Genomic DNA, 288,358 nt, shown 5'->3' with positions numbered 1-288,358 from the left:
GAGCTACCTAGCTCATGAAGCACTCACTCAGCTCTGGCTGCCCTAACAGAACACCACAAGCTGGGAAGCCTGTTTCCTCGTAGGTCTTGAGGCTGCAAGTCAGAACAAAGTGTTGGCAGCCTTCGTGGCCACCATCTTGGTGTGTCCTCAGATGGCCTCCTCACTGTGTACTCACGCAAAGTCAGTTCTGCTCTCTACCTCTTCTTATAAAGGTGCCCAGTCCCATCAGATTAGGGCCCTATCCTGATGACCTCAATTCACTGTGATCACCTCCTCAAAGGCCCTATCAACAAACACGATCCTGTTAGGGGCGGGAGCTTCACCAATGTGAAGAGGAAACAATTCGGATAATGAAGTAGCGAGCGCCATGTGACTTGATATTTGCTTTTAGTGTTTTATTTTAGTATGTCTTTTACTGAGGTGTGTTTTAACTTATGGCTAAGTTTGAGAGCATTTTTGGTTGGTTTGTTTGGGTTTTTGTTTGTACATGTGTGCACCCACGTGGAGGTCAGAATTTGGCATTAGACCTCTTCCTCAATCACTCTCTACCTTAATTCACTGAAGCAGGATGTCTTGCTGAACCCACAGTTCAGTGATTCAGCCAGTCTAGCTAGGCACCTTTCCTTGGGGTTTCCTCAGCTCCCCATAGTGCTAGCATTGCAAGTGGGTCACCACTTTTATGTGGGTTCTGGGGATCCGAACTTGGGTCATTATGCTTATACTGCAAGAGCTTTATCCCCTGGTCCATCTCCCCAGTCCTCCGTGAGTTTTTAATGCATGTATTATCCATCTGACCTAGTCTGCACAGAATGTGGCACTGTATAGTGATGGGTGATATCGTTCTGTATACTGTGAATGTGTGTTGCTCTGATTGGTTGATAAATAAAATGCTAATTGGCCAGTAGCCAGGCCGGAAGTATAGGCGGGATAAGCAGACAAGGAGAATTCTGGGAGGAGGAAGGGCTGAGTCAGGAGACACCAGTCCACCGTCCAGGGAGCATCGTGTAATGGCATACAGGTAAAGCCACGGAACACATGGCGACATATAGATTAACAGAAATGGGCTGAGTTTAAGTGTAAGAACTAGTCAGTAGTGAGCCTGAGCTAATGGCCCAGCAGTTTTAATTAATATAAACCTCTGTGTGTTTACTTGGATCTGAGCGACTGCGGACACGGTGGGACACTGGAAAACTTCCAGCTACAGTATAGACTCTTATCATCTCTCTCCACCAGACCACCTGACAGCAGCAGGTATTGCCACTAGCAGGTTTTACAGCAGCCAGAAGGACAGACACAAGACCCACACCCGACAAGACTTCATCTCAAGCTCCCTCCACCCTAGAGAGTGTGGGGCTTCCACCTGAACCAGTCCATGTTCCACTACCCGGTTCTGGAGCCTGGGAGACTGACCCTTGAAGCTGTGTTTCCCATGATATTTCTCTACTCCCTCTCTGTCTTAACTAGGGTTTCTATTGCTGTGATAAAACACCATGACCAAAAGCAACTTCGGGGTGCAAGGGTCTATTTCAGGTTACACCTCTCAGGTCACACTTCATCACTGAGGGAACTCAAGGCAGGAACCTGGAGGCAGAAACTGAAGCAGAATCCATGCAGGACATTGCATACTGGCTTACTCCTCATGGCTTATTCAGACTGTTCTCTTATACAACTCAGGGTCATCTGCCCAGGGAGGGTTGGCACCACCCACAATGGGCTGAGCCTTCCCACATCCACCATTAATTAAGTAGATGCCCTACAGACTTGCCTACAGGAAATTGGACATTTTCTCAGCTGAGAGTCCTCTTCCCAGACAACTCTTGTTTGTGTCAGGATGACAAAGACAAGCGCAAAATCTAAAAAAACAAAAACAAAAAAACAGAAAAACAACCAGGCCACTCTCTAAGGCAGTATCTTAGGAGTGCTGCTGTGACCCCAGCTCCCTGCAGACTCATGGTGGCTTTCTGCCAGCCGACTCTAGGGCCTCCTCCTCTACAGTAAAAATATCCTCCCTGGAGACCTCTCGTTGAGAAGTAGTCCAGCCCCTTCCTGCTCTTGCTGTCCTTGGAGTAGGCCATACCTACTCCAACAAAGCCACATAATGCTACTCCCCATGAGTTTATGGGGGCCACTTGGCTTCTGGGCTCTCCCATCTCCTGAATAACCATTTCCCTGCCTTCAATGCCCTCTGCTTCAAATACTTTCATTTCTTTTTTCCTGGTCATTCTTTTCTGCTGTGCTGACCTACACCCTGCTTGTTATGACTGGCTCGGGAGCTGGGGAAATTGGAAACCTACTGCAGAGCCCGAGGCAGAAGCCAAAAGCTGGAGAACTTTGAGGCACAGCTTCCCCCAAGGGACTATCAGGTGCTGCATTGACCCTTACATTCCACAGGGTGGCATCTTGATTTTCCACATCCTTAGCAAATCCAGCTGGTCCTGATGTGAATGGCTCACTTGCATCTCAAGTGGAGCTCTGAAAGCTGGAAGCCTAGAGATGCTTTACCATGTTTTCCCAGCTATTATTACAATGGTCAGGCACTGAGTGGATTTTTCAAACTACTGTGTCTTGTCTTCTCTCTGTTTTGTTTTGTTTTTTTTCCTCTTTTTTTTTCTTTCTTTCTTTTTTTTTTCCATTTGTTTGAAACAGGGTCTTTTATAACACAGGCTGGCCTCAGATTCACTGTATAGCAGAGAATGACCTTCTTCTGTCTCCATCTCCTGAGTGGGATCATAGGTTTATGACAGTCTGGGAACAGAACCCAGGGCCCAGGCATCCTATGCAAGCACTCTATCAATTGAGCTACATGGCAGTTGTCTTAGCTAAGGTTCCTATTGTGACGACGCACCAGGGCCAGGGCAAGTCTTATAAGGAAAACACTTGAGGGGGCTTGCTTACAGTTTCAGAGGTTCAGTCCATTATCATCACGGCGGGGAGCATGGCAGACATGATGCCGCCTACATCTTGATCAGAGCGCCAAAGGAAGTGGACTGTGACACTGAGCAAAGCTCAAGCAAAGAAAACCACAAAGCCCGCCCCACACACACAGTGACACACTTCCTCCAATAAGGCCACACCCACTCCAACGAAGCCACGCCTCCTAATAGTGCCACTCCCTGAATTTATGGGGGCCAATTACATTCAAATTATCACAGCAGTGATCCATGTCTTTTCACAATCTCACTTGCTTGTGTAAAATAGCTGAAGCAAGAAGCGTGTACCCTGGAGGAGTTTTCAGCAGCTTGTAGGGGTTGAAGTAACCTGTTGGAGAGGAGAGGGGAAGAAACAAAAACTGGGACTTAACGAGGGTCAAAATGCCTGTTCACTTCCGGTTGCTGCACATTCTGCCTAAATGTGAAGTCCACCCTGAGTGGGTTCCCAAGCCTGTTGCGGAAGCACTTCCATCTCTGGTTTGGCTACGTCACTAAGCCTTGCCTTCACAGCAGAAGGCAGGCTGCATGGGCTGGCTCGCAGCCCTGTGTGCCCAGGACTTCTCCAGAACCGCAACAGTTATGAGTCAAGTAATTTTTTTCCCCCTCGGCCCAACAAGGAGCTGTTTGCCTGCCCAGGTCGCAGAAATAGAGGTGCGTCTTTCAGGTGATGAAAGGGAACCCAACAGTTCCCATCTCTCCAGCCCTGTGTGATAAATCAGCCAGCGAACCATCGCGAGATGACCTGGCAGCTAAGTAGGGGGGAAGTAACCCCTAAAAGGAAAAAGAAAGAATCCTGTTAGTCACGGGGCTTTTCATGGGAGCCACGGAGCCGGCTCTTGCTGTCTGGGGGAATAATAAACCAACAGCCTTGTACTGTATCAGCTTCCCAAACAAAAGCGACTTCTCAGAATGTAACAGCCTGGGATCTCTGAACTGGATTTAGTTTTCACTGGGGAAAGGCATAAATTTAAAAAGGGAGCTAGAGCCTCTGAAGAAAGTCAAAGCCCCAAAAAAGCTCACTATTCAAATCTGAGAAGCCAGGCTGCCAGGCAACTCCGCTCTGCCGTCTATTCCATGCCCAGTGAGCACACAGCAGTCTCTGCGACCTGGAATTTTCCCACGGTGCGCCAGCAGCCGCAGAGGTCCTGGTGAATGCCAGTGCAGTCTTTCAGATACTGGAAAGTAGGGTACAAAGGAAAAAGTGGAAGCGAGAGGCTGGAGAGATGGCTCAGGAGTTGAGAGTACTCGTTGCTCTTGTGGAGGACCTGGGTTCAATTCCAGGACCCATGTGGCTCTCAACTCTCCGTAACCCCAGTTCGAGGGAATCCAACAGGCACATGTGTGGTGCACATACATATATGCAAAGCAGTCATATACCTAAAGTAAAATAAATAAATCTCTACAAGAAGAAATGGAAGAGAGATTTCACTCCAAACTTAAAAGCAACACCATAACATTTTCAAGGCATGAGTGATGGGCTTCAAAGCACACTGATAAGAGAGATGTTAAGGGGAAAAAAAAACACTTTTGTTGGGAAATTGTTTAAAGGAAGAAAAAAAGCCTCAAGAAGAAAACAGTACTACCATGCAGGGGGGGGGGAGTGGTTTATCCAAAATAAAAAGTGGGTGTGGAATTGAACGTCATACTATCAAATAAAGATGGCTCTGGTGCTGCCTGCCGGTAATGCCAACACTTGGGCAGCCAGGGCAAGAGGGATCAGAGTTCCAGTCAGTCTGGGCTACACAGCAAGATTCTATCTCAAAGGGCCTAAAACAAAACCAAAAGCATCACCTAAGCCTGATTCCTGTCTCCTAAGCAGCAGGCTGTATGATATGGGGTAGGGCACTACCTTAGTCCCCCTTTGTCTTACCTAGTCAGTGTTCTATTGCTGTGAAGAGACACCATGACCATGGCAAGAGAAATGCTTTCTCTTTTCCCTAATAAGAGAAAGCATTTCATTGGGAGTTGCTTACAGTTTCAGAGGTTTGGACCATTATCATCCTGGCCAGGAGCAGGCTGGAAAAGTAGCTGAGAGTTCTACATCCAGATCCACGGGCATCGGGAAGAAAGAGCCCCTGGGCCTGGCTTGGGCTTTTGAAACCTAAAGCCCACCTCTTGTGACACACTTCCTCCAACAAGGCCACACCTCCTAATCCCTCTCAAGGAGTGCCACTCCCTGAAGACTAAGCATTCAAATATTTGAACCTATGGGTCCATTCTAATTCAAACCACCACACCTTTCCTCAACCAACATATGCCCTTTGGCATTCTCTTTCTCCAAAGGCATCATGGGCACTCAGACACTGCCCAAGAAAGAGCGTTCCTCTAAATTATTCATACCACTGCACAGAATTACTTGCTGTAATAGTCCCAGTAATGCCCCCAACAAATGACTCCTGATAAAACTTCAGTCATGTGGAAATTTCTCTGCATCCAACCTGATACCACATCCAATGAATCTGAGCACCTTTACAATGGCAGTTTACATTATGCTATGGGTGGGTAACATTGTATTTGAAATGCTGACTTTCAAAATTGAGGGTCTTCTTGACTTTCAACTAAAATATCCATGTATCTAAGCCAGACCCCACAGAAAAATAGTTTTGATCTTACTTCCAAATTTTGTTCTTGTCTTTATGTTTTATTTTGTATATCAATAAAAGACATAGGAAACGTATATCTTAATACCCAACCAATCTTTCTAAGTCCCTGATTGATCTGGCCTCGCTTCTGTCCATACTCCAGGTAATGGGGGAAATGTTTTACCCAGCCCCCACTCTGGTCATTATAGCGGTCCAGCTCACTGAGGAGTGATGCTGTGTCCAGAACCCTTTAGAATTATAAAGGATTCTGACTGCGTTTTTTTCAGGTCCCACCCCTAACTGGTGGACTGCCGGGGAGACTGCTGCAGTCATCCTCACAATTGCATGCAAGGCACAAGGCATGTGACCTTGTTACTCCCCTACCATAGGTCAAGTGGGCCCCTCTCTGTTTTCATCTGGGATGGGCTTTGTGATTTGCTTTGGACAGTAGAATCTGACAGACGGGACTCCGAATGACTGTTAGACCTCGGCCTCAGGAAGCTTGGGGAATCCCAGTCTCTATTCTTGGAGACCCTAAGCTCTGTGTAAGGAAGGTCATGTATTCTACCAGTCTTCCAGACAGTGTCAGCTCATTTGGCTGACACAAAGCCCAGGAGAATGTGGGGTGGTCATGTTAGACCGTGCTTCCCAGCCAAGGCCGGTCATCACCTGTAGAAGAGAGGCTGTTCTTCTCCACTCTGCTCTGTTCTCCGGTCAATAAGGAAATGACTGCTTGCAGTGGCATTTCTTAGTTATCGATTTGACTACATCTGGAATTAACTAACTACATCTGGAATTAACTAAAACCCAAATAGCTGGGCACGCCTGTCAGGGATTTTTTTTCCTTAATTAAATCATTTGAAGTGGGAAAACCCACTCCTAATCCAGATCTATGAGATGGGAAGATCCACCTTTAATCCAGATCATTGAGAGGGGAAGATCCACCTTTAATCTGGGCCACAGCTTCTGCTCACAGCCTATGTAAAGGACATGGGAGAAGGAAACTTGCTCTCTTAGCCTGCTTACCCTCACCTTGCTAGTAAGCCCAGTCCTTCACAGGCATGAGAGCCCAATTCTTTGGGGTTCCGGTGTCTACTGAAGACCAGCTGAGACAGTCAGCCTAATGGACTGAACAATGACTGGATCCTTGAACTTCCATGAGAAGACAACCATTGCTGGAGTAGCTGGACCACAGTCTGCATAGCCTGCAAACCATTGTAACAAATCCGTGTGTGTGTGTGTGTGTGTGTGTGTGTGTGTGTGTGTGACATATACATGCTCTGTTCTTCTGGAGAACCACGACTAATACAGATTTTGATACCAGAAGTGGTTCTGAAGCAATAATAATATAAGGATGGATTTTTTTTTTAAGTATTTGGAATAGGCTTTCCAATTTGCCAATACCTACAGTTACTGAATGAAGCCTCTCCAGTTACTGAAGTCTCTCCTGAAAGCTTGGAGTGCACTTAAAGTCCATGGTATGAACTATTTTGCAAATATTTACAAATAGATTTGATTATCCTGATTCACCAATTGTAAGAGGCAAAGGATTTGCTGACTCAGCGTATAAAACTTTTGACAGTTTGTAGAAAAATAAGAAAAACGATGATGCTGGTCGATTGCTCTTAGCATCTCTGGATAAACTGACAAAAGAAAAATGAGCTCCGTGATAAAATTAACCAACTTCTAGCATTTCAGAATACAATGAAGGATAAAATTGACCGGCTCCAGATGCACAAAAACAAACTGAAGTTTTCTCAGTGTGCCCTAGAAAAGAATGTCCTCTCTAGCAGCCACGGAGCTCAAGTTGTGGAAAATCAACCGAAGCCCTCATTATAAGGTTGGCTGAATTACAGAGAAAATTCCAGTCCCCGTCGCAGAGGGTGTCAGCAGCTAAAGTGGGGTTTGAGGGTATGGGATAATGGCAGAAGGAACTTGAAGCTGGACCAGACTGAGTCTATTGATATGGACATACTGAGTGGAGATTCTAGATTTAATATGAAAGCTCACACAGGAAAAAGAAAGTGTCAAATGTCTGTTTGAGTGGCTGGCTGAAACATTTGTCGAAAGATGACTTACTGGAAAGGAGCCGGAGATGCCTGATAGCCCTTAGCTTAACATTGATGAAGGGGTTTTAAGGCTCAGGGCAATTGCAGTGCTAGAGTGGATACACTTTGTAAAACCTAATCCTCCACAATGGGAAGGCCCAGAAGACATGCTCTCCCTTAATCCTATAAGACACAAAATGGTGAGAAGGTTGTGGAGGCTTGAATTACTCAGGGTCCGTGAATCTGAGCCTGCTTTACCCGGCAGGGCTGTATAAGGGGATGATTTGACCACAGGAGTGGTTACCAGGTGTTTGGAAGGGTCTACACTTAGCTGTGTGGCATGCTTTGATCTAGCAAGGGGGAGGTCTTTTGCCCCATCCCTTGGCATTGTTATAAAAAGCCCTTTTTTGGGTTTTTGTTTTTGTTTTTTTTGTTTTGTTTTCTTTTTTTGTTTGTTTGTTTTTTGTTTTCGAGACAGGGTTTCTCTGTGTAGCTTTGCGCCTTTCCTGGAACTCACTTGGTAGCCCAGGCTGGCCTCGAACTCACAGAGATCCACCTGGCTCTGCCTCCCAAGTGCTGGGATTAAAGGCGTGTACCACCACCGCCCGGCAAAAGCCCTTTTAAATAAACGAAAAGGGACATTTTGGGTACTGACTCAGGTCCTCCCGAAGCTATCCTGTGTTTCTTTCTCCTCTTCACTATCTTTCTATCTAATATTTTCTTATCCCTCTCTCCTCCTCATAGGAACCCTTGAAAATGTGGGAGCTGGCCCCCCACAGATGGCGCCAGCACATTTGAAGAGTTTTGTTTTAGCCCTTTCCTTGTGCCAGATCTTAGGGTTGAGACGCTGCTGCTCCGTTGTATGAATTAAATGCAATGGGTTTAATTGGGCCCCAGAGTAATCAGGGGCCAGATGGCGGCACTGAATTGCCTACGGTGATCATAGTTATCATAATGGGCAGCATAGGCAAAGCAGTGTCCATAATGGCACGACCCATAATGGTCAGCATAGGCAAAGTGAATTTTATGACAGCAGGACTCATATGGACCTTTGGTACTGGCTCATCAGTCATGGTGTTTCCAGGCATGAAATAGATTACAAGCTTACTGCATTTTTGCTTGATCTATATACGTGGAAAATTCTCAAACAAATGAAAGAAAAGCCACATTGGATCATGGCAAAAGGGAATCTCAGCTCATGAACCGATTTCCAGACTTCAGCCGGTTTGCAGACCCAGTACCCTTGGAATGAAGGGGTGGCTAGGTTTCTCTGACAAAATACCTAATAGTTTTATTATTAGCCTTTCCCCAGAAGGACATACTGCCTTTTACAAGGGTAACTGTACACCAGGGGAAAGAAAATAGGGGGAATTTTCAGGGTCTATTGGATTCTGGTTTTGAATTGATACTGATTCCAGGAGACCCCAAGAAACATGGCCCTCCAGTTAAAGTGGGAATTTATGGAGATCAGGTGATTGATGGAGTTTTGACTGAAATCTGACTCAGAGTAGATCCAGTAGGTTCCCAAACTCATCCCGTGGTTACTCCCCTGGTATAATTGGGATAGATATATTTAGTGTTGGCATTCCGGCCAGTCCCTGTGGGGCCCACCCTGTATCCTGACATAAGGCCTTCTTTAAGGAAAAGCACCTCCCTTCTTCTTCCTTTTCCTCCCTTTCTCGCCATGAGGTGTACACACCTCCACTCTCCCTCTTTCTCTCCTTTTCTCTCTGCATGGTCTGAGTGACTTTCCATCGCGCGCTGATGCCCAGGAGTCTGCATGGCACATCTCCCTCACCCACGGGGCGGGGGGGGGGGGGGGGGGGGGGGGGGGCACGCACAGGGGAACCTTGGCGGCCTCCTGCATGCCATATCATAACATTGGTGCTGTGTGACTCGGCAGGTTTCCTCTGGCTTTTCTCCTACCGGCCAGCAGTGCAAGACTTTGCTGACTGGAGGACCATGGGAGGACCACGAGAGGATAGCTGGGACTCGTCACCGTATCGGTAAGATTCCTCCCTTCCCTTCTGGCCATTATCCATGAGTGAGGGTTTGTATCTTCTTGACCGTGGTTTCTTGCCTTTCAGCCTTGCCCAGAAGACCCAGTACTGGGCACCACGTGTCTCAGGCTTTCAGCCATCTGGCCCCCCTGTCCCTATATGGTGGCATATGGCTCAGCTTGCGCCCACTCACTCCACGGCCCCATAGCCTTTGGATGACGATCCACTGGCTACCTTGAGCTGTCCGCGGTCCTCGATGACCCTCTGGGAGACTGGAGGTCAGTCTGCCTCACTCGTGGAAAATGATCCTCCCGCCAAACCTCTATCTTTATCACTTCTGCCAGCGACCCCTGTCCTGTTCGCACTCCTGTCCCTTAGACTCCTTCCTTACCACCCGCTTGCTCCTGCTTTCACTCAAAGCGTCTCCTGCTGTTCTGTCTCTGTCTGCTCCCTGTTTCCCACCCTTCTCCCTCCTCCTGCTGCCGCCACTGCCACTGGTAGGACGAGAGCCACGAGTAGCCGAGCCCCCACGCCTCACCCGCCCCCCGAAGCCCACCCTCGCTCTGCCTCTGCTACCCAGGCTCTGGAGACCCAGGATGCCTCCCTTATCTTCCGCTCCTTCCTGGCTTTCTCCCACCGTGCTGTCTCTCGGTCGACACCTGAGGTCGGGTGAATTCTTATCTCTGGCTTTTTTAAGTTGGTCAGCTGAGAGTTTCCTGGGAAGTTTGGCCCGTCGTTCTGTTAAAAAGCTTATTTCATATGTGCGGATGGAAATGTGTTTCTGACTGACCTTTGAATGTTTGAGTTTATGTGTCCCGTATGTGTTCTGTGTGTCTTGAAAAAAAAAAAAGAAAGAAAAACCCATGTGAACATGTGGTCAGGCACCAGAGGCCCATCATGTGATCAGGCAGGCACCATCTTGATTAAGATCAAAGATAGACAGGTCCTATGGCTATGTGGCCATATTTGATAAGGAAGGGCAAGCATGTGGCCAGGGGCCATCTTTACTAAGGGCAGCAAAAAAAAGTCACTTTCTGTCAGTGGCTCAAGCATGGGGCAGGGGATGCCTGGTGCTGGGGCCTTCTGTTGGGGCAGGAGTCAGGAACGCTCTGCCTCCTGCTGTGCATGCAGGGCTGAGGACTCAAGCCTCCAGTGGAGGCCTGGCATTCCTCCCCTGCTGCTTGCAAGCCCATGTGGGTAGGGCCGGGAGACCTATCCTCTTCCCTCCTCGGCGCTGGGCGTCAGAGGTGCCACATGCTGGTGATATGGTCAACTTGCCAGCTCTTTCATAGATTAAAAAAAAAATCAAGCCTCATTTTTCCTAAAGCTACTTGGTCTCTCGACATAAATAAATGATTTATATGCTTCAGATTACTTCCCCCTTCTATGATAGTTATATTAAGATTTTAAAATTTCAGATTTTAACATTAATAGAATTCTGATACTATTTGGGTTACAAGCTCAGGATTTTAAATTCTCCTTGGTTGTCTTCTAAATATAAAATTAAACTTCTCATCAGACCAAAGACATATCTGTCCAATCTGTACCTGGCTCTCTAAACAAAAACAAACGTACATACCTTTTAACCCAAATCTGTAATTTTGCTAGGACTCCAAGGTGTAAGTCTAGATACCCATTACCTGCTTTTCTACAATTTCGATTTCAATATTGATTGATAATACTAATGTATCTAAAACTTTTATGTCCTTTTATAAAAATAAGTATTCATAAAAGCTTCAGAGGATCAAAAGAAGCCATTGGATCCACTTCACAGAGGTCGAAAGGACTCCAGATAAGTACAACAGCACAGCCTGAGTTTTCAAACCCCTCCCCATCCCAGTTACTAAGGCTGTGGGCCTAAAGGTTCCAAATAAGTCATGAATTTTAACTCTTGTCTCTAGTCTATCCGTTTCAGTGGGCTTCCATTTGGCTGACTGGCACATCCAGGCATCAGGTACTGACTTCAACCTGGGAGACACGGACTTGCTTATCAGCCGATATGAATGCTCCTTGTTTACAGATGGATCAAATCAGATGCTTCTGATTAATACCCTATGGCCCAAATTCCTTCCTTGCCTTTGACTGGCCTTCCGACCTTCCTGAGCTCTGACCACCTGAGCCCCATTTCAGCTCGAAGCAGCTATAGAAGAGAGAACATCGTCCCTGCCCCTCCAAAATAGGTTAAAGGGCTAAGTCAAAGAGAAACTCCCTAGCACTGGGGATGAAATGTCTATCTATAATGCCCATTGATATACCAGAAAACTGGGCCCAAAATTATCAATTAATAGATTTATAAACTAAAATGGTTCTGCACTATGATAAGATATTTGACCTTCTTTATGCAAAACCAAAAAAGTATTATATAACCGTAAGAAATTATTATGTCTATATAAATCATTCAGTATTGTAATCTGGCTGTTCTCAAAGATCAGAACTATAGGTCCTTAAAAACTAATAGTATAAGAATGTATGTCTAGCCTCCTTGTGTTGACCAGCTGTAACTAATTGGAAAAACTGTATACCCAGATTTAACTTATATATGGTCTCAAAGTTAATTTAGATATACCTAATAGATTTTGTTCCCCCAGTCCTCAAACACCTTTAGGGATCTGAGTATATGGCATTTAATGTAAAAGCTTTTTATGATAGACAGACATGCCAGCTCCTGGCAGCATGTATCTTCTCCAAGAAGATGGATGACTGCAGAAGAACTTCCACCCAGAAGCTCATAGCAAGGCTGGCCATGCAGTGAAAAGCTGAGATCCTGTCCAGACTGTGAATAAGTGGAACAACAGAGGACTGATTGCCCCATACTGCAAAGTCAAAGTGGGTCAATCTCCCCAAATTCGTACTCCACAGAAAAATCTATCAGATCTTCTGGGCTTAGCAGCTGAGCAAGAGCTGTCTCTGGGGCTTCCATCCCCCAATAACCATGGAGAAACCTGGGATGGTTGCCCTAGCTAGCTGGAAAGCTGTCTCACTTCTTAAATTTATCCTTCTCAGATCTGACGGTGTTTGATGACTAGGGTACCAGTTTAACAGCCCCAATCTCAAGACTACAAGCACCTTGATAGATCATTAATAAGTTTCCTGTTAAAAATACAGACAGGTATGTCTCATTCACAGACTTCATAGTACAAGATAGACTGGTTTCAGATATAACTCCAGAGGTGCAAAGTTTTAATAATGATAAATGCAGTTTTGATAAACTGATACAGCACTGACTACAAACAGTTCTTACGAGTCCTTAAATTTCTATGGATTTTTTTACCCTTTTGCTATGACACCAAGATGTGAATCCATTCCAGCTGTCTGACAGAAGCCTCCAGGCTCCTGGGAAAAGTTCTGCTACTGTACCAAGAAATCTGGTCTGATGAAAACAGTCTCCAGAGCCCGTTTTGACCCCACCCATTTTTAGCACATTTTGCAGTTTCCCTCCTCCTGCCCGGGCCAAGGCCAACCCACAGGGGGTCCTCCATATACGCCAGCCTCTGCACCCGCTCCAAGGATGCCCACCACCAACCGAGGATGCTAACTGGAATGGATGTACTCCCACCTCTACAGAAACAGCAGATGTGATGGCTCATGTACTCCTAAAGAACACATCATCCCTCAATTCACTACTGGTATCACCCTACCAAGATCAAGTAGGCACCTACCCAGCAACCAGAACCTGGTTCTCCAAGATGTCCCAATAAAGCGCATATCCGCTCTCATGTCTCACTCATTCACCCTGCCTCTTTTGTACAGTCAGGGTACTTCTCTCTCCCATTCTTTCTGGTAGTTATCACTTTTCCCATGGCTAGCCCCACTCATGAGGCCAATGATAACAATCTATTTTTTTTCTCCTAGCAGCTTACCTTCTCAGCTCCCTCAAGGAACAGATGCCTAAAATCTCCATGCCTGAGGTCTCCATGATTCACAGCCAACTGAATGCTTCTTCACTCACACCTCCCACTGTGAATGACCCTGACTTCCAACTCCCACCCCCCCTCTTCAACCCCAAATCAGCAGGAAGCAGTTTCAAGAATTCAGCGCCCTTAGTCCCCCACTTGTTTCCATAACTTACCTTTTTATAGTAATCAAAATGGAGGAATGTTGGCATTCTGGCCCACCCCTAGGGGACCCAACCTGCATCCTGCATTTTCTTTAAGGAAAAACCCCTCCCTTCTTCTTCTTCTTCTTCTTCTTCTTCTTCTTCTTCTTCTTCTTCTTCTTCTTCTTCTTCTTCTTCTTCTTCCCCTTCCTCACCATAAGGCATGCACACCTCCACTTTCCCTCTTTTCCTCTCTTTCTCTCTTCCTCCCTCTCTCTCTCTCTCTCTCTCTCTCTCTCTATATATATATATATATATATATATATATATATATATATATATATAAAATGTGTGTGTATTATAATAAACTCTCCACGTGGATGCTGTGTCTGGATGGTATGAGTGACTTTCCACTGTGCCACCCCACTGTCCACCAAGTCTGCATGGCATGTCTCCCTCACCTACCAGGGCACCTTGGCCCAACTCACCAAGGCCTCCCATGTACCATATCATTACACTTGGAAATTGGCAGAATTTTTACATTGGTTCCCTGAGCTGTGGAGAAATGGCTATTATGGTTGGAAAAGCTAAATGGGAGCTTTTAGAGTTGCCTCTGCCAGGGAAAATAGTGAATCAAAAGCAGTATCACATCCCTGAAAGAAATGAAGAAGTTAGTGCCATTATCTGGGACTTGAAAAACAAAGTTTTAGTTCAAAAGGATCTTGATTGTTTGTCTTTTAACACAAAAATATCACCTCAGTTTTCTATATTGATGACATTATGCTGATTGGACCAAGTAAGCAGGAGACAGCAGCCACTTTGGACTTGTTGATAACACATTCCTGTATCAAAGGTTGGGAAATAAATCCAACCAAAATTCAAGGACCTTCTACTCAGTGAAATTCTTAGGAGTCCACTGGTGTGGATCATGCAGAGTTACTCTTTCTAAGATGAAGGATAAGTTAGTATGCCTGGACCTTCCCATCACCAAGAAAGAAACACAATGTTTATGGGGCCTATTTGGATTCTGGAGTGAGATGGTTTGAATAGGAATGGCTCCCATAGATGCATGTGTTTAAATGCTTGGCCTATTAGAAGATGTGGCCTTGGTGAAGTGGGCGTGGCTTTGTTGGAGAAAGTATGTCACTGTGGAGGCGGGCTTTGAGGTCTTATAAGCTTAAGTCTGGCCAGTGTGACACAGTTGCTTCTGCGGCCTGCAGATCAAGATGTAGGACTCTCAGCTCCTTCCCCAGCACCATGTCTGCCTGCACGCCACCATGAAGATCATGGACTAAACCTCTGAACTGTGAGCCAGCCCCAGCTAAATGTTTTCCTTTTGTAAGAGTTGCCGTGGTCTTGGTGTCTCTTCACAGCAATAGAAACCCTAAGACACGGAGACAGCACATTCCTTGCTTGGGTGTGTTACTCCAGCCCATATACCAAGTGACTTGGAAAGCTGATAGCTTTGAGTGGGGCCTGGAACAGGAGAAGTCTCTTCAACAGCAGGCTACTGTGTGAGCTACTCTGCCACTTGGACCATATGATCCAGCAGACTCCATGGCACTTGAAGTGTAGTGGCATGTTTGGTATGCTGTTTGGAGTCGTTGGCAGGCCCCATAGGTGAAGCACAGAAGAGGCTTTTGGGATATCGGAGCAAGGCTCTACCATCATCTGCAGACAGCTATTCTCCCTTTGATGGACAGCACTTGGCCTGCTACTGGACTTCAGTGGAAACTGAACGTTTAACAGGGGATCTGAGGTTCCCATCATGTGCTGGGTGTTATCATGTGCTGACCCACAAAATCACAAGCTAGGGAGTGCACAGCAGCAATCCACTATCAAATGGAAGGGGTGTGTGTGTGTGTGTGTGTGTGTGTGTGTGTGTGTGTGAGAGAGAGAGAGAGAGAGAGAGAGAGAGAGAGAGAGAGAGAGAGAGAGAGACTGAGCTCGGGCAGGTCCTGAAGGCACAAGCAAGTTACATGAAGACATTGCCCAAATGCCTATGGTTTCTACTCCAGTTATAATGACGTTTTTCTGCCAAGTATGCCTCGATAGCTTTGTGGAGGTGCCCTGTGATTGGTTGATTGAGGAAGAGAAGACTAGGGCCTGGTTTACAGCTGGTTCTGTCTGTTAGGCAGGAGCCACCCGGAAGTGGACAATTGCAGCATTACAGCCCCGTTCTGGGACAACCCTGAAAGACACCAGTGAGGGAAAATTTTCACAGTGGGCAGAACTTTGGACAGAATACATAGTCAAACATTTTGTTTGGAAAGAGAAATAGCCAGATGTGCAATTGTTAACTGATTTATGCACTGTAGCCAATGGATTGGCTGGATGGTCAGGAACTTGGAAAGAACATAATTGGAAAATTGTTGAGAAAGACATCTGGAGAAGAAGTGTGTGGCTGGATATCTCCAAATGGGTGAAGGATGTGAAGATATAAATGTTCACCGAAAAGGTGACTTCAGCTGAGGAAGAGTTTAGTAACCGAGTAGATAAGATGACTCATTCTATATGTAAGCCCCTCAAGCCATATGAGTGGCCAGGCCCCTCCCCCGAGGACCTCTAACTGCCAGGTTCCACCCACAGAATACTCTAACTGCCCTAACTGCTGTACCCTGCCCTCACCCTACAGAGTTAAAACTCCAGTCTCTGGGACTGAAATCTGACCAGACTCCACCCTTGAAAGCTCCAGCCTGAAAAGGTCCATCCTCTTCCCAAGAAGCGCTATAATAAGCTCTGTATCCTGGTCAGTTTGCTGCTGCTTATTACTTGAGCAGAGGCAGCCACCCTCCCAGTTTTTTTCCTTCCCAATAAATCTCTTGTGTGAGGTTTGTTGTGTGGTGTGACTTTGTGGTATTCCTCAGCTTCTGGCTGCCAGGATACCTTTCCATCTGAGCTGCAACATTTACATTTGGTGCTGAGACTCAGACACCCTCTCCTAGTGCCTGCTTTTCCTCTCCTGGTCTAAGATGCACTGGGACCCTATACCTCATCTCCAGTTCACCTACAATGGACTCATCATCTGGCTCACTGATCACCACCATCCCATCCACCAATAGCAATTAGGTAAGTTTCCCTTTTGGTCAGTATAAATGTTTCCCTGAGTCTTAGGAAGTGACCATTGAGTGTCTGGCACCCCTCTGGTACTCTTGGAGGTGGTGGTACCTGTTAGGGTCCTGGAGAAGTCTCACAAAAAAACACCATCCACATATGCAATCAGCAAGAGTATTTTTATTCCAGAATGCTGAGGCCTGCCATCCCACATAAAAGCAAAATGGTGACCCCGAGAGGGATGTATGGGCTCATATTAGCACATTTTATTTTATTTATTTATTTATTTATTTTTATTTTTATTTTTATTTTTATTTGGTTTTTCGAGACAGGGTTTCTCTGTGTAGCTTTGCGCCTTTCCTGGAACTCGCTTGGTAGCCCAGGCTGGCCTCGAACTCACAGAGATCCACCTGGCTCTGCCTCCCGAGTGCTGGGATTAAAGGCGTACGCCACCACCGCCCGGCTAGCACATTTTAATTGGCCAGGGCTGGTCAGGGGCTGGTCAGGGCTAGTTTTTTTGTTTGTTTGTTTGTTTTGTTTTGTTTTTTAAGATTTATTTATTTATTATGTATACAGCATGTATGACTACAGGCCAGAAGAGGGCACCAGATCTCATTACAGATGGTTGTGAGCCACCATGTGGTTGCTGGGAATTGAACTCAGGACCTCTGAAAGAGCAGTCAGTGCTCTTAACCTCTGAGCCATCTCTCCAGCCCCCAGGGCTAGTTTTTCCATTTGGGAGCAGGCCTGGACAAGTCCCAGACTTCGTCCTTATTTGGTTATCATCTTGAGCTGTTTATGACTCAGGCCTCCAGGCCTCCTCATCCTTGTAATCAGGAGGTGTTGGTGACTGATTGTCCTTTGTTCATGGCTCTTCCTCAAAAACTGTTTGGCTCCAAAAAGCAAGTTCTTAACTGCTTAGTTTAAAACTAGTTAAAAACTAGTTGTTAACTGAGTTATTAGGGCAGGCTGTGAAGGTATTTGCCTGGCCTTTTCAGTACTCCCAGCCACAATCTTTAAGGCTAAGGCTGCCCTCTTCACCTGACCCCAGCCCCAATCCCTGGAGCTGCAATCCTGCAGTTTCCTTAGGTTAAACCAAGCTGTTGTGCCGCTTCCTACCCTCTTCTCTCACCTTCCCCCTGGAGCTGCCTGTAATCCCACAGCTCCTTTAGGCCTTCCTGGCTTTTGTGACTCCATTCCCTGAACTTTTCCTATGGATGAGACCCCCTCCTAGAACTCAGTTTTTGTTCTCACCTTTTTACCTCCACAAAAGCCCTGGTTACCGGGCACTGAGTCTCTCTGCTGGTTTAGCCAGGCTAAGTACTGACCCCTGTTGAGTGTGGTGATGAGCCACTAAATGGCTTGGTCCTTGTTCAGTCCTCCCTGAGCCCTGGGGACGCCCATGACTACAGGCTTCAGTGACATTTTCCTTTTCTCTCATCCATGGTAAAGTGTCTTCCATATCCTCTCATTCCCCCTTGGGATGCCTCTTAGAAAACCTCCAGCCTCTCCACCTGACACCTGACCTAAAGGGCCCTAAATGTATCTGCTTTTGCAATAAAATTTGGCTTCAATACCCTTAGCTAATCAATCTAAAGGGTGACCTAATGGCATCTTAGATCCTAAAATTTTGAGACTTTTACAAATACTGTGAGCAATCCAGGAAATGGAAAGCAATTTGCCCATTCCCTGTTTCTCTGTTCCCAGCCCTGTTTGTTTTCGTCTAGTCTCCCGACTCCACACACACACACACACACACACACACACACACACACACACACACACGTAAATGTCCTATCTTTTGAGTTACCATTGATGATAAGTTTGTTGCAAAGTGGGAGCTAGGAGCCAGACTTAGCAGGAGGGGTAGAAAACAAAAGAATAGGCCAGTTGCACTGTGCACACACTGTGCACACACACACTGCACACACTGTGCACACACACATGCACCCTGTATACACTGTGCACACACACACACACACACCCTGCACACACTGTGCACACACTCACCCTGCACACACTGTACACACACACACCCTGCACACACACACACACACACACACACACACACACACTGCACACACTGTGCACACACACAACCTGCACACACTCTTCACTGGCTGGTGCATCTCTCAGCTTCCTCCTGCAGCATCCTTTGTCTGTAGCCAGGACTCAAAACTTTCCTATCTCTCAGCCTTCTTTGTTCTCAGCTTACTGGAGTCAGTTTTACAGGGACTCGGGTGTCTTTTAGAAATGAGTGGCACCAGACTGTTGTTTTGTGCTGTCCCACTTGAGTTAAAACCTAGCTCTGGAGTTAGGGTATGGCTCCCCCTTCTCTAGACCCAAGCATGCTCGTTTAAATGTTTCTTCCAAAATCTCTGTCCCATATCAGGCCAGCCACCTGCTGTGTGCCACAGAAAGGAGAACAAAACAAAATAAAGGAACAGACCATTTCCAATAAGGACTACTGTACTCATCTCATACTCCTTTGGTTTTGGTTTAACTCTCTAAAACTTTTGCTAACATATAAACCTTATCTCAAGAATTGCAAAACTATTGTACAAACTTCTTGTACCTCAAAATTTATAAGCATATTGGGTATGATTAAAACCCTCTAAAATCTGTAACAAAAGGATTAATTTGAAACTCATAACACCAGAATTAGTAGCTAAAAGTCTATCAAAGGTAATCTTAAAGGAAACATGTGGCTTACTGCCATCTCAGCTGCTGTCCCCTGCTTGAGTGGAGGTAGCCATGTGGCTGACAACCATCTTTGGTAGGGTTGGAAAGGATGAACTTTGCCATGTTGACCTCACGCCTGCTGTGGGATAATGCTTTTGTACACTGGTTTAATAAAACACTGATTGGCCAGTAGCCAGGCAGGAAGTATAAGTAGAGCAAGCAGATGAGTAGAATTCTGGGAAGAGGGACAGTTGAGTCAGGAGTCACCAGCCAGACACAGAAGAAGCAAGATGTTAAGGCAGAACTGAGAAAAGGTACCAAACCACATGGCTAAACATAGATACGAATTATGGGTTAATTTAAGTGTAAGAGCTAGTCAGTATTAAGCCTGAGCTAATGGCTAAGCAGTTATAATTAATATATGCTTCTGAGTGATTATTTTATAAGCAGGCCACAGGACTTCGGGGGGCCTGACAGAACCAGAGAAACCTTCCTACTATAAATGGCACTCATGTGGTGGCAAAAGTTTCCACCTAAAACCTGAGTGAGCTTGAAATTATAAATGTAGCTAAGAACACCTTCCTAGTTCATGTCATGGTGGGCCAAGGTACAGTGATGTGACCCTAACTGTGGTGGGCTCATGACATGCATGCTGGAGCTACAGCATGGCAGATTCCCGCCAAGTTACACAGAGGTTTCTCCAAGCTGTGCAGCACACTGAATGGTGGTTTAGCTTTTGCTAGTACAGACAAAAAAAAAAAAATTGATTTCTGGGCTACATGCTGCTTTGATGGAGGCATAGACCCACTGCTTCCAAGATTTGGTGGTGCACATGGCTCCCAGAGCTAGTGGTAAATGTACCACCACCATATTGGGAAGCTGAAGTGGGTGGAGTCAGCAGCCAAGGCTTCTGCTTTAGTACTAGCTACTGCAGTTAAAGCAATAGATTCACAATAAGGCAGATTCAGATGGAATTAGACTTTAAATGGTTTACAGTGTGTGTAAAAATGCACATAGGCTTGGAAGAGAGAAGAAAATGAATATAGACAGTTATGTAAAGAAATAGTTTTAAAAAATAAAGTCTTTAAAGAGACAGTAAAGGTAATATAAAAAAATAAGCCATGTAAATAAAGATGGATATTACACAGAGAATCTGGATTGTGTTGTCTTTGGGATTTTTAACTGCAGAAAGACATTTGATTGTAAAGGCTGTTGAGTTAAATCAATATATATATATATATATATATATATATATATATATATATATATATATATTTTTTTTTTTTAAAGTTATCTTAACTTCAAAATTTGTGTTGAAGGATATGTTGCTTTGGAAAAGAAGTTCTACTTTTGTTTCCTCAGAAGATGAGAACCTATGGATTGCTTCCAAGCTAAGATGATTTGATCAAGGAAGACCCCCTGAGAGATCTCCAGATGTTCCAACATCCAGATGAGCTTCAAGACAACTGGCTCAGACAATGCAGCCTCACAGACTACTCCAGTCAGGACTTGATCATAATTCTTAATTTTCTCAGGATCCCCATTAGATTGCCAGTACCCCCATCCAGCAGGAAGTAGTATGAGAAGCTATGCCCAAATTCCCAAAGTATTGTTTATAAATGTTTATTTATAAGGGGGTTGATTATGAATGCAATCTCTTTCCAAAGAAGAAAAGTGGATAGTATAGATATGATAGGATGAAAGGATAGATTATTCAACCTACTTTTAAAGAGCTACAGCTTACTTAAAAATGTTTTACATTGCTATGGATTTTAGTTTATTGATACAAATTTAAAGTTAATTTTGTTATAAGGTATATATACTTCTACTCTCATTTAAGGTATTATGTTTATGTAACTCATTTAAATTGTAATGGATAATTAAGAAATACAGATTAATAATTAGTCTTCTATGATAGTCAAACTTATAGCTTTGTTAGTTAAGTTTTCTAGATATACATAAATATATTTCAATTAGGTAGATAATCTTCAAACACTTCAAAGGCCTACAGAATATGGCATTTAAAATGTTTTAAAAACTTAAAGTTTCTGGACAGTGAGACATGTCTGCTCCTGGCAACACCAATTTACTTCAAAGAGAAAGATGGGCATCGAAGACACTCTATATGGAATTTATCTTCTTCTTGGCAAAAATAGCCATTTGGGTAAGAAACTGTTCTTGCCTGGACTGCTGATAATATGTTATATAAACTGGACAAGCAGGGCCCATAGAAAAGTGACCACTAAACTTTGCAAGGCGAAATGATTCTTCAGGTTCCTGCTTCACAGAGAAAACTGCCAAATATTCTACAGGATACAGGGAGAAGCCACTAAAAAACTCTAGGCCTATTGGCTAAAGATGGATGCCCCAATGTTACAGAGGAGCTTTGGATGACTGTCCAGGCAGGCAGCTGTCTCTGTCATTTCCAGAATTTTGAAAGTTGCTTACAATGCATTTCCTATTCACTTAGGTGATATTATATCCTTCTGAGGTCGTTGATGTGTTTGAAGATTACCTACCTAATTGAAATGTATCTATATCACTCCCATCTTGATAAAAGTGACCACATGATATAAGCCATCCAAGGAAAAATAACTCCTCCTAGCTGTGAGGCCCAAACCAGATGATTCTTCCACTATTTTTGATCACGCTAACAAGTCTCAACCCACAGTCCCTTCTCTTCCTGTCCAGCCTCTCTAGTTTCCCTTTCTCCCTTCTCAGCAACAGGTTGCCCACCCAGTCAAGGCTGGGACACTCCCTGACCAGGACTCTGAATGGAATTTCGATACCCCAGGGGGCATCCATACTAGGGATCAGTTTGTAACTTGCCTCCTGGCTAACCACCCTTAAAGAGGTAAATTATGGGGGCTGGAGAGATGGCTCAGAGGTTAAGAGCACTGACTGCTCTTCCAGAGTTCAATTCCCAGCAACCACATGGTGGCTCACAACCATCTGTAACAAGATCTGATGCCCTCTTCTGGCCTGCAGTCATATATGCTGTATATATAATAAATAAATAAATCTTTAAAAAAAAAAAGAGGTAAATTATGAAAAAATCCAAGAGGTCATCCAGGACAAACATGATAACCCATAGCAATTCCTAGATCTTACAAAGGCCCTTTTATAATCTACCAATCTGGGTCCCAAGACCCCAGATGGAAAGCAACTCCTTATGACCTACTTCTTCTCCCAGAGTTTCCCTGCTATTAGGGCCAAAATTAAATGTCTAGAGAAAGGACCCCTGACTTCACAGGCAGAAGTCTTAGTGGTGTCTTGAGTGTACCATGGGAGAGATGAAAAAACCTGAAAACAAAAATACCTGTTGCTAGCAAAGGCCTTTTAGCAACTGCCCAGGCTCCCTGGTCTCCCAAAGCCTGAGAACCTCTGGGTCCCTGTTTCAAATACAGTCAGGAGGGTCACTGGGCCCAGGCCTGTCTGATCCCTCATAAACAACCCAAACCTGTAGCTGGTGAGCTTCTCTCTGGGTTCTGGCAAGCCCCGCAGTCCCACAACCCACGTATAAAATAATCATTTAGACACTTATATTACTTATAAACTGTATGGCCGTGGCAGGCTTCTTGTTATCTACTTTCTTTATCTTAAATTAACCCATTTCTATTAATCTGTAAGTTGCCACGTGGCTCGTGGCTTACAGATACCTTATATCTTGGTTGTCCTGGCGGCGGCTGGCAGCTCTCTCTCCTCAGCCTTCCACTTCCCAGCCTTCTTTTCTCTGTTTGTCCCGCCTATACTTCCTGCCTGGCCAATCAGTACTTTATTTATTAACCAACCAGAACAACACATTCACAGCATAGAGAACATCCCACAACACAAACCATATCCAAAGTGCCATCAAGAAGGACATTGGGGGCCGGGCGGTGGTGGCGCACGCCTTTAATCCCAGCACTCGGGAGGCAGAGGCAGGTGGATCTCTGTGAGTTCGAGGCCAGCCTGGACTACCAAGTGAGTTCCAGGAAAAAGGCGCAAAGCTACACAGAGAAACCCTGTCTTGAAAAATCAAAAAAAAAAAGAAGGACATTGGGGTGTTGACTGACCTCCATGTCCCTTGTGGCATGGGGACATCAAGCCCAGATGGCCCTTCAGCTGACCTAGATCTGGCCATGGATGACAGAGGGGACCTGGGCTCCCTTGGCCTGACCACTGCCATCACACACTGGGAGCCTCAGGTAGACATCACAGTATCAGGGAGATTTATCTCTCTCCTTCTGGACACTGGGTCCATGTATTTAGTCCTGGTGGAGTTTTAGGGACCCACATCTTCTTGTTCCCTCTATTGTCAGGGTAGAGTGACAGCTTGACCAGCCTCATCAAACCCCACCAACTGTATCACCCAGGATCAATATCCATTTTCTCTCTCCATAGCCTTGGGGGTCTTAAACCTCTTATCTCTGATCTTTTAAGAAAGAACCTTCTACGCCCTTTGGACACCCACATGGGCATACTCCCTGCAATGCCCTTCAGGCCCCACCCTGTGTGCAATTCTACTAAGAAATTTGCACTTCTCCAGCTATTTTCGCCTCTACCTGCTCTAACCACTGGTTTTTCCCTTCTCCTGGGTAGGTGTCTCTATGGAGTCCCTGCTTTGTTTACTCTTACTGCAAAAGCCACATGGGTGTGCAAGGATACCTTTCCCTTCAGAGCTGTAAGTATAGCCTGACTTTCCGAGAGCCAGGATACCTTTCCCTCAGGAGCTGTACCACCTACAGGTATAACCTGTCTACCAGCATATGGAATTGGATACTACCCTTCTTCACCCTCTTTCTCCTGCCTTCCTTAATCCTACTAGTCGCACCCTGCCTTATAAACTTCTTGTCTAGATTTCTTCAACAACAGATCCAAAAGATTTCTAATCAGACTTTTAGCCAGTTACTATTACAAGATTACCAGCCCCTAGCTATGGAGCCAGAGACCTGCAGCACCTGGTTATATCCTAATGATGAAGATCAAGATTGTCCCCCAAGAACCTCCACGCCCTGATTCAGCAGGAAGTAATCTAATGATGACATCACCCCCTTTCCCGTGACCTGTTTATCAATAATAAAAAAAGGGGGGCATGTAGACCCCTTGAGTCACATGGGCGGCCAGGCCCATGGACCTCTAACTGCTGGGTTCCACCCACAGAGCACTAACTTCCCTAACTGCTGGACCCTGCCCATCCTACAGAACAGAAAAAAATCAAAATCTCTGGACATGAAATCCCACTAATCTCCACCCTGGAACACTCCACCCACTTCCCAAGAAACTCTATATAAGCCCTGTGTCCTGTTCAGTTTGCTGCTGTTTCTCGCTCAAGCAGAGGCAGCCCCGCTCCTGTTTTGTTTTGTTTTGTTTTGTTTTTCCCTCCCAATAAATCTCTTGTGTGAGGTTTGTTGTGCGGTGACTTTATGGTATTTCTTGCTCCTGGCTGCCAGGATACCTTTCCATCCAGGCTGTAATGCTTACACTGTGGACAATCAACCTCTTTCACTGGCCATCCCTGCCATTGCCCAATGGGTCCATGAACAAAGGGTCCATGGTAGCAGAGATGAAGGTTATATGTGGGCTCCACAACATGGACACCACTCATCACAGCTGGACAGGCTAGAGCTGTTGTTGAATGCCATATCTGCCAGCATCAACACTGAGCTCCAGCTATGGCACCATTTCCTGGGGTGACCAACCAGTGAGTGACCTGGTAGCAGGTTGGCTAAACTGGATCACTTCTCCATGGAAAGGAAAATACTTCGTCCTTATTGGAGTAGATATTCATTCTGATTATGGATTTGCCTTTCCTGCATATGATGCTTCTGCCAAAACCACCATCTGTGGACTTACAGAATGCCTTGTACATCAACATGGTATTCCACACAGTATGACTGCTGACCAAGGAGCTCATTTCACAGCCAGGGAAGTGCCACAAGGGTGCGCACAATCCTGGAATCCACTGGTCTTACCATGTTCCTCACTGTCCTGAAGCAGCTGACCTGATAGAAAGGTGGAATGGTCTTTTGAAGACACAGTATAGTGCTAATTAGGTGGCATCAGCCTGGAGAGCTGGGACATGGTTCTCCAGAAGGTGGTATATGCTTTGCACCAGCATCCAGTATATGGTATAGTTTCTCCCATAGCCAAGATCTATAGGTCCAGGAATCAAGCTGGAAAATGGAATGGTTCCTAGTGACCATAATGCCCCACTAGGAAAAAAAAATGTTTCCTGATCCTCCAATCTTTTATTGCTTTTGGTTTTGTTTTGTTTTGTTTTGTTTTGTTTTGTTTTGTTTTCTGAGACAGAGTTTCTCAGTGTAGCTCTGGTTGCCCTGGAACTCACTCTGTAAACCAGGCTGGTCGTGAACTCACAGAGATCCACCCACCTCTACCTCCTCTGAATACTGGGATTAAAGGCATGCACCACCACCCGGTAGTTGCTCCTGCCATCTTAAATTCTGTTGACCTAGGAGTTTGGGTTTCAGGGTAGGGAATGTTCTTACCAGGAGCCACAACAAACATTCCATTGAACTGGAAGACCAGACTTCCTCCTGGTCACTCTGGGCTCCTAAGGTCCATAAACCAACAAGTGAAGGAAGAAATAACAGTGTTAGGAGGGGTCATTGATCCAGGTCGATTATCAAGGGGAAATTGCATTGCTTTCTCCACAGTGGCGGTAAGAAAGATTACATCTTTAGGGTGTTTCTTGGTGCCACCATACCCTGTGTTTAAAGTCAATGGGAAACTCCAACAACTTAATCCGGGCAGAATGTCAAAAGGCACAGACCCATCAGGAATGAAGTCATGGGCCACTTCTCCAGGAAAAGAGCCAAGACCTGCTGACGTGCTTGCTGAGAGTGGAGGAAACACAGAATGGGTAGGTAGTACAGGAAAGAGACATATTGTCCTGGCTGTTTGTTACCAATGTGTTTCTATGGTGGCATTTCAGAATCTGGGTTTGGGAAGACTGTAATTCTAGGTGCTGATTGATATCTGGTGTTGTCTTTGTTGGGTGGGTGTTTTGTTCCTTGGTTTCTGTCCCCTTCTCTGGTTCTTAGGAGGGTGTGTTTGCTCTGTGTTGCCTGGTAGGAAATTCTTCTGGGATCCCGATAGGTGTGGCCACTGGGGATTACAGGTAAAAGGTGTTTCTAGGTATTGGGAGCTGACACTTAGGCATGGGGATGGCTTAGGAGGAGGGTCTGAGGTGGCTCACAGGAGGGGGGGGAAGCAGGGTATTCTACCAGAGTCTGTTTAGTCCCTAGGGAATGGAGACACAGAGTGAGGAAAGGCCACAGCAGGTCTGCTACAGAGCTGGCAATGAAAATGGTAAACTGGCTAAGGCCACGTCACCACTTGCAGAAACAAGGGTTATGATTGATACGAGTGTTTCTGTCATATCTTGTTAAGAATGTACTTGTAATGTAACATCTACTATGAGAATATCAGCGCCCTTCTCCAGTAGATCACACAGACCTTTTCCTCCAAACCTCCTTCCCCAACTCATTGTTTTACCCCAACCAGCTGGTGTTGACAGTAACCATTCCCTAGGAGCCAGCAGGCCACTGCAGCCAGGGACACAGACAGGTTACCTGCACACATTCACCTTTCTCTTCCCTCACCCAAATCCAATCCTCCTGGCTCATCCCCAGCTCTACCACAAGCAGGCCTCTCTTGCCTCCCTGAGCCCATCTCCAATGAATCACACAGATCCTCCCCTCCTCACCTCCCTTCCCTCGACTCCTAGCTGTATCCCAACCCCAGCTTGGGCTAGCCAAGCCTGACAGAGAGACAAGTAGGCCAGCAAAGGAGGTAGGTGAGCTTCAGATCCTTGTTCTCCCTCCTGTCCTCCAAGTTCAACCCACCATTTTCATCCCCAGATCTCTAGCAGACCACCAGCTGTGGCCTCTCCTCACTCTCTGGACCCATTTCCAGGAGACTTAAAAAGATCCTAGTGGACACCCTGCTTCCCTCCTCCTATGGAACACCTCAACACCTCCTCCTAAGCCATCCCCATGCCTAAATGTTAGCTCCGAGAAACACGTTTTACATGGAACTCCCAGTGGCCACACTTATCAGGATCCCAGAAGAATTCCCTACCAGGCAACACACGGCTACTACAGTCTCCTAAGAACCAGAGAAAGAAACAGAAACCAAGCAACAAAACACCCACCCAACAAAGACAACACCGGATATCAGCACCTAGAATGACAATCTTCCCAAACCCAGATGCCTAAATGCCACCATAGAAACACATCAGTAACAGCCAGGATAATATGGCTCTACTAGAGCCCAGCCACCTAACCGCAGCATGCCGTGAGTATTGCAACATAACCTAAACACAAGAAAAAGACCTTAAAATAGCCTTTATAGTCATGACAGAGCTGCTTCTACTTCTTCTTCTTTTTGTTTTTTTTTTTTTGGGGGGGGGCGGGGTTTGTTTTTGTTTTTGTTTTTTTGAAACAGGGTTTCTCTGTGTAGTTTTGGTGCCTGTCCTGGATCTTACTCTGTAAACCAGGCTGGCCTTGAACTCACAGAGATCTGCCTGGCTCTGCCTCACAAGTGCTGGAATTAAAGGTGTGCACCACCACTGCCTGGCTATGACAGAGGTTCTTAACAAGGAAAGCCCTTAATCCTAGCACTCGGGAGGCAGAGGCAGGCGGATCTCTGTGAGTTCGAGGCCAGCCTGGGCTACAGAGTGAGTTCCAGGAAAGGCGCAAAGCTACACAGAGAAACCCTTTCTCAAAAAACAAACAAAAAAAAAATAAATAAATCCCTTAAAGAAATCTATGAAACCACAAACAAACAGTGGAAGAAAAAATAAAACAAAGATCTGAAAGTGGAAATAGAATCAATAAAGAAAACCCAGACTGAAGGAAATCTGGAAGTGAAAAATGTTGGAAGTGAAAAATGTAGGAACTGGAACAGGCATCTCAGATCAAGCCTCACCAACAGAACACAAGAGGTGGAAGAGAGAATCTCAGGCTTTGAGAACACATTAGAAGAAATGGATACCTCAGTCAAAAAAAAATGTTGAATTTAAAAACTCCTGGCACAAGATATCCAGGAAATTTGGGACACTATGAAAAGACCAAATCTAAGAGTAACAGGAATAAAAGAAGGAGAAGAAACACAGGTCAAAGGCACAGAAAGCATTTTCAACAAAATCATAGGAGAAAATTCTCCTAATCTGAAGAAGATGATGCCTATCAAGGTACAAGAAACATGCAGAACACCAAATGGACTGAATCAGAAAAGAAAGTCCCCTCAGAACTTGATAATCAAAACACTAACTGTGCAGAACAAATAATATTAAAAGCTGGAAGGGAAAAAGACCATGTAACATATAAAGGCAGACCTATTAGGAAAATACCTGACTTCTTAATGAAGACTCTAAAAGCCAAAAGAACCTAAACAGGCTAGATGGTGGTGGTGCACGCCTTTAATCCCAGCACTCAGGAGGCAGAGGAAGGCAGATCTCTATGAGTTTGATGTGATGATATTTTATTTGTGCTGAAATGTGGTGGTATTTTATTTGTGCTTTAATAAATAAAGCTTGCCTTGAGATCAGAGGAAAAAGCCAGCCATTACAAGTAAACACAGAAGTCATGCAATGTTAGCACACGCCTTTAATCCTATCACTTGGGAGGCAGGGATCTGTCTGGATCTATGTGAGTTCAAGGCCACACTGGGAACAGAGCCAGGCATGGTGGCATACGCCTTAAAATTCAATACTAGTTAACCATGGAGGTCTGGAGATCTGTACAGACAGACAGGAAGTGACAGAGCTGGGCAGGAAGAGGAAGTGATATAGCTGGACACAGTGAGCAAATCAGATGGCAGAACAGCAAGGCATATAGGCGTGGGTAGACAGGAAGTATCTCACTTTTGGAAGCTGCGGAGTTGGTGAGGGGAGGTAAGCATGTGGCATTCCTATTCCTCTGATCTCTCTCAGGTTTTCACCCCTATATCTGGCTCTGTGTTTTCTATTACTAAGACCATTTATAAATTCATCTACAGTTCAAGGCCAGACTGGTCTACAAAGTGAGTTCCTGAACAACCAGGACTGTTACACAGAGAAACCCTGTCTCAAAAAAACAAAACCAGAAGAGCCTGAAGAGTTGTTCTGGAGACTCTAAGAGACCACAGACTGCTATACCCAGAAAATTTTTCTATCACACAGATGGAGAAAATAGACATTCTATGTTAAAAGCCAAATTTTAACAATATCTGTTTACAAATCCAGCCCAATAGAAGACGCAAGAAAGAAAACTCCAACCTAAAGAAGTTATCCACACTCAAGAAAACATAGGGAATAAATAATAATCCCAGACCAGCAAATCAAAAGAAGGGAAAGACCGACAGATAGAGAGAGAGACAGACAGACACACACACACACACACACACACACACCAACAACAACAACCAAATAATAGGGATCGACAAACACTGTTCATTGACATTCCTCAATATCATTGGGCTCAGTTCTTCAATAAAAAGACCCAGGCTTTCTTTTTTGATGGCAGTGATCCAAAATATGGTCCTAGACTAGCATTATCAGCCATGTGTCCAAACCTTTTGGGAAAACAAGTTTTTAATCTCCTACAAATGAGAAACTAGAGATATAGTCCAGTATTCCATATGTCAGCACATCTTATGGGTCATTCTGGAGCATGTTATAGTTTGTGAGTCTGTTCTATAGCAAGAAAAGCTACTGATATTTAGTAGGCATACACAACCAACTAAATTCTGCCAGTAAGAACTAAATAGAAGTGGAAAAATAGGAGTTCTTTGTCCATTTTAACTTCATCAGTAAGAATCCAAGTGTGATGGCTAGATCCCTGGAAACTGTCTTAGGCATGAGATGACATTGGGAAATAAATTCATGCATGTCTGAGCAACAAAATGGAACGTGTCTGGGACACTGGCACTGTGGGAAGCTATCACATCAGCTCTGAACTGAATGACTCTAATGTTCTGAACAAAGAATAATTCAAGTGATGTCTCATACAGTTACGATAAGAGTATAACCAATATATCATTTTAATCAGGTAAGTCTCTGCTCCCCTTACTTCCTGAGATATTCTTTAATATAAGGATGCTTTATTTTCTGTACTTGTCACAAGTTATCTGTTTCTCTGGTTGATTATTAACTGCCCCTCTTCTTGGCCTGTAGTTTCAGGGGGGCAGTTTGTTTCCCTTATCATTGAACAACCCCAACATCCAGCACACTTCTGTCCTTCCAACAGAGGCTCAGTGAGCACCTGCCAAGCTGACTGGACAGATGGAAGGGTGAGTACAGGCAAGCCAAATTTCCTCCAGGTTTTCAACCCTAATAAACTGAAGAAGCTTCAAAAATAAGTCTTTCGTCCCAATACTCTGCGCTATCCACATCACACTTCCATTCCACATTTTAATTTGAACATGGGACAACAGTAACAGTAACCAACAAGTTTGGATGCCTTGGACATTAGTAATGAAGGAGAGGCCTTCCACGATACCAGCTTTCTTTAAACTCTTGGGTTCATTGAAGGAGAAAAATCTGAGAAACTGTCAGAGCCGGTAGAGCCTAAAGAGCAAAGACCATGAAAATAACAGGATGGGATCCTGACCTAGTAAATAATAAGAGGCGAACCCCAGGAACTTCTGCAGAAACTATAGACTTTAGGCAATAATTCTCATGTAATCCTAACTGGTTCATTCTGACAAGTATTTATTTATTTTTAAAAATGGGGGTGGGGAGCCTTTTTTTTTTTTTTTTTTTTTTGAGACAGGGTTTCTCTGTGTAAAAGCTCTGGCTGTCCTAGAACTCACTTTGTGGACCAGGCTGGCCTCAAACTCACAAAGATCCACCTGCCTCTGCCTCCCAAGTGCTGGAATTAAAAGGCGTGTGCCGCCCCTGCCGCCGCCGCCGCCGCCGCCGCCACCCAGAGACAAGTATTTATCATTAATGAAGTCTATTGTTAATAGGAAAACTGTGAACATGGTGGGGCAGAGAGGGGACCTATGAATCTCGATAGCACCTGCTCACTTGCTCAGCAAGTTTAAAACTGTTCTTAGAAAATAGTTTACTGGGGCAGGCGAGATGGCCTGGCAAGTAAAGACACTTGCCGCGAAGCCTGACCACCCGAGTCTGATTCCCCAGAACCCACACTGTAGAAAGAGAAAGCCAACTTCCACAATTTGTCCCTCAACCTCCACACTCAAGCGCTGGCATGAATGTGTGCTTGCACACACCAGTGAACAAATAGCTGTAAAAAAAATTGGTGTGCTGACAACAGAAGTGTGCCAGAGACTATTATATAATTAACTTGTGTAAATGTATAGTCTCATAAAGACCAATATATGACAAACCCTACTTCACAGGTACCTTAATCTGTGTCCTGGAGGCACATGCCTAAACATTTTGTCTGAATCAAATTTATTTGATCCAGTCATTTAAATTATGCAAATCAATTATTATGTGCCAGCAAGGGACTGAATTTCAGTGACTCTGAGCAAAATTCCCCGAGTCAAAATGCACTTGTCTACTGAAGCTTGAGAGTCACAGGAAAACCTTTTCAAGCATGTGCAATTCTAAAACGTCATATTTGCATGTTGACAGTTCATGCAATCCTTCAACAACTAAAAACGACTGGGCTTGGATAATTATTCACAATAAAACTAACCTATTGTTAAGAACAGAGAACTCATACATTATAAACTAAAAGGCTGATTCAAGAAAGGGTTTGTCTTATCCCATGTGTCAATATAACAAAAGCCAAATACATCCTTTTTTCTATGTTTAGAGAATACTTTCAGTTAGCAAAATGTGCCATAGAACTCCCCTCTAACGATACCCAATGTAAATTTTCTTTTTTTTTTAAGATTTATTTAATATATATATACAGTGTAATGTCTGCATGTGTCCTTGCAGGCCAGAAGAGGGCACCAGATCTCATTACAAATGGTTGTGAGCCACCATGCGGTTGCTGGGAATTGAACTCCGGACCTCTGGAAGAACAGCCAGTGTTCTTAACCGCTGAGCCATCTCTCCAGCCCAATGTAAATTTTTATAATCTGTATTTTAACTGTTGAGCCAATTCTCCAGGCTCCTGTAACTTATATTTTGGCAGGACATAGCATTTTCATTACCAGCCACCACCCTAAACACACATGCGGCACCGTAACTGGTCAAGCTGAAATTCCCGCTATTTTTCTACATATTGTATTTCGAAGACACATTCTGCAAAAGGCATTTTCATTGAGTTTGACTTCCAAAGTCTGAATTAATATCAATGAGCAGTATTCAAGCTAAATAACCACCTGGAAAAAAACCCCAAGTGTAATAGACTGAATGTATCCTGCTACCAAAATCATATGCTGAAGTCCTACTGTGCCCCTCCCCCCTGTAGCTAGAGGTTTCCTGCCTTGCCCACAGTCAGGACAAATCTCTGTCACCCGCCAGTCCCACAGCCGCTCAGACCCAACCAAGTAAACACAGAGACTTATATTGCTTATAAACTGTATGGCCGTGGCAGGCTTCTTACTAATCATTCTTATAGCTTAAATCAATCCATTTCCATAAATCTATACCTTGCCACGTGGCTTGTGGCTTACCGGTGTCTTCACATGTGGCTTGTCATGGTGGCGGCTAGCAGTTTCTCTGCCTCAGCCTTCTGTTTCCCAGAACTCTCCTCTCTCCTTGTCCCACCTACTTCCTGCCTGGCCACTGGCCAATCAGTGTTTTATTTATTGACCAATCAGAGCAATTTGACATACATCCCACAGCACCCCCCATATGTTAGCATGAGACGGTAGTGAGGTAATTAGGTCATAATGATGGGGTCCTTGTGAATGGGTAAGCAGTCTTATAAGAGACCCCAGAGATCTCTCTTTGCTTGTCAGGAAACACAATGAAAAGGGCGTTCACTCTCAGGTGCCAGATCTGGATCTCATGGCCTTGAGCTGCCTGAAGCCTCTACAACTGTGAGAATTGAAGTCTTAAGTCAACCAGTTCATGATATTTTGTAGTAATAGCCCAAACTAACCAAGGCACAGGGAAGTATTTACATCTATGATTTCATTGCATTGCATGGGTCTTTCACCTGCTTCACTTTATTCTTGAAAGTTCAACTGAGACCCAAGCACACTTAATCCTTCTCACCTGCTGTGTGTGGACCATTTTCATACTTTCCCATGAGCGGCAGATATCTGCCTATTTCCACCATTCTGCAGCTACGTGTGTGTGCTATGGCACCTGGCCTTTGCATGGGTCCTGAGGATCTGAACTTAGGTCCTTGTGGTTGCACAGGCAAGCGCTTTACCCACTGGGCGATCCCCCTAATGCCCAGGCTGCAGTCTTTAATAAGATGGCTAAGGTGTGTTTCAGGAAAGACGTGAGATAGAAGCAAATTTTAGAAGAAAGTGGGGGAGTTGTCATAGTTACCTTCAGCTGTCAGTTTGCACAAATTAGTGTAACCCAGAAAGAGGGGACCTCAACTGAGGAACTGCCTAGATCAGATTGGCCTGTGGTCATGTGGTCTGGGAGGCATTTTCTTAATTGCTAATTGATGGAGAAGGGTCCACGCCACTGTGGGCAGTGCCATCTCTAGGCAGCTGGTCATGGGCTGTACGAGAAAGGTGGTTGAATAAGCTTGGTGGCAAGCCAGTAAGCAGCATCCCTTGTGGTCTCTTTGTTCAAGTCCTGGCCTTGATTCTCTGCCTCAGCTTCCCTTGATGATGGGCTTCCTGATGATAAGCTGAAACACACCCCTCTGCCCAAAATGTATGTCACTTATTTTGGATTTTACAGGAACCCAGTTAAAAGACTTTGATTTTTTTTTTGTGTGTGTGTGTGTGTGTGTGTGTGTGTGTGTGTGTGTGTGGTTTTTTGAGACAGAGTTTCTCTGCTTTGCACCTTTCCTGGAACTCACTTGATAGCCCAGGCTGGCCTCAAACTCACAGAGATCCCCCTGGCTCTGCCTCCCAAGTGCTGGGATTAAAGGCATGCACCACCACCGCCCGGCAGAGACTCTGAATTTTTAAAGAGACCTTGAAGTTTTGAAGGGGCTTTTAAAGCTGAATTATGTTTTATATTGTGTTATTAGTATGACAAACAAGAAAGAAAAAGTGCTGTGTTCGTATGTCAAAACTGACAAAGGGTAGACTATCATAGCTTCAGCTGTCAGCCTGACACAGAGTCCCCTAGGACTCTCAGCTAGAGAATTGCCTAGATCAGATGGCCGGTACCCGTAAGGCATTTACTTAATTGCTAATTAATGTTGGCGGGCCCAGCACACTGTGGACAGTGCCATCCCTAGGCAGGTGAGCCTGGGCAATGTAAGAGGCAGCCGAACAAGAAGCTCCAAAGCCCTTCAGTCAGTGTGTCCTCTGCGCTTTCTGCTTCAAGCTCCTGCGTTGAGCCCCTGCCCTGGCTTCCCTTTGTAAACCACTGTAACCTAGAAACGGAAACAAACGCTTTCCTCCCCGAGTTGGTTGTGCCCATGGTGTCCATGGCACATGTTCACAGCGACAGAGAACACGCTAGGACAGGAGTTAATTCTGCAGGTGCTGGAAGGAAACTAGTCCCGGAAGACGGAAGAACTAGAGCAAAGACCCTCCGGCGGAAGTGTGCGCTGCAGGACTGAGAAATGGCCAAGGGGCCAGCAGGTGCGGGGAAGAAAGGGGAAGCAGGGAGAATGGAATTTATAAGGCCTGTGGGCCATGGCCTGATTGCCTTTTCCTCTGAGCGAAACAGGAAGTGGGGGTTTAAGTAGAGGAAAGCCATGATCTGACTGTCCCGAGATTTGTTCTAGCCAATTCTGAGAACAGGACTGCTGTATGGCTGAGACTAAGGCAGAAAAACCTGTTAAGGGGGGTTATAGGTGAGGGACGAGGCGGCTGCCGGCCAGAACAGTGTGAGCAGTGGAAGGTGGATCCTGGATTCTGACCCTGGATGGGTGGGATATGGGGTGTAAGTGACAGAGAGGAGCCAAGAGCGATGCCAGAGATTTCATTCTGAGAGGCTACGACACGGGAGTTACCATGAGCTGAGGAGAGAGGAGAAGGATGGCATAAGAATGTAGAGAGTAGTCAGCCCTGAAGACATACATGCGAGGAACATTATTCGGATTTAGCATGTTGTATTTATATATTTAGGAACACACACACACACACACACACACACCATCACTGAAGGGAAAAGAGGCCACAAATTTGAAAGTGAGCAAGATGGGCTACACGGATGGAGGATTTGAAGGAAGGAAAGAGAAGGTGGAAATGATGTAATTTTATTATGATTTAAAAAAAATCTTAAGAATGCAAATAGCAGGACTTGAGGAAAGAATACCAATGTGGTTGCTTGGCAACCTTCCATTGGCACTTTCTGGTAAGACAGAGCGAGCACAAGGAGAGTAGGTGTCTGTGAACTGAAAGTCTGAGTTCAGCGGAGGGGCTCACTTCAGACATGCTCGGTGCTCCTTTCCAACACTCCTGATGGAGAAGCAACATTGCAAGAAGAAAAAAGTGCACCCAAACCAACGTCTCTGAGGCTAAAAGTGATTTTTAAAAACTAAAACTCAAAAAAAAAATAAAAAATAAATAAATAAATAAAAAAAGACATGGGGGCACACCTTTAATCCCAGCACTCGGGAGGCAGAGCCAGGCAGATCTCTGTGAGTTCAAGGCCAGCCTGGTCTACAGAGTGAGTTCCAGGATACCTGGGGTTGTTACACAGAGAAACTCTGTCTCAAACAAACAAATAAACAAAGACAAACTCTGAAGATGAAAAACTCCCAAAACTGCTTAAAATAATTTGCCTGTACTTGTCTTTTTATATATTGCACAAGAATAAAGTTTATAATTTTTCAAATTCTACACAAAAAAATTCCAGAAGTTTATCAATAAATATAATTTCACTGACAAAAATTCAGGTAATAGTTGAAGAGACAATTCACTTTTTCTTGATACAAAAATATCCATTTAACTGGCAACAGCAGTAATGGCGGTACCCACTCTCTCTTGTCCCTTCAAGGGGGTTGGTGTTGTGTGATGTACATGGGTCTTCCCACTTCACCCTCAAAACAATCCTGTGATGCAGTTGTCATCAATTCCCCCCTTGGGAACATTTAGACGTGGAGAAAATCTTCTGCATGTCCTATATGATCTTTGTACTTTAAAAAATAAGTCAGTTGTTATCTAATAGAAGAACACATCAGATATTGCAGGTTGGTTTCAAACCACCTCATTAAAGCTTTTAAAGTTAATATTGCATAAAGCAAGTTCCACACTCTTTTCTGTTTCTAAGTGCAAGGAGAAGTCATGTTTACACAAGTGTGTCGGTTCGTTATGTCTAACAATAAGAAATGGACATGCCTGTAGTGGTTAATCTTGATTGATGAGATTTAAAATGAGCACTAGACATGGCCATGAGGTGTTCTCCAGATTAGGGGAGCTGAGTTGAAAAGACTACCCTTAACGTGAGCTGTTCCATTCCCTGGGTAAGGGTCCTGGAGTGAATTCAAAAAAGGAGAATGTGAGCTGGGCACCAGCTTTCATCTCTCTCTGCTTGCTGGCTATGACTGCACTGTGACCCACCGCCCTCTGCTCCTGCTTCTATCCATGCCATCTTCTCTGACATTGTGGACTGTACGTGCCCTCTAGCTTGAACCGAAACCAACCTCTCCCACTTAAGTTGCATTGGCCAGGTATTTTTTTCACAGAGTATCAAGTGGTTAGTATGACACCTTAATTTTAAAGTAGTTCATTGCTCAAAATCGCTGATCACCATCGGAGTCTTTAGTGGGTAGTAATCTTTTTGCTTGTAGAAGATTTTACCTGGGTGGTTGAAGGTTGCTAACTGGTTGTGTTGGTTGCTGAAAGTTGGGATACAGCAACTTCTTCACATAAGAAGGACATAAGGAAAGTCTGCACAATATTATATCTTCCCTTCACAAAGTATTTCTCTGTGAATACCCTGTGAAGTTGTTTGATAGCATGTGTTTGCTTGTTGACACAGTTTTCAAATAACCAAGGCTGGCCTTGAACTGAGTAATAACTAAGGACAATGTTGAACCCTTTTGTCCTGTCCATCTTTCAAGGCTGGAATTATGGGAGAGTGCCACCACACCCAGATATTTATAGATATAGATAGATAGATAGATGGATGGATAGATAGATAGATAGATAGATAGATAGATAGATAGATAGATAGATAGATAGATAGATATAGATAGATAGATAGATAGAGATAGATAGATAGATAGATAGATAGATAGATAGATAGATAGAGATAGATAGATAGAGATACAGATATTTAGATTTATATAATTTTTTCAAAATAAAAGTCAATATTGCCAAGCCCTATCCATCACTGCTTTACCAACTGAGATTATGTAATATTCAAATCTGTTGTCATCTCAACATCTTCACCAGGAATAAACTTGAGATAAAGCTCAGACTGTTTTCTTTGCTCATCCATAAGAAACAATCCATCACTAAGGTTTTCTCATGGGATTGCAGCAACCCAGTTCCATTTTCAGGCCTTCACTTCTGCTGCTAATTCCCACTGCAACTGTATTGGTTCCTCCCCTGAAACTTCAACCACTCCACAGACATCTGTGGTGATTTTCCTCATGTTAGTGGACTAAAATTCACCTTAATACTGGTTGTTTTTCTTTCTGTTGGCTTTTTATTTTAGACCTCACAACTTACTGATTCATCCTGTTGACAATGAAGTCATCAAAACTGCTAAGAAACTGGGCAGCAGCGGTGGCAGCACACGCCTTTAATTCCAGCACTCAGGAGGCAGAGCCAGGTGGATCTCTGTGAGTTCGAGGCCAGCCTGGTCTACAGAGTGAGATCCAGGACAGGCACCAAAACTACACAGAGAAACCCTGTCTTGAAAAAAACAAAAAACAAACAACAACAACAAAAAAAAAAAAAACCTGATAAGAAGTGCAGTTTGTGTCTATTAAACTACTGGTTGGTTTTGACTACAAAATATTAGAAGACACAGTATACAACATGGACATACATACTCCCTTCATGAATAAATTCAAATGAAATACCCATGGTATTTCTATTCATAAGAGTAGTTAATATGTGCTCAATGGCAGACACATGGCCTTTTATTTTCATATTTGTGTACCACCAAGAGTAGCAAAATACAGCAACCCTGCTTTACTCTTATTGTTGTATAAATTTTACAATTGTTATTAATAAGCATACAAATTTTTGTTGTTATTGTCCAATACCATCAGAGGAATTACTGTCTATATATTTCGTGTGAAATATGTCTCTTAAATAGTAAGAATTAAAAAGAAAGTATCTTCAACAAATGGTGCTGGCATAACTGGATCTCAATATGTAAAAGATTACAAATAGATTCATATCTGTCACCATGCACAAAACTCAAGTCCAAGTGGATCAAAGACCTGAACATAAATCCAGTTACACTAAACTTAATAGAAAAGAAAGTAGGAAGCACTCTTGAACACATTGGCACCGGAGACCATTTCCTAAATAAAACACCAACAGCACAGACCCTGAGCACAACAATTAATAAATGGGACCTCTCAAAATTGAGAAGCTTTTGCAGGGCAAAAGACACAGTCAATAAGACAAAAAGACAGCCAACAGATTGGGAAAAGATCTTCACCAACCCCACATCTGACAGAGGATTGATCTCCACAGTATATAAAGAACTCAAGAAACTAGACATCAAAATACTGAACAGTTCAATTAAAAAATTGGCTAAAGAGCTAAACAGAGAATTCACAAAACAAGAATCACAAATGGCTGAAAGACATTTAAAGAAATGCTCAACATCCTTAATCATCAGAGAAATGCAAATCAAAACGACTCTGAGATACCACCTTACACCTGTCAGATTGGCTACGATCAAAAACAACAATGACAGTCAATGTTGGAGAGGATGTGGAGCAAAGGGAACACTCCTCCACCGTTGGTGGGAATGTAAGCTTGTACAACCTCTGTGGAAATCAGTATGGCGGTTTCTCAGAAAATTAGGAATCGAACTACCTCAAGACCCAGCCATCCCACTCTTGGGCATATACCCAAGGAATGCTGATTCATACCATAAAGATACATGCTCAACTATGTTCATAGCAGCACTATTTGTAATAGCCAGAACCTGGAAACAACCTAGATGCTGTCAACGGAAGAATGGATGAAAAAAATGTGGTACATATACACAATGGAGTACTACTCAGCAGAGAAAAACAATGAAAGCATGAAATTTGCAGGCAAATGGATGGAACTAGAAAAAATCATCCTGAGTGAGGTAATCCAAACCCAGAAAGACAGTGATGGTATGTACTCACTCATAAGTGGATTCTAGATATAAAATAAAGAACAATCAGACCACAACCCATAGGACCATGGAGGCTATATATATATATAGCATGGAGGTCCCTAGGACGACTGTGGCTTATAATAAATTTTGGTTTTACTCAATTATTGAAAAAAATAGCCAAATGAATGGAAACACATGAACTATGAACCAAAGGCTGAGGGGCCCCCAGCTGGATCAGGTCCTCTGAATAGGTGAGACAGTTGATTGGCTTGATCAATTTGGGAGGCAACTAGGCAGTGGGACCAAGTCCTGTGCTCATTGCATGAGTTGGCTGTTTGAAACCTGGAGCTTATGCAGAGACACTTGGCTCAGTCTGGGAGGAAGGGACTGGACCTGCCTGGACTGAGTCTACCAGGTTGATCGCAGTCCTCGGGGGAGGATTTGCCCTGGAGGAGGTGGGAATGCGGGGTGGGCTGAGGGTAAGGGGATGGGGTGGGAGGGGGGAGAATAGGGGAACCCGTGGCTGATATGTAGAACTGAATGGTATTGTAAAATAAAATAAAATAAAATAAAATAAAATAAAATAAAATAAAATAAAATAAAATAAAATAGTAAGAGTTGAGATCAAAATTACTCCTTGATTTATGGCTACAGAGTAGCTGTTGTGTTAGCAGACATGAAAACAAGATGAGCCTCTGTGTACATCTCCATCTGGAGCTGGAGTTACAGGTAGCTGTGAGGCATCCAATGTGGGTGCTGAGAATCCAACTTGAGCATCCATTCTTGCTGCGAAACCATCTGTCTGGCCCGAAATAAACCAAGCCCTAGGAACTTCCAACTTTTCTTCTGCAGCTTCATCTTTTCTCTCTGACTTTGTAAAATCAAAGAGAGGCGGGGTCTTACTGAGGACAGGCATTGGCTAGGGGAATATTGGACTGGCTTGGTCTACCTAGACCATTCAGTCTTTGTATCCTCAATAAGACATTTCACTTTTGTGGCCTTTGGGTGACCTTTTCCATTATATCCACTGCTTAGCTGTTTGATTCAAGAAGCCTAGCTTTCAGCCTTGCCTGGCTTTTCTACATGCCATCCTCCCTTGGCTTAACAATTTCTAGGTTTTGATTTGAAGTGAGAGGTATGCGACTCTTCCTTTCCCTAGAACACATAAAGGGCACTGGAGGGCTACTAACTGGTGTAATTTCAGTGTGGTGATATTTTGTTGTACTCTAATAAAGCTTGCCTGAAGATCAGAGGACAGAGGCAGCAGCCACTGATTTATCCACAGAGGTCAGGCAGTGATAGCCCCCACATTTAATCCTAGGACTCGGCAGGCAGAGATCTGTCTGAATCTCTATGAGTTCAAAGCCACGCTGGACTACACGAGATTAATCCAGTTTAAAAGAGAAACAGTCAGGCAATGGTGGCACACACCTTTAACCCCAGTATTTGGGAAGCACACACACCATTAATCACAACACTAGGAAGGTTGAGATAGGAAGTGGAATGGCTGGGAAGAGAAAGACATTTAAGGCAGGAGGAGACAGGAACTAGAGGCCCTTTCGACTGAGGTCTCAAGGGCTTTCTGTCAGCGGATTCGTGGAGTTGGTGAGGTAAGAAGTGGCTATGGCTTGTTCCTTTGTCTCTCTGATCTTTCAGCATTTACCCCAATATCTGGCTCCGGGTTTTTATTATAAGTCCATTTAAGATTCATCCAACATTTCAGTGTTGTTGTGTCTCAGGAACTAGAAAGGCTGGAGTAGAGAAGGATATAGGGGAAAGCTGATCTTTGGAACAGTCTGAACACGATGGATTCAGCTGACCAGTATGAGTAAGGTCATGACACCCCGAAACAACTGTGATGTTGACCTCAAGGATCACTGACTGTAGTTCATTACAACAGATTAAAAATGATAATGAAAAAGTTTGAAATGCTGTGAGAATTACCAGAATGTGACACAGAGTCAAGAAGTAAGCTGATATGTTTACTCGACACAGAATTGCCACGGACCTTCAACTTGAGGGGTTGAGGGATCTGCGAAACACAACAAAGTAGGTACAACACTCTAAACTTAGACATCCCTGTAATTCCTCGCTGTTAAGAACCCCGAGAACAAAATCCTTAGTGAGGACCTTCCCCACCAATTCCATCTGTCACCCCACATCTGGATGCTCTCTCCGCTCCAAATCAGCCTCTTCTGTGTCCTGCAGTTTTCCTCCCCTCTACCCAGGCCAATAAGCAAGAAAGGCTATGTCAGAGGCTAGAAGAATGAATAAAACTTTGCTCCTGGTTTTGAGGTACTTAAAGGTTATAGGCTAGACAATTGCATGAATGGGTAAGAGAGTGCATAACCCACGACAGGTGCCTTGCCTCTGATACAGTATGCTCTGGCATTAAAGGGACAACTCAAGGTAAGCCCTGGGGGAAAGAGAAGAATGTGTTTCAAACTCTTTTGGCTTCACCTTGTATTACGGATCTTTCAAGCAAGAATCGCTGACTGTAGCGACCCACTTACAGAGTGTTTCACTTATAGCTTTTCACATCTCATATGATGTAGGCCACGAGAGCATATGGTATTTGTTTAATCTTGAACTAAAGATGGCAGACCAGGTTATATAAAAGTTCTGAAGATGATTCAGTTCCAGCTTCCTGTGAAAAGCACAAGGAATCCTGACAAACAATTACAAAAGCATTCTACTGGTCTAGCTCAAAACCTCAGTTTAAAAAAAAAAAAAAAACAAAACAGCTAGGCGGTGGTGGTGCACACCTTTAATCCCAGCACTTGGGAGGCAGAGCCAGGTGGATCTCCATGAGTTTGAGGCCAGCCTGGGCTACAGAGTGAGTTCCAGGAAAGGCACAAAGCTACACAGAGAAACCCTGTCTTGAAAAACCAAAAAAAAAAAAAAAAAAAAAAAAAAAAAAAAAAAAAAAAAAAACCACTTAGCACAGTGCCATAGACTAGATAGGAGAAAGTAAGTTTTACAGCACATTAGACAGCAACATATTTGCAGGTTTGGTCCATGAATAGTCCACATGGAAAGATCACAGTTCTGTCAAGACAGCTTATCACCTTCATTCATATTTGAGAATATGTATGCCAACGTGCTGTAGATATCGCTCTGTATAAATAAAATGCTAATTGGCCAGTAGCCAGGCAGGAAGTATAGGCGGGACAAGCAGAGAAGAGAATTTTGGAAACAGGAAGGCTGAGTCAGGAAATGCTGCCAGCCGCCACCATGACAAGCGAGATGTAAGGTACTGGTAAGCCATGAGCCATGTGGCAACTTACAGACTAATAGAAATGGGTTAATTTAAGATATAAGAACTAGATAACAAGAAACCTGCTGCGGCCATACAGTTTATAAGCAATATAAGTCTCTGTGTGTTTACTTGGTTGGGTCTAAGTGGCTGCAGGACTGGCAGGTGAGAAAAATTTGTCCTGACCGTGGGCCAGGCAGAAAAACTCTAGCTACACCAATGGGTCTCTTATCTTAAAAGGACCTCAGAACTGAGGTTATATCTGCTCCAACCAATGGCTTGTGATGGAACATACTTCTTAAAACATATATCTATCTATCATCTATTTATCTATCTGTATCTATCTTCTATCTATCTATCTATCTATCTACCTATCTATCTAGGGATGAGGTCATGTGCCACAGTGAACACGTGGCAGTCAGTCAGAGGATAAGTTTGTAGAGTCCATTGTCTCCTTCCACCATGTGGACCCTGGGACTTTAGATTCAGGCTTGATAGTAGGTGCCATTACCAGCTGGCCATCTCATCAGAATTGTTTTTGTCTGATTCACAGATAGAAAAGTCCCTTGTACTGAAAAGGCATAGACATGCATGCTCTCCTCTATGTCTGGTTGTTAAGACATATCCTGGAAGATGACATTGTAGTTTACACAACATATACAAACTCATACACCAAATTACTGTTATTTTGGGCAGGCATCCTTAAAAAAACATAGCAGAAACTGGAAATCCATTCAGCAGATGGCTGGCTAAGAAAAATCTGCACAGAAAGGGGACATTCATACTCAAGACTCTGTTGGTAAAGGTTCTTACTTGTTATAGAATAATCTTTTTATACACTGTGAAGATGTGTCACTCCGATTGGTTTAATAAAAAGCTGAATGGCCAATCGCTAGGCAGGATTTTCAAGGCAGAGAGGATGCTGGGAAGAAGAGGGAGACACCAGGGACACAAAGCAAGCAGGATGGGCAATATGGAGAAGAATTAATAAAGCCACGAGGCAGAAAGTAATTTAAAAGAAATGTGTTCATTTAAGTTATAAGAGCTAGTTAGAAACAAAACTAATCTATCAGCAGAGCTTTCAAAATTAATAATAAGTCTTCATGTCATTATTGGGGAGCCAAGGGTTCTGATGAAAAGTCTGCCTACGAATGGTGTCCAACATGGGGACACGTATTTCCACATGATACCTGAGAAAGCTTGGGGGAAAAAAAAGGATTCCAAACACACAAAAATGGAGCTGAACGTGGCTTCCTGGTTCCGCAGTCTCTCACACAGGCTGCGGTACAGAGATTCATCTCCCGGACACTATCTGTGGGCTTGAGCCGCCACCGGGCCATAAGCCCAGCTCTGCAGTGGTTTAAGAGTTCGCTCATGTAGACAGAAAAGGTGACATATGCAGTAAAGCAGGTTCAGACTGGAAAAAAAAAAAAAACACCTCTAAACAGGTTACAGTGTAACCAGAGCCTTTTCTCTGTCCCTCTCAGGCCTGCAGTCCCACAGCCACTTATAAAATAATCACTCAGAGGCTTAATATTAATTACAAACTGTTGGGTCCATGGCTCAGGCTTATTGCTGGCTAGCTCTTACACCTTAAATTAACCCATGTCTATTAATCTATATTTTGCCACGTGTCTGTGGTATTACCGGTCTTGCTGGTATCTTGTTCCTTGGGCAGCTGGATGGCATCAACCTCGACTCTGCCCTTCTTTCTCTCTCTATTCAGTTTGGCTTTCCTGCCTGGCACTCTCCTGCCTTGACCTAGGCCAAAGTACCCTCTTTATTAACCAATGGTAACAACACATATTCACAGCATACAGAAAAACCATCCCACAGCAACACTGTGTTGAACAATATGCATAGGCTTAAGGAAAATAAAGGAAAAAGGATATAGACAGTCATAAAAAAAAGTTTAAATGTAATAAAGTCTTTAAAAAGAGAAGTAAAATAATAAAAAAGCTACATAAAAATGGTAAATATATTATAACACAGGAAGTTTGTACCTTATATGGTGCTTTGTTAATTTTGAATTTTTTGAATATTAATGAACAGACAATAGCTGCTGAGAGACATGGAATTGTAAAAACTACTAAATTAAACCATCCTATATATTTTTAAAATGCCTTAATATTAAAATGCAAGTCAGAAAATGTATTACATTGGGGAAGGAAGAGGTTATGCTTTTGTTTCCACAGGAAAAAAAAATGCTATGGATTCCTTCCAGGTAATAGAGATCAAATTTGACAGGGGGAGACCTCCTGAGTATCTTGGCTACAGATATGCAGGAGGAAGCCAAGAAAAACTACAGAACAGGTGACATGTAAGCTGATTCCTCTACACGGAAACAGCTCAGAGATGAGATAAAACATGATAAATCTTGTTGGCTATAGAGTCCTCATGACTTATGATTACAAGCTATTCTTTCATATGGCATGGATAGAGGCTTGGTTATACAGTCCAAATAAACTTACAAAGTTGGCAGATGCCTTTTACCTGCTCAAAAATAAAACAAAAAAAAAATCATCTTTAGCTGACTTGTACACAACACACATTCCATACTTGTGTTAAAGCAGATAATATATATGTTACCTTTAAAAGTTTATGTGTTTTCAGAACAAAGGAACCAGACACCAATGAAAACAAGTAGCCCCGGTGATTCAGCCTCAGAATGCCTCTGTTGCATTTTCCTCAAACTTCTGCATCCAAAACAACTTCAAAGCTGCTAGCTGAGATGATCCAGGCTCACAGACCATTCTAACTAGGACTTGTCCATTATCCTAATTTTCTCAGGGTCCCCCAAAGATGAGAAGAGGAAGCAGTTTAGAGAACAAAGTGCCCACATTTCCAAGAGTTAGAGTGGGTGGTTTGGTCATTTAATGGATTATGGATGTTTGCCATTGTTTAGGGGGATTGGTTACAAGTTGTTATTGGTCATGGTCAGGAAAAAGGCTAAACAAAGGAGGTTAGATTCAGGGATCTGAAAAAGAAAAAAGGGGGATATAGAAATGATAGAATAAAAGGGTAGTTTTTTTTGGTGGTGGGGGGAGTTTCGAGACAGGGTTTCTCTGTAGCTTTCAAGCCTGTCCTGGACTAGCTCTGTAGACCAGGCTGGCCTCAAACTCACAGAAATCCACCTGCCTCTGCCTCCCGAGTGCTGGGATTACAGGCATGTGCCACCTTTTTTTTTTTTTTTTTTTTTTTTTTTTTTTTTTTTTTTTTTGGTTTTTCAAGACAGGTTTCTCTGTGTAGGGTTTCTTTGGTGCCTGTCTTGGATCTCACTCTGTAGACCAGGCTGGCCTCGAACTCACAGAGATCTGCCTGGCTCTGCCTCCCAAGTGCTGAGATTAAAGGTGTGTGCCACCACAGCCAGCAAGGGTAGATTATTGAATGTACGCTTAAACTAAAAAAAGAAACTACTAGTCTTAAGTATTTTACATTGTATAGATTTCTGTGTATTGATACAAATTTACAGTTATTTCCTTATACTGTATATATGTTTCTATTCTTGTTTAAGGTATTTTTGTATGTTGATACAATTTTAAAGTTACTTTTGTTATACTATATGTGTGCTTCTACTCTTGTGTAAGGGATTTTTGTATATTGATACAAATTTAAGGTTATTTTTGTTATACTGTATTATATGTTTCTATTTCTTGTTTGAGGTATTGTATCTATGTAGCTCATTTATAAATGTAAAGTTCTAGTCCTTGAAAGCTATCTAGGATAATAAAGAAATACAGGTTAATAGTTAATCATCTGTAACAATCAAACTTATAGTCATGTTAGGTATGTTTTCAACATCAATCTGAGACATATTTTAAATTTCAAACACTTCAGAGACCTACAGACTATGGCATTTTCATGTTTTAATAACAAGGCTTTTCATGACAGTGAGGCATGTCTACTCTTGGCAGCACCAATCTGCTTCATAAAAGGATGACAGGCATGGAAGAACCTCCATACAGAGTTTGCTTTCTTTGTGGCAAAGCTAGCTATTTGGGCAATAAACTGCTCTTTCCTTGAATGCTGACAGTATGCTGTCCAAATTGGATAAGCAGGACACGAAAGAAGGCAACTGTTGAACTTTGCCAAGACAAGGTAGGACAGTCCTTCAAAATTCCTGCTTTACAGAAAAGTCTGTCAGATATTTTAGGCCCATTGGCCAAAGATGGATGCCCCAGCATTGCAGTGGAACCCTGGAGTGACTTTCCAGGCAGCCAGATGTCTCTTGTTTCATAGTTTTGGAAGTTGTCTGCTCTGCACTTGCTATTTACTCAGGTAATATTGTATCCTTCTCATGTCTCTGATGGAGTTGAAGATGAGATAGTTATAGTTACAGTTTTCCTTAGTTATGATAAAAATAAATTAGATACAAAACTTTGGACTCATCAAGAGAGGATAGGTAATGGAGTATTTTCTCTAAATTTGCCAAATACAAATGGATTAGACATTGTGAATATAATTATTTGATAATTGTTCTTATTGTATGTGATTTTACTATGTTATGTTAGAGTTAAACCTTTTCCTTTTTATTTAGTCAAAAAGGGGGAAATGTAGAATAATATTTTTGTACCCTGTGAAGATGTGTCACTCAGATTGGTTTAATAAAAAGCTGAATGGCCATTAGCTAGGCAGGATTTTGGGGGCAGAGAGGATGCTGGGAAGAAGAAGGGACATAGAGCAAGCAGGATGGGCACTATGGGGAGATGAGGTAATAAAGCTATGAAACAGAAAGTAAATTAATAGAAATGGGTTAATTAAATTGATTAATTAAAGTTATAATAGCTAGTTAGAAACAAGCCTAAGCTATTAGCCAAGCTTTCATAATTAATAATGTCTCCATGTCATTGTTGGAGAGCCAACAGTTCTAATAAAAAAATCCACCAACACTTACTCTCACTTGTAGGGAAGTGCACAGATTAAAAACACTTTTATTTCTGGGGCTGGAGAGATGGCTCAGCAATTAAGAGCCCAGGCTGCTCTTCCAGAGTAACCAGGTTCAATTCCCAGCACCCACATGGCAACTCATAACTGTCTCTAACTCCAGTTTCAGGAGATCTGACACCTTTACACAGACATACATGCAGGCAAAAAAATGAATGCACATAAAATAAAAATGAATAAATTATTTTAAAAGCAGTCCAGTTCTAGAGAATGTTTTGCACAGCACAGTAATTAGAATTAATAACAATGTCATACATGGCAGAGTGAATCCTAACTGTTCTCACCACAAAATTTTTTAAAGAATGTTTGGGGATTAAAATGCTAACAACTTATTGAATCAATTCACACACATCCAAACATCACTCTGTGCATTGTAAATATACATAATTTTTATTTGTCAATTATATCTTCACAAAGATGGGAAGGGGATAGATCTCAAATAGAGGTGTAATGCTTTAGTCTTATTATCAAGGGAAATTCAGTTTCAAAACAGTAACAAATAATAATGTATTTCTCCTTTCCTATGATCATTACATACAAATAAGAAACATCTCTTAAATCCCCACCAAGGTGAATATGTGGAGAGACCGAGTCTTGGTGGAAGGAGTTTTAAATACAACAACCCTTTCCTTTGCTCTATCTGTAGATGCTATTGGTGGAAATGTATCTGAAAAAGAAAACCTGAGAAGGTCTTCTTAAATGTCTGAAGATGTAAGTTAGATACCTCAATATAATTAGTTGTGGGGACATATAGGAACTCTACATTACAAGCTAGGCATTCTGTTACCCTTTTCAAATGCAGAGACTGGCTGCAGCTTCTTACATGGTATCCCATACCTGGGTTTGGGTCATCAGGATTCCTATTAGGGCATGAATCCACTATGATATGTTTTCCAGTGTTACCAAGACATCTCCCATGACAACGAAACCCAGCACAGAACAGTTTTTTCTGGATGCACATGAACTGCTATGTTAAGACTGAGTTACTGACCATTTGATCTGTTTTATTTATATACTGAAAGAAATCTCAAGTATTCTTAAATATTCTCTGGTGCTTTTGAGATTCATCCTATGATAAATTGGTCTAAGCGGTCATCAGTGTGGACTTACCTTTCTTTCAGTAAACATTGTGTGGCATAGATAAAGCCTGAGAGAAAGGAACAAAACTCTGGAGAGCCATTCTGGAAGGCAAGACCCTCTCTTGCTTTGTGTGATTACCAGCAGGCTCAGGTGATTTGACTGCCAGCATCAGAATGAGAATAGTGTGGTCAGAGGCAGAATTTGAATAGGATTATAAAACAGAAAACTTGTTACCATTACACAATTCAACATCTCAGAGTCACCAACACTGTTTGCTCCTGGCTTCTTAGGAAATAGTATCGCTTTCTTTGGTTTCTTTCCAGATACCTTAGCAAAGGGTGGAGGAAGAGAAGCATGTTATGAGTAACTGTATTATGTAGCTAGAGTTTTTCTCTCCAGGTCCCACCAAACCCTGGCAGTCCCGTAGCCCACTTATAAAATAAACATACAGACGCTTATATTATTTAAACTGCTCGGCCATTAGCTCAGGCCTACCATTGTCTGGCTCTTACTCTAATACTCAGCCCATGTCTGTTAATCTATATGTTGTCACATGTTTTGTGGCTTTACTTGGTGCCTCTATGTGATGCTCCCTGGATGGCAGGCTGGCGTCTCCTCTTTTCCACCTTTCTGTTCTCCCAATTCTCCTCTCTGCTAGTCCCCCTATACTTTCTGCCTGGCTACTGGCCAATCAGTGTTTTATTTATCAATCAATCATCCACAGCAGTATTATGCGGCTGATGAGATGGAAATTCATTTAGTGAAAAGGAAAGCTGATTGGAAATTGGCTGTCTCCTACCTCACCCTTCCCCTGTCTTTCCAGCGCCCACCAGAAAGGAAGCCACGTGGAAGCCATGCATGTTGGCAGAACTGTAGACAAGAGTTCTGTGCTCTCTTTCCCACTCCATGCAAAGCCCTTTCTGAACCTGTTACACAGATAAAACACTCAGGCACATAAAGTAAAAACTAATAGAATTTAAAAGTTAATTTAAAAAAAAAAAAAAAAAAGAACAAGGCACTAAAATGACCAAGTGAAGGTCTGTGTACATGACCAGGACTTGGCAACTGGAAATCACTGAGAGTAACTGGGAAGTGAGCAGAAGCCATTATTGGAAGACGGTTCTTTGTCTCTTTCAGGACAGGAGGAGAGAGTGTGTCCACTCATCAGTACTTTGCTAGCTGGATTCATAACTTTCAAATATCTAGCTAAATGCTCTGTATACTCCTTATATACTCTTTTCCTGAATCTGGGAATAGTTTGCAGAAGGTGTGGCCTCCAGTTCCTTCCACAAGCTCAGGTCCTGGCTTCCTACTCTGCCAGGTCAGGTGTGTGACCTCCATCCACTTCCTGTTTTCCAAAGGTGATAAATTATCTCAGCTTCTATTATTTCCTTTCCTGCCCCCATGTTGGTGAAGGTGGATGCTGCATTATTTTCTAGTGGACACTGTTACTAAGTAACACAAATTTGATGACTTAAAACAAAACATGTTCAATACCTATAGTCCTAGAGGTTTGGAGTTCAATCCATCTCATTATGCAAAAGTCAAGATACTAAGTAGCAGACACTGGAAATTCTAACAGACACCGTTTCTTTTGGCTTTTCTAGCCCTTGCAAGCTATCGGAATTTCTTCTTTCATGGCCTCATCCTCCATCTTCAATACCAGCAGGAGAGCAAATTCTGACTTGACTAATGCCCCTCTTCTCTTTTTCTCTATAAGGATCAGTGTAATCACCAAGCCACACATCCCAGGAGAATCTCCCCATCTCAAATCCCTTACGTAATCATATATACAAAAATCCTTTCTACCGGATGATATGAATATTTAGAAGTTTTGACAATTAGGACATGGTCATCTGTGGGGAACATTCCAGTGTCAGCATCTGAGACAGCCACAGTGACCTTGTTCCCTGGACAGAGTTCTGCCGATTGGGCGAGTAAGCTGGTGCAGAGAGAGGGTGACTTGCTATTTCTCTCCTTTGAAGAAGGTGGAGCAAGTAGAGAGATAAGGCCCGGCAGACGGCGCATATCCATTAATGGTCAGCTACACCCTGACACTGGGACCCTGTTCTCTCGGGTCTGCATTTGTGTTATGTTGCTGCCGCTTGTAGGGTCACAAGGGTCTTTGTCTCCCAGCTGCCTTGAAGATTGCATAAGTGATTAAAGATTCTCAAACTCCCCTCAGAGCTCTCCAACTTCTTTCTTTGGTGTCTTCATGGACACTCTGGGGCTTTGGAAGCCTTGTGTTTGTATAAGAGTATCTTTGGGGAGACCATCGCTCTGCCTCACACAAGGTCTTTTATTCCTTTACTGTGGAGGGTCAGGAAAAAGCAGAGCAAAAGCATAGGCTCAATCACTTTGTTTGACCAGGAGCTTGAATAGTTTATGTCCTAATTCCAGTCACTGAGACTCTTCGCACATCTATTTCTGATATAAACATACCAAGAGCATAAACATCATAATAGAAATCACCCAACCTCAAGAAAGCCTGCCAGCCGTTCACGAGGTTATGACTGGTCTTAGAAAGGTTTTTGTAAATCCCACTAGTACTTGGGAAAGAAGCTGACAGTAAAAATGAGAAGAACATGAGTAAAAATGGAAAAAGAAATAAGGGGAGACGAAATGTGTTTTTAAAAGATGTGCATGCAAATATTATGAAAAATATGTCACTTAATAATTTGAGTGCTAGCTGTGAAGCAGTAGACAGGGATGGGGAAAGCTGGGAAGAGTGAGGCAATACATTTTTTAAAAAAAGACAATCTGGAAGGCTAGTGAGATGGCTCAATGGTTAAGAGCACTTTCTGGTCTTGCAGAGGACCCAGGTTCAGTTCCCAGCACCCACACGGTGGTTCATAACCATCTGTAACTCCAGTTCTAAGAAATCCTGTGCCCTCTCTTGGCCTCCACCAGTACCGGGCATTACATACAATGCATACACATACATGCAGGAAAAATACCCATATTCATAAATTATTATGATGTTGTTTGTTTGTTTGTTTGTTTGTTTGTTTTTTCAAGACAGGGTTGCTCTGTGTAGCCCTGACTGTCCTGCAACTAGCTCTGTAGACCCGGCTGGCCTTGAATGCAAGAGATCCTCCTGCCTTTGCCTCTCAAGTGCTGAGATTAAAGGCTTGTGCCACCACTGCCTGGCCATAAAAATTATTTTAAAAATCTTTTTAAAAAAAGATAATTTATAGCTGCGAGTTCTAAACTCAGATCTTAATTCTCAAACTCACAGTTTGATCTCGCACAAGCCCGTTAAGTATTTTCATTATATAGCAGAGGAAATTGAAGCCCAAAGACATTGGCGGTGAGATCACCACACGAAAATCCAATAGCTAGAAGGCAGCCTAAAGAAAAAAACATCTGCCGGGGTGGGGAGGGGGGGGTGGGGGGTGGCGGCAGCGGCGCAAGCCTTTAATCCCAGCACTCGGGAGGCAGAGCCAGGTGGATCTCTGTGAGTTCGAGAACAGCCTGGGCTACAGAGCGAGATCCAGGAAAGGCGCAAAGCTGCGCAGAGAAACCCTGTCTCAAAAAACCAAAAGAAAAGAAAAAACAACTTCACTATTTCTGAAAGGATGGACTAGTCTAGCCACGGAAAATGTGTAACAGACGGGTTATGATTGCAGACACTCTACAGAAGTACCCCTTCAAATCATTCAAAAGAATTTGCTGAACTCTTTTTACATGCTAACACCATGCTAGGCATGAAGAATGTGATGAAGAAGGCATGAGTAAGATATGACGTCTGCCCACACGGAGGTTAGAGTTACTAGACATTAAACAACCAGTAAAAAGCACCTGTGGCAGGGGCTTTGATGGGAATAGAGTTCCGGCACCTAAGCCCAAGTAAACGGCGTGTTGGCACGGGGCCAGGGAAAGGATTTTTGGTAGGGGCCTCACTGTCACCAACACCTCTCAGGACTCAACTGAAGAGCAGGGGCTCCTGCAGGCAAGATGGAGGAAGAACTTGGGACAAGAGCTTCGTGCATTCTGTTTCTTTGCTCGGAAGAGGGAAAGGGTCTCTTGGAGGTCTTTCGTCTGATTCTGGTGTCAAGGAGGGAAATAGCAACAGGGCTCACTCGAGAAGACAGTGTTTCTGTTGCTATGGTTCCTCCGAGTCTTGGGATTCCTTTGCTTGCTTTTCAAAGCAAGCTCCCCTTCCCCCAGGCCTGCTGCAGCTAACAGGCATGCCTCCGAGCACAGAATGAAGTGCACAGACCTTGGACAAACTGCCGCTCGCCAGCTCTAAGGACCCAGACATATTTTCCCTATGACTTCTGGTCCCTCATCTGTAAAGTATTCCCAACATCAATATTTTCTCTCACTGCGTTGTTATGACAAATAAATTAGATAATGCATTTAAAAGTGTCTGGAGCAGTGGCTGCCACAAAGGAAACATTCAGTAAATCTTTGTTACTATTATTGTTTTTAATTGCCAATGACTGGCCTTGCAAACATTTTTTCAAGAAGGATAACGGACCCTTTGAGTTTCCTTAAGGCATTGTTTTCAGTTGCAGAAACAGTGGAGAAGAGCAACAGCACATTACCATCTGGTACCTGAAATAATAATGCAAAGCAACCTTGTCAGAATCTTGCTGATCGCTTCTGCAATTCTGACTCTGAGTCCCGGGAAATCCAAGAGGCTTCACTGAGGTCCCATCTTTCACACTTTATGGGATAGAAACAAAGCTGTTAAATACAACCAGCTGTGTCTAAAGCAGGTCCTCCAGAAAGTGACACCTTAGTGGAGCCCACAGGATTCTGGCTGCAATGTAAAACACACAGATGCATCCAGGCATGGTCCATCTGAGGGACACTTGCTGTGTGCACCAAATGGCCAGAAGGTTAAAACTGGAATCTCAGTTGCATTCATACAACAAATATTTGATTAATCAGCTGTGTCCCCGCCACTCTTTTAGATAGGAAAGATAAAGTAGGGACCGTGGGGTAGTGCCTGTCCTGGAGAATGCAAACAATAATTGAATCAACACATAGAATACCAGAAAGCAATGGTACTATGAAAGAAAAGAAAGCAAGTGTTGCGTAACTATTGAAACATAACCTCCCAGAGCAGGAGAGAGGCTCATGAGACTCAAGAGGCTAAGGAAACAGACAAGGCTTGAGAACCTCAAAAAATCCTGAGAGTCACAAGGCTGCTCCCCAAGGTTGTATAAGCCGCAGATAGGTATGGGGGAGGTGCCTGAAGTTGTTCCAGGGACTCAGCTTTCCTGAGCTGTCAGCCACACTGGAGAGGGCTTTGTGGTGATGCAGTGGCCTTCAAGTCACGGATACTCCCAAAAGTCACCAAGCTAGACTTGAGTGGAAATCTGTAGCATGAATCCTTGCTATTATTAATTGGTCTTAATAATAAAAAAAAACCCAGAGCCAGATATTGGGGTAAACTCTGAAAGAGCAGTAAACGAGCCAGCCATGAGAGAGACTTCTTACCTCTACCAAATCCTCAACCTGAAAGGGCTGAGATCCTGTCTCCACTCACCTAGTGCTGGAATTAAAATTGTGAGCCACCACCCTGGCCTGGCTCTGTTTCTCTTTTAGACAGATGCAATCTCATGTAGCCCAGGATGGCTTTGAACTCCTATCTTCCTGCTTCCTCCTCCCAAGTGCTAGAATTAAAGGTGTGTGCCACCACTGCCTGGCCTCCAGCAGCTAGCTCTGCCCTCTGATCTTCAGGCAAGCTTTGTTTGTTAGAGTACAAAAAAAAAAAGTATATCGCCACAGAAATTTCTCTCTCTCTCTCTCTCTCTCTCTCCTGCCCTCAGTGTTCTATCAGGGATGATTAGATGTCTGTACACATTTTCCCAGGAAAAGTCCCGTAACAGTGAGAAAAAAAAGATAAGGACAGAAAACGAACAGAAAGGGGAAGTGGAGGTGAGGCGGGAGTAAGCAGTGGGGCAAGGATTACCTCCCTAGAGACTGGAAGAGCAAGAGTCTCAGGTAGAGTACAAGTTGGTCCCAAAACCTGAGAATAAAGAGAACATTTTAATGAACAGCTAACAGATCTAGCCACGGTCAAAAATATGAACAGAAATGCCCACCAAACACGATGATGCCTTTACTGGGTGGACAGCCAAGGGACATGCACAGTGTGTGTGTGTGTGTGTGTGTGTGTGTGTGTGTGTGTGTGCACCCATTGGTTTAGCCAGTAATATGCTCAGAGAATTAACCAGTCTTAAAAAAAAAAAAAAAAGCCTCAGTCTCTGTCCATTCTGCCACAGTACTCAGAAATAATAAACCTAATTTCACTTTGTTATGTCTCACATCATTGTGAGACAACAAACTCAGGAGCCACTGGCTCAGGGTGAATCTGTTGACACGTGGCCATCTGGTGCCTTAGTTCTTGGGGTTATGCCCACCAGCATTGGCCCCGTCATTCTCAAAGAGCTGCCTGCCTAAGGATGAATGGTGTGGTGGTTTAAATAAGAATGGCACCGGGTGGTAGTGATGCACGACTTTAATCCCAGGACTCCGGAAGCTGAGAGCCAGGCGGATCTCTGAGTTCGAGGTCAGCCTAGTCTACAGAGCAAGTTTCAGGACAGGCTCCAAAGCTACACAGAAACCCTGCCTCAAAAAAAAAAAAAAAACAAACAAACAAACAAAAAAATGACTTGTGTAGACTCATAGGTTTCAATGCTTGGTCACCAGGAAGTGGCACTATTAGGAGGTGTGGCCTCGTAGAAGTGGGTGTGGCTTTGTTGGAGGAAGTGTGTCATTTGGGGGTGGACTTTGAGGTTTCAGAAGCCTAAGCCAGGCCCAGTGTTTCTCTCTCTCCCTTCTTCCTGCTTCTTCTCCAGCACCTTGTCTGCCTGTCCCACCATGACAATAATGGCCCAAACCTCTGAACCTGTAAGCCAGCCCCAACTGAGTGTTTTCCATTATAAGAGTGCCACGGTCATGTTGTGTTCACAGCAATAGAAACCCTGACTAAGACAAACGGTGAATCTGAGTAGTTGGCATAGGTGTCATGTGGATGGGGGCATTTAAGAAGCAAGGAACTGACCGTGCAAAGCCGTCAGAGCAGAAACAAGGGCATGTGCAAAGTCTAGAGGAGAGACCTACGAGAGTCACCGGGCCTTTACCGCCAAATGGAGGTGGGCTGGGCCGTAAGAGCAGGAAGTAAAATGAGGAGATAATAAGGTCTTAAAGGATCAAATGTAAGACTGTTGGCTCTTACTCTGGGTGTAGAGGGGAGCTGCTAGAAACTTTTAAAAAGTCACACGGTATAATATGTAAATGCTTCACATTTATTTATTAATAACAGGGCAATGTCAGGTACCAAGGCAGAAGTCAGAGCACAACTTTGGAGAGTTGTTTTGCTCCACCCACATTTACACGGTTTCTGAGGATCAAACCCAGGCAGGCAGGCTTCTAAAGCAATTTACCTTTAGGAGTTATCTTGCCAGCGCATGCTTTTGTTTTAACATAACCATCCTGGCTGCTATGTTGAGGACAGAATGTAGGTTCAGGCTGGCTAGTAAATCTGTGTCACATGCAACAGTGGCCTGGAACCACAGGCTTTCAGAAGAGATGGTCATCTATTCTGAAGAGAGGATTTGATTATGAACTGTTTGAGGACATGGAAGAGTGGTTGAGGCGGTAGAGATGAGACTCGGTGGTAGAGCATTTGCCTAGCATGTGTGAAGCCCTGGAAAACAAAACAACTGAATCAACCCCAGCCATCAACTGTTGGACTCGCTGTTAACTGAGATAGTGAAGGTTACAAGTAGAAAGGATCTTGAGGGAAAGTGTCAGCCAGGAATTTAGCTTAGGATATAACAAAACCGATAGGACTGTTAAACATCCTGGTAGAGGTATTAAAGAAGTGGAATTGAGTCTGGACTTCAGATGAGGGGGCTCATGAATTGAAGTCATGAGATCGAGAGCACTCAGGGAGCGTAGAAAGAGATGCGGAGTGGTTCAAGGGCAGAGTCTTGGGACATACTCCAATATGGATTGGTCAAGATGCGAGGAAGATTAAGAACAGTAGCAGAGGAATGAACCCGGAGAGTGAAGTGTCTTTGTGAGCTATGTAAAGAAAATATTCAAGGAGGGGCAAGTAAGAAACTGTGACAGTTATGACTGATAGGTCAAGACAGACATGGGAACTGGCCGTGGGGTTCCGTACCATGGAGAGCAGTTTCAGCAGAACACTGGGCGTTAAGCTGGTTGAGGATTTAACTCCAGAAAAAGGAACTGGAACAACAAATTCACTATAAAGAATAGGAAAATGGCACTGGAGCTGTAAGGGGAGGTAGACGTCAAGGGCTTTTGATTCTCTTAGGGTTTTTACCTCTAATTCTCATTCATCATCTCCCATCCTCGCTCTGTCTCTCTCTGTCTCTGTCTCCATCTGTCTGTCTGTCTCTCCCTCTTTCTCCCTTCCCCACCCTCTCATAAACTGATTTTAAGACACAACATATGAATTAACATGGGAAAGTGTAACTGGTAAATAGATCAGGAATAGTCATGAGTACATCAGTGATTTCTGTTTTTAGAAAGTCAAAATCACAGATGACTTAGTCAGCATTTATAACATTTCCTTCTTGTGCTGATTTCCACTATGAATAGTCTCAAGCATCCATCTATACTGCTGGGAAAGAAGTAATGAATGGACCAGATGTTTGAAATGGCTGGGTAGGGCACACCTCCCAGAGAAACTCTAACCATCCATTCATTCTTTCATTCACAAAACAGGGTGTGATGTGGGGATGTTAAGTTCAATCCCCAGCGCAGGGGGAAAAAATATCGAACATCTATTATGTACCAGTGACTAGTGAGGCAAGTTCAATGAAGCAAACTTTGCTGTGGTGATATTTTGTATGTGCTCTAACAAATAAAGCTTGTCTGAAGATCAGAGGGCAGAGTCAGCCACAGAGTTAGCCACAGAGGCCAGGCAGTGGTGGCACAGGCCTTTAATCCCAGTTCTTGAGAGTTACCTATCTTTAATCCCAGCACTAGGAAGGTTGAGACAGGAAGTGATATGGTTGGGCGGAGAAAGGAATATAAGGTGTGTGTGTGGGGGGAGAGACAGGAGTTCGTCGCCCTTTTGGTGAGGACTAGGGCATTCAGTCTGAGGATTTGTGGAGACGGGATCTTCCCCTTTTGGCTGAGGAGCTGGTGAGGTGAGAAGTGGCTGTGGCTTCTTTCCTTTGATCTTTTAGCATTTACCCCAATATCTGACTCTAGGTTTTTATTAAGACCAATTAGGATTCATGCAACACTTTGCCTTCAAAGAGCTCATGGGGCAATAGGAACAAGTGAGTGAACGTGTAATTAGAATGCTTTAATGGATAAAGATGAACATGTATGTGGTAGTTTGAACGAGAATGACTCCCAGAGCTAGCTTGTTCTCTCTCTCTCTCTCTCTCTCTCTCTCTCTCTCTCTCTCTCTCTCTCTCTCTCTTTCTCTCTCTCTCTCTCCCTGCCTTATGGTTGTTGTCTCAACATGTATGTTCTCTGTGGTGGTTTGAATAAGAATAGACCTCGTAGGCTCATATATTTAAATGCTTAGTTATAAGGGAGTGGCACTATTTGAAAAAGAACTAGGGGGTGTGGCCTTGTTGGAGGAAGTGTGTCACTGGGGGTGGACTTTGAGGTTTAAAAGCCCAAGCCAGGCCCAGTGTCTTTCTTCCTTCTGCCTGCACATCTAAATGAAGAACTTGCAGCTTATTCTCTAGTACCATGCCTGCCTGCATGTCACCGTGCTCCCCATCATGATAATAATAGACCAAACCTCTGAAACTGTAAGCAAGCCCCAATTAAACCCTTTGTTTGGTAAGAGTTGCTGTGGTCACAGTGTCTCTTCACAGCAATAGAACAGTGACTGAGACTCTCAGCTACTGCTCCAACACCATGCCTGCCTGCCTGCTGCCATGTTCTTCACCATGATGGTCATGGACTCTACTGGTATCTGAGCCCCAAATTAAATGCTTTCTCTTATAAGTTGCCTTAGTCATGATGTCTCCTAATAGCAATAAAAAGGTAACTAAGGTATTGTACATATAAGAGGCAACAGTGAATTATGTGATTTACTATTCAGTAGTGAAGACATTTGGGCCATTCATGGTGTTGAGGCTCTTAAAGAAAAATATTTAGGATTTCAATTGTCACATTAAGACTAAAGGAAATCTTACTAAATAAATATCCCTTCCATATTTCGCTTCATTTTGATTGTGGAGTAACCAAGAAAATAAACCTAGACTTAAAACAGGCAAGTTGCAAATTCATTTGACAACATATAGAGTATTTGCTATTATCAGGGAACGGTTCCAGATATTGGCCTTTAGAATTTTAGCAGGGGACTACTCACCATTAAACATAAAATGTAGTAAATTAAAAGTGTGTTTGATGTCACATCCCATTAGAAAGAGAGAGAGAGAGAGAGAGAGAGAGAGAGAGAGAGAGAGAGAGAGAGAGAGAGAACAAGGCAAAGGGATTCCAGAAAACTGATGTGAGGGTACATAAGGATGATAAAGTAAGAACCTCAGACCTGCTCAGTGGAAAGATTTGAAGGATAGAAGAGTGTTGGCTCTTTGAAAAACAGACCTTTTGAGTAAACGAACAGCCCAAGACTCCAAAAGCAGGAAGTGAGGGGTGGCATGACAGGTTTCTTAAGATGCTTTGTAACAATCCAGCGAAGAGTGAAGGTCAGTATGGACCAGACTCACTTGTACTAGTGACAGTCAGTCTGGAGATAGATTTTTCAGGTACCAATGAGGTGCCCTGCTGGAACAGATATGGGATAAAGAAGGGCTCTATGAATCAGGCCAACATTTTAACTTCACTAATTAAGATGGGAAAGGTTAAAGTTGTCTGACGGAAGCAAACCATCTATTTTGGGTGGACTGAATTTGAAGTCTGGTAGTCGGTTGGTCCACCTTACGATGTCACAGCCTTGCTTGTGGCTCTCTAGGGCCTTTGACCACTTACTGTCCTACTGCTCCTGGACAACTGACCCCAGGCTGCAGACCCAACAGCACTCTGCCCTGTGCCCAGGCGACACATCTTTAGAGAGCTGAACACCCACACAACATGGAAGTGTGTGTGCGTTACTGAGATGCAGGGAAAATGGTATAAGCATGCCTTTGACTGAATCTTGGCCTCTCCTTCCCTCCTGTTTCCTGAGATTCTGCTCTCTAAGAAAATAGTACAGATACTTTTGCCTCAGGTCTGCCTTCTGGGAGAGCATGAGCCAAGACAACATCTAAGTGGATACGTGGGGAGGAAGCTGTTTAAATGAGTCTCAGTTTGGGAGAGTGATTTAGGACCATGAAAATTGGTGTATTGTGAATTAGATACTAGTAGACATTACGGTCAATGGAGCCCATCACGATACTGGTTGAAAACACAAAGGAATGAACAAAAACAGACAGTTTGAAGATTTTGGTCCCCGGGAGAGCAGAGACAATCGGATCTATTCACGGCTGTCACTCCGATTTCTAAAAAAGTGCATGGCACAAAGCTGGTGCTCACCAGAAAAATCTTAGGTTGAATGAAGTACCTCATCGGAGCCTTGGGGTTAGATAGGAAAGGAAATCAAGTCGTAAGAAGTAATGAACCTCCATAAGCAGGTTCAAGGAACTTGAACCCTGTGAAGGTGAAAAGTAGGTCTAACAGTAGAAGCCAGAGAGGAAATAACAGAAAAAGGAAGCTGTGGTTAGAGAACAGCTCTCCAGCACACTTTCTGCTCGAAGCCTTTTACAGTTGTCTCATGGGACGACCCCCCACCTGGGCCTCTTTGAAGATAACGGCATCTTTGACTGTGTCAAGTGATAGCCACGTGGCCTACTTCCATCTCCTTCTGCACCCCCAGTATGGACCCTACCTTCCAATAGAGACTGGATTTGAAAAAAATGGAGGTGACTTCAAGTCCCAGAAACACCAACTATGTGTTTGAAAGTTTGGCACTCCTGGCTTATATCTCTGGTGCACAGACTTAAGCTAAAGCGGAGTGAACATTAGAAGGCTGGGTTCCAAACTGAGATTACGCCCAAGTACGGGCAAATAACTTGCGTTGAATGAATGGATACGAATGAGCAAAGTTATGTGGGTGAAGAGGCCACCGGATAGAAAGCATGACTTAAGTCCCAATGGTCTGGTTGTCTGATGTGGGTGCAAACGACAAAACAGGCCTGCTGTTTGAACGCACTTTAGAATTAGTAAATGTGGGGAAAAAAGAAGGTCTAAATGAAGGTCGGTGTGAATGAAAGGGGAAAGAGAACACAAACACAAGTTGAAACGTTTGGCAGGTGTCTTAGTACACTTTCCATTGCTGCCCCAAACCAACTTGGAGCGGAGGGGTTTATTCAGCTTACAACTCCCAGGTCATAGTTCAACTAAGAGAAGGCAGCAGGGTAGGACTTCAAGGCAGGAACTGAAGCAGAGGCCACAGAAGAATGTTGCTTAATGGCTTGCTCAGGTTCCTTTTTTTTTTTTTTTTCTTTTTCGAGACAGGATTTCTCTGTGTAGCTTTGCGCCTTTTCTGGATCTCGCTCTGTAGCCCAGGCTGGCCTCGAACTCACAGAGATCTGCCTGCCTCTGCCTCCCGAGTGCTGGGATTAAAGGCGTGCACCACCACCGCCCGGCTTTCAGGTTCCTTTCTTATGCACTCCAGGGCCACTTGACCAGGGCTGGAACTGTCTAAGTGCCCCCTCCCCCATTCAGGCATTAATCAAGAAAATGCCCCCATAGACTTGCCTGTATGCCAGTCTGACAGAGCCATTTTCCTTTATTTATTTATGTTTTGTTGTTGTTTGTTTTTGAGACAGGGTTTCTCCATGTACCTTTGTGCCTTTCCTGGATCTCGCTCTGTAGACCAGGCTGGCCTCGAACTCATAGAGATCCGCCTGGCTCTGCCTCCCGAAGCCATTTTCTAAGTTGAAGTTCCCTCTTTTCAGATGATCCTAGCTGTGTCAAGTTGACAATGATGATGATGATGATGACGATGAGCACAGAGAGTAATATATGACATGGATAGACAATTCTAAGATGTTAGAATCACATATAAGGCCGGAGTAAGAAAAATAGCAGGATGATAACAAACCCAGTTTTAAAAACGTATTTGACATAAGGACAGTGATCCAAATAAAACTAGTAGGAGCCAACATTTTTTATGAATTCAAGATGTGTGAAACACTGCTCTTAGTACACTTCACATTTATTTCCTCGTTTTATCAAAACAGCATTATGAGGCAGTTGCTATTCTCCTTGTTTTACAGAGGGGGATACTGAGTCACAAGAGTAAGCCATTTGCCCAGAGTCCTTAGCTAAGTGGTTGAGCTAGTACAATGAATGAAATGTTTGTGCTCCTTGTTTGTGCTCCTATGGAAATCCCATTCACCAACATGTCGGTGGAGCTTTTGGAGGTAAATGGGTCACGGTAGCGGAGCCTCTAGGAATGTGGTTCCTACTTGGCTTCTCTGTGGTTGTGCGAGAGCGCTGAGCCAAAGCAATTTGGGCAGGGAAGGGTTTATTCCATCTTACAGCTCCCAGCCCATCACCAGCAAGGGGAGCTGAGGCAGGAAGCTGGAGGGCGAGGCGGAAGCAGAGACAATGCAGGAATGCTGCATACTGGCTTGCTCTGCATGACTTGCTCAGCTTGTCTTTTCTACAACCTAGGACCATCTGCCCAGGGGTGGCACCAAGCACAGTGGGCTGGCCCTCCCACACCAATCATTAAATAAAAACATGCCCCAAGAACATGCCCACAGACCAGTTTGATGGAGGCAGTTCCTCAAATGAGATTCTCTCTTCCTGGGTATGTCTAGGTTTGTGTTGTTGGTAAAAACTAACCAGGAGATATCCTTAAAGATTTATTTAGTGTATCTTTGGCTGCATATATGTATGTATGTGCACCACGTGGTGCCCATGGAGGCTAGAAGAGAGTGAGGAGTAGATGAAGTCCTGAGTGAATGTATGTTGTTGACATGAGCACCACCATGTCAAGGACACCAAAGCCTCAGACCCATGGGAACAGCAAGGCCTTCCCTTCGTTCCAAGTATGCATATTCAATGATGAAAGACTGTCTTTTAGCTTAGGCCAGAACATGCATAAAGTACCTACTGCAGCGCCCTCATCCCCATGCCTGCAGCCTCAGACTGCTCCCCTGCTGGCCTCCTCTTTTGTGTTACATATAATAGACATGCTGTTTCCCTGCTGGTGGTGGTGCCTCTCCATCCAAGTGCAAGGCGTAGCCCATCCCAGCTTTACATCACTTGTGTCTGCCATTTCTTCATTCCCTGTTGCTCCACACAGGTCAACTCTAAAGCCATGCAGGTTAAGGTAGAAGATGGCAACAGATGCCCTGGAACTGGAGTTACAGGCTGCTGCAGGCTGCCATGTGGGTGCTGGCAATAAACCTGGTTCCTCCGCAAGCGCACTTAATCGCTGGCCCGTCTTTCCACCCAGTCAGTACCCTTAAAAAAGGAACCCGAGAGTTCTCGACCGCTTTTTCACATTGTGAGGCTGCAAGGAGAAAATGGCCATTTGCACCCCAGAAAAGAGCTAGGTTCAGAGCCTGGCCATCCTGGTAGTCTGCTCTCAGACTTCCAGATGCTAGAATTGGAAGAAACTTGTTTGTAAACCACTAAATCTAAATGCTTTTACAACAACCCAAATTCACTAAGAGTAGGATTTGAACCCAAAGATGTTATAAAAAAAATTAGCCTGGAACCACACAGAAATCCAGTTTGTTCAATAAATATTTAATGAGCACTGCTATATTCTAGATATCACGTTGCTAGGGATGGGACGCAGGCAGTGAAAAGACAGAGGGAATCCTGCCCTGTACACACATTACAAGGAAAATGGACAAATAAATGACAGCTATGACAAATCAGAAAAGAAAGTGACAGATCACAACTTGATAAGAGTATGCTGGGGGAAGGGGATGGCAAGCACAACCCCCCTGAGGTCAGAGCCTGTCCTAGAAGGGAAAGGGGAAGAAGAGTCTGAGAAACAGAGACTAGTTAACATGGCTGGAGAACAGAAAATAAAGGAGGCAGCTGGAGAAGGTGGGAGAAACAAGTCTGCATAATGGAGCTTTAGCTGGTGTACACCAAGCAAAATGAAAGCATGGAAGGGCTTTGGGAAGGACAGTGGCCCGACCGGATCTGTGTCCTTACAGTTCATTTGGCAGCAGTGTGGTAAACAGACTGGAGTGAGGCAAGGGCAGTTTTGGAGAAGGCGGACGGACAGTGGCCACTGCAGGACCGCAGGCAAGACAGAACGGCAGCTTAGCGGAGAGTGGCGGCAAAGGAATGGATGGCGTGGTGACAGAGGTCATACACGCACATCTTCAGGAAGCAGACAATCCAGGCGACCCTAACTCGAATCGGGAGTGTGCTAGGTTCCTAGAGTATCTGAATGGTTGTCCCAACCCTTTACTGAGCTAAGAACTGTGGGAGGGAGGTTAGGAAGGACTGCTGAGTAGAGCTGACATATTCTGGCCATCCATCCATGTGGACCTGAAGCAGAGGCTGCTGCAAAAATGAATTTAGAGTTCCGGGGCAAGGCTTAAATGAGGACTGGAGCTCCAAGAGAGGACGTAGCAGAAGAGGATGAATCCACCGAGGAAAGAGACTATCGGGGCTCTCTGAGCTCAGGGCTCAGATGATTCCAGCCTAGGAGAAGCTAGTTGTTGAAGAATTGGGGTAAGGGGAAAACTGGCAGGAAAAGAGCCAAGAGCGTATCTGGAAGACGCCCAACAAGGTCAAATGCTGGGATGGTCTTCTAAAAGGAAGACTGAAAACTAGAGAGACAGGAAGAATGTGACTATGCAGAGCCACTGCAAATGGAGAGGGATAGTGAAGGACAGGCGGAGCGCTGAGAGACTGAGGGAGGAAGCTTTTTTACATTATTTATTGGCCACATATACTACTACTGTGTACTATGATGTAAGTGCTGAGGTCAAAGGGCAATTTAGGGGCGTGGGTTCTCTCCTCCTGCCATGTGGGTTCAGGCAAGTAATCCCAGATTAACAGGCTGGGTTAGATGGCAAGGGTCTTTATCCATCTCACCGGTCCCAGGAGAGTATTTTCAAAGAAAGGAAGAGGCATTAGCATGTTTACAGTTCTGGTTAGAACCAAAAGGAAAAACCAAGATACTCTTCAGCGGCAATGTCCCTGGAAAAGCAGGAAGGGGTAGGACACAGAACGGAGACAAGCTCAGTGTTACAAAATGTCAATAAGGGCCAGAGTCCAGTAGGAAAAAATTATAGGGAGAAGACTGAGAGGTTCAACAAAGAGGGGTGGAGAGCTGGTGCTGAGGGGTAACCTCAGAGAGCAGCTGCCCTGGCTGGCTACGGAAGTCACACTCTGTCAAGTTCTAGGGGTGCAAAGGATGGAAGCCGCGCCACCGCGCCGCAGCTGCAAGCCACCGCTGCAGAAATGGCTGAGAAAAGGCAACACAGGATGTTGCCTGAAAAAAAAAAAAAGGCAGGCAGGTAGGGTGAGAGTCTATCTCGAGTGTTAGCAGCAGCATCGGCCAGAGCAGATCACTTCTCCGGCCTCAGAGGGAGGACAACGTCCCCCAGGGCTTTGGCTGTACCCGCAGCGAAGCTGAATCTCACGCACCACGTGTTCCGTAGCTTTCATCCCTGCAAAGAACCAGCTCGGCCCGCTGCAGACCGTTCTCTGCAGATTCCCCTGGCCGGTGGCCGGTTATCTGCTTGCCCTTCCAGCGCCGCCGGGGCGGCTCCGGGCCCTCGCGGCATGTCAAAGTTCCCGGGCGGTCTGCATCCGCCGCAGGATCAGACCGCGCGGGGGGTTTCCATCAAGTGCCCGCCACCCCGGGAATCCCCCCATCTGGCCACACACAAACCCCGCTTCCTCCAAATTTCCTCGGCCGGCGTTTGAAGCCTCCGCACGCCGCATTGAGGTTTGGACCCCGCTCCTCCAGAGCCGGTCTCAGCCCGCCTACACCACCTTGCCTGCCACCAGCCGTCCCTTCTGCGCGGCTCCCGGAAGAGGCCGAAGGCCTTCGGCAGGTTCCGCCGCCGGCGCGCGGGGGCGGGGCCTGTCGAGCGACTCCGGGCCCGAGCTCGGCTGTTTCCGTGAGTGGCCGCTGCGCACTCGGCACTGGGCGGCGCTGGCTGGCTCCCTGGCTGCGGCTCCTCAGTCGGCGGCGGCTGCTGCTGCCTGTGGCCCGGGCGGCTGGGAGAAGCGGAGTGTTGGTGAGTGACGCGGCGGAGGTGTAGTTTGACGCGGTGTGTTACGTGGGGGAGAGAATAAAACTCCAGCGAGATCCGGGCCGCGAACGAAAGCAGTGACGGAGGAGCTTGTACCACCGGTAAGAGGAGCAGGAGGAGGAGGCAGGAGCCGGAGAGAGCCGGGGGGACGGAGGGGGGCCGGGGAGGCGCCGGACACCCGCGCTCGGGGCCTTCCCCCTGGCAGGAGGGGCCGCGGTAAAGATGGAGCCTCCGCCCGAGCCCCACAACACCGCCGCCGCTCGCAGCGAACAAAGAATAATGGCGGCGGACTGGAGCCAGCGGCGGCCGGGCGGCAGCGACTCTGCCTTGCAGCCAGCGGCGGCGCTCATGGCGGGGGGCGGCCGGGGCGGGGTGCGAGCGGGCGGGCGGGCGGGCGGGCGAGCAGCCGGGCGGCCGGCCGCGGCAAGCTGGCGCCCGCGTTCCCGCCGCCGCCGCCGGGCCGGGCCGGGCCAGGCGCGGAGCCGGAGCCGGAGCGGAGTGCAGCCGCCCCGGGGGAGGCCGCCCGCCCGCCTGCTTGCTTGCTCGCTCGCCTCCCGCCCGCTCGCTCCCTCGTTCGCCCCGGCTGTGCCGGGCTGGCCGCCCGGGCCGCCGCCTGGGTGCCCGTGGGGGGTGGAGGAGGAGGAGGAGGAGGAAGAAGAAGGCGACAGTTGAGGGCAGAGGAGGTGAAGGTGCTGCTCTCTCTCCCTGCCGCCTTCGCGGCGGTGCCGGCTGGGCGCGAGCGGACGAGCCGCAGCCGCGTCCGACCTGCTTTTCCTCTCCGCTCTTTGTGCAATAAAAGTTCGAAACCCAAGGTTTTCTCTGGTGCCGTATTTCATTCTTGCCCCTCTCCCCCTGCTCTCCCACGCGGTTGGAGAAAATGCTGTTTTCTGCCCTTGGCTGCTCCAAGGGGGGATTTTTGACTATATCCCTCACATAGGGTTTGAAGATGAAGAATAAAAAAAAAGACGACAACTACTCCGTAGTCATGGAAATGCATTCTTTTGGGAAGGAAAGGGGTGCTAAGAAAACATATTTGTAATAACTTTTTACAGAAACTGTTGGGATCTTGTAAAAGGGAAGCTGGGGTTTGAAAACGGTTTCTTTCGGTTTTAACTCTTTTCAATAAGATAATAATCACTTGAAGTCAATCATTCTGAAACCTTTCTTAGAAACGAATATTAGCTGAGGTACTTTTTGTTTTATATCATTGGGGGAGGCAGTCTTGCCAAGGTTTTTTGAGTCATCAGATCTCCCCTTAATCTTGCTCACTCACTCACCATGTTTCTCACACACTTCTGTCTAAACTTTAATAGAAGATTGATAGAATTCTCACTCTAAAAATAGTCATTGAAACGGTCCATTATTTATGTATTATGCAGCAGGTAATCCCAGTCTAGGTGGGTGACAATTTAAGCCAGCGCTGGTTGTGGCGTTCCTTTCCTTCACCTACAATGTTGGCAAACGGGACTGTCAAAAAGTCATCGACACATTAAATATTGAGAGATTTTCAAAGAGCATTGCAGTATGACCTATTTAAACCTGCCGTATTTTCTCAAAAGTTACAGTTTGATTCTAGTCTCAGCTTGCATCCCCTCAGCCTTCTAAAGGTTTAGCAGAAGATACTTTGGGGCCATCTATTAAAATCTTGTGCACCTAGTGATCATTTCCCAACTTAAAAAGCAAAGCCCCAAATCATTATTTTCGCTGTTTTGAAAGATGCACAGTTTGTTTTTTTAAAACAACCAGTTACTTTACAATTGAATTGTGACTGATACATACAAGGGTTTTGGTTAGGAATAAACATTGATTGACAATAGAATCATTGTGTTTGATTTTCCTGTGTGTCAGTAAGAACTCTGAAACTTTGTTGCATTGCTAGTCTTTAGCACTCAGCAATTTGCCATTGTGAAGAAAATTAAGATGCAATGGAGATAATGTTTCCATAGGATTGAGAAGACAGTTTTATTTCCACCCAGTGAAATTTTATACATGGTGAGAATAGTAAAATAGTTTTTCCCAGAGATTTTCTACCAGCCAGTAGAGATGATACATGAAGATGAATTTTTCCCTTCTGAGAATAAAATTTTTTTCTGATGCGGCCTTTCTTCAGTCGTGATCAAAAGATATTTTAAATTTTATTTATGGAGAATCAAACTGATTCTCAGCAATTGCAAGTAAAACTTGGAACACTTTCTGTCTGCATTAATTTTCAAGCACTCACCTGGAACCTGGCACTAAATTGTAATTCTTTCGGGGGCCAGTAAGAATTACAGCAGTGTCTGTTTCCCTCCTCTTCCTTCTTTCTGGCTTTTATTTAGTTATGTATTTATTTATTTATGGATGGACCTGTGCATTTAGAAAGCTAATGAATTATTTGAAAGAATTTATCTAGTGGATACTAAATGAACATTTCTTTTGGAATTTGAAACTAGTGTTAATCACTTTTGAACAAAATTGCAAATACTCAAGAGCCCTAAGAAACAGAAACCCGATACATAAATTTCCTTTTCCCACTTTCTGAAACTCATTTATCAGCTCTAAACTAAGAGTTTTTTCTAAGAAAAGTAGCAGTGTCTCTCCTAAGGCATTTGTTTTTGTTGGTTGTGAGTAGTTGTATTTTTTTTTTTTTAGTCTCACCTTCTATAATCTTTTTAAACAGCAGAGAACATTGTTTACTTGTGACAATACTTTCGCTCTGTCACTGAAAAGTAAAATGTTAATAATTCCATAAACAGGTAGATAGGCAGATACAGCCATATAAAGTTTCCAGTTACACCTTCATGTCACTATCTTTCTTGCTGCGTTACTTCAGCACTGGCTTCTGTATTTTGAATAGTTAGAGCTCAAGTCTGAGCTTAAGAATATAGCAGATAATATCAGAAAGTAGATAATTACAGCAGTTAGTTCTTGGTGCATGTATGAACTTGACCATACTGTTGTAACACTTGACTGCAGTCCATGGTGATTTGAATGTTCAACACTTCCCGTGACAGACAGTGTCGTGAAAGAGCATCTATCTGGTTTGGAAACATGACAAGTCTGCTTTGAATCCTAGCATTGCCAGTCTTCACATGCCTGCAACTGGGCATTTTGTGACCAAGGGAAAGTGTCTATTTTCTCTGCCTCAGCTCCCTCATTTGTACAATTAGAAGAATAGCATGTACTTCTGGTGTTTTTAGAGAAATAGAAAGTACTTTTTTTTCCTCTAATGTGGGCCTGCAGCAAATTATAACTGTTCATCTTAGCTTTAATTTCCTACCTCTGAGGCCTTCTTACAGGTGTCTTTATCTCTCTAGATTTACCATGTTTAATACACTAGGCCAGGCCGGGCGGTGGTGGCACACGCCTTTAATCCCAGCACTCGGGAGGCAGAGGCAGGTGGATCTTTGTGAGTTCGAGGCCAGCCTGGTCTACAGAGCGAGATCCAGGAAAGGTGCAAAGCTACACAGAGAAACCCTGTCTCAAAAAACCAAAAACAAAGCAAAAAAAAAAAAAAAAAAAAAGCACTAGGCCAGAAAAGTCCCTCAAATCCAGTGAGGAATTTCACTCTCTTGACTCTCAAGGAACTGTTGGGGGCAGTTATTTATCATTAGAAAACAATCAAAGGAAAGAGAACACTCCTGGTGAAGTAAAAAGAAGTCCCTCCCCTCCATTTTTTCATTTTCAGTTTTGTTTTTTAATTATTCAAATAGTTATAGTAAAAAACATAAAGTATGACAAAATATTTGCCTCTATTTTCTTATCCACTGTTGCCCACATGTCTTCAGAAACACTATTCATATACAAGTAAATATGTATTTGTATCTCCCACTTCATACAAATAATAGCACACAATACAGATTGTCTTAAATTCTGTTATCCCTTACCTGTCTGTCCCTCTGACACTTGTTTCCCAGGCTGATTATTATAGCTTAGCAATTGGTTTGTATAAGCACACAAAGGCCTTTTAAAAAGATCTTTAAATTTTACGTATATATGTGTATGGTTGATTGCATTGTATGAATGGGTACTGTGCGTGTGCAGAAGCCTGAGATGGTCTGAAGAGAACATTGGGTCAATCCCCTGGAACTGGAGTTACAGGCAGTTGTGAACCATCATGTGGATGTTGGAACCCAACCTGGGTCCTCTTAACCACTCGGGCCATCTCTCCAGCCTGGACCTTTTTTAAACAGCTTTTTTTTTTTTTTTTTTTTTTTTTAATTTTTCTTTTTAAGATTTATTTATTTATTATGTATACAGCATGTATGACTGCAGGCCAGAAGAGGGCGCCAGATCTCACTACAGATGGTTGTGAGCCACCATGTGGTTGCTGGGAATTGAACTCAGGACCTCTGGAAGAGCAGTCAGTGAGTGCTCTTAACCTCTGAGCTACCTCTCCAGCCCATTAAACAGCATTTTTTATATGGATGTGCTTAAATCTATTAACCTTCTAGTGAACTGATTCTAGGACATACATGACCTTTTAAATTATGCCACCAAGCTTGGTAGTAGTGCATGTCCTTAGTCTAGCACCCAGGGGGCAAAGGCAGCTGGATCTCTGAATTCAAGGCCAGCCTGGTCTGCAAGTCAAGTAAGTTCTAGCCAGGGCTACCTAGTGAAACTTGGTCTCAAACAAATAAACAGAAACTTATTTAAGCAAGAATCATTTGAGTGAAAAATAATGGGGTAGTTTGTGAAAGGAAGTTGACATTTAAACTGCCTTAGTTTTAGCTGCTTTAGTTAAAAGACTAAGATGACTAGGGACAAGCAAGATGTGTAGGAAGTTAACTCAAAAGGTGAGGTTAGTCTGACTTTAACTTTGTGTCATTACCATCCTGAACTTTCAATTATTATTTTGACCAAAAAAGTATCAGCAGTTTTCTCTCTCTCTCTTTTTTTTTTTCCCAAAGCTGAGGACTGAACCCAGCTAGGCAAGCGCTCTACCACTGAGCTAAATCCCCAACCCCAGCAATTTTTTTCTATTGATAAAATAAGAGTGTCTCATTTAGTCTAGTGTTTTGTTTTGTTTGGAAGGGAGGATGGTTCTTTTCTTTCTATCCATTTTGGTTGTTTGAGAGAGGGTCTTAATTGTGTAGTCTAAGACTTTTCTAGAACTCATTATGTACCCCAGGTTGGCTTCAGACTTGAAATCATTCAGACTTAGCTTCTTGTAGCCTTTTGGGATCATAGTACTCTGATGGGTTTTTGGTGTTTTTATTATTATTATTTAGTGTAATTAATCAGTAAGTTTTGTATTTCTTGCTTAAATAGAAATGAATAGCTTGACTCACGTCTGTCTCCTGAGATTCACGCTACTATTTTTTTTGAAAGCCCCTAGTCAGTCAGCTGGACTAAGTAAAATGCATTTCAACCCAAGCACAGAACAAATCTCAATAGCTCTTTGTTTCCTTCTTTGCTCTTCAAAGCAGCATTAAGCTGTAGTGCATTTTATGTATACATGTGACTGATTTTCTAAACAGTGCATCCCACTTTTTTCTTCACTTACTAAGTAAAGCTGTCATGGTAGACTTAATTGTAGGTACAAGGGCTTAAATTGAGAATGAAAGTATTGTGGCCATGCAGGCTATAGTTTTATAAGACTTAACTGTTGCTTGGAGGTTTTCTTAGTATTATAAAATATTAACATGCTATTTTTACCTGCTGCATAATTAAGGTGTGCACAAAGCATTTGTACAGATTTGGTAAGAGTGAAAGCAGATGACTTGTGAGTATTTGCAAGCTATCAGTAAGGTAAATGTTTTCTCAGTGTGTTTGAGTTGCTTCCTGGTGTGGAATCAGAGCTCACTGATGTACAACAAGCTGATAGTGTGAAAATAGCTATTTTGTTACATTCTTCCTTCAGTGTAATCGTGTCTTTTCTTTTCTTTTTTTTTTTTTTTATGAGACAGGGTTCCTCTGGGTAGCCCTGGCTGTCCTGGAACTTGTACTGTAGACCAGGCTGGCCTTGAATTCTGCTTCCCAAATGTTGGGATTAAAGGCATGGCTGGCTTAGAATCATTGTTTTAAACTAAGTATAAACTCATTACATCTATAAATGTGGGTTTTTAAAATAAAACTTTGAATAAGGCCAGCCATTTAGTTTTTTTCCAACATTCAAAATTCAATTTTTCCCTTAATTTGTGCATACTCTTATCTCAAGTTATGGTTTTGTGTGTCTTATGTTCTCTTTTCTTAATTCTTCCAGACAAACCCATTGAAAAATATATTTTATTATATTGCCCAGATTTTTGATTATTGGATTACTAAAAAACAAACAAACAAACAAACAAAAAACTAACGTCTTTCATATTCTCATTTCTTTTTAACAGATAAATATAAAGTGGTAACTCCCCTAAAACATACTATATTATTTATTCTCATGTTAGACATTCTAGCCATGAAACATTTTCCAGAACTACTAAGTACTTAATTCCTGAGGCTGTTTACATAAACCAAACAGTAGTTAGAACTGGACATATAACTCCTTGAGAGCACTTGCCTATCATGAACAAGGTTTTGATCTAAATAACTTAAAAGCAAGGTTTGGTAAGGAGGTAATCTAGGAGATTGACAGAATTTTTTTCTGACAGGAGAAAAGATTGATCCTTAGTTGAAGAATAGTAAGTTGAGTGGGAAGATAAAATGGCTAAGTAATGACCTTGATGCAGAAATGAAGGGTGGATCCGAAAGTTAACGATGTCAGCAGTGATGGAAGGTTTCCTTCCCAAACGCTAAGGGTCTTCTTTGAAACTAGGACTTGTTCAATCAGTTTGAGTTGTATCCTAATAAGCTGATTATTTGCACGTGAGATTCTGGTTGCAGTTACGATATAGATGTAACAAACACTGTTTAATTTAGCCAGGATATAATAAAAACATTTTTGAAAAATTTATCCCCTGCTTGTTTTAGCAATTGACAGGAAGAAACTTGGAGGCATCTTATTTTCATCACTAAGGTGATAATTATTGCTTATTTGAAAGCATTTATATTCTTCTTAGTTTTTTTTTTTCTTTTTTTTTGTGATTTGTTTGTTTGTTTTGAGACAAAAGTCTCCCTTGTGGCTTGGCTGGCCAGGAACTCACTTTGTGGACCAGGTTGGCCTCGGATCTAGGGATCTACCTACCTCCTATCTACCCGCCTCCTGTGCCGAGTGCTGGGATTAAAGGCATGCCCCACCACCGCCAGCTGTTGTTACTCTTAAAGGGGTACCATTGTCTTGAATCAGTAGAAGCCTTATAGCTTGCTGCAAATAATAATAGTAATATTCTACTGTTATGTGCTGCTGTTTATCAGCCTAATTTGTTCATGGGACATTGGGTGGGATAATCACAAGAAAATGTATTCAAGTAGTTAAGAAAATAATTCCCAGGTAGGAAGTGAAGGTTGTTTAGGTGCTGTAAGTACAGTGTCCATATGTGTCTCCTAACCACAAAGAACTTGCAGTACATCCTGGAGGGGTGCTGATGCAAGGACACATGCGTGCTCACTGCTGTCCTGAAGAGCTGTGCAGTTTAGAAGAGAAGAAAATTCATGCAGCAAGTCTTGGTGGGCAGGCAGCATTCAAATGGAATATTGAAGAATCTGTAGAAGTAGGCAGCAAAATACACTATGAAATGAGGACAGTGAATTTGATATATGTACACATTGGTGAAGAGAGTGTTAGATTAACCGTAGATTGACATTATAAGGAATCCTGAATATGAAACACAAATTTAAGTTTTTGTAAGAAGCAAGATACACACACACACACACACACACACACACACACAACATACATACATACATACATACATACATACATACAGCTGGAAAACAGTGAATTATTTTAATATGTAGATTTCTTGACCTCTAGTGTATTATAAAGGACATCATAGCTTCTCTATCAGCTTTTTGAAGTGTTATTGCTATGTATAATTCACCTGTTTGGCAGATACAGTTCAGTGGTTTGTAATGTGACCAAAGTATGCGTCTGTTACCACAGTCAGCCCTGGAACATACTCATTACTTCAGATAGAAACCATCATCCCCTAAGCTCCCTTCATAGCAGCCCTAGACAACTGCTAATCTGCTTTGTGCTTTATAAATTACCTGTTTTGGACATTTCATATGGATAAACTCATACAATGTATTCTTTTTTTTTTCATACAATGTATTCTTAATCATGATGAGCTTCTTACCATATTATTTTCAAAGTTTACTCATATAATATGTATCAGTATTAATTTTTGTTACCAAATAATAGTCTGTATTATACTCATTATTGACTCATTAGTTCATGGACACTTTTTGACTAAATGATACTAATGTAGACATTTCACTTACCTTGCATAGATGTCCAGGAAAGTGTTGAACTGAGTGTTAACCCTGTTGCAGCTGTTTGAGGAACTGTAGGGTGGTTTTCTAAAGTCACTGCCTGTATTTTACATTCCAGCCAGCAGTGTATGCGGTCCTGGTGTCTCCATGTCCTCATTAACACTTGTTACTCTAGTTTCCCATTGTGTCTGTTCTTGTGGGTGCCAAGAAAGCTATGCCATATGGTTTTAATTTTTATTTCCCTAATGATAACAGACATTTTTTCAAACATGTTTATTGGTCCTTTATATATCTTTGAGACGTATCTATTTAGATCCTTTGCCTGTTTTTAAATTGAATTATCATTCTGGGTATAAGTGCCTTACCAGTTACATAATTTACATTTTTCTCTCTCCTATCGATTGTCATTTCACTTTCCTTTTTCTTTTTCTTTTCTTTTTTTTTTTTTTTTTTGGAGACAGAGTCTCACTGTATAGCTCTGGCTGTCCTGGAACTCACTATGCAGACCATGCTGGCCTCAGACTTACAGATGCCCATCTGCCTCTGCCTCCCAAGTGCTGGGATCAGAGGTGTGTGCCACTACGCCCTGCTCCATCACTTTTTTTAAAAATTATTTTTATGTATTTATATTTTATGCATGAGTGTTCTGCATACATGTAGACCTACACGCCAGAAGAGGGCATCATATTCTAGTATAGATGTGAGCCACCATGTGGTTGCTGGGAATTGAACTCAGGACCTCTGTATGAGCAGCCAGTGCTCTTAACCACTGAGCCATCTCTCCAGCCCCATCCATCACTTTCTTTCTTTCTTTCTTTCTTTCTTTTTTTTTTTTTTTTTTGACAAGGTTTCTCTGAGTAGTTTTGGTGCCTGTCCTGGATCTCTCTCTGTAGACCAGGCTGGACTTGAACTCACAGAGATCCACCTGGCTCTGCCTCCCGAGTGCTGGGCTTAAAGGTATGTGCCACCGCTGCCCTCCCTTTCTTGATATTATTATTTAAGGCGTGAATAGTTTCATTTTTATTTCTAGTTCATCAGTTCTTTTCTTTTTTGCTTGTACCTTTGTAATCTTTTTTGTGGGGGAAGGGGTTGTTTTTTCGAGACAGGATTTCTCTGTGTAACAGCTCTAGCTATCCTGGAACTCACTTTGTAGACCAGGCTGGCCTCAAACTTACAGAGATTTGCCTGTCTTTGCCTCCAAAGTGCTGGGATTAAAGATTTCTACCACCACTGCCTAGCTGAATCTTTTTCTTTTCCTTTTTTTTAATGTCACAATTTCCAAATAAGTCTGAAAGCCTAGCAAACAACACCACTGTAGTGAAAAACAATTGAAGTCTAATGTATGTGGAGCTCTACCTCCTGCTCTTCTCCATTAATCTGTGTCCATAACCTTTTCTGAAGTGACTGATGAAAGAAAATGAAAATGAAGAGCCAAGAAGTGACAGTTTTTTTTTTTTTTTTTTTGGTTTTTCAAGACAGGGTTTCTCTGTGTAGCTTTGCGCCTTTCCTGGAACTCGCTTTGGAGACCAGGCTGGCCTCGAACTCACAGAGATCCGCCTGGCTCTGCCTCCCGAGTGCTGGGATTAAAGGCGTGCGCCACTACCGCCCGGCAAGAAGTGACAGTTTTGAGCATAACATAGTCATTGGCTATGTTTTGAGTGAATTTATGGTGTTAGTGTGGGTGCCATGTATTTACTTATAAATTATTCTATTTGGGAAATTCAGTTTTAAACTTAAACATGAGGTGAGTGATAGTGTGTTCACACACACACACACACACGCACACGCACACGCTCACACTCACACTCACACACTCAAGTGCTGAGATTAAAGGTGTGTACCACCAGGCCTGGTTTAATTGCAGATTTTTTTTAACCTAAAGAGGAAATTTATTTTTGGCATAAAAAAGTGTTTTGTACTTCGAGTTTTCATTAATTCTGATGGTTTACATAGTGTTATCTTCCTCTGAAACCTAAGAATGATATTGAAATTGTGTTAATCAAAATGACTTTTTGAGAAATCAGTATCATGATAATAAAAAAATATATGTCTACCTGGAAGGTTAGACTTGAAGTTGATTACTTCAAGACTAGAGATAAAAATACTGAACCATGTCTTCTATCAAAATCATACATACATAAAGAGAAATATTCTGTATAATACTTTAATGGTGAATGCATGTCATTATATATTTGTCCAGATTCTCAGTGTGTTACACCAGTAATAAACCCTAATGTAAAAAAATAAGTAAATAAAATAAAAACGTGTACCCTTGTCTGCATGCCGTTTGTCAGCTTTTTAGAATATCCTTGTCTGTTTTAAATATAGTCTGCTAGATCCTTGGGTTTTGTTTTGTTTTGTTTTCACTTGCTGACTGACTGGTGGGCAACACATAATTAAAATGATTCGCATATTTTGTTAGACTGTGGAGTTTCAATGTTTACTATACATACAGTTTTCCACTTGTATAATATTGATGGCTGTGAGGATAGCCCTGCAACCTATAAATTCCTTACAGACCTCTCAGCATCTGTAGTTGTCTGTGAGGTCAAAGCCAGAATGTGTGTCTTCTGACCCCTGCCCTAGCATGCAGTCTCACCTCGGGGAGCTGAGCTTTCACTGTTCCGTATCTGACATGTAAACATTTCACCAAGAGTAGCATTTCAAGACTTAGTTCAAAATAACTAACATGCTGTTTAAACTATGTTAAAATATGTGGGCATTCAGTGTCCATTGAGTGTGGTGATCTCACATAGTCACTTAGGTTTTGCTAACCACGTCAAATAGAATTCTAAATATTTAACTTCAGGTCATGACTTTGGGATCCTTACAGTTTGGGAATTGGACTAGTTTATAAAGCAGAACTTAAAATTTAAAGACAGTTTCACTCTCCTTCAATGTGAAAACTACTTTTGTAAAAGTAACTGCTTTTTGAAGGTGTATAGTCTTTTTTTTTTTAAAGAAACAAGCTTCCAGGTCCATTTTGTAGCACTTTACATGTAGACCTTGCCTAGAGTGTCAGCTTTTTGAAAAGGCTCAGTGTAAAAAGCTGTAATTTACAAAGAAAGTTCACTGGGAAGAGGCGGGCTAAACACGTGGCCATGTGAGGCCCGTGGGTAAAGGTGCTTGCTGCCAGGCCTGGTGACCTGAGCTCGGTCTCAGGAACCTACTAGCGGGAGGTGAGAACCCCCCAGAGCTGCCCCCTGACTGCCCTACTTGTGCATGCGCATGGTAAATAAATGTTCGGTTTTTAAAGGCACTAATACCATCGTTAAAGACGGTACCGTTTCAAATGCTGCGCAGTTGGAGTTGCTTGCCAGGCAACACTATCTCCTGGTGACCAGATAGCAGAAAGCTTGTTCTCAGAGCCCTGTGGAGTCCCACCTGAAAGAAAACAAGGCAAGTGAATGTTGCCTGTAGTTGAAAAAGAAGATAAGAAACTTGGATTTCTCAGCTTTCTTGTTGAAAAGAACTGCATACTTGATACTCACAAATGACTGCCATAAGTCGCACAATGTTCACACAAATCACATAACACTTTCCCAATTCACTTGCTGAATGCTTGCTTTGAGAACTGCCTTTTCTTAAGCTATACTACATGTTCAACCTTTTAAAACTGGCTTTCCAATAGCATGGTAATTACAAAACTGCAGTAAACCATAAAATACTGAAATTAAAATTTCTCTGAGTTAAGCAAATAAATCGTACTTTATTAAGTAATATTGCAGTGTGTTGCTATTTGCTGTCTCCATTTGGAGTGGTGGTTAGGTTATACTGGTATTTACTGTTGGTATAGATTGTCTATGAAAGTATGAAAACTAAAGCCTTTCTAGAATTTATTCAAGTATTTATTTATTTATAAGGTGTGTGTGTGTGTGTGTCAGAGAGAGAGAGAGAGAGAGAGAGAGAGAGAGAGAGAGAGAGAGAGAGAGAGAGCGCACAGGAGCGCATACACCACACATTTTTGGGTACCTGCAGCATCAATCAGAGTGTCTCATTTCCTAGAACAAGAGTGACAAGCTATTGTAAACCACCTGGTGTCCTGGGACCTAACTGATCGGGGAAGAGGAAGCAAACACTTTTAACTGTTGAACTCTCTCTCCAGCCCCTAGAATTAATTTAAGTCATTACAGTACAATCACCTTCATGTTACATGCAACTTTTCTTGTCTTCTTTTATCTAGAGAAGAGACTTAAGTATAGATTTATTCTCTGTTTGAACTGAGTTTAGAACAGAATTTAATCAACTTGGTGTAGATAGCTATTTATTTTAGTTGATCTCATTGCCTGTCTTGATTCTTTTAAAATCAATACACTTTGATTTTTTTTTTTAAAGAATATAAACAGTCTGACCAAATCTTGGGTTTAGACAGTTGGAGTTAATAAGTATTGAGTTGGGTATGTGTCTAAAATGGTATGCATATAATGACTGAATATGACTTTCTTACCTGGTTTCAATGAAGGGATGCTGTATTTACCACCAAGAGACTATTATTAGTCTCAGAAAATTGTAACATTGCTCTGTTTGGAGTGTTGATTACATACATCTCAATTCTGATAGACTAGACATACCAAAACAGCCAAATGGCAAATGTGAATTCAAGGCAACAACCAGAAAGAAGCAGAAAGCAGGGGTGAAGGTGGAGGAGTGCAAGCAGTGCCACGTGGTTATCGGCTGGGAAATAACTTGTGCCACACAGAAGCTGAGCTTTTCCACTCTCCAGTAACATTTCAGAAGGAAGCACGTAACAGAGGTGGAAGGATGCATTGACAAGGCTTTCAGACTCTTCAGGAAACTGAAACCAAGTACAAAAGAACCAGAAATGATTGTGTCCTGTGTAAGAGTGGGTGTACCTCTGCAGGACATTTGTAATGAATTTATGACAACGGAGTTGTAAGGTTTATTTTAAAGATTTATCTTTAAGGTTGTGTGTGTGTGTGTGTGTGTGTGTGTGTGTGTGTGTGTGTGTGTAGATATGTACATATAAGTGTAGGTCCGTACTGAGGCCAGAGGTGTCAGATCCTAGAGTGGAATTAGAGCTGCTGGTCATGTGACTGCCAGGAAACAAGCACAGCCCCTCTGAATGAGCAGCACACACTCTTAACTGCTGAGTCATCTCTTAACACTAGTCAGCTTTTAAATTATGTGCCCAAATATGCCTATTGCCAGAGTTGCCCTGGAGTTTGAATAGTTGAAGATGAGTTGTGAGCTTGTTCTTGTGCTGGGGAACCTTTTTCTCATTTCTAGTTGAGGTCATTTCCATTTTAACAAACAGCATGCATTCCTTTAGTTAGAAATGCATTTCTTTGAACTCTTATCTTGCATCTTTAAAATAATTAAATTTGTGAGTTTAGGGGCTTAAATAGCCAGGTTATGAGAAGGATGAATCTGTTCTTTTTTAAAAAGATTTATTTTATTTTAAATATGTGTCTGCGTGTGTGAGACTAGGCATGTTTGTGCAGGTACTAGCAGAAGCCAGGAGACAGCCTCAGATCCCCTGGAGTTGGAGTTAGAGGTTTTTGTGAGCTGCCTGATGTGGGTGCTGGGAACCAAACTTGGGGCCCTCCAAGAGCAGTCAGTGTGTACTCTGCACTGCTCAACCATCTGCGGCCCCTGAAGATGGATTTACTTTTCAACAACTTGTGGACTGTTGAGGATCTTACGGACTGAGGTTCTTAGGAAAGGAATAAAAATCAGGAAGAAGAAGAAGTGAAGGTTCACAACCTCCTCTTCATTTAGTGATTGTCAAAGTGACAGCTTGGCTAGCTTTGATGAGCTTTAATTTGCAGTTTGATGACAATTTGTGTTAACTTGATGTAGACAGATAGGGAGGTAGTGCTGCCAGATTTATTTCTGATTCAGCACACTTCTGTGTGGGTGCTACTTAGGGAATTTAAGGCTACCTTGTTAGGACAGATCTGGTGGTCAGCCTTCATGACACTGACCAATGTGCCACACAGTATCGCCTCTATTTTTACTAGTCTGATTTTCCTGCACACTCCTACCCTCTGACGTGGTAGACATCTTGTTTGCCTGCTCTTTTGCCCTGCTCCTGCCCAGCAGAATGTAAGCACGATAAGGAAAAGTTGTCTAAAGTTTCATTCTGTTCTTTGTTTTCTCTTAGTAGCTTCAACAATGGTCAGCATGTTTAGATATAGTGTTTTCATATATGCATAATGTGTATCATGTAAATTGATAAAATAAGACTATTATTAGCAAAGTATATTAGTAAAGGGAATGATTTTGTTGTGAATTAGCCCATTGCACTCAAAAAATTCCAAATCCAGTAACTTGGAGAGTTATGATTTTAAAATCATTACTGTGTTTATGATGGAGTGGTAGGGATGGCATTTGGAGGATGGCTTTGTGGAGTCCGTTTTGTTTGTTTGTTTGTTGTCGTTTCTCCCTTGAGGCTTCCAGGGATCAAATGCAGGTTGTCAGGCTTGCATGGCAAGCGCCTTTACCTGCTTTGCCTCCGCCCCAGAGGCTAATTTTTATGTTCTTACTTGTTCAAGATCCCACAAATTGTTTCTGATAGGTTGATCTATGCCTGGATACGACAGTTGGATTAATGATAAAACTGAAGACTCTACACATGTTGCTATACAGTCTGTTCTTCCCATACTAGAGGACATAAACAGGCACAAGTTTTGAAGTGTGGCATAAATGATCCCACTTCGAATGTCAGCTCAGTCCAACTGGCAGATCGCTGTTGTAGTGCCTTCAAGGTGAAAACCAAAAGAAGAGTGTCTGTTGTGGTTGAGCCCAGGAACCTTCTCACCTGCCATAGTAATTCTTACCAGCACTGTTTGCTTATGAAAGACACTATTGGTGCTGTTGCCCACTTGGTTGGTGTCTGTTTAAGCTAAAAGTTAACAGTTTAAGGCTGATCCCTACCCTGAATAAGGGTTGGTAGCCATCTGAATGAAGTGGTAATAAAATACTGGTAGTTTAGTTGGGGGCGTGTAACCATTGGAAAAACTATAACTTCCAATGAGAAAGAGTATTATCTAGTTGGGGGGGGGGAGGGTAAAGAAAATCATGGCCCTGTCTTGAGTGTCTGTGGCTATAATTAAATTTTCTCATCTTTTATTGTGATTTAGTAATGAATCTTATTTTCTGAACCAAAATCTCATAAGGAAGCCTTATACCTTAAATTTTTTTTAAAGTAGTCTGAGTGTGTTGTAATAGAAACAAAAAAGGTGGCCCGTCTGTAGACTGCCTTTGATCAAATGGTAGAGGGAAACTGTGGATGGCAGCACAGCTGTGAGAATGTGTGTGGGCTGAGTAGTCCTTATAAATGATTGTGTCTCCTTTATCTGCAAAGGAGGTAGTCCGGTACTCATTTATTGCTCCCAAAAGGACTGCTTTATACCACATGCCATTTCCTCCAGGTCAAGAGTATAGATCAATTGTTTTTCTATATTTACATAGCATGTTTTTCTTAAAAATCTTAGAGCATAACTTATGATAATTTAAATTTTCATGAATGATAATCACCAGGTTATTTCAGATTTTCCCCCCATTCGTAAATACAGAGCAAGCAGTCAGCCAAAAACAAGTGAGATTTGAGAAAATGTCAGTGGGTATCTTCAAATCACTATTGAAATATAGTTTGGGTTCATAGCTTACAAATGTTATTCATGACTTGTGATATTGATGAGTTTTTTTTTTTCTTTAAGCTGTACAAACACTCTTGAATCCCTAGAAGGAAAAAAAATCAACCAGTACTGATAGTAAAGTATGTAAAAAGAATACCAGATGATGAGACTTGCCATCCTGTAGAAGTTCTGTAGATAGCACCCCACACTCTTTCCATGAATGCATCCTTCACAGCTGTTGTTTTCCTTTTTTTTAAAACATGAATGGGATTCCCTTCCATTTAACGTCATTACTTTGTAGACAGGTTTCTTTTTACTGAAGTAATTCTTTTCATAGCCCTCCTAAAGATGGTTTTATGGTGTTAAAAACCAAATTCGACATCAGATACTTTTGAACTGCATTTTTGTAAACTAAACATTGAGTTTCATACTGACTCATACTTCTACTTCGGATGATTTTGTGGCGTTCATGGCAGTTATTTTTCCCAGTGTCTTGGGAGCTTTATGACTGTTTTAAATAACTATGTTATCAAGTCTAGTGACCTTTTTACTTTGTCGTCTGTGTTTTGTGGATGCTGGTACTTCTAACTTTTTATATTCATTTCTGAAGAAACATTTTATCTTCAATTTAACCTATTACTTATAGATAATGATATGTTAAATATTGGATACATTTTGATAGTATATAATGATCATGAGGATGGATGCCAATTTTGATTCTTAGTTTTAGAGTTGTTTGGTAAAGCATTGAGATTTCTGTTACATGAGGGGTGAGTATAGATATTGCTCATAATATCTATTTTTGTCTGGTAATATGTAGGCATTGAGTTAGAAGAGGGATACACCGGAAGTATTCCCTTCCGCCACCAAAAAAATTATTTAGAAAGGGTTGCTTCCCCAGTTATCTGAAACTGTACTAATCTGCATGTAACTCCTGCTTCTAGGAGCTTTCTCCACTGACTTTGCTGCTGTGAGGTGCCAGAGCACTACACAGATGCAAAACACTTAACAAAACAGGGTCTAAAATGTACAAGAGTCCAGTATTGACTTATCCAGAGCTTATAATCAAATATATGAAAAGGTGTTTTGCTTCTGTGTTGAGCTCTGCCATGGGTGGGGAGTGGAGCACCATGACTTTCTCAGTATTTGGAGTCTCTGATTAGGCTCTGGCCTTAATCTTACTACCTTTTTACCTCCATGTCCCACCACGTGGACTTCTGCCACTTGGGCTGATTTGCCTTGTTACCATTATCTGCTAGGGAGTGTCTTACAGTTGCTCTGCTTCTTACTCTGACAGGAGGAAATGCCTAGAGGAGGGATCTGAAGCCAGTATCTCAGACCTGACACTCGCTCCTGCTTTCTACCCTCTTTCTGAACCTGACTGGTGCAGCTTGAGAAAGTCAGCTTTGCTGCCACCTGCCCTCCTCGTTAGTAAAGGAAGAGTCACGAGAGGGACCATTCCTATTTCCTGTTAGCAAGAAACACCCAAAAGAAGACTTGCATTTCTTCATTGTTTGTTCTTTGAAGGTACTAGGGTTTATAGCTCAGCAGATTTGAACAAGTTGAGTAAAAGGTCAGCTCTCTTCTGTTTTAACTAGATTTCTAAGTGCATTTACTAACCTAACCATCACATAGACCTATTTATAACTTGAAGTTTGCCTTTAAAGTCACGCAAGTACAAGGCACTGTAGTGCTCGTAACACTCTTCCATGTTATTGTAGGTAACTAAATGACCATGGAATCTGGAGCAGACAACCAGCAGAGTGGAGATGCTGCTGTAACAGAAGCTGAAAACCAACAAATGACAGCTCAAGCCCAACCACAGATTGCCACATTAGCCCAGGTATAAAGTCCACGGAGACTCCAGGCTGTGTCTCTTCCAAGAGAATTTCATTTTTAATAAAAATAGACATAAAATGATGGAAATTTTCTTAAGACTATCAGAATTCCGATTCATTGGTAGTATTAGCTTATGTTTAGAAATGATAGTAATGATTAATGAACAGTAAACTGCACCATTAAACATTATTATAGTATGTAGTGACATGATCCAGAAATAACTACTTTTTTACTAACATAAATTAATGGGCCCTCTCAAGGTGATAAAACCTTGATGACAGCTGCCTTGTGTTTTTGTTTTTGTTTTAATACCGCACACACTTATTTTGGGACCTGGAGGTGCTGATATATTTGAAAGCCTAAGTTTTTACAGTCTAATACTAAAAAGCAGATTAAGCAAGTAAATTAATGTGTGAATCAGTCCTAAGAACGATAGCAGTTTTTCTCCCCTCTGCATTTGAAAGTACAGAAGTTTAGTCTGGTTTTGTTTGAAGCATCCTGTCCTTAAGGCCGTCATCTCTGCACTTACTGTTTTGTTCTCATCTGTTTTTCCTGTATTAACAAATCTTTACCTCGATATTAGTGAAAATGTGCTTAATATAAAGACCAAATGCATAGAAACCTGTAGGATAAGACTGATATTTTCTTTCCTTGTTTTTAGAGACAGAATGTCTCTGTGTAGCCCTGTCTGGTCTCACACTCCCAGAGATCCACCTTCCTCGCCTCCACAGTGCTAAGATTAAAGGCGTGCACCACCACGCCTGGCTGGTTCCTCTTTAACTGGAAGGCTCCCCAGCAGAGTGGTCCTGAGAGGCTTGGCTTGGCCTAGCTCAGTTTCTCTAAGAGTTAAGGCTCTGCTATGGAGATGGCTGCTCAGCACAAGTTCTGGGAAAATGCAGGGCTCACCACAGCTGGGATGAGGGTGGGAGTGAGTCAGAGGCTGGAGCTCCAGCAGGAATACAACAAGAACGAGTAGGCAGGCTGCCTTGTCTTCTCCTAAGAAAACGGGCTTTCCCTGTAGATTCCTGAGTAAGACAAGCCAGATATACTCGGGGATAAGTTAATATATCAGATGAGGCAGCACTTAGTCAGTACAGGCTTAGTACAACCCGCACAGAGAAATGGGGGCTCCTCTGAGCTTAGCTGAGCGGGTCCCTTGATGATGACAGCCTTCAGCACGTGTTGTATCCTGGTCACTGTTATTCTGGTTTGGTTGTTCCCCCAGTTGGCTGTATAGAGTCATCTTGGAAATTCTTTCTGCTCTCATGACTTTTTCTTGGGGAATTTGTATTCTTCATAGGTAGAGCATATAGCTAACAGAATCTTTGCAAAGAAAAGATTCACTAGGATAAGAATTCCTGGTAAAAAGACTTTTCCTTTGGAAATTTTCTGTTGTTTTCTATGGTTCACTTAGTGTTGTTTACACTATTTAAGGAGATTACATTCATTTCTCATAACTGGTGTATTATAAAACACCTTGGGTCTCTACTTACAATGAATACGAATGAATTGGTTCATTTCTAGTCTCTGCATTCAGTGGTCCTTTTATAGTGAAAACTCACATCCTCAGTTTGGGAACATTTCTTTCAATTAGTTGGTGGTTTTGTTTTTCATGTAGGATCCTTGTGATCCAGATGTTCTGCTTCTGGGACTGTTTTTGTTTGTTTCTTCATTTTCCTCATATTTTCTTTACTGTTTTTCATCCTTTTTGCTCTGTTGTTACATACTCCATTCTGCCTGCTGAATTTTTATTTTGCTATCATGTTTCCGAGAGTTCTGTTTGTTCCCTGGGTAGTCCTTTGGTGTTTTCATAGTATCCCATTTCATAGGATAGTGTCCTCAGGGGAGGGGGTTTGCTTGTTTGAGGGTTTGTTTTCATTTTTTGCCTTGTTTTGGTGCTTATTTTGACTTCCTATTCTTCACCAGGCCATATAGCTCTTCATCTCCATTTCCATTTGTTTTAATCTCTCCTTCCTAGTAGAGGCTTTCACCAAATTCTTAACACTCTGGATGGGGGAGGAGACTAGGAGGTAGGATTGTAGCTTAATGGTCGGGCGCACACTTAGCACATGTAAAGCCCTGGGCTTATGCCCAAACATGAAATGATAAATGATAGGTGTAAATGACTAAGAAGCTACTTTGGAAGCTTCATGGATATGTTTGGAGTCCAACAGCTCCAAACCGTGAACTTAACTGTGAGTGTCTTGGGCCTTCTCCTTGAGTTTGTCAGGTCCCCAGAGGTTTCACTCATCCAATTTATATGGAAAGGGCCTGGGTGCCAGGGGAGAGAAGAGGGCTGGGGTTTAATGGTGACTTTCGGTCAGCCTGGTGTTATGTGGTTACGACCCGTTATGTGTAGTGGTTCTCCACTGTTCTCCCACAGTGGGTCAGACTTTTCTTCCACAGGGATTGAGAAAGGATTCGTCTCTCCTAAAGAGCTTCGAACCCACCCTTTTATTTACTTTCAGCCCTTTTCTTCATGTCACCTATACAGTGTTGGAGATCCTAAGCATCTGGATTTTTGTGGTACAAATCAGGCTTTCCCTTCCTCCATGAATTGGCCATCTGCGGTCTTCTTAGTTTGTTACTACTGATCCATCTGCTCTCCAGCCTACAAAACTCTGTTGCCTCCTTTCCTAGTTTCCACATTTATATGATTATACATGTAAAAGTGAAATTAATTTGATGAAATGTAATTCAGAATTCAAAAGGGAACATGTTCAGTTTATCATTAGGCAGCCCTCCAGCATTGAATACTTAAAGTAGAATGTGTAGTCAAACTTGAACTTTAAGAAAGCGTATCTTTTCTCCTTTTTTATTATCTAGTTACAATTGTATTTTTTATTTGATCATCCAAGTTCCTTAACAAATATGCCACACTTTAAAAAATATTCTTTTTTTTTTTTTGACAGTTTGATACATTCATATAATGTATTTGGGTCACGTTCATGACCTCTTTACCCTTTCACTCCCACCAGACCTTCCTTTCCAAGATGTCTTCTATTCTGATGTCTTTTGTTGTTATTGCTGTGACCCACTGAGTTTCATTATGGCTGCTTACATGAACTTGAGTGGGGAATTACTTACTGAAGTATGGACAATTTGCAAATGGCTATACTGCTAAAGAAAATATCTATACTTCTCCCAGCAACAATTCATTGCTGATAGTTCCTCAGGGAGCTTAGGGAGCCCTACCCCAATTCTCTCCATGCTAGAATGTTCCAGGCTCCATCTTGCACATACCCTATGCAGGTAATCAGAGCTGTTCTGAGTTTGTTAGTATGACAGCAGTGCCATGTCCAGAGCAGGGTGTCACAGCATTCCTTCCCATCCTCTGACTCGTCCATTCTCTCTACTTCCTCTTTCTCTGTGTTCCCTGAGCCTTCGAGGGAAGTGTATATCATAGATTTGAACATAACTTCCTCTTAATTCTGACTCCAGACAACTTTTGAATACTAGGAAAACATTGTAAAGCTAAGGCAAGATGATTACAATTTTGTCAATGAATAGGAGGGATAAGAAAACAAAATCAGTCCAAGCAGTAGAAGAAGAAAGATAATCAACATAAAATATACTTATTTTACTTTCAGAATATAAAGTGGAAAGAAACCTGTGGTCTTGATGATGAGAATGTCCAATTTTAGTTTACTAGACAGTGCGCCTCTGTGTCCCTAGGCTGGCCTCACCTTCTTCAGTCCTAGGATTACAGACATTCACCACCACACCCAGATGAAAATGTAAAACTTTAAAGAGTAATGATAGGACTTTATTAAACAAATCCTATAATACATTCTATTGTATAGCCATATTTTTAGTAAGACTATGCAGAGATATTTGTAATAGTTTTAAAACTGAAAAATATGTTCCATGGTATGTGTTATAAAAATTGAATGCATCTGTGTGTCTTGAGAAACATCTGTTAAAACATGTCTCACTTGGGACCGGGCCACATGCTTCCCAAGATAGTTGTGAATGTGGCCCAACACTTTTGTTCATGGCAACATCACTGTGTCAGAGAGTAGGATACCTGTGATAGGAATGCGCCTCAGGATAGAGTGCTTGCCTAGCAGGCACAGGTCCTGAGTTTAATCCTTGGCGTTGAATAAAAATAGCTAGAAAAATAAAATGAAAAACAGCAAAAATGCTGTGGTAGATGGTGTGATAAGAATATATGGGATTTTGGGCCAGGCCTTTAGGACAGGTCCATAGTAACTGCTGCTTGGGAGTCTGAGGCAGGAAGACCACAAGTTCAAGGTCAGCCTGGGTAATCAAGTGAGACCCTGTCTTAAAAGTGAAAAAAGGAGAGCTGGAGATACATCTCGTGCTAGATTACTTGTCTGTTTGCTGCCCACAGACACAAGAAAGGGGTCAGGCAGTATAGTACTTTATGTTAGGTTTACATGTCTATGGAAACTTACGAATAACTAGAGTAGAAATCACTAAGTCAGCTTATTATGTTTGCCTTTAAAGGATGCATGGAATAAGACCTGATTCTGTAATTGCTTCAGATATTCAAACAGCTTTCCATGGAATTAAGATGAGACATTCAGCTCATAGTAACTTTATGGCTGAACCTTTCAAACTAAAGAGGACAATATCCTTCCTTAGTTTCCTCTTAGATTCTGATGTTATAAACAGGACAACCTTTGTGACTCTGCAGATAGTCTAGCACCTCATTTAGAAAACCAGGTAAACATGACATGAAGTGACCAGAGAGAATAGGACTAATAAGGAAAGGTGGTGTAGCCGTCTCAGAAAAGAAAACTTCTAGTTTTAATCTATGTGCTGAAGATAACTTGTCTTCCAAAGATCTGTCCCCAGCTTCCCCGGAACATCCTCTTCCTGCTGTGCGTCTCTCCAAGTTGACATTCAGCACTACACCTCTCGCTCCGACCCCAGCTGTGCCAGACCTTGTCTTGCTTTCATTCTCTTCCAGTTGGCATATTTGCCACTTCTGTCACCTTGAATTCCTCTCTTCAGCTAGTCATTCAAAAAACCCTTCCTTACCACCTACTACCCTATCTCGGGCCTTTATCACCTTACCCTGACCACTAGATGGGCTTTCTCATGGTCCCCCACCTCCCGTTTTTTTCCTCTGAGATGTATGTCTCTTATTCAGCCACTAAAGCGATTCATCTAAAATGGAAACTTCAACATGCTATTTGATTAAAAACAAAAACAAAACAAAACAAAAAAAACCGCAGCATCCTCCTATATTCTCAGAATGGATGAAAGTTGTTCTGTTTTTCAGACAGGGCTCAAATGGTAGCTTAGGCTGGCATTGCTTAAACTTGCAGCAATCCTCCTGCCTCAGCCTCTTTAGTATTGATATTATGAGCAGGTGTCGCTCTGACTGATTAAAATGTAAGATTTTTGTTTGTTTATTTTGAGACAGCATCTCACTGCACCCTTGACTGATGTGGAACTTACAGAGATGTGCCTACATCTGCCTACTGAATACTGGCTTTAAAGGCGTGTGCCACTGTGCCTGGCTTGAAAGCTTTTTAAGGTGACATATAAAGAGGTTTTTATGACTAGACCATTGAAGCCTTTTTGAACCTCTGTATCTCCGCTTCTGACATTGAGCAGTGGTGTGTGTCTTTCCCTCTCTTACAGGCACACACGCATGCACACTGGCACGCGTCTTAAAATACCACCTCTTAACCAGTTTAGTGGTTTTTTTTCTGAATAGGAGGGATTGAAATTATTAATTACTTTCTTATTAATGAAAAGACATGCTTGTAATTAGTCTAAACTAGACTATTAAAATATATATATTTTAGAATGTGTCGTTCTAGACTTAGTAAGTCCTGTTTGCCCAAATTTGAAAAGTTATGGTTTTAAAACATGGTTTTTCTGAAAACTTTTATGCTTAAGGCCAGCATATCTGTTGTTGACCTTGGGTGAATTAATCTCTTAGAATGTTTTTGTTTTTAAGTAAAGATAATTCTTATTACTCAGCCTTTAATTTAAAAAAAAGAAAAAGAAAAAAAAAGAAAGAAAGAAAATTGGATAGAAAAGCAGGCAGGAAAATGTGGAGCACCATATGAACGAAGTAGCCTTCAGAGGATGCCTGGGCTGCGTGTGTTGATGCTACATGAGATGACAGGCTTTTTTCTTTTTATTGTCACCTGGGACAAGCTTAAAAGTAGAGGGGAGACGAATTTGTATAGGATTTTCATTTTTTTTTTCACCGATTTCTTTCACATTGTTGAAATACTTATCAAGCAGGAAAGTCATATTTTTGCTAATTAGAAGTTACTTATTATTGAACCTGAGTAGTCTCACGCAGGTTCTGTGATGGTAATTGCTTTCCCTGTTTCTATAGGTATCCATGCCAGCAGCTCATGCGACATCATCTGCTCCCACTGTAACCTTAGTGCAGCTGCCCAATGGGCAGACAGTCCAAGTTCATGGAGTTATTCAGGCGGCCCAGCCATCAGTTATTCAGTCTCCACAAGTCCAGACAGTTCAGGTATGTGTATAAAAAGTTCTGCATATGCTTTAATAACTTGTTTATAGCCATTTCTGTCTCCTTTTATTAGTTGTGAAAATAAGGACACATCCAGTTTAGATTTATTTTACTTCATAGTAAAGGAGTATATTGATTCTGTATAGATCTGTTTTATATGTAAGGACAGACCTAAAGGAAATTACCTTATTTTTTTAATCTACAGAAGAAAAAGCATTTATTTAGAGAGATAGCAAATACATGTGATAAATGGAAATATTTGGGAAAGACTTACTGTACTGGTGTACCTCAATTAAGGAACATGAACCAAAGTTTGTATGGGGGAAGACTTGATAAAAAATTGATGACCTTACCTGAGATAGAATTTGTACTTAAAGATCACATCAGACATAGTATTGGCCGTTTAGAGCTTTTAGGTAGAGTGTATAACTTTTAAATAATAATGTATTCAGGAGGTACATCGGAAGGATGTTAACTGTATCACATGTACTGGCTGATTCTTTGGAGAGAGTGTTCCTTTGGGGTAGAAGGGAGTTCAGGCACTCTAGACTTCTGAAGGTGACTGCATAGGCCTAGGGCCCAAGAGCGGTAGCAGTGTAATCTTTGCAGTTCAGCTGATTGAAGAAAAAAAAAACAAAGACTGAACATTCATGCAAGTAGGCCATAACCCCAGCCTCCCGTTTCATATTTTTTACTTCACAGTCTTCCTGTAAGGACTTAAAAAGACTTTTCTCCGGAACTCAGGTGAGTCCTAGGTCCTAGATTTGAAGAAAACTATTTTTAGAAAGGAAGGTGAGAAATTATTTATGTCTTTGTCCTTCTCTATGAACATGGAATTTCAAGATTGAGTCAAACTCTCGGCCTGAGTATTGTACCTACTCATTGCTTGGTTATTGCTTAATTTCTCTATGCTATTTCTCCTCCAACTGGTAGTCCAGAATTGCATGGACACTGAAAAAAAGGAAGGAAGCCGTACCTCCTGGGGGCTGCACAGTTAGAAGTGAAGCCTGATTGCTGACATTCTGTGTGGCTAGCCAGAGTATGCCTTTCTGGTACCGTGACCTGGTGATCCTGAGAACTAAGCAGTCCAATTCTTTCCTGTGGAACGCCTTCGTCTCCCTTCCTTCCCCACACCCTTCCCACTTGAAAGGAAGTTTCCAGAGTCAACAAGCCTCCCCTTTGCTTCTGCGTTTATTATCTGGTGTACCTTTGATTTCTCTTGCTCAGCCGTAATGTTTGTGATGAGAACTGTTGCTTTTCCTTGTACGGTAGCCAGAACTGATTGACATTGGCGGGGGAGGGTGCGTCCTCCTTCGTCCTGGAACCATTCTGTCACTGTCATCAAAACCCATGTCAAGTTTTGTCAGCTTTATGCTGTGGTGTTGAGCTGCTATCACCTTTTGTCCTTTTCTCTTTCCTTTGTGCTTGTGGTTGGCTTTAACACTTGGTGGGGAGAGAACTGTTATCGTGTGAAGTCCTGAAGTTAGCAATTTCCTGAAGATATTGGGAAAGGACTTTATTAACAAGTTATGACAGTAGTATTCAAATAAAGGCCTATTTCTAGAAACCACAGTGATAAGAAGTAGTCTTGACTTAGTTTTTGTTTCATTGAATGCTACCTTGTCATCCTCCATATTATCTCATTACTAATTCCATACTGAATTTTTCTCAGAACATAATGGAGAGAACTTGGTCTGCTAGTCAAGAGTTTTAGAGATCAGACCTACTTTGGATTGTAATAAGTCAAGTGACATTGAACACATTGGCCCTTTCTTTTTCACTTATAGAAGGTTTTAATTAAAAATAAAACTAGGCCACAAAATGTATATTACAATTTTTAATTAAGAAAATGTGGTTTTGATTGTTGCTTGTATTCTTAATCTAATTTTGAGGCAACATAACTTAAACCCGGGTAGTAAATGTCCTTAACTTTGTTAGAAATATGTATTTATCTTTTCAAGAGTATTTTCATCACAATGAGGTATATAATTTTTAAAATATATATATTTAAAAGAGGAAAGTTGGACTCCTTGAACTATATGGAGGGGTGTGTGTGTGTGTGTGTGTGTGTGTGTTTCTTTTTTAATGTTAAATACTCTAAACCAGGAGACTGTTAAACTTGGATGGTTATTTGAGCCAGCTAACAATGGTTAGTGTTAACTAGGAAGTAGTGGTTTACAAGAAGTTATTAAGCAGAGAGTGAAAGTGTCCCTCAAACTTCTAGACGGTGGAATGTTAGTGTTATATAACAAAGTTCCCAAAATATGCAAGGTATACGTCTTTTAACGGAAGAATAAGAACAGGGGGACTTGGGTTGATATATTTTAATATAGTAATATCAGAAACTGAGCTGTGCTAATATGTCGTGTACAGCTCCACTTTGCTGCCCTAATTTATTCTTGCATGTATAAATCACATCTCATAGATAATGTGAGAATCCTTGCAAAAATAATGGCACTTTCACAGTGTATACAGGGTTGGTAGTGGCACTTACCAGGTTGGGCCACATTTCAGTGTAGTGCTGTCTAAATGTACCAGAAAGGATTTATGTATTTTATTACTTTAAATTATTACATCCATTTCTTCAACAAATGTTTATTGATGACATACTGTGTGCCAGTCATTGTTCTAGGTGCTATCAAAGGCAGCAGTGAACAAACAGTACATCTCTGTTCTCATGAAGATCACATTTGAGTGAAGAGAGACAGACTATGAGAAAATAAAATATGTCAGGTGAGGATCAGTGCTCAGAGGTCAACAACACAGGGGAAAGGGTAGGGAAAGAGGCGAAGGGAAGGTGCTGCATTCATCTAAGGTGGCTGGGGAACACAGTGAGTAGACACCAGAAGGCAGCAAAGGCAGCTGAGCCAAGCCATTGATAAAAACAGTCCAAAGATGTGGAGATGGGTATGTTTGGAATTTGATAGAATAGCATGAATAGAACTGCTGGTTCCCTAAGTAGAGTAAGGAGGAGGAGGAAAACGGCTGGAGACTCCATGTTGATAGACTCTTCTTTAATGCTTTGTGATGTGATGGGGACAGCAGTAAACACCTTATACAACATAGTATAGTAAACACCTTATACAACATAGTGTGGTTCTGTGGCCAGTATACAGCATCGCTGTCGTCTGATTTAAGAATGGGCTGTGGGGGGCTTTTGTTTTGTTAACCCAACACAAGTATTCCAGAGTTTCTGATCTTGGTGATGGCAAGCAAGGTCTTTGAAGGGATTTTTTACCTGGTAGATTTTTTTTTTTAAAGAAATCCATTTGTACTATCATTTCTTGGGGGTGGGGGAGAAGGTTAGCCGCACATGAAAGAATAATTACTTTTTAGAAGAAATTTAAGCTGTGGAGAGGAATTTGAAGATGGTTTTTTAACTTTTTTCATCGTTAACAATTCAAAACTGTATACACTTTAAAACCTTAGACTTTTCTCAGTTTTCCAGAAGTCTCAGTCTCAGTAGCTGCTGAACTTCCCTGATAATATGAAACTAGCTGGGCATGGAGACCACACCTTAAACACTGGCTTCGGGAGGCAGAAAGGGGGATGGATGTCTGTGAGTTGAAGGCAGGCCTGGTCTACAAGGCAAGGTCCAGGCCAGCCAGAGCGATATATAATGAGATCCTGTTACAAAAAAGAAAAAAGCCATACCTCCTTGCTAGAGCAAAATAACCAGTTTAGATCCAGAGATCAAATACACTGGATAAATCTCATCGACAGCTTACCTCATTGATAGAAATGAAAAAAAAAAAATTAAGCACAGCTAAAAGGCGCTTAGTTTTCTTAATCCCTACATTTAGAGTTCTCTTTTAAACTAATAGATATCCAATCACATTTCCAGAAATTTAAGCCTAGGTAGACAGGGTATAGGTAAGTACTGCTGTATAGGCAGCTCTCACAGGCTCTGCCTCAATGCTGGAAATTAAAGGCATGCACATCCATACCTGACCAGAATCACTGTTGAAAGACGTTAATGAGGGTGGTGGTGGCGCATGCCTTTAATCCCAGCACTTGGGAGGCAGAGCCAGGCAGATCTCGGTGAGTTCGAGGCCAGCCTGGTCTACAGAGAGAGATCCAGGACAGGCACCAAAACTACACAGAGAAACCTTCTGTCTCAAAAAACCAAAAAAAAAAAAAAAAAAAAAAAAACCACGTTAATGACTTTCTTCCTTCCTTCCTTCCTTCCTTCCTTCCTTCCTTCCTTCCTTCCTTCCTTCCTTTCTTTCTTCCTTTCTCAAATGATATTTCAATGAAGCACATTTAAGGACATTGTTCTTTTAGTGAATAAATTATTTAGTATTTATGCCTATCCTAAGAACTTCTTTATAAATAACATTTAAAATTTACAAATATATATATCCTTATGTGAGATTTCCTTATTTGCCTGCATGTATGCCTGTACAAGATGTGCATGCCTGGTACCTGTGGATGCCATAAGAGGGTGTCCTTGGGACTGGAGTTGCAGGTGGTTGTGAGTTGCCATGTGGGTGCTGAGAATTGATCCAGATCCTTTAGAAGAGCAGCTGGTGCTCTTTCCTGAGCCATTTCTCCAAACCCCAGTTTCCTTGTTTGTAAGGGAGATAAGCAGAGCAAGTTTTAAGATCAGTATTCTAGGCTTTACTAAGCTTTTTTGAGTGAAAAATTATCTAAACCAGGAGTCTTAACTGTAGCCAATTACAACACTTTTAAGTTTGCAAAAGGATTTTATAGTTTTAATATTTCTTTATTTCTATAACCACTATGTAGTTGTTTTGAAATGTCAAATTATAAAAATAAATAATAGTTTGGATTTTTAAAATGTCTAGACTGTTACCGACGGCCAAAGCTAAAGACCTGTTTAAGGAACTTGGGGAGACAGACGTTAGTGGTCATGTCAGCAGGTGAGGACATGTCAGGGGGAGTTCTGCTGCTGGAGTGTGATAATCATGGAGTCTGTATTTGGGTTTTAATTTTTATATGTTTATGAATACTTATTAAATTGGATCTTGATATTTTTATTAGTGTGAAATCATGGATCCTGTGTGGGGTTTTTTTCCTTTGATTTCATTTTTCAAGAGCAGCTTGTTTCCTAGTGAATTGGAGAGTTAGAGTTTTCCCATGTAGTCCTGGCCCCGTGCACAGCTCTTTCATGTTAACACCCCACAGTGCTCCATGTGTTCCAGCTGCACCATCCTCATCTAACTCTAATTGTAAAGATGGCACACAGGCTTCTCTCAGTGTTGTACATTTTATAGCCATGTGGTTGGGTTTTCTCATTGAGTTCATTCTTTTCTGTCAAAATTTGGAGAAGGGCAACACAATCCACTGAGTTGGTGTAAGGGACAAAACTACAACTGGAAAAGCAGTATTTCACTTCAAAACCAGTGTGTGCTTCGTTTACGTATTTATACATTTTGACTTTGTTATTGAATCATACATCCCAGGTTGGCTTTGTACCTACTATATGGCATGGATAACCTTGAACTACTTATTGATCCTCCTGCCTCCACCTCCCCAGTGCTAGGTTTACAGTCATAAGCCACCATACCTACTTTCATATGGTGCTGGGGATCAAACCCAGGGTTTTTGTTCATAGTAAGCAAACCCTACCAACTGAGCTACATCCCCAAGCCCAGTATGTAAGTATCTAGCTCATCGAGCTTGTTTTAGTGAGTTTCAACGTGAGTGAGGTCTTCTGTGTCCATGTGTGTCCTTAAGATCTTGATAGCTGTTAAGAGCAAGGCATGGTGGTACATACCTATAACCCCAGCACATGGAAGCAGGGCTGGGAGAATTGTCTGTTTGGGGCCAGCCTGCATGTGGAGTTCCTTTGGAATTTCTCTTTTGTCTGAATATAGTTTTCCTTATTGCTGCTATTGACTATTTTGAGGTGGTACTAACCCACACAGGCCCTCTTGTCTTGTTTAAGTCTGCTTCTCAGTATGACAGCATCATGTGTAACTCATGGAAGTAAACACATGAGGCCCTTACAGTGTAGGCTAGAAACACTTGATAATATAAATTTTATAAACAAGCATCCTCAGATGAGTGGACTTTGAATCTAGAGTGGTCTAAAGTGCTCCAAGATTGTTGCTTCTAGCAACACTGACTCGGGGACCACCAGGATTTTATGTTGGTAAAGTCTAAAGTGGAAGTGTTGACTGAACCGAGGCCACACTCCTTAGCTTGGTGGCCACAGTGAGTTAGTTGCCTGCTCTGCTTGTGTCTCAGTTCTTCTGTCTTCTATGAGCATGAGACCAGGACTCTTCTGGTACCTGGTGTTTACTGTATGAGATAATGAACTGTATAGATGTGTTAGCATGATATCTGGCATAATAAGTTATTAGTAAATTCTAGTTTCTGCTACCCCACATAGTCTTTAATCCTCATTTTCCAGTCTAAGGGCCCTTAACAGAAATGCATAGCTCATTACCTTGAAGTTTTACTCAAAAATAATTGTAGAATGCCAACTTTGAAGCATGTTTATGTATAGTAAAGGATGTTTACTGACTTGCAGGAAAACTGTGTCTTTGTTTGGATTGCTATTGCTGTGATGAAACACCATGACCAAAGCAACTTGGGGAGGAAAGGATTTATTTGGCTTACACTTTCATATCACTGATCATCATTAAAGGAAGTCAGGACAGGAACTCAAACAGGGCAGGAACCTGGAGGCCATGGAGAGGTGCTGCTTACTGACTTGTTCCCTGTGGCTTGCTCAGCCTGCCTTCTTACAGAACCCAGGACCACTAGCCTAGGGGTGACCCCACCCGCAGTGGGCTGAGCCCCCCTATGTCAATCATTAATTAAGAAAATGTCCCACAGGCTTGCCTACAGCCCAATCTTTTGAGGCATTTTCTCAGTTGAGGCTCCTTCCTCTCTGATGACTCTAGCTTGTGTCAAGTTGATATAAAACTAGCCAGGACAAATAATCTACAGTGTGATAAAGAATCACTGACTTAATTGTACATCTGTAAATATGTGTTTGCATAACAATTATAGGAAAACATATTGTTAGAGACAGGGCTAACTATTTGTTCTTGTTCTCATGTCAGAAAACTTATTTTGGTTGGCAATTCTGTTCTAACAACTGCAAGAAATAATTGCTGTTAGTGATATATTCAGGATTGGTTGCTTGGGAGAAATTCAAAGTCATTTTTAGGACAAATGTTTCCTTGTCATTTTAGTCTGTAGGAAATGAGTTTTACTGGTATAGTTGTCTCCATTAAAAACTAAAAGTGTATGTAAGAGTTATATATACATTCTTTGTATTGGACTTAAATATTTTATGGGAACTAAATTTGATAATCAAGATAAAGTTATTCTTTATGTTTTCAGATTTCAACTATTGCAGAAAGTGAAGATTCACAGGAGTCTGTGGATAGTGTAACGGATTCCCAAAAGCGAAGGGAAATCCTTTCCAGGAGGCCTTCCTACAGGTATGTACTTTAACAGTTAGTCTGCAGAAAGGCTTAGGACTTGGCAGATATTGGGTGTCAGAACACCCCTAAAACTGCTCAGGCCAGTACCGTGTAGATTATTTCTCTGGAGTTACTTCTCATATAAGTTGATGTCTACTGTACAAAATAAGACTACTTCTTACTCTAAACCAGTGGTTCTCAACCTGGGGGTCGTAGCCCCCAAATGACTGTTGGAATACACGGATATTTACATTACAGTTCATACACTTGCAAAATGGCAGTGCTGAAAGAGCACTGAAACAGATGTTATGGTTGTGGTCATCACAGCCTAAGGGGCACAGCATCGGGAAGGCTAAGAACAGCTGCTCTCAATAGTTGTGGGAAGACAGTTTCCCCCTCATTCTGTTTTTGTAGCTGTGCTGACTGCTGCTCTCCCTTTCAATTTGGGATACACTTGAATTATAGCATTGTTCTGGGTATATACTAGTGATCTACTTAGCTATACATTTACAGGTGTTTTCTATGTCATGGTACTTAGCGAACACCTGTATTTAACAGTTTTCAGGGTAGTGCTTTGCTCACATCCTCTAGTTTGGGTTCAACCTTGTCTATGCCTTGCCTCCTTGAAGGAAGGTCAAGAACAGTATGTATATCAGTTGGCTCCATGCTAAGTATATCTAGAAACAACATGCCTACTAATCTCTGAAGCTTACTCTAGAATTCAGTAAACTTCACAATTTTACAGTTACCTTCCTTATTTATCTTCCCTATAAATGCCTATTTATCTAAGTTCCTATTTGTCATTTATTTTAAATTTATTTTGTTTTATGTGTATGAGTGTTTTGTCTGCCTCTGTCTATATACCAGTCGTATGCATGGTGCCAACAGAGGTCAGAAGAGGATACTGGATACCCTAGAACTGGAGTTAGACATGGTTATGAGCTGCTCTGTGGATGCTGAGAATCAAACCTGGGTCCTATAGAAGAGCAGCCAGTGCTCTTAATGACTGAGCCTTCTCTCGAGCCTTGTTCCTTTTTTTAAAGCATAGTTGATACTTTACCTTCCTCCATGTACTTAACTTCTAGTTGCTACTAAGCTTTTTTTCTATCCTCACAAATTATTACTTCTCAATATTATTAGTCAATTGATTTTGAGATCTTAAGAAATTTTATGTTGTGGGACATATATTATAGGCAATATGTATAATCTAATTTTTTTTATTTTGTTTATATGAGTGTTTGAATGTATTTCTGTGCACCATGGGCATAAAGTACCTGGAGGGACTAAAAAAAGATGCCAGATCCTCTGTGACTGGAGTTATAAACAGTGTGAGCTGCCATTGCTGCTGGGAGTTGAAGCTAGTAACTGCTGAGCCATTTCTCTAGCCCTTTTCTTTTGTTTTAAATATAGCAGGTGTTAGATTTTGAGGACATTGAAGTATGTCTCATGTTAGTATATAATACCATTGATCCTGAAGCAAATCCAACAAAGTATTAAGAAACAAGTCACACAAGTTCTGTAAACCCTATGCAAATCATAGCTGCAAGTCAGCCAGATGGCCCCAGCAGATAAATATGCTTGCTTATTCCTGGTGACTTGAGTTCCATCCATGTAAGGGTGGAAGAAAAAAACCAACTCCAGATTTGTCCTGTGGCCTCTGCACACATACCTCCTACCATATTCACACTAAAAAAAAAAAAAAAACAACCAAACAACAACAACAAAAAAAACCCCACAAAGATACCAGCTTTATATTGAAGACAAAATTTGCCTTAATTTTTTCTGGCCCAAATCCTAATAAATGTTATTTAAATAAATTTTGCTTTTAATAATCAAACAAAAACTCTAGAGACCAAACATGTAAAGAAAGGAAAATAATGGTTATTACTTTGCCTTATAATGAGACTTTCACACTGGGGTAATATTTATATGAAGTTTGAGTTCCTGAAAAGTAGCCTTTATATCTAGATTACAGCAAACTGTTTAACAGAAGCTTATAACATGTTTGCATGGTTGGAAAAATGAAATTGATTGATAATATAAAATGGGTTTTTAGTAGAACAACCGATCCTTAAAAAGCAGTTGATTTGTAGGCAGCAGGAAGGTGCTCCATTTGGTCTTATTTGACTTGGTATTTTTACCAGTAATTTGTAGGCGAAAGTTTCTTTCCCACTTCCTGTTCCCAAATACCTGGCAGCTACTTCTTAAGTAATTGACTCCAAGGCTTAATATTACTTATAAATGCTCAGCCAGTAGCTCAGGCTTATTACTAACCAGCTCTTACACTTAAATTAACCCATAATTCTTATCTATGTTTAGCCACTTGGCTTGGTACCTTTTCTCAAAAAGGCATTCTCATCTTGTTTCCTCTGCATCTGGCTGGCAACTCCTTGACTCCACCCTCCTTCTCCCCAACATTCTGAGTTTGGCTTTCCCGTCTAACTTCCTGCCCAGCTACAGGCCAATCAGTGTTTTATTAAACCAATTTGAGTGACAAATCTTTACAGTGTACAAGAGGATTATTCCTCAGCATTTCCCCCTTTTTGTCTAATTAAAATGGAAGGTTTTAACTTTAACAAAGTAAGATTATATATTTTTAAAAAAGACAGCAAATAAGTAAGAATTACAGTAACACTAATCCATTTGCATTTGGCAAAATTAGAGGAAATACTTAATTATCTTGGTTAGTCTAAAGTTTTATGTCTAATTTCTCTTTTATTATAACTAAAGAAAACTATAACTGTAACTATCTAGTCTTCAACTCCATCAAAGACTCCAGAAGGATGTAATGTTACTTAATGACAGGGACATCAGGCTGCCTGGACAGTCACCCAAAGTTCCTCTGTAATATTGGGGCATCCATCTTTGGCCTACAGGCCTATCATACCCGACAGACTTATTTTGAAGCAGAATTTTTGAAGGGCTGTCCACCTTGTCTTGGCAAAGTTTTGCAGTCGCTTTCTTTGTGTCCTGCTTGTCCAGTTTGGACAGCATACTGTCAGCAGTCGGGGCAAGGGCACTTTGTTTGCCCATATGGCTAGCTTTTGCCATAAAGAAAACAAATGCCATATGGAGTTTCTTCAATGCCCATTATCCTCTTTGAAGTAATTGGTGCTGCCAGAAGCTGTCTCACTGTCCAGAAAAGTCTAAGTTCTTAAAACATTTTAAATGCCATATTCTTAGGTCTTTGAAGTGTTTGAAGATTGCCTGTCTATCTGAAATATATCTCTATATGACCTTGAAAACATAACTAACATGCCTGTAAGTTTGCTATTATAGATGACTACTAGTCTGTATTTCCTAATTGTATATTTCATTTTTAAATGACATGCATAAACATAATACTCTAAACAAGAGTTTGAAATATACATACAGTGTAACAAAATTAACTTTAAATTTGTATCAATAAACTAAAATCCATACTGATGTAAAATATGTAAGATTAACATCTGTTCCTATTAGAGATTTTTCAGGGGGTCTTCCTCGATCAAATCTGATTTTTCTTAACACAGAATGAATCCACAGCTTCTCATTTCCTGTGGAAATAAAAGCAGAACCTCTTTCCCAAAGTAACATATCTTTTGACTTAAATTTTGAAGTCAAGACATTTTCAAAATACATAGGTTGGATGAATCCAGCAACATTTATAATCAAATGTCTCTTAGCAGCTGTTGCTCCTTCCTCAGCTGCCAGACGATTCAAAGACAACACAATAGCTTACAGCATCCAGACTGTGTATTTTCCATCTTTACATGACTCTTTTTTATATTACTTTACTCCCTTTTAAGGACTTTAACTTTATTGTTTTAAAACTATATTTTTTATGACTGTCTATACTTTCTCTTTACTCTCCCAAGCCTACGTATATTTTTAAACACACTGTAACCCACTCAGAGGTTTGGTTTTGTTTGTTTGGTTGGTTGGTTGGTTGGTTGGTTGGTTGAATCTGTCTTTACTGCATATTTCTATCTTTTTCTGATCACATGAGCATTTAAACTGCTAAGCAGTCATGACTAGGAATAAAGCTGTGGCTTTGGTTGCTGGCTCCACCCCAATCCTTGGTTCCTTGAGAAACTAATTTCATGGCAGAGGCACTTTGACCTCCAGCTCTGAAAGCCATGTTTACTGCTCCAGCTCTGAGAAGGTTTTTGGTCCATGCTGCCACCGAGTAGCATGCCACATGCTGCTTATAAACTTTGTTAAGTGTTTGGTAGCAGGGCCTCTTGAAAAGAGCTGCACGGCTAACACATACCGTCCAACTCTAGTCATAGGGTGCGGTACTCTCTTCTGGTCTCTATAGGCACTAGGCACATGGAAACAAATCACCCAAAGGCATAACATTTGAAACAAAAACCCGGGCAGTTTATTTATTTTAGCCCCCCCCCCACACACACACACACCTACTTCTTGTACTTGAAATCCCTGTTTTGTTTGGAGTTTACCATATAATTCATGTGTTTTAAACTTTTATCATATACATTAGCAGTTTTCTAATGTTTATTATTTATATTTAGTGAATTTTTTCTTAATTAAAATAGCTCCTTATTTTTCTAGGAAAATTTTGAATGACTTATCTTCTGATGCACCAGGAGTGCCAAGGATTGAAGAAGAAAAGTCGGAAGAGGAGACGTCAGCCCCTGCCATCACCACTGTAACAGTGCCGACTCCGATTTACCAGACCAGCAGTGGGCAGTACAGTGAGTGATAACTCTCTCTGTTGGGAAAAGTGAGATGGAAAGCTGCTGCAGTCTCTAAAGAAATGGCAAATGCCAAGGCTTTTGCTGCCGTTGTTGTTTGCTGTATTATCAGAAATCGTGATGAAAAGGCTTTCCTTTCTAGTGCTAGGAGTACGTAAGTGTGTAAGTCAGTAAGTCAGTTACATTTTCTTCAGTTTAGTATAGATTCCTGACACGGTCTGAAAGTTTTTGAAGGACCAAATATCTAGATTTAATTCTCATAATATTAAGATATGTTTTCTTCAGATAAGGAAAACAAATATCTAGATTTAATTCTCATAATATTAAGATATGTTTTCTTCAGATAAGGAAAACACTATGATGAAGACCAAAAGTAGTTCTGTTATTTTAACTATTTTTATTTAATCCTACCTCCTAAAAATAGCATTTAAAAATCTTTGTGTGTGGTGTTTTGGGTAGGTATGGCTTGGTTATAGTCTGCTGTTGTGGTCAGTGTAGTGAATGACGACACTAGGAACATAAGAACTGCTAAAACTGACAATCCTGACACTGCTTCGTTTACAAAAGGCCTGTGTGTGCCAGGCATTGTGGTGCACGACTTTAATCCCAGCACTCAGGAGGCAGGGCCAGGTAGATCTCTGTGAGTTCAAGGTCAGCCTGGTCTACATAGTTACAGGACAGCTAAGACTGCATAGAGAGACCCTGTCTCAAAAAGAAAAAAAAAAACAATACTGTGTTTTAATGTTTTGTCTGCATGTCTGTCTGTGCACCATGGCTGTGCCTGGTGCCTGCTGAGGTCAGAAGATGAGTCAGAATCCTGGAACTGGAGTTACAGATGGTTGTGAGTCACCGTGCGGTGCTGGGAACTGGTCAGGGCCCTTTGAAAAGGCAAGAAGTGCTGCACCCGGTGAGCCGCCTCGCCAGCCCTGCTGTGTTGTTCTGAAAGGAAAGACTTTGACAACCATTAGTTTCCATTTCATATCTGTCTTGCATTTAATTCTGTCTTACCTCTCCTCTTCCGTTTTTTCGTCTTTTACTTGAGTTGTTAGAAAGTACTTTTGATAAAAGGCATTTATGTAAATGTCACTTTCTCCCCCCCCCACTTGCCTTCCAGTGTATCTCTTACATGATTCACACACAAACTACTAGCTTGTTAATTTCAGCATAATGTTGGTTTGCCTGCCTGCAATTTGCATTCCTGCTATATTAAAATCGATACCTAAAGCAATAACTTTAGCTTTTCCAACACTGAAACTTTTGATGTTATTTATAAGGAAGGGGTTTTTTTTGTTTTGTTTTGTTTTTTTGTTTTTTTTGTTTGTTTGTTTTTTCGAGACAGGGTTTCTCTGTGTAGCTTTGTGCCTTTCCTGGAGCTCACTTGGTAGCCCAGGCTGGCCTCGAACTCACAGAGATCCGCCTGGCTCTGCCTCCCGAGTGCTGGGATTAAAGGCGTGCGCCACCACCGCCCGGCCGGGCTTTTTTTTCTAAAATTTATTTATTTATTTATTTATTTATTTATTTTTAAAAAAGATTTATTTATTATGTATACAGAAGAGGGCTCCAGATCCCATTACAGATGGTTGTGAGCCACCATGTGGTTGCTAGGAATTGAACTCAGGACCTCTGGAAGAACAGTCGGTGCTCTTAACCTCTGAGCCATCTCTCCAGCCCAAGATTTATTATTTTTATTTATGTGTGTGTGCCTGAATAAATTTATGTGCATACCATGAGTTTTTTCTTTCTAAAATTTTTTATTGGCAGCTGTAAAAGAGTATCCCTCTCCCTGTGTTTAGTTTAAGATAATTTTGTATCCAGATAATTTTCAGTATTCTAGATGGTTCTTCTCTGACATTGTACAAGACTTCATTCTCCCCCAGCATGTGAAGGATATAACACATTCCTTTAAGCAGTAGATTCACTACTGCAGATTCTCACTTGAACTAGAAAGGATGATTTTCAGAAGAACCATACAGAAACTGAAAGGAAGAAGTAAAGTATAGGATTACCTGCTATCCCTTAGATACTTTAGTTTTCAAACCCTTGCAACAACTGAATATTTATAGTTTATATATACTAGTTCTTCGAGTTTTTCTTACGATTTATTCATTGTATCCACCATCATCTTTGCACACACGTGTGCCTTTGATGAAACTGATGTAGCATTATGTTCTTGGTGTTTGCCCTTAAGAAACATCATAATGAATACTCACATATATAGCGAACTCTATATTTTGTAACTTGTTTATTTTTCAATTTTTTTTTTATTTTATATGTATGAGTGATTTGTCTGCATGTATGTCAACACCACATGTATGCAGTGCCTATGGAGGCCAGAAGAGGGCGTTGGATCCTCTGGAATTGTAGTTACAGATGGTTGTTAGCTACCATGTAGGTGCTGGCTTGAACTAGGGTCTTTTGGAAGAATAGTCAGTGCTCTTAACCTCTCAGTCATCTCTACAGCCCTGTATTTTTAACCTAATTAACATGGTTACCAAAATCTAAGGTTTAGAGCTTTACGGATAGTTTGCCTGTGCACTATATGTGTGTATGCCTACAGAGGCCAAAAGAGACTGTTCAGTCCTTTAGAACTGCTTGCAAATGGCCGAGAGCCTCCCCGTGGGTGTTGGGAATAGAACCTAGGTCCTCTGAAAGAGCAGCCAGTACTCTTAACTGCTGGGCCATCTCTCCAGCCACTTTCAGGAATCTTAAAGAATTAGTTGTAGAATAATTCTTAAGACTTCTTTTTCACATCCAAGATAGTAAAGCCTTGGCTTAGCTAACATAGAAGGATTGAATATGCTAGTGTGTTAATTTCCACAAGTTTTTCACCTTGCTAAAGTAACGAAATAATCACCATTAACTCATATCTCTTGATTGCGCAGTGAATTTTCTAGGTGCACATCACTCAGGATGATATAGTTCCCCAGAGCTTAGTGATCCCAAACTAACTCCCCTCTGATAAATGGTAACATACTTAAGTCAGATACATTGGTACCACATGTTTTTTTCTTTTTACTTTGCTTTTGGAGAGCTGGCAACATAACTCATTTGATAGAGTGCATTTCTGCCATGTGTGAGATTCTGGGTTTGATTTCCTGCACGTGCATGCGCATACATACACACAATGGAGTTGTTCAAGTAGTCTTTTTTTTGGGGGGGGGGGGGGGCGGGACTTGATCCTTAGTAAGATTTGTCTGAGAAAGATTCAATCTTTTTTTTTTTTTCCCCAAACTCTGGTATCTAAAGGATTATGTCTTCCAAATAAGATAATAACTTAGGTTTCAATTAGCCTTTTTTTTTTTTTTTTTTTTTGAGAGGGTTTCTCTGTGTTGTTTTGGTGTCAATTAGCTTTTCAATTAGCCTTTTTTTTTTTTTTTTTGAGAGGGTTTCTCTGTGTTGTTTTGGTGTCAATTAGCTTTTCCTGTGTACTTTTGTATAAAGGTGGTTTAGGTTAAGAATGAAATATCTATTAGGTATGTATTCATTAATTTCCATATGCCAGGTAGTGGCAAATGTGTTTATTCAGCAATCAATGGAAGACCTTGTATGAGGACTTAGAGATGGAGCTTATAATGTAGTGAGATACTTTATCCAAGTGGTGATCTTAATGATTATAAACTTTATAAGACACTCATAATGACGAAGGTCCAGGCCAGTTCATTTCTTTCATTGATGAAATTTTTGCTGAAGATGATTGGTAGCAGCCGGGCGGTGATGGCACACTTCTTTAATCCCAGCACTTGGGAGGCAGAGGAAGGTGGATCTCTGAGTTCGAGGCCAGCCTGGTCCACAGAGTGAGTTCTAGGACAGGCTCCAAAGCTACACAGAGAAACCCTGTCTTGAAAAAACAAAACCAAAAAAAAAAAGATGATTGGTAGCATGTGCTAGAGACTGAGCCCAAGACCTTAAACATTCATGGCAAGCAGTGTATTACTGCATTCTGATTTTTCTTTTTTTTTAAAATTACTTATTTAGTTTATTTATTTGAGATGAGATATTACTATTTTTTCCCAGGCCGGTCTCAAAACTCCTAACTCAAGTGAATTCTCTGCCTTAGCCCCTTAAGAAGTTTCATGCCATTCACATGGATGTTTAATGTACTACTGACAGATTTATAAATCGCTCTAAGAGTTAGAAAATATACTTCACTGATAGATGGCTCTATTAATTATATTTTAATGAGCATTTATTGGGTGCCTCCTATATTAATTAATTAATTTCCTACCTACAAGAAATGTATTTATGACTAAGGTAACATATTAAGTAATAGATGAGGCAATTAATGGTGCTGTAAAGTATCATTGTGAAGGAAGACTTCCTCAAGAGTTTAAATACGTTAAAAAAGAATTTGAATTTTTCACTTAATTTTTATATTATTATCACACATTATTTATTATAGTACAGTTCATAGAGTATATTTCTCTTATAAAAACTGGATATACTTTCCTGAGAACACATTTACTTAAATATAACAAGTCTTTCTTAGTGATATTACTGTCTATAATAATTTCTCCTACATTATGCTTTGCTAATTGCATGAGTTTAGTGTGTTTTGAAAGTCTTACATGATATTAATTAAACTTGTAACAATCAAATTCATTGGGTTTTAGTTGCCATTACCCAGGGAGGAGCAATCCAGCTGGCTAACAATGGCACCGATGGGGTACAGGGCCTTCAGACGTTAACCATGACCAATGCAGCTGCCACTCAGCCGGGTACCACTATTCTACAGTACGCACAGACCACTGATGGACAGCAGATCCTAGTGCCCAGCAACCAAGTTGTTGTTCAAGGTAATGGAGTACACAGTATGATCCATTTTTTAAAAACTTATTGTGTACACTCAGGAAAAGTAAGTATACTGCAAAGCACTATTAAAGTAGTTTCTTCAGTATAGATTTAGATATTAAAGATTAGCTATGTATGCATTTAATACATAAATATTTCTCTTGAAATTTTCTATTTTTTCACTTGGACGAAAATGTCATGGCATAAAAACAACTACCTTGGAGCTTTAGAGGGAAAATACCTGTCTTTAATACCTTCAGTATTCAGGGCTAGGAGAAATAGTGTAAATGAGAAGAAAACTGAGGCAATCCCAGCTAGGCTATATGACTCAAGTAACACCCAACTACTGTGGGCCCTACCTCATGTGTGCTAAGTCACTACTGAAGAGTTTTTAGTGGACTGTTCTCTGTTGGGTTTTTTTTTTTTAATTATTATTTTTTATTTAAAAGAAGCTTAGTTTTTTTCCCCTAAAGTTGTGAATTTTGATTTCAGATAAAAACTTTCCAAAGAACATATATCATTATGTAAATCTTCTGCTCTTTGGAAATTGTTCTTACGTCCTCAGTGGACTAAAGAATTTGTGAGTTTTTCCCTTCATTTCAGGAGTCTGGAGAGTTAACTATTCTCCATTAATTATTTGATCAGTTCATAGTTTATACCAGATTAAAGATGTATAGGCTGAGAAATAATAACATTTGCTTCTAAAAATATTTTTGTTAATAACAAATGTTGCCTGTGTTGATGAGAGTTACATCCTTTCACCATGGATAATTACTTTTGAATGGTACCAAAACACCAAGTAGAAATCCCTAATATATTTATACAATATATCCTGTTATTAGACCAATGATATTTGAAAAAATATTTTGCTTATTAATGGGAGTAAAACACCTTTTCACTTTACATGCAGGTACTCAAAAAATTGTAAAGCAGGATGTCAGTGAATTTGAATTCTCAACGTCAGTTTGAAGATGGTAACATGTTTAGTATATAAATCTTTGTCACTCAAACGATACAATTGATATTTTTAACTGATATGATGATTTTATCAAGACCTTCAAAATCTCTCACATATTGTTAGGTTACTTATTAGGACAGTATGTCATTAAGCTGTTTTTAGAAGCAAATAATTGACAAACTGTGATTATGTTTCTTTTCACATATGGTAGATTGTATGGTTAGAAAAACCCAAAGCCAGGCAAAGTGGTGGACATCTTAATCCCAGCCCTTGGGAGGCAAAGGCAGGTGAATCTCTTGAGTTCTAGACCAGCTTGGTCTACAGAGTGAGTGCCAGGACAACATAGTGAGACCCTGTCCCAGAAAACCAAAAAGGAAAAGAAAAAAAAAATCCAGCTTGACTCTATTTATTATCACTTACATTAAAATAATGTTTACATTAACCATGATTGGCACCCAATAGCCCACTTTTTCATGCTTTGAGTTTTATTTGAATTAGAAATTTATAATAGTTGACCATATGCTTATTTTCTCTTTCATTTTGTTATTTATGAAAAGTCATGGTCGTTTTTATGTCGTGGCAAGAGTCTGCTTGAAATTTTTTAATATGAATTTATCCAAATCAAAGGAAGACACTGAGGACTATATCTAGGAAGATCATCTATGCTGGGCCTCACTTTCCTTTTAGACTTAAGGTTGGTAAGCATGTTAACCACAGACTAGATCTCCATTCCAATAAAACATAAATGTAAGACCCAGCAGAGACATTAAGACATCCTTACCTGTACTAATAGGACAGTAAATTGGCATCTGCTTTTTAGTCAGAATCATCTGTTCCGTTTCCCTCATAATCCAAGTATGTTTAGATTGATTGACACACACTTGAATTAAATTGTAGTGTTTCAGTATCTTACACGTGTTCGTTCTTTTTGCAGCTGCCTCGGGCGATGTACAAACATACCAGATTCGCACAGCACCCACTAGCACTATCGCCCCTGGAGTTGTTATGGCATCCTCCCCAGCACTTCCTACACAGCCTGCCGAAGAAGCAGCACGGAAGAGAGAGGTTCGTCTAATGAAGAACAGGTATAGATACCCCAGATACTTAAATGCTGCTGTGGGTCAAGTATGTCTGTACATTCCTCCATGGGTGCCTTTACATCTACTCACAGTAGGCTCTGTACATTGATTGGTTTTTTTTCTTTCTGGTAGAACTAATGGATCTTGCTGAAGCTTCTTTATTTATTAAACTACATTTATAAGGTAGCTAATGGAACTTCAATCATAAAGTTGTTTTTTTTAATAGTATTTCCACAAGAGATTTAATACATAGCTTTAATGAATTTGTACTTTATCCCAACCAACTGGGTAGGTTAATTAAACTTTTTTTTCATTAGTAACATTCATCAAAGTGTCATAGTTTATTTGCATTAAGTTTCTTTATAGTAAATGTATGGTTGCCTTTTTTCTTTTAATGAATGCTTCCTTTTGCATTTTTTATTCACTTAAGATTTATTTATGTATATTTTATGCATATGTGTGAATGCCTGTATGTGTGTATGAAGTACCATATTAATACCTGGTGCCCACACAGGCCAAAAGAAGGCATTAGATCTCTTGGAACTAGAGTGACAGGTAGTTGTCATCCACCTGATGTGAGTGATTTGAACTGAACCCAGGTCCTTTGCAAGAATAGTAAGTGCTCTTAACTGCTCAGCTCTCTCTCTCCAGCCCCTTGTTTGGTATTCCTGAATTAGAGTCTTGCTATGTGGGCTAGAGTAGCCTGGAACTCTTGATCCTCCTGCCTCAGTCTGTGAGTGCTGGGTTTACACGCCTGTGCTACCGTGCCAGGCTTTAGGGAGCACTCATTTTATTTACTCACAATGATAATTTACCATTCAAACACTCTTTGAAAATAGATTCATTCTAAAAAATATGGTATTCCTGACAGAGCCTTAATGTACACGTAGTTTTAGTTGTGAGTAATTAAAGTGTCAATAGAAGAATCTATAAAACATACATAAGCCTTTCTTAGGAACTTATTTGCTTTCAGTGGTTTTGCCATCTAAAAACAAAAGGAAGTTATTAATGTGGATATGATTAAGAAAAAACAAACCAAAACAAATGCTCTGGGGAAGTAGCTCATTTGTTAAAATGCTTGCCACATAAGCAAGAGCACTAGAGTTCAGACCCCCAGAACCCATGGGAAATGCTTGGTAGGGCCTGTAATTCCAGTTGGATGGCAGAGATGGGGTTCCTAGGGCAAGCCGGTTAAGTTAAACTGCCTGTTTCTGTAAGTTCTGGTTTTTAAGAAACCCTGTCACAAAAAGATTAAGCTGGGAGTAAAACATCAAGGAAGATAGTCTCTACTAACAAAAAAAAAAAAAGTGAAAATAATGTAGTTAGGTGGGTGAGGGTGGGGTGAACCAGGAGTATACAAAGATGGAAAGTATTTGAAATTGGTGAAATTCTTGTATTTACCCCAAGAGTCTGTATACTCTGATAAAGTAAATGAAACAAACTGAACTTAGAAGATCTCACTTCAAGACCTAACTTCACTCTTCAGCTGTGGTTCTGAAAGAACTCATGATTCTCTTTGAGTAGTTCCATGTTTCGGTGGGTCAGCCTCTTTGTTCCTAAAATAGTCTTAACTGTCACAGTCTTAGTCAATTATATCTAGCTCTGAGAAAGAGGAGAGCCGTGCTGAGACATTAGGGGAAAGTTGGAGAGACACCTGGTGACCTTTATTTGTCAGGAAGAGGCAGCGCTCCAGCTTCTTTCCTCCCCTTCCCTTCCTTGCATACTGGGGATTGACCTGGGGGCCATCGTCATGTAAGGCGAGCACTCTGCCACTGATCTGGACCCCACCCCCAGCCCTTTTCTAATTGTTAAAAATGGTCTTGCTGTTACGCAGACTGACCTGAGTCACTCTGTAGCCTAAGCAGGCTACTTTCAGTCTTCCTGTCTCAGACTCCTGATTATAAGCCTGTGCCAGGCAAGCCTGCTAGCATTGACAGCTTCTTACCTACTACTCAGAGCATTGCCCGTTTATAAATACCTGTTATATTTCACTTTTCCTCCATTCATTTTCTCTTCAGATTTGAATTTTCTCTGTGTTGGCGTTCTGAAAGTCACTGTGACAAAAATACGTGAGAAATCAATTTAAAGAAGAAAAGGGTTATTTGACTCAGTTTCAGCAGTCTGTGCTCACTTGGCACCATTGTTTTGGGCCCTGGTAAGGCAAAACATCATAGCCAGGATCCTGCAGTGGAACAGAGTGGCCCACTTCATAGCAGACCAGAGGCAGAGACAGAAAGAAGTGTTTGGGGACTAGCAGTGGATCTCACATGGGGGAAAGGGAGAATGGGCTCTCCCACACTGTCCTCTGGTCTCCTTCTGTGTGCTGCAGCGTACATGGGCCCCCAGTCACCTCTTCTACACACTAAATCAGTCAGTCAATCGTGAGTGAGTGAGTGAGTGAGTGAGTGAGTGAGTGAGTGAGTGAGTGAGTGAGTGATGGTGTAGGAAGTGATTGAAGAAGACACTCATTGACCTGGTTTCCACAAGCATACATGCACGTGTACCTGTACACACATGTGCACATATGAACATTACACATGCTTATACCATACACTGATATGAATGAATGTAAGTTGTTGTGACTGGAAATTACAACCTAGTCTCCAAGAGCACACCATAATGACTCATTTCCCTTCAGCTAAGTTCCACCTCCTAAATTTCTCTATGCAGGTATGAACCTGTCCATGGATTAATCCTTGAATGAGGTCAGGAGCCTCATAATTGAGGAACTCCTCAGACTTGGCTGTACCAGTAGTCAGCCTTTTGAGCAGCATTCCAGGTGAAACCATAACATCCTGTGTTACAGTCGCCACCTCCAGCACACACCACGTTAGGAAGAGGGCCACAGTGTGGGTTTTGGTTTTTGGTTTTTTCAAGACAGGATTTCTCTCTGTAGCTTTGGAGCCTGTCCTTTCCTGGATCTCACTCTGTAGCCCACGCTGGCTTCGAACTCACAGAGATCTGCCTGCTCCTGCCTCCCGAGTGCTGGGATTAAAGACGTGTGCCACCACCGCCCTGTAGGGCCACAGTTCTTAAGATAGTTGCTTACATGAAGTCTACAAAGCTGCCTGGTATTAAAAACATGGATGGTAATAAAATGCCTTTGCATAGATTTAGTTCTACTATCCGCCAAAGGAACATTTTCCACACTCTGAAGTGGTTCCCTTTCTTTTCCCAGGTTACTTTTTAAGCGTTACGAGAATCTGGCTTCTGTGACTATCAAATCACTTACATGTGTCTAGAAAAGTACGGGCTCCGCCATATACCTCATAAGTCTAGTATGTTCTTCTCGTTTAATTTTACCTCTGTGGAGTATCCAATTTTTGAATGCTTATTACCCTACTCTTCTTTGGTTTATGTTAAATTATAGTGTGTATTAGGCACTCAACCTACACACACACACACACACACACACACACACACACAAACACACACACACAAATCTCTTCATAGCAAGATAAAATCTTATTCCCACTTTGCAGAGGAAAAGGAAGGTAAATATCAGAGAAAAGCTAAACATGCATTCAAAGGTCCTGTATTTTAAGGAACCTATAAGGCAGATTTGAACTTGTGTCTGGTGATAAATGAACAATGAACATGTTACTTCCCTGCTGTGCCTCTAAGCAGAGTAAAAAGTACTGTCAGGAGATACACAGCACCAGGAAATAAATGTAGAATGCTTTCCTGGATATCCATTTTGCTTAAAGAGTCAGAGAAATAAACTCCGATTTTCAGGTGAAACACGAGGTTCAGAAGAAATTGATACTGTAGTGATTGCTTTAGGCTGCCCCCAGAGTCCCTGTGTTGGTGTCCTCTTTATTGTGGGCGCTTCAGTAGACAAGTTAGAGCAGCATCACCAGAGTAGTGACCCTTGTGTCCATCGAGCACAGCCTGCCTTATACTGAACTGAACAAGAAAAAGTTGGGGAGCCCCAAAATTCTACAGTGTCCAAATTGTCATTTATTCCAGAGTGAAAGTAGTTTGCAAGCATTCTGTGTTACTACAGCAACAGTTGCAAAATCTCAATGTTTTAGAACAACATGACCTCTTCCTCTCACTTCCAACTTGACAGCTCCAAGTTGGTTGCCATGGCTTGTCTTCATAGCTCATCTTCATTGCCAGCTGCTTCCTGGATCCCCCCCTGAGGAAGAAGCACCTCTAGGACATAGCCTTTCTGTGGTAACAAGGAAAGGGCGGTGCTGCTTTTATTTCTGCATTTGAGGGGATGCCCCAGTGGGTAGGGCTAAGGAGGCACAGTCTCTCACTTCTCCCCTTGCACTGCACTGGGAGTGCTGGGCTACAAATCCAGCTTTGACATGCAGATGGAGTGCACTGTAGGCTTGCTCCACATGTGCCTTTATCCCTGGCAGGTCTCCCCAGCCTACCACTGCTTTTTAAATCATGGCTCCGGGTCCATTTGTGTTCCACTATATGGCACTGGAAAGGACAGGCCAGAGTCCGTAGGGTGTAGATGGTGTTTCTTCCCACAGAGGGGATGATTCTGAGAGTAATACAGTTTACTATTACATAACCTATAGTATACAGGGATTTCAATAGATTTTTTTCAAAGATGGAGGTAATAAACAGTTAAATAGATTTGTCCTTAGTAAATTTAAAAACCTTTGTTCTGTGAAGAGCAAAAGAAAAAATAGCAAAGTAAACATTAAACTAGGCATTTTAACAATGTCAGGTTAGAATTGAAGATACGGATACATATTTACAGAAAATGAATATGGTAAAAATTATGAAAAATTCTAAGCAAGGTGCCTCCTTCCAATTGTATATAGCTTGCCATTAAAAATAAAAATATATCTTAGAATATTCTTTGTGGAAGAAAATCAAGTTACCAAAAAAATTATCATTTTTGCAATTCACTACAAGTGAAAAAAAAAAGTAAAACATGCTTCTTATAAATTTAAGCACAAAGAAAAGTTTAACTGCCTCTTGACTGTTCCATCTACAATATTAAAGTCCTGCCTTGTCGTGTGTGTGTGTGTGTGTGTGTGTGTGTGTGTGTGTACATATAAACATACACATTTTGGTGTGTAAATTTTAACCTTTTATTTGAAATACTTTTAGATTTACAATAGAATGAGAAAAAAATGAGTTCTAAGCCAAGCATGGTAACACAGGTCTTTCATCTCAGCACTAGGAGGCAGAGGCAGGAGGATGTCTGAGTTCTAGGACAGCCAATGCTACACTGGGAAATCCTGTCTAAAAAAAAAAATTAGTTCCAAATACTCTTCCTTCAACTTTCTGTCATTTGAACTATTATATAACCAGAGCACATTTATCAAAACTAAGAAACACATTGGCTCAACTTTAAGGAAGATCTTAGGCAAGTGTCTACAGCTGTTGGGAGTTCAGGAGTGCGGTGGTTACATTATATCCAAGAAGCTAGCACTGCCCAGCACTCCTCTGCATGCTCCAGCTCACTCTCTCTTCCTGCCTCCGCCTGGGATACTCCCTGAGCTTTGTAAGACGTAGCATCGAGGTTTTATTTAGGGCAGAGCATTCAACAGTCAAAACACTTTTGTTCAGTTAGGAGCCTCTGTATTGACTGCTGCCCACTGCAAAAAAAAGGTTAAGAACAGCACTAATCTATGGGTATAAACATATAGTTGGAAGTCAGTTTAACAATCTATGCCCATTCAGCCAAACAGCTGTACTAGATTGTCATATACTAGGGACATGTGTCCGTGCTTAGCGACTGTATCCTCCTGGGCTATGGGCATTTGAACATGTTTACCCTAACAGGCATGAATTTCCTCCTGTGGAGCAGGCCTTGAGTCCAATCAGAAAGAAGGTTTTGCCCCTTATGTAACAGTCATGCCGCTGTTTCACACACCTATGGGCTATCTTGCCAAACAGAATGGTATTGTAACATACGGAGTCTACCCAGGGTAAGGACCCTGGGACACATGTAGCCTGTGTGTCATGGGTTGGACACATCTGTTTTAGAATATTTTTAAAAATTGAAAATTTTTAATATATTCAACTTTACGTTTTTTTTTTTTAAGCCCATGGTTAGGCTGATATATTGTTTTTTCCTCAAAAACTAATTTTAAATCTATTTCTCAGAAATATGCATCCATTGGCAGTGAATTCTTCCCAGCACTGAGAAAATGTTTGATCAAATTTAAGATAGTTTTTTCTGTCTTCAGTTTTACCTGTGAGTTCTAGAAATGCCTGTGTTATATTATCGTTAATTCTGAAGTTTTCTCCATCGCATTTCTAACAGTTTGGTGTCACATAGGTTAGTGTTTGAGACCATGGCACAGTCCTTGGTTATTTTCCCCTCGGTTTTCTCTTGGAGTAGTTTCTAGTGGCCTGTCTTCAACCACACTGATGGTTTGTTTCTTCAGCTCTGTCACTTCCATTCATATGACGAGATCAGTGGCTTTTGATCTGTTGCTGTTAGTGTCCACCGCACTGCTGAAATGACCTTCTGATATGCATGCCATGCACCTTTTCAGGGACATTAGCCTATTAGTTTTAGTTACCTTGTATTTTCCATTAAATATTTCCGACATCTGGGTCATAGGTTGTGAATTTGCTTGCTTATTCAAATCTGTTCAGTACTTGAAAGTCAGCCGGCGTTGGTGGCACACGCCTTCAATCCCAGCACTTGGGAGGCAGAGGCAGGTGGATCTCTGTGAGTTCGAGGCCAGCCTGGTCTACAGAGTGAGTTCCAGGACAGCCAGGCTACACAGAGAAAGTCTGTCTCAAAAAAAAAGAAAAGAAAAGAAAGTCAGACATAAGGGCAAAGGACTTGAAATAACTGGATGGGTCACTTAAGCCGGGAGTAGGCACATTGTCTCTCTGGAAGGAGGGCACTGGTGGCGCCTAGGGGAGGAGTTGGACTGCTCTGTTAGGGTCACTGTCACTACCACAGGCTTCAGGTGTGTGGAGAACTAGTTTGTTTTTAGGGTAAGGAATAGTCTAAAGAGCATTAGCTGTTCGATTTGGATTTTTGTACTGTGGCTTACATAAGGTATTTATAATTAGAGTGATTTTTCCAGGAGTTGTAGGGGTCTGTTCTGATTAAGGTTTAGCCTCAGGCATATCTATCTATCTCTCTATCTCTCTCTCTCTCTCTCTCTCTCTCTCTCTCTCTCTCTCTCTCTCTCTCTCTCTCTCTCTAAGAGCTGGACCACACACATTTCTCTCAGCTACAATGAGTGCTCATTGCCACTTCCCTAAAGCCAGAAATGTTGCCTTCCCTTCATTCTTTAAACCTTCTCAACCAGGGCGTGGCGGGCTCCTGCAATCCCAGCACTGGGGTCAGAGGACTGAGATTTTTGAGGCCAGCCTGGTCTACTGAGCTAGACTCTGGGGAGGAGGAGAGATGTGCTGTCATGCATGTCACTCACCACAGTTTCTTGTTCCCCCACCTATGTGTGTACTACATAGAATTCTGTACTTAACTCCCCACTACCCCCATCCCTATCCCTTGGCAGCCCTATTCAGTCCTATGAATTTTTATTTCAGCTACCTCTTAGAAGTAGAATTCTACAGTTTTGTCTTTCATGACTAATTTATTTCAAATAGCAGTGTCCACATATAGCATTTATCAAGATTTCCTTCATTGTAAAGGCCAAGTAACATTTCATTTATGTATGTACCACATTTTCTTCATCCGTCAAGGGACACTTGGATTGCTTTTGTGTATCTTGAATATTGTGAAGAGTGTTTTAGAAACAGATATGTAAAGATCTCAGATTCTTGTTAACCAAAGCAGTGTAGGTATGGGTTCCATCTTGTGGCGTGAGCCTAAAGTCAGTTCAGATATTGTTTGGTTACTCCCACAGACTTCATGCCACCATGGTCCTAGCATGTCTTGCATTCAGAATACACTTGTAGTTTGAAAGTGTGACTGTGTTGATGTTAATGTTTCTCCTTTGGTAGCTTCCAGAGTACCTTCCTGTACAAAAAAATAAAAAACAAACAGAACATGCTGGAACATACACATGAAGATTCCATGTAGGCACCAGCTCACTTCAGTTTGGTCAATGAGTAGATGTTGGTTTCAGTAGTGGATCAATACCATCAGTTTATAGAGAGCAGGGCAACACACTGAGTTATTTGGGGGTCCCATGGGAGTACTTTAGCCAACAACTCAGTTAGGTGTAACCCAGTTCCAGTCCTGGAAGCTCCATTTAGTGACAAGAGATATCCAGTTGGGGCTCTGTCTACTTTATTATTTGATGATTTTATGTAGATCGCCTTCATATACATATGTATTTTGGGACCCTTCTACTGTATCAGATTTCTGTACTATTCAAATGGCTCTTGATTTTAGCTGTCTTTCCCCATAGTCTCTCCCTTGTCCTCTCCTGTCCCTCTTCCCACTTGATCTTTCTATCCCAGCCACACACACCTCCATCCACCAAAAATTATATTCTAGTTTGTTTTCCAAATGAGATCTATCTGTCCACTGCCCATTCCCTAACCTGACCTCTGTGGTTTTACAGATTGTTGCCTGGCTATCATTGACTTAATAGCTAATATCTTCATGTAAGCAAATACATACTATATTTGTATTTCTGGTTCACAAACATCTATGTTGTTTCCAGTTTCTGGCTATTATGAATAGAGTGCAGTAAACATGGTTAAGCAAGGGTCTCTGTGGTAGGATAAAGTGTCCTTTGGGTATATGCACAAGAATGATAAGCTGGATCTTGTGGTAGATCTATTCCTATCCTCCTGGGCAACCACCACGCAGAGTTCCAAGTGGCTGTACAAGTTTGTACTCCGGCCAGCAATGGATGAGTACTCCCCTTACTCCATATCCTCACCAGCATGAGCTGTCATTTGTTTTATTGATCTTAGCCATTCTGACAGATGTAAGATGAAATCTCAAAGTAGTTTGGATTTGCATTTCTCTGATGACTAAGGATGTTGAATGTTTGTATGTTTCTCAGCCATTTGAGTTTGAGTTTCCGCTTTTGAAAATTCTCTATTTAGATCTGTATCTGTACCCCCTTCCCTTTTTTGTTTGTTTTTTGTTTTTCAAGAGAGTTTGCCAGTGTATCCCTGTCTGCCCCAGAATTCACTGTAAAGACCAGGCTAGCCTTCAGAGATCCGCCTGCCTCTGCCTCCCAAGTGCTGGGATTAAAGGCATGCACTGCCACCACCCGGCTCCATTTTTTAATTGTGTTATTGGTTTTCTTGACATCTTTTTTTTTCTTTTCTTTTCTTTTGGTTCTTCTATATATTTTGGGTATTATCCCATTATCTGACGTATAGTTGGTAAAAATCTTTTCCCATTCTGTAGGCTGCCACTTCATCTGAATGATGGTGTCCTTTGCCATGCACAAGCTTTTCAGTTTTATGAGGGCTCCTTTATTAATTGTTGATCTTAATGCCTATACTAATGGTGTACTGTTCAGAAAGTCCTATGCCAATGATTTCAAGGCTATTCCCCACTTTCTTTTGTATCAGATTCAGTGGATCTGGTTTTATATTGAGATCCTCAATCCATTTGGAGTTGAAGTTTGTGCAGGGTGATAAGCACGGATCTATTTGGACTCTTCTCCACGCAGCCATTCAGCTTGACCAGTACCATTTGTTCAAGATACTGACCTTATTCCAGTGTATTTTTCTGGCTTCCTTATAAAAAATCAGGTGTCCATAGATGTGTGGGTTTATGTCTGGGTTTTAATTAAATTTCATTGACCAGTGTGTCTGCTCTTGTACCACTACCATGCTGTTGTTATTACCATAGCTTAGTATACAAGATGAGCCAGGGATAGTGATACCACCCACAGTTCTTTGGTTTTTTTTAATTTAGGGTGGTTTTAGCTATCCTGTTTGTTTGGTGTGTGTGTGTGTGTGTGTGTGTGTGTGTGTGTGTGTGTGTGTGTGAAGATCTGTGTAGAATTGTGTTGGAATTTTGATGGAGATTGCAGTGAATCTGTAGATTGCTTTTGGTAGGATGGCCATTTTTACTATGTTCATCCTACTGACCCATGAGCATGGGAGATGTTCCCATCTTCTGATATCTTCTTCAATGTCTTAAAGTTTTTATCACACAAGTCTTTCACTAGCTTGGGTAGTTACCCAAGATACTTTATATTATTTGAGGCTGTTATGAAAGGTGTTGTTTCCCTGATTTCTTTCTCAGTCCATTTGTCGTTTGTATAGGAGAGCTACTGATTTTTATGAGTTAATTTTATATCCAACAACTTTGCTGAAAGTGTTTTTCGGCTGTAGGAGTTTCCTAGTGGAACTGTTTGAGTCATTTATGTATACTATCATATCATCTGTGAGTAAAGATACTTTGACTTTTTCCTTTTCTATTTGTATGCCCTTGATCTTCAATTGTCTTATTGCTCTAGCTAAGATTTCAGGTATTATATTGAATAGATGTGGAAAGAGTGGTCTACCTTGTCTTGTTCCTGATTTCAATGGGATTGCTTTGAGTTTCTCTCCATTTAAATTAATTTTGGCTATGGGCTTACTATAAACTGCCTTTTTTATATAGATGTATGTCCCTTGTATCCCTATTCTCTCTAAGACTTTGATCGTGAAGGGTCATTGGATTTTGTCAAAGGCCTTTCCTGTATCTTATGAGATGACCATGTGGTTTTTGTCTTTCCATTTGTTTATATGATGGATTATATTTATTGATTTATATATGTTGAACCATCCCTGCATCAATGGGATGAAGCCTACTTGATCATTGTGGATGATCTTTTTGATTTGTTCTTGGATTCAGTTTGCAAGTATTTTATTGAGAATTTTTGCATCTATGTTCATTATGGGAAATAGGTCTGTAATTCTTTCTCTTTGTTGGGTCTGTATGTGGTTTGGGTATCAGAGTAACTATGGCCTTGCAAAACAAATTGGGCAGTGTATCTTTTTCTGTTTTACGGAAAAATTTGAGGAATGTTGGCATTAACTCTTCTTGGAAAGTCTGATAGAATTCTATGCTAAAACCATCATCTGGTCTTTGGCTTTTTATTTTGGTTGGGAGGCAGTTAATGACTGCTTCTATTTCACTAAGGTTTATAGGTCTATTGAAATTGCTTATTTGATCTTGATTTAACCTTAGTAAGTAGTATCTATCAAGAAAATTAGCCATTTCTTTTAGGTTTTTCCAATTTTGTAGAATAACCATTTTTCAAGTTGGTCCTAAACCAAAAATAAAATAAAATAAAAACCTTTAGTTGGGTGATGGTGATGAATACCTTTAAACCCAGCACTCTGGAGGCAGAGGCAGAGGCAGATAGATCTCTGAGTTCAAGGTCAGCCTGGTCTACAGCACAAGTTCCAGGACAGCCAGGGCTACCCAGAAAAACCCTGTTTAAAAAAAAAAAGAGAAAAGAAAACAAAAAATAAAGTATGTTTTTATGAGTCTCCGGGTTTCCTCGACGTCTGCTGTTATCTACCACTTTTCATTTTTAATTTTGTTAATTTGGATATTCTCTCTCTGCCCTTTAATTAATTTGGATAAGGGTTTGTCAATCTTACTGATATTTCTCAAAGAACCAAATCCTTGTTTCACTGATTCTTTATTTTGTTTATTTCTATTTTATTGGTCTCAGCCCCGAGTTTGATTATTTCTTGCCCTTTCTTCTTTTTTTTTTTTTTTTTTTTTTTAAAGATTTATTTATTTGTTATGTATACAGTGTTCTGTCTGCACATATCCCTGCAGGCCAGAAGAGGGCACCAGATCTCATTACAGATGGTTGTGAGCCACCATGTGGTTGCTGGGAATTGAACTCAGGACCTTTGGAAGAACAAGCAGTGCTCTTAACCTCTGAGCCATCTCTCCAGCCCCCGCCCTTTCTTCTTTTATTCTAGAGCTTTCATGTGTGCTGTCAAGTTACTTGTAGATTTCTGCAAAGTTTCTTTCTCTCTTTCTTTCTTTCTTTCTTTCTTTCTTTCTTTCTTTCTTTCTTTCTTTCTTTCTTTCTTTCTTTCTTTCTTTAATATAGGCACTTAGTGCTATGAACTTGCCTCTTTGAACCACTGTCTTTATGTCCATATGTTTGGGTATGTTGTGTATTCATTTTCATTCAAGTCTAAAAAGTCTTTGATTTCGTTCTTAATTTCTCTCCATCTATTTTTCATTCAGCAGTGAGTTGTTCAGTTTTCATGAGTTTGTAAGCTTTCCGTTATTTCTATTGCGGTTGATTCCTAGCTTTAATCTATGGTGGTCAGATAGAATGCAGGGTGCTATTTCAGTTTTCTTTTATTGTTGAGAATTGTTTTGTGTCCAAGTATGTGATCAGTTTTGGAGAACATTACATGTTCTCTGCTGAAAAGAAGATTCTTTTGTGTTTGGGTGAAATGTTCTGTAGATCCCTGTTAAGTCCATTTGGTTTATGATGTCCATTAGCGCCAGCAGTTCTCTTGTAGTTTTTGTCTGGATGCCCTGTCTATTGGTGAAGTGGATGATTGCAGTCTCCCACTATCCAGATGTGAGATTCAGTATATGACTTAAGCTGTTGTAGTAGTGAATGTTTTATGAGCTTGGATGCCCTTATGTTTGGTATATAGATGTTGAGGATTGCAATGCCCTCTTATGTAATGTCCTTCCCTATCTCTTCTGATTAAATTTGGTTTGAAGTCTATTTTGTCAGGTACTAAAATGGTTACACCAGCTTCCTTCTAGGGGTTCCTTTTTCGGTCCATTACCCTGAGTTGATGTCAAGGTGTGTTTCTTGAATGCAGCAGGAAGGATCCTCTGTTCTCATCCATTCATTCTATTAGTCTATGTCTTGTCCAAGTTCCTAAAGTTTTCATTTTCTAGCTTTCTCTCAGTGTGGATTTGCTTTGTTAAGTCTATTTCCACTCTCAGTTTTGAGCTGTTGAATCTTTCCTTGCACTGTGTTGTCAGAGACGTCTTTAAGGACCTCTGTTCTATTGATAAAGGCTATTTCTACGTCTCTTTCTTGTGCTTCGGCTCTGTTGCAGTGCTCAGGGTGCTAGGTAGGGTTCCTGGTTCTCCTGGAGACGTTGTCCTGGCTGTTGCTGTTTCTATGCCGCCATCTCGGCGTCTGCTTGGAGAAGAATGTCATTTTAGGTGCTGGTATCTGGTCTTGCTTTGGGAGGGTTTTATTCCTTGGTTTCTGTTGCCCTCTGGTTCTTAGGAGAGTGTGGTTGCTCTATGTTGCCTAGTAAGAAATTCTTCTGGGATTCTGATAGGTGTGGCCACTGGGGGTTCAGGGTAAAATGTGTATGTGTAGGTATTGGGGTCTGATACTTAGGAATAGGGATGGTCTAGGCCTCAGCAAGTGATCTGCTGCAGAACTGTGGATGAGACTGGGGGATTAGATTAGATTTGGAGGAGAGGAGAGATGGGTAAAGATCTGCAGTTAGCCTGCCTGTTTCCCTGGTCAGAGTGGCCTGTGGATTCCCACGGAGTGCCTGCTGGAGTTGGGATCTGGGACATAGTAATGAGTGGGGGAGGGCGGCTGGAAGGGGAGAGCTGTGTGATCAGTGGAGCTGGGAGCAAAGGTGCGGGGAGATGTGCAGGTAGCACACTTGTCCCACCAGCCTTCCTTTTCGAGACAGTCTTAAATCTGGAGCTCAGTGATTGAGCTAGGCTTTATGGCCAGTTCCCTCCAGGGGTCCTTCTTTCTGTCTTCTGTCGCTCCCCACTGTTGGCTTTTCCCAGGGTGCCCGGGATAGGAGTCCAGTCCTCGTACTACTGTGTCTGGCACTCTGCCTACCAGCTGTTGCCTCTGTGCCCTGAAACATTATTTAAGTAGTTGAAAGAAGATGTTTTTAACGTTGTGTGTGTGTGTGTGTGTGTGTGTGTATGTGTGTGTGTGAGTATGCAAGCACTTGTGGAAAGAAAAGGAAGTAGGTTCTCACCTTCTTCCACGTGGGATCCAGGGGTTAAACTCAGGGTGGAAATAAGGGCCATTGCGTACGTGAGATCTCACCAGGCAACCTCAACTTCATTTATTCAGTATTTATTGTATGTACAACACTGACCACTTGTTCATTTCAGCTGTTTCTCTGGAAAAAATTATATTCTAAAACTAGTGGAATGGAATTCATGAACACAAAATTTTTTGTGTTTTCATTTTTAGGGAAGCAGCAAGAGAATGTCGTAGAAAGAAGAAAGAATATGTGAAATGTTTAGAGAACAGAGTGGCAGTGCTTGAAAACCAAAACAAGACATTGATTGAGGAGCTAAAAGCACTTAAGGACCTTTACTGCCACAAATCAGATTAATTTGGGATTTAAATTTTCACCTGTTACGGTGGAAAATGGACTGGATTGGCCACAAACAGAAAGACAAAATAAACATTTATTTTCTAAACATTTCTTTTTTTCTATGCGCAAAACTGCCTGAAAGCAACTACAGAATCTCGTTCATTTCTGCTTTTGCATTAAACTGTGAATGTTCCAGCACCTGCTTCCACTTCTCCCTCAAGACATGTGCAGCACCAGGAATCATGAAGAGACTTCTGCTCTCCATCACCCACCCTCCTCAAGAAGTAATAATGTGTTTATTTGTAAATTGTTGGGGGAAATGAGGAAAATGAAATCTTGGCTTTTTTTGGTTTTGTTTTAGGTTTGGTTATGTTTGTTTGTTTGTTTTGTTTGTTTTGTTTTGTTTTGTTTTGTTTCCTTTTAATGATTTCAAGGTTTGTGCTGAGCTCCATGATTGCCTTAGGGACAGAATGACCCAACCTTTTGAGCTGAAGTAATGTGTGGGGCACATGAGGAAAGTAGGTAAGGTGCAGTGAGGAAGGGTTGATTGCCAAATCAATGTTTTTACAGTTTCATTGTGAATTATGTAGAGCTGTTGAAAGACATACCCTCTAAAAACAGATTTTAGTTCGATGTTGAGGAGTAAACTGTCCACGGAGGTGGATCCTTTTCTTCAGTACTAAGTTATCCTTGGTTCTGAGCAGACTTCTGTATTAGGCACAGCTGTCCTATAGGGCAGTTGTTACTTCTGAACTCAGTTCTGTGTGTTCGGCAGCTGGAGCACATTAAAAGAAGTAACCAAGTGAAAACAAGATGGTATTTGAATTGTGAGTTCAGTTAAAATCCAAGTGCAAAGCTTATTTGGGTTAGTACTAAATCTTAATGAACAGACACTGGCCAGGAAGCCAGCTCCTTGAGTTATCTATAACAAGGTTTTAATAAATAAAAGCTTTTGTCCTTGCTTTCAGAATCCTTATATTGTCACTCATTTGCCTAAAAAGCTATTTGTAATTCCCTGTTGTATTTACGTTGTACCACCAGTGGGAAAGCTTGCAAGATGTCCAAGCAGGGTGATTGCTCTGGAGAAGGACTAAATGTCTAACCTTTTCTGTATTCGAAGAGTTGATCAGAAGATCTCTTGGGGTTTTTTAAATGAAAGAATTACAAAGTTGTGATTCTAAAGTGTAGTATTAAATGCACACAAGAAAAGCAGTTTTCTTCAGGCATTGGAGTGTCTGCTGTGCTACAGAATTTGGCAAAACACTCTTTTCCTCCCATAAAAGGTGGTACTGCTTTAGCTATCCAGTAGCTATTCTGTTGTTTCTAAAGAAGCTCCCTACTTAAATCCTGACTCAATAGTCTGCATTTATGTGTGATGTTCTGATAAAAAACTTAGTAATAACTCATTTTATTCAGTAAGTCTGATAAAATCTAAAAGTTACTCTTTAAAAGACAAATATGAGGAAGGTGGAGGTTGGCATGTTAGATAACTTCTGTTTGAGAAAGAATTTGAACTCAGAAGGCTGTTTTATATTTGCTCATGGGATATTAAGAATGCTGGTTTTAATGGCAGTATATACATATGAGCACTAGATACTTGGCCTCTTTTTTAAAATAAGACTTTAGGTTACTATCTGTAAATGTTTTATCTTGTTTGTAACAAACCATTGTCTTTTTTCAAGGATGAACAGTTTGTGAAGGAGCATCATTCTAAGACTTGAGTGATGTAATCCTTAAGTTTGGACAGTTCACCAGATTCTCAAGAAGGCTTTCAAACAACTATAAAGTTTGATGTTTGTCCTGCTGAGCTTACTGGAAAGAGATAGCATAAGAACTGTCTGTGTACCAGCATGTAGATATATCATTTGCTAAACCTGGTTAAACAGAAATGAAACAAAATCACAAATCTGTTGACGAGCTGGAATTACTTCACATTAAGTCAAAATGTCAGATTGAGCATTTTAAAATGTCACAAGTGAAAAAATTGCCAGTGTGTAGAAGTTGTAATCTCTAGGTGTCTGCAAAAGTTGAGGCTTTCTACAGAACTAAGGAAATGGATGGTCTTCTTAGCCTTTACACGCCCAGGCAGTCTCAGGCACACCTACTAACTAGATGGATGGATTTAAATTCCCAGAGGCCTGGGCCGTTGTGCCTGGAGCATGGCTGCACTGGTTTGAAGCTGGTTATTTAATAAGGTGAGAAATACATGGTGTTGCTAAATCTGACTTGAAATTTTCAGTTTATACCGAAAGAAATCAAGCATCTTTAATGCAAGCTGTTTTTTTAATATAAGAATTAGAAAAAAAAATGCTTTGTTTTTGAGCTACTTGGAGAATCTTTATTAAGAAAATGACATAATTTTTTAAAAACTCTTATATCCAAGATTGTATGTGGCCATATTACCAGTGATGTTTTTCTTGATATTGGCCAAAAGGGAATGAAAATGTTGTCATAGGAATCTGTACATATGCTACTGATTTGCCTAGAAACTAGCAAGTTTGGTATTGCTCACTTTGCATATATAGGGCCAGGTGGCACTTTTATCTATAGGACAGATTAACTCTAATAAAAATGAAATGGGAAGGGGTTTATTTTTGATATATTACTCTTCTGAGTTTTCAAGCTTTGATAGTGTTTAACTGAAAAGTGATTTAGAAAGGGCTAGATCCAATGTTCATATTAAAAAAATTGATGAGACACAATTTAAGTTCTTTATCAAAAGCAAATACCATATTAGCAACCGTCATATTGTCATAGGTGCTGTGCTTGTTTAGATGTTATAGAATGGGTGGGGAAGTGGCATTTTGTAATATATGTGTACATATATACATACATACAGTATATCATCTAAACGCTCTGAGAGAGCTGTTATGTCAGGAATGCTGAGTATTACAGCATAGTGAGGTCAGATGAAATTCCACACTCTGTGTGTTCTCCTGCATCTCTTCTGGGGGTTCAGTGACTATATTACTCCAGCACTCATAACTGGTTTTTATCCTTTATTTTTCTTCCAGTTTTTCATTAGTTTTCTTTGGCTTGGCTTCTGGTATGTTACCAGTCACTTGAAAACTCCTAACCCCCAAAGCTCTTTTGCTTTTGTTTCTTCCGGCTTTGTTTCTGGCAGCTATAGAATTGGCAAGAACGTTTTGAAAATAGCTTTTAGGAGATTTTTTTTTTTCTTTTGAGAATCACATTGGGCAGACTTCTGGTGTTTCATTTGAACAGGGATTTTCATCAGGAAATGTGTTTTGAAGGCAGGTCAGCAAGCATGTGTCTAAAGCACAAAGCCAGTCAGACAGGCTGTCCCGTCACAAGTCATCTGGCTGGAGTTTGTCTGTCTCTCAGGACTCCTCCCTGCTGTTTGCCACCATTTAGGGTGACATGGGATCTTACAAAGATTGGGGCCTAGAAACAAATGGAGTTCTCTACCTTGGGTGCTTTTAATTACTTGGAGTGACTTCAACCCAAAGTCTTCTTTCCTGTTAAGAAGCTTTCATTCTCTGCCGACTCCAGTCAGCTAGTAGCACGCACGAGTTTGTTTCTCTGCCAATAGCTGCTTCGTTTCGGTCCCTTCCAGAGGCTTTCTTTGTTCTGCCTCTGTAACACTGAAAACTATTGGCATATCATTCCCTGGGGCCCGATACAAAGGTTGTATATTTACTTGGGGTTGTATTTACATTAGTTCTTTGTAAATGTTCGGTGTAACTTGCACTTTTTTTTAATGACCCAGTTTGGGTATCAGCAACTTGGGAAATTCCCTCATGGGTTAGTTCTCCACTGATGCTTTGTCTTCCTCCTCTCTTCAAATCATGACTCCTTAATGGAAGCTCTTCAGTGATTACAATGTCATAGCTGGTCTAAAGCATGTTATAAAAGCTAAATATCTGGGAATTAGAGTTGACTAGTCCAGTTAATTAAAAAGTGAGCTGAGACTTTTTCATCATGAGTAAATATTGAAGGAAAAATAAATACCTGTAACTTTAAATTTCATCCTCAACCCATTATTAATTCTATGTAGACTATGCCAAAAATTTTTCCAGGATAGTACAGACTTTGTTAAACAGTTAACTTATTGTCATCACGGGAAACCATGTAATAATCATTGTTACTAAAGTATTTCCATTTTAATTTCGGCTTTGTTAACTTCAAAGAAATGCTGCCTAAACTTGACTGGTTTCAGATGAGGGAGAAGTATGCTTTGTTAGGCCTGTACAGGTGAATTATTACTACAGAATAAACTTGTTCACAGAGTTGTACAAAGCACAACTAGAGTTTCTGGTGGGTGGCTTATGTGTCTTGATTACTTTCAATGTTAATAATGTTGACTTTTAAGTTAACAGTCACTGTTATGTACTAGGAACTGGTTTCCTTGACTTTCTAGAATCAATGACCGAGAGAGGCATATAGTCCTTGAGGGGTTGAACATAGCATGAAGTTGAGTCAGTGTGGAAGAATTTCAAACAAATTAACAGGGTGCTGAAGTTCCGGCTGACTCGTCTGCTCATGGTATGTTTGCTGATGAGTGAATGTATGTGTCCTCAGGGGCAGACAAACAAACGTTAACAAGGACCAGAAACATTTGAATGGAGGAGTTATATTTCAGGTGTTTTAGCTTGAAATTTATTTTTTAAAAAAAGAAAAATTAAAAAAATAAGTAGGAGAGACAAGTTTGGGAAGCAAGTTGGTGGTATAAGAACAGGCGGAGCAAATGCTGGCCAGTCCTCATTCTGGTAGTTGTGGGGGCAGGTCCCAGGTGGGTAAGTGTCAGTTACTACCAGCAAGTAAGAGGAAGGTGAGTAATCTATAGGAAGGAGTACGTGAGAAGGTTCGAACAGTAGGAACTCCTACTTCCCAGGCATGAGTCACGCTTGCCCATAGAAGTCCAGCATTTCTAAGCTTCTGCTGAGGGGCATCTCAGAGATGGGAGTAAATCTGAGATTTTAAAAAAATCGGTAGGGAAGAAATGTCTCTGCAGATCATGATCTATGTTGGCCACATGAAATGATTTATTATATTTGGGAGGTTTTATTTTCTTATGTTTTTTAAAATTGAATTGGTAAATGCTTTATAGACGTATTTTTACCCAGGTGCCACTTCAATGTGTATGTAATAAAATTATTTATATTAAAAGTGGGAAGTTTGTCAACATTTCTCTGTGCATGTAGATTTATTAGGATGGCAAAGTGTGTTAGTTAGCAGTTTTCTGTGTGAAGCTGTCTTCAGCTGATCTGTGCACAGTGGTTACAATGCCCCCAGCAGAAGGGATCGTTTCCAACCCGGACATGTCACTTGAAACTTCTGAAAAGATAACTAACCAGGGAAGTCCTAGGATGCTCTTTGGCTTTTGGTTTTTCCTTGAGTACTGGAGTAGAGAATACCTCCCCTAGAACTGTCAGCACAAAACAGGGTATCAGCTTCTAACTCTGATGTTTCCATTGGAGTTGAGTACTAATAACTATGAGGAGGGAAATACATTTCTAATAAAATTCCCTACAATCAAGAAACATCCCTGTTTAAATTTTTTTACCTAAATCTTTTTGTGCTTTATGTGTAAAGAATAAAGGTACTAAACTACCGTGCATTTTATTAACACTATGTACATACTGGCTGCTTTGTGTTCAGAATGGTAGCAGTTGCTTTGTATATTAAAGTGATCCTTGTGAATTTGTGAAATATTGTCATACCGTGCTTTTCTTACTGTGATCTTTGTGGTATCAACTGTCATAATACCCTTTTTACACAGACATTTATGTGCAGACACATAAACATGCTTTTAAAACGCTGTCATGTCTCTTTTTTGGGCGGGGAACCTTTTTTTTTTCCAGCTAGTACATTTTTACCCATTTTCTTGGATTTGAGTATATTAATTTGGTCAAATGAGCAAAGTTTGTATTGACTATATCACAAGCTTGTAATGAAATGCTTAGCAACAGAAAATTGTAATTCACACAACACGTCTAGAGTCAATTTTGCTGAACTTATTTTTAGCACTTTTTTTTAGTGGTGCTGAGCAGTGACCTAAAGATTTGTAAGTGCTGCTGTTGAGTAACTAATGGAGGCATGTACAGCAGCTTACAGTTAGTGTACTGACTGATAACATAACCTCTCAGATCGCCTTTATTCTGAATTAGTAATTGTGCAAATTGCAACAGAAGGTGGGTACAATAGCATGCTCTTGTAATCCCAGACTCAGGACCACAGGAGGCAGAACCAAAGGCTTGGTCGGGTTATCTCCAGTAAGGTCCTGTGGGGAAGGTGGGAAGGGTATGAACGAGTGGTTCTGGGTGGGTGTGGTTACCGTTGTCAAAGAACCAAGAATAAAAGGTATCGGTAATATTCTGAGGTAAGTTCTGAAACTTGTAAAAAGTAAACAGGTTAGTCCTAAGCTGTGTAATGTTTCCTGGTCATCGAATGCAGTCTTGAAGCTTGATTCACTTGGATTTATGTTTCTCCCTTCTACAGAACAACCACACTTCACTGAATTGCAGACTTGCAGAGGGAAAGGATGGGACCTGGTATGGTGGTGCACACCTTTAATCCCAGCACATGGAAGGCAGGGGCAGGCCTGATCTACATAGTGAGTTCCAGGGCAGTCAGAACTACATAGTGAGACCCTTTCTTAAAACACCAGGGGGGGGGGGGGAATTGAAAGGATGCTATCAATTTTGTGAGGACGAGGTGTAGCCAGAGTGATCACACTACTTGTAAGCTGTGGACCTCTGGAATAATGAGAATACCTGTCTTCATGTTGGCTGTCCCCTGACATTCATTTGAGGGCACACCTCTAGAAACTGGAGTGACAGTCCTTTTTCTAAAAACATTCCTTGAATGTAATTGTAATAACTTTGTATAGTTGGCACCCCTTTCCTCTGCGATGAATTCTAGACTTGGTGTGTTACACTCACTGCAAAGCACAGGTCCCAAACAGAACTTCTCATTTCTCCAAACCTGCCCCTTCAGGCATTTTCCATGTCATAAATGCTGCCACTTCCCATTCGATTGTCAAGCCCAGGGAAGTCCTGTCTTCATCCGTGCCACCTTGCCCGTTAGATACGTCATCAGATGAGGACTAACATCAGTAGAAGGCAGGCTCGTTTCCGGGAGTGAATATTATTTTTGCTTTTTAATTGATACAAGTAGCAAGGTTATGTTTGGAAGTGAACCGCTCGGCAGTAGCAGTGCATTCACACACTTGTGCAACCACCGTTTCTGTACACGTCACAAACATTTCCAGCACCTGGATAAACTCCTACTCCCACTAAATGCTTAGCTTCCCTTTTTTCTTCCCGCAGAGCTCTGGCGACTGACAATCTGCTTCCTGGGAATTTACCAATTCTGAGTAATTTCAAGTATCATCCACATAATGCGTATGACTTTGTGTCTAGCTTTTTCCATTAAACATGTTTCTGACACTGGAATTCAACCCCGTACCCTGATCATACAAGTCAAGTGCTCTGTCACATCCTGTACCTTCAAGTATGTGGGGACTAAACCCTGGGGTCCTGCATGCTAGGCAAGTAATCTACCACTGAACTGCATCCCTTAGCTTCTTTCCTAGCTGACTCCACCATCCTTGCTGGTTTGAGAAGAAAAACTGAAATAGCAGAGCTACTACTTCCACACAAGGTTATGGCATGGGTAGACTTTTCTAGTCTTAGTTTTGCTTTCTACCCTCATAACTAGTATCCCATGTTGACAGTATTCCTTTGCTTGGACTGTCTCGGAATTTTCAATTGTAAGACTTTCCTGATTATACCAAGAAACATTTATAGTTTTACAGCATTAAGAACCTTTGGGCTACCAAGGCTTCTGATGTTGAAGCACAGCTCAGGACTGCCTAGATTGCTCAGCTTGTACAAGTGTGAGAACACGCCTCCAGTTTGCTAGTGCAGCCTCTCAATACAGTGACTGCCCATGGTCTTTAAAGAACTTGAGTGCTGTTTTCCCTGGGGTGGTTATGGGCAGCAGGTTACAACATAAACGCTTGCCTTCTACCAACTCAGTTACCAATACTGAGTACATTGGTGGGTCTTAAAGTACCCTAAAGTTTTGTTCTGCTAAAGAACTGGTAGACGATGCTTCCAATAAAGTATAGCAGTTATCTGGGGTTATAGAAAAGTATAGGAGAATGAGACAGGAGGATCAGTTTAAGATCATCCTGGACTATATAGTGAGACCAGGTCTCAAGTGGCAAAGAAAATTAGAGCAGTTAAATGACACTGGTTATTGGTAAATGTTATATACATTCATGCAGTATCATTATTGAGAGCATGTTTTGTTATTTTAATAGCCTGAGAGTATTTCTTGGAGATACACCTTGGGGAAGGTGAGAGAAAAACAGAAATGAAGTGATCCATTTAGGTAAATTATTCATAATGATTTTTTTTTGGTATCAGGGTTATCAAGCTAGCTGCCTTTATGACTACTTAAAATTTAGTGGTATACTGTATTCCCAGTATAACTCGTATCTGTTAGGAGAATGTTGCAGGCAAGCTGGAAGTGATGGTATACATCTGTAATCCTGTTGCTGGAGAGGTGGAGGTAGTTGTTTCTGGTCAGCCTGGACAGCACGGCTGAGCTGTCTAAAATGTAGTAACAGTTATGCTTCTATCCCCAAAAGAATCTAGCATTCAGAGCTGGAGAGGTGGCTCAGTGCTAAGGAGCACTTGCTGTTCTTTCAGAGGACCAAGTTCAATTCCCAGCACCCAGACAGCTCACAATACCCTGTAATTCTAGCTCCGGAAGATCCAACCGCTCCAGCTTCTATACACACTAACATGTATATGCCTGCGCACAGGCACACATAATTAAAACCAATTTTTAAAATCTAGTACTCCATTAATTTACTTGGACAACTATTACAATTCTGATTTCTATGTAAAAGAAACATTTTCTAACAACTGTACCCCTCTACAGGTATTTTCTTTAGCCCAAGGTTGTGCCCCTTACAACCAATGGCCAAACCACACAGAGATGTAAAGGCCAGTGTGTGTGTGTGTGTGTGTGTGTGTGTGTGTGTGTGTGTTCCCTGAGGGAATCTGACTTGGAAAAAGATTCCAAACCCCAAACCAATAAAAGAACTTGATTTTCACTTATAATAACCTTTCTCTCCCTCTCCCTCTCCCACACACACACACACACAATTTGTAGTACACATGGAGTAGGGTGGCAGTCTGTTCAACCTTTCCTGATCCTTGGTTAGTATTTATGAGATCACAAGAAGTCTAGTAACGTCTTAGCAGCCCTGGTAGAGCAGCAGGTATCTCAGTTCCCCAGCTCACCCCACCTCACTTCATTACCTTTTCCCAAAGTCTGCGACCTTACAGGGACTGAACCCAACAGCATTGGGCTGTCTTTGCAGTGTTGGAGACACTGCCAGGCTTTCATTTGTTTCAGAGAGCTTCAGTGTCATGGTACAGTAGTATTTCAGTCAGTAAGCTATGTACACCCCCATTTCATGTCATTTATCAGAACTGTTGAGACAGGACATCACCAAATGCTGATAGCTTTTAGCTCACCTTTATTAAAGTAAAACTTTAACTTGACTACATCTAAAATTAACTAAAATCTAAGGGGCTGGGTATACCTGTGAAGGATTTTTCTTAATTAAATTGTTTGATGCGGGAAGACTCCCTCTAAATACAGATGTTTTGAGGTGGGAAGATCCACCTAATCTGGGCCATAGCTTCAGGGGGCAGCCTGTATAAAGGACATGGAAGAAGGAAGCCCTCCCTCTGCCTGCTTGCCCTCACTCACTGGCAAGTCCATTCCTTCACCTGCATTCGAGCCTCCTCCTCTGGGATTCTGGCATCTACTGCAGACCAGCTGAGACAGCCAGCCTTGTGGACTGACCAACTAGTGGATTCCTGGACCTTCCACTGGTAGACAGCCACTGTGGACTAGGACCACAGCCTGCAAGCCACTCTAGTCCCTCCTCCTCTCCTCTCTCCTCCCCCCTATTCTGTTCCTCCAGAGGGGACCCTGACTAATACAACTACCATTTTAAATAGATGTAGAAGACAACAATGCCAGGTATTTTGATATTCAAAATATTTATTAAAAGAAAATGAGGCCTTCAGTAGTCAACAAATTCAACAAATTTCTATTACCAAATGCCATTGTGAGATCATAATGTGCTATGGTCTACAGTGCTTAAGTTTTTAGTTAGACTTTAATGTAGAAGAAAAGCTTGTACTGATAACTTTATTCATAAAGTCTACTCAGAGAAAACCAGTAACCTCTGGCTAGGGATGTCATAACTCGGGGTTAGTGTTTGCCTAGTATGTGCACAATCTTGGATTTGGTCCCTAGCAGCACAGAACATCAGGGGCCTCTAAACAGAATTGACCCTGCTCACACGGTTATATGCTTTTTACTGAAACTAGGGAAGGAAAAGGAAAGAGGCCTCCAGCAGCTCGCAACTCACCAGGGAGCCTGCTATCCGAGGAGCGACTATAAGTTATAATACAGGGTTTGTACCTTGGGAGCTAACCTTTGTGAAGAAGTGAGAGTTAACTGTTACAAACTGACATATTAAAAGGAAAAAAAAAAAAACCCACCTAGAACTAGATACCACATTGAGAGTCAGCAAAGCTGAGGCAGCATCCCCATGGAAGAAACTTTCAGCCCACAGTTTTATGTCATTTGAAATGTAAAATTTTATTTTTATTTATTCCTTTGCTTACATACTTACCCCTGAAATCTGGCAAAAAAAAGTTCTTCCTCAGCTCATGGTGCCTGAAAACTGTATGGTAAGCGGGGTGTCCGTGGCCCACACCTGTAAGTAATCCCAGCACTCAGGGAGCGGCAAGAGAATCACTCCAAGTCTGAGGTCGGCCTGGTCTACACAGTTTCAGACCCAGCCAGGGCTAGAGTAAGGCCTTATCTCACAAAAAAGTAAGAGACTTCAACAGCACAGCCCTTTCAGGAGCATGTGCAGGAAACCCTGTTTACACTCAGCAGACGAGAAACCAAGACAAACATACAGCCCATGTATGACTGAATCTCACCAGTTCAAAGACACCTTTACACCGTTCTTTTCAGATCGTCAGTGGAGACTGCTTCCCAAGAGGGCACGCTGGGTAAGGAAAGAACATCAGCCAAACCTCACGTGCACATTCACTGCTCAGCAGGGAGCCAATCATGACAGACAGTTACGGCAATGGGACAAGGTATGAATCTGTCTACACAGAACACATGTTCTCTCTTCCTTGAGCAGCTCTGGCTGGACGGACTTGCAGTCTGCCATCACATGAGCATGGGAGTTCTAGCTGTAAAACCTTAGCTGACACACTCAATTCTTAGAAAATAATGCCACTACAAGTCCTTCTGCTGGTTTCTCTTTTGTGCTTTGTAAATATGTACATCCTTCTCCGGATCGTAGTGAACCTTACTCAGAGTAAATTGCCTCTCCAGCATTGTTAAGAAGTTCTTGTCCCGTTCATAGCGAATTCGGCAAGCTAAAAGAATCACAGAGCGGTTGCTACAGAGATGCCCCAGTGTTTGAAGAAGATCTGTGAAGGTATCTTCTAAGTATATGACATCAGCTCCAAGTATGAGATCAAATTCTCCAGGCGAAAACCTTTCCAAATTTTGTCCCCAAGTCAACTCCTTAACAACAACTTTGGGTTTGATATGGGGAGGTAAGTTGGCTTCAACATTTGACTTAAGAAATTCTAATGCTACTTGTCGATCCGTGATAGTCACATGAGCACCTACAATGTGGGACAAACAGAAAGTAAGGTGAGCATCACAGGACCACAGTGGACAGACAGGGTCTGCTCCGGTGAAAACAGGCCTTATCTAAACATCCCAGACGGTATGCAGAGTACCACAACCTTCCACGGGCAGGTCACCAGTCCAGAACAAACTCCTTTTATGCTGTGTAAATAAAAGTAAGCCTTCAGCTTGCTTCTGTGGCACACCTACTATTTGCCAAAGCGGTTCTAGTAAACTGTAGCCTCACAGAGCGACACACGCTGATGCTCTGAATTCTCCAAGTGGAGCTGACCCAACCTTCAGGAGTACCCACCATTCAACTCAATCAGTGGGTTATAACCTTCAACTCAGTAGGGCTCAGGGTAAAATAAAATCCAAGAGTGGAAAATGGCGAAGCAGAACATGGCCATCAAGATGAGAAGATAAAAACCAAAAGTCTGCTTCGGAGGGACTGAAGTCAAAACAGTTTTCACAGGAGACAGCTCAGCTACTGAGAACCTGCAGGGGACCGTCACGCTGCTCTGAAGCAGCTAGGCTGCTTGTGGGATACATGCATATCTACTGAAAAACTGTCCTCCGAATTACTGGACAGCCTTGGTATGTACTGGGTATCATGTTAAACGGCTAGTTCGTGTTCTCCACGTGCTGCTCCACATGCAAATGAGGAGATTACTGGCACAGTATTTATCCATCTGTCTTTATGGGTTACTGAGTGAACTGTAAGATCTATTTGCTTTTAACCAATGTGGGAAAAGAGAAAACTGAACCACAGCCAACCATATTAGGTTAGTCTTATTATAGCTCATCTATAAAGTGTAATCATGTCTAGCTTTGACATCAGAAAGTTTGAAAGTTAAGTGTTTTATTCCTTCATAATAGTATCTTTCTTTTGTATGTTTTCTAATCTCCCAAAGGATCCCGGCACCTTCCCCGTGGCAGCTTGCACCAGGTGTTTCTTATCTTGATAAAACACTAAGGCAGTGTGGAATTAAATCTGAGGTTACAGGTCTAGATGGAGACACCCATAAAAATGCTCAAGCTGAGTCTTCAAGCCTGGACCTACCACTCTATGATTCACTGACAGGCTGTGTTGCCCAAAAAGCAGAATTCAGTGACTGTTCTCTGAGAAGGAAAACAGCAGCAGCCTTCCTGGTTTGAATTAGTTCTTTTAATGTGTATTTCTTGGCAGGATACAGAGCACTCTCCTGGCAATACCAGAGTGATCTAATCATCTAAGCTTCAGCTCGGTACTTTCTCTGAGAAACCTAATGCCTATCCTGGGGATCTCTACCTACTAGGTACTACTAACTTACTAGGTATTCCAGAGCTGGCGTAGTACCTTAATGGCAACCGAACATTACCCTGAACATCTACCAAGTCTACAAATATCTAAGTGACTACTACCAGCCAGGGAGCCCCAGCACTGTGCTCGCCCCAGGCACACTCAGCTGAACCAACACAGGCCTGGTAGGAAAACCTGCATTTGACCCAGGTTGGTTACAGCCTGGTCAATAAGAAGTGGTAAGGAAGGGCATGATGTTGGACCAAACAAGAAGATATAAAATGGTTTCCTGTAAGAGATGTACTACAAGTAGAAAAGCAAGCTACTATTGTTCATAGATGACAATGGAAAGGGAGAGGGGCCTAGTGAAAACCCCAGGGCTGTCACTCAGGAATGGAAAGACAATGTGTAAACCTCTGTCGTCACTTTTAGTTTCAGTTTTCTTCTTTTGTTTGTTTGGTTGGTTGGTTCTTGCTTTTTGAGGCAGGGTTTCTCTGTGTAGCCCTGACTGCCCTGGAACTCACCCTGTAGACCAAGCTGGCCTTGAATTCAGAGATCCGCCTGCCTCTGCCTCCCTGAGGCCTGTGATCAGAGGTGTGCACCACCACTGCCTAGCACAGTTTTTGTTTTATAAGCACTGATTTACTTTTGATTAAACATTCAAACATAACCATGTGCTAGAAACACAAAGCTGAGCAAGAAGATCCTCACCTGGAGCAAAATATCATGAGTGAGAGAAAGCTAAGAACCACGATGCAGTGGGAGACAGAGCAGCGGGAATGTGCTGTGCACCAGGAATCACACAGTCAGAAATTCCTCAAGAGAGGAAGAGGCCAAAGGAAGAGAAACCTGAACTCACGCTAAGATAAGGCCAGGAGCTGGGGAAGGAGAAAGGTCCTTCAAGGCAAAAGGCGGCAGGCATGAGCAGGTGCGGGTCCTGGGAACTTCTCAAAGCCTGAAAGAAGCTGAGGAGCTGTGCAGGGGGAGATGACAAAGCCTTGCCAACAAGCTGGGGATGTGGTCTACAGCAACAAAAAGGCACGGATGTTTAAACACAGACCACACCATCAATTAATTGCACCTTTTAGATAAGTATCTGGCAGCTACTCCAGGAAGTGAGAAAGCAGAGAGACCTGGTGGGAGGAGGCTACAGTCATGCAGGGGACAGATGGTGAGGGCTGGAGTCAGCATTAGAGAAATAGTTAAGATAGACTCCACAGAGCTCAGGGCTGTTGAATTCGGAACCGCAACCCATTAACTCTGTGGTCCATTCATTATAGCAGATGAAGAGAGCAGATCGGCTCTACGTGTCAGGCAGGATGAGACTGACTATACATCTGTCCCTCAACTCCTGTGACTACCTGGACAAGGATACTAACTCCGAACAAGGGAGGAAAGGCCGGGTTTATCTCGTGCCGCCTGAGGTACTAAGAAATAGCCAAGGAGTGGTGCTAGTTTCCCGGGTCCACGGCTCAGCCGCTGTGTGGAACGACAGCAAGTCATCAGACACCTTCCTGAGCATGGATTTCAGGACAGGCGTCTCCAGGCCTAACTGGGCACCAAATTACATGGGAGATTTTTAAAATACAGATTCTCTAACCTAACCCAACTAACAGAATCCTAGCTTCAAAATGGGATTTTTACCCTATTTATAAATTGTTCCCAAGTCGCATAAAGATTCAGGAGATTTTCAAACTAAAACCCTAGTTTGAAAGTCAGAACTAGATTCAAAGTCTTGCCATAATCCATAGCTTTGCAAGCCTGGGCAAGTCGTTTACTCTGTATTAACTCTTGGTCAACACTTGAGGAAAACCCACGAGCAAGTCCACTCGGAGACTGATGCTGGGAAGACACAGCCCAACCGCACACGAGAACGCTCCTCTTCCTGAGGAAGCCTCACGCCCAGTACTAACACCGGCAAAGCATCATCTACTTCTTATGCAATCTGTCTTCACCAAGTCCTTCCCTCGGGACTTAGGATGTAAGTCGCTTCCTAAGATGCCCATCTACCTGCCTGGTCACCCAATGCTCCCCACACTGTCCAAGCAGGCACTTGATAGGTAATTCCTGGACTCAGGGATAAATGACTGGGTACCAAACCATGACCTTTAAAGAGAGAATAACCAATCCCTTTCCAAAATGTTTCAAAATCACGTTTTACTTCAGTTACTGTTTTTAAAACATTTTTCTGTTTTTAACATCGAAATTTCTCCAATCTAATACTTTATAGTGAGTATGAAAATCATGCAGCCACACAAATGTTTATGACAGGCATATGAAGAAACACACATAGACATATAAAACCATAATGACAACTGCGATTATGTAAAATACAGATGGAGAAAAGAAAACAAAAGGAAATACATCCAAATGCAAACAGGAGTTCGGCTGCAATGATAATTATTTTTGCAACAGAGTTGCATCAGTCTTATTATGTTTCATGACTTCCAAAAAGTCATCAATCTAGTTGGTTCATGTAAGTTTATTTATTTGTTTGGTTTTGGTTTTTCGAGGCAGAGTTTCTCTATGTAATAATTCTAGCTGCCCTGGAACTCACTTTGTAGACCAGGCTGGCTTGGACTCACTAAGATCCTCCTGTCTCTGCCTCTCAAGTGCTGGGATTAAAGGCAGGTGTCCGTCACCACCCGGCTTGTTTTTAAGTTTTAAGCTATGTGTATGTATGTATGTATGTGTATGCATGTGTGAGTGCAAGTATCCCCAGAGTCCAGAAGAGCGGGCTGGATCCCTTGGAGTTGGAGTTACAGTCAGTTGTGAACCTGAAGTGGGTGTTGGGAACCAAACTCAGGTCCCGTGCAAGAAGTAGGTCATCACAACATGCTCTTCTCTGCCTAGCCAGCTCTGGCCCCCAGTTCCTTCATGACTTATTCCCAAACTATACAAGTATCCCAGTATCTGAGTGGCTGGTACTGTTCAAGGGTCAAGGACACAGAACGAGTCATGGTTTCACTTCATTCCGAACTAGTGTTTGAAGAACTTTATCCTCACTTCTTCACCCCACTCCATCTAGATTTCTCTTTAGAAAAAGAAGCACCAAGAATAGCAGCACGCGCACGTGCACACCCCACGGTACACCTTCTGTCGGCTAATGAGCTACTCTAGCTACTACGGATGGGTGGTGACCAGCCCATCCTGAGCCGCACTGGGGAGCCAGTACTGTCACTGTCCCCATTTTACAGACAGAGACGTCACTGTTAGAGGTTAAACACTGTGCCCAAGATCAAACAGCTGGAACAATCAAGGTATCAACATTAGTTCCAACTATAACCATATATGTATGCACTAACATGTCTCTACACCAGCCAACAAAATTTTGCCTGTGTTTACAGGAGAAAATGGAGGGTGGGGTGGGTGCGGGGTAACATACAAAGAACCTTAATGTGAGCTCCTGTGCCTGGCAAGACTGCTTTTGAGTCTCAGATCTCTGCTGATAAGGACACTGAATGTGGCTGAATGTCTCAAAATACCAGTTTCAGTTGAAAATAAAATTAAAAGTAATGTATAACATACATGGCAATGTCTGAAGGATCATCTAAGGATAATAGACGACATGGGGCCAGCGAGAGTCTCACCAATGACTTAATGGTGCTGTGGGTGGGGTGCCCTGGGCTGTGAGGCCACAGACAACAATTAAAATATCAGTAGATTCATGTGCAGCCGCTAAGCCAAAAGAAAAACATCATTATGGTTTTGCTTCTAGACAGACAGAACAATCAATTAATGTGGACCTTAAATTTTTTTTAACCTTGGTTTTTATGTTATGTGTATGGGAGTTCTGCCTGCAGGGACGTCTGTGTACCACGTGCACAGTTTCTACAGAACCAGAAGAGGGTGCTGGACCCCCTGGCACTGAGGTCATAGGCTTCTGTGGACAGCCACGGGGGCACTGGGAATCCAACCCAGGTCCTCTGGAAGATCAGCAGTGTTCTAACTTCTGAGCCGTCCCTCTCTCTACGGGTACTTTTATCCACTAACACCGCCACTGCTCTCCAATCAAGACTGAAGAAAACAATACAGACTTTAGACCGGAAACAGAAAAGAGAATACTGAAAAATAATAAGTCATCAGAGAAAAGGGTGGGACAAGAGGGGCTTAGCTTAGGCCTAAAATACCCATAGAGGACAAATAATTCAATGTTCTGCAACTCCAGATGCACCACCACCACCACCCCCCACCACCACCACCACCCCCACCCCAGGTCAGTTTCCCCCAAGAACCAGCAGCATTGGGATTATTAGCCTGGGAGCTTTTTACAAATGCAAACTCCTGAATCCCCCTCCCAAGCCATGAACCAGAAGCCACCCTGTAAGAAGAACCCCAGGTGACAATACTTAGGTGGCTGATATGACAGATGAAACCCTAGAAGTTAGAGTGTCTTTATCACTGGTTACCTTGAACAACGAGTCAGAAGTTGTAGGAAGAAGTCAACAGCAAGTAAAAAAAAAAAAAAAAAAAAAAAAAAAAAGGAAACTTTCAAATGTTCTACGCAATAAATACATAAATAAATATAAATAAAATGTTCTAAGCAGCCATGCACAGTGGTACAACATGCCTGTAATTACAGCTAATTTGCAGGCTTACAAATTCAAGGCCAGCCTGGCCAGCACTGTAAGACACAACAAGGAAAAAAAAAACTAATCCCCGTATCAGATGAAGAGTGGTAGATAGGTTGGTATCAACTAAGACTTACAGACCATGAATATAATTTCTTAAAATAAGATGTCAGTGTACACTTGAGGGACCCATCCTCCCTAGGAGGGAACAACCAGCCCCTTTCTCAACAAGGAAGGGCAACGGTTGTTCCCTTACCTCACAGGATCGGGTCTAGTGGTCTATGGACTTAGCACTTTAAGCCAAAGAAGCTGTGCACAGGGTTGTCCAGTTCTACCGTGCGCATCACACAATCAGAGAGCAAGGTGACCTCTCAGAAGAAGTGTGAATAAGAGGACGACAGAAGGAGAAGAAATGATGGTCGGCCCCCAGTGCGGAGAGCACCGGCAGGTGGCCCACAGCTCATAAGCACGGGAGGAAGACGTTAACACAGTCAGGGCACAGCAAGCGCGGCTCTCGGTGAGCTCTGCCCATTGCACTCACCCAGCAGGGCAGCCACGATGCCCACCAGCCCTGTGCCAGCACCCAGCTCCACGGCAGAGCGGCCTCTGAGCTCCACAGCACCCATCTCCAGATACGCGGAAAGAACAATGGCCTGAGTCAAAGACACAATGTGATTATGATTAAGGTCAGCCAGTCACAAAGAGCTGTATGGCTTCAAGATGCCAAACGCTGTCAGGAAGAACAATGACCAAACATATCCATATCCATATATATTCTCTCTCTCTCCCTCTCTCCCCCCTTTCCCTCCTCTCTTCTCTCTCCTCCCTCCCTCCCTCTCTGCCTGCAAAGTTTAATTCCTCAAGAACAGGACCTTACCTGCTGCTGTAAGGTAACCTATCAGAGCAGACACAGGCACCGTGTGCCCCACTCCTTATGTAGAGTACATGCGAACCAGTGAACAGCTATATCTAAAAAGCTTAATGATTTATGTGTCACAGCACATTCTGTGAGGTTTAGAAACTCTTCTGGAAGAAATGATTTGCATGATCTTTGGTTTTCCTCCAGGCAATGTCCGGTTCCTGAGCCAAACTAAAAAGGAGCATTATAACACCCACGGCTCTCTGGGCCCTGCTGCTGGGTCACTGCCCAACAGAGACCCTGGTCATGTGCTGGGTGGGCATCAGAAGGTAGGTTTTCACCAAAAGTTTTAGAATTCCACATGCTCAGTGAGCATTTGCTTACAATCCCATCCTTTTTACTCCTTTTCCCCCACAACTATATACTCGGAGTATAATGGAATGTCTTCATGACGATCATTTATTTAACAGCCAAAGACAGAACTATCAGAAGTTCAAAGAATCTCTTTGAACTATGGAAAACTTAAAGCAAGATATTGTCAAGCTCTGTCTCGACACGTTCTTTGTGTGGTATTTCAGAAACTAACTTAATGAGTGACCAGGGCAAATGGGCTCCTGCTTTCCTGTCAGTTTTCTGATATTCACTGGGCAATCACTGGTCGGTCATTTCACTTCCCTCAGCTTTCAAAATGCGATGTGTAAGAGGACGCAGAGATGATGAAAAGCTTGTAAACTGGGGTAGTAATGGGTGCACTGCCATGAATACACTGAACAACCCAGTGATTTCTGCATACTTTACATTGGCGGAGAGCATATGTGAATTAGATCTCAATAAAGCAATCAGTTTTCCTTTTAAAATGTAGTCTAGTCTTATGGTGGTGGACATTTCCAGAGGCCCTCCAGAGCTGACTTACCGCATCCCAAACCACTGCTGCGACTCCCAGCTGCCTCCAGTCCTGACGGATCTGGATGGTGTGGCTTGCAAAAGAGAAAGTGGCAAGAGGCTTGTGGAATTTCTGGAGTCCTATGCCCGCGCTCTCGTCATAGGGCACCAGGGCCATTTCTCCTGAGTCTAACTAACTCCGCAAGTGGCTGAGACCTGTCATGCAAAAAGAATCCTGAGTGACGCCGTATCTTAAGTAACTTTAAAAAGCTACTGAAGCTATTCTACAAATTCAAAGAAACAGGTTGAGGTACATCCAGTTTCTTCTACAACTTTTCCTGAGTCTTACGGGGAGTGAAATTTGGCTCTGAGTTCCTGTCAACTGATAACCTCTGGGGGGGGGGGGGGGAACACCCAGACCTCGCCAACTCCGTGAGGGCGCCCTACATACAGGCTCCCGCTACTCTGCATGGGTCTGGAGCTCCATAAAGGTGCAAGAAGTGACAGCCCTGGGCATCTGACCTGTCCCGACACGACAGAACCACCACTTCCCGACTTCCGTATTTTTGCTGTTTTCTTGGTCTTCCCGCCTACATCCCCACGTCTAGCTGGGACAAGGGAGCCGAATGGATAGTTAGGCTGAATCTTAACGGTCCGCCCTGCCTTTCGATCCTCGCTGGCTCGCTACGGCGGTGGTGGAGGGTCACTCTGAAGGCTGGAGTCGACCACACTGGCGGAAATCGCGCTGAGCACCGATGCACATCTGCAGGATTCCCCCACGCCCCCCGCCCCCCGGTCCCGCCCGCCACCTCGGGGCCAACAGATGCGCCGTCCTCACGCCCACGGCAGGGTCCCCGAGAACCCGCCGCGGGTGGAAAGAGGACTCGGCAGGGCGATCCACCCCCGCCCTCTGGGACCTTTGGGACCTTGGCGGGAGGGAGGAGACGGAGCTCGCAAGCCACCCTGCGGCGGTGGCGACTCAAGGCTGTGATACTCACTCTTCCCGGAGGTTCCCTCGCGTGCAAAGCTCCGCCTTAAAAGGGCCGATGGACAGGAGGCGGGCGGGGGCGGTTTCCGGTCCGTCGCTTTAATGGCGCTGCACTGGGTTGACCGCCCCGGTTCTTTCGTTCCTCTTTTCGTAGGGGCCCCACGGTTTTGGGGGGCGCCAGGAAGGGAGGGCGAGCGCGCAGGGGCGTGGGGTACTCTGCACCGGCGGCGCTCTTGGGCCGATCTTATTTTTCAAAGTGGACAGGTCGTGGTGCACTTGGTTCCCGGGGACGCGTGGCCAACAAGTAGGGTACGAAGCGAAGTCACTGTCCGTTTTGTGGCCGTGAAGTGGGAAAGCCACGCCGAGCGTCCCCTTACTACGGCGCGGGTGGGGTGGGGTGGGATGGGGTGGGGTGGGGTGGAGGGGCCGGGCGGCGCCCCGGCCGGGTTTGGAGCCGGACCACGTGCAGCCGGCTCGGGCTCGGCCGGCCGACACGGCCACCTTTCTAGATTCTGCACTACGGCCTGGGCTGCAAACCCCCGACCCCGACCCCGACCCCGACCCCGACCCCGACCCCGACCCCGCCACCCGAGGGTCTCCGGGTGCCTCGCCTCGCCCAGCCGGCAGGCGGCGTGCCTGACCTCCGCATTTCCAGCACCAGCCCACGCAGGACTAGGGACAGGTGACTTGGAGGAAACTGTGGAAGCCAGTAAGCCAGTAAGATCCCTTTCCTCAAGTTACTGAGTGTTCTGTGTGGGTCATTTTTTTTCCTCTCCGTTTTTCTCTTAGTCTTCTCCTCACTTGCTCCATGGGTCTGTGCTGTCTCAGCCTCTCAGCTCCCCCTTTTCCTTTCCTTATTTTTAAATCTCACTGGTTTTCCGCTAGGAGAAATGTTAATTACTCCGATTTATTCAGTGAATACTTAAAGGACTTGGGTCTTACACTCAGGAGCTCTTTAGTACAAGGTCCCCAGTTGGAGCAGAACTGAAGCCGAAGTGAGATAGAAACCCTTGCTGTAATTGTGGCCATCTGGGGATGTTGCGGCGTTACTTAGGGGCAGCAGAACAGGGGTGAGAGCAAGCTAGGAGACTTCAAAAGTGGGGGTACAGGGGCCTGGAAGTGACGACTTGGAGCTTTGAGAACACCTGTTGCTCTTGCAGAGGACGCAGGTTCAGTACCCAGCACCCACCTAATGACTCACAAACACCCAAGACTCCAGTTCCAGGGGCCCGGTGCCCTCTTCCGATCCCTGCAGGTACCAAGCACGCATATGGTGCACATATATATGTACAGTCAAAAGAGTCATACACACACACACACACACACACACACACACACACACACACGGCGTAGAAAAGAAGTTTAAATGAGGTAAATGTTTGAGTGTGGGTGTTGAGTTGTTTGGCAAGGTAGGAATTCTTTTGGAGACTCTCCAGGAATATAAGAACTTCCTGGTTGTCCACTTGACTCAGTGTCAGCATCAGAGGAGGACTCACTAATTAAACTGCAGTTCTAAGAACTGAGAAGACACTTCACCGACAGCCTCATTTGACTGGGTTTTGGTTGTGTTGCGCATTGTTTGTTTAACTGTGTAAAGATGTGTTGCTGTTTTACCTTGCCTGCCTAAGGCACCTGATTGGTCTAATAGAGAGCTGAATGGCCAATAGCGAGGGAGGAAGTATAGACAGGGAGAGTAAGGAGGAGGAGGAGGAACTTAAGCTGGGGGCGGGGAGAAAAAGAGAGGACAGGGAGACACCAGAGGCCAGCCAGCCAGACACAGAGGAAACAAGAAAGTAGACTATACGAATGAAAGGAAGGTAAACAGCCGGGAGGCAAAATGTAGATGAATAGAAACAGGTTAAATTAAGTTAAAAGAGCTAGTGGGATAAGCCTATGCCGAGGCCCAGCATTCACAATAAGTCTCCATGTCTTTATTGGTTGTCTTTGGTTGTCAGCCCAAAGAAAATGCCAAATACATGATTGTTTAGTTTTGTTTCAGGCAGGCTCTCCCTCTATAGCCTGGCCTTTTCTGGAACTCATGACAATCCTCCTGCCTCAGCTTGCTGAATGCTGGTATTATTTGTGTGAGCCACCATACCTGGCCTTACTTTCAGTCTTGTTGGGGATATGCAAAAGGGTCTTCTCTTTGTGTTGTCTGGGAATGATTCTAAAGTGCATTTAAATATAATGATCCATAGAATTGTGCTATTTTTCCTTCTAGAAAGATGGCCTGGGATCATTTCTGTGGTCTTCCTGGGACATTAGAACCAGACAGGGAACATGCTTGGTGCCTCCTCCAGATGGGCAGCCTCCCTGTGCACCTTCACAGGATGACGGGTGGCCACCTCCCTGCACACTCAGGGTAGGCTAGCGTTCACATAGGGCAGAGGCCATTAGTTGAGAGTGAAGGAGTTCGGGGAATGCCACCCTGAAGTGGAAAGGCTGGGGATGCTATTTTCTACTGAGGTTACTAGGGGGCTTTCTCTCGAGTTTCCTTCTTCTCCTGTTGCTTTCTGTAGTCCAGGGTCCTCTAAATTTCCAGATCTCAGAGGCTTAAAGGTATTCACTTTCCTTTCCTCGGTTCACCCTGCATACAACAGAATTGCCTTTCCCTCTCAGTCTGTCTACGGTCAGTGCACTCAAAGACATGGTTATTAAACCTTCAGAGATAGGTAAGTGGAAAGATCCCTCCCTGCTGCAGTAGCTGTGTGTGTGTGTGTGTGTGTGTGTGTGTGTGTGTGTGTGTGTGTGTGTGTGTGTGTGTATGCCATGGCACCTTTGTGGAAGGAAAGCACCTTTGTGTGGATAGTCTTCACTTTCCTCGTCTGGGACAGGATGGCTTTGTCCGCAGCAGCAGGTGCCATGTTGGCTGGCCTGCAAGCTTCTGGGAGCCCTCCTGGCTTCTCTGTGTCACTGTAGGAACACTGGGATTACAGACACGTGGCCTTAGTGGTCAAGCCCTACCCACGGAACCATCCCCCTAGCTCTGCAATACTTGTTTTATTTTTATCAACCAAACAGAAACTGCCTACTCCCATCATGCAGCAACTCCAAGAAGAATCAAGGAGGGCGCTTCTTTTGTCCTTCCTTTTTTCTGGAATTCTTCTGTGTTTGAGGTCACAGGAGCAGCCATCGTCACCTTGCTACAACTTGGTTTCTTACTCCTCTCACCTCCCACCGAATGGGAGCCCAACCCGAGGCTTTATGTAGACTTCAGAGTTGCTGTGGGCATCTGCTGTCGTTGCCTGCTCAGCGTCTATTTCCAGCTTTCCTGGAGCAGTTCTCCTGCTAATGGTCAGAATCCCTGCTTCTAGGATCCAGGTTCTGAGTCAGCTCCCAGTCTACACCTTACAGATGCCCCTCTGCTTACCAACTGGTTCCACTCAGATAAGCCCATTGTCAATCAAAAATACCGGGCGTTGAAAATGCACAGACTACCCTGAACCTAACGTCATACGGCTTAGGAACCCAGAATGCTGCAGACAGTCCGTTGTTTCTCCTCGTGACCATGCGGCTGACTGGAAGCTGCAGCTTGCTGCCCTGTTCAGCATCCCTAGGGAGGTTCCTGCTGCATATATCACCAGCCTGGGAAAAGCGCCAAGCTCAAAGTATGGTTTCTATTAAATGCACATCATTTTTACAGCGATGTAAGGTCAAATTATTACAAGTTGGGAATTGTATTAGCTGTGAGGGCTCATGTCTCAGTTGTCCATATATAAAATAAGAATAATGAGGTGACTGAATTAAAAAATGAAGAAGGTACTGAGTTCCTACTGAGAACTGGCCCCCTAAACAGGACACCACATATAATAGTTGCTGTTCCTGCTCTATATTTGGGGTGTACTATCCTGGGACCCAATTCTATGACTAGGCACAGGTCCCAGGCCTGGCTGTTGGGCACATTCCTTCCCTCTGAAACACACGTGCATTAGAAGTGAATGTATGGATAAAACGAGGCTTGACCAGAGCCCACCGTAAGGCTGGTTGGCACACACAGATAATCAGGTGAAGGAGAGAAGCTTGAAGTGGTCCAGTCTCTGCTCCCAAGAGAACTGAACCAGTAGGGAATGGTCCTGACAGAGGGAGAGGTGGTTTCTGTTACTGCCCTCTACCCACCTGGATCCAGTCAGCCTAGAATTTTCCATTATGTGAGCCATTAAATTCTTTAATTAGATTACACCCTTTGAGATGTTTTTTTGGTGTTGTTTTTCTGTAGAAGGAAAACTATCGTAATGTATTCAGTCTGGCTGATCCCTTGAACAAAGAAGATAAAAAAATCATGCTAAAAAAAATCAAGCTCATGATTGTCAGAGTGCTGTGGAAATGGAGAAGCAGATGCCTGCAGAAACCCAGGGGCAGAGCTGCTAGGCTGCCAAGTATTTCTAGTACTAAGCCCTTCCTGGATACATGTGGACTCCTGGGACCCCGTGGGTACCAGAGTAATGGGATAAAGTGTCCTTTATGCTTAATGCTGCTTGAGTATCTGAAACATACAGCCCAGGATCCTAATGAATAGGTGAATTGTAGTTTGGTTTTTGTTCTTGTGTTTCAGTAAGTCATGTAGACAGAACACAAACATTCTGTAAGTTCCTCGTACATGACTTAGTGATGCTAACTGGGCATCACATTTGCCAAAGCAACCTTGTCCTAAAAGATGAAGGTGTGTCAACAGACATCCAGTTCCTACCACACAGTCAGCAAATGTCTCGGGTTAGAATAGGCTCCATAAACATTTATGGCACCGGCTCTCTATCCTCTCAACCTCCTCTCTGCTCTTCTCTTTTCCCTTTCCAACATGGTCAGGATTGTAAGTGGCCCCGACTTGCCTCAGAGTTCTTGTGGCCTGGTCCCTCCCAGCAGTCTGTCCTCTGCGAAGATATCTTCCTTGAGCCACTGGGCCAAACCCAGCCACCCCCCAGATCCTGGCCCTGCCTCATCTTCCGTCACCCTCAGACTTTTCTACAGCACTTAAAGGGGCCCCGCTGGCCTCACAGCTTTCTTCTGGGACATTTGGAGCAACTATCGCTGGTCTTGCCTTTGTCCTACTTCCCTAACACTGCCTCCAGGCTTTCCCTAGGATGCTGCTTCCAAGGAAGCTCGCTTTTCATTTTGTTCCTGCAACCCTGCGGACTGGGCCACTTTACTCAAATCTAATTTGTTCAACGGTGCGTCTTAAGACAAGCCAGATCCTGTGCAGCCACCTGAGTGATGCCTTGGAAAGAACAGAGCATTTGCTAGGACAGGGCTTGAACTTGTGCTGTGTTCTTTAACAGTGTGACCTGGGTGGAGTTCACTAAAACTCGGTGAGCTTGTTTCCTGTCCTGGAGAGGGGGGCTAGTGATGAGGTCCATCCTGCACTGTATGGGGCTAGTGATGAGGTCCATCCTGCACTGTATGGGGTTAGTGATGAGGTCCATCCTGCACTGTATGGGGTTAGTGATGAGGTCCATCCTGCACTGTATGGGGTTAGTGATGAGGTCCATCCTGTACTGTATGGGGTTAGTGATGAGGTCCATCCTGTACTCTATGGGGTTAGTGATGAGGTCCATCCTGTACTGGGGGGTTGGCTAGTGATGAGGTCCATCCTGTACTGTATGGGGTTAGTGATGAGGTCCATCCTGTACTGTATGGGGTTAGTGATGAGGTCCATCCTGTACTGTATGGGGTTAGTGATGAGGTCCATCCTGTACTGTGGGGGGTTAGTGATGAGGTCCATCCTGCACTGTATGGGGTTTTGATGAGGTCCATCCTGTACTGTATGGGATTAGTGATGAGGTCCATCCTGCACTGTATAGGGTTAGTGATGAGGTCCATCCTGTACTGTATGGGGTTAGTGATGAGGTCCATCCTGTACTGGGGGGGGGGGGGGGTTAGTGATGAGGTCCATCCTGCACTGTATGGGGTTAGTGATGAGGTCCATCCTGCACTGTATGGGGGTTAGTGATGAGGTCCATCCTGTACTGTATGGGGTTAGTGATGAGGTCCATCCTGCACTGTATGGGGTTAGTGATGAGGCCCATCCTGTACTGTATGGGTTTTTGATGAGGTCCATCCTGCTGCACTGTATGGGGTTTTGATGAGGTCCATCCTGTACTGTATGGGATTAGTGATGAGGTCCATCCTGTGCTGTATGGGGGCTAGTGATGAGGCCCATCCTGCACTGTATGGGGTTAGTGATGAGGCCCATCCTGTACTGTATGGGGTTAGTGATGAGGTCCATCCTGCACTGTATGGGGTTAGTGATGAGGTCCATCCTGTACTGTATGGGGTTTTGATGAGGTCCATCCTGTACTGTATGGGATTAGTGATGAGGTCCATCCTGCACTGTATAGGGTTAGTGATGAGGTCCATCCTGTACTGTATGGGGTTTTGATGAGGTCCATCCTGCACTGTATGGGATTAGTGATGAGGTCCATCCTGTACTGTATGGGGTTTTGATGAGGTCCATCCTGTACTGTATGGGATTAGTGATGAGGTCCATCCTGCACTGTATAGGGTTAGTGATGAGGTCCATCCTGTACTGTGTGGGGTTAGTGATGAGGTCCATCCTGTACTGTATGGGGTTAGTGATGAGGTCCATCCTGTACTGGGGGGGGGGCTAGTGATGAGGTCCATCCTGTACTGTGTGGGGTTAGTGATGAGGTCCATCCTGCACTGTATGGGGGTTAGTGATGAGGTCCATCCTGCACTGTATGGGGGTTAGTGATGAGGTCCATCCTGTACTGTATGGGGTTAGTGATGAGGTCCATCCTGTACTGTGGGGGGTTAGTGATGAGGTCCATCCTGTACTGTATGGGGTTAGTGATGAGGTCCATCCTGTACTGTATGGGGTTTTGATGAGGTCCATCCTGCACTTTATGGGGTTTTGATGAGGTCCATCCTGTACTGTATGGGATTAGTGATAAGGTCCATCCTGCACTGTATGGGATTAGTGATGAGGTCCATCCTGTAGTGTGTGGGGGTTAGTGATGAGGTCCATCCTGTACTGTATGGGGTTAGTGATGAGGTCCATCCTCTACTGTATGGGGTTAATGATGAGGTCCATCCTGTACTGTATGGGGTTAGTGATGAGGTCCATCCTGTGCTGTATGGGGGCTAGTGATGAGGTCCATCCTGTACTGTATGGGGCTAGTGATGAGGTCCATCCTGTACTGTGTGGGGGCTAGTGATGAGGTCCATCCTGCACTGTATGGGGTTAGTGATGAGGTCCATCCTCTACTGTATGGGGTTAGTGATGAGGTCCATCCTCTACTGTATGGGGTTAGTGATGAGGTCCATCCTGTACTGTATGGGGTTAGTGATGAGGTCCATCCTGTACTGTATGGGGTTAGTGATGAGGTCCATCCTGTAGTGTGTGGGGGTTAGTGATGAGGTCCATCCTGTACTGTATGGGGTTAGTGATGAGGTCCATCCTGCACTGTATGGGGGATAGTGATGAGGTCCATCCTGTACTGTATGGGGCTCATGATGAGGTCCATCCTGCACTGTATAGGGTTAGTGATGAGGTCCATCCTGTGCTGTATGGGGGCTAGTGATGAGGTCCATCCTGCACTGTATGGAAAAGCCCACTGGGCAGTGCGGCATGTACTAATCCTAATTCAGACCAGCAACAGGAATTAAGGCACCACGGTTAAACACCTGGCTGTCTTTCTCATTGTGCACTTTTGGGGACTTTAGCATTTCTGTATGTCGTTTTCCTCATCTGCAGAGTGGGGACAAGTACTGATGGCCCATGACGGGGAAGGTGATCCGCACACACTCGGAGACTGGGAAAGTGCTGGGCCAGCTTTCCCCCAGAAAACCGGATTTGTAACCTGAGAGAATCACACTTCACCCATTCTTGCCTCTCAAGTGTCAACATTTTACATCTGCTCAGTGAGAGCTTCTGTAATCCCAGGTGGCCTCCGTCCTCAATGGGACTCTCACCAGAGCCGCCCCCAGGAAAGAAGCCCACGCCTCCATCTCCCTTTACCGTGGCCTCCTGCAGCCCTGGCTGTGGCGTCCTGAAAGTCCTGTGAAGGGCTTCAATCACTTGCCAGCTTTCGGCTTCTTCGTCTGAACTTGGTCCTTCATGCATGGCAGAAGTCTTCCTGCTTCTCCCTGAAGCCACCCTTCCCCCTCTGAGGCAAACAATATTATTTCTAGACCGGCCACCTTCCCGTCTGTGTGCCAGCAGCAGCAGCAGCAGCTAGGGGTGGCCAGGCTGGCACTGTCCTGGGGTGACCCGAGGGGGCAAATCCTCAGCTCTTGGGGCATCACAGGGAGTCACAGCCATTGGTCAGTGCTCCACCTCTCTAGGTCTTCCCTCCAGGTCACCTCCTCTGTGGTCCTCTCCTTGGAACAACCACCGCCCCGCCACATCCCTGACCCTACCCCTCCCTGTTGCCTGCGCATGTTTCCAAGCGCTCCTCGTTGCCTTGAAGTTTATTGTGTCGAATTGAATACACCACTCCTCACCTTACACCAGCAAATACCTGAGGCAGGATCTCATTGCTCCATTCTCAGTGACCTCACTCCATAACTAGACCGTTAAAATCTGCTCAGAGTCAGGACCGGATGCTGAGCAGCTATTTCCTCCAAATTAGAACATTCCCTCTTGGGACTGGGAAAGACTCAAAAAGTAAACAAATCAGTGTTCATAACGGCCCCTTCTCAAGGTTACAAAAGCAGCAAGAATTTCTCAGGAGAGGAGTCTCTCCCCTCACATCACAGAGCTGCCTTTAAGCTGGGCAGCAGGCTCTGAGAATGTGGCTTTCATGACTCACCACTTAGGCTGGGGTGGGCTTTTGAGGGCTGCAGCTGCCTCTGAGTCATCCATACCCCTGTAAGTGACCCCAATAACTCACTGTTTGACTACCCTAGAGGGGTGCAGTCAGGCTTGAGTCTGTTGCCAGTACACTATCCTGAGTGTTTACATCTCCCCCAGAAAAGTCATACAGCATCACATGAGGAGTTCAGTTCATTCTAGCTACTGCTCTTTCCATGACCACCTCTCCAGAAGAATCCACTTGTGCCTGCCACAGCAGGACAGGGTCATGACCTCGTTCTCCAGATTTTACATTCAACTGGCTCCAGGCCAGCAAGCCACTATATTAATTCCCAGGGCTGCCATGACAACAAGCTAGTTAGCTTAAAATATGCCCGTGTACATACGAAGAATTTTGGAAGTCACAAATCAGCAGGGCCTTGTTCCCTCCATAGGTACCAGGAAAGGATCCTCCTTTGCCTCTGGTGACCGTGGATATGTTCCTTGGCTATAGGACAAGGCCAGGCTATTGCCACCTTCACATGGCATCTTCTCCCTGTATGTGAGCTCCCTCTTTTCATAGGACATAAGTTACTGGGTTTTGGACCCACCCTAACTCCATACTACCTCATCTTTATTTTATTATATCTGCAAATGAGTCTGGATGGTCCTGACTTATAGTGGTTTGGTGTAGCAGTAGGGAACGCAGTGTGTGTGTTCAGTAGAAACTGCACTTCCAAGTTTGTTTGCCCCCCCCCACTTTCCCGGCTAGCAGTGTTGGGTGAGTGACTCGAGATGCTGGCCATCGTCTCACAGTCAACCTCTTGATCTTAGGGAGAAGCCATACACACACCACCGTGCACCATACCGCTCAGCTACAATGTTCCATAGGCTGAGTACTATTCAGCGCCTCCCTCTTTGCTGGTCCTAGGGATTAACCCTGTGGCTTCAAGCATGCAAGGCAAGCACTCCGCTGAGCGATATCCCAGCCCTCTTTTTACTTTTCGGAGACTTGGAAACAGGGCTTCACTAAGTTGCCTAGGGTTAACCTTAGACTGATTCTCTAAGTCCAGGCTGCCCTCCTGCCCCAGCCTCTCACGTAGCTAGAATTCTAGGCCTGTAACACCATGTCATCTCTTCAATGCATGCTTGACTCAAAACATTTTCAACTTATGATTGATTTATAGGGAGCCAATCCCATACATTAAGGAACATCTGTATTTGCAGACACTGCCACATTCCCAGGTCAGGGTGTGTGGTGGTTTGAATGAGACGATCCCAGTAGGCTCAGGTGTTGAAACACTTGGTCTCCAGTCGGTGCTGTGTGGGGAGCTTCTGGAACCTTCAGGAGGTCCAGCCCTGCTGGAGGAAATACTCCACCTGTGCCGCTGGAGGCTGACTTTGTGAGCTTACAGCCTTGCCCTGCTTCCTGTCTGGTTTCTCTGCTTCCTGTCTGTGACTGAGATGTTCTCTGTCAGCTTCCTCCTCTGGCTGCCTGCAGCTATGCTGTCCCATCCCCCACACTCCCATCCCCCCACCCCCGCCCCCGCCCCCCACCGTGGACTCTCCCTCTGGAACCATAAGCCAAATAATCTCTTTCTCCCGTATGAAGCTTTTGGTCATGATGCTCTGTCACAGCCACAGAAAAGTAACTGATACAGGGTGCTTAGGACTTCAGCTCTTCTCCATGAGGCCAGGAGACAAAATAGCCAGTAACCCAAACTGCAAAGACAGACAGATAAGGACAACAATTTGATGAAAATATTCACAAAATATGCATTTGTTTGAACTCCGCCATTTTACACTGTAAACAGGCGTGGGCCAGTGCCTGGGTTTAAATCTTCAAGATCAACTTCTTCACTTTTGTAGAACACGACAGTAACATCTCCATCATCGGAGAACTGGAAAGTAAGGGCAAACCAAATAAAACATGTCAGTTGCCACACAGCACCTACCCACAGCAAGTCCTTGCTCCACTAGACTTGGCTGTTATTAACTCACAGCAGTAGTGGGTAATGCTGACTTACTGCTTTGTTTTGTTTGGTTTTAGTTTTCTAGAATCAGAACTTTAAAAATACTTTAAATAAATCCCTTGTTATCAAACCCTAAGTCAAGCACTATGGTGTACTTGGGCAAATCTTAGCTGTCATTTTGTAAACTGTATCCTTTGCACCCGCAGCCCATAGCTTACGTTCTATGTTAAGGTCACATGATTATAAATATCACATTGCTGTGATAAGTTTCTGTAGTGGGCTATCAGAAAGTAATTTTGTCGGGTGGTGGTGGTGGCAGCGGCGGCAGCAGCAGCAGCAGCAGCGCGGCGCACACCTTTAATCCCAGCACTCAGGAGGCAGAGGCAGGTGAATCTCTGTGAGTTCGAGGCCAGCCTGGTCTACAGAGTGAGTTCCAGGACAGACACCAAAACTACACAGAGAAACCCTGTCTCAAAAAACCAAAAAAAAAAAAAAAAAAAAAAAAAAAAAAAAAAAAGAAAGAAATTTTACTTAAACCAATGTGTGTCTGTATGTCTGTGTGTGTGCTTGTGTGTGTGCACAGGTCCACGTGTGTGCATGTGGAGATCGGGTGTCAGTCCTCAGGCACTTCCTACCTTTTGTTTGAGACAGAGCCTCTCAGTGGCCTGGAACGTCCCCTCATAGGCAAGGCCAGCCAGACATGGAGTTCCAGGGCTCACACTCTCAGCCTCCATCCCACCATCACTGAGATTTCATGTGCACACTACCATGCCTTACTTTCTATGGTTTTCCCATGGATGCTTGGGATCAAAGTTAGGTCCCCACACTTGTAAGGCAAGTTAGTGCTTTACTAACCAGGCTATCTCCATCCCCTAACCCCTAAGCTTATCATATTGAGGGTAGCAAAATATACCATCATTCAAAGTTTAAAAACTGTTTACAGAGTATACAGTCAAAAATTAGTTTTGTTGCCAGAAAATTTAGTCTGTGGTAAAATTTCATTAGTGCAAGCCCAGGTAAATTGGTTAGGCTATGAATCTCCAACATACAGAAAAGTGAGGAGACATCTTCGAGTTGCTGGTGTTTCCAAACTGTAATCCACGCCACTTGATGCTTAGTTGGCAAACTTCTGGTCCTTCGAGAAAAATGCTTCAAGGCAATAAGGTGGGAAGCAACAGAGAAGAAAACAGATGTCCAGCTCTGGCCACCACATGCATGTGCACAGGTGCAGAGTCACACGCCTACACACACACACACACACACACACACAGCATTAACAAGCACATGTCTACATTGGGCAGGTGTGTTAACTGCAGATCTTCACCCCTTTCTCTTCTCCTCCAAATCCAATTCCCCAGACTCACCCTTAGCTCTGTAGCAGAATACATGCTGAGACCTCCCTCCTCCATTACCCTCAACTCAAATGGATCACACAGATCTTTCCCTCTCAAATTCCTCCTCCCAGTCATCATTTTATCCCAGCCCCTGACTCCAACAAGAACTGCCTGGGAACCCAAAGGCCACTCAGACTAAGGACACAGGCTAATTGAAGAACTTCACCTCTCCCTTCATTTCCCCAAATTTAATTTCCCATTCTCACCCCCAGCTCTGTAGCACATACATCTGTCAAAGAAAATGTTAAATCTAAATAATATCATCATCATCATCATCATCATCATCTTGGCATGAAAGCGCCAGGAAATCTGGGACACTATGAAAAGACCAAAACTAAGAATAATAGAAACAGAGGAAAGAGAAAAAACCCAGGTCAAAGACACAGAAAATATTTTCAACAAAACCATAGAAGAAAATGACCCCAACCTAATGAAGGAGATGACTGTCAAGGAGCAAGAAGCTTACAGAATACTAAATAGACTGGACCAGAAAAGAAAGTCCCCTCCACACAAATCAAAACTACTTTGAGATTTCATCTTACACCTGTCAGAATGGCTAAGATCAACAAAACAAATAACAGCTCATGCTGGTGAGGATATGGAGTAAGGGGAGTACTCATCCATTGCTGGCTGGAGTGCAAACTTGTACAGCCACTCAGAACTCTGCGTGGTGGTTCCTCAGGAGGATGGGAATAGATCTACCACAAGATACAGCTATATCATTATTGTGCATATACCCAAAGGACACTTTATCCTACCACAGAGACCCTTGCTCAACCATGTTCATTGCAGCTCTATTCAGAATAGCCAGACATTGAAAACAACCTAGATGTTCCCAGCAGAATAGATAAAGAAAATGTGGTACAATTACACAGTGGAGTATTACTCAGTTGTTTAAAAAAAAAATGACATCATGAAATTTGTGGTTAAATAGATGGAACTAGAAAAAAAAATCATCCTGAGTGAGGTAACCTTTAACCCAGAAAGACAAATATGGTATATATTTGGTATAAGCCAATGATAACTAAGCTATAGTCTGTAGAACCAGAGGTTAGGAATAGAGTAAGGGACTGGGGTGGGGGAAAATAGATCTCTCTAGGAAAGTAAAATAGAATAGTTATGGGGGGGGCTGGAACAGGAGAATCAAGTGGAGAGGGGGATGAGAGGGGATAGGATGATGAGGAAGGGAATACAGGAAAAGAAAGCCAAGATTAAGGGCCATTTGAGGTGTAGTATGGAAACCTAATACAGTAGAAGCTTCCTAAAATACATAGATGAAGGTGATCTAAATGAAAATTGCAAATAATGGGGAAGACAGAGCCCTAAGTGAATATCTTGTTAGCAAATGAAGCTTCTGGTACCAGGAATTGGTTACATCTAATTGAGCTGTTGGCCAAAGTGGTCCCATAGGAACCTCCAAACAGTCCAAGCTGTTCCCAAGACTGTAGGCTGCTCCACAAACTCCATTGCTGAAACCAACTTCTGTACCACTGGCTAACCATATGGAAGTTGAGCTGGTGCCTACATACAGCCTTTGTATCCATATTCTAGAATCTTTGGTACAGAAAGGTACTCTGCATGCTACCAAAAGAGAAAAGTAAACACCAACCCAGCCACAAACCCTTTGAACTGCAATGATGTCTTGCCTGCAAGATATGCTAAGGCAATGGTGGCACAAAGCTTGTGGGAGTAACCAAACGATATCTGATTTGTGCTGTGGGATGTCTTTCTGTATGCTGTAAATATGTTTGACTTCCACTGGATGATAAATAAAGCTGTTTTGGCCTGTGGTGAGAAAGCTTACAACCACGCAGGAAATCCAAGCAGAGATACAGAGAGAGGGGCAGAGTCAAGAGAGAGATGCCAGCCCACCACCAAAGGAGCAACAAGATGCCAGCAGACCAGTAATGCCATGGCCATGTGGCAACATATAGATTAATAGGAATGGGTTAATTTAAGATGAAAGAGCTAGCTAGCAAGAAACTGAATCCATAGGCCATACAGTTTGTAATTAATATAAGCCTCTGAGTAATTATTTTATAGGCAGCTGCGGGACCACAGGTGGAAGAGATTTGTCCAGACTATTGGGCAAGGCAGGACCAGAGAAATTTCTGTCTACAATTTGGCACCCAATGTGGGGCATGAACCATGACCCTGAGATTAGGAGTCCCATGCTCTACCAACTGAGCTAGCCATAAAGCAATAAATCTACGGGAGTCTGTTTAAGAAGTATTGGGGAAATTTATTAAGGTAAATTGAGGAAATACACTTATGAATATAGAATGGAGTAGACAACTGAAGTCATCCTCTGATCTGACTGGGAGCAAATCCACCTCACAGGCAAGAGCAGGGAGAAGGGACATGTGACCCTTCTTTTGAGAGGCCACTTATAACACTTATAACTGCCTCCTTTGGGCCCTATAGCCCAAGGTCATGGGCAGAGCAAATACCACTACAGATTTTTACTTAAAGTCTCCTCCACAAGGCAGAACCATACCCAACACTACTTGGGTGACCAAGAATCTGAGACTAGATAGGTCAGGGACCTAGGATAAAACCAAATACTTCACTCACAGAGATTGAAGCAGTATGCACAGGGACTACATAGGTCTGCACTAAACAGGGCCCTAGAGCTGAAATCAGAAGCAGACATGTGCCCCCATCCCTAACCCAGAAGCTATGTCCTGTTGATAACCACTTGCAAACAGAAATTTATTTTTCTCCAAGGGAGTCTCACTGGGGGAGAAAAACTACTCTAAAGGGTAGGTTGCATGCCCAGCAGTAGATAGCCAACAGAAAAGGAATTCAGTGGCATCTTTGGAGGTTCCTTTTCTCATAGTGTCATATTAGGGCTTTTCAGACCATGCATTCATATATATATTTAGATCATATATACAAATATATAGAGATCATATATACACACACATATATAGACATATATATCTACATATATTCTGTCTTTTCACCCTGCAGGTCCTTTGTGTATATAGCTTTCAGTTTAATATTTTTACAGGATTCCTGAGTGTGCAAAGGATTGGATCTCTGCATCTATATTTATTTCTTGTGTCTTTTCTTGGGTTCTTTTCCTTCTGTTTGTTTTGTCATATTCCAATGTGTTAGTTTTTGCTTTGTTTTATTTTATTTTATTACCCCTTGAAGGCTGTTTATTTTCTAGTAAGAGACAGAAAGGGGGTGGATCCAGATGGGAGAGGAGGTGTGAGGGGTAGAGGGAAGGAAAACAGTAATCAGGAGATATTATGTGACCAAAATAATCTATTTTCAAGCCAGAAATAATCCAGTTCAAGTTGATGTCATGCAAGAACCCCATGGGGCCAGTCTTTAACAGCGGAGTCACTGCCTTTTCTAAGTTCTTCGCTGATTTCTCAGTGCCTCGCCACAGAGAAGACAAGTGTCAGTTTCAGCACAGAAGGAATGCATGTCATAAGCAGGGACATGAAGACTCTCCATTTTGGTGATGAATTCAAATCTGTTCCCAGCTGCCTGATGACTGCCACCATGCCCCATGCTCCTCCTCAGCAACACAGTGGAAGCAGACACGCATCGGACTTCCTTGTGCTTGTGTGCTGGTGTGGTTTACACACACATCTGTGGCTTTTAGATGATCGGTACTAAATAAACATTTAAGCGAATGAATGAATGCCCCAATACGTAACCATCATACCAAGTTATTACTTTCCTCACTGCAAGAATTTTGAAATTCAAACTGTCTCCAAGAAAGCAAAACTGTGAATAAGGATCCAGCATCAGCTTGGTGGCCAAGCAGAGATTGGACTAAGGTGAACTTTTGTCTCAGTCCTTCCCATTCCTAACCTTGCAGAATAACGTTAGTGCACCAGTACACATGACAGAGTCAAAGCTTACCATAACTCTCAAAGGCCACGGGAAGGATCCCAGGGCAGTACCTCTGGCTCTGAAGTCTTTTCCTGTCTCCTAGCTTGCTGTTCCAGTCAAAGTAAGTAAGCTTCCCTGAGATCAGGTACAGCCTGAGGCTGGCCAAGATCCACTCATTAAAAATGCAGTGTGGGCTCTTCCCTGGAGAAGACAATTTCTCCTGGTCTCAGCATTCCTTAGTTGCCTGTTGTTCTTTGTGTAGGCCTAAGGCCTCCTGGGCTTTCTCTTATCCACGTTAGCCTGTCTATTGTTGTCTTCCATATTCAGTTCATGTTTAAGCAATCGTGTTGGTGAGAATTTATGAGTGCAACTTCTGACATTCCTAAGAGTCACAATCTCACAGCAAACTCCCTCATCCTCTGGGTCTTACAGCCTAGGCCTAAAACATACACACAAGTGACTTTAGACTGAAGAAGTTTTAGTAATGTATTTAGGAATGTTTACATATATACATATATGCATATAGCAAAAATTAATGAAAAAAGAAACCATGGATTTGAAAGAGAGCAAAGAGAGGTATATGAAAGGGGTTAGAGAGAGAGAGAGAAAGGGGAAATGATGTAATCATATCATAATCTCAAAAAATAAAAGAAATAATTAAAAATAATAAAAAGAGGAGAGGATTAAGAAACAAAGCAAAACACCCAGTGCTTGGCCAATAGACCCTTGGCTTTGACTGGCTCTGCCCTCTTGAGACCAAACATCATGGCTTCCTCTCTACCAACAAGAGCTCATTTGTCTCTTCCTGCTTCCTCTCATGCTGTGGAACCTTCAGTGTCTGGCCACTCCACCCCCTCACAGCAGAGTAGTGCCCAGACAGTAGGTAAAGGTAAGAAATAGCTGGGCACCCAGGAAGATGAACTCAGAGAGTGTGCTTGACTTTCAGTAGTCATCAGAAGCAAGGGTTCCAGAAAGAAGAAACTATGTGGCAGGAGAACTTCCTATGAGGTATTCCTTGATGTCTGCTTCAGTCATGATGCCCTGGTAACAAGCCTAATACATGGCCCACCTAGGTCATGTTCACTCAGCATTTCTCTAAGAGAGCAAAACTGGGAGTTCCTTAATAGGAAATGTTTTTAGAAGGAACATATGGAGACTCCAAGTAGAGCTAAATATAAACCTGTATTCACAGGACTGAATCAGGAGCAAAGAAATTTTGAACAGAAAGAGCTGGATACAGAAGCTTTCTCCCAAAACAGGCTGTGTCGTGGAGTGCACGTGTTTTGCTGAACATGTGGATTTAAAGAACAGGAGAGACACCTATAATTAAAAGTGGAAACCAAGTAAGGCATCTCCGAAGCCAAAAACAGATGTCCTGCCAATCATACTACAGAGGCGGTGAGGCTCTGTCCACCTTTAATTTCTGTCACACTACGGAAGTGCTGAGGCTTTGTCTACCAGCTCCTTCAGAAGAGGCCCCCTTGCTTGTATTATGAGCTTGAGATGATCCAAGAACTTAGGCTGTTCTGATACATCTCTGCTGTGGAATAATCCTTTTGTTCATTGTAAAGATTTGTCACTTGGACTGGCTTCATTAAAAAGCTGATTGGCCAGTAGTCAGGCAGGAATTATAGATGGGACAACCAAACTAGGAGGATGATGGGAGAAGAAGGGTGGAGTCAGAGGAGATGCCAGCCATCCACCAAGGAAACAGGACATATAGAAAATGAGGTAACAAGCCATGAGTCACGTGGCAAGGCATAAGTAAGAAATATGGGTTAATTTAAATGTAAGAGTTAGGTAGCAATAAGTCTGAGCTATTGGCCAAGCATTTTTAATTTATATGAAGTCTCCAAGTCAGTTATTTTGGAAGTGGCTGCTGGTTATTTGGGAGCAGGCAGTCGGGACAGGAAAACTCTGCCTACACATCTCAAATTTAAGACTGCCTTTGATGGTAGGCAAAGTGGCGTACACCTGTGAAGGCAGCTCCCAGGAGGCAGAGAAAAAAGCAGACTGCAAGTTTGAGGCCACCCTAGACCACCACAAAGTAAGTCTCACACCAGCATGAGTTACGGAAAGGCCCTTTCTCAGAGTGAGAGCAAGAGCTCAATCTTTGTCCAGCTAAAGATGCTAGGAGAAATCTCTACATTGTTAATGACGAAAGAACAGCAATAACAAGAAGAAAGCAGTCTAGGAATGTAGCAAGTGCTACATCTTTACAGCACTTGCCTACCATGTGCAAGGCCCTGGGTTTGATCACTGGAAGTACACACACACACACACACACACACACACACACACACACACACGCACGCACGCACGCACAAACAAGAAAGAAGGATGGGAGAGCAAGAAGGATGGAGGGAGCAAGGAAGGAAAGGAAGAGAGTAAGATTTATTAAGCAACTACCATTACCATGTGTAAGATGGCTGGTGAGCATCTTTGATTACTACCTGAAATATTCACAATGCAGTAGTCTCTACTAGTCAACAGGGAATATGCTTCAGTATGATCCGCAGATACCTAAAACTATGGAAAGTGTTAAATCTTACACCAGTTTCTCTCTGTCTCTCTGTCTCTGTCTCTGTCTCTGTCTCTGTCTCTCTCTCTCTCTCTCTCTCTCTCTCTCTGTGTGTGTGTGTGTGATAAAGTCGAATTTGTGAATTAGACACAAGAGAGCAATTATAACAATATACTATAATAAAATTTACAAGAATATGATCTCTTTCAGAATCTTGTAGTATTCTTGCCTTCTTCCTCAAAGGAAACACTTCATGTCTTCTCTGTCATGTCCAAATTGCCACCTCCACTACTTTAACAATCTGAGGCAATTATTCCATAAAGATGGATGACTTGAACACCTGCGTTACAAAACTACCACATTGAACCTGATAACTGATGATGCAGGGCTTTTGAGAGTGACAGGGCCTTTCGTGGTTCAGTTGTACATCCCACAAGACCATAAGCAGTAGGATACTATTCACAGTCATCAAATATTGACCTGGACAGTGGCTCCTACGTTCCCTGGCACACCACTGAAAATTAAAGGTGTGGGCTCTGGAAGCAGGTAAAGTAGAAGAGAGTTTTTGTTAAGAACTGTCAAAGGAAAGTGAGAAATTCATGAAAAGAAACTCCTGAGAGGTGAAAGGGGATTCCAAGAGAGGAAAAAGCCATTGAATCTCCATGATCCAGGAGTCTTAGAGAACAAGGACAAAAGCTGGACAAAGGCAGAAGTAATCTCTTCTGAGACTGGGTAGTCCTCTGGACTTTCAGGAGCCACACCAATGGAGACCCACACACTGTCATCATGTGCCCTCGCCTAACTAAGAAGATGATTATGTACTGCTCGTGCACTGCCCATCCTGTCAGGGGTAGTTGGAACCCCCTTCTATACATCCTGACTCCAGCTTTGACCTTGACTGTCTGCTACCTGTTGGGCACTTAGCCAGCATCACCCTGTGGTGGTGCAGGTGTCCCAAGTGCTGTTCTTATCCTCATCTTTCTGTGTTCTCACCTTCAGTGATCAGCCTGTAGCTTTACTGTGGCAGAGCTAAGTCTATCCAGGCCACTAAGATGTAGTTTCAGTCTTTCTTAATTGCATCTCATATTTAGTTCCTTACCTATTCAGTAGTCTGGATCATTTCCTGTTTGGAGGCCTTTTCTTAAGATCCATCCCTACTTAAATCTATTATAACTAACTGCACTAGATTCAATGATGTACAAAGAATAGTGCCTTACATGTATTCCTCAAGGTCTGGAGGGTGGAGACTGGCAGCCTGCATCACTGGTTGAGAGTCCTGCCCTCCTCTCATCTGGCTAGCTTAGTTATCAAACATCCAGTCCTAGACTCTTTTATTTAATCTTCCTCGGTGTCTCAGGCTTTGCCATGTTAACCCTTTATCTTCCTTTCGACTCTGGCCTCTGTTCTCAATGCAATGTGTGCAAGCAGCTTTCCCCTCTCCACCTACAGAGAGCCAACTCCTGCCTCACCCAGATGACTCCCAAGTGACTTGTGGGTGGATAGTGTACAGTGTGGAGACACTGGACAAAGGAACAATTCATGTCCTGAGTGTGATTTTTGCTTACTGCTATAAATCACATATAATTTAAAGCACATATACACATATATGTTGTATATGCATGTATAGCACGCACATATATGCATGTGTTATGTATACATGTATAATATATACACATATGTGTTATATATAACATTTACATACACACATATAGATATAGATATTTCTAGAACTTTCCATATCTAAAATTGTAGAAAGCAAAGCTGTGGGTATGGAGGACTATTGTATTGCTGTATGGAGATGCTTATCCCCTCTTTAGAGATAAAAAAAAAATCCTAAGGACAAAAATCATGTTAGTGCATGGAGGTGTATTTAATAGAGCTGTCGATAAAGATATAATTGTGCTAACAGTCTTGAGTAGTCAGGGAAGAGTCGCAGCTCAGTCCAGCATGTGAGACAGAGGGAACAGAATGGACATATTTCTCTCAGGGAGAAACAACAGACAAAAGGCACAGGAAAGGATGCCACCATTTCTTACTACTACATGAACATTTTTCAAAGATGACTGTAGGAGGAACTAGCAGAGGAGGCACTGTCATCAAAAGCTGACTAGATGAGCACAGTGTGGTGAATCCATATGATGGGATATTACTTACTCACGGAAGGGAAAGAAGTCCTGACAGATGTTACGCTGTGGATTAACCTTGAAAAAGCATACTAAGTGAAGTCACAAAATACTGCAGGTGGGCCTGCGCAACTGTATGCATCAGCTAGTGCTGTGTTTGTGGAAGTGTGCAGAATCCATAAACCTCTGGAGACAGAAGAAAGAAGAGCGGTTGAGTAGGCGTGGGGATGGCAGAGTGTGAGGAGCTCATGCTCACGAGCAAGAGCTTTCTTTTTCAGAGGATGCTGTGCACTTCTGTGAACATCCTCAGAGTCACTGTCTACTTCCTCTGGGTGACCTTAATAGTGTGCTCGGTATATCTCGAGACAGCTGTTTTTCAAGAGTGAGTCTTGGACTTGGATGTAGCTCAGTGGAAAGAGGCTTGCCTAGCATGCATGAGGCCCCGGGTTCAATCCTCAGCACTGAGAAAAGGAGATGTAAGGAAGAGAGGGAGGGCGGGAGAATTACACAAAGGATTACGTCTTTAAAGCTAACAATCAGGCAAATACATGATAAACTCATTAGTAAGCTTGTTTTCTAAAGTCTCCACTGTAAAAGAATTTTACAATCAAGTTTTGCTCTATGCTTTCAAAGAGAAATTATTTCTATGTCTTCATTTTACCTTAAGGAACAATACTAATTACTAAAAACTTGATCTTTTTCTTTACTTTCTAAGAAATCCTAACAATATGGTTAAATTATAAATTCAGTAATATCCAGAAAAAAGTATTTTCAAATTAGTGAGTTTCAAATTTTTTTACCCATACGAAGAACTATTTTATTTTGCCTTGTAATATAGTAACTTATATTAGTATAATAGCAACTTAAATATTAGTGGGAGACTTATGAATTGATATTTACCAAATTCTGTACTGCTCTGATATCTGAAAGTATGGTGTGACTCAATACATTAATTCATTTAATATTCATTAATAAGTCTCTCAAAATGGTGCAAGTCATCCTTGATCTATGTGATTGTTAATATTGTTATCTTGGCAGAATCTAGTTACCTGGGAGATGAGATTCTGAGCATTCGCGTGATGTATAATTGTGGTAGTATTTTATTTGTGCTAAAATGTGGTGATATTTTATTTGTATGTTAATCAATAAAGTTTGCCTGGAGATCAGAGGAAATAGCAAGCCTTTAACACAAAAGTCAGGCAGTGGTAGCACACGCCCTTAATCTGATCACTTGGCAAACAGGGTCTCTATGTGTTCAAGGACACACTAGGAAACAGCCAAGCATGGTGACACACACCTTTAATCCCAGTACCAACCACAGAGACCTGGAGGTCTGTACAGACAGGAAGTGACAAGGAAGTGAGGTAGCTGTGCCAAGAGCCAATGAGAGGGCAGAACAGCAAGGCAATAGAGGTGTGGGTAGACAGGAAGTAACTCACTTTTGGTAGCTGCAGAGCTGGAGAGGTAAAGTTGGTGGCTATCACTATTTCCCTGATCTCTAAGGCTTTCACCCCTGTATTTGGCTCTATGTTTTTTATTTAATGAGACCGCTTAGAAATTCATCTACATATAATGCTGATTACGTTAATTGATGTGGGAAGAGCCACCTTAACTGTGGTCAGGACCATTCCTTAGATCAGAGATCCTAGACTGTGTAAGCAGAGAGGGGGACCTGAGCAGCAGCAGCATGCATGCATTGCTCTCCTGACTGAGCAGCAGCAGCATGCATGCATTGATCCCTCCTACCTGAGCAGCAGCAGCATGCATGCATTGATCTCTCCTAACTGAGCAGCAGCAGCATGCATGCATGCATTGCTCTCTCCTGACTGAACAGTTCAGCCTCCTGCTGCCCCGACTCTCCTCCACGATAGACTCTACTTGAAAATGTGACTTAAAATAAACCTCTTCTCCCTTAAGTCGTTTTTTGTCAGAGTATTTTAACACAGCAAAAGAAAAAGACACAAAGGCAGCCTATCAAAATGTGTGGGCTCTGGGACTGAGGAGAAGATGGCTGGTTGGTTGAGTGCTTTTGTTGTAAGCATGAGGTCTTTCCTCAATTCCATTCCCAGACCAGACATGTTAAAAAAAAAAAAAAAAAAAAAAAAAAAGAGCCAGGTGTGGTGGCTCACACTTGTAACCCCAGTGCCGGGGAGGCAGAGGCAGGCCAACTCTGTCTGCTCCATCCCCAGCTGTGGGAGGACAGGCCTTGAGTTAGGAGGAGACGGGCTGATCTGGAGGAAATGGGCCACTGAGAGTGGTCCTTGGGAGTCCTGGTTTGGCCTCACTTCCTGTCTGCACTCTGCATCCTGATTGTGGACCCTGTGTGATCCGAGGCCTCTTGCTCCTGCTGCCAAGCCTTTCCAGTCATGACGGAGAAGACCTTCAAACTATGAGGCGAAACAAGCTTCCCTGCCTGCTTCTTGTTGGGTATTTCATTCCAGGGACAAGAAAAGTAACCAACGTGGCATGTTTGGGGAAAACAACCTGATGCTATGGTAGGCCTGTTAGGTGATTCAGGTGACCTAGGAATAAAAACAAATCAAAAGAAAATGTCTCTAAACTCTACAACAATGGAAGCTACCTTACTGAGCCAGAAAAGAAAGAAACTGAGTCAGTAGGTTAAAAATATAAGAGCTCTTGTAAGAAGATTAAAAAGTACCTCCAACCAAAGTTACGGAGAAAAGTAAAGGGATGAAGGGAGACAGAAAGGAGGGATGGAGAAAGGGAGGATAGGAAGGAGGGCTGTATGCCAAAATTCTGCCATTATCTTTTCTTCATTGCTTTTGATGTTTTCCATTTATTTTCAAAGAGTTTTAAATTTTTATTTTTAAATTATGTGTATGTGTATTGGTGTGGATCTGTGTATGAGAGTACAAGGCCTGTGGAGGCTAGAAGATGATACCAGATCCCCTGGAGCTGGAATTACAGGCAGTGGGAGCCGGGGACTGAACTTGGATCTTTTGCAATATCTGCAAGCACTCCTAACCCAAAGTGAGCCATCTCTGCAGCCCCAGATCCTGGTATTCTAGTATAATATTCAATCACACTGAATTATCCTAACGCTGGAATTGAAGGACTAAAGACCCAACCTTGTTTGTTCTGAGGATACTTTGGGGCTAAGGAGTAGCTCTCCTTTTTCGGCCCTAGTTCAACCTCAGGTAATACCAGCAGTAAGAACACTATCAGTTTATAGTGAACCGCTATTTGGGGTGCATGTGGAAGTGTGGCTTGGCCAAGGGCCCCTGTTTACTAATTATGCCTCGTCTGGAAGTTGGACTCAGGAATCTGACAGTCAGAAAGGAGCACGCTTCATCCTGCCACCATCTGGCTTATGTAGCCACAAGAAAATTTGGCATCTACATTTGCCAGAATGACCGCCAGTTTGCAAAATGTCTTATTTTTTCTTTGCCAAGAACCAAGTGACAACTGATTTCAAAGTGAATGACTTTGTACTTCATAAAGCAAAGTACTGGGTGGAGGGGGTTTTTCCTTCAGAAATACTCTCCAAAATTTAGATGGAAAGAGTATTTTGATGTTTTCGGGTATCTCAGACTATGTTCCACCAGTAAAATACTTGTGTTTGTCACCAGCTGAATTTACTATAGGCCTCTCGATCCGAGTTATATGAAATGACCTGAGCACTAACAGAACACCATGTATCAGTCAGGGAAAGGGCGGAGTGCAGTAAGAACAAGAACATTAGGTTGCCTCGGTTTAACCCAGCAGGCATTTATTTTACTCAATTCAATGGAGCGACTATGGCACTCTCAGGCGTTCTTAGTAGGAGAGCAAATTTCTTCCACGTGGTACTTCATGAGCCCAAACTCCTGTCTTGAGCTCCCGTCCTGTAGGGCATGAGAACACAGGGCCCCCCACGAATACCTAGCCCCGAAGTGATACTTGTTACTTCCAGTTACGCTCTACTGGAAACAGCCATGAGCACAGCCACGAATAGGCGAGCACTATCGTCCAACATGGTCCCCGCTGAGACAGGCATTTCTCTACAGCGAATGCCCAGTGGAGAAGTGCAGAAACAAGCTGGGAGACTCTGACAACCCTGTTGTCTAAAGCGGGGCTTCCACTGCCAGAGAACTTTCATCAAAAGAACGCAATATCATCCGCTACCTTTAAAAAATGAATTTTAACAAGGAATCAGTTATGAATGGAGAGGTAGTCCATGTTCATGGATAGGTAGACACCAATTGGTCAGTGTGTTATTTCTCCACAACTTGATTTCTGGATTCAATGCAACCCCAATCAAAATCTAGAAGGTTACTTGTGGAATAACAAACCGATCCTCGAGTAATGCATCGAAGCAGATGAACTTGAAATGGCAACACAGCATTGAGGGATAAATGCTAGAGGGCAGACTTTACCTGACTTCATGACTTACTGTAAAACTGCAGTGATCCAGACAGTGTGTCCAAGTGCCAGAATAGGAAACTAGGTCAATGGATCGGAGAGACTAGAGATTAAAAATAAACAGTCAACTGAATGTTTATGAGTTTGCATGCATGCGTGGGTGCATGCGTGAGTGGGTGAGTGTGTGTGTGTGTGTGTGTGTGTGTGTGTGTGTGTCTGTGTCTGTGTGTGTGTGTACATATGGAGGCTGAGGACAATATCCGGTGTTATCCCAGGAACACTGCCCACTTCCTTTGAGACAGGGTCCCCACTGACCTGAAGCTTCTCAATTAGACTACACTGTCTGGACAGCAAGCCCCAGGGACCCTCCTGTCCCCACCGCCTCTCAAGATGACACCAGGCTTGGGCTGGTGTTATGTGGGTTCTGGGGATCAAAAGCAGGTCCTCCTGCCCACAAGGCAAGGACTTCACTGGCTGCTCCATTTCCCCAGCCCTCAAACGACAAAGGAGCAAAGACAAGGATTTTTTCAAAAGTCCTTTTCCACAAGTGGTGCTAGAACTAGATGCCTTCACACCCACCCAAAGGAAAATAAACCTAGACACAGGTCTTACACCTTTCACAAAAATCCACTCCAAATGGTTCATATATCAAGATTTAAAGCACAACACTGTTAAGCCTCCTGGGAGGTAAGAAGACCTTGACCACAGGGCTAACTGTTTATACAAACAGCAAAAGCACAATCTACAAAATGTAATGGACGTGTTAGACGTCATCATAATGCACAATATTTAGATGAGGACAGTGAGAGGAGTGACTGACAGAGAGCACTCTCCTTTTCTGCAGTGCTGGGGATTGAACCGCGGGGCTCTGAAACGCTCTACCGCTGAGCTGGAGCTGCATCTCAGCTCCACCAAAACCCACGCACGATCAGTGATCATTATGGAGAATATACAAACAACTCTTTAATTTTGCTGAGTGGCATGGCAGGGCGTGCTGGAGATTACAAAGGAACTCAGAAACTCAATAATAAGAGAACAAACAAGCCAACAGAAACACAGGCCAAAGACCTTAACAGATGCCTCATCAAAGACACTGTGCCCCCGTATAAAGTTTCTTCCACCCTGTAAGACATGAGTAAATGAAAGTTCAAACAGCAGTAAGATGCCATTGCTGATGCATCTGAGACTCTAAACAATGACAATAACAAAAGCTAACAGAGGAGCAGGGTAACACTTGAGGTGAGGATGTAAAAATGGCATGACAGTCATTTGGGGAGACAATTGATGACATGTCACAATCCGTATAAACTCGTCACATGACCCCATGATTGTGAGCCCTGGAGTTTTTCCATAAGTTCTAAAAACGTATGTTTACACAAAACCCCACAGCTTTGCTCATAATCGTCAAAACTTGGAAGCATTATAAGCAGTGGAATATTATTCAGCATTAAAATAAAAAGGCCTGAAAAATATATGAAGGAACACTAACTACATTATTACTGGAAACAGGAAGCCAATCTGACGGAGCTGGGGAGACACTTCAATTGGTAAAGTGTTTGGTACCCGAACATGAGAATCCGAGTTCAGATCCCAACATCAATGTAAAAGGCTCTTTGGGCATGGTAGTGTGAGCCTGTAGTCCCAGTGCTGAGGAAGTAGGGACATCCTTGGAGCTCTCTAGGTGAGCCTTGGTGAGTTCCAAACAGTGAGAAGCCCTGCCTCGAACTCAGGTGGACCATGATAAAGGACAACACTTAACTTCAACCTCCACATGCACCCATGCTCACACTCCCACATGTACACACATGAGTAACACACACACACAGACACACACACACAGGTTGGGGGAGAAAGCCAATCTAAAAGGGAAACGTGCTGTATAATTTTCAACTACTTGGCATCCAGAGAAGGGAAATCAACGAATACAGCAGAAAGATCTATGGCTGCCACGGTAGGTAGGTGGGATAGACGGACAAGGGAATGCAGGAGATTTTCAACACAGTGAAAATGCTTTCAAAGGAGCTGGAATGGTGGCTACAAGCCATCATACACTTGTCGTAATCCACAGACTGTTCACCACTAACAGTAAACTCGAACACAAACTGCGGCTTCTGCATGCTCCTGATGTGGTGATGTGAGTTCACCGACTGAACCTCTGTCTAAGCCTGGCAGGGGATGTAAATGGAGAAGACCATGCACACATCCGAGAAGGGTTCATGAGAGGGAGATGTCATGGGGGGGAGTAACACGTGAGATGACCCGTGATTGACAGAACTTCCAGACAGCGTAGGAGGAGGAGCATTCCGAAGGGCCCTCGCTGAGGACGCACATGGTCGCAGGAAGGAATGCTGTACACCTAGTTTCCCAGGAGCAAAGCTTGGTGTAGGGGAGAGATCAGACTTCAAAGGCTGCTGAGTGACCTGCTCTCTAAGGCCTTGAACGTCAGGAGAGAGTCTGATTTCCACTCTTCCATTATCATGGTTTTTATGCATATTTTAACACAAAGGCTTCAGAACAATGGTGGCATTGATGGCTGACAAGTAACAGTCACAGGCAGGCAAATACATTCCGTATGAAGGAATTTTATTTTTCCAATGATGACACTAACGGCAGCATTATATTTAACAGATTCCAAAATTTTATACTTGTTCCCATGCGTCTTGATGTTTAGGAAATACAATCCAGAGATTTCCACTCCGCTCCCGCTCTACTTCTCCCATGGCTATTTCTCGGTTATCTGCAGATAACAGAGGTAGCCTTTCATGCTGACATCGTGTACCAGCCATGCCACCCCTTAACCAGGGAAGAGAAAGCTACTGAGGGCTGCAAACTCTGAGTACTGCCTCCGCTGACCTTCCCTTAATATGATTTCCCTTCCCCCCAACAGTGCGGTCACAATATTAGTGTGGATAATTCACCCCAGATAGTTAATCCACACTGATATTTTTTAGACACAGTGTAACAAGAGCAACACCACCAGCAGCACTGGAAAGCTATTGTGGTCTGAGTGAGCATGGTCCTCATAGGCTCAGCTGTTTGTTCGGTCACCAGGGAATAAAACTATTTGTCTTAGTTAGGGTTTCTATTGCTGTGAAGAGACACCATGACCACGGCAACTCTTATAAAAGAAAACATTTAATTGGGGTGGCCTGCAGTTTCAGAGGTTCAGTCCATGATCATCATGGTGGGACTTGGCATGCAGGCAGACGTGGGGCTGAGGAAGGAGCTGGGATCTCTACATCTTGATCCACAGGCAACAGGAAATGAACTGTGTTACTGGGTGGAGCTTGAGCATAGGAGACCCCAAAGCCCACCCCCACAGTGACACACGTCCTCCAACAAGGCCATCTTTGCTCCAACAAAGCTACATCTCCTAATAGTAACTCTCCCTATGGGGGCCATTTTCTTTCAAACCACCACACTGTTTGAGAAGGATTAGAAGGATTGGAGGCGTGGCTTTCTTGGAAGAGCTATATCATTGGGGGGTAGACTTTGAGGTTTCAAAAGCCCATCCAGGCCCAGTGTCTCTCCCTGCCTGCCACCTGTGGATCAGGATGTAAAACTCTCAGCTACTGCTCCCGTGCCTGTCTGCCCGCTTCCCACCGTAATGATCATGGACTAACCCTCTCAAAGTGTGAGCAACCCCCCAGTTAAATGCTTTTTCTCTCGTAAGATTTGCCGTGGCCATGGTGTCTCTTCACAGCCACAGAACAGTGACTAAGACAGGCAAGCCTTAGGAAGGCAGTCGGTGGACTAAAAATGAACTGTTTCAGAAGGTTAGTTTCAAAATTCTGGTGTTCTGTGGGTTCTGTCTATGGTGTGTGCCCTCTTGAATGAGTTGTGGTTTCGAAGAACACCTACTTGAGCCCTTAGGAAATCTCTGGGATCTGAGAGCTTTGCTCTCTACTGTGTGCTCTGGGTATTTGGCTGTGGTTTTCCCCTTTGAGAGCAGAGGAAATAACATCAACAAAATAGATTACAAGAGATGTTTTCTCCATCTCTGCCATATTTTTTACTTGAGGCTCTATGGTATCTGGTACTTCCTTATTCATTTAATTCCATTTGATATAATCTAGTTTACAAAAAAGTGAGATATTATGATAATCATTCACACTCAGTGATGCTAGAGAGTTTAAATTAGAATAAACCACAAAATAATTTGGCAGCGTGTATTAAGAACTTAGAATATCAATTCCAATGGTTTCAGTCATATACATCTGTACTTACAGCAAAAAGCAACCACCAAAATCAGTATGTTAGCAGTGATTGGAGAATACACAGTTTTAGAATGGAATTCTTTCATTTTTTTTAAATTAAAAACTGTGTGTATGTCAGGTGTGGTGGCACATGCTTTTAATCCCAGCACTCGGGAGGCAGAGGCAGGGGGAATCTCTGTGAGTTCAAGGCCAGCCTGGTCTACAAAGTGAGATCCAGGACAGCCAGGGCTATGTAGAGAGGCCCTGTCTTAAAACAACAAAAACAAACATTGTGTGTGTGCACACACACTCAAATACACATGCATGAGGGAACTGATGCACATTTATATGTGTGGAGACCGGGGTAACAGGAGGTGTCTTCTCCAATCACTCTCCACCTTATTTTTTGAGACAGTGTCCCTCACTGATTGGCCAGACTGGCTGGCCAGCCAGCTCCCTGAATCTGCTGTGCCCATCTTCCTGCGCTGGGGTTACAGGCACGTGCCAATGCCCAGTGCTAGGGACCCAAGTTCTCACGCTTGTGCAACAGGAATTTTACTGATGGAGCCAACTCTCTAGTCCCTGGAATTGTATTTTTTTAATGCTTCTTTTCCCAGTGAGAAAGTAAAGCTCACTGGTTATGGTAAAATCATCTCCATTACGAGAGAAAATATATAGTTTTAATAAAGTAAAATATATTTTCTAAAGACACAATACCATTTATTTATGTGTGTGAACATATAGTATACAAACATTCACCAAGCAAATAATCTGTTTGCTAGAGCCTAATCTAAAGCACAAGTAAACTGTCTCAAACCATGGGTCAATGTGACAGCATTTAATGAATTGCAAAATATGGATTAAGTTTGTATGTATATTATGTTCTGTATGCTTGTGCAGTTTATGTGCATGCATGTGTGTTTAGGTGTTGGGGGATATTCGGTCATACTGTGAACCCCGAGTTTGCCTTTGCATTAATTAAATAAAACTAACCTTTCTTCAGGAGGTGGCGTTAGCAGCCAGTTGACAGAAAGTACCCACAGAGCATCAGAGGGCATCTGGAAGAGATCAAGAGATGCACCGGAAGTAGCAGGGAGGGGTTTTTGAGTGGTGAGGCTTTTTCTGTTTTGGAGGAGCGTACAGGCTTTTCGGGAGACGCCAGCAGGGAGAGGTTAGGTGGGTGCCAGCAGGGAGAGGTTAGGTGGGTGCTGCTCATCCTCTCCAAGCTAGCAGGTTTTCACCCCAGCCTTTGACTCTTGAGTCTTATTTATAATAGAACAACAGAGATTTAGTTAAAGCTACCTTTAGCGGCAGTGGCAGAGCCAGTGCCTGCGAGGACAGAATTCCCACCAGGCCGTGGCCGCTGCCAGAGAAGCAGGTGGCTAACTGCTGAGTCGCAGCTGCTGACTGAAATAGCAGTAGATTAAGGCACAGCCACGGTGCCTAAGGTAAAACAACATTTGGGTGTGCACCCCTCTGCTGTGGGATGGTCTGTATGTCAAATTGCTCTGATTGGTCAACAAATAAAACACTGATTGGCCAGTGGCTAGGCAGGGAGTACAGGCGGGACTAACAGAGAGGAGAAAAGAAAGAACAGGAAGGCAGAAGGAGTCACTGCCAGCCACCACCAGGACAAGCAGCATGTGAAGATGCCGGTAAGCCACGAGCCACGTGGCAAGGTATAGATTTATGGAAATGGATTAATTTAAGCTATAAGAACAGTTAACAAGAAGCCTGCCACGGCCATACAGTTTGTAAGCAATATAAGTCTCTGTGTTGACTTGGTTGGGTCTGAGCGGCTGTGGGACTGGCGGGTGACAGAGATTTGTCCTGACTGTGGGCAAGGCAGGAAAACTCTAGCTACACCCCTGTGTACACACATTCAGAGGTCAGAGAAGGACATCAGATACCCTGCTCTAACACACTCTACCCTCTTCCTATGAGACAGGGTCTCTCGCTGAACCTGGAGCTGGGCTGGCTAATGTCAAGCCCCGGAAATTCTCCTGTCTTCACTCACAATAGCACCGGGTTACATGTGTGTGGCCAGGTGTGGGTGTGTGGCTGGCCCTAGCCATTCTGTGTGAGTGCTGAGATTCGAACTCAGGTCCTCGTGTCTGTACAGTAAGTGTTCTTATCCACAGAGCCGTCTTCCTCAGCCATGGGTATTGGGATTTTTTTATTGCTGTTGTTTTTAATTTTATTTTATTTATATACATTGGTGTTTCACCTGCATGTATGTCTGTGAACTGGTGTCGGATCCCCTGGAACTGGAGTTACAGACGGTTGTGAGCTGCCACGTGGGTGCTGGGAATTGAACCCTGGTCCTCTGGAAAAACAGCCAGTGCTCTTAACTGCCGAGCCATCTCTGTCCAGCCCCAGTATTGTTTTTAATATCTAATTTTATTTAGTGTTTTAGTTTTGTCAGCACTGGGCTTGTTATTGTTATATTCAGAAGGGGAAAAAAAACCAGTTATAGAGAAAAGTCAGAGAAAAACATTTTCTCTACCAAGCATTGTAGTCTATTCCACTCATTGTTCCACTTACAGTACCTGGCAAGCGTCAGCTTTCTGATCTGTAAAATGAGGGGATTTCTTGTAGAATATTATTTTAAGGTGTGTTACATTTGTTTATGCTGTGGAACATTTGCTTAATGATGCAAAGATGTGTTGCATTCCTTTATGTTGCATTTGCTTAACTCTGTGAAGTTGTGATACTTTGCCTGTCTGATTGGCCTAGTAAAGAGCTGAACAGCCAATACTTAGGCAGGAGAAAGAAATAGGTGGGGCTGGCAGACAGAGGGGGTAAATAGAAGGAGAAATCTGGGATGGGGAAGTGGAAGGAACAAGAGAACAAGGAGAGGAGGACCTCAGGGGCCAGCCACACAGACACACAGCCAGACATGGAGTAAGAGTGAAAGCAAGGCATACAGAAATAGAGACAGGCAAAAGCCCAGAGGCAACAGGTAGATGAGATAATTTAAGTTAAGGAAAGCTGGCCAGAAATAAGCCAAGCTAAGGCCGGGCATTTATAATTAAGAATAAGCCTTTGTGTGTGATTTATTTGGGAGCTGGTTGGTGGGCCCCCAAAAGAGCAAAGAGTAAGGACTAAAAAACAACCAACAGCAGGGATTAGACCACACGGATGCTAAGACATCTTCTAGCTCTAAAAGCCTCGAGATCAATGGACTGCCCAGCCAAGGGCTGACAAATATGACCATGTGTGGTATGATAATGTTTCAGTGACAGATGGTATAAATGAGGGTGGCCTCGTAAGATTACAATGGAACTGAAAAATTCCTATCACCACCTGACATTTAAGGCATAACATGTTTTCACAAGTCTATGATGCCATTCTCAACAACTCTCCATTAGTTACAGTACAACATGCTTGATAATGGATGACTACATTCCTGACTTGTTTACCCGACTCTTTACTGCTCCTAGGGTACACTTCTTCTAGACTAAAACGAGAGTTTAGCTGCTTAACAGGCAGGCAGCCATGTGTTCACCAACAGCAGCGTCATACACCCAGGGTGTGCTGCCCATCCGGGTGACGGAGCCTTCCCATCCAGGCTTGAAGGAATACTCTGTGACGGTCCTCCACAAAACTGCCTAAGGATGCATTTCTTAGAGCAGATCCCCATCATTTAGAGACACATGACTGTAATTATTCTAACAGTAGACCACATCTGTTGGGAATCTGCAAAGGCTCCGACCTCAAGGTGTCATGATGTAATCGCCAGAGCACCTTGGCAGTGAAGACTCTGCCCTGGAAGGCTGAGTGAGAGGCTGGCCTGCCAGTACATCTGGCTTTTGTGTGCCTTGTCAACGGTAGCTTCCTCCTCAATAACCCAAGGCTTGAGTCACAGTTGCCAGACTGCTCTGGAGGAGCATCAGTGTCCTGTCCTTGGGTCCCAGGTCCCCTGTGGGCCCTTGGTGGAAGGAGAGGGGGAAGGATATTGAACTTTGGAGGGAAAGACAGGGCTTTCGATGAGGCTCCAATACAGCTGGCTGGGGCCCAAAGAGAACAGGATCCTAGTCCTGTTTCCCACGGTTCCTATTGGACCTCCACCCCTCAAACTTTCTTACTTCCTTCGGAATTTCTGATGCCTTTGTTGCTTCTAGGTTTTGTTGTTGTTGTTTGTTTGTTTGTTTTTGTTTTTTTTTGAGACAAGGCCCCACCCTGTAGCACAGGCTGGTCTAGAACTCATTCTATAGCCTAATCTGGCCTCCAACTCATGGATCATCCTCCTGCCTCAGCCTCTCTAGTGCTTGGAATTACAGGAGTGAGTGACCACACACTGCTCCCTTCGAAAAATATTTAACCCTGGCAATCCCCACACTAAACTATTGGGTTTGAAAAGTAATTATATTGGGTCTGGCTTCAGGGAATTTATAGACTAGCTGAGGGGTGGGGCGCAGAGGAGGGAGAACCCAAATATGTCTGGAATAAGGGTTATAGAACGTGGCGAGAGACGGCTTTCTAAAGGCAAATCCCTTCAGGCGGTCGGTCTGTCTTTCTGACTGAAACAGGTTTTGCCCTAAGCCCACGCATGGGGCAGGAAGAACAGCCCACTGGGCACTACCCGTGGAGGTGTGAGTGGCATGACCTTGTTAGGAGACCTCTGTCCTCACTGCTCCGGAGAAGCATGAGTCAGAAGAAGAGGAGAATGAGGCTCACAACCGGAGCATGAGAGGTGCAGAAACGCGCCGATGAGTGGGTATTTCATGGAGGCCGGGGGGCCGTTCCTCTGCAGGGTTTCAGAGCTTCCAGGGGCGGGCGTAGACTGGCATATTAAACAGCCCCTCTGCAGGCAGTGTTTGACCGGCTAGAGAGCCTGGGACAGTCCCTCTGGGCTGGGGAGGGTGGGGCAGGCTCAGAGGAAAACAGGAAGGAGGTGTGACAGCATCAGGGAATGCAGGAGTGGCTGGGAACCACTGTCATTGCCTCTGAGGTGTGTAATCATGGACACTGCCTGGCCGGGGGAGGCGAGTCGGAGCCTTGTCGGGCTTGGCTCTAAGTGACTTGCACTAGGAACGGTCGGAGAGAAAGGACTCACTGTCAGAATTCATATTAACTGGCTTCTAACTGTTGCTCTGCGGGACTCTGGGAAGGGTCCTCTGCCTCTCCTTGTCTCTCTATTTTCTTTCTTCCCTTATTTCCTTTTCTTTTCTTAACAATAGCGTTGGTTTCCTTGAATGCCAGCATCTGGATTCAAGATTGCATTTCCCTTAAACCAATAGACCAATGGTGGTTCTCGACCTTCCTAATCTGTGACCCTTCAATACAGTTCCTCAGGTTGTGATGACCCCCCAACCACAAAATCATTTTCATTGCGACTTTATAACTGTAATTTTGCTAGTTACGAATCATAATGTAAATCTCTACTATGCAAGATATCTGACATATGACCCCTGTGAAAGGGTCATTCAAACCCCCAAAGGGGCCATGACCCACATGTTGAGAACCACTGAGGGGTCCTGATTTTGGTACTCTCCAGGGACTCACGAACTTTGTGTTTATCTTTATCCTCCTCCGATAGTAGTTGCCAGGGACGTTATTGTTCTCCAGAAGTGCATTGTGGGCAAGATCCTTCTCAATCTCCAGGCTTGAGAAACCTTGCTGCCCAATGGCAGCAGCAAATTCTTTCCTTCACACAATTGCATTACCATTTCTCTTCTGAAGGTAAAGCACAGGAGGTGGGAAAAAAGAACTGGACGTCCAGGGGCTGGGGGACGGGGGCTGCTATAGTCTGACTGTTTGTGCCTCCTCCCGAATTTATGATTTGAAACACAGCGCCAAAGTAATAGCACGTAGAGGTGGGCTCCTGAGGTAATAAAATCATGAGGATGGAGCCAAGGTGAAGAGTCAGATACCTTTAATGAGATGTAACCGGGCTCTTCCTTCCACACCTCCACTCTCTGTCAGGTATGGACACAGTGTTCATCTTCTTCAGGGGAGGGCTCATTCATGACTCTGTCCTGGAAACAGACTGGGCCCCCACCAGCCATCCAAAGCCTGTGCCATGATCTTAGACGACAGCTTCCAGAGCTGTGAGAAATAAACATTTTTAAAATTATCATATTATTGTATGTGTATGCATGTATGCGTACCACATGAATGCAGTGCCCACATCAGCCAGAAGAGGGCGTGGGATCCCCTGGAACTGGAGTTACAGACAGTTGTAAGTTGTCCTGTGGGATGCTGGGACTCAAACCCTGGTCCTTCAGAAGAGCAGCCACTGCTCTTAACTGCTGAGCCAGTTCTCCAGCCCAGAGAAACAGGCTTTAAAAATATATATATTATTTATTATATTAATAATATAACAAATATTACATTAAAATGTATATATATAAATTAAATTACTTCGTGTGAGACATTTTGTTATAACAGCACAAGTGGCTTAGAGTCAGCCAGGAAAGTTTCCAATGGCAGACTCTGTCAGGAACACCCCCCTCTCACCATACCTCAAATCTTTGACCCAACAAACTGCCATCCTTGTTCGGGCTTTAAGGGTTATCTGTGAAACGTGGTCACCATTGAACAGCAAAAGCCAAGGGTGTTTTTTTCTAAATTAATAATGGATGATCTCTGGTAAAATAAGGTTGTTGAACATTTACTATTACAATTTACAAATGCCCTAATCTCTGGATTTTGACCTTTGACATTCGCTTACTACTTCCAAGTTTAAACAAGTGATAATGCCTCTGTGGACTTGGTAATTGCTTCTTTCTGAAACTTTGCCAGGAGTTAATTTACATACTAAATTATTAAATCTATTTTAAGGGGGTTTTTGGTGTAATATAAATTACCTTGTTTTCAATATTGCTAGCATTCAGGAATAAATTCAGAAGGGATTTTACTTCTCTACAAGGTGGATAATTTGCATGTTTTGTAAATTGCTTAGCGTGGCTTAAATGTTCAGTAATCCAAACCTAAAATAAAGAGCCTCCCCCCCACACCACCCACACACACACACTCTACCTCTCCCTCGGAAAATGTCTGCCGTGTGGCAGTGACATTTCTAACTTCTTATTGAAGGTAAACTTTGGGGGAGAGGTTTTGAAAACTATCCTTCATGAAACAGATGAATATTTCATCAGAAAATGTGGTCTACTTTAAAAAAAAAATAACTATGGAGCATGCTTAAAGTGTCGATGTTAGTTACTGGGGGACAAATTATATTCAGTGGAAGTTTGAGAAAAGCCGCGAAGTGCGTAAGATGAATACATTCACTGTGATTATTCTCCGCAGGAGCTAGAAAATAACTACTTAGGAAGACTCTGCTGGGAGTAATTGCTGTTTGATGGAGAAAACCCGGGGCAAATAATTATAAGAGTGAAGACGATATTTCCTAACCATCTGTCATTTAAAAATAAGAAACAAAAAAGGGAAACATAGTTTTGTTTTTTTTTTTCAGAAAGGCCTGGAAGCGGATACAAAAGGCAACCTTCTGATGGTGTGCACAGGATGAGGAGACGACTGTAGTGAGGGCCCAGGCCTGTGGGATGTGATGGTGTTCCCAGGACATCTGAGACTGTGATGTAAGGATGCCCGCACTCGAGGTGTGCTTTGCTGTTTCTCAGTTTCCTTTATCTGACATTTCTACACAGCCAAAGGGAGAGAACACATCCAAGTGAAATGTCAGGAGTTGGAAGCAGGAGACACCAACAGAAAGATTTCCTCCTACTGGGGCAAAAAGGTAAATAAAAGAGGGTACTAGGGAAAATCATATTTAACTTCCTACTTTGTTTAATGCGCTAATCTTGGTGAGATAGTGAAGGACAGATAACATTTGACTGGCATTCTCTGGGGGCAGGCATGTGGAAGCCTGTGGGTGATGGCTTCTGTCCTTTGCCTTCTGAGTTATCCGGGTCTGCTTTACAGACAACCGCGTATGGAGGGAAGGAACAGGGGAACTGTCTGGACAGCTCTGATGTCCTTCAGCCACAGAGTCAGGAGTACCAGAGGAGACTGTGAAGGAGGTGAGAGGAGCTGGAAGCTCTTCATTTGTGGCCCTGATGGCACTTTCCCTTTCCACTCTGACATGACTGCTGTTTCCTCTCCCTTGAGCACGGGGGTGGAACAGGGGCAGCTCTGCGGGAGACTCTTCTTTGATCAGCCACCGACCAAGGCCTGCCAAGCGCTGCCACAGGTCATACTTCTTATTGCAATCAAAGGAGGTGCCTGGAGAAGAGGTGTCCTGTGGAAGAGTGGACACGGACTTTCTGAGGTAGGGGTATTGTTTTTGTTTGTATGTATGGTTGCTTTGACTTTTTTGAATTTATATTCCCTTTGTGTTTTTGTTTCGTTTTTTTTAACCTCCCTGACATCCATCCACTCTTCGATGGGAATGCCTTGATATCCTAAGTGGGATGTCATCAACATGTCTTCCTTCTCAACAATCATCCTGCCATGGAGATGGAGCTGGAACACAATCACATGAAATGTGGAAATCTGCTGGTAGCAGCCTGTCCACTGGGGTCATGTAGATTCTCCATGTGCTCTTCTGTCCTTCAGCAGATGACACTGACTTACTGTTCACCGTCACTCTACCCAGTGAAAGGCAGAGCCTGTATGTGTCCCTTCAGTCTGGGCGGGCTGCTCAACAGAAAACATAAGAAGTGACAGTGGCTGGGCCTGAGTCTAAGAGTTTCCTTCCTGTCTCTCCTTGAAGCCCTGAGTTACCGTAAGTCCAGGCTCCCAGAAGCCACCATGGTATAAAGGTGGTCAAGCCGCTCAAGAGAGGTGTCTAGAGAAACAGCTGCCCATTCGGTCCTCTCTTCTAGATACCTGAGTTCTAGATCCCTGAGTGCCAGGAATATTTACTCATGAAACCAGCTATTCTAGACACCTTGGGTGAAAGAGCCTTCATGTGACGCTAGCCTCAGCAGTCATGGGGCTCAACCTTGTGAGTGACCTCAGTAAGGATCAACTAGATGATTCTAAACCTTGAGAGAGACGGCACAATTGTCAGAAGCCACTGTGGTGTAGTTATACGGCTTTATTAAATAATGGGCTGCCATGTGTGGTCGATAGTTTTTTGTCAACTTGATGAAAGCTAGAGTTAGCTGAAAGGAGGGGACAATGATGTGGAAGTGTAAGCCAAACAAACCCTTTCCTCCCCAACATGCGTTTTTATCATGGCGTTTTATCACAGCAATAGAAATCTTATATATTTTGAAACACCGTTGTTAATAACATACAAATTTGTAAGCAAGTATGGTTTCCCTTTTGATAATCATGTACCATCCTTGTTAACTAAGCTCTGTGATTCACATTCTAGTTTGTCTAGTATCAGTAACTGCGAAGCTGGCATTTTTTCTACTTCTGGGCTTGCTTTCTATCTCATACCTCTCTAGACACACTTTCTCCCAGGCTTCCTCCCCTACATTCACGTGGTTTCCTTCCCATCGAGTCCCTCAAGGCAGTGCCCCACTCAGTGTTATTTAAAAAATCACCTCGAAAGCTTTAGGAAATGCACACCACCTTCCTTCCCCTCTGCCTGCTCCCACAGAGAAACGAACTCACAATCTCCCAGGGAGAAGCACCTTTGTTGTTGTAGGAGAAAAAAATATGAAATAAGATAAGACTTACTATCTTAACCATTCTTAAGAGTACAGGTCAGTAGTGTAAAGTATGGTCAAACCACATGCAACTGATCTACAGAACTTTATCATCTTCAAAAGCTGAGACTCCTTGGTTTCATGATTACATTTTTTTGCATATTTTCATGTCCATTAATGGAAGTATTGCTGTTTATCTCTTTTAGCAATTTAAGCCTACTTGTTTTTAATTCTTTTTTAAGGTATGTCTGTGTACCACCTGATGCCCTCAGAGGCCAGAAAAGAGCATTGGATCCCCTGGAACTGGAGTTATAAATGGTTCTTGGGCCACTATTCAACCCTGGAGCCCTGGAAGAGCAACAAGTGTTCTTTACTGTTGAGGTATCTTTCCAGTTCCTATTTTCAATTATTTACCAAACAGTTCCACAAAATTAATTTTATGCACAGTGAAATCATGTTCCAAACGAGGAAGCAGGGTTCATACTTCTCATGTTAGATATCTTAACACAGTTTGGGGATATGACTTGCGCGCAGAAGGCTGATGTGGAGAGGGAAATTTTTTGGTTTTTTTCTCCTTTCCAATCTTTCTCATTCCTTACATCCTCACTGCCTCAGAGCTCCTTAATGGTGAGAAACCCCTACCTGAGGAGGAACACAGTAGTATTTTGATAGTCTACCTTATCCTGATATTATAGGCATCACAGAGCCTTCCCCTAATCAGGATGTTCCTCTGACTCTACTTCCCACTCTGCATAGCTTCTAATGAATCCATGGCTTAAGTAATGGGTTAGTCAGCTCTTTCAGTCTCCCATCACCAGGAGCCCCAGCTCTCACCCTGACCCTCGAGGCTCTCCATAGAATGGCAAACAGTGTTAGTGTTTGATAACCTGAGGGAGCTGGGGTCGTGGACACAGCAGTGAGAGGCCAGCATGCACACCGATGCAACCCCGGGCCAATTCGTTTCCTTCCATGATGCTGGAGTATTTACATTTATTCCTTTGAACTCAGTCATATCACTCTGATTTCTCCCCCTTTTCCTCAGATTTATTTACTTTTATTTTTGTGCATTGGTGTTTTGTCTATATGTGTGTCTATGTGAGTGTGTCATATCTCTTGGAATTGGAGTTACAGACAGTTGTGAGCTGCCATGTAGGTCCTTTGGAAGAGCAGTCAGTGCTCTTAACCATTAAGCCATCTCTCCATTCCTGATTTCTCCTTTTTTATATGATACTTAGTATGCTTTTCTATCTGGAATGAATGTAGGGCCTGAGGATGAGGAGTGTGCTGGCTGGCTTATGTCAACTTGACGCACAAACTGGAATTAACTGAAAGGAAGGAATCTTAACTGAAAAAGGCATTTTCTTAATTAGTGATTGATGGGGGAGGGCCCAGCCCATTGTGGGTGGAGTCCATCCCTGGGCTGATGGTCCTTGTTTCCATAAGAAAGCAGACTGAGCCTTGTGGCGCATGCCTTTAATCCCAGCACTCGGGAGGCAGAGCCAGGCAGATCTCTTTGAGTTTGAGGCCAGCCTGGGCTATAGAGTGAGATCCAGGACAGGCTCCAAAACTACACAGAGAAACCCTGTCTCGAAAAATTAAAAAAAGAAAGAGAGAGAGAGAGAGGAAGAAAGAAAGAAAGAAAGAAAGAAAGAAAGAAAGAAAGAAAGAAAGAAAGAAAGAAAGAAAGAAAGAAAGAAAGAAAGAAAGAAAAAAGAAAGCAGATTGAGCAAAGCCACGAGGGAGTAAGTATCACCCCTCCATGGCCTCCGCATCAGCTCCTGCCCTGTTTGCGTTCCTGTCCTGACTTCCTTGGATGATGAACAGTGATGGAGATATGTAAGACAAATAAATCCTTTCCTCCCCACCTTGCTTTTGGTCATGGTGTTTCACCACAACAACAGAACCCTAAGACAGGGAGGGAAGAGTTTTTTCATGAGAAAGAAGCTACAATATAAAGGGTTGGGGCTTGAACTGGAGGTGTAGCTCAGTGATAGAGGTCTGAAAGCTCTGGGTTCAATCCCCACTATCACAAATACACATACATATATGTGTGTGTATGTGTGTGTGTGTGTGTGTGTGTGTGTGTGTGTGTGTGTGTGATACAAATATATGTATATAGAGAGAGTTTGGGGTTCCTTTGGCCAAATGTTACATTACTTTTGGTTCAGCACACTTGTAACTTTAAAGAACTCTCTAATGTTTGATAGTCATTTTTTCTGCTTTGAAAATTTCATTATTTTACTGTTTAACTTTCTACTTAAAATGTATTTTATTATTAAGTGAAGTATTTCTTTCTAAATAGTTGAAATTTCTCAGTGCCATTTGTTGAATATGCCTTCATATCTCATTATCATTTACTAGAGGATTGTGTATAGTAGGAGTCACTTATGAGCCATGTCCTCTGTTCTATGATTTCCCTCCAATCACCACATGACAACACAGAGCTTTATGCTGGAGCTCTTATAGTTCTTAATACTAGGGAGAGCTTATCCTGATGCATTTTCTTCTCAGAATCTATTTTAAATCTTGTCTAGTTTTCCTAAATAAACCACCTTTTAAATTTAAAAGTCACGCTGGAATCTCTTAGTTTTTGTATTAAACCCATGTATTGATTTGAGGAAACCTGGTAGGAATATGGGCATATGTTAATCTGAAATTTAAAAATCTCTCATTAAGCATGTCCCCCTTTTTAGGTCACCCTTTTCATTAAGGTAATTTAAGGTTTTTGTACTTTTGTCTCATTTCCATCGTTAAAAAATTATTCATAGTCAATAGGAAAACTTCATCTGTCCTGTTAGTAACTTTTGCATTAGTTAAAATTTTCATGTACTGTCTTTGTGTCTGTCTCTCTGTCTGTTTGTCTGTCTGTCTCTCTCCCCCCTGTGTGTGTGTGCATGTGTGTGTGTATGTGTGTGTGTGTGTGTGTGTGTGTGTGTTTAGAAGTACAAATCCATCTTTTTGGTTCTGAAGAAATTTGTTTCCTCTTTCAAAAAAATATGTTCATATTTTATCTAGTGAATTACTGAATAATTTTTAGTTTCATTTCTGGTTATAGTGGCCATTGCTGGCATTACACATATGTATCGCCAAATCTTTTATACTTTTCAATTATAGAAAATGATGGAAACTTGAGAAATGGAAATCCTAATGTGGAGAATGGGGAGCAGAAGCTTTATGTACGGCCTTTCTTGAAGATGTCCATGAGAATTTTAACAATAGGGCAAAGGTCCTCTCCAACGAAGTATGGAAATAAAAATAGTTGACAAGGTTCACAGAGCACAGCTGGGCCATGGAGGAAGAGTGGACGTGAGCAAAGCTGGGAACAAGCCACTCTGCTGTTTATTCCGCAGAGAATGAAAATCGGAGTTCACATTTGTCCTTAAAATCTCAGCTCCTGAAATACACGGAATTCCTGCCAGGTTTGGTGGCATTTCGGCACAGAGAAGGACAATGTTGTGTTTGAGAACCACTATTTGTTCATTTCCTGTGCGAGCCTGAATGGAAAATGGGAGGAAAGGCCTTGTGTTTCAGTTCCTTCCTGATTTTCCCCCCCAGGGACAGGGATAGTTAGGTATTTATCCTCCACAAGTCGATACAAGCCAAAATCCAGATCCATACTGAAACATGGGACCCGCTCACAGCAGAAGCACTTTAACTACAAGCACACATGTGTTTTCTAGTGTGGTAGGAGAAAGTTTGTCATCTACAAAAGCTCCGTTAGAAGTTATCTAAAACCTGAGAAGGTTGGTTTGGGACCTTTGCCCAGTAATGTGAAAGGACTATTTTCTTTTCAATTTTTAATCTTAGACTTAATTTTTCTTGGTATAAGGCCCAATCTCTCACCAGCAGTGAGTCAGAAAGAATGCTTGAAACAGTTCTTGTGACAAGGATGGTCAAGCCTATTTCTTATGCATCTAATTATTTCACCAAAACTGGAAAAATATTCCTATGTTAAAACAGTTCATCAGATTACATAAAGATGCTTAAATTCATCTGTCAAAAATGTGAGACAACAGACAGCATTTTGTAATGTCCATTGATGTAAACTTCAGGTCTGTGATAAAAACTGTAAGGTCTAATGTGACCCAGCAGTTTCCCAATCCCTTTTCCCTAACCAGGAATATCTACTCAATGAATGCTAATCACTAATAACAGAAATGCTGTAGTAATGATACCTTCCAAAACAGTAATGTGAAAGTAAAACCATTCACAGAATGTGGCTGGGGACAGGCATGCGCTGTGTTTCTCAGATGGAGATCAGAGGACAACTTCTATATGGGAGTCAAAAGCCATCTGTTTGAGGGGGCATGTTTATCATTAACTAGACTGAATGTTACATTAGACGGCAGTGTCCAGCTTATGGTGTAGGACGCAGTAACAGAAGCTATATGCCTGACCCCCCTTCCTAAAACCCTAAGGAGCAATTAAAAACAGACTGTTTAGTAAACAGTATGCTTAGCCCAAAGAAGGTCACAGCTTTTAAGAAATGTCACCATGAGGTCCCGTGAGAAGGTTTGACGTTTCTTCCCCAGTCTGCCCCGCCTTTTTCAGGCCTTGGTGGCTAGAAGGCTATGGTGGCTGGTGATGTTGTACCCACCAGAGCACTTTGCAGTGTTGCTGGCGTCCCTGAAGAGCCTTTGTGGACCACGTGCATGGGTGTCATCAAAAAGAACATGAGCAGTTGGACAGGAAGGGCCCAAGGCAAAAATGTCACTCTAAGTCATCACCAACTCTGGCATGAATGGAAGAAAGGTCCCTTGCTGTTGGCATGTAGGGGTGTCTTAATATGTTTGGGCTGCTGCAGCAAAATACTGTTGGCTGAGTGGTTTATGGGCAACAGACGCTTGTTTCACACAATTCTGAAGGTAGGGAGTTGAAAATCAGGTTGCCAGCAGACTTGGTATCTGAAGAGGACTCACTTCCTGCTTCATAAGCAGTGCCTTCTTTCTGCATGGGCAAATGGTGAAATCTCATTCAGGAGGATCCCTCCCTCCTCACCCCTGGTAACTTTATCATCACTCCAAAGCCCCATGTTCTAAACCTACCACACCAGAGAGCAGGAATAGTCGTGAGAAAATGGATATGGCTAAGTCAAGAGGGATATTCCTCCTGAGTGTCTTGACTTTTTCATCTTTCCATTCTTGCTATATTATTTCCCTTCTATGCTACACCCCTGAATTATAAGTAACGTAAGTCAGGGGTTAAGATGTAGCTTGAAGGGAGACAGGGTTGGGGGAGGGAATGCCAGGAGAGACAGCAAGATTTGAAGGGCAATTTAGTGCAGTGGAAATTTCCTAAAATATATGAAGGTAATACTAATGAAGTCTCCAAACAATGAGGGAGACAAAGTCCCAACTGGCCATCTCTTGTCACCAAATGAAGCTTCCAGTACCAGGACTATGTCACATCGAATTGAGCTGTTGGCCAAAGGGGTCCCATGAGAATCTCCAAACAACCCAGGCTGTAGCCAAGATAGTAGGTTTCTCTCTGCAAATGGACAGCAAGGCCCCATTGCTGAAGACATCTACACAACTCACTGACCATGGAGAGGGTGAGTTGGTGCCTACATAGGACCTTCACCCCTACATTCTAGTGGTTTTGGTACAGGAAGGTACTCTGCAAGCTACCAACAACCCAGCCACAGACGCTTTGATCTACAATCTGTCCTGCTGGCAAAATATGCCAGGGCAATGGTGGCATAAAGCTTGTGTGAGTGACCAACCAATATCTGATTTGACTCCATGAGATGAAACTCATACCCAACACTGTTTGGGCAGCCAAGATCCAGAGACTAGATAGCCTAGAGACCTAGGGTAAAAGCAAATACTACTGGTCTAAAAACAAAAGCAACAATAAAATGACTCTGAATGATATTCTGCTATATTCATAGATCTGTGCCTTATTCAGCCATCATCAGAGAAGCTTCTTCCTGCAGCAAATTCAAATACAGAGACCCACAATCACAAATCCCTCCCCTAAGAGCCCAGGGAATCCCACAGAAGAGGAGGCAGAAAGAATGTAAGAGCCGGAGGGGATGGAGGGCGCCATGAGAACAAGGCCGTCTAAATCAACTGAGCAAAGCTCATATGAGCTCAGGGAGACTGGAGCAGTGAGCACAGGGCCTGGATGGGTCTGCACCAGGTCCTCTGTGTATATGTTATAGCTTCAGTTCAGTATTTTTATAGGATTCCTGAATGTGTGAACAAGTGGGCATCTGATTCTTGTGCCTTCTCTTGGGGCTCTTTTCCTTCTGTTGGTTTGCCTTGTACAACTTCAATGTGATGGTTTGTAAATGGAGGCTTTTCTGTCCTGCCCAGTCCCACAGCCACTTTTAAAATAATCACCCAGAGGCTTAATATGAATTGTAAACCATTTGGCCTGTTGCTCAGGCTTTTTACTAACTAGCTCTTACAATATAAATTAACCCATTTCTACTAATCTATATTTTGCCACGTGGCTTCATGGTGTTACCTGTTCTCTAGCACATCTTGTTGCTCTGGTGGCTCGCTGGCATCTCCTTCCGACTCTGCCCTTCTTCTCCCTGTATTTCTGCTTGGATTTCCTGCCTGGCTCTATCCTGCCTTGCTATAACCAATGGTATAAAACATATTCACAGAGGGCTTATCCCACAGCTTTTTGTTTTATCTCATTTTATTTTGTTATGTTTGGTTGGTATCACTTAGAAACCTGTTCTTTTCTAATGAGAGACAGAAAGGGAGTGGATCAGATAGAAGGGGAAGTGGGGGAGGAACTGGGAGGAGCAGAGGGAGTGGAAACTGTAATCAGGATATGTTATATGAGAAAAGAGTCTATTTTTAATAAAAGGGGAAAGAGCCTACAAAAGAAAAAAGAAAAGGAAGGAAGGAAGGAAGGAAGGAAGGGAGGGAGGGAGGGAGGGAGGGAGGGAGGGAGGGAGGGAGGAAGGAAAGAAGGAAGGAAAGAAGGAAGGTAGCACAAGTTTTATCTCTCCATTTGCTTATGAGCCGACAATGCATTCACTTAACACAGACGAAGCACCTACAACACAAGGCAGGGTATTTGCCAAACAAATGGTACAGCCACTATACGTGATAAGATTTCAGAGGCTATCTCCAGATCAATGCCTGGGAAGACATTACCAAAGAATCTAGACTTATGAAAGGAGGGAATTTGGACTAAAATAAGGGGTGATGGTACTAGAAGGATAAAGGGGCTCAGAGGACTCAAGCTGGAAAGGGACCTACCACCTAGGTTGGGGACTCCCTAGTGGGTAAGAAATTCATGGGGGGAAAGGAAGGTGAGTGATGCTGGCCCTCTGCCCTGTGTTCCAGCCCTCAGAACTATGTTATATTACTCTACACAGCAAAGGGACTGGTGTGCTTATGGATCTTTAGATGGAGGAGATGGTCCTGTATTATCTGGTCCCCAATCTAAGTTCCTTGTAAGAGATGAGCATGAAAAAAAGGGGGTCGTGTAGAAGCAGAGATTGGAGTTCTGTAGCCACAAGCCAAGGAATGTCTGAAGTGATCAGAAGCTGAGAAATGAGACAGGATTCCCCTACAGCCTAAAATGGTAGCTCAGACTACACACATCTGATTCAGTCTTCTGCCCTCAGAGATGTGAGGGAATAGACTACTGTTCTTGTCAGCTACTGAGTTTGTGGGAATCTGTGACAGCATCCCTAGGAAGCTCACTCATCCGCTACCCATCTCCTGTGTCCCAGCTTTCCTGCTCTACCTCCTTTTCATAGGTAATGCTCTCCCGTCTCCCAGATTCCCTCATTAGACCACCTGCACTCAGCACCCAACACTAGCACATCCTATGTGTGTGTGACCTTCTCATAGGGCTGTCATGGGATGCCCAATTGAACTGGAAGTTCAGATAAACTACAAGGAATGCATGCATGATCTGTCATGTATTTATACTAAAAAGTAGCATGAAATTTGGATTTAATGAGAATCATGTTTTATTGGTTTTTACCTCCCTAAATCTAGTGATAATCATCAGTTGTGATGACAGAGCCTCAGAGTCATAACTTATGAAGAAAATAAATCTGTCTTCACAGTTCCGGAGGCTGGGAGGGTCAACATTAAGGTGCTGCTATCTGGATATCTGGTTGGGGGCCTTTTGCTATGTTATATTATAGCATGGCAGAGGGCACCTAATGGCATGAGCGAGGGATTGTGCGTGTTCAAGTCTCTTCTTCATCTTGTAACGATACTCATGTCATCCTAGGGGCCCCAGCCTCATGACCCCATCTAACAAACTGCTTCCCAAAAGCCCAACCTCCGAATGCCACTGATGTATGAGTCTATGGCCCACACTCCCCACACACCACACCATAGTATCTGATCATTTTCTTCCTGGCCTTCCGCAGTCTGGGAACCCTGCCTGCCTATTTTCCATGAAGATGACTTCATCTCTGCCCACTACTTCCTAGTTCTCATCCTCCACAGCAATCCTCTTCAGACCCTTCTTATCAGCACTGGGACAATGTCTGCCATGATGGCCCTCAATGACTTAATCTGTATAACATTTGCAAAGTTGCAGAACAAAAGCATAAAGCAACCTTTTATCTTAAAATAAAAAACGGAATTAGAAATTCTAATTTAGGGAATTAGCTCTCTGCTGAGTACTAATTATGTTTTTAATTTACTGTCTTACCAACTGTGATCATAAACCAAAGTGCTGTGGTTAAAGGGCAAGTTTCCAGTCAAATAAATCACAAATTCAAGTCAGCCAGTGAAAACATAGCATGCTCTTTTCTGTTTTTATAGTCCTAGAAAGCAATACATACGGGCTAGCATGCAATAAAGCTGTTATCAGAGTGTGAGAAAATCCCATCTAGTAGTAGTTATATTATTGCTATATCTGCCTGGTAAATTCCGATGCCTTCTGAAAGACTGACCGTTTTCCCATCAGAAGTGAGGTACAAAGTAATGTTTACTTTCCCAAAGAGTTGTCACAGCCATTCTTCCCATTCCTTTCTTGAATCATGCTGCTTCATCTGTTATAACTCAGAGAATTACAACCTACGGTCAAGACAAGCCACAGTGATAAATGTGCGGTTGGCTCGTGCGAAAGTCCATACAGATTTTCTTCAGGAACAAAAGAGCAAAGAGTCACGGTGGGGAGACAGGGAGATGTGTGAGAATGTCCACAGAGGTAAAGCTGAGGCCTAGAGGGAAATGTAAAACAACTGCATTAAGATTATGGTTACAAAAGTGGAAACTGAGTCAGGAAGGTTTCAGTGTTCTATGAGCTACCTAAGATTCACTCAGTGGACGAGCTGTGGGTTCTGGAGCAAAGGGATGCCTTAAGCATCGTCAGTAAAAGGGCAGGTGAACACAACTTACCAAAATCTTGGTAATGTTCTGTATACAAAATATAATGCACTGGGGCTAAAGAGATGGCTTAACAGTTAGGACTGTGTATGGCTCTCACAGAGGACCTGAGTTCATTTCCTGGCATCCACATCAGCTGGCTCTCACAACTGCTGCAACTCCAGATGCAGAGAGCAGACACCACTGGCTTTCTCAGAACCTTGAATTCATGTGCACATGCTACCTACCCCACACACATATAAACACTAAAATTATATTTATATAATATATTAAAGGTCATTTTTTATCATGAGTCTTTTCAAGATGTTACGTAATTGAAGAAAATTCATTAAGTGATAGAGATAAAAATCAGAACCTACCAATCAATGGCCCTGCACTGTATCTATCTACCCATATAAAATTTTCATCCCCAATAAGGCAAGGTGGGCACAAACCAAGAGAATTTAGGAGCGAGAATGGCTGCTGACATCGAGGAAAGGCATGAGGTTTTGGACAACCCCATTAAGGGTCTTTCTCCCCTTGTTTTGGTTTCACAGTTTCAAGACTAGACCTGTGATAATTCAGGAAACCCAATCACTTTATTGCTCTGGTGACCAGGCAGTTAAGCTCATACTTTATAAATGAGGTTTTGCTTGAGTAAAATTGCACCTGAGAATTAATCAGGAGGCTCCTCTTGGGAAAGATGCAGAAAGCAAACCTAGCATTCTGGTTGTCATCCTCAGGCAGAGTTTCCTTTCTAGAGAATTCTCCAGCAGTGGTCTGGGGTCAGAATGTCTCCAGAGGCTGCCTGAGAGGACCTTGAGGGTGGTCCTGAGAATCGTCTCAGTATTGTTTGCCAACATCTACAAACATGAAAGATTGCATTCTCAGACAATTCCTAGCCAGTGAAGAATTTGAAGAAGTGAGAATCATGGCATCACACAGAAAGAGCCTTGAATTTATTTCAAAAGGTGGAAAAAACATTGTAAATCACGGATGACTGTGCTTAGTGACCGGTCTCTTGTGAAAGTCCTCAAAATGAACAGAATCACACCAGTTGTACCACTAGAGTTTATGATGCTGTTGCTTAGAAGACATGGAAAGACCAGCAAGAAAGCTCAGCTGGTAAAAGCATTGCTGTCCAAGACTGGCGACCTGAGTCTGATTGCCAAGACTGGCTATGCAGGGGAGAAGCAACTTCTGGAAGTGATCTCCTGACCTTCGTGTGCACACTGTGCAATGTGTGCCCACATTTAAACAACACACACACACACACACACACACACACACACACACACACACACAGAGAGAGAGAGAGAGAGAGAGAGAGAGAGAGAGAGAGAGAGAGAGAGAGAGAGAGAATAAATTAAACTAAATAACTCCTCAAAGACTTGCAATCCAACTGAGATAACTCTTCCCATTCCAAAATTCCACAGGATCCTTCCCATGGAAGATAATATTTTTAGATAAAATGCATTAACACTTTAAAAACATTAATCCCTCCAAAAGAAATGCCTAGGGATAGAACACAATGTAAAACTTGAAACCATAAACATGTAGGTACAAGCTTATGTCAAAGTAGTCCTGGCTATAGGGATTAAAGGCCATCAGCCATGGTTCCTTTGAAAAAGGGCATTAGATACATCAACCAAAACCCAGTGGGAGCTTATGTTCTGAGTGCTTTTAAAGGCATCTCCTTTGAGAAATTAAAACCCAGGTGAAGGTATAAGGTTAGATCTTATGTTCCTCACGTATGCAAAACCCTGAGCCTAGAAATGAGTATGAAAATGGGTCCTAGGCATGGAGATGGTTAATTTGACCCATCAACTTGATTTGGGCTGAGAGATGACGACTAGATTAATAAAGCATTCTGGGTGTGTATGAGAACATCCCACAGAGATCAGCATGTAAGACAGCACTGGAGGAAGAAGACCTGTCCTGAGTGTCAGCAGCAGCAGCCAATGGGCTGAGGACTCAGATAGAACAAAGAAGGAAAAATAACCAATCAACATGGAGAAGCTCAATTCCTCTGCTGCCACTACCCATGTCTACATCAGAAGCCATGCCTTCAGCCTTTCCTCCTGGGCTCACACCCACAACTCTCCAGGGAAACTGCAAAGCCCTCGGCCTCAGCCTGGAGCTTCACCATTGGTCCTTCTTGTTCTGAGGCTTCCAGATTGTTGGAACAAGCAGCTGCTGGATTTTTTTTTTTTTTTTTTTTTTTTGCTTTCTAGCCTGCAGACAGCCATTTAAACTTCAATCATGTACTCCAATCCAACAACCCCCCTTGAAATTACATGTACATTTTGCTGTTTATATTCCTCTAGAGAACTCTGACTGATAAAGAGTTGACAGAACCTATGACAACCATGAAAGAAATTAACACAGAATACTTTGGGGGACACCTTTACCACTCAAGACACACCTAAAATACAATGTACTTGCTAAAGAAATAACAGCAAAAACAAAAACAAAAATACAGAGAAAATAGTCCACTGAAGGAAAGTAGAGAGGCAGGAGAATTAGCACCCAAGAGTCTTGAGATAATTGAAAGTAAGAAATAGTGAAATAAATTTAAAAGACAGCAAAGCAAGTGAGCAAAAGAAGGAATAGCTTGTTAGGAGAAGAAAGAAGGTTTCAGTATGCCAGTACTCATGGCACTACAAAGGCTCTGCTTCATAATGGATCCAGACTGAAACTACAGCAGGAAGGTAGGCTTGAGCACTCTTGGATTGGTTATACTCCGGAGTGAATTACTTGCAAGGATTTCAGAAACTCACTTGTGTGAATCCCACTGAATTAGATAGAAAGCCACTTGACTGGGGCTAGAGGGATGCCTCGTTGGTTAGGAGCACTCGCTGCTCTTCCTAAGGACCTGGATTTGAGTCCCAGCACCCACGTGGTGACTCACAATCATCTGTAACTCCAGTTCCAAGGGATCCAATGTTCTCTTCTACCCCCCCCCCCCACACGAGTTACACAAACATACATGCAGGCAAAAGCCTCATGTACATAAAATAATTAGAAAGCTACTTGGTAGATTTCATTAGATTGCAATGCATAAACTTTTTGCTGTGACTTGAACGAGATGCTCCACCTTAGGTCTCAGGCATTTGAAAAGCTGCTCCCCAGTTGGTGGCTGTTTGGGAGAGGTTAGGAGGTGTGGCCTTGTTGGAGGATGGGCTTGAGGCTGGCCATCCCTAATGCATTCTGCTCCCTGTGTGTGGATCAGAGTGTGAGCTCTTAGCTGCAGCTCCAGGGCCATGGCTGCCTGTGCCTCACCCTGATGGTGATAGACTCTAACCCTCTCTAAGTCTTCAACAAACCCTTCTTCAATAGTTTCCTTGGTCATGATCTTTTATCATAGCAATAGAAAAGCAAAATTCCAGGCCAATGACAGACTGTCTCAGATGAAAGTCACTTAAGGGGCCAACCCCAGAGCCTCCACAAGCATGTTATGCACATGCACACACACATGAACATGTACATTACTTACATGAATGCACGCACGTAAGAGCAAGCTAAAAAAAAAAACTAAATGTGGCTCCATGGTTGCACAGTATTTCCTCGCGGATATAATACTCAATGATTCTCAGTACTGTGTATTGGATTGCTCCTACACTGTTCACTGCTAACAGCCCTGCAACAAATAATTGTGCCCTTTCTCTATGTCCGTAGGCTATGTTTATGACATTTTAAAGTCGAGAGACAAGGCTCTGTATTTCTAGTACTCAACTGTATTTCATTTACATTCAGTTAAATTTACCGAACATGCACTGTCTGTGAGGTAACTTTCCTCTAGATGCGTGTAGTCGCTTTTTTTCTCTAATTATCAGAGTCATCACGTGAACTATAGAAAATCTGGTGTGTGTGTGTGTGTGTGTGTGTGTGTGTGTGTGTGTGTGTGTGTGTAAAGGAAAAATGAAAAAGAACAAGCATCAGAGAATTCCACTATTATTTATATTGTCCCTAATGAGCCATAACAACAAAACAACAATCTGAAGGTTTTCTGGGTACTTAAAATTGCCATGAAGCACTTTACTAGTCGGGTGCAAAGGTGATAGAATGTTGGTTTAGCTCATTAGATGGACAGGATGTATCTATCCTAAACCAGTAAGGAGAATCAAATGACCACCTTCCCAGACTTGCTTCCAATTCTAATTCTGGATTTGAGGAAACTTTGTGTCTATATTTGAAAGATGTACTAAATTACCAAGATGCTCAACAAACCAGTGAACACACATCTAAGGCAGCATCTTTATCTAACACTGGCTCTTTATTCCATTTTTAACTAAGAAAACAACTGTCCTGTGATCAAATAAACCAAATGCATACTTGAGCAAACATTCCCTCTGAGAAAGTGAATTTCTTGCCTCTGAAGAAGCTAAGTTATGTTATGCCTGTGCCCGGGTTAACACTGGCTTCACATCTGTCTTGTGCACATAGATAAAGTACATTGCCTGTCTGTTCGGGTTCTGCAAAATTGGGTAAGATAATGTGATGTACTAAAAATTAGAAACAAAGAAAGGCATATAAATAAACCAGGAAAGAGGGAAATCAAAAGCAGTAGGCCCTCCTGTTAACTCTTGATTTAGCTCTCGATCTGGTGCAGAACTCCACCAACAGGGCCGCTGTTCTAATTTGAACTTTGTGGCTTTGACAGACACCATGACCAAAAGCAATGTGGGGAGGAAAGGGCTTTTTTGGATTATACTTCCTGGTTTCAGCCCATCGCTGAGAGACATAAAGGCAGGAACTCAAGCAGGTACAAATGCTGCTTCCTAGCTGGCTCACTCGGGCTCATTCTCAGCCAGCTTTCTTACATAAGCCAGGACCACATGCCCAGGGGTCACACCACCCACAGCAGGCGGGGCCCTCTCACATCAACCCACAGTCAAGAAAATTCCCCACAGACAAAGCCACGAGCCAATCTGATGGAGGCGATAGCTGCCCTCAGCTGAGACTCCCTTGGCTAACTCTGAGCTGTGTCAAGTTGAGGCATACTGTCTGTCGTGTATGTTTGTACCCTGAATAATCTATCCTGGGGGGGTGCCATTCACAGAGTCCCGATTGTGAACTGAGCATTTCAATTCAACAGCGCAAAAGACAGCAGTGACTTCAGAAAGCACAAATGACAATGGCTTATTGTCTGAAGGAAGTCCTTTCTAAAGAAACAAAAGTGGCAGTCGCGTGGACAGTTCGGGGAAATAAAACACTGCTTTGGAGGAGAAATAGCCACATACAGCACCAGGCCAGGCTGGTGCCATCTCCGAAGTGGTGAAAGTTTATTGTCAAAAGGAAAGCGATGAACGAGGGTCAACAAAGCAATCTGAGAAAGCCAGAAATCACTCCCGCTCAAAACCTAAGTAATTCCCAAACAATACCAATGTGAGGAAGAAGAAACTCAGAAGGAAAACAGGAAAATCCACAAGCTGGTCTTCACTTTTTCTTCAGCTTTCCCTTTGCCTGTCACTTGAGTTTCCAAACTATTGGCCTAAACAAGCCAGTAGAGAATACAAGAAGCCACAAAGGCAGGTCCTGACCTCTTGTTTTCTAGCCTGGACAAGCCTGTGGAAAGTCAGATTTGCTACACCTAAGAATGATGCCTGCCTCTGCCTTCCAGGACTGCTTTCTTTCTTTCTTTCTTTCTTTCTTTCTTTCTTTCTTTCTTTCTTTCTTTCTTTCTTTCTTTCTTTCTTTCTTTCTTTCTTTCTTTCTTTCTTTCTTCCTTCCTTCCTTTCTTTCTTTCTCTCTCTCTCTCTCTCTCTCTCTCTCTCTCTTTCTTTCTTCTTTCTTCCTTCCTTCCTTCCTTCCTTTCTTTCTTTTTTTTTTTTTGGTTTTTCGAGACAGGGTTTCTCTGGGTAGCTTTGTGCCTTTCTAGGAACTCACAGAGATCTGCCTGCCTCTGCCTCCTGAGTGCTGGGATTAAAGGCGTGCGGTTTCTTAATGATAGCAGCTTCCCCGTCTCTCTTAGCTTCCTTTCTGAGGCCAGTACCATGGATGTTTTCAGAGAGCATGCCCAATTCTCGACCTAATTCATGGCACATGGTATTTGCAGGTGCTTCGTAGTCACTGGATTTTTCCAGTGTTTGCTCTGGTCCCAGGGAGTCTTTTCTGCACCTTCAGATGCCACAGAAACTTCCTGAACAGTAACTCAGATGGGATGAGTATGGGCTTGGGAATTTATGCAAATCCAGGTGTTGGATCCCAGCTCTGGGGTCTGAGCAAATGGCACTTTATAAAAATTGCAAAGCAAGTTCACTGGTTAGGCACCAAAGGACAACAGGCTGGTTCAGTTTGCTCTATAGGGCACTTCTATGTTAAACCAGGAGTTTTTCCCTCTTCTGAAAAATGACATGAAGAGTGAACGAAGATGGTCTGAGTGCCTGGAGCACAAGGTCTCAAAGTGCAGGAAGTGTAGAGCAGCTACTTACCAACACCGAGCTGGGAGCCAACGTGCCCAAGTTCCCAAATACTGACTCTACAGCTGTGTGACCTTGTGCAGACCATTTCAACCCTGGCTCTTGGTTTCTTTATCCCTCACATGAGAGTAATGAGAGTTTCGTTTTGTGGAGGAATTATGAGAAGTGGGGGAATTTATAGACAGACAAAGAACTTGAAACACACACACACACAGAGTTCTCTGCAAAAATCTTAGCATCATGATGACTAGTTGTGAATTAGCTATTTTACCTCTCATAAATCTGTTGGGAGGCTTACACAAGACAGTCCCAAAAGTACTCAAAAGTTATTGCTATTGCTCCCTGGATGCCCAGCAGAACTAGATGGTAAGACCCTATTGCTGAAGACACCACACACTCTGGTCTGAGATCTGGAGAAATCAAGTTGGTACTGGCCAGCAAGCCTTCTCCCTACTGGGCTAGCTTTCCCAGTCCTGGAAGATGCTATGTAAGCTCCTGGAGGGGGGTGGGGGTGGTAATCAATAGTCTTACCCAACTCTGAAGCCTGTGAGCTATAACAAAAATCACTGTGGCAAGATACACCCATGTGTGCCATAGTGGCAATGAATGTTATGGTATGTGGTGCTTTGAAAGAGAATGGCCCCCAAAGGGAGTGGCACTGTTAGGAGGTGTGGCCTTATGGGAAGAAGTGTGTCACTGTGGGGGTGGGCTTTGAGGTCTCTTGCTCAGGCTTCCCTGAGTGTGACAGTCAGTTGTCATCCTACTGTCCTGTGGTCCAGCTGTAGCACTCTCAGCTCCAGCACCACATCTGCCTGCATGCCACCATGCTCCCCATCCTGATGATAATGGTCTGCATCTCTGAAACTGTAAGCGCCACCCCAATTAAATGTTTTCCTTCTAAGGGTTCTCGTGGTTGTGGTGTCTCTGCACAGCCATGAACCCCTAAGACATGGTGGCAGCCAACAACTTTCTGATTGTACTTCAGACCCACGCCACAGGAGGAAATGCAAGCCTGATCCTGTAAATCTTGCCAAGAACCCCTGGTTGGGGAGCTCACAGGCCCCAAAGGTGAACTTAACTACTGTTATTTTAAGTAGCCATAGTATCAAACTGACCTCTAAATTCTCATTTCTCTTCCCAGAGATTGGTGCTGCTGTCAGAGTTCATCAGACTCGTTTCTTTGTCCAGTGGAGATTAATGCAGAAACTCACAGCTGGTCCGAGTACAGATAAGTGTCAGTAGAAAGCTCAGCCATAAGTGGGACATCTCTATCACCATCACCCACCACGGCTCGGGCACCGTGGTATAAGAGAGGACAGGAGGATTGTAGGAACCAGAGGTTTAAAAGGATCAGAGTGAAACAGCATCTTCTGGCCACAACAGGACCACTGAACTCACAAGAACAGTGTTTGCCTGCACAAGACCTGTATCCACATCCTAACACACAGCAGGGAGGACCACGTGAGCCCCCACCCCTAAACGAGGAGCGACTGACAGCCAACAGCTTATGCGGAAGGGAGAGAGAGGGTTTGCTTTAAGGGTGTGGCCCCCTGATAGGTGAATCACACTCCAGTGGGAGGCCCCACACCCATGAATAAATGGACAGCAGGAACTGGACTTGAAGGTTTTTTTTTAAAAAAGAGAAAGAGGGAAGGGACACGAAGTTGGAGGGGTAGGGAGGAAAGAGATGGATGTTCAAGGAGTTGGGAGTGTGGATCTTGGAGCTGTTAGGGAGAGGAGTTGTCGATGAATATGATAAAAATACATTATATGCTTGTATGAAATTCTCAAATAATAAAAATGTATTTTAAAAAATACTTAGGTACTCAAAGTTAATACTTTAGTAATTATTCTTACTATGATTGTCAGTGTTTACTATGCTGGGTGGGGGTTGGGCATATAGCACCAGCAGAGCATGTACTTTGCATGCAAGAAGCCCTGGGTTTGATCCACAGCACCACCCCAAAAAGGAAAAAGAAAAAGTGAACCCAACTGTACCAGATTGTTTTACAGGATATGACAGAGTTCTGCACTTTTCATAACAATGATTTAGTTGTCATAACTAGATGGTAGCAAGAGTTGGCTACAACAGGGATGTTCACATCTGACTGACAAAAACCTGAACTGAGAAGGGTTACAATAGCACATTTTTTAAAAAAAGTACAAAATTGATTAGCCTTTTAAGAAATGTCTTAGTTTACAACTCCCCATCTCTTTGAAATACAAAGTATATGAGTTTTCACTGTGTGTCCTGTGAGACAGTTAAAGACGACACATTTATTTCCTTCACAGTGGGTTGGATCAGTTGCCTGGTATACAGCTAAGTTGAATGCTGTATTTTGGAACAGTATCTGTTGACATGAATATATTTGGCATCACTGGGAATTTAAAACTAAAACAACAGAGGAGAAAGTGTCACGATCCTCCAGACTTGGGATGACACTGTTACTACAGACAAGTGTTGCTAAGACATTATATAAACGTTTTCATTTCCATGCTGACTATGTGGGCAGGTCAGTGTTTGGTTAGTAATGCCAAGGTTAAACTACAGCCCTACAGCCATCCGTAATAAGGTGCACTGGGATGGATGGCTGAAGACAAGAAGCATGAGAGTCTGGTAAGATATTCAGCAAGCTGTAACTTTTATGTACCTTCTAGCCGTCTGATTTTGAGAGTAGCTCTGTGGGGTTAAAAAAAAAATCCCTCACTTTATTTACTTCATCCCCTGGGATGTATCTGAATATTATGCCCAAACTAGAAGATAGTGGTTTACATTTTCAAGCTCGTTTTTTGCTTTTGCTCAAATTTTCAAGTCTAGAAAATTCCCTGCTGGCTCATTTAAACTAAAAATGTAGAATTTTGGAAACTGCTTGATCCGGGAAGAATATCCATCCGTGGCTCTGGGTCCTTTGGTACAGCATTTTCTTTTTCTAAGAAGTAATACGATGAGGCCCTCGGTGATGAATGACCAGACTTTGTCACCTTGCCTCGGTTTCATGTTTTCACTGGGCCTTCAGAGGTCAGGAGAGGCATCAGCCACTTCCATACCAATAAAAGCCCAGGGCAGGAGAAGAGAAAGCCAAAACAGAGCTATAAAATTTGTGGTCTATTTAAAATGTATTTAACAACAATTCCAATACACATTCATCCCAATGTAAGCACTTCCCAGGTGATTAGGGGGATTTATTAGCGTGTATAGTTCAAGAACAAAACAAAACTGACTTATAGGTCACAGCAGACGAAGCCTAATAATGATACACAGAGCTCAAGCTGACAGCTGCTGTCTTCTTTATAAAAACCTGCCCTCTTCTCTAAGGATGACCCGAGTGTACTGAGCCTTTTGTGGCAGTGACCCCCAGGCCTGTGACCCTGGTTGGTTTTATTCACTTGTCTCATTGCTGTGACATACCGGGCGAAAGGAACTGTAGGAAGGTTTTATTGTGATTTACAGCTCCAGGGTATATAATGCATCACGGTGGGAAAGTATGACCGCTGGTCACATGTCCACAGTCAGGAAGCAGAGGGTGATTAATGCTGTACTCAGCTTGGTTTTTTTTTTTTAATGCAGTCTTGGGCCCCAGCCCATGGAATAGGACCACCCACATTCAAAATGAGTCTTCTACCTTGACTAACTCAATCTAAGCCATTCCTCAGGACTCCCATTGAAGGTTTGTCTCTTCAATGGCTCTAGATCCTGTCAAGTTGATAATATTAGCCATCCACCAGTGCTCTCATCTTAGGGCATTTGCTCAAAGGAATGTCCAGTTTATATATGAAGGTATCGGGGGCCATGGCTATGGAGCAGCCCAAGAGCCTGGGCTGAACTAGCACTCTTTATTTTTCCAGGCCACATACCTTGAATTTGAGCAATTGTTTTCACTAAAAAAGCCAAAATCAGGGTAGAGTTGACAGGCCTTCTTGAGGGGTTTGGGGAAGACAAAGGATTTAGCAGAAGGGAAAAGAAAATAGTTAACTATGCAGCTAAAGGAAGTCACAGGTGAGGGACTGTTCCTTAAGAAACTGCTCCTCATATAATGGAGAGATGGCTCCGTGGATTAAAGTTGACTGAGCCCAATAACCTGAGTTATTGGATCCCCTTAAACCACATGCTAGGAGAGAACCAACTCCCACTGGGTGCCTTCTGGTCTCCACAGCTGTACTTCATCACACATGCCTGCCCACTCCCAATAACCCAATATGAAGAATAACAGAGAAGAAAGAAAAAGAGCCCTTCAGTAGCTTAAGAGACCAACAAAAGAGAGGAAGTTGGTCAAAGCTCGGTCCAGAGCCACACCTCCCCATGAACGGCAGTTTCCAAGCCAGGCAGAGCCCTTGTGGTTTTGTTCTCCATTGACTGAGGAGAGACTGTCCACTTTCCCGGCTGGGCGTGCTAAGGCTAAGGCAGGAGGTGGGTGTGGAGAGGAGTGAGCCACAATGAGCAATGGAAACTTAGCTCTTGGAGGTTGGTGCTAGCAAGCTAGAAAGCCCTGAGGACTGGGGGCCTGGGGCAAGCCTGGCCCAGGAGAAGGACATAAGGAAAAGGGGGGTCCATCCAGTTGGCCTTCAAATGAAGGAAAGCAAAGCTCCATGAGGGATCTCTGTAGAGAAATCACAGAAGGGCCCGAGGCCGGCTTAAAATGATGGCTTGTTGGTTCCTTTGGGGAGAAAGGTGGCCAAGAGGGAGGGTGGTGGCAGAGAAAATTTAGAACTCGGGTTCTACATTCCAGAAGCCCTTTCTCCCTGACTCTCGTTGGCACTGGTAGGTAGTTTAACTGACTAACAAGGTTACAAATGTCTGATACATTAGTCTGTGCTTCAACACAAGCAATTCACCAGGGCCGTGCCATTGGCTCTTTAGCAACTTCTCCCTTTTCCCAAAAATACATTCTGAAGTCCTTCTTGAAGTGGGAGACGGAGGCTCCTACCGGAACCTGCTGCCTCTTCCGATCCCACCTCTTCCCATCCTCCCAGGCATCGGGGTCCCTGCCTTGCCCTCAGGTGAGGTCCCAAGCTCTGCTATCCTTCCAGTGTCTTCTTCACGCATGAGGATGGCAGCCTCTCACTCTACTCCTGCCTCGGCAGTCTATGTGTGTGCTGCCGTAACAAAGGACAGCAAACTCGAGGCTTGAACAGCTCTGGAGGCTGCAGGCCCAGGGTCAGTGTGTGGCTAGGACTCATTTCTGTGGAGGGCTGTGGAGGAAAGGTCAGTGCCAGGTCCCTGCCCTTGGCTTCTAGATGGCATCTTTTTGGTGTCTTTAAATGGCAAACTTCCTCTTCTCACAGGGACACCGCTCCTTTACTGGATCAGGGCTTGCCTGCTGATCTTATTATTTCAACCATTATATCCATAAAGACCTTATTTCCAAGCTGGGCAGACTTCCTTATGCCAGTAATGCCAGTACTGAGGCAGGAGGATGGCAAGTTCCACACCAACCAGGATGACACAGAGGAATCCTGTCTCGAAACAAAAAAACACCCCCCCATAAACCCCATAAAAATCAGAAAAAAAAAACAAACAAAATATTTTATCCCCAAATATTCTGAAGTACCAGGGCTCAGGACTTCAACATACATATTTTGAAGGCATGGGATACAATGTAGTCGCATAGCTTAATAGAGAAGACTCCCTGGCATTCCTTATGAAACATGGCCCTATTAACTGTCATGCATTTGTTCATTTATTTATTACTTTTTAAGGTTTCTCTCTACTTAAATATCAACCCCAGAAGGCCAAATTCTCTGTTTTGCTAACTGAAGTATCTCACAGTTCTGAGCTTATTGCCTGGAGACTAGCTGGCCCTTGATGAATATTCATGGATGGATGAAGGCATATTGTGAGATCATTACAAATTACACACACACATACACATGTGACAGAGGAAAAATGTTTATATTGTTAAGAAATCAAGAAAGAGAAACTATATAGGTAGCACAGTTTCACTTTTAAGTCATTGAAACATTTTATTAAACTTTAGAGAAGTATGCCATAAAATGCTAATAGCAGGGATCTCTTGGGATGGGGTTTTATTTTTATCTTTAGGTGATTTTTAATTTCTTTACAGATGATAGATATTTTTACTTCTGTAAGAAGCTAAATATAGTAAGTACTATTAATCTTTAATAGACGATATCTTGTCATCACTTTTAATTGGCTATCATCCATTTTCCTTTTCTTTTTCAGTGGAGAATGGTGGGGGACAACATGTGAGTGATTTCCTGAAGCCCAGTGGCACAGTCAAGATTTGTAGTGTGAGATGTGTTTGTCATACTTGTCCTGATTCTTCTTCAGCAATGGGTGATGCTGGGATCCTCAGGACAAAGGGCACTGCTGTGCTCTGGCCTAAACTGGAATTGGGGTCTTTGGATCGATGGTTTGGAAATATCAGAACAACAGTCAGAAACATATCCAAGGGTGTGCTCATCCCTTTATTTTCTGTCATGCCAGGCAATGTCTAGAATCTCTCACATAGTTCTGGCAGGTGCCTGGAAGGGTGGAAGGAAGTGAATGGGAAGCACTTGCCAGAGCATCCAAACTTAAGCAGTACCTTCAAAACTTAATAACCTGGGTACCGCCGGGCGGTGGTGGCGCATGCCTTTAATCCCAACACTCGGGAGGCAGAGGCAGGCGGATCTCTGTGAGTTCGAGGCCAGCCTGGTCTACAAAGTGAGTTCCAGGAAAGGCACAAAGCTACACAAAGAAACCCTGTCTCAAAAAAAAAAAAAAAAAAAAAACCTGGGTACCAGTTTGAGTCAACCTCATTTTTCTACAGTACCACATACATAACACTTGGCACCTGCATACCACTCCCATTGACCCCCTTCTTCCCCCACAATCTTTCTCTCAGTCATGTCTATTCATTTTGTGTAAATCATCATCTTTTAAAAAACGCAAGAAACTATCATGAGCAAGATAACAAAAACTTTAATAAAGGTGAGTATTACTGACATATCCTTTGCTTCTGGTTGCATTAATGGTTCCAAAAAGCATTATTCCAGCCCACAGCATGAAGGTAAGGGCCCATAACTCACCCAAATCATTACAAATTACTTCTTAATTACCACTAATTGATGGTGAGCCTCAGAACTAGCGTTGCTACTTTCTGTTTAGCTTTGGTCAAGTACCTGTTATGAAACCAGTTAGAGTGTATATTTTTCTAACCATGTTTATTCCTTTTCTCCATGTAAGACACCCAACACCAATGCTGACTCCTTATGGCTCTCACCTCACTGAGGACTCAGAGGGTCAGATTTTTCCATTTCTTTTATAGAAACAAAATGCCAGCAAAGCATGATTTCTGACTCAAAGGAACACTAAGCAGGGGTGACAGATGTTGCAGGTTTTTCCTGACACTTCTGGAGAAGGGCACAGAGACCTTGCATATCTCGCTGCAAAAACACACAATAGTGAATGACACCATCATTCTACTACCTTTATATAATGCGTTTAGCATGTTGCTGGCCCAGGGGAAGTTTGCCTGAGAATCTGACCTATCACCATTACAGGTGACTGTCATGGATATTAGTCTGCACTCAGTGCATGCCCACATGGCAGTTGCTAGTTAGAAGCCGCAATGATAATCTCATTTAGGACACTGTGTTCTGCAATCGCTTCTTTCTCTGTAGGAGTCCTCATTTGCTCAAACACAGATCCTAGGTTGCTCTATGGAAAGAATTTATCAGAAAAATGTAAGGTTCTTAGTATGTAAGTCTGAAGGTTTTTTCCTATTACTGTTTTCAGTTTGATTCAATGTGTAAGGAGACATCATAAAATGGAAATAACTTATCACACCTGTGAATCCATATTCTTTCTACCTACTAAAAACCCAAAGGCTGCTGGATTGGTGGCACATATATGTAATCCCAGCACTAGGAAGGCTGAGCAGTGAGGATCACAAGTTTGGCTATACACTAAGACCCTCTCTCAAAACAAACAAACAAACAGACCCCTAAAGTCCACAGGGTCAATGTTTCTCTGGATACTGTACTTACTTAGATCTGGTTCTAATAACTTTAGCTTATCCATTGTCAAGTAGTTAATAAATAAGATCAACAGTGCAGGACCTGGCTTTGAAGGTTTTGTTTTGTTTTTTTTTTTTTCCAATAAGGAATGAGGCTGACCACAGCTCCTCTTCTTCCTCTGTAATTTTAGACTGGTGTCTTTACTGGAAACATGAAACATATTGGCATTACACATCTGTGTCATAGGAAATCTGGTCACTCTTGAGAGAACCATGATGTATCTAGTAGCCCCAGATGTCCCAAACTTTGTAAACCTGGTACCTGGCATGCAATGAAGAAGCCATCATGGACATTCCAGGCTCAGAGTCAAGGCATGGAGAGGAATGGAGGATCTAAGCTCTAGTCCAAATGGATACTGCTGGTAAGCCAACTTGGTCATTTCCGTTGCTAAATTGGTCACTCCAGCTGTATCCTCTGTTTCCTAAGCAGTGATGTGTGACTTGATTCATTTCCTGACCCCAAGTTATGAACTTATCATAAAATGACAGTTGTTTTAAAGAGATGCTACAGAAGACTAGAAGCTAGAAACAGAGGCATGAAAGAGGATACTGGAAAAAAATGGCTTTAAATAGTTCTCAACTTCTGATGTTGGTACATGCTATTCAGCTTTTTCATTCATTTATGCACTCACTCAAAAAATATATTAAGTTAGATATAGATTTAACTAAGGCTATGTAAAATGAACAGAAGACTGTGTTCTCAGAATTTGGTTGTCACAGGGCTGTTAGACATGAAAGCAATTACCATACAATGTGAGAGCATATTGCTCTACAGTTTGACTTTGCAGAATAACTCCTTACAAGCGAGAGACAGAACCTGTCTTGAGGGAATGAGAGAAGCACTGTAGAACAAACTGCTCCAGAAAAAAACAAAAAACAAAAAACAGAGAACGAGTATAGGTTGACCAGATGGCCAAGCGGAGCCGCTATCCTGGATTCCTGATTTTGGCTGCAAAGAATATAGGACAGCACTGGATTGGATAATTGAGTTTTTAATCACTCCTATAGCTTCAGTCTTCCTCTATTCCTCCCCTGGTTATTTATCGAATAACCAGGATATTTTTTCATGGGAGTAACCTATTCCATCTGTGGGAAAGACATTGAAAGACACAGGTCAGAGGAGAATATTGTCCTTTTCTATCTAAGCACCCAGCAGATGTCCTGTTACTAAATTTGGGTTCACAGTCTACACCTCAAGAAGTCAAGCTTAACTACTCATCCTTGGAAAGCCAATTCAAACAGGCAGGCTTACCCCACAGAGGAGTCTAAGCCAACCTAGGTTGTTGGGGTTTGGGGGTTTTTCTTAAAAAATAAATATGCTTTCCACAGCAAGCATCTGCCAAGATAAGTTCCCTGGCCCCTCCATCCACCCAGATTGCTGTGCAAATGTCTTCTGATAGCGTGATTCTAGAGGCGCTTCAGGGAAGGCTTAGTGCTGGGATGATAAAGATTATTTTGACAACAGGGCAATAGAGCCATTATAAGAAAAAGCTCCTGCCCTAAGTCTCGGCTGGGTTTCTGAGAAGACAAACCTGGCTACAAAGAAGTCAGACTGTTCAGGGCTGTCAAGTGTAATGAAACTCCTCTTCCCCCTCCAGCATTGTCTTTCTAATGTCAGCTTATTTGAAGAGGCTGCTGTCAAAAGGCTTCTGGAAGAACCGGGAGGGAACATGTCAAATCATTGCGAGAAAATGTTTCTAATGTCAGAGAAACTTGTTTCACTTGGCCAAAGATTCCCTTTGATAAATAAGTTCAGAGGTTGTAGAGATGGCCCACTAGTTAAGAACACATACTGTTCTAGTAGGGGACCCAAGTTTGGTTCCTAGCACCTGTATCCTAGCAACTCACAATCACCTGTAACTCCAGTTCCAGGGAGCTGACACTTTCTTCTGGCCTTCATAACACCTGCACTTGTGTGTACAAATAACACACACACACACACACACACACACACACACACACGGTGGTATTGTGTTCCCCAAAATATTGTACACCCAAATAAACTTATCTGGGGTCAGAGACAGAACAGCCACTAGATACAAAGGCTAGAAAATGGTGGCACTCACATCTTTAATCCTAGCATTCCAGAGGTAGAAATCCCTCTGGATCTCTGTGAGTTCAAGGCGACATTGGAAACAGCCAGGCATGGTGACACATGCCGTTAAATCCCAAGAAGTCAGGAATGGTGACACATACCTTTAATCTCAAGAAGTGAGCCTTTAATCCCAAGGAGTGATGGCAAAAATAGAAAGATATATAAGGCATGGAGACCAGAAACTAGAAGCTTTTAGCTGGTTAAGCTTCAGGCTTTTGAGTAGCAGTTCAGCTGAGAGCCACTGGGATGAGGACACAGAAGCTTCCAGTCTGGGGAAACAGGATCAGCTGAGGATCCGGAGAGGTGAGGTAGCTGTGGCTTGTTCTGCTTCTCTGATCTTTCAGCATTCACCCCAATAACTGGCCTCAGGTTTGATTTTATTAATAAGACTCTCTAAGATTCATGACACATACACACACACACACACACACACACACACACAAACACAAACACACACACAAAAAAATTAAAAAATAAAAGTAGGGATGGAGAGATGGTTCAGCAGTTAAGAGTACTGGCTGCTCTTCCAGAGGACCCAGGTTGGATTCCCAACATTTATTAGGCAGCTCACAACTGTCTGTAACTCCAGTCCCAGGGGGTCCAATGCCTTCCTATGGCCCTCAAGAGCACTGCACTATACAGACACAATGCCCATGCACATAAATAAAGTTGAAAATATAAATATAAAGGGGGGTTGACATAGCTTAAAGTCCTAAGATAGCACACAAGAGAAATAAACAGTGAAGCAGATAAATGGAGGGAGGAGATAGTGACAGGAACTGTCCCAACAACAATTGGAACAGTTGTAGCTGCCTTGTTCCAAAATAGATTCCAAGTGAGTTTATTTCCTGGTCAAGTGTAGAGGGTGCCCATCAAACACCTGGGCACAGATCACATATTATGAAAGTCCTTGGAGCAAGGAAGAGGGCTGGTATTTGATTTAGGAAACCCTGAGCACTATTCTGTCCCTACACATCTAAGAAGAGCTACCAATAGGCTGAGAAGGATTTTAGCACCTAGGAAAATGAAACCATGTTGTGGGATATTTGATCGCACCGTGAAACCCCGAGAGTGTGCTAAGAAAATCAACCTTGGATCAGGGAGCAGAGCCAGTGATTAGTTGACAGGAATTAGTGACAGAGAGTATGGAGGAGCCAGGAATACGGATAAAGAGACACACAGAAAGGAGTAAAGAGGGACTTGGAGATTTGAGGTATTTTTTGGTTTGGGTAGAGTGGAGTGATGCTCTCTTGCTGGGTCTCTGGCCAAAAAGGAAGGCCAGCTGGTTGCTTCTTGGCCCCTGAGAGCTAGCAGGTTTTCACCCCAACATCTGACTCCCGAGTCTTTAGAGGTAAACAGAATGATAGAGACTTAATTAAAAACTACATTTGGCAGCAGTGGCAAGGCCAGTGCCAGTGCGACCAGAGGTCCTGCCAGGCCATGGCCTGAGCACGGTGGCACTGACTGAGGGGCAGGGGGGTCTCAGACGGTAGTTAAATATCAGCAGATTCAGGTGCAGCCTCTGTGCCGGAGATAAAATACCAGAAGCACACAGAACATATGAGATGGAGGAAAGTAGAGACCTAGGAAAGCAAAAGAAAACGCTCGGGGTCTCTCTTTACATGCAAGCTCTTCCTAGAGCTGTCCACATAAAATGCCCCAATGTTAGGAACTCGATCACAGATGACATTGGGGCCAGAAGTCACCTGTCTAAAGGGCGTCTGTGCTGATGGGATGAACTCACACTCTTTTTCAGAGCACTGTTTCAAATAAATTAGCATTCTCATCTCTACTACAAAAGGAAGGAAGATGGGAGAACGGTTGAGGAACACACAGACAGTTTATTAAGATGTGCCTACCGGTACCATCACATTACTAAATAACCATAATGAATTAATGAATTTAAGAACAAGAGAAGTCAAGTTGTTCTATGTCATGCCAAGTGTGATAATCCTTTAACATTTTTGTTTAGACTTTGAGAATATGATGGTAACCATAGATCCTCTACTTAGGAAAAAATATATACACATATCACTTACCCACAAAATCCTACTCTTGAGTAATATGTCACACTTTTCACTGCTGAGACCAAACACTGGAGATGAGAACTTAAAAGGAGGTAAGATTAAACGGATGACATGTAAAACTATGCTATATGGATGTCCTCTTCCTTTCTCTATACTGTGTAGAATAAAGATACAACAGCTAGAGGCTGTCTCCTCAACTGAACAGGTAATCAGCAAAGATAAACCATGAATTTACTGCAGGCTCATATAAACAAAACCTCAGTTTCTCTTGTAGACTTCAACTTTCACCTAGTAGTTACCACAGAATTACCATTTTGTTCAGTTATATATCACTCTCCCAGAAAGATGGGAAATTTTTAAAACTTAATGTCTTCTACTATTCCTTGAAAGTTAAATATTTTCAAAGAAATGGTTCACAGGTTTTTTTTGCTTGTGCTTTTAATTATTTAATTTCCAGGGCCCTGAATATCTGTTTATGTCTGTTGTTATGTGCAGGCAGTGTCTTGGAACTCGATCTTAGATATCACCTCAAGGTATCAGAAGACATCTAAAAGGGTATGCAGTGATATTTCTAGCAGTTCAGACAATATTTTCACCACAGAACACAGTCACTAGGTCTTATGGAAATGAGGCTTCATTGAACACTCCCATTCCACTGTGGTTTCCCGTGTTTTAATGTATTGTCCAGTTTTTTTTTTGTCATCAATACTTAACTAAATGCTTTAAACAGAATTAAATTAAAAATTAATCCCCTCTGCTCCCTTGCCTTTTGAAGTAACCTCTTCTTCCTGTTTGAAGGCTAACACTCCCTTGGGTCCTTTTTGTGGTCTTCTATGTGGTAGAGGGTTTGCAAATGCCCATGCTTTTTACAAATACATTGTATCTCCTGCATTTCTGTTTACTCTTCCTCAAAAGTTGTTGCTATTTCTTTTAACTGCTTGGACAGAATAACTAATGCCACCTTCCACTTTTGTGATACACCTGTTTAGAGTTGAGCTCCATGGATTTTGCTCAAATATCTCTTCAATTTATCCACATTTGAGGGAAGTGACATTAGTCCTCTATATCTGTAGCTTCTGCCTCCATGGGTTCAGTGAGCAGTGACCTGAAAATATTTTAAATAACTTGCATCTCTACCAGGCACATACATTGTTTCTTGTCATTACTCTATAAATATTACCATATTGCACTTATCTATACAGCACTGACATTAGGTGACTAACTTGGGTGACTTGAAATACATGGGAGAATGCACATGGGTAGGTTCTATGTAAATACTGTGCTATTTCATACCAGGACTTCGCCTTCCTCTAACTGTGATATCTGGAGGATCCTGAAGCCAATTCTTTATCAATATTGAGGGGCAATGGTGTCTTAGTTAGGGCTATTATTGCTGTGCTAAACACCAAGACTAAAATCAACGTGGGGAGGAAAGGGTTTATTTGGCATACACTTCCACATCACTAGTCATCACTGAAGGAAGTCAGGACAGGAGCTCAAACAGGGAAGGAACCTGGAGGCAGAAGCTGATGCAGAGGCCATGGAGGAGAGCTGCGTTCTAGCTAGTTCAACCTGCTTTCTTATTAAACCCAGAACCACCAGCCCAGGGATGGTCCCACCCACAGTGGGCTAGGCCCTCCCCTATCGATCACTAATTTTAAAAAAATGCCTTGCAGGCTTGCCTACAGCCTGATCTTATGGGGGGCATTTTCTTAATTGAGGTTCCCTCCTCTCAGATGACTTTAGCTTGTGTCAAGTTGACATAAAACTAGCCCATACAAAATAATATTTTGTCTTCATTAAGTCTACACATACTTCTCTGTTTCCACAGCTATATTCCAACTGAAACCTAACAGAAAATACGAGTCACAAAGTGAACTTTCCCCAAACTTCTCCACCAGAAATGCCTCCATGTCATATAGGTCTTTTCTCTCCCCTTGCTTCTGCTTCCCAGAGTTTACCTATCCCACATCTGGATCCCAGACATTTCTGCCTTCCTAGGGACATTGTTTCACTCAGTCCCCCTTTCTTCTAAGTTAGAAAATCTGTTATACTCATAGGCTCTTACCCTTCAATATTAAAGTGTGTTCATTTTTCCTTTCCTTCCATTTTAAAAAGAGAACTTTTTGTTGCTTTTGTTTTTGTTTGTTTGTTTGTTGTTGTTGTTGTTTTTGTTCTTTGAGACAGGTTTTCTTTCTGTAGTCTTGCTGTCTTGGAACCAGCTCTGTAGACTAGGCTAGCCTCGAACTCATAGTGCTGGGATTAAAGGGGTGCACCACCACTGACCAGAGAGAAAATGTCTTTAGTCATACACCCTCTTGCCTTCTTCTCCCCTCTCATCCCTCCCTCATCTTTTTTCAAATAAGGTCTCACTATATAACCCAGGTTAGCCTTGAGCTCATGGTCCTCTCTCAGCCTTGCCTCGTTCTCTGTTGTGGTTTCAATGGGAGATGTTCTATGTTTGAACCCTTGGTCCCTGGCTGGTGGTGCTGTGTGGGGAAGAGGTGGAACCTTTGGTGTATGTCCAGCTAGCGGAGTGGGTTGTTGGAAGAGGGCCTTGGAAGTGACACCCCTCTTTCGGCTTCCAGAAACGCTCAGCCTCCTGATGCACTAGAATATGAGAGGTGGCAGGCTGAGAGCTCCCTCCATCATGCCTTCCCCACCATGACAGACTCTACTCTCTAAAGTGTGAGCCAAAATAAATCCTCCATTGCTTGTCAGGCATTTTGTGACAGTGACAAGAAAAGCCACCGATACACTTTCTCATCTCTTATCTATGTCTTTCCCTACTCCTCACCATCTAACTTGCACACACACACACATACACACTCAAAATCGCCCAGCTGCCATAGCTAACGGCAGCATCCCACTCTGTCCATTAAGGTATCAAAGGATGAGTGCCTGTTCACCGAGAGCTACACAATCAGCTACAGCTCATCTTCGCAGCCTTCCCTAAATACCACCTAAATCCCCTCATTCTCCAAGTTTCCTTCCTTCCCTCCCACGAGACCTCCTTTTAATATACATCTTAAGGTAGCCACTCCGGCACCTATGGCTTCAATTACTTCCTGTGTTTTCTGATTTTAATACGACCTCTACCGTTGTTTCATTGAACAGGTTTATCTTACTCATTTACTAAAACCATAGATCCACAGAAGTAACCAGGAACCCAAAGCAGCATTCTTAGAATGTAAACTGTAGAAAAACGTTCCCCCAATTACTCTTCTTGTTTTAGTGTAAGCGCTATTTTTGAAAGAGTTTAAGTTGGGGTATCACAAGCTGGAGTTAGCTTACAGAGGCTCACATCCAACTTTCGGAGAGATTCATTGCCATATGTCAATTAATGTAGAAAACTATAGCCTCTTTTTTTTTTTTTTTTTTTTTTTTTTTGCATTCTACTTTTGTGGCCCCTCCATATCCAACTGCTAAGCACTTCCTACGTCACCTCATACACGTGTAGAAGTCCATCTCCCCTCAGCCACCACTGTACTTTGTCGGGCCTACCTATCTTTCCCTCCTGTGAGAATGAATATGCTCCCTTCACTGGTCGGTCCTTCATTCCCTTCCTTCTTATTGTCCAGGGTGACCTAGTCACAAATATATCTGATAGTGACTTTCCGATTTCATGTGAGACTTCAACAACTATTTCCAGTATACCATTCAAACTCTTGACCTCACTGGCTTTCGGGTCAGATAGGTGTTTGTACCCCAAGTTCAGCAGTGTGAACTCAGACAGCTAGATGCTCCAAATTTTTGCTTCCCATTTGCCTGAATGCACTGGGAGCCTGGACTTCTGGGACAGAGAGGTTCAGTTGAAGGTTCAGTTAGAGAAGGTATTTTTAAAAACCCACGTGAAAAGATTCCTCTTAAACTAAACACCACCAAATACTAAGTCTCTGTCACCTTCCCCAAGTGTGACTTCCTTCCACTGGTACTTTGGGATAATCACATTAAGGTGTGGGTTGTGATCTAGATCACCAGGCACCCCGACTATTCTGGCTCCTGCCTGAGCAGTTATGTAACCTTGGGAAAGTTACTTAATTTCTGCATCTCGCACTCCAGCCCTCCCCACAACCCCAGTAAAATCTGGGAGACGTAACAACATGGGATTGCTTTAAACTTAGAGTTAGGGAACTCCGTTGGCATGGTGACCAGTACATGGCGCTTGCTAAATGTTAATTGTCTTCTACCATCTCCATCCATTAGAACTGTGGGTACCCCACCGTGTGGTTCTCAATGTTGTAGGAGAAAACTGCTCTCTGTACTGCTAGTTAAAGAAAGGAAATCTGGGAATGCCTGTCGCGGGATGGGAGGAAACGGGGCGAAATGGGAGCTGCGGGCTCCCAGTTGTTCTGAGCTGGGAGGGACGAGTTTGGTCCTTATTTTACGTACGAGGAAGTTGAAGGGTGACGTGTCCTCGGGCCTCATGCAAGGCACAGTCACAGCTCTTTATTGAGAGTGAGACGAGAGCCCCGGGGTTGCTATGGTTAAGCTGCAAGCGAAAACGTAACACTGGAAAGACGGGAGCATCTAGCTGTATACAACCGGCCAAGTCCGGTGCAACTTACTTTGGGTGAGCAAAGGGAAGCTGTCAGACATGGAGAAGCCCGGCTGCTGACAGAACCAGCTCTCCACCAAGCCTGGCCTTCGGGGCCCGCCTCGAAGCGCAGCCTCGAGCAGCGAACTGCCGCAGCTCACCCCCCGAGGACCCCGCTCCGGCCCCCCAGCTGCCCACGATGAATGGAAACCCGAGTCCGCGCCGCGCGGCTTGAGGGATGGGGCGGGGCTTTGTGAGTCACGTGCCTGGGCCGTAGGCGGGCGCGTGGAGGGAAGTCCGAGTCTGATTGGCTGCCCGTCACCAGGTGACCGCGGGACGCGTTCCGGTTGGCAGGAGCCGGCTAGCGGCCTTCAGTCTGGAGGCGGCGACGGAAGGAGGAGGAGCTCCGGCCGCGCTCTCGGCCCGCAGTGGCTGCGTCTCCCAGCGCTTGTCGGGTCCCCACCCCTTTTAAATAAGCCGGGCTGGTCGCCGCCCTCGCAGACTAGTCCGCTGTGGGGAGGCGGCGGCGGCGAGCCGGCGGGGGTGCGGCCGAGGCCGGAGCCCTGCCCCGGGCCGGGCGGCGGGGCGGGCGGGCGGGCGCGCGCGGCGGGCGCGGCGGCGGCGAGTGCGGGCGGGCGCAGCCCCGCTCAGCCCGGGGCTGCCGGCGCCGACCGCGCCATTGTTGGGGGAGGGGGCGGGAGCGGAGTCCGGGGCGAGCGGAGGCGCAGGCGGCGGCGGCAGCGGCGGCGGCGGCGGCTGCTGCGGCGGCCGAGCGGAGCGGACGCGCCCCATGGGGAACACGCTGACCTGTTGCGTGTCCCCCAATGCCAGCCCCAAGCTGGGCCGGCGCGCGGGGCCGGCGGAGCCCGACTACGAGTCCGAGGTCTACGAGGCGGCGGCCGGGGACGCGGTGGCGGTAGCGCCGGCGCCCGCTGCGGCCGTGGAGCCCGCCGAGTTGGATTTCGGAGCCGGCGAGGGCCACCACCTGCAGCACATCAGCGACCGAGAGATGCCCGAAGGTGAGGAGGAGGAGGAGGCGGCGGCGGCGTGCGCGTCCGGGCCGCGGCGCACCTCTGGCCTCCACCGTCTCCAAGGGTCCGGTTGGGAGGCGGCCGCTGCCTCGGGGTTCCTTCCTGCCCGGAGTAGGCTGGCGCGGGCCTGGGCACCGGGGATGAAGGCTGTGACTCGCGTCTCCACCCCTTATTCTTTCTCGGCCGCGTCTGGCCAGTTTCTCTTCCCACCCCCTACGCCCGGTTTCTTGTTCTCTCTTCCCATTCTCTCATCCCGACCTGGGACCCTGCAGCCCGCACCCCTTCCTCTTTGTAATGCTGGGTACCGTCCAGTGGGACTTTATCAGGACTTCATGTGTCTGTATATAAAGTGCCCCCTTTTCTTAATAAAACTCCCAGGACCCTAACCTTGGAATAGCCATCCCATCTCCCTGTCCTTACTTAGCCAGATGGTACCTAAGGTAAGAACTTAATGGTTCCACTTCCCTGGAACCAGTTAGGTAACTGTATTAGAGCAATCCAGACCCAGCCTATTTGAGGATCTCTTATTTACGTTCAAGTAGAGGTTGCCACAGAAATGTGTATGGTATTAAATAGGATTTTAAAAGTATCTTCAATATAAGTGCTTTATTTTTTCCAATTATAACTGGAACACAGAAAGAAAGGAAATTGGGAAAGGGGGTTTCTGTGAAAGATGTCAGTGTTTTCTTCCAGGGCTACGTTAAAGTCCCGTTTCCCTTCCCCCACAAGGAGTTTACCCTCAGTCTTCTGCTCACTTTAAAGTTCTCATTTTGAGAAATACATCGCCACTTTAAAAACTTCATTTACTTTACCTCTTCCGAAGGAAGAGGGGTGGGAGAGATTGTTGGCCAGGCGTTTCAAGGGAGTCAAAGGCTAAAATTTAGCCTTAACTTAGTAATGTGAAGGTTTGGGAGTTAGGATGAAGCCCCTACAGGTGTCTGTAGTGTTTATTTCCATGGCTCTTTTTCCCTCCCCACCTCCTGCCTGGAGAATTTTATTCAGTGCTGAGCATGTTGAAGGAAACGCCAAGTTCGGTGCACAGAACCACTGGAGGGTGGGATGGGTGGGTGGGTAGGAGGGAGAAGAGGAAGTGCTTGATGCTTTATAATTAGAATTTTGAAAACCTGGGAGTCTAGGGAGAAGTAATACCGGATAACAGGATGGTTCTTGAAGGCTACGAACTTGTAAGACAAAGTATCATCAGTAGTTTAAGCCAGATTGGCCTGTTTGTTTCACTTAAATGCTACAAATGATTCCCTTTCTTTAGAGGAATGTCTTAAACCTTTTAACCTTAGCTGGACCATTGGTGTCTTCATGTTACAATAATTTAAGGCCCATGATCAATACACTTTTGTAACTTTTTGTAATATTTAAATATTATAAAAACACAAAAGTAATTGTATCTTTAAACAGTGGGTTGCTTGCATGCCTGTGTATGTGTTTTATGAAAACTTCTGTTTTAAAGTAAGCCTCTGGGTTTACAAACCAGTTAGTATGTGGGTAGTATTGAGTGAGAGTCCAAATAAGACCTTTTTATAATTCTTGAGGGATTACAACACAATTTCATGTTTGCTCATTTGTCCCTTCCAAATACAAAGGAAGCCTGTATGCATTCTCACTATTGCTGATGAGGATGCAAAGTTAAGCTATCACTGAAGCTGCTTCTGCATGAACTGTTCTAAAGGACTAATGTGGAGGGGGTGGATGTGCTGGGTTGGACTCTTGAGAATGTATACTCTGTTTTAATCTGTACATTAGAGCTCTTGGTTCTTGGTCCTCCCTGTTTTAGTGACATTGCAGGTAACTGATGCAAAGGCAACATTTGCTTTAGATCTCACATCTGTCTCATATGTGTTCTTCTCAGTGAAAATGAGGAAAGGGAGAGGAAAGAATGTGACCTAAACTTACTGATCATGTAAATGGGTCTCTTCTGGTAACCATGAGTTGAAACTGAGAATACTGACAGGACACTAAGAAAGGCTGGTGAGAGGTGTGTAAGCACAGAACTTTATGATAGGGAATGCTAAGTCAGAAAACTTGAAAAAAAAAAAGAGTTTGTAAGCATAGAATTTGAGCTTCTTAATATTCCCATTAAAATGCCAGTGTTTCCTCTAAGTTTCATTTTTAGGTCTGCAGGACTAGTTTAAGGGTATAATATCTACTTACCCAGAAAGTACAGGCTCCTAAGCTTGATCCTTAGTGCTGCCAAAACTTTGTAAAATTAAATTCTTTGGCACTCAGTAAAGTGATAAGAAATGTCAGCATTTGACTAAACACACCAAGTATATACAAACTATACACAAACACATTGAAAGTTTGCTTTTAATATCTTTATTTCAGAACATTTTACATCAGTTTCCTAGGAAACTGAGAAATAGCTTGAAAGTAGTCTATTTTATAGAGAAGAATTGAATTGTTTTGATTTCTTAGATAAAATCTTGAATAAATGATGCTGTGCTTCATTCTCTTTTGAAACATTTTACAACATTCCAAGTCACTTCTAGGACTTCCACAGTACATAGATCAGTGTTCCCTAATCCGTTGGCTCTAATGCCATGTCTGATATAATGTATAATGACATCAGTAGCACAAAATGGTACTGGAGCTTCTTACATCTCAGCCTTTTATGCAGTTTTCATGTTCTGACTTTAGGAGCTGTGCTTATTGGCTGGGAAAAAGTGTTCTCTCAAGTGACCCTGCCCCTTGGAAGGGGATAGTAGGGAAGGAATTGGCAATATGATGTTGGAGAACCTCCAAATCTTTCCCTTTCTAGTAGCTATTAACCATTTTTTAATGTGTTGGTGAGAGAGAAAGAAAACACAGATAAGCCATTTTTACTAATATTTTGGTATTGCGTCTTCTTGAACCTTTCATATGCCTGTAAATATCACATTTCATTTTATAAAAATGAGATCGTCTGTGTGTGCTGCTTCCTGTTCCTGGAACAATGCTTCTTCATCTCCAGAGCCTGCTCCAGGATGTCTTCCTGGGCCAGTGCTCACTGCTCTATGGCGTGCTTCTTCTTAACCGCTTAGTGTACCATGGAATAGCTGTAGTGTCTGATACACCTGTCTCTTATGGCTAGACGTTTTTCATGGTAAAATTATACATACTCTCCTAAGAGAAGAACAGATTTTGATGATTGGTGCGGTCTACCTCTGGGTAGAATTCAGATGGTATGTTTAGTCTTACAATTTAGTGCCTTAAGAGGTGTCACTGGTGTTAAGGGCATTTAGTTCTTATGCCAGTTTGATGGTAACACTGGCTTTTTACTAGTCATTTAAATTCCTGATGGAGATTTTGTGATTTTAGTAAACTGTCTCATGTCTTTAATTCTGAAAAGCCACTGCTCTAGGAGGCCTGTCAGTAGTGTCAATTGCCGATGACAAATCAAGAAACAGCAGAGAAATAAGAGAAAACTGAAAGATGCCCGACTGGCTTGAGTACCCTAAACGTGCTTATTGACTATCTTTGAATGGCTAGACAGTATTCCAGATATAGACAGTGATAGAAGAGGTAGTCCCCCCCTAATCCTGATCCTTCTGTTCCAGAGACAGGTGGGACTAGACAGTATGTGAGTCATCAAGAATGTAATGAGCTGGTAGGAAGAAAGTCATAGAGGGTAATGATTGGGGAAGGGACAGTTGCACACTGGGGTGATGAGAGCTAACTATCGTCTTTAAGTAATAGGTGAACTTTCCTGAAAGAGAGAGGAGCAGTGGGGGTGGGGTGGGGTGAGGAAAGGTGTCCCTGTAGACAGCTCCTTGAGAGCTTTTCATATGGGACCAAACTTGGTGATGACAGAAAGGACGAGACACAGTATGCCACAGTAGAGAGGAAGAATGTCTAGAGAAAGACGATGGACTAGGCCTTTCTGTGCTGAGTTGGCCTTGACAACAATGGGAACTTGGGTTGTGATGGGAAGCCACTGGGGGATTATAGACAGGGGAGCAAGTTCTTTGTGCAAAAGACCATATTAGTGGCTTTGGGAGACTGCACTAGGATATATGCAAGAGACCAGCTGGGAGACTGGGCAGAAATGAGGGCACACCAGTGGTGACTTGAACAAAAGGCAGCATGGCCTAGGGACTAACAGGCTGACTTAAGGAAACGGAGTCAATAAAATAATGAAGATGAATGGACAGGAGACAGACAAGTGGTCCTTAAACTTCACACGTGAGAGAAATGTGAATGAAAAGTGCTTTTTCTTAACCGCTTAGTGTACCATCGAATAGCTGTAGTATCTGATACACCTGTCTCTTATGGCTAGACGTCTTTCCTAGTAAAATTAATTATACATACTCTCCTAAGAGAAGAACAGATTTTGATGATTGGTGCGGTCTACCTCTGGATAGAATTCAGATGGTATGTTTAGTCTTACAATTACCTTCTTTGAGGGTAGGGAACCCAAAAACTTGACAGTGTGTTGGTGAGGTTATAAGGGAGGTTATATTGCTGATGGAAATGCAAAATGATTGACTCCATGAAGGGGAATTTGGCAAAATCTAACGACATTGCTAGTTTATTTAATCTAGAAACCCCACTTTAAGGTGTTTATGCCAAAGATGTGCATACCATAATGTGAGACAACATATTTTCAAAGTTCTTGCTGTATTATTTTCCTTACGAAGATACTGACAGCAACTCATACGCAGTAAGGGACAGGTAAGATAAACTGGCATGTCCACATGGCTGTACAGTCTTCAGTAAGTCTGAACCTATGGAACCATAAAGTAAACCAGGGCTCTGGCTAGAGCGATCTGCAGGGTCTATTTCACATTTGGGGTTGTGGGGTGAGGTGTGGAGGACAGCAAGGAAAACATGTATTTGCTTAATGGCAACATGTGCTTGTTTGCGTTTGCGGGGGTGAAAACTCTGTAATGTGCTCTGTGTGTCTTTATATTTCATTTTATCCTCTCAGTGTTTTGAGCTAGTATAGGGATTGTAGCTGATTGCATATGAGAAGACAGCTACCAGGAAATATAAATTGTGTTTTCTAAGGTCTTAACAACGAAGACATGGTCGAGCAGGAACGTAAATTCCAGTTGTAGAACGTATCAGCCTAGAACTTCCGGAATATGACTCAAAATGGGCTTCTTTGGATGCCGCCGTCTTCTCTTTTCTTCGGAGGCTATTCAGCTTTGATGTTCCAACAGTAACACTGAGGGGTATGCAATGAAGTGGAGATAGTAAATGTGTTACCCAGAAATGGTTTTTAAATTTAATTGAATAAAGTGCTCTCAAGAAGTAGACTAAGGAAGAAAGTTTCAATATATGAATGATCACAGCCATTGAAGTCTAGATTGAGAATTAAGACAGAGCAAGACTGAGAACTGGTTCAGGGGCAGGGGCAGAAGTGGATGGGGTCATTGGAGGCTAGAGAAGCTGGGCAGCAGTGAGCTCTAGATTGAGGACCCTCAACTGAGGTAAGCTTGCTCGAGACTATCAAGTAATAATTACTTAATGATGCAAAATGTGGGTTCAGGGATAGATTCATCTGGCAATGCAGTTGTGAATCTTGGAATGTTTGTATTCAAAGCCATAAAACTAGTGCAGTATATGTTAAGGGGTGATGGAGCATGTCAGTAAGTGGACTGAGTCTTTAGACAAGTACCCAGAAACTGCTGACATACTCTATTTAATTGTGCTGTATGGAGATTGCTATGTTGGAATCAAATCCCCGCCCCCATGTGCTATTTCTATCTGCCAGTTTCTTGGTCATTGCCTTCTTTAATATTTTGATAAGGAAAATTTTGTGATGGGTTGATTGTGTGATGTTAACATTTTAGCCTTCAGCAATGCATTTAGTTATTCTAGGTTGAGTGTTTTTTAATATTTTTGATGTGTAATTAAGGTGGCTCATACAACTTATCGAATCTTGGTCTGGAGGAAAAACAGTTTATTTGCCTACCATTGCTTTCAAATTAAATTGCAACTTTAATTGATAATTAAAAAATGGTGGATCTTACAATTTCAATTAATAATCCTTGTCTTGAGATATTTGTCCTAGTTGAAAAAAATGTGTAAAATTAAATTAAATTATAAAATTAAAAAATGAAGCAAACAAACAAAAAAAAAGAAAACACTCCTAGAAGTTGCTTTGTGAAGGATGTGTCTTTGTATATGTGTGTGTGCATGTTCATAAGGGCGTGTGACAGTCAGGGAAAGGGCGCTCTTCCTCAGTCCTGCTCCTCCTATTTAAGACAGTCTAGACTGATCTCTGCCGAGTCAGGGGTCTGCCTGTCTCTCCCTCTCTGTCTCTAGGATCACAGATGCAGTGTTCCATGCCGGCTGTTTACCTGGGTGCTGGGGATCCCATCTCAGGTCCTCTCCCTGAGCTGTCTCACCAGCTCCTCTTACAGTTTCTAAAGAAACTCACATAGAAGATGCATGGTAATTGGTGTGTTCTCATTTTCCTAAATCCTTAGGTGTGTGCAGAATGTGTGTGTATGGATCCTAATGTTTTGGTTCATAGTTAGTTATATTGCCTCTTTCTGTAAGAGTGAATAGAGTAATATGACTTATCAGCATCCCCATAGGCTCTAGGAAAACAGTTAATAGGGAATACAGAAATAATACAGTTTGTCTATAGGGTCACTGTCGGCTGGCTGAAGTTTCCAGTCTATAAAAAAATAGCAACATGTGGTATTTATAGTAAGTGGAAAGTGCACACTACATGGCAAACTTCGGCAGCTGTATAACATTTATATTTTCTGAAAACAGCGTTTTGTTTTCACATGCACACACAAACACACAGACAGGATCCCCACACGCATGCATGCCCTCAGGGCACACATACACAAACTCTCACCTATGCGGCATCACCACCAAATCTCACACCACCCTTACCAACCAAGACTTGCACCACCCCAGCCTCTGTTTCAGGTCCCTTTCTGCTGTTTCAGTGGTCTCTCCCTACCTAAGCTTAGTGCCTATGCAAGTTGACATTGAAGCCCTGTCATATATCATTCCTACAGGCTTTACATAAGTGATTAAAAAACTCATCAAAGTGGAACTATTGTAATACTATGGGAGAGTGGCCAATCTGTAGTCAAATATATGCAAATTAGAGCCGTAATGTTCCTCATTCACAAACATCAGGAATCTTTTTAAGAATCTAAAGCCAAGGTGGAAATGAAAGCTGACATAATTGGTAGTGTTATACCAGTGTGCCTTTACTTCTTTAGAAAGCTGTGTAGTATTGTATACTGAGCCATGAAAATTACCCAACTGTCAGATAAAAGGCATTATTTAACAATACAGTGTACTAAAAAAAAAGTACTGTGTACTTATGAAGGCAGAGTGTTGTGTCTGAAGCCCCAGTACTAGATTGGCTAAGCTAGAATGAGAATAACACTTGCCGTATCATTATACATTATTCAACAGTAAATATGTTGAGGGTGGGAATGTTTTCCTTTAATACAGCACAAGTTGTGAGCTGCAAAGAGGTTTTGTTGTTGTTTGTTTTCTTGTGGTTCAGTGCCCAGGGCCTTGGTGGCAGGTATCCAACCACTGAGATACACTGTTTTTTAACTAACTTTTTAAAGAAATTCGTAAGAAGCATAACTGAAAGATTATTATTGTGAGTATATCTATTGTTTTTTTAATGAAGCATTACTTAAGCTTTTGCTAATTTCTGTTGTTGAGGAAGACTTTTGTCCATCTCATTTTTAGTGTGATCCATCTTACTGATGAACTTTGTTGTTTACAATTATCCATCAATGGAAATCTATCTCAAAATCAGTGTGTGTATGTGAGGAGTCCAGAGGGAGGTAAACTAGGTTTCGCTTGACCTGTGAATTGTATGATCTCAGAACACATTTTGATTCTGCTCCCCTCTGTTCGTCTCTGCTGGAAGGCTTTCCTGCAGTGAACCACTGCATCTCTTAACTAGCTAATGCTCCTACAGCCTTTCTCCTCGGGCTTTTGAGAAGTCTTGAGATTTGTGACTGATTGGCCATCCCTGGGACATATACCCACTTCAAAACTTTTTCTCCAAGACATGTTGTCATTGATCTTATCACAACCTTGGAGTTTGCCTTTAGGTCCCTAATAGTACATCTTGACTTGGCTTTTTTTTTTTTTTTTTTTTAAATTTATTTTATGTGGATGTGTAGCTAGAGTTTTCCTGCCTTGCCCACAGTCAGGACAAATTGTTGTCACCCACCAGTCCCATAGCCGCTCAGACCCAACCAAGTAAACACGGAGACTTATATTGCTTTATAAACTGTATGGTCGTGGCAGGCTTCTTGCTAACTGCTCTTATAGCTTAAATTAATCCATTTCCATAAATCTATACCCTGCCACGTGGCTCGTGGCTTACCGGCATCTTCACATGTGGCTTGTCCTTGTGGGCAGCCGGCAGTGACACCTGCCTTCCTGTTCTTTTATTTCTCCTCTCTGTTAGTCCCGCCTATACTTCCTGCCTAGCCACAGCCAATCAGTGTTTTATTTATTGACCAATCATAGCAACTTGACATACAGACCATCCCCCAGCACAGCCAAGTACAGATCGTCTCAGATACCTGCACTCAGGCCCGTGGTCCTAATCATCCTCTATGAGGACCTGCTGGGTGAAGCCACGAGGAACCCAAGAACGGGCTCCCCCACAGGACATACAGAACATCCCACAGCACTCCCCCCCCTTTTTTTAAAAAAAGGAAGGTTTTAACCTTAACTAAGTAAAATTACATATAATTTGGGAATTTGGGTGTAGCTTCTCTTACTACTTCCTGCTGGAGGGGGGCGCTGTATCTTATGGGGATACAAAGAAAATTTTAGGATTATGGAATAGTCCATGAGGCTGTATTGTGTACCTGAGTGTATGTGCACATATGTGTATCTCAGGAGGCCAGAAAAGGATGTTAAATCTCCCGAAGTTGTTGTTACAGGCCACTGTGAGCCACCCCACATGAGTGCTGAGAACCCAACCTAGGTCTTTTCAAGAACAGATGCTCTGAACTGCTGAGCATCTCGCCAGCCCCTCGGTTGTGCGTGTATGTTTTAACTTAGTCCTCTTGAATTTTAATACTTCATTTTCTTGTACTTGTGAAATTCCTTGGATTTTTTTTTTCCAGGTCTGAAGATCGAGTGCAGGGAAACACTCTGCTGACTGAGCTGTCTATAACTTCAGCCCTGTCTACTGAACTTTTGTCTTTAAACTTAATCATGGCACAGAGACTGCTACATAATGTGACTGTTTCTCTAAACTTTTTAATAGTATCATCTGCAGACTACATTTGAATGCAAATGGCGATCTGTTTTCTTTTTAGAAGGAAGTAGTCTCTTCAGAAAAGAGCTTTAGATTAGAAACACAAGCTCTCTGCCTGTCCCTCCATGCACACATGGCTTTGTTTTCCACATAGCTAACTTTATGTCACACTTAAAGATGTCAGAAAACCTTAAAAATAATTTTGTGTGGGGGTGTCTTTCAGAATAGTTTTTTTAGCTGGTGCACACCTGTAATCTTAGCCCTCTTAAGGCTGAGGCAGAAAGATCCAAGAGTTCAAGGCCAGCCTAAACTATACATAGTGAGGTACTATCTCTCAATAAATAATGTAAAAATAAAAGAAAGTAGGTGATTCAAATTCCGTTACACTGGGAGTCCTGAATTGTGTTCATGTAAGACTGTGCTTGTTTCTCGGAGGAAGGAAAAGGAGTTCTACGTATAGACGCTCGGGAATGCTGAGGCAGACGGCAGTGTTGCTGGAGTGGGGCTTGTAGAGTTCTGTTTTCTTACTGGTGTGTGCGCACAAGTGTGGGTGCCGGAGGGGCCAGAAGAGAGCATCAGGTGCCCTGGGACTGGAGTGACAGGCAGCTATGAGCCACTTCAGGTGGGTGCTAGGAGCTGAACTCGGACCCTCCAAAGAACAGTATGCTAACTACTGGACCCACTCTCCAGCCCAGTAGAGTGGAATATGTCAAGTGTGTATTCTGTAAAAGCCAAGGGGGTAGTGGATGCACTGTGATTCACCTCTAAACCCCCTTTTCAAAGGAGAGTACTGGCTGGCAAGGTTTGGGATATGTTGCCATACTATTTCTCTGCCTGGATCTTGTTCCAGTTCTGACAAGAATGGTTAAGTGACTTTGAGATGAGCATTGCTTAGGAATGTCATAGTTTTTGTTTTCCCTTTCTCATTATAACTTCCTTATCCCATGTGATGGCAAAGTGTTCATTGTGGTTAGTTGAGAGTCTGTCTTGTGCTGGACAATGTAGCACATGCCTTTAATACCAGCACTCGGGAGGCACAGGCAGAAGCAGAGGCAGGCAGATGTCTGTGAAATCAAGGATAGCCTGGTCTACAGAGTGAGTTCCAGGATATCGAGGGCTACACAGAGAAACCCTGTCTTGGAAAAACAAAAACAAAATAAATAAAAGAAAAAGAAAGAAAGCCTGTCTTGTGTCCTTAGTTAAATAGAAGATTATCTCATCTTGCTCTCAAAGTAGACTTCAGCAAGAAATGAGTGATTACAATCTTGGAAATTGAAGCTAAAAGTTAAAAATCAGTTTGTATTCATGGAGGTTATGTGGATTAGGCCTTTGAATTTTTGTGTAGCCCTAAATCTTCATGATGGATTGCTCCCACATAAACAGCGAACTAAACAAGTTCTCTCATCTATTGAATTTAGAACTAAGTGGTTACAGAATGTTTATTAAAACCAGTTGTCCTTGCAGTAGCATATTTGATATATTGAGCATGTATGTTAGATAAGTAGGGGTGAAGGGCATATATATGATTCTATTAAAGTGTCCTAAGATTACTTAGGTATACATTTAAAGAGTTGAAGCCATAGCTGTTAAATTCCACCTGAATGAAGAGATGCTGCAGTTTTCAAGTAGAATTTTTGTTGTTGCCTTTATTGTCCTCATGTTCCTGTCTAAAAACCCTTCTCTAAAAGTTAGAAGTGTTAATCATGCCTGTGTTTCTCCCGAAACAATCATATCTTTCTCTTTCCTTCTGTAGATTTAGCTTTGGAATCAAACCCTTCTGACCACCCCAGGGCAAGCACAATTTTCCTCAGCAAATCTCAGACGGATGGTAAGAAACTTTTTTTCCCACTGAGGAAAGCCTGAAAATATTTCATGGAATTTGTATATTGACTTAAACTTCTCATCTACTTATCTTTGATATGTGATGATATGTTTGCTTTAATATTACTCTTTTAGGGAGAACATGTAGATTTTGTAGACACATCCCCACCTTGTTGGCTGCAGATATGTGATTTGGAAGTGACATGGATTTACAGCTGTCTGCCTCTTTCCTTTTCCTTAATCCAGTAGTGTGTTTTAAAGACGAATGATAGAATTTAGGGTTCTGTTAGATTTTTAGGTGAACCACCAAAACAAGTGTGTTGTATATGGTCATTTTGACCTTACTTCATATAGCGCTGCCCACCCAGTAAGCCTGTGTCACACCCAGATTTATGTGACTCAAAATTTTCAGGCTTAAAAAAAAAAAGAAAAGAAAAATTTCATGCTATTTAAAACCTCTTCATTTTGTTGCAACAAAACTCAGAGCAAACATACCCTAATATTTCCTAGGTTTGCTAGTATGTGAATTTTCGGTTGAGAGTCTGAACTATGGAATTTTTCTGTACTGTTTTCTGTATTGTTTGGTTAACGTCTTTCCCATTTTTTTCTAAAAAAGTTAAGTAACTTTCTGTTGATTATAACAGTGTGAATATAAGAAGTGAGGATTCTACAGTAATACTGGGAATAATGCAATAATGCAGCCCAGTTTTAAAAAGGGGAGTGGTGGTACTTCTAGCCTGCATTTTCATAGTTTGTGTCTATTTTGCCCATCTTGAGCTATGCTTCCCCCCCCCCCCCCAGCTGAGGACCTAACCCCCAGGGCCTTGCGCTTGCTAGGCAAGTGCTCTACCACTGAGCTAAATCCCCAACCCCTTGTCTTGAGCTATTGATTCTGGTTAGTACTGCTGTATCTCTTTATGTGCTGTGGGCTTTTCTTTTTTTTTTTTTTAATTTATTTATTTTTATTTTATGTACGTTGGTATTTTGCCATGGATATTGGGTCCTCTGGAACTGGAATTACGGACAGTTGTGAGCTGCCATGTGGGTACTGGGAATTGAACTCAGGTCCTTTGGAAGAGCAGTCAGTGCTCTTAACCCCTGAGCCATTTCTTCAGCCCCGGGCTTTTTTTATATACAGGGTGAGGAAGCAATAAGAAAAGTTATCTTAGCCAGAGGTGGCGGTGCACACCTTTAATCCCAGCACTCGTAAGGCGGAGGGAGACAGGTAGATCTCTGTGAGTTCGAGGCCAGCCTGGTCTACAGAGCCAGTTCCAGGACAGCCAGGGCAACACAGAGAAACACTGAAAAAACAAAAGAAAAAGAAAAGCTTTCTGTGCCCCTCTCTTATTAGTGGGAAGGAATATGTGTCTAGAGTGCAGTCTAGTGCTCACAGAGGAGACAGGGTGGGGAAATGGTGTGGCCAAGTCTCTTTCTGGAATTTATATGCTGTAGAGGTCGTGTTCAGTTAGGTTAGCACACGCATTGAAATGCCCATTAAGCTAGGCTTAGTGTGTGGATGTATAACATAATTTTTATTAGCTGAATCTCTCACCTGCCCTCATTTATTTTGTCATTTCTTTTGTATATGAAAATTCTTGTTTGTGCCTACTATATTATATGATAGCTAAAAAAGTAAAATTTAGGTTTTAGATTTACTTCATGGAGTTTATTTTGACAAATTTGTTTCGTTAGAAACTATTTTTTAAAGTAGAACTGAATTTTATCTTACTTTGCATGTTGGTAACCCATCAGAGAAGTAGCAACTACTTTTATTTTTCTGTGGCATTTGTATCAGAATTGATCAGTTAATTTTTTTTATTCTTAGTGCGTGAAAAGAGGAAGAGCAACCATTTAAACCATGTAAGTAAATAGTTGGAAACTTAAGAAATTCGTAGTTTGAATTAAAAGTATGTTTGCAGTAACGTCTAGAAAATATAGTGGGAATGCAGTGCTGTTAGTGTAGACTGTTTTTGCACATTTTCCAAAATTCTTTTCTCAAATAACAAATTTACTTATGGACATAAGTATATATAAGTCTGACATAATACTATTTTTTAAAACAGGATTCTGACATTTTTATTTACTTATAGTTATATAACATGGTTATAATATAGAGACATGCTTGGATTTTTTTTCCTTTTTTATTCTGATTTCTCTTAAGATTTGCTTATTATTTATGTGTATGTGTATGTGCCTGCAAGAGTTTATGTGTATTTATGGGTCCAGGTGCCTTCAGAGGCTGGAAGAGGGAATCAGATCCTGGAACTGAAGTTAAAGGGAGTTGTGAGCCGCCTGAGGTGAGTGCTGGGAACTGAACTGAGTCTGGACAGGAGCAGTTAAGAGCTCACGGAACCATCTCTCCAGTGCCTTAGTCTAATTTGTAATTGAAGTAACAAACCATTCATTTTGGTACTGTCTGCTGATTTCCCATAATAGGTGGAAGTTGTTTTCCATTGTGACCATTATTTCTCTCTTGAATTTCCTCAACACACATACTATTTTTGTGAAATCATAAGTCAGTATTTTTGTTATGACTGTGCACATTGTTAATTGCTGGGTCATATTACTCCTCTTTCCACACCATAATTCTTTCTCTCCGTAGTTTTGAATCTGGATTCTCTAGGCCCTTTAGGTGACTCCCTTTTCCTAGCTCACATTAGCTTACACAGCCAAATACAGTGTGCAGCCTTGGCTGGTCTCTTGGCTTCCCAGTCTTGCTTTTGGTGTAGAGTTCATTTCCAGACCATTTGCACTTGCCTCTTTCTTAGCAGACATCCTTTTTACCCCAAACATTGTCACATTTGTCACATGCCTGTCAAAACTACTCCCATCTACTAGAGTACATGCGTTCTGGTTTTCTCCTGCAGGCCCTGCACAGCCTTTGGCGTCCTAGAGCAGTGAGGCTGGGTTTGGCTTAGGCCTCTTCCCTATTTTTCCTGGGATATGGCTTTGAAGTTACGGGGGTCTCACATGACTGCTCTCTTGTGTTGGTTCCTCCGTGGCCTCGATTCTCTGTCTTCTTACACTGTACTGGACCCCTTTTCTTGGGAAAGGACACAGTATTTGTAGTGACCTGGCCTGGAGAATTCCTCCTATACATGGAGTTCTAGGTTGGAACTAATTTCCATAGTCCTTAGGATACTTTTCTGTGACAGTCTCAAGTACATAGTGGTTTTGTTTATTTTATTTTATTTTCTTTTATGGTCCTGGGGATTGAACTCAGCTCTTCACACATGCTAGGCAGGTGTCCCTGGGCTGTATCCCCAAGGTATAGTGCTGCCATTAAAAATGTGTTACCTTGGAAGCTTGCAGTGTGTAACGCATTTCACACAGTATACCCCTTTGCCAAACATCTTTATTTGCAAATGTTCATTGCAAAGAGTCTTTGGTCTGGTTCGAACCCTCTGACTCCTGCTGTACTAGCAATGCTGGGCCCTCACTGGGACTCCTCTTGGATATCCTGCCGTTGTCCTGTGTCATGGAGATCCTGCAGTTTTGGGTCTGCAGGACTAGCCCTTCATGCACTCCTGCAGATCCAAGGCAAGATTTTTTTCTTTTGTTTTGGAAGTGAAGTTTCCAGGGCGGAGGGCGGATGCGGAGGGACAGCGAAATAAATGGATTTGGGGTATATGATATGAAATTCACAAAGAATCGATAAAGTTTTTAAAAATCTATTGCTGTTGTATGATATAGAGACATTCCCCTTTCTGGAGGCTTTAAGTACTTACTGTCCAGGATTCTGAAATATTATGATATGATTTGTTATGGACCTTTTAATTTTATTCAGAGCCAGTAGGTCTGCAAACAGTTTCTTCTGAGTTTTGTTTTTTTTTTTTTTCTTGTGTTTCTTGTGCTACCTTTTTTTTTTTTTTTTATATATATATATATATTTTTGTTACTCAGATGCTGGACCTCTAGGCTAGAGTTTCAGTACACCTGTCTACCTTCTCTCTCCCCCTCACTTTCTAGTCTGTCTTTTTGTTCTTGGTGAGTCCTTTGCTTTGTGTTTCAACCCTTCCCAGGTTTTCCCTGAGTCCTCATTTGCTACTGAAGTTTTAGCATTCCTATTAATTCCCGTTTCCTCGTCTTCACCTGCCTTGCTGGAGGCCTCTCCCTCCACTGTGTGGCTGGCTCTTGGCCTTCTGTGACTGGAAGTAACATACACTCTTAACTGAAGGGTCGCATTGCAAGGATTTGGATGCCAAGCTACCTTGGGGGGCCCCAGTATCTCTTTCTGGGGCCCCAATCTACAGGGCAGTTGAGTTTCTTCAGAGAAGGCTGTCTCAAATTTCTTCCTGGGAATTACAAGTTTGCTTGCTTTCTAAAAATTAGCAGCGTGAGGCAGTTCTGCTCCTCCTCAGTGCACTCTTCTGCCCTTGCATCTCCAAGACTGGTCTCTCTAAACTGTCGGCGTCAGCCGCTCTACAGAGAAGTCTATGTAAGATGGGACCAGGCGGACCAGCTGACTTTGGCTTCTGGTTCATGTTTTAGCTCACCTCCCGACGCGCTGTGGCTCTGGGTTCTGAGTCTACTCATACTCCTGTACCCTTAGGTCTCCATAGGCACCACTGTTGTGCTGCCATGCCATCTCTTTTTGGTGTTTGAGACCAAACTTGGAAATCAGATGTAGGTTCACTGGTCCAGTGGGCTATCCTGATCCTCCTGTCTCCGTCTCTGGAGTGTTGGGGTTGTAGGCATGCACCACCATACCTAGTTTAATTTTTTATCTTCTAAAGTATTAAAAATCCTCTGTCAGTCTTGTTTCCTGCATCTTGATAGAAAATTTTATTCCTTTAATTCAAGTGAAATGTCAAAGAAATAAGTTTGTGGTCATTCCATGGTGTTTAAATGAATTTAGCATCCATGTTTGGAGGCTGGGAAGACGGCTCAATGGTTAAGAGGGCTTCCTGCTCTTCCAGAGGACCCGAGTTTGGTTTCCTGCACCAACATGGTGGCTCACAACAACCCACAGCTTCAGTTCTGGAGGCTCTAAGGGTCTCTTCTGACCTCTGCAGGCACCAAGTATGCACATGGTACCCATGCATGCATGTGCTGACCGAAAAATAAACATGGTATTCTTTGTCTCTATTTTAGGAACCACCTGTTAGTAGTGGGCTTTGCTGCCTTTTTTAAAACATTTTGTAGGCTTAGGTTTATTAGTATAGTTTATGGAGGTTACAAGCCAGCAAAGGTAAGGTTAACCACAGCTGGAAGTTACTAAGTTTTTAAACAACATCAGGAGAAAGTTCCCTTTGGCGGCTGTGTTGGAGGCATTGCTCAGAGATTCACTTCTGCCCTTGTCCAGTTTCCAGACGGACAAGTTGGAGTAGCTGGACACAAGTGCTGTGTATTGGTTAGTGGCGAGATTTTGTGTTAAGTTTTCTCCCTGGACACTGGGAGTGTGGCCTGAAGGGGGCAGCAGTGGTGAGTAGATGTGGCTGCTGTTGTGAGCTGAATAGATGAATGGACTCTGAACTGATGGGAGCAGTGTTTGGTGTTGCTAGCCAGTAAGTCACTGATTGGCTACATGCACACTTAGGGGCTAGAAGACTGTATCTAATTAAATCTTTTACTGTTTCCAAAGACCAGCCAGTATACACGCACAGTTAGAAACCATGTATATGGAGGGAAATGGGAGGAAGTGTCACCAGAAGGTTTATATTTTATTTCCACTTCATTTTAATTCCCATCTAAGTTTCTTTGTCAAAATTGATTTTGTTACCATGTATAAGCTCTATTATTCCTTAATACAAGTTGCACTTCCTTAATTTGAAATCCATGATGTTCCAGAAGCTGAAATCTGAAACGTTTTAAGTGCCAACCTAACACCTTAAGTGGAAAATTCCAGAGCTGACCCCATGTGATGAAGTAGCAGGCAAAAACTGACAGAATTACCTTTAGACTGTTTGTGTAAGTGAGGAACACAGACAAAAGTGTCTGTGCTGCGGCTTGGGTCCTCTCCCCAGGAGATAAATGTATGTGTGTGTGTATATGAATATTCTAAAGCCCACTGTCTTGGTTAGGGTTTCTGTTGCTGTGATGAAATACCACGAGTAAAATCAGCTTGGGTAGGAAAGGGTTTGTTTTGCTTCTTCTTTCCCATCACAGTCCATCATCACGGAGGGAAGTCAGAGCAGGAATTGGCGGGGGGGGGGGGGGGGGGGGGGGGAACTACTGCAGGAGACCATGAAGAAGTGCTACTTACTGCCTAGCTCTCCATGGCTTGCTTAGCCTGCTTTCTTACAGCACCCAGAGGTGGCACCACCCATGGTGAGCCAGACCCGCCCTCATCAATCATCAGTCAAGAAAATGACTGCAGGTTTGCCCCTAGGCCAGTCTAAAGGGAGCATTTTTTCAGTTGAGGTTTCCTCTTCCAAAATGACTCTAGCTTGTGTCAAGTTCACAGAACACTAGCCAACACTCCTACAGTATTTTCTATCCCAAGATATTTTGATTTGAGATCCTCAGCCTATAATAGTGACCCTAAAAGGTATCTTCTACCGGAATAAAAGCATTTCACTGAAACTCAGTTTCATTTTTCATGTTGTATTTGTCTTTTGGGCATATAAAAGTATATAGTTTAACATCCAGATAATGAAAAGTACTCATGTTAACTGAATAGCTTAAGAAACATCACAGCTTTAGATATAATTAGAACACTTATAGTTTAAAAAAAATTAACCTTTCAGATAGTACTTTTGAAAAAACATAACATCTGGGGTATTTTGATAGGGAGCAAGTGACTTCGGTGTGAAACACATAGAACCTGTTTTATCTACCTCGTAGGTATTTCTGATTGTGAGCATCTAGCAGTTTTTACATGCTCTGCCCTTTCAACTCGTCTTCTGCCTACCCCATTTTTCATGTGTTTATGAGAAAGTACTGATGGGCAAAGTGATAGTATGATAGAAATCATTAATGATAGGAGGAAAGGAAGGCGCATCTGAATTAGTGGTTTTGTGTTTCTTAAGAATGCTGTTATTGGTATTTGTTTTAAAGAATGTTGCTGTTGATCTTTATTCAGTGACGCTATTTGACCATGGACCATATGGGTCTTACCATACTTTAGGTGTTTCATTGTCTGATATTGCTGTATTCTTGCAGTCTTTGCCAATGAATGGATACTTCTAAAGTGTTTTAAAGATAGTTGAGAGGGCTCAAAAAGTTAATTGTCTTCTTTCCAGTGACACTGTAGAAAGTTCGTCACTAGCTTATATCTGTAGTAAGATTCATCTCCCAATTTATAGTTAATTTTTCAGCTCTAGAGTTGAACCCAGGGCCAGCATACTAGTCAAGTGCTCTACCAATGAGCTACATCTCCAGCCTTATAATTCTTAACTAATAATTCTTCAAATATTTGAACTCCATAAGCTGTTAAGATTGTGTGCTCAGCATTTGGTGGTAGGGGTGTTTCGAGTCCTTTTCTGGAGAAGCTTAGATTTGTCTGGGGGATATCCTGCAGGCAGTTTAGGAGTACCCAAAGAGAACCCTTCTGTGGTGTGGTTGTTGGCAGAGATGTGCTGGAAAGTAGATGGGGTTCAAGGACAAAGAGGGAGAAAAAGGTATCCACTGCAGGGAGCAGCCGGTTGCCATGTGTGCTGAATAACTAGGGGAAACAACACTTGAGGTTTTCATTTCAGGAACATAATGGCACTGCACTTACACATGAAATGAAAGTTAATGTCCCAAAGCTGCCTTTGCCTTCTGTTTTCAGATGAGAGGAAATGTTAGCGCTTAAGGGAAGGGGCCCAGAGAAACCGGCCTGTGGCAGGCCAGCAGCCAGCCACACCAACTCTGACTTGAGAACACTGTGAGCCCACAAGATACTTGGTGTGTGCCTTGTGTTTACTGTACGAAGACGCTCTTGTGCCAGTATTCAAGGCATTGTGTTTTATTAAAGTACTGTGTAGAAGTAGAAAGCTGCTTTTGTTTAAGAGAGAATACTGAAACCTTACTTAAAACTTTTTTATAACGTTTATAAAGGAAATTGATAATAGGAACTTGCCAGGTTTGATGTATAGGTACCATACCAAGAGCTGCATTTTATAGCCCACTCCTCCAACACGATCTGTGGACATTCAAAGCTTCCAGTGGGTTCCCCGCAGAGCCACACATGCTGTTAGACTGAGGCAGTTCATAGACTGTGCAAATACCTTAATGCTTTATCATTTGACATTTTAACCAAGGGAAAAGAACACATTTTATAGGTTTAACTTACTGTGACATTCTCTTCTATTTCCCTTCCCCTTCAGGTATCTCCAGGGCAGCTTACTAAAAAGTATAGCTCATGCTCAACAATATTTCTAGATGACAGCACAGTCAGCCAGCCTAACCTTAGAACCACAATAAAATGGTGAGTACACTAGGCTGCCGAGCGAGCGAGCGCTGAGCCACAGAGCCTCTGCTAAAAGCATCTCAAGTCATTTGATTATCCTGTTAAGCACCCACTTCAAGACATTGGGGTCAATTAGATACTGAGTTTTAAGGGACTAAATGTAAATTTTCAATTTCCATTTTATTTTAAACTCCATGGTGGAAAGGAGAGCCAGTTAGCAAATAAGAAATTCCAGGAAAAGTGTGCCTCTCTTGGGTGCATTTATACTGTGAAAGTACTGTTGAATATAATAGATGTTTCTAGATCAATTAGTTTTCTACCAGTTACAGGCCTAAGACAATGCTTACTGTTTTGTAAACTACTCTTTGAATGAACAGTTTGTCCTCTACTGGCACCATAGTACACGAGCAGCCTCGTACATAAATTATAGTTGAAAATAACGTTGGAAATACCCTAAGATGAGCTCAGGTCTATAACAGTGACGACAAAAAAAAAAAAAAAAAAAAAAGCTTCCCCACTACATTGGCGTTGTCCAATAAGTGTTCCTTTTTTGTTTGTAAAGTTTTTGTTTTGTTTTGTTTTGTTTTTTAATGTAGTTTGGGAAATGCTTGTTTGGAGTGTTAATACCTTTATTCCTAATTTTACTCCTTAGTCTAAATAGTAATCAGCTTATACATTAATTTTGTTTCTTTTTTTTTTTTTTTAATTTTTTTTGGCCAAGTATCAGTAATTTCCTCATTTAAAAATTAAGTTCTCAGCCGGGCGATGGTGGCGCACGCCTTTAATCCCAGCACTCGGGAGGCAGAGCCAGGCGGATCGCTGTGAGTTCGAGGCCAGCCTGGGCTACCAAGTGAGCTCCAGGAAAGGCGCAAAGCTACACAGAGAAACCCTGTCTCGAAAAACCAAAAAAAAAAAAAAAAAAAAAATTAAGTTCTCATTCATCATACTATATCTTTCTTCTCATACTTACAACAGCAGTTGAGATTAAATTGTTTTAGCAAAAACTTCACGCCAGTTCTCACAGGCCTGTGTGTGTCATCTGTCAGATGATCACCGAGTGCTGATATTTAGAAAAGCCTCAGTCGATGAGAAAAAAGATCACTGAAGTTTCTTTAGAGCCCTCAGATCATTTTGAACTCAAATGATTCTGATTTTTCTATATATAATTCAGTACATATTTTCAAAGAGTAACCTTGGTCAAACAAATAGGTTTCATGCCCCTCCCCCAACCCAGTGTAACCTAATTTTTAGGAATCCACTTTTGAAAGGATAGTTTGAATTTGCCTTCTTTAATTAAATTTTAAAAATAAATACATTTACTTGGTGAAATAAACATTTACCAAGAAAATTAGCGCAAATTGACTTTTAGGAAAGGTTTTGAAAAATGTTTATCATAGGCAATAATGCATGACTTTCAAGGAGATTAAAACTCATACAGCTTTTTCCGGAATACATGCCTGCAAGTGAACACGGCAGCTCATGTCTGTAATCCCAGCAGTTGGGAGGCTGAGGTGGTAGGATCCAGGAGTTCCAGATCATCCTCAGCTACATAGCAAGTTAAGGGCCAACCTCGGCTACGTGAGACCTTGTCTCTAAGAAAAGAAAAATACATGTCTGTGAGCACATGCATTTTTCTCATTTTTGCCTCTTTCCTCAATTCATTGATGCTGTCGGGCGTCTTTAAGAAAGGAGATGCATGTGAGGCATTGATTACGTTGTCAAAAAGCGTCCAGGCAAGTCCTTTGATCTTAGCCATAGCCCCTTGCCAAACTTTGTGGCACACTGGACTCACCCTGGAACTTCAGAAATAACCTTTGAGACCCAAGTCTTGCCCAGTGCCAATTGCTCAGACTGCGGTGTAGGCAGTGTGGGAGCCACTGCTTAACGAGAAGACAGAACTGCGCCTGCCTGTGTGCTGGGACCTTAGCTGCGTCAGTTCTAAACGTGGGTTCCCTCCCTTGTCCGTAAATGTGGTTGTTGTATGAACTGTCACGAAAATCTTAGTGGTCCTTTTCAGAACCAGTTTTTTTGTGTGTGATTTTAACATCAGTCTGAGGGTAAAACTGAAGCACTGTAGAAGTATCCATCTTTGATGCCAATAGTGTTACAAAATCCAAATTTTTACATTTAAAATATGTACAACTACTTCTAAAATTCAGATTTGCCTTCCCTCAAATATTTGAGTTTCATTTTAGCTGTCAGGGCAGATGGCAAAAGGAGCAGTTTGTTCCCTAGTCACGTCACTGGCGGTAAACTCAGGAGTCATGTCGTGTCTAAAGCGTTGTGGCTGCTCCGGCCGCTTCACTTGACTGATTTGGAAATCCTGCCATCGACGCTGCTGTGCTGTGCTGTGCGGTCAGCCCTGCTCGCTTCAGGAGAGCAGAACTGTCAGCAGAACTCAGTTTCCTTAGTAATCCCACCGAAGCGATTTTAAATGCTTCTATTCAGTGTGCAGAACTTCTCATTGCTGGCAGGGAGCTAACGGCCATGGTGACTGAATGGATAGTGAAGTATACGTCATTTTCAATCTGCGGCCTAAGCAGAAATCCCTACTGTTTCCAGTGTAAACATATGTACAGTACTACCACCTGCGCAGGATAGAAGGTTCTGTAGGGAGGAGGGCAAATGGCAGGAGTGATGTGTAAGCATCTGCACGTATCAGAATCAACAGAAGCATGCCCATTGTCCAGGTGTGGAAGGATTCAGAGTGCTAAAAGTGTCCTTTATGGTACTGGTCTAACTGAGGTCTCAGGGCTTCTGGGAAGGTCAGCCCTGCTTAAAAATGATAAAATGAATTGCTTCAAATAATTTTTTTTCCTTCCACAGTGTGACCTTAGCAATATATTACCACATAAAGAACAGGTGAGCTTCTAAAACCTGCCTTACTATTCTAGCTAATTACCTCGCATAATACCAAATATAGTATTAAGATGTAACCGTAGACATCGGATGTTGTAAAGTGCTTTTATTACAATATTGAAATGAATCTTTTATTAGAGTTTCTTGTTCTTAAGACCCTTTAAAGGCTCTCTAGTTATTGAAGGCTCTAAAAAAAAATATGGCCTTATTAAATTGATACTTGCTGGTTTATATATATTAAAATTAAAAATATACATTGTAGCCGGGCGGTGGTGGCGCACGCCTTTAATCCCAGCACTCGGGAGGCAGAGCCAGGCGGATCTCTGTGAGTTCGAGGCCAGCCTGGGCTACCAAGTGAGTTCCAGGAAAGGCGCAAATCTACACAGAGAAACCCTGTCTCGAAAAACCAAAAAAAAAAAAAAAAAAAAAAAAAAAAAAAATATACATTGTAACCAGCACAGGATTTTTCAAGCTTGATTCTACTAATTTTTTAATGTCTTGTTGTGGTATCTGCATGCATTGTAGGATGTTTAACAATGTTACAGTTATCCACTCTCATTGTGACAATCAAAATCACACCATCTTGTTAACATATTTTTGAAAAATGACTTTTTCTGCATCAAAAAATTGAGAAAACATCTCATTTGCATTTTTACAAATCTCTTTAATGTATAACTTTGTAGAAAGACAAGTAGATTTTCATGTTTCTCTGTCTTCACTTTGAATTTGTTTTAAAGAAGCTAGAAGGGGACTGGAGAGAAGGCTCAGAGGTTAAGAGCACTGGCTGCTTTTCCAGAGGACCTGAGTTCAATTCCTAGCACCCACATGGCAGCTCAAAACTGTAACTCCAGTTCCAGGGAATCTGACGCCTTCACACCAGTGCACATAAAATAAAGTTAAATAATTTTTTTTTCTGGTTTTTTGAGACAGGGTTTATAAATTATTATTTTAAAAAAGAAGCTAGAAGTCAGTCCTCACTCATAAACACTTGAGGGGAAGTTATTTTTAAAGCTTTCAGACTTTTTGATACTCTGTAGTATTACACTAAAGCTCCATAAGGATGTTTTATTGTAATAGAATTTTATATTTCTCAGTGAACTTTTACATTGTACTCATTGAGCTACATCTTGTATAGTAAATGAATCTTTAACTAGTACATAGTTCTGTGATACATCCTGTCATCTGGAAAAATCATGATTCCCCTTTCTTTATAATGTTAAAAACGCATTTTTGTTTTCAGTGCTTAGCAAGAAGTGTGAGCGCTGGAAAGCTGTGTCAGGCTTACATCAGAAGGCACAAGTTCCCAAGCTTGGCTTTTAAAAAGCTTGACAGCTTGAATTTTATCATGACAGATTATATTTTCCCCAAAGTGACAGGCCCACTACATTCAATTCTGAGAGTATTTGTAGTTACACATAAAAATGATACTCTGTAATAAGGAGCTGGTTGAGTTCACAGGTAAATCACAAGTGCTACATGTGATCATTCCATGTCCTCATTCAGAACATTAAAAAGAAGGGTCGGGATTAGTGATTGGTTGTCCTGTGTCATCAGAGGCCTGAAAGCTCAGCAGCAGTTTGAGAAAAGAATGGCCGTGGAGAAGGTCACGGACAGTGCTGCAGAGAGAGCCGTGGTTTCTCTGGGAACGGAGTGTGCGCGCATGCGCTTTACAGTTGAAGTGCACAGCAGGGCGAAGCGGGCAGTGCTTTAATAAGACGGGCAGTTTGGGGCGCGGGCCTCTGCTAGGCGGGGGACTCTCCCTCCGGTCCACAACCGCAGAGAAGCAGTGCTTAAGTAAGGGTTCATTTGTTTGATGAGCCTTTCAGTAAAAAACTGATGTTTTCAAAGAAAAGGCCGTATGAATTTGAATCCATACTCTTTATAAGAAGCAAGTGCATGATTTAAAAAACATAGAGCAAAGAACTAAAGAGAGGCAGAAACGTGCGAAATTTCAGGTTGGTTCATCTTCGTCCAAGTTCCCAGCGGACTGCTGATGTGGTTACCGGCACTGCCTGTGGAGGGTGTCCGGCTTCCCGGCCCCCCTCACGGGTGGAGATGCTGCGGTACTGAACAGAAAGAGGTTGGGGGACAAATCCGGGAATCGTAAACTGTTTGCATCGGTAAAGGCTGGGCTTCCCTTTCAGTCCCCCTACATCACAGTTGTTAACTTAGATACTAACAGCCTGTGTTACCTGTTAAACTTTATAGAGATGCAAATAGATCCCTGGACATTTTTGATGAGCGATCACATCCACTCACAGTAAGTGCCTGTTTGCTTTGTTTTTAAGTTGTATTTCCCTTTCCTAGAGCTGAGTTTATTCCATGCTTGCTTGTTTTGTGATTGATTACTAGGAGAAAGTTGCTCCTAGCTTGAGTACGGAGCATTGATTCATGGCTGTGATGGAGTAACAACAGCTTTGCTGCTGTGTCAAGTACTGAGCTAAGGGAAGTAAATGGATTGTCTAAATAGTAGAAAATGCAGCTTTCAACAGATCATCTTCAGTAGCATCACACGGCATAAATAGTTGAAGGAAATCCAACAAATATGTAAAGTCTCTCAAGAATATTAGGAAACTTTAAATCATTTGAAATGGCATAAGCCAGGTGTGGCTTGGGTATACCTGTAATCTCCATACCTTGAAGGCTGAAGCAGGATAGTGATTTGGAGTGTAGCCTATGCAATATAAATAAGACCCTGACTTGAAAAACAATCAAACAATCAAAGAAAGAACCTATAAAAACTTAAGAAGCCACTTCCTCAAGCATATGTTGACCACTCTTGATACTTAAGAGGCATACATGGCTGGTGACTGTTGTATGGTCAATTTAGTGTTAAGAGCCTATGGTTATAGGAAACTTAAACTTTGAAAAAAAGAAAAAAAACACTTTTTTTTTAAATTGGGGCAAGTATGACCCCTGTGATACTCTAGGATTAGTAAGGTTTCAGCATAAAAAGAATTGGGAGAGTCTATGGAAGAGTATAAAATTCCTGAGCTTCTGCTTGTGTGTCCCTTTAATAAGTGATTGGTGGGTGCTTAACAGTGGGTACATCTTCAATATGTGTTAGGTGATTTCATTATTCTGCCAACATCATAGAGTACTTAATCTAAGATGGCTACGGTATTATTTGTTGATATTTATGGAACTGATAATGTATACTTGGTCCATCAATGTCCTTCATGCCAATTGACTATAAGATCCCACACTTTATATTGAAACAAAGCTGAAAGTCACTGGGCATGATGACACACACTTTCAATCCCAGAACTCAGGAGGAAGAGGCAGGTGGATCTCTATAAATTCGAGGCCATCCTGATTTACATAGTGTCTTCCAAGACAGCTAGGGCTACAAAGTGAACCCTGCCTCAAAACAAGCGTACAAACAAAAAATGAAATAGAGCCAGGCTGTGGGGCGAACGCCTTTAATCCCAGCACTTGGGAGGCAGAGGCAGGCGAATCTCTGTGAGTTCAAGGCCAGCCTGGTCTACAGAGCGAGTTCCAGGAAAGGCGCAAAACTACACAGAGAAACCCTGTCTCGAAAAAAAACAAAGCAAAAAAAAAAAAAAAAATGAAATAATAAACTAAGTCATACCACCCAGGCCAAAAAGATGGCTCAGCAGGTAAAAGCACTTTCTGCTAAGCGTGAGAACCCGTGTCTGACCCCCAGTGTGATGGAAGGAAAGGACCAACTCCTAACGTTGTCCTCTGACCTCATGTGTGCACCACACTGCATGCCCATACATACATATACAAATGCACACAGTAAATGCTTAAACGGCAGCCATGGTACCCAGTTGAAATTATCTCGAGGAACATGTAGCACAATGTGGACACTGCTATCTTAAGAATACTTGAAAATTTCCTTCAGTCAATATTTACATTGTTGTTTTGTTTTTTTTCTCTTTCAGAGAGAGAAAGTTCCAGAGGAATACTTTAGGCATGACCCTGAACACAAATTTATTTACAGATTTGTTCGAACACTTTTTAGTGCTGCACAGCTGACAGCGGAATGTGCAATAGTGACGTTGGTAAGCTAGTCCTTTCTTAGCAAACTTTCTTAGGAAGTTTGTACCCAGATATGTATAACCCCTGAAAGTATCATAAGAACTTTAGTAAGAGGAACCTTCCCAAGGAATGCAAAGACACAGATTTGAATTTAACAGTCATTGTGGTTTAAAATGTTGCCATTGCTTTTATTATCACAAAACAATTGCCATTAAAGGCAGTTAGAGAAAGTTCCCCTTCATACCTCATTGCACACACACAGGGCATGTTAATGGGGCTGGAATGGGAAGCAGTAACAGACCCAAGTGGTTCACGGAAACCAGTTCAATGCAGTTTAAGGTACATGCCAGGCTGTGTCCCCAGATGCTTCTGCTGTGTGTTGTGATTGATCCCTGCCCAGTTCTCTTGTTCTTGGATGATGGCTGCCAATCCACCTCTGCTGATTACTTGTGTCTGCCTATGAAGCTGCCTGGGATTGTAGGACCAGTAGTTCTTAGAAAGGCTTTGTGAACTTGCTGAGCTACAGGTGTGTCCTTACCTTTCTGTCATCCATTCAGAAGGCCTGTAGATGAGACCATCATTTTGAGTAATGGATGCTGTTCAAGTGGTTGGGATTTTACTGCCCCAGTAGCAAATGCACAGTGAAAAGTCAAGTATCTGGCCTTGAGGAGAGAGTCCTTAGATTAGTACTACTCCTCCAGCATCCACTTGGACTCTGCAGAGGAGCTAGGTGCTGTGTGCATGGCTAGAGTCCCCAGTGGGCACTTCTGCTGTGGAGGCAGGTAATGCAGGATGGAGACTGGGGTGTAAACAAGGGAACTACCATTCCTGGAAGAACAAAGTGGCTTTGCCTGGTCCTTTGAATATACAGGACTGCAGACTGGATTTGAGTCAGGGGTAAAGAATTAAAAGTGTTTGTTGAAATGCAATACAAGAGGACAGCCCTCACAGCTCTACCATCAGTGTTTGGGAGATGACTATAGAGGAGGAGGCCGAGCACACAAGGAGGAAATCCAGGAATGAGCAATAGAAGTTGAAAGAAGAACCTTCCCACCATGGCAAATGCTGTAAGAGGCTCCAAGCATGCACTCTGGACAGCTGGGCTGCACCATGGCTGTAGCACCGGGGCAGAGAAGAGAGCAGGTGGGACAGAAGTCTTGGCTTACGCATGTGTATTCTAATGAAGACGATCACAGGTATTTTTGCAGGTGTTCAGATAGTTGTTACATGCCATGGAAACTGAGCATGGTAAGGGCTCCTAAGTGACCGGAGAGCTTTCTGTTTTAGATTGGAGGAGCAGAAGACCTCCTTAGAGACGTGGCATCAGAACAGTGGTCTAACTGCAAAGAGGAAGCCAAGGAGCGTAGGTATTTCAGGCAGTGGGTGTGATGCAGGGACATTCCATGTGCTCAAGGACAGCAGGGTGGCCGTGTGGTAGGAGTTGAGGACTAAGGGAGTTAAGGGAGAGGAGATGCCAGGGACAGTCCCACAAGGAAATGGGTTCCACATTGACTAGTTTCTTTTGGAAAGTCTTGAGCAAGGGGGAAATGATCTTAATTTAGGAGGCTTTCCTGACTGGAGAAGTAGACTGTAATTGGAGGTCAGAATGGAGGCCAGCAGAGTGTTAGGTTACCATACAGGCAAGCAGTGAAAAATGGCCCAGGATAGAAAGTTTTCAGATTACCATTGAAGACAGCAAGAACAGGTATTGCTTGCAGATTAGAATGGGATAACATAGAGCTTGGGCTTCTATGACTAGGCACTGGGGGGTTGGAGTGAAAACATACTTGGTTGTGAGTGAAGGATTGATGAGCCTGGCAAGAGCTGTTTGAGAATAGTGACAGCGGCCAGAGGCACAACACACGCGTGCACTAAGAAGTGGGCTGGAGGTGAGCTGGCATGTGCATGATCTGGTGAGCTTGGGAAGCAGCACTTGGGGTTGTGAGAAGTGACGTCAGAGCAGTCTAAACATTCATATTGAACTAAATCTCTGGCAGAGGGAAAGAGTCTTAAAAAAAAGCCATTTTGGGGGGAGTGCTGGTCACGGTGGTGTGGGCTTAGCCATCACATAGGACGTCTTGTCCCCACTGACACAGGAGGACAAGTGGTAGCCTGAGTGACAGCACCTAACGTACTATCAGGAAAGGACAGCCAAGGTGTGCAGGGCTCTGTTGCTCCCTGACTGCCTCTGAAGAACGGGGACTCTGAGAGAGACTCGCTCCTTGGATACTTGGCAGTGCCGAGGATGCGGGTGGGAGTGTAGTCTCACTGAGAATAGATGTGTGATATTTGGTGGACAGCATTAGTCTAAGGGCCTTAAAACAGTGACTGACTGTTAAAGTTGTTTCCCTTCTCATGGTGATAGAAAGCACTTACATACCATTTGAGAGGCACCTTGCACGTCAGAGCTCAGCACCTAGTCTCTGTCACCTGTAGATCACAGAGACTTGGTGGGAGCTTTTCTTGTCATCCTCCAAACAGTACTGTTGGCATTAGCATTTACATTGTTTGTACTGTTGTCACTAATCTAGAGGTGACTTAAAGCATATGAGGCTGAGCGTGGTGACCCATCCATGTAATCGTAGTACTTGGGAGACTGAAGCAGGAGGGTCGCAAGTTCAGGGCCCGTCTGAGCTACATAGTGATACCCTGTCTCACAAAGCAAGGAAGGAGGTGTTATATGCAAATACTGCCAGATGTGTGTGTGTGTGTGTGTGTGTGTGTGTGTGTGTGTGTCTGTCTGTCTGTCTGTCTGTCTTAAGCATCCTTGATCTTAAAACCAGTCTCCCTTGGATACCAAGGAACAACCAATATCTCTCTGAAGAGAGACTTTTGAAGTAACAATTCCCAGCTTCCTTTACAGTCTTCACTCAACTAACCTCACCCAGTTGCCTATAGCAAAGGCATTTGATTTGTCTAAGATCATCCGTGAGAGTGTCTCACAAACACCCTGCCCGGTTTAAGAGTCCAGGGATAGACTGGCAGCTCTGTTTCCACCTTAAAGCCAAGCGAACTACAAATTATATAAAAGAAAACAGCTTCTTGGAAGTGACGATGGAGAGGGGAAGATGAGGTGTGAGGGAGCACCCTTGGGTGCAGGCGCTTCCTGAGAAAGGCACTGTGCTTGTGGTGCTGTCTGCCCAGTAGCCACTGGGAGGCTCTCTTGTCCTCGTTACTGTGAACTGGAAGACGTAAATGTGCTCAGGGTGACTTGGTTTTAGACGTTTGCTCCTGGCATGCCTGTAAAATCATGTAAAATTAACACGGGAGAGACTTGGTGTTTCCTGACAGCCTGAGTCTACGCTGGGCCTGTCTGCTGCTCCGCAAGTGTGAAGACTGTGCCGTCCTCAGGACGCCCGTCACTGAGGGGCAGGCCTTGCTCTGATGCGTGAGCAGGGCAGGCAGCAGAGCAGCCTGACCCTTGCCGTGGTCTCTGTAGCTCCCCTGTCAGACAGAGGAGTCACTCATACTCAGCGCTTACCCGAACCAAGTCAAAGACCAGCGCTCTGCTTTTGCAGGTTTACTTGGAGAGACTTCTAACTTACGCTGAGATTGACATCTGTCCCACCAACTGGAAGAGAATTGTGTTGGGAGCCATCCTTCTTGCCTCCAAGGTCTGGGATGATCAGGCTGTGTGGAATGTGGACTACTGCCAGATTCTCAAGGACATTACAGTCGAGGACATGTGAGTTCTGAGGTTTCGGTGAACTTTCTAACCATTTGTCTAGTACTCCAATTTGCTCCCATAAGCTTTACATAAAATTTAAAGAGTGTTTTTAAAGGCTGTTTTGAACAGCCAATGGAAATAGACATAAACCTACATTCTTTCTGTCCAGCTTTATAACTGTTCATATCTTCTGTCATTAATTGGTAGGTGTTGATGTAGTATTTATAACAATGTGTTGGATAAACTTTTCTTGTGGTTTTGGCGTCCTTTGCAAGGACAGCATAGCACAGTATATATTTTGCTGCTTTTTAAAACCCACCAGTTCTGCTCCCCTTTTAAGGGGTACATGCCTGGCTTTTGAAATGTGTCTGTCTGCCAGTGTTCATGTCTTAGAGCCTCTGGACTTCTGCGAGGTTCGAGCTTTAGCCTGAGTCTTTGATTGTGTATTTACTTCTGTTGGTCCTACGCCTTTTTTTTTAAATCTAAGCATCTAGAACAGAAACTATGAGGTACAAAAGTAAAAAGAGGATGCTCCTGCCTCCTCTCCATGTGGAGTGTTTGTTTTTAGAAGTTGGTCTGATGGGCTAGAAATCTCAGGATTCCGCTCAGGCAGGCAGCCCCAGAAGCAGCTCAGGGGCTTGCTTCACCAGGTAAAGGGCACACTCTGCACTGCCCTGTCCTACTCTGCCGGCCCCAAACTGCCAAGAGCACAGCCTCAGTGATGGCCACCAGCATGGTGCTGGAACACACCGAAGGAAGAGCAGGCCTGTGACGTCTGCAAGAGGAGCACCAGAGGTTTCCTGCAGACTTGACAGCGTCCACTTGACAGTGGAGATAGATGTCTGTGGGCAGCACGTAAGATAGCGTAGTGACGAAGAAACCCTTGGTTATGTTGATTATCATAGGAAGATCAATACATAATGAGGGTAATTGAAGTTACCCATTCCTGTAGTTAGGACTGTCCCTCAGAACCACCACACTGTTCGTAACTGAAGTGACTAAGGGACCACTGTTGGCAGCAACTGGAGTGTCTGGTGGAAGTGACCACTTTGTGGCACTGGTAGCCACCTGACCAAAGGATATGACAAAATTTGAAACAGATGGACATAATGTACTTTTGGAAATTACCAAGGCCAGAGTGACTTTGATTACTGTGTCAATCGTACAAACTGGCTCCTGGAAAAAACAAAATGTGTAATCATATATACTGTAAACGGCAGCTGAAAATATTTAAAACTTAAACTCAGCTGCCAGGGGCTCTAGTTTAGTTGTAAGATCAGAAAAGGTGCAGGAAAGTATTTGAGTTTCCCGGACACGACCCCACTGCAGGGCCGTGGTGGCAGTCTGGTACTCTTTGCCACCCCTTTGTTCTGAGCAGAGGAACACCAGGAGCCGTGTTCCCAATAGTCGCCTTGTGTTTATGGTCCTGGAGAACTGAAGAGCATGGCAGGTTAACATGCATTTGTCTGCTTCCCTGCTGTTGGCGATTTGGAGTGCCCTTATTATTTTCCATCTAAATTAAAAGTTAAAAATCAGTATCTGTCAGATTTCCCTTAAAACTTTCCACTATGTATGTGTCTTGTTAGGGTATATTTCTATTGAAAAGAATAAGTTAACTAGGCAGCTGCTGCTCAGAAAATGTACTGTGCCGATAAATAGTGTGCATTCAGCCATGTGAAAAAACAACAACAAAAACCCAGAAGGTGCATATTCTGTTGGCATAATGCTTTTCTTCAGTGATTAAACCTCTATTAATAGCCGTGTTAATCCCGTGAAGGACTGTGTTTCAACACAGTTAAAATGTATTAGTGGAGAAAATATAAAAGGGACAGAGAAGTACATTTGTTCCTGTAGCAAATTAAGTCTTGATTACCTGATTATTAAAACATTATCTGATTTACATTTCTATAGGCTTATTGCCATATGAACAGGAAATTAATTTTGGAAGTAGACTGCTTAGCTTTAATTTTAGCAAATGAGAAAACCATATTTTACCTACTTTCCATATAGAATGTCAAACACTTTTTGAGGCAGTGAAGAAAATATTAAAAATTTAAAACTAAGAAACCAAGTAAGTATGTTCTAAGACAAGCCTCTGTCGTGTTTGCTTAAGTATTTATAATTTTTCTGTAATTTCTGCAGGGATTATGACTGGTCAGGTTTACTCTAATTTTGTGGGGGTTCAGCAAGGTCAGTATGGTCACATAGCACAGAGGGGCTCCTTGTCCACCTTTCCCACCGTATTGAGCTCACCCGTGTGCACATTCTGTCCTGGCTGGGACAGCAAATGCTGAGTGTCCTGGGGGCTTTATTTCCAGCACAAGAACCGATTTCTTGGTACACCAGGTGTAGTGTACTCAAGTGGGTTTGGGGTAGCCAAGACATCTGTCTTTGATCTCTGCTTTCCAGAGTTTCCGATGAGTACCTGACTGTCACAGTGACAGTTTGTCACCTTAGTCTAATATTAAGGGGAGCAGAAACTTGCATTGTGCCCTTTGACATAGCCTCGTGCTGGGGCAGGGGGAAGGGATTTCCTTTCCCGTCCAGTGTGGCTTATTTATTTTTTTATTTATTTATTTGAGATGAATCCTTGTTGCCTCAAGAGTTTTCCCCCTCAGAGATAATAGCGTGGCTCTCGATGGATCCATTTGTTGCCGTGGTGATATGCCCACTCCTTTTGTTGGCGCGTCTCTACTTCAATAAGCCCCTTCCTGTTATCAGCCTGGGGAAATGTCTGCAAGTTCTTCAGAGCTAATAAACAGCATACATCACTCCTTTCATCTGCTCACTATAGCGGGCCTGCGAGTGAGCGTGGAGGACGGCCGCACAGCTGCACTAATGGAACTCTGAAGAATGAGCCTGCAAGTCAGCAGCACAAGTGCAGGAGAGGGCCGTAACCTTTCCCCTCGGCCCAGACGCAGTGCTGGGATGCAGAGAGGACCACGGATGCTCACCCTTGTTTGATTGAGCATTAGGATGTTAGTCCAGCTGGTAGCCTTCATGGGTTCCAAAACAGAATTTAGAGCTATTCTAGAAACTCTGAATGATAGTTGTGAAGATAGCCCAGTTGACTAAAATTGTCCTGTGTGGGTTTTGCTGTGTTCCTCCTCCCCAGGAATGAGATGGAAAGGCATTTCTTGGAGCTGCTCCAGTTTAATATTAACGTTCCTGCCAGTGTTTATGCCAAATACTACTTTGACCTTCGCTCCTTAGCAGATGACAACAACCTGAATTTTCTGTTTGCTCCTCTCAGCAAAGAAAGAGCGCAGAACCTAGAGGTAAGGCTGCATTCACTAAGTGGGGTTTGCTGCAGGCCCAGCCAACATCTGTGAAGACAATGGAAAGCTTTTAAATTAGCACAGTGGAGAGGTTATTATCTCTTTGGCATCATATTTCCTGGTCCTTTTGTGTTTCTATAAGTATCTACATTATATAGAGAGGTAGATACTGCCTCCTGTGATCACAATTCAGTCTTTTTAACCAAATGAAATGTAGTTATAATAGTTTCCCTATTGAAGCTCTGCATTCCCACATAATCATATGTAGATAAGTTCTTGAAATTATATTCTTAATTATTCCTACCTATATATCACAACTCTGCTGCACTTCATTCGGTTGACAAATTGTCAGTTAGATACCATGAGTTTATTAGCATTAGTGGCTAAACTGAGAGACCTATGTTTAGGATGCAAAATGCAAGTGTATTTCTCATACTAGATACAGGAACTACATAGTGTTTTCATAAAAGTGGTAACAGGCACCAGGGAGGTGGCTCAGAGGCTTGAGAGTGGATCCAAATACCAGTGGTGACACCTAGTGTCTCTCAACTGTCTATAACTCCAGCTCTAGGGGATCAGGCACCTTCAGATCTCCGTGGGTAGCCCTCCCCTATACACATATATACATAAATGTTTTTAAAAACTGAAAGTGGTAACTTAAATAAGGCAAAGTAATATTTAGGGGGGCTGGAGAGATGGCTCAGAGGTTAAGAGCACCGGCTGCTCTTCCAGAGGTCCTGAGTTCAATTCCCAGCACCCACGTGGTGGCTCATAACCATCTGTAATGAGATCTGGTGCCCTCTTTTGGCCTGCAGGCTTACATGCAGGTACAACGTGTATACATAATAAATAAATAAGTCTTTAAAAAGAAAGTAATATTTATGGCTTAAAATTTTTAGTAACTGTCACAGTGATTCACATACTTTAGGATGGAATTTCCTTAAGTACCTTGATGATTTAGAATGTTTTTCTACTGTTAATGTGCTAGTGAAATAGTCATTAGACTCCTACCATCAACTATAACACTGGTCAACTTTTGTTAGACCATTGGAACTGAATAAACACTAATTGTTTTGGCACGGGTGTGTGCTCATGTTTAGGAAACAGTTATTATACAAGTAACATGATACTGATGTAAAAAAGCCCGTCACAACATCTCCATCTTTGAGAACTCAGTTGGTATGTGTGTGGTATGTGCATGTGTGTGGTGGCCAGAGGCTGCCATAGGTGTCTTCCTCAGTTACTCTCCACTTACATTCTACAGTAGGGTGTCTCATTGAGCCTGCAGCTCATCAGGTTGTTAGATGGTCACTGAGACTCCTTTTACCACTTAGTAGCACTGGGATTACAGGTCTGTGCCACCACACCTGGCACATGCCAAGGAACCCAGTCTCCAGTTCTTATGCATGCACAGCCAGCATTTTACCTGCAGAGCCATGTCTCCAGCCCGAGGAACCAGGCTTTTAAGTAACTTAAGTTGCCAGTTTCCAGGCATTGAGTCCTGACCCTGAAAAGATTAGGAAACTAGCAGGAAGTAGCATCCCCAAGGCGTAGCACTGTAGACCTTCATCCTCAGATAGCCCAAGTGGCTGCATTTGTTTAGAATCTAAAGGATGGCTCAGTATACCAGTAAGTCTCCATGGAGGTAGTTTGTGTTGCTTTTTTTGTTTGTTTGTTTTGTTTTCCTTTAGGTTGCATTCTTTTTAAACCTCTGTTGTTTGATTGCTTTTCCTAGGCCATTTCAAGGTTGTGTGAGGACAAATACAAAGACTTGTGTAGAGCTGCTATGAGAAGATCTTTAAGCGCTGATAATTTCATTGGTATTCAGCGCTCGAATGCCATCCTTTCTTAAGAGAGAGACATGAGGAGTGGGAACACCAAGGACTCCTCATTGACAAAGACTGGAGAAATAGCACCTCTCCTGGTCAGAGACCAGCATAGGTGGGACTCCACCCAATGGAAAGACCTCAAATTCACGAGACTCTGGACAGTGACTGCTGACTCCATAGGAAAGAATGGGACCTTGTCAAAACAACCACTCTCTGTCCTTTGTAATGTAAACAGTTACAAAAACCACTCCAAAGCAAAGCTCTGACCACACACAGATATTGCTTACCATGTAGGCCAATGGCTGTGAAATATGTGAGGTTTTTAAATTGTTTCAATTTTTAGACTTTCGTTTGAGACAGGGTCTTATGTAGCCTGGGCTGGCCTCAAACTCAATATATGACTGAGGCTGGCCTTGAACTCCAGAATCTTCCTGCCTCTACCTCCCAAGTGCTGGGATTACCATGCCTGGCTCAGATTTTTAGACTTTAAAGACACTAACCATATAACTTTTGTTTTTCTTGCCCCACCCACCCCCTCCAACTGCTGCATATGCTTTTAGAATTGATTCAGTATTACCATTAAAACATGAGACTCCTTCCCATTTTTGTGGTGCTGGGAATCAAACTGAGGACTTAGCATGTGCTCGGTGAGCACTTGACCACTGAGCTACACTCCTCAGCCCCAAGCATGGGATACTTAACACTCATGAAACCACCTAGGAGCACGTTGTAGCATCGTTGGGTATTAAAAGCTCTCCTACTGTGTCATCAAGCTGCTAGTCATTATTGGCAATCAGTTTAAATTACCAAAAAGCTGCTGGCTAACACTCGCCATTCATATTCTCTGCAAGCACTGCTTGCTGGCATTTTGGTATGTTTGGAGCCATAAAGAGAAAGTATCAGTTGTTGCCGACTTCTGTTGGGTCCACGCTGCATTTCCTGTGAACTATTAATGGTGCTTCTCATTTTCTGATGGTTTTTCTCATTGTTAAACAAGTGTATTAAAAGATATTTTCATAATGCCAAACAACATAGTGGTCTAGTGATCATGAGCAAATAGCAAAAACACAAGGTGTCCCCCCAAATTAGTGATGCTTCTTTACACTTAGTGGTCCGTGTCTGGGCTCTCTGGGAATACTGCAGCAGAAGTAGAAAAGCCACAGGCCTTCACAAAAACGTCATTTGAAAGTTTTAATTTTACCAGTGTGAAATAATTAAGTTTCTAATTATTTTTTTGTTTCTCTTGAAGATTACAAACAGTGAACCAAAAAATTAAAACTAAAGGCTTGATATTCCAAATTTGGGGGATTAAGTTGAAAAGAAAGGTAAAGTAAAACTTTTAAATAATGTCTCATTCATTAGTTTGTAGCATTTATGACTCTCCAGATATCAGAGTATAAACCTGCCCTGAGATTTGGGGGCTGCCGTGTATCTCCATGGAAGCTCTCCTTCTCTCTAGTAGTTCTTTGCCAGGCTGGGCTCCAACCGCTTTGATCACCTAAGTGTCTTTACATTCAGTTAAGGGAGGTTAGGGAGAACACTGTTAACTCACATATAACACATGAAAAGGAATCTGATCCGCAAACAGCAGGTGAAATGAGCGATTAAAAACAGTGTATCCTGCACGTCTGCCTGGGTGCGGGTATCTTCGGAACTGCACCCAGGAGCCCAAAGCACAGGCTTTAAAAGGCGGGGAGGAGATGATTAGGAAAATGATGACAGCAGTGACTAAATTAGAAATAATGAAAGATTGTGTTTTCAACTACGTGCATTCAATTCTCCTCACACGGAACCTGGGGAGTCTTATGTAAACAAGACCTTTGTGGGCCAAGAATACTTTCTCTTGCGGCTGCAATGCTTCACACGCTCTCAAGTGCTGCCGGGTTCATCATTTTCAAAGGACAGACGTAAATGTTAAGGAAGGATGTATGAAATACTACAATCTACCACCTCAAAAAAACATTGTTTATGGAGTTCAGAGCTTAGAGATTCAAGTATTGATTGCAGTTTTATTTTGAAAAGAATGCTACAACTTAACGTGGTTTTTCTTTCTCATGTTTATATTAAAAGAAAGGCTAATAAATTCTATTTTAATTAAAATATGGCTAGTGTGTTTGTACCGCTTCCCTGTCCACAGGGCATTGTATCTCTCTAGAACTTGTGTTTACCTTGGTCCTGAAGACTTGCATAGTTTCCAACTGACCAAGCTGCTTTGATTCATGGTCTAGTTCAGTAGTGATTGTCTTTGCTTAGACTGTGTTCTGTCTGAAGATAATGTATCACAGCAGGAGTCTGTCTAGCCACTTGGTACTTAGTGACATGGTGCAGTAGATGGCACACTTGAACAGTTCATCATGGTCAATCAGGAAGGGTCGGTTCAGTAGATGAGATTATAGGTACACACCAAAGAGAAAGCAGTCGCCCGAATAGTATCAGATTAGAACGCGTTCCTTGAGTGATAAAACAGAAGGATGGGAATTTGAACTGGGGTTGCTTCAAACACGCTGCGCTGCGTGGTGTTTCAAGTTTACATGTCATGTGTAAACCCAGCCAACCTAAGGGCTTTGTTTTTGTTTTGAGCCAGGGACTCTTAACTATGTATCCTTGGCAGATCTGGAAATACTGAACACCCCCCCCCTTGCTCCTTAGTGAGTTCCCTGATGTAAGCAATGCTTATTGAATCGTGCTCATGCTGCGCATTTATTTACTTTTACTTTTTCAGTTTTTGAAGTCAGATCGTTCAACGATGAATCAATCCCTTTGTTCTTGACATAGGATAACTGACACTTTAGGAAGGGGAAACCTGTCATAAATCACATGAGCCAGTCAGTGGTGGTGCACGCCTTTAATCCCAGCGCTCGGGAGGCAGAGGCAAGCAGTGGATCTCTGAGTTCGAGGTCAGTCTGATCTACAGAGCTAGTTCCAGGACAGCCAGCATGGTTACAGAGAGAAACCTTGTCTTGAAAAAAAAATAAACACGGGGCTGGAGAGATGGCTCAGAGGTTAAGAGCACCAACTGCTCTTCCAGAGTTCAATTCCCAGCACCCACATGGTAGCTTACAACCATCTGTAATGAGATCTGGCACCCTCTTCTGTATACATAATAAAAATCTTTAAAAAAAAAAAAAAAAAAACTTATTACAAAAAAACCACATCAGAATTTGTATCTTGCAGCAGGAGAGATGGCTCAGTGGTTAAGAGCCTGTATTGCTCATGTAGAGGACCGGAGTTCGATTCCCAACACCTGTATCAAGCACCTAATGGCTCTCTGTAACTCCAGGAGATCTGACATGCTCCTGACCTCAGGCACAAGCACGTGTTGGCAAGTTAATATTTTTTTTAAGGATTTGCATCTTCTATGTAGAAATGCTGACTGCGTGAGTTGACAGATGTTAAGACAGTGATCTGTTGACATGAATCTGATGCTTTTAGGAAGTTGGCACCACGAGTACACTGAGAATTGGCTTTTCCCTCTTTGACCTTGACACTAGAATGTGAGAGTCATTGTGATAGTGGGAAATTGGATCAACGGAGAGTATAAATGTCACTGAAGGTGGGTAGGGTCTCCCGACAAATGAGGCATGGAAACCAAATCCCCAGGAGGGTGCTAACTAGCATCTTCTCGGGGTTCTGCACCCGAAAAGATAATAAAAAGGAACATCTACCCAGACTCTCACGCATTCCGCTTTTGTGTTTTAAAAGACGGGGGTGATAGTGGTCTGTTTGGTTTTTTAGTTTCAACCTCTAATAATTTAGACTTCAACTATTTAAAATTTGTATTTATTTTTTGAGACAGGGTCTCACTGTGCAGGAGGCCTCACTAGCCTGGCACTTGCTCTATAGACCAGGCTGGCCTTGAACTTGAGATCCTCCTGCCTCTGCCATCAGAGGGCTGAGATTAAAGGTCTGTGCCACAATGACTCCCGAGTTTTAACTGGTGTGTGATGATTGCATTATACAAAAAAGACGGGTCTGAATGGTTTGATCCCAGTGAACTACCATTCTTGCAGGCTGAAAAGTGGCTGCTGCCTAGTAATTCCTGGTGTTTATCGTTAGATTTCTTTGTATCAGTTTCCAACCCAGCCCACCCTTTCACATTTCCTGTTTTCGTTGTTGTTTTTTATTCAATTACAGAACTCTGGTTTTATGACAGCTCAGCTTGGTTTCGTTTCTTCTATCCCTAAACACAGTATCCCTTGGTTCAAAGACGCCAGTCAGTCGGTATTACAACACAGGTATCAGGTTAGACTGTTTTCATAAGCTAAGCTATGCAGGCTAGCTAAAACCTTTCATAACCCAGTCTGTCCTCCAGCCACGTTTAAAACAACTGGTTTGCCTGCCTGGTCCTTCACCCAGAAGCTGCATTCTTAAGATAGCACTATTTGGAAAGAAAGCACTCCGCAGAGAACTATCCCAAGGTAAAGTGCTAGTTTCTATGTAAACTGTGTACCTAGTGTGGGTCAACAAGTCCAGCATAAGATCACCTCCAGTCTAACTGCCAGCCACTTTAACCTGGCTCGAGGCTCGGCACTGTGCCCGCCAATGCCACGGTGGATAGAACAGGGCTGTTTCCCCTGGTATCTAAGAGTAGCCTTGGATTCTTGGGCTCTTTTCACTCCACCATTGTAGGTGGGTGTGCCAGAAAGGGGACGTGTACTTACTGTGAAATAAACGTCAGCAATCTCACCTTGTGGTTGGCAATCTTCGGGGTGCAGGAAGGGATGTGAAGTTGTATCCAAGAGGAACCCTGACTCCAGTGGAAAGTTAACATTCTTTTAAAAGGGAGAAGTTCAGGTAGTCTTTCAAGGTTTTAAAACACCTAGCCATGTAACGGCAGTAAAAATTGGGCAGTTGCAGTGTGACTAGGGAAATTCATAGTCCCAGAACCTATGAGCCACTTGAGTATGACGGCTTAAACACCCTGCTGCTCCATTTCCTTAACCTTCAAGTCTGCAAACCACCTGAAGTGCCAGTGGTTATTCTCTAGTACAACTAATTCCCCCAAAGGCTGAGATGCTTTGTGCTCCGCCCCCTCCCCCACCCCACCCCCCACACTCCCTACCCGGCTCGAGCCCCTGAGGGCCTGTTGGAGTAGGACCATTCCCAACTTTGTCACCTGTAATCTTCCTGGCTAATGTCCAACTTGGCACGCTTCGTGCTGGTTACCATAAAAGCCCTCCACTGGCGCCAGGTCCGAGGAAATGCAGGCTTTCACTGGCTCACAGGCGATCTGGCTCCTTAGCTCGCCTGTGCCGGCCCACCCACCTTCCCCAGAGCAGCTGCCTCCAGCTCCTCCGTGCTTAGCAGTTCCGTGGCTGACAGTGCAGTCATTGAAATATCACACTGTGTCTCGATAGGGTCACCAAACCAGCTACCTCTCATCAGCTCAAAGTCCAAAGTCAACAGTGAGCCTTCTCTAAAAGCAATATGGTTATCATGAACTCTGGATCCCAGAGCACTAGTGTGAAGTCTGATGATGTCTAGAGTTCAAAGGGCCAGCCTTGACTTCTTAGTTGTAACATGTACCATGGTTTAAGACGTTAACACATATTTGATCCCAGCAACTGAAGCAGAGGCAGGTGGATCTCTCTGAGTTTGAGGCCAAGTCTGTGGACTACCATAGTTCCAGGACAGCTGTCTCTACATAGAGAGACCTGTCTCAAAACAAAACAAAACAAAAGATTATTAGCATTAGGGGAAATGGGTAAGGAGCAAACAAGAACTTTATTCATGCATTTTTTTTAAATGAGTAATTTTAGAATTTACATAAAATTACTCCCAGGTTTAAATATCTTTATAAAAAACAAAACCCACTGAAGGTCCTAGGGCTAACTTAATCTCCTGTCCTGGGGCTGAGACTGGAATGCATTTCCCAGGAAGAGCCCCAGTTGATTCTTATGCAAACAGCCAGTGGGAGCTGTTCTCTCCATCCCTCTCCATCCTGCACCAGGAACAGTGGCAGACTCCTAGCTTTACTTACCTTTGAAATCTTCGGAACCCCTAAACGTAAGTACTATTCTTCTCTCTTCACAAATGAGAAATCTGAAACACAGGTTAAGTGTCCCGATCTGGGCCTATAAGTAGTGGGGCTGGGATTTGAACCAACAATCAACCTGTATCCTCAATCCACACACACACACACACACACACACACACACACACACACACACACACACACACTCCCTCTAAGCATAGCTTCCATCTTGACAAACTAAAGAACTCTGTAAACTGAGTCATTAAAAAAAAAGAAATGGTGTTATTGCCAGTGATTTTGGGGGGCCCACCCTTCCTCCAACCTTTTAAGGACCCTCTGCTCCAGCTTCTGATTACTCTTTCTCCCTTTCTCCACTGGGCGAAAGTGAGCCAGGAGAAAATAAGGTGGAGACATACTAGAGTCTTGTACATGCATGTGAATTGTAGTTACTCTTCAGCAGATGCTGCTCTATGTTTCTCAGACTGCCTCTCTCTCCCCGACATATACTGAAGTCCGTGGCAATCACACTGACACTGGGTTAAATGGCCATTATTATATTTCTGTCCTATACATCTAAAGCCTTAAGTACCCATCTTTCCCTCACATTTTCCCACAACGCCTGAGAGTATCGCTGGAGAACACCATGAGATGTTACCTTAGGGACTTACTGAATTTTGTCAAGGCAGGAACCCACATGTAGAAGCTAGTCCAGCAATAAGCGTTCTGACGCCCAGTCAAATTATCTGGGGATGGGGAAGGGAACTGGGTGTTATTCTCAAAAATTTTGGTCCTCTCTCTTGGCTCCTGACTTGAAGTAATTTGAGCTCAACACCTGCCCCTCAACCAGACACACAGAGCATGCAGCTTATGGAATAGGCACAATGCACCCATGTGATCAAACAGAACACAGTCAGACCATGTCTCTGTTCTTCACGGAGCGCCCTTCATTTCTTCAAGTGAATAGTGAAGCCAACAGAAGTGTAGGCGAGAGAAACCCACAGGAAGCACGGGTGAGGAAAACGTGTTCCTCTTGTGGTTGCAATTTGGTCGATTATACTGATGAAAATTCAGTTGCTTATACTCTAAGGATATCTGAGACATCTGACGATCAAGTTAGGATCTGCATCTCAGATACTCTTAGAAACCAGTGCATTTCTCCATAAATAGGAGAAAAAGACTCTACAGCGTTATTATATTTTCTTCACCATTGCTTTAATGCATTTTAAAAAGTTATCTACATGAATTGGGAACAAAGAAACAAAAATAGACATTTCTTTGTTTTTCATAAATAACTAATCTCCATATTTGATAAAAATCTTAAACCATTATTTTACTTTCCCACAAATATAATACAAAAAAATTCCAAAATAATAAGGTCAACAAGTTAAGGATCTTGAGACTAACATAACCACATATAATTGCTGTTGTACTGACTTCCAGGCACAAAACAAAACAAAACCTCTCTCCAGAATACTCTGGGTTTCCTTTTGCTAGTGTTATGGATTCAGAATTTTAATCATTGCCAGTCAAGCTGATTGTCTACAAATAAAATATTGCTGGCTCTGACTTGTGAGTGCTGGATTTGGCATGACAGTGACGATTCTTACTGCATGGGATGGATAGGCACTATACATGTATGCAAATCATACACAGCACTGAATGCCCTGGACCCCAACTACTGACTCGGTATGTGCCTCATCTGGCTCAGTAATAAATTCACCTGCACCAACCCGTATCAAAAGTCACTAAATCTCTCTCTCATATACATATACATATATATAATATATATATTACGTATATACATACCCACAAAACATACATACTATACACAGTTTGTAACAACATGAATTAATATTGTCTTCAAATGATGTACCACAGACAGACATTATTATCCTGGATTTAAAAAAAATAAAATAAAACACCCTGCAACTGTCATTGAGCTACCAGAAGCTTCTGAGAGTCTGAACAGGGTTGGTTACATCCTGCCTCCCCTTCACCCTTCTTTGATGTCTTGATAATTTTCCTTTCTGAGCTGTCTTCCCCAAGCCAGGCCATTTCTTTCCCAGGATCACTTGATTGGACTTCGGAGACAAGAAAAGGACGCAGGGAGGCAGCAGGCAATTCTTAGCGGCCCCGGTACCTCACACCTGCCTAGATTTGTGATGTGCTCAGTCCTGTTTGCCACATTCGGGTGTTAGAAAGCACTTATTCAAAGCTTTGTCCCTCCCACCCCCCTTGGTCTTTCTGTAGAGCACAAAAGTGAAAGGAGCTTCCTTAGCGGGGCATAGCAGTTCATTAAAATATACAACTCTGCTCCCTAGCTCTGGGGTTCCCATTCTACGCTCGCCGGTGCAGGTCACGGATGCTGTTATTAAGGTTGGGTGTCTGATCCATGACGTTTTCTCTTGGCAGCCGGTGTCAAGATTAGTGCTGCCCTGGCCCAGGAGGGAACAGCCTAATGAATACCAACTTAGAACAAGTGCCATCGGGCGACATGTTAGTTAAGCTTGGACATGCGCACAATTACACACGAGGCATGACACCCAGGCCCTGGCCACTGGCGATGGTCACATGAAAATATGACAAAAGGGTTGCGAGAATAAGCCAATAAGGCACCAAGGAAAATGATTCTCATCCAATTCAGACAACTTCAAAGTGTGAGGGAAATAATATTTTTAAATAATAAAAAAAATTAAAAAAAAAATCAAACCAAACCAACCATCCTAACATTTGGCCATTGGAGGTCCCATGTCTTTCTTTAGACTACCTAAATCCTCCCCCTCTGACCTGGGAAGCATCAGGAGGCTCCAAGAGGTGAGAGAGGTGGCCAGAACGTGCACACTGGAGCTGCCGCCCGGCCAAGTCCTCCCCAGCGACACAAAGCTGGCGGGGCAGAAGTTACTGAACTGCCCAACAGCTTTTCATGTCATTTCATTGATTGTTATCACAACAGAAATGCAAAGCAGAGGGAAATGTGTGGTGGGAAGAGGGGGTGACCATCGGTACAGGCAGCTTCCCGCTCCCCTCCCCTAGGGCTGGCCAGAGACGGATGTGAAGAAGGCTTCAGGGAGGCAGGTGGGCTCTCTCTTTGTCTCCTGAGGGAAGGAGAGAAGAAAGGAGGAGGAGGGCAAGGATGAGAACAGAAACAAAGAGAGATCTGAGGCTTCTTCCAATCTACGTAGTCCACCGCCTTGGCATCCATCTGTTTCAACTTTCCTATTTTTCAAAGGGAATTAATTGCTCTTTTTCCACCTTGGCATGTTGCTAAGACGGAAAAAAAATCTTTTTTTTTTTAAATGAATTAAATCACTTTCCTCCACTTCATCCCACAACGTTTAGATACACTGTACATCTTTTCTAGATTCCTCCACAGTTTTCACGCAAACTCGGGCCGCAGATCCCGGAAAGATGTGCTGCTAAACAAGCCAAGAGGTCGAGGGGCTAAGAAAAGGGCCTCATTTGAAAAGACAGGAAAAGTGGTGCTGAGGAGACAGGGGTCTATTGAGCTTCCCGGAAGAAGTTCCTGAATAGAGACTAAGACTCTGACAGAGTTCTACAGCTAGGTGTGCATGCCGGGAGTTTTGTGGAAGCCACCGAAGTTTCCATTTCGATTCAAGCATCCGTGAGTAAAGGTAGCGCATTTTGCACACGGGAACAGCTTCTGAGCAACCCGAAGACTTAAGTCTTCAGCATTTCTCTTTCTGTCTCTCTCTCTCCTCCCTGCCTAGACTCCAGCTGTTTTTCTAGGGAAGCTTTGTGAAGTTTTCACGGCTTGGCCATTTGAGCTCCCTAAGTTTCGTCCCCACTCTGCCTTCTGTGGGGACGAAACTTCTGTGGGGGTCACTCGCTGGCACTTGCTGGCTGATGCACATTTCCCAGTAATGGCCCTCACACTCTTAGTGAATGAATACAGATTAGGAAAGCAAACAGACTTTTCTAATAGCAGAGAAGCTGGGGGGGGAGGGGCTGTCGGTCACGATACAGGCTTTCTCAGAAGAGCAGGAAGAGAGAGCAAGCGGGGGGGGGGGGGGACCCCGCAGTAGCATTACACTGCCCCATAGTACAAAGCTTACGGTATGGGTCTTTTTTTTTTTTTTTTTTTCCAGCGACTGCCAGGGCACAGTGTGACTGCTTTGGGACTATCTGGCATTAACCTAGCCCCGAGTTCAGGGACGCTTGTTTTCCTTCCTTGGAGCCAATGTTTGCTCTCAGGTAACCAGCCTCCCTCCCCAGCTGCGGCGCTCCATTGGCGGGTGGGTGTGGCTTCTAATCACCGCTCCCCAGGAGGACTCAGAAAAGCAAGAAAGCCTGTTTAACATGATAAAGGAGGCGGGGTGGGAGGAGCAGATAAGAAGCAATGGGAATTTACTTTAATTACTGGAAGCATATCCGTTTTTTGTCCTTTAAAAGAGAGCCCCCTTCAGCAAGGATTCCTAAGTACTTCCAGAAGACAGGAGTGGGTTGACTTTTACTGAAATTTGTAGCACAAGTACATTTAAAAATAGTAATAAGGGATCCCTGGAGCTTATTAAGAACCACCCATTCCTCCCTGCCTGGCCCGAAGCTCAGCACCTCACCGGTTCAGAACTCACATTCACTCCATCGCTAGCCCTCTGGCTCTCACTCACTATGGCAAACGTGTGTGTCCGGCTCCACAATGCCACCTCTACCATTCAAGGCGTGACGCTGGCTCTATCAGGAATGAATGAAAATGACCCAATGCTTGCTGAGCAAGGTGAAGGAGGCTCCCAAAATCTTTAGCTTCCCCAACCTTGTCACTTGGGGATGGGTCCTAACCATCATGCTCCATTCCCGGGGAGGACTTGAGGGGCCTATACACAGAACTAGCAGATGGCCTCTGGCCTCTCAGTGTCCTGGACATTTTAAGCAGTGGAAGGAAAAACTAACTGGGAAAAAAAAAAGGACAATCCACACCTTCCCAGTCACAGCAGCCTGTCACTGTTCACATTTAAAAAAAAAAGAAAAGAAAGAAAGAAAAAGACACACGTATAGGAAATATATTTTCCTAATTTAGACCACACAGTCCAAAGAAACCTGAACCAAGGGTAACCTCCTTACAATGCCGGCTTGAGGGTTGTGAAGTCCCCAAAGCAAAGGTAAATTTTGTTGCCAAAATGCAACAAAGTTAAAAAAAAATTAAAATACATATAAATTAAAAACAGGGTTCTTCTAAAGAAGGCAGTAAGAAATGCAAACTAGAATAACACCGCACGTGAGCCGAGCCCCCTGGCTGAAGACTGCGGGACAGGTACTCTCTTGAACCCGACCCCTTCCCCTCTCCAAGCCGCTCAGGGAGGGGGCATCAGCACCAAGAAGGTAAACGGAAGTGACCTTCACAAAGCTACCCAGCCAAACAACGCCCTCCTTCCACTCCAGCACTGTCCCTGGGGCCTCGGCCTCCAGGCCTCCTAGACATGCGACAGGGACACTTGCTTGTGGTAGGCGGCGGCGGCGGCGGGGCCCGGCGGCCCGGTCCTGCCGGTGAGCGCGGCGCTGGCCTCCGCATAGTCCCCTGCGGCCATAGCGCCCCCGCTCTTGTGCCCCCGCCCTGAGCTGCAGCAGCAGCGGCTGGTGAAGCGCCGCCAAGACTCCAGGGTCTTGCCGGACCAGATCCAGACTCCCGACGTGATGCCCACCACCAGGCACATGAAGTACTTGAGCATGAGCACCCAGTACTCGGGTTTGGCGCGGGGCTGGCCAGCGTCGGGTCCCGGGCACGAGCAGGTGAGGGCCGCCTCCCAGCTCTCCCGGTAGTGCTGCTCATACAGGTAGCAGGCCACCACAATGCTGGCTGGCACCGTGTAGAGCAGAGTGAAGATGCCGATGCGGATCATGAGCTTCTCCAGCTTGTCTGTCTTAGTGCCACCCTGCTTGATGACGCTCCGGATGCGGAAGAGCGACACGAAGCCCGCCAGCAGGAAGAGCGTGCCCACCAGCAGGTAGAGCACCAGTGGGCCCAAGACGAAGCCACGTAGTGAGTTCAGGTTTTGGTTGCCCACATAACAGATGCCGGCCACCGGGTCACCGTCCACGGAGCTTAGTGCCAACGCTGTAATGGACTTGACGCTGGGGATGAGCCAGGCAGCAAGATGGAAGTACTGGGCATAGCCCGCAATGGCTTCGTTGCCCCACTTCATGCCAGCCGCTAAGAACCAGGTGAGTGACAGGATGACCCACCAGATGGAGCTGGCCATGCCAAAGAAGTAGACCAGGAGGAAGACAACCGTGCAGAGGGCAGGGCCAGTAGTCTCATAGTGGATGTGGCTGTGCTCGCGGCTGCAGGCGACGCTGGCATGGCCCACGACCAGGCGCACCAGGAATCCCAGGGACACACACAGGTAGCACGCAGACAAGAAGATGATGGGGCGCTCAGGGTAGCGGAATCGTTCCATGTCGATGAGGAAGGTGGCCACGGTGGTGGATGTGGAGATAAAGCACAGCACAGACCACAGGCCAATCCAGAAGGTGGCGAACGTGCGCTCGTCGGGGCTGAAGGACGGCTGGTAGCAGGGCACTGCACAGTTGGGCACCTGGCCGGTGCGCACCTTGTTGTAGAGAGGGTGTGACTCCTTCAGGATAGGCACGAAGGGGTCACGGCAAGTGCATACAGATGGACCTCCCGAGGGACACTCACCCCCGGAAGATGGCGCCCCTGGTGGGCCTGGGAGGGTGGGCTTTGCCGGGAAGGACTTGGGGGACAAGGTGGTGGCTTCACTTCGGTTATAATCCATGCACAGAACCTCGGCGTCGCCACCCAGCACAGGGAGACGGTCGCAGCTCATGCGCTCCGGCCAGGCGAAGCCGTACTGGCGCATGAGAGGCGAGCAGCCGGCCTTGGCGCGCTCGCACACGGAGCGGCACGGTGGCAGCGGCTTGTGGTAGTCGGGCAAGCAGATGGGTGTGTACATGGAGCACAGGAAGAAGCGCAGGTCCGGTGAGCAGTGGATCTCCACCAGCGGCCAGAATTGGTGCACCTCCAGGCCTGCCTCGTCCTGCGTGTCGTGGTTGAACTGGTTGGGCATGTGCGTCAGGTTGTAGCCTATGCCTCGGCACATGGGCACCGTGATTTCCTGGCACACCGGAGCCTTGGAGGCGGCCGCTGCCCGGCCCACCAGCTGCGCCAGCAGCAGCAGCAGCAGCGAGGGCGGCGCGGACGGGTCGGGCCGAGCCATCGCCCCCTTCTCCCCCTGGCCTCTTGCTGCCCGCGAGGGTCAGCGCTGACCGACGAATCCGCAGCCGGGGCTTCCCTCTCCGGAATCTTGAGTGTGACGCCCGGGCTGGCAACCTGTTGGTTTCTTTTTCTCTTAAAGAAATCCGTCCAAAGATAAAACTGCTTCGGGAAGGCGCTGCCTCCGCCGGCAGCGCTCCACGCCAGATAGGGCTGGAGAGACGATTAGGGCTCAGATCCCAAGGACAGAACTCTTAAAAGAGAAGGTAGGGGGGAGAAGAAAAATCGCAACCACTCCTCTTAGGGCAGCGCCAACCACTCGGTCTCCGTACGCGGTCACCAATCTCTAGATTAACTCCTTTCCTCGCCCCCCACCTCCTGGAACCAAACTTCAGACTCTCCCCCCCGATCCCACTCCCCGCGCCCGCCTCCCTTTCCTGGCCCGGCCCTGCAGGCTGTGCCTGGGGCCAGAGAGCTCAGTCGCCGAGAAAGGGGCAGAGGAACCGGGAGAACTGGGATGAGGGGAATACGCGGGCTCTCACCTCCGAGGATCCTGCTGGGCGGCAGATGTCTGCAGCCAGCCGGGCTCCTCCGTCCCGCGACTCCGAATCCGGCCAGAGCTGGAAAAAGTTTTTAAGGACAAGCTAGGTACCTGTGGCGGCGGCGACACATGGCAGCAGGTGGGGGCGCGTTTCAGAGCGCAGGGTGCCCCTCGAGCACGGTCGGCGCGGGCCGGTCAGTAGCCTTCTCTTCCTTCGGGGCCCCCTGCATGATTCGGGCGGAGCAGGGCAGGGACAGGCCGTGCCTTCCACCGGTGTCCCGGGGTCCGGACGAAGGACCAGGGCGCCGGGCAGCACTTGGGCTGGAAGGCGGAGGGGTGCGGCGGCCGGAGGTGGACCCCGCCACCTCACAGCACAGCGAGAAGCCGGCACTGGCCGGGCCGGGACTGCATGGTCCGCGCCCGCCGCCGCCGCGTCCCGCCAGCCGCTCGCCGCCTCCCCTGCAGGGGGCTCCGCGCTCCAGCCGACTCCGGGGGGCGGTGGCGGCGGCGGCGCTCTCGGGACGGACGCGCCCCGCTCGGCTCCTCCCCCGAGCTCTCGCACTCTTTCGCCCACCTCCAGGGAGCTCCGAGCGAGCGGTGCGCGACGGCGGTGGCGGAGTCACGGCCGCAGGCTGAACTGGCCCTCTCCCGCCCCGCCCGGGTCACCTGCCTCTAATGCCCGCCGGGAGGCCCCGCCCCGGGCCCCGCCCCCGCCCCGCCCCGCCCGGAGCTGGGCCCTCCCACCGCGCGCTCCGTGCGGCCCCGCCCACCGCCCATCCGCCCGGGCCTCCCCCCCTCCCCGAGAGCCCCGAGGCCCCGCCCCGAGCGAGCCGCGGAAGAGCGTCGACCAATAGCGAGCCGGGAAGGGACGGGGGAGGGCGTGGTCAATGCTAATGAGGCCGCCTGGAGAAGCCGGGCGGGAAACGTGGTCCTAAGTCCTTCTGGAGTCCTTCTTCTCTGCGGCTGCCCGCCGGGATCGGACTCGCTTTCCTGAAAGGTTCTGGTTTCCGAACGCCTGCTCCCCGGGCCTCCACCGGGCCACCCCCCTTCTCCAGCTAAGCGCCCTTATCGAGGTCCGGCGCTTTTAAACAAGCGGAACTGAGAGGTCACGTTCGGCCGTGCCACCTGTCTCCCTTCTGACCGGACAGACGCGCCGGTGCTTCACGAGCAACCGCGTGTTTGCTCATCGTTTACACCTTGGTACGCGATCTGGATTCCCGTAAGGGTTCTAAGGCCAGGACGCCTCGGAACTTGACCTGCACAGCCGAGCTAGCAAGAGAGCAGAGAGTCTGGCAAAGCTTGTGCTCCTCCCTGTGCGAGCTCCTGGTACACAGTAGGCGTTCCGGTGGCAAACCTGGAATCTGAAACCAGAAGTTGGACGTTCACAGTCTTAACCACTACCCCCACCCACCCTCCTCCCTTGGAAATACCGATATCGCCCAGGCTTTGCGCTTTCGTAAATGCAACAAAAAATCTTACTGTTGTGACAAGAGAGTGAATTTCTCTCCGTCTTGGAAGTCACTAGAAATGCTAGTCCTCAGCAGTCTAAGGTACTAAGTCGCCCGCTGGGACAGGGTATGGCTCAGGGTGCTGGGTCACCCGGGGCTGACGGCCGCGCACTCTGGCCAGGTTGGGACCCCTCCGGGGAGGGGGGGCATCCCGGACTGCGAGAGAGAACCTGCTGCGTGCAGTCACAGCAGGGACACACAGTGGCGCTCTCCCGATGAGCTAGCATGCTGCAAGTTTTAAATGTCCCACAAATGCCGCTTTTCTACGCGCTCTAATTAGGTTGGGAGACTGAGGTGTTCAGCATACTTGGAATTCACTCGCACTCTTATGAAGAGGCTTTTAAATTGTATACTGCTCCTCCCCCCCCCCCTTCTTCCGTTGGGAAAAAATTCGAAATAGGGAGAGGGCCTAAGGATACTTGAAAGACTTGGGACTGGCCTCAGAGGTTGAGGTCTGTTGGGTCTTCCTGTCATTTTCTGTGCCATTTGTACGTGGGGGGAAAAGCCACCTTCTGTATATCAAGAGGCTTTGTGGACGCTAATGAAACTGTGTGTTTTAATCTCAGTCACAAAGTTTAAAAAGGAATAAACCGTCTCTTCATGGACACCACGGCTATTAATAAATGTTTAAAATGTGAGTTGCTCCGCTTTCTACAGAATTCTATAGGTGTTCATATTTAATCTCTTTTGTTCTTAGTAACTGCTTGGCACTCAAGATCTACAAAGAACCTAGGCTTGGAATTCGTGGAGGGTGAAAAACTATGCCACAGTCATCAGAAAAGGGAAGGAATCCTGAGTGGAAAATATGTACAGCCTGCCAACATGCCAAGGGAGGCCTCTACACTTTATGTGTTGTGTATGTTGCTGGGATGGACAAGTGTTGGCTAATAATAAAAAGTATTTTGAAGTTGGAGAATGTGAACCACTCACGCTGGAATGGAGCCAGAATACTCGTGGATGTTACACTTGGTTCTGACTAGAATTTTACCATCCATTGCTCTGTCGGCCTCGCTTCTTAAGCAATATTAAAAAACCTGACTTTTGCTTGAAGATCCCAAGTAGTAACTTTAGCAATGGAAGGGAACATTGGCTGGGTGTGGCACGGACCTTTAAATCCAGCACTCTAGAGGTACAGCGGGAGGACCTTGAGTTTGAGGACAACCTGGGCTACACTGGCAGTCTGTGTCCAAAAACCAAACAAAACAAAAAAGTGACAAAATAAGCGTGTATACCTTTTTGTATTATTTTAAATTAGCCTTTCCTCATGTATTTCTTTAAAGATTATTTAGAATTATGCTGACTGGGGCTGGAGCAATGGCTCAACAGTTAAGAACATTGTCTGCCCGCCCCCCCCCCCCCATCAACACCTGAGGCGGATAAGAGAGTTGTCCCCATTACTCATAGGTTATTTGGTGGCATGGGCGGGGGCGGGGTGGGGGAGATATCATCCACCCTCAGGTGGGAGACCTGGCTCTGAGGTCATAAGAGTACTGTTCCTGCTCCTGTCAACTTGCAGCACTTGGCCGGGGGAGTGGCCCCTATACTAGCCTGGGCAACACACTAGAGCTGGCCCCTGAAGGTGTGGGTATGGCAGAACCGACCCTGAGGGCTTGCAAGCCTGAGAGCTGAGAACTGGCCCCGCCCCTTGCTTATCGCTGCTAGGGGTGAACGAGTCAGGGCAAGGCCGGAAAACTCACCCTGGTCATGGAGACAGGAGAGCTGGAGGACTGACCAGCCCTACAACTCCCCAGGCCCAGAACCAGGGTTAAGTGTTGGCCTACCCCACATGCACCTCATCTGTGATCTGCTGGAGGGGGGGGGCGTCCTGCAGACCCAGGGCTACAGGAGCCCCACAACACAGGGCAGAAACAGGATGTCCAGGGAGAGCCGCAGTGAGGACCCAGTATCGATAATGCAGCAGAGATCAGGCGCCTAGAACCGAACCAATAATTCTTTGCGATGAAGGCCTGAATATAAAGATGTATGTATGGATAAAGGGGTTTACTGCGTGACTCACTGTGTCACACTGCAGCTTCCATAACGAGGTTTTTCTCTTTTTTTCCCCCTTTTTTATCTTAAATTTTATTTTTGTTTTATTGGGGGTGGGGAGGTCGCAGGAGCAAAGGGCAGATGAGTGGGATGTGAAAGACACAAAGAATAAATAAAAATAAAGTTTTTTTAAAAAAGAGCATTGTCAGTCAGGCGGTGGTGGCACATGCCTTTAGTCCCAGCACTCGGGAGGCAGAGGCAGGCGGATCTTTGTGAGTTCGAGGCCAGCCTGGTCTACAGAGTGAGTTCCAGGAAAGACACAAAGCTACACGGAGAAACGCTGTCTCGGAAAAAAAAGAAGAAGAAGAAGAAGAAGAAGAAGAAGAAGAAGAAGAAGAAGAAGAAGAAGAAGAAGAAGAAGAAGAAGAAATCAATACTTTTACACTTCATGATTATTACAGTTAATAACAATATATATAATTATAAATTACTGAGAATACATTTTAAGTGTTCTTACTACACCTTCGCATGCGCGCGCACACACACACACACACACACACACACACACACACACACACACACACACACACGATAAGCATGTGGGCTGGAAATGTAGCTCAATAGGTTGCCAAGCAAACAAAAAGACATAGGTTCAGTCCCTAATACCACCTAAAACTAGGCATAGTGCTCATGCCTATAATCCCAGCACTCGGGGGAGGAGCCAGGAAGATCCAAAGCTAAAGGTCGTCTATCTTTTCCTGCTATCAAGTTAGAGGCCAGCCTGGGATATATGAAACCTTGTCTTTAAAAAAAAAAAAAAAAAAAAAAAAGATAAGCTTGTGTTACATATGCTAAAACTGCTTGATTTTTACCATCCCAGAAGCTATAGATATATCCAAACAACACATTTTAGTCATAAATATATATGATTTTTATTTCCCAGTTTCAAGATTACTTTAGGGGCTAGAGAGATTACTCAGTCAGTCATAAAGTACCTGCCCTGCAAACAAAGGCCTTCAGTTCCGCTCTCCAACACCCACTAAAAGCTGGGTGTGGAGAATACCTATAATCCCGGTGCTGGGGATTCCCTTGCCTTGTGGACTGGCCAGTCTAGTCACATTGGTGAGCTCCAGTTTCAGTGAGAGACCCTGTCTCAAAATCAAGATGGAGAACAGTAGAGGAAGACACTCAGCTCTGGTCTCTGGCCTCCCAATGTGCAGACATACGTGAGTATAAGCCCACACACATGAATGTATACACACAATAAACACATAATCTAATTAAAACTTAATTTTTAAAATTGATTTTCCTCTTGGTTCCCCTGTATTATACAGAGAACTAGACCACATATTTTCAAAAGATCCAGTATGTGTATGTTGGTACTGCGGTTTGAACCCAAGTCTTGCACATCTAAGCAAAGTGACCTATCACTGATAAATACTCTACCAGCCCATACAAATATTTTAAACATAGTCATATTTGTTATTAGTGCTGTAGGTGTGTGTCCTGGTGCAATTATACCAGGGTGCGCCGGGCACCTTTAATCCCAGCACTTGGGAGGCAGAGCCAGGCAGATCTCTGTGAGTTCAAGGCCAGCCTGGGCTACCAAGTGAGTTCCAGGAAAGGCGCTAAGCTACACAGAGAAACCCTGTCTCAAAAAACCAAAATATATATACATACATACCAGGGTGCTTACGTGGCAGTCAGAGCTCTCCTACCCAGGGTTCCTGGGATCCCACTCAGGTTAGCAGGTCTGCATGGTAAGCTCTTTGCCTGCTGAACCATCCTACCTGTTCAAAGATACAATGTTGCTGTTGTTTTCATTGTTTTGTTTTTTGAAACAGTGTCGCGTTATGTATCCCTGGCTGACGTGGAACTTGGTCTGTAGACCACGCTGGCCTCAAAATCAGAGATCCACCTGCCTCTGCCTCTGGAGTGCTGGGATTAAAGGCATGCACCACCATGCCCACCTCCAAAGATAAAATTTTTAAGTACTTAGGACTCTACCAACTTGTCCCTCCATAAAGCCACTTAAACAAACATCACACTTCTGATAACTTCCATATTAGACATATTTTTACAGAGTCAACTTCATGACATTCAACTTAAATTATTGTTCAAGTTATGGTTATGGATTGTTGAAAATTTGGAGGACAAGGCTACTTATCTCATTTAAAAATATATGGCATTCCATAAATTTAAAAAGTACTAGTTTGCCAGACGTGGTGGTGCACAGCACACTTTTAATCCCAGCACTCTGGAGGCAGAGGCAGAGGCAGATAGATCTCTGTGAGTTCCAAACCAACCCGGTCTATAGAGTGAGTTCCAGGACAGTCAGGGCTGTTACACAGAGCTCTGTCTCAAACCCCGCCCGCCCGCCCGCCCCCAAACATTAGTTTTATATCTTATCATGGGGAAGCGTTATGCATTTTGAATCACAGTCTCTTTATGCTCTTCACAAATGCATTATTCTCAATGCTATAAGACTGGGTGAGCAGGTAGCCTTTGTATACTATTTATTTGCTTCTTGGCTATTTGTTTGCTTGTTTGCTTTTGAGACAGTCTAACCCTGAAGTCTAGAGGATCCTCCTGCCTCCATCTCTTGAGTGCTGAGGTTACAGACCCATGCCACCATGCCAGGTTCTCTGTATACGATTAAATAGATAGATAACTGAGATGGGAATGGTGCGTTAACTACACGCACTTTCCACAGTCTATTCCACAGCTTCGCAGACAGAACGAATGAGTAGCAGCTGCGGTGAGGTTACCTTCTGAACTTGACCCCCCGCTTTGTCAAATACATCGTGAGCCCACATTTTTGGCTCTGCCCTTACTCACCTTGCCCATTGGGCAACTCACTGGCCGACTCCCAGTCCTCCTTCAGGTCTGTAAGAAAGAGTGCGAAATACTTAACTATCTAATAGAGTTGGCCTTAGAAGTTAATCAAATTTGTAGGGTGAAGGGATGGGAACCTTGTTGAGTACCAAAAAAGTCTGCACACTTTCATGACTGTCGCTAGCTTTTTCTGAGGTTCGTTCCCCATTCCTGTTTCCCCCAGTTTTCTGGGGGTGTTTGCACTTTTACTCCTGAGCACACACCAGCTGTCACCAGTTATCTTTGGCACTTAGTACTAAATCGAATGCCAAAGCAGGGCTCGTCACTTGCCCCGACCAAAGGGCATACAGCTGGCATCCTCAGTCACCTGTGTGGCGTGGGTGCTGGCACAAGCCAGCCAGCCACAGCCAACCTGGCGCTCCCGGGCATCCCCAGCCCAGCTCCTCACATGTCTGCAGCATCTTCGTTCAATCCTCTTCCCAGCCGCTTTCCGATGAGAAACCCGGAGACCAAGCAGAGGAGCCACGTGAGCCACGTTCCGGGGTTGGTAATGAAAATGTCTTCAGCACATGCAAGCCCAGTAATCCCACTCTAATCTTCCGTCCTCTCCCCTCCCACACCACGGGGAAGATTATAAAGGGTGAAAAGCAGCTTTCCTGTTCTCCCCAAGGTTGGGGAGTATTAATCTTTCCCACATTGATCAACAGCTCTCAGCTGCAAGGTACGATCACCCAGGGACCTTTAAGAACCCCCTCAACCTTGGGCCCTATGGAACCGGGATTTCTGGTTGAGGGCCGTAGATACTGTTTTCAGGGTTCTTTTGTTGCTGGTTGATTTTTTGATTCTCTGGGTAATTCTCATTTTCATCTAGGGCTAAGAACCACTGGGAAAAAAACAGTTTTGTTTTTTGTTTTTTTTTTTCAGTACAGCTACAAACTTGAGCCTTCTGCAGAAAGGTATTCATCACATCAGTGTGTAAAATGGAACTGTCAGAACAAGAAATAAACGCATTTAGGCTACTTGAAGGAGAGTCTGCATAGACTACTGGGAACACCTAACTCAATAGAACAGTGGTAAAATGCAGGACCAGTAACTCCAATTAACCAGCTCTAATAACAGCAATGGGTGAGAATCAAGCTCTTCCCATATACTTATCATGCTAACATTTTTACATATGGAATTTCTTTTCCCCAAGAATTCTGGAAGATTAGATATTATTATCCCCACTTTGAAGATGAAGAAGCGGTGGTTCCGATGAGCTATGTGACTCCCAGAGGGGCTGTCTATCTTCCTATTTGGATTTCCCTGACCTCAAGGCTTACGTGCCCATCAATTGCAAGCCTGGCGGTGAGCTGGGAGCCTAGCCACGATGGGTCATGAGCAGGGGCCCCAGAACCAGGAGCTGGTAAATCTCGCAATTATTGATCCCCTTGGTTCAATGGAGCCTCTTCAGTTCTGTTGGGGTTTCTTCTCATGGAGGTGAAAAGAGGGGGGAGCAGAGGACGCCGGATTCATCTAGAACCCAGTTGAAATCTGGATGCAACTTAGTGCTTGGGTTTAGCGGACTAGGCGTGAGGGAGAGTATTCCTTATGCTAGATCTCAGAACTTGATTGTTAAAATTTTCTTGAATTGACCAGCTCATACATTTATAAACTATAGATGTTTCACACCCCATTGCCCTCTCCAACACCCTCCCCCCTCCACTCCATGATGAAACGGTGGTGGGCCTAATCTTGGATAGGCCTTGTGTAGATAACCAAAGGTGCAGGGAGTTCGTGTATGAAAATGACCAGAAGACATTTTTCTGCTACACATTCCCCATCCTCTGGCTCTTACATTCTCTCTGCCCACTTACCAGTGACCAGAGCCTAAGTCTTTGCACTAAATCGGGTTCTGATTCAAGGCCGTGGATTCCCAAACTAGCACCCCAAAACAAAAACAAACAAACAAACAAACAAAAAAACAAAAAACAAGAGCAATGATATGAACCCAGCGCTTGTCAAGAACTTAGAAAGACACAGTCTGACAAAGCAGGGCATTGTGGGAGTTTAAAGGGGGCACTGAGCCAAGCTGATCGTGGCTCAGGGATAGGACCCAGGCTTGTTTGAAAGGCTGAATATGAGTTGGATAACTCATCAGGGTCTAGTACAGGGAACAGAAACCACGTTGAGTATTTTGAGCAGAGAAAAATTTAGTTCTAAGACTCAAGCAAGGGCTTATGCAACTGTGGGAAGGACTGAAGAGATGGAAATCAGGCGGCTGCCCAAAGTGTATTGAGTTCAGGGGCTGACCACAGCAATCACGATCCAGAAATCACGCTGTTGCTTCTGCGGCTGCCTCCCACCCCCTCAGAACTGATGGTTTGCCATTGGGAAGAGATACCAAGTCCAGCACCAGGAGCTGCTTTTTATTGTTGACTCCCCTAACCTCATTTGCCTGCAATGACAGTGGGAAGCTTCTGCTTTGCCTCTGCCTGTCAAATTCCATTGAAGACATTTGGATGGCTTCAACGTGTATTTCAGATCCACACCCTAGCTGCAAGTGAGTCTAGGAAGTATCTTTTTTGTTTGTTTCCAGTCTCTTCAACTAGATCACTAGAAGGATAGGATAGAGGTCAGAAGAGTCATTCTTTGATGTCTGCCAAAGAGTAAGAATGTCCTAGAAGGAAGAATCAGGCCAGACGAAGGACACAGAACCAGAAGGAACCTGTCTCAAGTGGTGAGCAGCTACAAGGGACCAGGACATCATGGAATAGCTGTTTACCTGAGGTACCCTCAGGTCTAATCAGAAGGTTTTTTTCTTTTTTTATATATACTATATCCATATGTATACCCTGTACATGACACTTCTCACTGATACTGTGTTTGTTTTATTAACTGACTCGTGATGTAGAAGAACAAGGGAGAGAAACAGAAAGTAAAGGCATTAGGCAATATTTTATCCACAAGACAACTTGGGCCTATCTTCAATTTATATTGCCTTGAAAGTGTATCTGGGAACTGGGTAGCTTTTTTCCCTCCTCCTGGGGGTGGAATCCAAGGCCTTCATGCATATTAGGCAAATGTTCATCACCAGGGAGGGTCTATGGTCTTCTCACCTCTTAAACGTCCTACTTATTGATAGCATAGCATTTCCACATGAACTTGGGAGAGGAAAAGCACCGAACAGAAGCAGAATCTTACCTTTCTCCCGGCTTATTGTCGAATACACCATTGCAGCTCAGCCCTCTTTTCCTCTTCCCTCTAGAACCCTGGTCGGTTTCTAATATTTTTTATACCCTCCTTGACTCTTCATACCATGTACCTGAGAGAAGGTAGGAAATCTAATCCAAGCCATGGGTTAGAACGCATGACCACATGGCTTCCCTTCTTCCGGGGATTAGAACTACGCATGCACGAGAGCTGTAATATTGGCCGAGAAAGGAGAGGATGAGTGGGAAGTCAGTCACGAAGGGGCTCATGGTAAAGGTTTAACTCAGAAGAAGAAACAGTTGTCCCTCTTGTGGACAGTGATTTGTCTACGTGAGATACATGCAGGTGCGGGTGGTTGCATCCTGCTGGTGTGTCCCGTAGCCACACAAGAACTAAGCTGCTAGTGAGGTGGCTCAGTGAGAACATTACTTGGTACACTAGCATGGGGCCTGAGTTCAGTTCCCCAGACTCACATAGAAAGCTGTGTGTGGCATTGTATACCTGTAATTCAAGACTGGCCGCTGGAGACAGGCTGATCCGGCAGCTTGTAGTCAGCCAGTCTAACCAAACGATGAGTTCCCAGTTCAAAGAGAGAGCTTGTCTTCATAAATAAGTTAGAGAACAAAAGAGGAAGTTGGCAGTGGGGAACATGCCATGTTGACCTCTGGCCTCCCCCACACACCTGCACACACATACAAAGCTAAGCTGACACACTGAGGAAGGTGTTGCACAAATCCTAATTGGCCTTATAATAAAAACCCAGAGCCACATATCGGGGTGAATGATGAAAGATCAGAGGAAACAAGCCACAGCCACTTCTCACCTCGCCAACTCCTCAGCTGAGAGGGGTCGATCCTGTCTCCATGAATCCTCAGACTGAACGCCCCTAAGTCCTCAGGTGAAAGGGTGCCAAACTCCTTTCTCCTCCTGCCTTATATTCCTTTCTCTGCCCAGCCATATCACTTCCTGTCTCAATCTTCCTAATGCTGGGATTAAAGGCGTGTGACTCCCAAGTACTGGGATTAAAGGTGTGTGCCACCGCTGCCTGGCTCTGTTTCTCTTTTAGACTGGATTAATCTCATGTAGTCCAGGGTGGCCTTGAACTCACAGAGATCCAAACTGGATCTCTGCGTCCTAAATGCTAGGATTAAAGATGTGTGCCACCACTGCCTGGCCTCTATGTTTAATCTAGTGGCTGGCTCTGTCCTGTGATCTTCAGGCAAATTTTGTTTGTTGGAGTACACACAAAATATCACCAAAGGAAGAATGACTTGAGGCTGCCGGACTCAGGACTTCTGGTCCGATGCTATGATCCATCACTTCACTTTCAACCCTGTAGAGCTGTATTTTCAGCCACTTGCAACCAAGAGCATCCCAGCTGCCCCACACAGCCTGCGTACTTGAGATGAGACTGTGCCTGCTTACCCTTGCCGATTGGAAGGAAGCCTTTGGAGGAGACTTAGCAACAGGAATTTATTCTCATTTTCTTTTCAATCAGCAAAACTGTTATCCACCCTTCCAAAGCCTTCACTACCCACTTAAACATCTCTGTCAAGCTGAGTTGTCACTGCCTGTGGGGAGACAGTCCTCCCACTGCTATTCCATGAGGAGCATTTTACTCCTTGGATCTGCCAGCTAGTATTTGCTGAGCACCTGTTATATCCTTGGTACTTGTCAGGCACTGGACCTGGGCAGGTGAATGCGGGTTCCAGACCAGCTGGAAAACAAAATAGATGAATGAATAGAATGACTCCTTTAAAAAAAGAGTGGGGAGGGAGAACGGTCCTGTGTATGATGGTTACTCTTGATTGGATTGAGGCACACCCAGAAGATAAGTCAGCATAGGTCTCGCCTTCCTGTGAGACCATCTCCAGAAAGGGTTAGCTAAAGGAGAAGACCTAGACTGAAGGAGCCAGGGCATAGGCTGGGAGTTGGGAAGGACTCAAGCAGAAGAAGGAACCCTGCTGGTAGGAGCATCCTCTCTCATCCCCTCTTGCTCTTCCCTCCCTCCCTCCCGTCATCTCTAAGCCTTGCCCTCTGCTCTCTAGCTCCCTGAGCTGAGCGGCCCTGCTTGGTCACATCCTTGCACAGTGATGTTCTGCCTCCCACACCTCCAGAAACAGCACAGTCAACTGGCCATGGACGGCAATCTCTGATACCGTATGGCAAATAAATCTTTCTTCTTTAAACTCTTTGTCCCAGATATTTGTCTCAGCAGCAGCAAACAAACAAACAAACAAAAAACACCTGACTCCTGACTTCTGGTAGTATGCAGAGGGGAAGGGTCACATGACCACACTGTGATTCGTTTCACAGTAAAGTGATCCTTCGTTCATCTTTTGGTTTTCTCTACTGGATTGTGTGTTCCTAGGGGTCTCATATTCCCAGCTCCTCCCCTAGCCAACTATATTTTCTATATTTTCCAAAGATGTGTAAAAACCAGTACCCGCTTCCTTTGCTCTTCTGCAATGTAATATTGCCATCCCACAGGGAAGGAGGGAGGGAGAGAGGCCTTGGGACACAATTCTGGGGTGTGTATGTGTGCGCGTGCGTGTGTGTGTGTGTGTGTGTGTGTGTGTGTGTGTGTGTGTGTGTGTGTACAAGATGCTTTCTGCTGTTAGAATGTGGAGGACTTGATATCATAGGATTTCCACAGACGGTTCATAAACGACTATGTGGCTTCTGCCTGGTTCCCGGAGAACCAATTTTCTTGACATGATGAAGGGAGAGAAGGAATGAGGGAGAATGTTCCTGCTAGCAGCTTTCTTCCTTCTGTTCCCTCAATGAAGCCGATGTAGGTGGTGCCGTTGATGGTACCAGATGAGTGAGAAACTTCTTATCATCACAGGTCAGGTGTCTGGGAACATGGGTAAAGGGGCTCCGGGGAGATTCCAGTACCCGTTTCAAACCACCTCAGCCAGTTAAACCTTCCCAGTAGAGGCTTCAGACATTGTTGAGCGGAGATGAGAGTCATGTCTACCCCCTCTTCAAATCCCTGAGCTGCTGTGTCTGGAGCGTAATTAAATGCATGTTGTTTTACGAGACTGGCCTGGCGTGCTTTGTCACACCGTGGTGGTAATTGGAATACCCCAAATCTGCCTTCCTATGAAGTCTTAGATGCTCCAGAGACTTTTATTTTTTCCTTTTTACCTGGCCCAGTTGGCGATCAACTGTGGCACTGAAGCTCCAGAACTTTCATCCCTGGCACTTTCATCCTGTTGAATATCCCCGTTGATGATATGCATGGGAAATGTCTAATCTTTTAAAACACAAATCTTCGCCATTGATCTTAATATCCCGCTGCAGTGGGTTCCCCGGGTCAATTGTGTGCAGTGGGGGGAGAAAGGATTTCCTTTTATCCATTTTAAACGTGTCTCCTTTTCATCTCATCTTGTCCTCTTGTTCTTCCCCAAGTAAAGCCATTTCCATTTGGTGGGGACCTAGACACAGAGGACTGAGTTGAGACAATAATTTCCCTTTGAGCTTGTCACCCAGAAGGCCTCGGGCGCGCTGGGACATGGAGCGGTGGATTTTAGCTGGTGACTTCAAGGTGAGGGAACACTTGGTTCTAATTAGTCACAGTTTTAGTTCTAAGCTTTACAACAATAAAAAAAAAAAAGGGTGCCAAATTCTGCAAGAGGTGATGGGGGTCTTGTAGGGCTGGTGTTGGAGCATCATCTCACAATGGAAAGACCCTTGGGGTAAGCCAGGGGCAACCTGGATTCATGTCTCAGCCAGTGAGCCAGCTGTGTGCCCTTGGAACAGAGCAGTCAACCTCTCTGGGGCTCGTTTTTGTCAGTTAAGCAAGGGAGAGATCACAGCAGAGAATCCTATAGTCCCTTCAGCCCCTGCCATCCTGTGGCTTCCAGTTGCCAGTCATTTAGAAACACCCTCCATAGGAATTCCTGGAAAGAAGCAGGAGGTGGCTGAAGAGGGTGGCCGAGAAGAACACCCATTTTCTGTTTCCCAAGCAGAATCCCAACTAGGCTTCCTGTTACTAAACAATGGATTCTGCTGGGACTAGTAAGGGACAATCTGGCAGTCGGAGTACTCTGCTTCCAGAGGCTGGCCTCCACGTTCCTTCTGCTCCTGCCTCAATAGGCCGATCAGTTCCCATGGTCAGTCTTACCACTTACTTCATCGTTGGGAGTTTGGCTGGGTACCACTTCACACCAAGTAACGCGGATCAGCAGAGGAGGTGAGAACCTGTGAGACACAGTCACCTCATCGAGGAAAAAGGGATATCATCCCTGAGAGCAACGCCCCGGGGCACTCACCACGTGAGTCTCCAGTAATCTAAACTCAGCCCCATCCTTTCCTCCCCACACAAGAACAACTAGGCATAGTAGGGCTAAGAAAAAGCATTTCTGCCCTGCTTGGTCTGGAGGCGTCTTCGCCGCACCTACTACCCCACCTACCACGCCATTCTCTGCTTCCTTTCTGGTTTTATTTGTTTGTTTTCCGGGTGCTGGGCACTGGACTGAGGGTCTCATGCATACTAGGTAAGTTGTGTGCCATTGAGCTACACTCCTAGCCCTGTTTTTCTCTGTTCAGTTTTGAGGCACAGTCTCTCTATGATTCTTGAACTTGGAATCCTCCTGCCTCAGCCGGAGTAGCTGGAGTTACCCACCTGCACCAGCAGGCGTAGCTACAGTGTGATTCTTAGACCCTCGTGGGCTCTGACACACACCCTTTGCTCTTTGTCTTGCTTTTGTATGGTTTTTCACTTTCCAGTGTCAAGCAGAGACCACGCCTCTCCTCTCTGATCCCAGAGTCCCTCACGCCCACTACTACTGGAGGGCTGCCGTGAACGAGGAACCGTGGTTTTTCACTGGTGGGTTGGCAAACGCTGTCAATAATAACACATGACACCACAAGGCTCCACAGAAACCTACTTATAAGATGAATGGAAGCAGAAGTTGGGGATGCAGGGTGAACTGTTTGATTGCTTGGGTTATTTGGGCAAAATAAGAAACAAATGTGGCTCCTTTCTCAGGAAGACGCTGTCTCCCTGGCTGCCTCTGACACTCAATGATTACAGCTGTAAAGGAGAACCTGGGTACTAACCACACTGTGCTCCACTCTATGCCAGCTGTTCACATTCTAGCTAAGGGATGGCTTTGAAGGCTTCCAAACTTTTTGCCTACATTTGGCTACAGGGTACCATTTCTTGTCGCCCAAAGGCACTCTAATGATACCTTCCTATTCAACTAACTGGGAAAGATAATTGGTCAAAGTAACGTGTCAACAGTAGACAGCACTTTTTGTTTCGCTTGAATAAAGCAGTTTTATATTTAGCAAAAAAATGAAGCAGTCAGGACAGGCTCTTCTACACTTCCTCTTTCCTCTGCTGTTTCCTTGATTAACACCCTGTATTAATCAGCATGGTACTTTAGCTACAATAAACGAACCGATATTGGTATTCCATTACTGCAGTAAAGTCCATAGTTAGTATTAGTGATCTCTCTTGGTGTTTTATAGTTCTAAAGGTTTGGACAATATGTAATGTCGTATACCCATCATTATAGCATCATACAGAATAGTTTAACTGCCCTTTAAAAGGGCACCTATGCTGCATTTATTAACCCCTACACAGAAACACACGCTTGCATCAAGCCCCTCATAACCACCAGTCATCCTACCAGCTTTATAGTTTTATCTTTTCACATAATCAAAGTCACGTTGTAGGAGGAGTTTCTCATTGGGACCACGGGCTCCCAAATAACCACACAGAGACTCATTATTAATTATAAATGATCAAGCCGATAGCTTAGGCTTGTTACTAGCCAGCTCTTACATTTTAAATTAACCCATTTCTATTCCTTTACTTGGTGCCACGTGGCTCATGGCTTGTTACCTAATTTTGTACATGTCCTGCTGCCTCTATGTCTGGCTGGCAACTCTGGAGACTCTGACCTTCTTCTCCCAGCATCCTCCTAGTCTGGCTCTCCTGCTCAATCTCTTCCTGGCCAGCTATGGGCCAGTCAGCTCTTGATTAACCAATGAGAGTAATACATGTTTGCAGTGTACAAAGATTGTTCCACAGCATCCTGTAGGCCAAATCATACTCTACATTCTCTTTTCCCATTTACTTCTTCCATTTGACAACATATATTTAGGGTTCCACGATATCTTTTAGGGCCTTATACATAGCTCATATTTTTACCACTGAATCATATTGCCACAAATGGACAAACCACGTTTACTCATCTGCTCACCTCAAATTTAGAGGCAAAGGACATTTCTCCATTGCCTCTAAATTTGGGAGTAAGGAATAAAGCTGCTAGAAACATCCATGCGTGTGTTTCTGTGTAGACCCATTCTCCGTTTAGTGACCATTGGGTCATTCATTAAAGGAGTGTGGTTACTTTCCTAAACCTTCTAAGCCCCTTCCAAAGTGACTGTACCAGCGTGTGTTGCTGCCAGCAGTGAGTGACAGTTCCTGCACTCCTTGTCTTTAGCAGTGATTGGGGTGGTTGGTCAGTGTTTGGGATTTCAGCCGGCCTAAGGGTGTGTAATGGTATCCCATTGTTTGGGTTTGCAATTTCCCACCGACAGGTGATGGAGAGCAAGTTTTCCTCTGTTTATTTTCTGTCTTCTCTGTTACACTGTTGGAATTCTTTGTGTATTTGCATATAAGGCCTTTATCAGATATGCATCCTGTGAGTATCTTTTTGCAGTTGTGGACTCTCTCTTCACTTTTGAAAGAATTCATTCTATTTTGTGTGCATGGGCATTCTGCCCACATGTATGTCTGTGTACCGTGTGCATTCCCGGTGCCCATGGGGGCCAGGAAAGGGTGTCAGCTCCTTTAGAATTAGAGATGCACATGGTAGTGAGCTGGACTGGCCTGGGACTCACAGAGACCCGCTTGTCTCTACCTTCCAAGTGTTGAGATTTAAGGCATGCACTACCATACCCAGCCCTCAGACCTGACTTCTGTGAGGTTCCTTTTGCTGTGTTTTGTTTTTTAATTGAAGATAGATTTTTTCTCATATAATATATCCTGATTGTGTTTTCCTTTCCTCCATTTCTCCCAGTTTCTCCCCACTTCCCACTTCCACTCCTATCCAGATTTGTTTCCTTTCTGTCTCTCATTAGAAAACAAACAGGCTTCTAAGAGAATATAGTAATATTATAATATAATATAATGGTAAAACAAAAATTAACAGATCAGAATTGGACAAGGCAAACAGAAGGGAAAGAGCCCAGGAGAGAAGGCACAGGAAATAGAGACCCACTCATTTGCACACACTCAGCAATCCCATAACACTAAACTGGAAGCTGTAATATGTACTCAGAGGACCTGGTGCAGACCCGTGCAGGCCCTGTGCTTGCTGCCCTTGGAGGCTCCTTCTAAATTGGCAGCTTTACACACGATGCCTTGTTTATAGACCTTTGATATATGGGAGGAATATCTCTACCAACATAAGCATGAGTCCTGGGTGACAGGAATTCTCTGAGGTCATTTGAATGGTCAGCTATAAGTGGTTGTGCCAGATCCTGAACCCAGATTCCCTGGGCTCCTGATCACCTTTGGACCTTGAACCTGATAAAGAAATCCCAGGCTGGTCCTTCTAACTCCTGGCTCCAGGGCTGTCCCCTGTGAGTCCAGATCCGGGCTCTGAGACTGAAGCCTGAGCCCTCTGGGGCGGGGAAGAAGGGTGGAAACTCCTCCGCCACAGCTGCACGTGGGGTTATCTGAGTAGTTTCATAGAAACGTTGTTGCCAGCCAGGTTCCCACCCCAAAAGATTTGGATTTAATTGGTCTTCCGTGCAACTTCAACCAAAGGATTTATGTCTGTTTTTTTAATGGAAGTATATTATACATGTAGGAACGTGCACATACCCGAAGTATGCATCTGGATGAAGTTTTACAGATGCAAGGTAGCTGTGTAACACTACCCAGCTCAACAATTAGGACTTCACTAACAACCACAGAAGCAGGAATCCCTCTCGCCTTAGTTACTTGGGTATAAGCATATATGTATGTACACACATACATACACACACACACACACACAAACACACACACACACACACAATGACTTTTAACAACATATGCCCATGGATATGGGGACATAAGGATTTTTTAAAGTCCCCTCAATTCTGTTTTGTTTTTTTGAGGCAGGGACTCACCTTTAAATAAGCTGGAACTCACTATGTAGCCCAGGCTGACCTCAAACTTGCAATCCTCCTTCCTCAGCCTCTGGAGTGCTGTGATTACAGGGATGTGCCACCGTATCTAGGTAAGTCCTCCAGTTCTAATGTATGCTGTGGGATGTTCTGTATGTCCTGTGGGAGCCCGTTCTTGGGTTCCTTGTGGCTTTACCCACCAGGTCCTCATAGAGGATGATTAGGACCACAAGCCTGAGTGCAGGTGTCTGAGATGGTCTGCACTTGGCTGTGCTGGGGGATGGTCTGTATGTCAAGTTGCTCTGATTGGTCAATAAATAAAACACTGATTGGCCCGTGGCTAGGCAGGAAGTATAGGCAGGACTAACAGAGAGGAGAAATAAAAGAACAGGAAGGCAGAGGGAGTCACTGCCAGCCGCCACCCTGACAAGCAGCATGAAAAGATGCTGGTAAGCCACGAGCCATGTGGCAGGGTATAGATTTGTGGGAATGGATTAATTTAAGCTATAAGAACAGTTAGTAAGAAGCCTGCCACGGCCATACAGTTTGTAAAGCAATATAAGTCTCTGTGTTTACTTAGTTGGGTCTGAGCGGCTGTGGGACTGGCGGGTGACAAAGATTTGTCCTGACTGTGGGCAAGGCAGGAAAACTCTAGCTACAAATGTACATCTCAAACCAAGAGTCATTGTTGTGCTGGTTCATGGTAAGGATAAGAAAGATGAACTCAGCCAAATGTACATGCAGAAGTCAACCAAAATAAGCTGAGTAAGGGGAAACCCAAGCTATACTTACGCTCCAGCTCAGGCTGCTACTTCCCCTCTTACAGGCAGAAATCTTACTTCCCATCAGCAAGTCAACAGGATGGAAACGGTGGTTGTTTTAAACATGATCTTTCCTTTCGACAGCTTGCCTTTTCTCAGTACTCACCTCTTAATGAAAAAAAAAATAACAACAACAAAAAAATAACAACCTGCCATCCAAGCGCTGCCGAAATGACGTTTGTGGATAATAACTCCACACCGAGGGAGAGAGCCTTTTATGCGCCAAGCCCTCCCTAAATCCTCCATGCATTATCTCAGCCGATCCTCACAACACCCAATAATAACAGCCTCTCCCATTTTCCCCCATTTTACAGATGAGGAAACCCGGGCATAAAGAAGTAGCTTGCTGGAGGGCATGTTGGGAGTAACTGGCAATGCTTAACTTGCAGAGATCCGGCCTCCTGTAACTCCATTGTGGTTTTAAGTGCTGGTGCCAACTTGCCTCTGCTGTTACACAGTTGGACAAAGATAAATGCCACGCGGATTTCATTCCTCCAGAGTCCAGGGTAGTGGGCTGGGATACTATGTCCAGAAAACCCACAGGAGCACCTCGGGATGCTGGAATAGACTTTGGGTCTTACCACACTATTTTACACATAAAGAAACAGGACAAAGAAGACAACGGGAAGAACTGAGTGTGGAACTTCCCAACGTAGCCCAACTTCCCAACGTAGCCCCTCTTCCCAGTGGGGTTGTCATCACGGGGCCACCAGGGTCTTTCTGCACTTCCTTTCACCCTCTGGCTCATACATGAGCTCGTGCGTGGCCTTGTCAGTCTGTGTTGGTGGCCGGTTGTCATTATTTCACATTCCCAGAATATGAAGAGGTGAATACTGTTGTGCTCACATCACCGTACGCAACCTTCTCCTCAGCTCAGAAGCTAAGCTCGGGCAGAAATCGGAGCGTCACAGAGGTGTATTAGAAATGCTTCTTTCTCTCCAGCTTCCTGGGTTTGTTTGGTGTGTTTGGATTTCAGGTCATGTGCGATCGGCCTCTCAGCATATTTGTTCTGGCAACAGAAGTGGCAGGGTGTGGGAAAGAAGTCTGCCTGCAAAGTTTTCACTGAAGCCTTGATGTCATATGCCAAAGTCTTCTGTCTTGAGCACTTCCGAAAATGTCAAGCTGTGGCTTTGCCGCATTTCCTGTGAGATTTTTGTATGTATGCCTTCTATGTAGTTATTCATCCTGCAGTGCTGAACCCAGGGACTCTCACGTGCTATGACGTCAGCCTCCCTGACACTATTTTAGAGTATTCTGGTTCATCTCTCCCTCACCTACGGTATTTATTCACTCTTCAGTTAGCCAGGTCCCCTCGTTCTTCTTGGCTGGGTCTACCTTAGTCTTTTTGGTTTTGAGCTGCCTCTGAGCTGGAGTACCAGGTCTATTGCTCTCTAATTTCTTCTTCTTCTTTTTTTTCCCCCCAGAGCAATTTTTCCAGTATAAATTACACCCTCAATTACTCTTCTCTTGCTAGAGCAGTGGATCACATTCTAAGAAGCTGTGAGGGTGGGGGGGCCTGGGGAGTGAGCCAGAGCCGGGAGGTGTGAGCCTGTGCTGGCATGTCAACCTTCTGTTTACCTTAGGAGGCAGGCCAAGGTGGAGCCTTTGTGCTCAAGTCCCCGGCGAGGGTAGCCCCTTCTCTGCCCGGTCTGGTTTGTACGGCTTGCTTAGATCCCTAAACGAGAGAACACCAGACTTTGGAGAGGCTGTCTTCCAAGGCGAGGGGGCAAAACCGAGCTGAATCCAAGAAGGCTCGCTGTCTGGAGGCTGCAGCCATGTTTATTAGTACCTGCCTTCTTCATGCCTCTGTATGTCAGTAAACCGAATAAGCGGTCACCTTGAACACGGGTTGGGAATACTCCTCACCCATTGGTTTTCATGGTAACACGGGCTTTGGCCAGTAGGATTTTAGCAGACTCGGTACAAGGACAGGCTTGAAAACATGCTGTGATCTGTTTGCGTCCTTGTATCTCTGCTCTTTCCATGAGAAGAATACGCCTGGGAGATACCCCAGTTCCAGGACGGGATGAGAGATGTGCGTGGCAAAGCTGTCCCAAGGACACTGGCCAAGCCCTGCCCAGTCTAGAGCAGAGCTGACCCAAAGAGACACAGGCAGAACCAGCCAAGATCAATAGGTCTGCTTGGCCAGCTTTTGTGTGGCTTGAAGATGCAGTGGCGCAGGAGAAAGGGATGGTGGTTTGAAACATTCGAGTTTTTGAGGCTGCTTGCTGCCCGGCAAGAGTGATGGTATCGTAACTTCTGAGGCCATGACAGTGATTGTATGAGTAACTAGAAACCAGGGCACTTTGCAAATGTCCATGGTGAGCACTTGGAGAATGGGCCCAATAGTCTCTGGGTGGGAACCCCGAGGATTTGAGTTCAAATACACCCCCATGCTCAGCCCTAGAAACTTAGATCTTTTAACTTCCTTGTCTGTTACCACAGAGCTACTGAACTGGCTTGCAGACTCTGAACATGCGATGTCAGTTACTATGGGTCTTAGAACTTCACTGTAAAATTTGAGAGAGCAGTGGGGGGTGTAGGCGAGAGCTCAGAGGGTTATTTTACCTGGGTATAAAATGCTATATCCAGCTGTGGATGGTGGCAAATGACTTTAAACCCAGCACTCGGGAGGCAGAGGCAAGGGGATCTCTGAGTGTTAGACCAGTCTGTTCAACATAAACATTCCAGTCCTTCCAGAGCTTTATAGTGAGAACTTTTCTCAATAAATAAATAAATAAATAAATAAGTTACATCCAAATGAATGGCACAGGTGGATAGAGTTGTGAGTCAATGATTTTTGAAGATTTATCAACCCTGGGAGGTAGATTTTTAAGACCAGATACAAAATAATGTCTCACCCCCTCCCCCACTCCCAGAGATTAAAAATGCTGTCCTGGAAGTGTGGCTATGAGCGGACAGAGAGAAGAGCGACTCTGAAATCTGCTCAGATGAGGCAGCTTCTTGGCGGCTCTTCTCTTGGGATATACAAAGCTGGGAAGGGCTTGGAAATGCTTGCCACCTTCTCGGGACCCTCTGGATGCTCGTGATGAAGCGATGAACGAGACATGGCTCCTGAGCTGGCTACCAACTGAGGCCAGGTGAATTTTCCCTGCATGTCATACATGTCAAAATACAGAGCACTGCATCTTTTATAGAGGGGACAACAGTCGCTTACTGAGATGAAGTGGCGTGCCTGTCCTATAATCACAGCTGGCAAGAGAAAGAGGAAACAATTTGGCTTTCTACCACTCAAATCTGTTTTGTTTCTACTGGATAACACCGATTCTTCTTGTTAGTGGTTTGATTTTACTCACAATGCCATGCCTACCCATGGCTGTAGATGTACTTGATTTGGGGTCCGTGATGAAGCTATGGGATCTACCAACAGAAAGATCAAGTTCTCAGCTTCTGGGGCAATTGAGGCAGATTATTAATTGAACAGACACAAATCCTAAATATATAAAAACAAGAGAATGGTTTGAGCAAGTGTCTTTGTTTCAATCAACGAAACATCCTGAAAACATGAAGCATAACTGCCTCTCTTTGAGCAACAGGTAAGAGTGCTGATATTCTATCTCCCCAAGAAGGACAATTTGAATATACATTTGAAAGTACAAATGAATGTATCTTTTTTCTTTTTATTTATTTATTTTTCTATTATCAGCTTGATACAGTATAAATTCTTATCCTAATAGTGAAATGTTTCATTGAGGCTTGCCCAGTAATTGAGTAAAACCAAAACTTAGTCATCCTAGGGTCCCCCTCTGCCATATAGCCTCCCTGGTTCTGTGGGTTGCAGTCTGATTGTTCTTTGCTTTGTATCTAGAATCCACTTATGAGTGAGTGCATACCATGTTTGTCTTTCTTGGTCTGTGTTACCTCACTCAGGATGATATTTTCTAGTTCCATCCATTTGTCTGCAAATCTCATGCTGTCATTGTTGTTCTCTGCTGAGTAGTACTCCATTGTGTATATGTACCACATTTTCTTAATCCATTCTTCAGTTGACAGGCATCTAGATTGTTTCCAGGTTCTGGCTATTACAAATAGTGCTGCTATGAACATAGTTGAGCATGTATCTTTGTGGTATGATTGAGCATTCCTTGGGTATATGCCCAAGAGTGGTATGGCTGGGTCTTGAGGTAGATTGATTCCCAGTTTTCTGAGAAACTACCATACTGATTTCCACAGTGGTTGTACAAGTTTGCATTCCATCAACAGTGGAGGAGTGTTCCCTTTGCTCTGCATCCTCTCCAACATTGACTGTCATTGGTGTTTTTGATCATAGCCATTCTGACAGGTGTAAGGTGGTATCTCAGAGTCGTTTTGATTTGCATTTCTCTGATGACCAAGGATGTTGAGCATTTCTTTAAATGTCTTTCAGCTGTTTGTGATTCTTCTTTTGAGAATTCTCTGTTTGGTATCCTTTTTTCTAATAGTTTGATCTTGTCTTAGGCACTGTTCTATTGCTGTGAAGAGACACCATGACCAAGACAACTCTTATAAAAGAAAGCATTTAACTGGGAATGTGCTTTAAGTTTCAGAAGTTTAGTCCATTTTGTCATCACGGTAAGGAGCGTGGCTACAGGGAGCATGTTGTTGGAGAAGCAGCTAACTAAGAGCTACATGCTCATCTGCAGGCTGAGAGAGACCCACACTTGGCCTGGCTCAGGCTTTTGAAACCTCAAAGCCACCTCCAATGACATACTTCCACCAACAAGGCCACACCTTCTAATCCTTCTCAAGAAGTGCCACTCCTCCATGATTAAGCATTCGACTATATGAGCCTATGGGGGGTTCATTCTTATTCAAATTACCACAGGTCTTAGGAACTTAACCCACAGAAATATCCTCAGGAATATAAGGCTATTCTGGGTAGCCATCTTTCTAGTAAAAACTGGCCATGGCAGGTAGATACGGTAGCACACACCTATCATCTCAGCATTTGGGAAATGGAAGCAAGGGAATCAGAAGTTCAAATTTGGGCCAATGAGATGTCTTAAAAGGTAAAAACACCTGCTGCCAAGCCTGATGACCCAAGTTCAATCCCTGGAATATACGTGGTGAAAGGAGAGGATTGACTCCTGCAAGTTCCTCTGACCTCCATGTTTTTGCTATGGCATGAACATTAAAAAAAAAATCATAATCTAGTAAAAGCTTTTAAAAAGCTCAAGGTCATCTTTGGCTATAGAGATCATCTGAAGCCCCCTTAGGCTCCCCGAGATCCCAGTTCAAACATGTAAAAAAAAAAAAAGGTAATAACTTAAATGGCAGCATAAGGAACAGATAAGCAAGTGAT

General features: G+C 43.5%; 5 protein-coding genes and 1 long non-coding RNA gene across 24 annotated transcripts; 2 read left to right on the top strand and 4 right to left on the bottom strand.

Moving 5' to 3' along the window:
* Window positions 1-65,238: 65,238 nt before the first annotated feature.
* LOC143268244 (uncharacterized) lies at window positions 65,239-66,933 on the bottom strand. Its single transcript, XM_076549418.1, has 3 exons — window positions 66,576-66,933; window positions 65,731-66,525; window positions 65,239-65,506 (listed from the first exon to the last, which is right to left on the bottom strand). The coding sequence occupies exons 1-3, from the start codon at window positions 66,931-66,933 to the stop codon at window positions 65,379-65,381; spliced, it is 1,281 nt and encodes a 426-aa protein (XP_076405533.1). The 3' UTR covers window positions 65,239-65,378.
* Window positions 65,916-128,350, top strand: Creb1 (cAMP responsive element binding protein 1). 12 transcript variants are annotated; one of them, XM_076550247.1, is made up of 11 exons: window positions 66,062-66,198; window positions 83,288-83,517; window positions 83,712-83,833; window positions 90,158-90,304; window positions 91,004-91,045; window positions 92,922-93,034; window positions 97,622-97,722; window positions 102,259-102,401; window positions 107,012-107,194; window positions 109,082-109,232; window positions 123,275-128,350. In XM_076550247.1, the coding sequence occupies exons 9-11, from the start codon at window positions 107,089-107,091 to the stop codon at window positions 123,417-123,419; spliced, it is 402 nt and encodes a 133-aa protein (XP_076406362.1). In that variant the 5' UTR covers window positions 66,062-66,198; window positions 83,288-83,517; window positions 83,712-83,833; window positions 90,158-90,304; window positions 91,004-91,045; window positions 92,922-93,034; window positions 97,622-97,722; window positions 102,259-102,401; window positions 107,012-107,088; the 3' UTR covers window positions 123,420-128,350. The 12 variants fall into 12 exon arrangements, 10 of the variants coding, with proteins under 10 accessions (XP_076406358.1, XP_076406357.1, XP_076406359.1 ...); XM_076550242.1 differs by lacking the exon at window positions 92,922-93,034 and having other exon boundaries at window positions 65,978-66,082; XR_001577672.3 differs by lacking the exons at window positions 83,288-83,517; window positions 92,922-93,034 and having other exon boundaries at window positions 66,021-66,198; window positions 123,275-123,685; window positions 125,084-127,661.
* Mettl21a (methyltransferase 21A, HSPA lysine) lies at window positions 73,447-143,839 on the bottom strand. 5 transcript variants are annotated; one of them, XM_042260227.2, is made up of 5 exons: window positions 143,712-143,839; window positions 142,745-142,929; window positions 141,514-141,625; window positions 77,674-77,773; window positions 73,447-73,657 (listed from the first exon to the last, which is right to left on the bottom strand). In XM_042260227.2, the coding sequence occupies exons 2-5, from the start codon at window positions 142,889-142,891 to the stop codon at window positions 73,588-73,590; spliced, it is 429 nt and encodes a 142-aa protein (XP_042116161.1). In that variant the 5' UTR covers window positions 142,892-142,929; window positions 143,712-143,839; the 3' UTR covers window positions 73,447-73,587. The 5 variants fall into 5 exon arrangements, with proteins under 5 accessions (XP_042116161.1, XP_042116162.1, XP_042116159.1 ...); XM_042260228.2 differs by lacking the exons at window positions 73,447-73,657; window positions 77,674-77,773 and adding an exon at window positions 114,274-117,150; XM_042260225.2 differs by lacking the exons at window positions 73,447-73,657; window positions 77,674-77,773 and adding an exon at window positions 134,035-135,115.
* Window positions 143,840-154,198: 10,359 nt separating this feature from the next.
* On the bottom strand, window positions 154,199-214,989 carry LOC107401005 (uncharacterized). The gene is made up of 3 exons (XR_006063063.2): window positions 214,867-214,989; window positions 178,745-178,919; window positions 154,199-154,348 (listed from the first exon to the last, which is right to left on the bottom strand). It is a non-coding gene; the product is annotated as an uncharacterized LOC107401005 (long non-coding RNA).
* Window positions 214,990-215,020: 31 nt separating this feature from the next.
* Window positions 215,021-252,971, top strand: Ccnyl1 (cyclin Y like 1). 4 transcript variants are annotated; one of them, XM_076550241.1, is made up of 11 exons: window positions 215,021-215,160; window positions 215,667-215,854; window positions 226,831-226,905; window positions 228,724-228,758; window positions 235,151-235,251; window positions 238,060-238,095; window positions 240,301-240,352; window positions 242,001-242,120; window positions 245,616-245,782; window positions 248,880-249,042; window positions 250,778-252,971. In XM_076550241.1, exons 2-11 carry the CDS (start codon window positions 215,845-215,847, stop codon window positions 250,892-250,894), a joined length of 876 nt encoding a protein of 291 aa, XP_076406356.1. In that variant the 5' UTR covers window positions 215,021-215,160; window positions 215,667-215,844; the 3' UTR covers window positions 250,895-252,971. The 4 variants fall into 4 exon arrangements, with proteins under 4 accessions (XP_076406356.1, XP_042116157.2, XP_006975057.2 ...); XM_042260223.2 differs by lacking the exons at window positions 215,021-215,160; window positions 235,151-235,251 and adding an exon at window positions 229,125-229,195 and having other exon boundaries at window positions 215,559-215,854; XM_006974994.4 differs by lacking the exon at window positions 215,021-215,160 and having other exon boundaries at window positions 215,562-215,854.
* A 3,472-nt stretch (window positions 252,972-256,443) lies between these two features.
* On the bottom strand, window positions 256,444-264,038 carry Fzd5 (frizzled class receptor 5). The gene has a single exon (XM_076550240.1). The coding sequence runs from the start codon at window positions 264,036-264,038 to the stop codon at window positions 262,275-262,277; it is 1,764 nt and encodes a 587-aa protein (XP_076406355.1). The 3' UTR covers window positions 256,444-262,274.
* Window positions 264,039-288,358: the final 24,320 nt, after the last annotated feature.

The sequence above is a fragment of the Peromyscus maniculatus genome, chromosome 13, assembly GCF_049852395.1.
Source record: "Peromyscus maniculatus bairdii isolate BWxNUB_F1_BW_parent chromosome 13, HU_Pman_BW_mat_3.1, whole genome shotgun sequence".
Lineage (NCBI taxonomy): Eukaryota > Metazoa > Chordata > Mammalia > Rodentia > Cricetidae > Peromyscus > Peromyscus maniculatus.
This window is presented reverse-complemented; position numbering and strand designations above follow the sequence as displayed.

What these genes read in the sequence shown, in the direction of transcription:
- Mettl21a (XM_042260225.2), bottom strand. Translation starts at nt 142,891, where the DNA reads ATGGCCCTGGTGCCCTATGACGAGAGCGCGGGCATAGGACTCCAGAAA. An exon ending in CAGCAGTGGTTTGGGATGCG is followed by an intron (nt 141,626 to 142,744) that starts GTAAGTCAGCTC and finishes TCTTTGACTCAG; the next exon opens with GCCATTGTTCTTTCCGCGTA. An exon ending in CATCGTGGCTGCCCTGCTGG is followed by an intron (nt 135,116 to 141,513) that starts GTGAGTGCAATG and finishes CCCACATTGTAG; the next exon opens with GTGCTCATGTGACTATCACG.
- Fzd5 (XM_076550240.1), bottom strand. Translation starts at nt 264,038, where the DNA reads ATGGCTCGGCCCGACCCGTCCGCGCCGCCCTCGCTGCTGCTGCTGCTG.
- Ccnyl1 (XM_006974994.4), top strand. Translation starts at nt 215,626, where the DNA reads ATGGGGAACACGCTGACCTGTTGCGTGTCCCCCAATGCCAGCCCCAAG. An exon ending in AGCGATCACATCCACTCACA is followed by an intron (nt 240,353 to 242,000) that starts GTAAGTGCCTGT and finishes TTTCTCTTTCAG; the next exon opens with AGAGAGAAAGTTCCAGAGGA. An exon ending in AATGTGCAATAGTGACGTTG is followed by an intron (nt 242,121 to 245,615) that starts GTAAGCTAGTCC and finishes CTGCTTTTGCAG; the next exon opens with GTTTACTTGGAGAGACTTCT.
- Creb1 (XM_076550243.1), top strand. Translation starts at nt 83,720, where the DNA reads ATGACCATGGAATCTGGAGCAGACAACCAGCAGAGTGGAGATGCTGCT. An exon ending in GACTTTTCTCCGGAACTCAG is followed by an intron (nt 91,046 to 97,621) that starts GTGAGTCCTAGG and finishes TTATGTTTTCAG; the next exon opens with ATTTCAACTATTGCAGAAAG. An exon ending in GACCAGCAGTGGGCAGTACA is followed by an intron (nt 102,402 to 107,011) that starts GTGAGTGATAAC and finishes ATTGGGTTTTAG; the next exon opens with TTGCCATTACCCAGGGAGGA.
- LOC143268244 (XM_076549418.1), bottom strand. Translation starts at nt 66,933, where the DNA reads ATGAAATACGGCACCAGAGAAAACCTTGGGTTTCGAACTTTTATTGCA. An exon ending in TCCGCTCCGGCTCCGGCTCC is followed by an intron (nt 66,526 to 66,575) that starts GCGCCTGGCCCG and finishes CGCGGGCGCCAG; the next exon opens with CTTGCCGCGGCCGGCCGCCC. An exon ending in GGAAATTTGGAGGAAGCGGG is followed by an intron (nt 65,507 to 65,730) that starts GTTTGTGTGTGG and finishes GGTTCTTTGCAG; the next exon opens with GGATGAAAGCTACGGAACAC.